The following is a 288358-nucleotide window of genomic DNA, read 5'->3' as shown; positions in this document are numbered from 1 at the left end:
GAAGAGAATGTGCCAATTCTGAGGGCGGTACACTGCTTTCTGAAGACAATACACCAGGTCCACTCTATGTGGCGAAGAGGATGCACCGGCTCCCATCCCTGCAACAGCCAAGATGTGCCAGTTCCGATGAGGATGCATGGGTTGACTGCAGAAGCACCTTAGGGCTCACTTCAAGGGGTCCAAAACTGGGGTGGAACCACTTGGCAGGGCAGATTCCCAGCTGGCAATCTAGATCCAGATGCAGGTAAGTTGGAAGTCACTTATGTCTCTGAGACTTAAGAAAACAGGAGACCATGGAGTCACTCTGGGGTAGGGAGATGCAGATCCTGTCCTTCTCGCTCCCAGGTAAGAGGCAGCAGGTCAGCACAGCAAAGCAGGAGTCCAGCAGAGTAGCAGTCCAGCAGAGCAGCAGTCATTGTAGCAGCACAGCAGTCCTTCTTTCAGGAAGAGTATCCACATGTCCAGAAGTGTGCTGAAGTGGTGGTGTCTGAGGTCTAGTACTTATACTCAGTTGTGCCTTTGAAGTGGGGGAGACTTCAAGGAAAAGTCTTTGAAGTGTACAGAGGTTCTCCAATCCTGTCCTGGCTCACTACAGGGGAGTAGGCAGCCCTTTGTGTGATGACAGGACACAGCCTATTTAGGTGTAAGTGTGAGGCTGTGCCCAGCTCCTCCCTCCCATCCTGCCTAGAATGGCCCATCAGGAGGTGGATGCTCATCAAGCGCACCTAAGCTCCCTTTGTGTGTGGGTCTCTAAAGGGAATGCACAAAGCCCAGATGTCACCCCTCCCAGATGTGTATTCAGAGACAGGAAACAGGCATCAAATGGCTAAAGCAAGAAAATGGCAACTTTCTAAAAATGGCATTTTCCGGAGCTGCAATTTAAAATCTGACTTGACCATATATTGTGATTTTAAATTGTGAGTCCAGAGACACCAAACTCAAAAAACCTCTCTCTTCCAGATGGTGAATTGCACTTATAAAATGTAATAAGGTAATCCCAATGCTACTCTGTGGGAGAGATAGGCCTTGCTGCAGTGAAAAACAACTTTAGGATGTTTTCACTACCAAAGCATGTAAGACGTAAAAGTACATGTTTTGCCTTTAAAATACATTGCACCCTGCCCTCTGGGTTGTTTTGAGCGTACGATAGGGCCTGGCACAAGGGTTATTTTGCAAGGTCGACATGGCAGTGTAAAACTGCACACACAGGCTCTATAATGGCAGGCCTTAGACATAGTTAGAGGGCTACTTAAGTGGGTGGCACAATCAGTGCTGCAGGCATGCAAGTAGCTTTATTTTACAGGCCCTGAACACATGTAGTGGACTTTACTAGAGACTTATAAGTAAATTAAATATGCAATTTGCGGATAAGCCAATGTTACCATGTTTTAGAGGAGTGACCACAAGCAATTTAGCACTGGCTAGCAGTGGTAAGGTGCACAAAGTCATATAGCTAGCAAAAATTAGGTCAGATAATTGAAGGACAAAGGCAAAATGTTTAGGGGTGACCCTGCAGAAAGGGCCATTTCTAACAATGATGCATTGATTTTTACTGAAAGCACTGAGAAACATGGTTGAATTCTAGAAAAAGAATTAATCATTTTCACCTGTGGAGGTATCACACTTAGGATAAGTGTACATTTTTGGTTCAGGAACTTGACTGTCTTGGTCATAGCATTTCTGTGGAAGGGATCAAACCTAAGCAGACTCTGGGTCAAGCTATCTGTAATGCTGATCCACCAAAAGATAAAGACACTCCGTTCATTCTTTGGTCTCAATGAATAGTATTCAACATTTATTGATGGGTATGCCTTTATTGTTCAACATTTACATGTATTGTTGAAAACTGGATCTAACTTTGATAGTCAGATGATGCCATTGAAGCTTTCACTAAGATCAAACATTTGATCAACTCATCTCTTTCTGTGTCCTCATTTAACCCAGAAAAATGTTTGTGTGACAGTGGGTCGTTGATAAAGAGTAAACAGTAGCATTGACTTCTAGATGTTTAAAACCACCTGAATCCAACTATAGTACAATAGAAAGAGAGGATGTTGTATGCTGTTGGGCTGTTAAAAAGTTCAGAACTTTTGTATGGGGCACACAGTTTGAGATTTATAAAGATTATAAACCTTTAATTTGTACATTGAATGACAACGGCATGGGAAAGCCATATTTCAGATTGGTAAGGCTTTTTTCTAATCTTCAGGAGTATTCCATTGTGATTAAGTACATTCCAGGTGGTAGAAATGGTAGGGCAGATTGTTTGTCTAGGATGCTTCTTATTTTGGATGATTTTCTTAAAGATCAGGAAGAAGTTGAGTATGTGGTAGCCCTAGTGGCTGATGCTTTGGAAGACAAGGGAGTGTTTTACAGGTCCGAATGGTTAATGGCTGTGCACAGGGCCGGCTTTTGGGCAGTGCCAGCGGTGCGGCTGCACCGGGTGCTGGCCTGGATTGGGGATGCTCACCTCAGGAGGGCGCTGTGTTTACCAATAACTTACAAAACTTGCGATTTAAAAGCACCTGCTGAAAAGTTCCTTGTGTTTCCAGCCTTCAGGAAGCAATTAATATGTCAGGATACCTCTTGTGATTAATGTTCCTGCAAGAGAGAGCGAACAGAGTTTTGTCCAGCGGCAGTTTTGGCTCGCCATAGAGTAGCACAGAGGGTTAAAGTGCCTGCTGCAAAGAACAGAACTATATTTTATGTGGATAGCTGAGTTGATTAGTAAATCCACCCTTTACAAGCGCTTTAAAATGAATTTATGTGAAAAGCGGGCTACAGAGAGATGAGGGGGACATTTGGGGGGTGGTAGTGAGGGAATCCGAGGAGGTGATCAAGCTGTGGGAGGGGGGCCAAAATTGACTGTCGCACAAGGCGCCACCAGAGATAAAGCTGGCCCTGGCTGTGCAGTCAGATGATGCATTGCAGAAAGTTGTTAAGTTAATTTCCACTGGATGGCTGAAGGAAAGGAAACTTGACCCTGGTGTAAAACCACTTGCAAAACTCTCTGATGAATTGTTTACTATCAGCGACATTCTTATGCGTCATGACCTACATTCCTCCTGGGACTCTTTGTGGAACACTAATAAAGTTGGCACATGAAGGACATCTAGGTATGGGCAGTACCTGCAAAAATCTTAAACAGCATAATTGGTGGCCTGCTATAAATGCACAGGTAGTGCAATGGCTAAATTCTTGCAAATCATGTCTCCTTTCAGACAAACATTGGAGAACAGCTGAATCACCTTTGCTTGTTGTCCCTTTACCAGAGGATTTGTGGGTCAAGATTGGATTGGATTTTAGACTGGATAAAGTTGTTGAGAAGAGTGTTTCAAACTGGGGGTATCCACCAATGGTACTGGTCATAGACAATGGGACACATTTGACCTCGAATCAGATAAAGCAACTTATAGATTCATATCACATCAAACATCTTCAGGTTGCCCTGTATTCTCCTACATCAAACGGTTTGGTGGAAAGAATGAACAAATTCTTGAAAGAAGTGTTTCAGAGAGTCATAACTGTCAGTGGCAGTGTTGAAGATTTTCTTAGGAAAAAGCTGTGGGCATATTCCATTACTGCCCACAGTACCACTAGGCTATCTCCTTTTAAATTATTGTGTGGGAGATCACCCAGGGTATGTCTTTGTCCTGATTGGTTGAGTAATGTGTCTTCCAACACATCTACTGATGTTTCCAGAGAAGTGGTTAGGGAAAAAGAGGCATGTCAGCAGCTGTTATCTAAACAATAACTTGACAGGGGACAGGGGCATAATGCCAAAGAACCAAAATTGATGGTTGGTGACTGGGTTATCAATAAAAAGCCTCAAAGATTGAAGAAAGGCGAGTCTACCTTCATGTCTTGTTGCAAAATGATGAAGTTGTCTAAAGGGGCAGTTTTGGTTGATGGCAAAGGATGGTGGAGCAGAAGATTGTTAGAGAAGCTAACTCAAGAGCAAGCAACTGTGTGGTTGGAAAAAGGTGTTAGGGATATTCCTAATCAGCTGGATGATTCTTCGTGGTTGCCACCTTCTAAAAAAGGTAGTTTGTCTTTGCATTCTTCTGAAGTTTCTGTCTCTGGTTCAACTACTCCTGTCGGCGAGGTGGGACAAGAAGAATCAAACAATCATGCTTCCTGTGATCATATTAACACAGGTTCAGAAATCTTAACTGATGGTGGTCATGCTAGACCTATTTGCAATGTATTTTTACCTGTGAAATTCAAGGATGGTTACATGTACTAATTGTTGTGTCTATCATTTGTTAAAGCAATGTATTTGTTTTTGTTTTTTCTATAAACTGAAAGGTGATGTTTCATAAGGTTGTTTAAGTACTTTTTATAAACAGACAATTTTACTGTGTATTTTTAAAGATTACCTTATGCTTTGGTTTACCTTCAACTGGATTCTGTGTTCCATGTTGTGCTATGTTGTTTATTGGATATCCCTGGAGGCAAATAATGGAGACCTGTCCTGGAGGTGTTGGTGCAGTGTGTGGACTCCCTCTTTACTTTAATAAATGTTACTTTAAAGCCACCACCTGGAAACTAGTCTTTCTCTTCATCATGACAATAAGCTCCAAGATGACCAGCCCCAAGACTAGAGCTGCTGGTAGACCACCTCCATGAGAACTGGCACATGCCAAACTATAAGGATCAGGCCCAAGAGGATCAGGGCCAGTGGGCACAGAATCATGGGAAAGATTATGAAAAGCAAGAAAAATCCAACCATGGCCAGCTAGTGAGGTGTGACCAGGGACCCAGGCAACCAGAGCCAGAAGGATAGGATCTAAGAGGAACAGTAAACAAAGGACTGGGTAACAGGAAGATGAGGGCAAAAAGTACCAGGACCAAGAAGGCCACAGTGAGGAGGAAAAGAGGAGCAATATCAGGGGGATCAGGACTACAATGACCACAGGCAGAAGAGCCAGGCCACATGACCTTTTTTATATACTCCTGCTTAGAGCCAGCAGCATTGTTAGTGCTGTGATACCCATCACCTAGTACAAAGGCTGTGTCTGAGGTGCAGCCAAAACATTACATTTGAAAGAGAATCCTTCCTTCAATAACCCTCCTTAGGGAAGTCTTCCCTATCCTAAGAGAAAGAAGAGGCAATGGCCATCTCTGCTGTGTAGTTTGAATGCTCATCCTCCCCCTTAAGAATACCTTCCTTTTATTCCTTTGGAAATGCTTACATGGGAGAAATAAAAGGAAGTAGCCACCTCTGACTTGAAGCCTGTATGTTCACCAATCTGAAATATATCTCTCTCTTTTTTATATAGGGTGAAATTCAAAGAGGATTGAGGATGGTCCAAAGCTTCTGATTCAAGGCTGGTGGAGTTCCAGGTAGACTCTAACATCCCAAGGATTCTGACTAGGTGATCATCCGTAAGAGCATTCCTAAACTAGATACTTTAAAAGCATGGCTTCACCCTGTCTGCAGTCCAGCTATCACTTGCGAAGGGCTCCAGGAAACTTACTGAGTACTGTGGTCTACTGTGTCATCCCTTGTGAAGCCTAGATTGGAATTGGGGTTGACTTCTTCCCGAACCTTTAGATACTGCCGTCCCACCCCAGAGTGTCTGAGTGTTGACTGTAAAAACCCAGGCCTGGGTTGTTCACCAAAACTGTCTGCAGTGTCTGCTCTTTGGTGCCACTGTAGCTCTGCTGTCTTTGTGCTATACTTTACCCCAGTGTTGCCTTTACCAGGCAACAATCTTGTTGGGCAAGACCTGCTTTGACTCTTGTCAAAAGGACGTAACCACCCCACTTTCTTCAAGTTCCAAGTTCTTCATGCATAGTGCTCAAAAAGCTTTTGTGTGACTAGGGCGGGTGTCTGTATGATTGCCAGTCTCCCAAAGGTGAGGAGGACATCACCTGAAGTCTGTACTTCTTGTTAAAGGAGGTGCGGGAGATCCGGCCTGGCAGCTGCAACTTAGAGAATTATGGTATTTCTTTGTTCAGCCTGAAAGGCTGCCCCTGCCGAAAACAAGCACCCTCTATACAGGCCTATTGCGCTAATCTCCAACCAGCAGTCCATGCCTTTGTGTTTTCGCATCATCAGAGGCACCGATGGAGGAGCATGGTGTCAGAATGCACACCAGCCAACGCCACAAGAACCACAACTTCACTGAGCTGGTCTACAGAGAAGACCGAGAGACAGAACACACAGTCAAATCTGCCGCTCCGAACTGTAGACTCTGCCCGTGTGAGCTCCTAGTGGCACAGACTGTTGAACCGATCTATGCATTAGCCAGCTAATCAATGACTATTCCCAATCTTGTTTTCAGGGACCATAGACTTTAGGAGAACTCCTAGAGGGAGAAGGTGCCATAGGGGATGTAGTGCTTCACTGAGAGTTGTAGATGAGATTACAACCTGGTATATGTATTTCTATTTAAAATGTGCAGTTTTTCATTTCACTCTGAGGTAAAGGTATTTTGATTTACTAGGATAAGCACAGGGCTGGGCAATTTGCTATTGTGTTTGTTGGTTGACTGCTGGGTTCCAAGCTCTTGTGCTGTAAAAGTTTTTTTTCTCATAAATAGGAACAATTTATAATGTCTCTCAAATTCAAATAAGTAATTGCATTTAAATAGGAATATGTTCTCTTTGTAGTCCTGCAAGCTCTCTATGCCCTACGTGTTTGTATTTGCTATTCCAGTATTAATAATCACAATAAAAGATAAGTGTTTTAAAAAGAGTTGGTTTCTACTTTTGAAGATTATGTTTTCGAGAACTGGTGCTATAGCTGGCTATAAGAATGATCCACAAACTGTTTTGATACTTCCAAAGTCCTCCCCCCAAGAAGTCAAGTTGAACATGCTGAACAAATAGGCTGGTATTAGAAGAGCAGTCATTATAGCATTAATAGCTTTTCAGAAAGTAGTTTCCATGTTTTATGACCTAATATTGACTGCCATAATAAGGAAAAAATAACTAGAAAAAATACTGAGTCTGCCAACTAAGAATCGAAGGGCATGGCAATGGTATTGTTTTTTCCGGAAAACATTCTTTGTTGATATAATAAGTACCACAAACAGGTGTAGAGATGAAATAGTGTCATTGCAGTCTAAGAGGCACAGAAAGTGGCATGTTGAAATGCTGCATGCATCTGATTTACATGCAGAAAATATAAGAGGTATTGAGACTCATCCACAGCGCACCTATGTCACTATACTTGTTGACTGTGTAGTCGGTATATTGGCTGTGTGATTTGAGTAATACACTATTTGCTAAAAAAAATTACAAAGAATTTACCAAAATAAAATCAATATCCACAAGTTTGGATCATGAACTATGTCAACAGTTCTATATGAGCAATGCATAGATGCTGCCTTTTGGAAATCACATATTTATAAATCAAATTATGCAGAATATATCTATTATCCACTGTTCCTGACAGTTCTCTCTAAAGGAAATAGACTCAAATGATTATGTCATAACCAACCACATAGTCATATACTAATGTTTAATATTTAGTTGCCAAAGACAGCTGTCAAGGCATATGACAAAAACACTGACTGACATTTGGCTAGATACACAGAGTCTATATTTTTAAGATAAATAGGTTTTCTTCCTTCTTCCATGACATTAGGCCGAAGCCTGTCAGTTATGCTGCATGAGTTACTTGAATAGAGAGCGCTAAGCAATTGATTGTATTTTGAACAGATCACACCAGATATCCAACGTACCATTTCATTGTAATATATTTCTAGTTCTACCCTTCGCTGCTGACAAATATGTGTTCTTAGATGATTTAGTCCGACTTGCTTATTTGAATTGAACAATAATTGCTAATTCCAATATACACTGATTTGTTGCATGAAAACTCAAGTCAGAAAAAGAGTTGCTCTAGTGACATTGAGCTTTTTGGTATCCTGTTATCTTCTCTGCTCTGGAATACTGCCATGACTTTGTGAGTAAGGGAAGGACATAGCTGGAGAAGGGTGAACAGCTTCACCTAGTCTTGCAAAGAACCGAATGATCTTTAGCATTAGTCATCTATTCAGGTAAACTTAAAGGACCAGCAGAATTTGGGGAGTACTTAACAGGCCCATAATGGACCTCCCAAGATACCGTGTCTTGGTCCTTGGAATAATGGAGTGGCTTTCTTTGCCATGTGATAGAAATTAAGTTGGGGACCTTCAAAGTCATTCTCTTTGATTGCTATTAGGACCTGAAGACCTATAGGGTAATACTATTGGGATGCAAAATGCATTTAAGCCAGGTTTCGAACTAACTAACTTGTATAAGGGGATGGGAGAATATGAACGGTTTGGCACTCAGAAAGTATTGATCAGCAGAGGTGAGAAGTATCTTCTTAGTTCGAGGTCAGCAAGCATCTCTGTATCTATTCTAAGGAACATACACTATTATAATTCTGTTAGTGAGGCTGTACCTTCTGTTCCACGGTATGGCATCTGCGTTTTCAAGGGCCTCAGTTAGTGTTTTGTTGTTATGTGCAGTATGGTGTGCGTATATGCAAATATCCCATATTAGCATACACGTCCCCTTGGCATTCAAATTGTGGTCCCCAGAGTCATCAGTATATTGTTGTCTTCACCTCGTGTTAAACAGGAGAGGCATTTTCACACTCTTTGTTTCACATTCTTTCTGTAACATTTTGTTTATCTAATTTCAGGGCAGCATGTGTCACTTCCTCTTTTATTTCCTACAGACAACGCATGTCTGAAACATCATTGAGCACTATTCTTTTTACCTACTCAATTACCAGGCAGGGTGCGGCATTCTCTCTCCCTCTCCTCCTGTTGTGTTTCAGTTAGCTCAGTGTGTTCGACTCCTGTGGTAGAGACTTTGGCTGAGTGAGTTTTGCTTCTAATAGTGTCACCCATGTGGTCCCTTGTGTATTCCCCATCCCACCCATCAATATATATTCTATTAATTGGTCTTCCCCCATCTTCCTGTCCCTGTTGTAGTGCACTCACCACAGGAAGACATGGGAACATTCTGACAACGCCTAGCGGTTTTTTGTCTCCAATTCTCTTACAGTGTTTGTTCCCCCACCTTCTGCCAGAATCCTTTTTTCAATTCCACAAGTTCCTTGTGTACCTTATTTTTATATCACTCGTTGCCATCAAATCTTGCAATGTCACATCCCACAACCAGAGCACTTCCCACTCAAGTGGCCTTATCTTTGTTCTTCCCTTCAAAATCAATATCCGTCGCAAATAAAACAATTTAGCCTTGTCATAGGTGCCAGTAAGTGGGATCTGTAAGTTTGGTCTCTTGGCTGCCAGTGCATGCCATTTTTCAAGATAAAGAACCGCACTGAAGCCTTGGCATATGGCCACCTAATGTATGGTGTAGTCTTTTAGTGGGGCTGGTTGACTAGTGTCAAGGTCGCTGTTCCTCAGTGGGTTACCCATTGTGTGCAAATAATTCACCCTGTTCGCACAAACAGAAAATGCAATTACGCTAAGCACATCGAAACAAAAGGAGTGAGTAAAAATGGAAAAAAAAAGGTCAGTAACCTTCTTTTACTGCTCATACCCAGGTTACAATAATTGAGCGAACAACACATCTGAAGTGTACCTTTATCATTCAGCCAGCCAGCGCTGTTCTGTTAGTATAGGCAGAGGAGTCAGCACTTCATTTAAAAGACACTTCATTTGCTACCAGCTCACCAGTAAGCATTCACTAGTAAGAAGGACAGAAAGAGGCTAAAAGTGCGGAGGTTTTTCTCCTCGCGATCTTGTGCCATCAGAAAATGAGATGACAGGACAGCTAAAATAAGTACAGTATTTGCACCCCTTGCGATTCTCCCCGCAGCAGAGTTTGCGGCTAAATGCAAATGAAAACTGACTGTATCCACAGCCAGTGGCGCACAGATTGAGAAGGTAATGGTGAACTCTGCATGCACTGTACACATTAATACATGTATAAAACAATCAGTGGGGAACTGACACTTTGCGATGCCAGGGCGCCCTACCGTTTGCACTGGAATCCCCAGGATCCTACTCCCAATAAATGAGTACTTAAAATGTGAACCTCAAAGGTCAAATAGGTTGAATAGGAATTGAAGGATTAGTAGTGTGATGACGAAGTCACCCCACATAAGGACAATGATGTAAACTAGAGCTAGTAGTGAGGTACAGTCCAAGAAGTGAAATAGGAAGTCTGGCAACATTGTGAAATGCAGCTCATCACATCAAAAACCGTAAGAAATATTCACAAAGCCACAGTGATACAAACAAACCATGGTAAGGATAGCAGCATAATATTGTCAGTTTTTTTTACCAGAGTCAAAATAACCCAATTTTGAAAAGCCCTTAACCAAAAACATGCGAGACATCAAATATTTCACAGTGTAAAAGGATTATTTTACTTACCCTGCAAGCATCTGTTCATGGCATGTAGTACTGTAGATTCACATGCTCTGCAAACTTCTGCCATTTAGTGTTGTGTCGAGATGTGTGCAAGTTGTTTTTCTTCGAAGAAGCTGTTGGAGTCACAAGGTAAAATGACCCCTCCTTTCTGTTGTGCATGGGTATCAACGCCATTGTTAGATTGTGTTTCTGCAGTCGAATGAGAATGGAGTATGAGTAGAGTGTTAGAAAGAGATGTCCATGCATATGAAGTGTACACCAATACTGCAACTGCCACGGACGTCCAGGAAGAAGGGCGGGTGCATATGAATCTACAGCACTACATGACACATACAGATGCTTACAGGGTAAGTAACAATCTGTTCAATGGCATGTGTTGCTGTAGACATACATGCTCTGCAAAGATTGGAAAGCAGTGCCCTCCAAAAGCGATGGCTTAGCCCATGGGTATTGCAGTTGTCTGAAAAAGAGTATGAAGCATGGCTTGTCCAACATTTGCTTATTGCCATGCCAGTACATCCACATAATAGTGTTTAGTAAAGGTGTACGGATTTGACTATGTGGCTGCTTTGCAAATGTGAGCTAGGAAAGCCATAGATGCATCTATTTTATGAGTTGAGTGTGCTCTAGGGGGTGTGGGTAAAACTCTTTTAGATGTAGAATAGCAAGTTTGTATACATTTAATTATTCAGTTTGAGATACCTGCTTTAGATATCGCTGTCCAAGTGTGTGGAGGTGAGAAAACAAGAGTTGTTTAGTGCAATAACGCTCTTTTAACTTCTAAAGTGTGTAGAGCTCTCTCTGCAACTGAATCTGGTTGCAGGAAGAAAACCGGTGATTCAATTGATTGGTTTAAGTGGAATGTGGAAACAACCTTTGGAAGAAATTTTGTGTTGGTACGCAGGACTATCCTATCTTTATGTATTTGGTAAAAAGGTTCCTCCAAAGTTAATGCCTGGAGCTCACTCAAACATCTTAGTGAAGTGATTGCTACCAGAAATGCTACTTTCCAAGATAAAAAATGGATTGGACAGTTTTGCAAAGGTTTAAATGGTGTCCCATAAGTCAAGTAAGTACAATGTTAAGGGTTCCATATTTGTGCTAGAGGCACCCTAGTTGGAATTACTCTTCTAAGACCTTCCATAAACGCCTTAATTAAAGGTATTTTGAACAACGTTAGCTGTTCCCTGTTCTGCAGATATGCCACTACTGCTGCAATGTGTAACCATATTGAGGCGAACGCTAACCCACAAGTTTGTACATGGAGCAAATAACAAACAGTTGCTTTAAAAGTATCATTTTGTGTTGACAATAAAAAACAAACATTTTCCATTTAGCAGCATAGCATGCTCTATTTGTGGGTTTACATGCTTCCTTGAGAATGGCCATTCATTCTGGAGTCAATTCTAAGTATCCAAGTAGCCAAATCACAAGATTGAGTTCTTTGGGATTTGGGTGCCTGATTTCCCCATGGTTCTTAGTGAGAAGGTCCGGGCATAGGGGAAGCTTCTTGTGGGGAACTTCTGAGAGTCCCAGTAGTGTTGTGAACCATGGCTGGCATGCCCACATGGGGCTACTAGAATATGGGTGAGAGAATTCTGCCTGAGCTTACTCACCACTAATATAAGAAGAGGGATAGGTGGAAAAGCATGGGTAAATATCACTGAACAGCTCATCCATAGAGCATTGCACTTGGATAGTGGGTGTGAGAGCCTGGAGGAAAAGTTTGGGCATTTTGAGTTGTTGGCGGTTGCGAACAGATCTATGTGTGGAAACCCCCACCAATGGAAATATGTTTGATGGACTTGGGGATGGAGTTCCCATTTGTGAACTTGTTGCCGCATCCCGCTGAGCAGATCAGCAAAGTTGTTGTCCATCCCCAGCAGGTATTCCACCAACAGATGAATGTGATGACAAATTGACCAATGCCAGATTGTCTGAGATAGACGAGACAACTGTTGAGAGTGTGTCCCCCTCAGTTTCTGCAAAAAAAACATGGCTGTTATATTGTAAATCCACACCAAATCAATCTTGCCTTGCAGGTGAACCAGAAAAGCTTTGGGTGCTAGATGAATGGATTGAAGTTCCAAGTAATTGATGTGTAGGGTTTGGTGTTTGGTGTCCCACAGTCCATGTATTGAGAGGTTGCGTAGGTGAGCACCCCAACCTGTGAGAGATGCATCTGCTGTGAGAGTGATCTGGGGAACAGAGTCAAGAAATTGCTGCCCTTTTGTCAGACTTTGCGTGTTCCACCATGAAGAGAGTAGTTAGTGCGGCTGTCTAGCAACACTAGATCTTGTGATAGACCCTGTGATAGAGACCACTGACTTGCCAGACACTCCTGCAGCAGACGTACTTGTAGCCGTGCATGTGGAACTATTGCAATACAAGATGCTGTCATACCTAGAATTCTCTGAACTGTCCTCACTGGCTTACTGGTATCTGTTGGTTGGGATTTACCTGTTGCAACAGGGTTATTATATTTTAATACAGAGTGCATTTTGGTAGGCTAACCCTAACTGAGTGTTTAGAACAGGTCCTAGATATGGCTGTATCCAAGATGGTTGAAGGTGGGATATTTGTATGTTGATGGTAAATCCTAGCTAATGAAGTAGATGAAACGTGGTTTGGGTATGCTGTATGTATTGCTAGAGTGAATTGACTTTATGAGCCAATTGTCCAGATACGGGAAGACCTGGATACTTTGTCAGCGTAGAGGCACTGCGACTACTGCTAGGCATTTTGTGAAGACACAAGGTGCAGTTGTAACTCTAGTACTTTGAACTGATAATTCTTCCCTTGTATAATGAATCTGAGGTATTTTGTGTGTGCTGGATGTATTGGGATGTAGAAATATGTATCCTTTAGATCTAGTGTAGACATGAAGTCTCCGTGCTGCAAAAGGGTTATTTCTTCTTGGAGAGTCACCATATGAAAGTGCTGTGATAGAATGTAGTGATTTAATGGTCTGAGATCTAGAATTGGTCGAAGTGAACTGTCCTTTTTGGGAATAAGGAAGTATAGTAAATAATATACTCCTGTTTCTCTCTGATGAATGCTAGTTCCATTACTCCTTTCTGAAGGAGAGCCTGCACTTCCTGATTTAACAGCAGGAAATGTTTTCCAGAGAGTTTGTGTTTTCGGGTTGGTATGCTTGGAGGTGTGTTGATGAGCTCCAGGTAACCAACTTGTTGATTAGCATTCAACACCCACTGATCTGTTGTTATTTCTTGTCAATTTGGAAAAAAACTGTTGTAGGCTCCTCCTGACAGGTGTTGGACGATCGGGGGAATGCAAAGATGGGCAAGGGGTGACATGAGTGGAAACACCCTTTCCTCCGTCTTTTGAATTGTTTCCCCCATATGTGCCTCTATACAAGCCTCTAGAAGGGGATATTGAATGGTTTTGCCTGAAAGAAGTAGAGGGATCTGATGCTGGCTGTTTATTGCTCTGCTTGTATGTAGGCCTGTGAAAGGAACCACAATTTGTGGGTGTACGAAGTGCCCCCATAGACTTGGCTACTTCAGTGTCCTTTTTCAGTTTCTCCAGTGTTTGGTCTACTTCAGTGCCAAGATGGTGTTGCTGTTCAAAAGGGGCATTTAGCAGTGTTTGCTCGACTTAAGGTTTAAAATGTTAATTACCCAGTAAGCATCTGTTTGTAGCATGTAGTGCTGTAGATTCACATGTTCTGCACACTTCCACCATCTAGTGTTCGGTCTGGAAGATTGCAAGTTGTTTTTATCAGAAAAGTCTTTCGAGTCGGGGCGTTACCAAGCCTCTGACCAAAATGGCTATGCGGCTCTGAAGCTCCTGTGGTGGCTCCCTACACTCGAGCAGCAGAGGGCACCCGGGACCCAGAGGCGTACGAATGTCAAGAACGGAGCAGTGAGGAGTGGGGGGAGAACACGGGGGACCGTGGCTGTGGATTTTGTGGTGCACTGACGCTGCTGTTGTTGCGGCCCGCGCCTGCAGGCCTACGCACTTTGGAGGCCCTGAGGTGACGGGGGCCTCAGGCGAACCTGAGGGGCTGGGCCACCAGGCAGTGCAGGTTCCCCGGATGCAGCCGGTTGCTGGTCCTAAACCCAGAGCGATGCTGGGGGAGTGTTTCACACACACCCATGGACCTTTGCTGAGGGGGCCGCATGGTGGTTCAGCTTAGAGCAGCACTCTCTGCAGCCTTGGTGACGCCTGCAGGGGTGGCTGGAGGCCTGTCCTGCTATATGGGGGCGCGGGCCTAGCTGTCTCCGTGAGGACCACGGCAACGTCAGTTGGACTACAAGCAGGGTCGTGCCCCACTCTGCAGTGGGGCCTTATGTTTGATTCTGTCTACCTAGCAGAGTGCCCATCAGTCGGGGCCTCCGTTGGGGTCGATCATTTTTGAACGGTCTGCACTGGATGTGTGAGCGGCATTTGTGTGGGTGTTTTGGGTTGCCTGTCTGGTGGCCTAAGTGAGGACTGCTGGCCCCGTGGCTGCTGCCTGGATTGCCCCCCACCATGGCACAGGGACTTCCCTGATGATTCATGGTGAACCTCTGGACCGGCGGTAGCTTGCGGGGCAACAACGGGTGGCCATGGGCCGTGGTGACTCCAAACAACGGAAACTTCCCTTTGAGCAGAGGACGTAGGAAGACATGGCTGTGGCCCCGGCAAGGGAATCAGATGACGTCCGGAGTGGTCAGATGCAAGATCAGACATCGGGAGTGGAGGAAATATTGACAGGGCTGAGGGCCCGCTTTCGCACCATTGATAATAGATTTGACTTGCTGACCACCAGACTTGACAACATGAGTAGTAGGTTGGACATCCATCAATCACGCCTGGAGGGAGCGGAGGGTCAAATCTGTACCATTGAGGATGACACAGCGATGCTCAGAAAACACCTTGGGTAAGGTCGAGGGGAGGTTAAAGACTGTGGATATCAAGAATGAGGATTTGGAGGCCAGAGGGCGTCGTAACAACTTGCGTATAGCCGGTATTGCGGAATCCACCAATACTGGCCAGTTAGATTTGTTTGTAGAGAACCTGCTGGTGGAATTACTGGGGCGCCAAGGCTTTACCTCAACCTTTGCGGTGGAGAGGGCACATCATACCTTGGACCCTAGGCCACCCCTGCGGCATCTGCCCACTTGATAATTGCTTACCTATTGAATTATAGAGACGGAGACACTGCTCTCTGAATCACCAGAGAGAAAGGCCCATTGCAGTATCAGAGAGCAGTTGTGTCCATCTACCTCAATTTCACAACTACAGGCAGAAATTCTCTGAAGTCAAGACCAAGCTCCGTTCTCTTGGCTTATGCTATGCATGATATATCCAGCTAGGATGAGAATGGAGGTGAACGGCAAATCGCAATACTTTGATAACCCTAGTGATTCCATGAAGTTCTAGAAGCAACATCATCAGTTGGGTGGATTGCCCCGCGGGGGTGTGACTATCAGGATGTTGGGCCTGCTTCGAGTATGGAACTGTTTCCCCCGGACTAGATGGGACAGCCTAGAGTGTGACCCCTGCCATGTTTGTATAAACGTTCCCCCATTGATTAAATAAAATAGTTGTTGTTTCGCCGCTCTACTGTTACTGACTCAGGTTTTTCGTTAAGTCGGGATAGCCTATCCTATGCTACTGTCAGGGGGTAACAGGCGCCTACCTGGCCGATCGGGATTTTGTAGTCCTTAGGGACTACATATCCCATGACGCTTCGCGCGGGTAGACCGCATAACTCCGGCACTTCCCGGAAGCGGTTGCGCGTTATTCTTTCCTCATTCCCCGTCGGAGGCACAACGAGGGCAGGGTGGACGGCGTTCCCAGGGGGGAAGTCACCACGTCCACAACGACGAACTGAAGGCATCCGGAACCCTCACGGAGATCAGCATTTCAAGGCAGCTGGAGATACGAGCTGCCTCCCTTCGAGAATTGGAACCGGTGGTAAGAGGCGAGCCGGTTTCTTGCCGGAGGCTTTCGCCTTCCGGTATGGTTTTGGATCTAGTGATCCGGCATTTGGTGTACTTCAGAGATGGTGCACAAAAATTAGAGATCCTCGTGAAACATGAATGGTGGTAGTTCAGGACAGCACCTTTGTTTTCTTCGTGGCAACTCAGGATCAAGACGTACTGTTTGCAGAAGTCAAACAGTCGGGAACATTTGTCCGTTTATCTTATTCTATGAATTAGGAAGGGGTGACTTCCTCAAGTGCGTGACATTACTTAGAGGCTCAATGTTTTAATTGAATCAAAAGAAGAAGTGCGGGACAAGTTCTTTTCCTTATTATATATTTTTTTTTCTCTTTTTTGTTGCAACCTAGCTACAGGATTAATTTGCATAAACATCGGGTTTTGAAAAACCCTTAAGTGACTAGTGGTGTTCGTAGTCGGCCTGGGCATCCATCGATGATTTAGGTGGAGAATAGACAGGCGTTGGACTAGTTCTGCCCACCTGAGTTATGGGCAGGGACGGTCGTGGGTATTTTAGTGAGACTTTATGAGAATAGATAGGCAATGTGATAATTAACACTGTGTATTTTTTCTTTACAGTTATCCCGTCCCTGCTGTTCCTTCCCCTTCCTTCCCTCACCTGATGACTCCAATACACCGTGGTTTTTATCGGTGACTTGGTGGTGTCGGGAGGTGGACCTTATTTGCATCACACCGAGTCTGAGGAGTACCTACAACGTGACAGAATAACGCGCCCACGAATAATACTCCTCCCGCTCGGTGTAATGCAAAATGGCATCTATGGATGACGTATTACAGGCGTTGGTGGTGGTGCAACAAGAGTTAGCTAATTCTAGGGCCGAGACGGCGACCCTAAGGGAAAAAGTAGAAAGGCTTACTAGGAATCCCTTCGATGCCTCAACATCTACACCGCAGATAACCGTGAACGTCTCCCCTCCAATCCCTTTGGCCAGTCCGGAACGGTTTTCAGGGGACCCCAGGAGAGTTCAGGCCTTTTTAACCCAGTTGTCTCTTCAATTCTCTTGTAAGCCTGCGTCTTTTCCCTCTAACCTTTCCCGGGTAATGTTCGCTATTTCTTATCTCTCGGGAGACGCAGCTAACTGGGCAGTGCCGTTAGTCAGAAACGATGACCCCTTATTAGCGGATTGGAATGCCTTTCGGGCGGCCTTCGAGAGGGTGTTTGATCATAGAACAACCACCTTTAGCGCTGATAGGGAATTATTGGAGCTGAGACAGGGGAGATCTGATCTGGTCACTTATCTTACGACCTTCAATAGACTGGTGGCGGAATCAGGGTGGCCAGAGGAGAAGCGAATGTCTCTCTATTATCAAGGCTTACGAGACGACATGAAAGACATACTAGCTCAAATAGATCCGCAGCCTTCCACTTGTACGGATCTTGTGAATCTTACTCTAAGATTGAATCACAGAATAGCAGAACGAAGAGTTGAGCGTAGAGCAGGTGATCGGCGACCTGTCATTCCAGAAAAGGAGGGGCAACCAGTTCCTAATCCCAATGATTTGAGTGGGGAACCTATGGAAGTGGGAGCCGTTAGGGCACCCCTGTCAAAGACCGAGAAGGAGACCAGGAGGGTACAGGGGTTGTGCATGTACTGTGGCAGGAAGGGTCATTATGTGAGAGAGTGTCCCCAAAAACCAAAAAAAAGGTTATCCTACTTCCCCACTCAAAAGGCAGCGGTTACTTCAGGGAAGACTTCAGAGAAAGAGGATTTGTCTCTTATAGATTTCCAACCGGGGTTACGGTTAACTTCTTTAACCCTTGCTCCACAAGAGGAAAAGGCGTCACATCTCTTGTTAGCAGTAGAGCTGGGGTCCCGAGATCGAAACTATCCAGTAAGGGCAATGATAGACTCCGGAGCCACTGGAAATTTCATAGATGCAGGTTTGGTTAAGAGACTGGGACTTCCTAGCATTCCCAGGAAGGAACCCGAAATAGTACTGGCAGTTGATGGTACACCACTGAAATCTGGACCCCTTACAGAACAAACTGAGGACGTTGAATTGGTTTTTAAAGGGGTATCTCCTGCCCATAAAGAAAGGATCAGGCTAGATATAATAGAGGCTCCTCAGTATGAAATAATTTTGGGGATGCCTTGGTTAAGAATACACAATCCTGTTATCAATTGGCAAACCAAGACGGTTAGTTTTCAGTCCTTGAGGTGTGAGAGCGTCTGTTTCTTGTGCGACAATCCCCCCACGTTAGCATTGGCTCAAGGGCTACAGTTGGCCACAGTGGTGGAGAAAGCAGTGATATTACCCTCTGTGTATGCCGAGTTCAAGGATTTGTTTGACGAAGGTCAGGCTGAGACGTTGCCACCCCATCGTATATATGACTGCAAGATAGATCTGATTCCTGGAGCACTCCTTCCTTCTTGTAGGGTATATGCTCTATCCAACCCAGAAACCAAGCATTTGAGAAATTATTTGGACCACTTCCTGGAAATCGGGTTCATTAGACCCTCTTGTTCTCCGGCAGCCTCCCCACTCTTTTTCATAGCTAAGGCTAATAAAGAGTTGAGAACCTGCATCGATTATCGAATGTTGAACAAGAACACGATAAGGAATAGATACCCTCTTCCCCTCATTCCTGTGCTATTGGAACAGGTGAAAGAGGCAGTAATATATACAAGGTTGGACCTGAAGGGAGCTTACCATCTGGTCAGAATCCGCGAAGGGGATGAGTGGAAGACAGCGTTCAAAACTCGCTATGGCCTGTTTGAGTACTTGGTAATGCCGTTCGGGTTGTGTAACGCCCCGGCGGCTTTCCAGTATTTTCTGAACGATGTTCTCAAAGAATACATAGACCATTTCGTGATCGTTTATATAGATGACATTCTGGTGTATTCTACATCCTTGGAGCGCCACCTTGAACATGTTTCCTTAGTACTTCAAGCATTGCGACATCACAGTCTTTATTGCAAACTGAGCAAATGCGAGTTCCATGTCCAGAAGGTTGAGTTCTTGGGAGTGGATTTAAGCCCTGAAGGGTTCGGCATGTCGACAAGAAAAATACAGGCCGTTCAAGGGTGGCCAGTACCCACTAGTGTGAGAGACGTGCAGTGCTTCCTTGGGTTCTCCAATTATTACAGGAGATTCATTTGTCGTTTTTCCCACATTGTGTCACCTATAACAAGGTTGCTAAGAAAGGGTGTGTCTTTTGTTTGGTCAGAGGAGGCAGAGAAGGCCTTTTGCTTTTTGAAACAGGCCTTTTGCTCAGCACCTATACTTCAACATCCACAGCCAGACGTACCTTTTATAGTCGAAGCAGATGCCTCGGACATAGCGATTGGGGCTGTGTTATCCCAAAGAAACAAAACCACCGGACAGCTTCATCCTGTTGCATTTCTATCTAGGAAGCTATCCGCTGCGGAACTCAACTATACGGTAGCAGAAAAGGAACTGCTAGCCATAAAAAAGGCTTTTCAGGAATGGCGACACTATCTGTGGGGGGCCCAACACCCGGTCACGGTATATACTGATCACCGAAACCTTCAGTATATGAAGGAGGCTAGGCAGCTTACCCAGCGACAAATGAGGTGGATGCTGTTTTTTTCAGAATATGAGTTTGTAGTCACCTTCCGTCCTGGGGTTGATAATCGCAAGGCAGATTCACTGTCTCGACAAGAGGATGTGAAAGAAATCGCTTCAAGACCTGATGAAGCAATCATCCAACCTGAAAGAGTGATTTGTGCCCTTCATGTCTCCCATTTCCTAGAAAAGGTTTCGAAGCATAAGTCTGCTGCTCAATGGAAGAAATGGGCCGAAGTAAGTCAGGACCGTACCCTTAAGCATGGAATACCGTTGCAAGGTAATCGTTTATATTTACCAACACATGAACTCCGAGTACAAGCCCTCAAGTGGTGTCATGATGCAGTAACGGCTGGTCATCCAGGATACACCAAAACCGCGCAAATAGTTCAACGACATTTCCGGTGGGAAGGTTGGGCTAAAGACGTTGCGACATGGGTGGCTCGGTGTGAGATATGTGCTCGAGCCAAGGGAGAAAATGCAAAAAGCCAGGGCAAGTTGATGCCTTTGCCCACTCCGGAGAAACCCTGGCAAACCATCAGCGTGGATTTTGTGGTGGGATTACCAATGGATCAGGGGTACAACGCTATCATGGTGGTAATCGATAGTCTTACCAAGATGGGTCACTTTCTCCCTTGCAGAAACCTACCTACAGCAAGCCAAACCGCCCATCTAATTCTGTCGCAAGTGGTGCGGTTACATGGCCTACCAAGAACCATTATTTCGGACAGAGGCCCCCAGTTCGTCGCTAGGTTTTGGCGCATGTGGTGCAAGGTTCTGCGCATTGAATCCGCCCTATCCACCAGTTTCCACCCACAAACCGATGGCCAGACGGAGCGCCTCAACCAAACCCTGAAGAAATATCTGAGATGCTATGCAAAGGACGCCCAGGAATCTTGGGTAGCGTTGCTGTGGCTGGCCGAACTATCATACAACAATGCTTGGCATAGCTCGATAAAGGAGTCTCCTTTCCGTGCTAACACGGGATTCCACGCGGAGATATTACCTTTAATCATACCTCGGAATGTCACGGATCAACCTACGGTCCATGCTATGATTAAGAACCTCCAATCCATGCACAAAAAGATACGATTCAATCTGGAGAAGGCCAAGGAACAGTATAAGAAATGGGGTGATGAGCACCGGCGTGAGGCGCCGGTGTATCAACCAGGGGATCGAGTGTGGCTTTCCACCAAGTATATACGCTTCAAGATACGTAGCGTCTTTCATCCTCGTTACATTGGTCCCTATGTGGTATCACGCCAGGTAAACCCTGTGGCTTACCGTCTTAACTTACCTGCTTCCTTAAGGATCCATCCGGTGTTTCACTGCAGCCTTTTGAAACCAGCTCTTTCAACGGCCCAACGGGCGGTACCTCCGGTGGTTAGAGATGGGCAGCTGGAGTATGAAGTGCGCAGTGTGTTAGATTCCAAGCGGAGAGGGGGTAAGTTATGGTACTTGGTTTCATGGAAAGGGTACACTGCCGAGGAGGATTCATGGGAGCCGGAGGGCAATATCCATGCCCCTAGGGCGGTGCAACGGTTTCATGCTTGCCATCCCACTAAACCTGGCCCTAGGAGGCGCGTTGGAGGGGGGCGTACTGTCAGGGGGTAACAGGCGCCTACCTGGCCGATCGGGATTTTGTAGTCCTTAGGGACTACATATCCCATGACGCTTCGCGCGGGTAGACCGCATAACTCCGGCACTTCCCGGAAGCGGTTGCGCGTTATTCTTTCCTCATTCCCCGTCGGAGGCACAACGAGGGCAGGGTGGACGGCGTTCCCAGGGGGGAAGTCACCACGTCCACAACGACGAACTGAAGGCATCCGGAACCCTCACGGAGATCAGCATTTCAAGGCAGCTGGAGATACGAGCTGCCTCCCTTCGAGAATTGGAACCGGTGGTAAGAGGCGAGCCGGTTTCTTGCCGGAGGCTTTCGCCTTCCGGTATGGTTTTGGATCTAGTGATCCGGCATTTGGTGTACTTCAGAGATGGTGCACAAAAATTAGAGATCCTCGTGAAACATGAATGGTGGTAGTTCAGGACAGCACCTTTGTTTTCTTCGTGGCAACTCAGGATCAAGACGTACTGTTTGCAGAAGTCAAACAGTCGGGAACATTTGTCCGTTTATCTTATTCTATGAATTAGGAAGGGGTGACTTCCTCAAGTGCGTGACATTACTTAGAGGCTCAATGTTTTAATTGAATCAAAAGAAGAAGTGCGGGACAAGTTCTTTTCCTTATTATATATTTTTTTTTCTCTTTTTTGTTGCAACCTAGCTACAGGATTAATTTGCATAAACATCGGGTTTTGAAAAACCCTTAAGTGACTAGTGGTGTTCGTAGTCGGCCTGGGCATCCATCGATGATTTAGGTGGAGAATAGACAGGCGTTGGACTAGTTCTGCCCACCTGAGTTATGGGCAGGGACGGTCGTGGGTATTTTAGTGAGACTTTATGAGAATAGATAGGCAATGTGATAATTAACACTGTGTATTTTTTCTTTACAGTTATCCCGTCCCTGCTGTTCCTTCCCCTTCCTTCCCTCACCTGATGACTCCAATACACCGTGGTTTTTATCGGTGACTTGGTGGTGTCGGGAGGTGGACCTTATTTGCATCACACCGAGTCTGAGGAGTACCTACAACGTGACAGCTACATTACCAATCCCATTAGTAGTTGGGAGTACTCCATGCCTGCATTGTCATTGGTTAACACCAACCTATTTGTTCTTCTGTTATAAGGGTCTTTGTTTAGGGTTTTGTGGGTTTTGCTCGGCATTTTTCGGCTGGGTGTGGGAGGTGGGAGGGTTGTTTCATGCATATGGGTGTGATGTAATGTTGTTCTGTTATGTAATGCAGTTTCTATACATGCTTACCTTATTTACATATGGCTGCATAGGTCCCACACGCTAGGGCTAACGCCCCTGCGACAAAAAACTTGTTAGGCCTTACATTCCTATCCTGGAACAGACGCAGCCTCAATAATCCCCAAAAAGGTGAAATGGTGCTGCAATACCTCTGCAGCACACAGTGCAGATTGCTTTCCTGCAGAAGACACATCTCCCTGCTGGCAGAGCACCCTCCTTTTCAACCACGTGTGGCCCACATGCGTACTTTGCTAGTTATAGCACCTACTCTCGGGGAGTGTGTATCTTGATTCATAAAACAGTACCGTTTAGGTCACTATCGACCCGGGTGGATGACAATGGCAGATAAGTGATAGTTGTGGGGCTTTTGGCTAACCGTAAGGTTCTACTTGTAAACGTGTACGCTTCTAACATTGACTCTCCTGAATTTCTTCAGTATATCCATTTGCACATCGATCGCTTTGATGTAGATCACATCCTTGTGGGTGGGGACTTTAATTTGGCAGTAGACCAAGCATTGGGCACCACCTCTCATGCCCTGACATCCAAGTCTTGCTCCCTTAGGGCTTTGGGAGTTCTCTGCAACACTTTCGCTTTACATGACTCCTGGCGACTGTTTGGCACTGGCAAGTTGGCCTACAACTTTCGTTCAGCACCCCATGTACCTGGTTGCATGTTGACTATTGGCTTTTGACGGGCGCCACTATTGGCTTTTGACGGGCGCCACTGCGCAGTGGGTTACAGATGTCACGCACCTACCTCGGACATTTTCTGACCATTCCCTGGTGCTGCCTGCACCTTCTATACCAGCGGCTTGTGGGGCAGGGAAATTTTGGACATGGTGTGGTTGGACGCTCCGTTTGGTGTATCCTTGGGGGAGGCGGTGGTCGACTTTTAAAAAAATAAATGAGGGCTCATTGGGTACCTGGGAGGTATTGTGGGATGCCTTTAAGGCTTATATCAGGGACATTGATATTGACCGGGAAAAGGAGGCTGCTGATATTGCCGCTCAACTGGGCTGTTGTAAGTCTTTGCTCAATGAGTTTAACACATTGGCAGCACGGGGGTACACTACATGGGCAAGTATACAACAGCCTGTAGATTTGGAGAGGGGGACAGACCTGGGAGACTGCTGGCCAGGCTGATCCAACCACCAGTCCTGCATCCCACATACTCAAAATTTAAAGGCCTGATGGCAATATTGCCATCAGTACCACTGAGGTCCAGGTGGAGCTTCTCAAATATTATTCCATGCGCTATACAGCGCAGGCGGGGCCGCCGGATCCCGCTTTACAGCACTATTTAGATGATGGTCTGGTTAACATTCGCACAACAATAGTTCCTTAGTGAACCCTTCTCTGTTGAGGAGGTGTCACAGGTGATAGATTCGCTGGCTGGGACGCGTGCCCCAGGGTTGGATGGGTTTACCGGGGTGTTTTACAAGAAATACAAAGATAATCTAAGTCCTCATCTGGTATCGGTGTATGCCAAGGCTCTGGAGGTTGGGGCTCTCCCTGCATCTATGATAGAGGCGGTTATTGCCCTTTTGTCGAAACCTGGCAAAGACCCTCTATATTGTGGGTCATATCGCCCCCCTCTCTCTGATAAATTTTGACAGTAAGATCCTGGCCAAAATGATTGCTACCTGCCTCTCCCTTTGTTGGATACGAGAATCTCCCACGCTCAGTCTGGTTTTGTTCCACACTGCTCTGCCTCTGTCAATCTTCACACTGTCTTTTCGGTGATAAACAGAGTGTCCCCAGAGGTTCTGTTGGCAATCGCCTTATTGGACACCAAAAAGGCTTTTGATTCACTTGAATGGCCCTTTTTGAACGCTGTCCTTAGTAAGCTCTGGTTCCCCCCGAGGCTACACCAAACTGATTTCCCTGCTGCACTCACAGCCCAAAGCAGCCATATGGCTTAATGGTGAGCTCTCCTCATTTTTCCCCATAACACGCTGAACAGGGCAGGGGTGCCCTTTGTTACCTCTGCACTTTATTTTGGCAATGGACCCCTGGTACACCACTTACGAAAGGGACATATCCACAGGGAACTGCAATGGACCAGTGGACCGCTCCTGGGGTCGCTCGATTCAGGTGACATCCTGCTTTTTGTCCGCCATCCGGATACGAACCTGACACCAATATTGGAAGAGGTGACTTGCTTTGGAGAGTTCTCTGGGCTGCATATAAATTGGAGTAAGTCGGAGCTGTTTCCGCTGACTGACATTACTCGTCCACCTGAGACAGAATTCCCTTTACGCTGGTGCCATGATGAAATATTTAGGTATTCATTTACACAGAGACAAGGAGCAGGTGCTACAGCTAAATTATGGACATGCAGGGGAGAGATTCACCGCAGAAGTGGATAGATGGGTGAAACTGTCGATCTCTATGGCAGGCCGGCTATCACTCATAAAAATGGTGGTTCTCCCACAATTTCTGTATATATTTCTGAATATTCCGATCCAGCTCACTAATTCCTTTTTTTGCTACACCTCGTAGCTTTGGCATATGACTGGTATGGGCGGATAAACATATGCGCATTCGATGAGAAATCCTCACTCTCCTGTATGAGCGGGGTGGGTTTGAGGTCTCCCACTTCCAACTTTACTATTTGGTGGCACAGTGTCAGTACACGTATCACTGGTATCATCCTGATGCCCGCCTTCATTACTCTATCCCGGGATGGAACCTGTTGGATCCTGTCCCCCTGAGTGTCCATTTGCCCGGGGGTGTTCCACTACTTCGCAGAGATATTCAAACTCTTTCCACAACTAGCTGGGCATGGTGCAAATTGGCTAGTTTACTCCAATGTGACACATTGTACTCCCCAGCACTGACCCGGATTAATAATCCATTATACCCATTACACAGGAGGCGCTGGTGAGGCATACATTACGTGCTTTTCAACTTCACACTTTCGGTGATGTTTTCTCGGATGACCACATATTTTCATGCACTACAGATACTCGTTTCGCAGGCGCCACACACTTGCAACACTTTGTACTATGCCGTCTACATCGTGCCATGCATGCACGCTACACTATTTATCCATTGGCTCTTGCTGAGTTTGCACCACTTAACCTGGTTGCTACGTTAGACTCCGGGGCACGCTTGGTATCCAGACTCTATTTAGTATGTATTAGGGCTCACCCAGTTCCAGATGCACAACTAAGGGAATCCTGGGAGAGAGATCTGGGTCATCCACTATCCCAAAAAGTCTGGGAGGCCTGCTGTGCGCCGACCAGATTCATCTCACCTAACCAAAACCACAAGCTAGTACACTTCAAATTCCTTAGAAAGGCCTACATCACCTCAAGAGGCACATCTCAAATGGACCCGAGCCACTATGCTGCTTGCCCCAATTGCTATGCTTTGATCGCTGATTTTTCACATATGACCTGGACCTTCCCTAACATTAGCCCCTTTTGGTGCGAGGTACATGACAGATTGTCGGCTATTGATGGTTGGCCTTTATGACTGGACCCACACTCAGCCCTTCTCAGCTACACAGATTACTTACCAAAGCCCATAAGTCGCCTCACTGCGATATCGCTCCTGCTGGCTAAGTGGGAGGTTGCATTTCAGTGGGGTCTAAAGATGCACATAGCATTCATTCCTGGTTAGCCAGTCTCCCGTATTGCGCCTCACTACAGCCTGTGAGGTCTAGGTCTATAGACATTTGGCAGTCGCTGAGGGACTATTTGTCTACATTAGCCACCTCTTCTCCCACGTCACAGACATCTAATGATGCCAGCTCATGTTGAATTTATTCCACGCATGTCAATCTGTCTGTTTCAGTACTAAGGGGCATATTTAACTCTGTCTCCACGGAATTAGCATCATTTTCTTTTATTAACTCTAATTCAGTGCAATACTAACTCCATATTTATACTTTGGCGCTAGACCTGTCTAGTGCCAAATTTATGGAGATAAAGTCATTTTTTGGACGTGGAAACCTACCTTGCCTTAATGAGATGCAAGGTAGGTGTTCCCGTGCAAAAAATGACTCTATGGCCTTAACGCCATATTTATACTCCTTTGCAAAAATGGTGCACGGGAGGGAGGAGGGCTCAAAAAATGGTGCAATGCTTGCTTTGCCCCATTTTTTAACACCTGGGTCAGGGCAGGCGTTAGGGAACCTGTGGGCCTATTTCCATGGTAGAACACCATGGAATAAGCCCAAAGGTGTCCTCTCCAGGCCCCAGGGACACCCTCGCCCACACCAGAGGGACAGCAGAGGATGGGGGACCCAATCTCAGGTAAGTACAGGTAAGTATTTTATTTTATTTTTGAAAGTGCCATGGTGGCCCTGAAATGGGCCCCCATACATGTCGCAAGGTGCAATGGCCATGCCCAGGGAACCCTGGTCCCATGTGCTGGCTATTGAGGTGGTGGGCATGACTCCTGTCTTTTCTAAGACAGGAGTAATGTGGTATGGATGGTTTTACGTCAGAAAATTACTCTGACCTGCCTAACGTACTTTTTTGGTGCAAAACCCCCTTCTTCCATACCGCCAGCCCCACCCGACTAACGTAAAAAAAAAAATCTACACTAGCCTGCCTTTTGCACCGGCTTGCACCACTCCATAAATATGGTGCCCGGCTGGTGCACAGAAATGGTGCAAGCCGGTGCTAAACCTTTTGGTGCAAAATTGCGTTAGTGCACTTTTACCCCAATACGGGCATAGTTGACTTTTGCCTGCCGCTGCTCAATTGTCCTCTGAGTGAAAACAATGATATTATATATGATTTGTACTGACGTTCGACCACTTATATGTGGTAAGGTGTCCATGTTTGAACTGCATTGCTATGTGTTTGTTCTTTGAAATGTTTTTAAATGATAAATAAAATATTTTTTTTTAAAAAGAAAAGTCTTCCGAGTCACAGGACATAGTGGTTTCACCTTTTGCTTGCAATGAACATGATCCTCAACTCCATCTTCAGATTGTTTTCTCACAGGCAGTGATGAATGGAGTGTAATACAAAAGTAGATAAACTAAGTGATTATGGGCCATATGTACGAACACATTTTCCCATAGACACAGAATGGGTAAAACCCTTTGCTACATCTGGCCCTATGTGTGGGCATGCGGGTGGCCCCATGTTAATCCACAGCACTACATGCCACAAACAGATGTTTACTGGGTAAGTAATATTTTCCATTTGATGGCATGTATAGCTGTAGATACACATGCTCCGCATAGACTGAAAAACAGTGGCTCCATAACCCCGGTGGCTAACCTGTGGGTGTTACACTATTCTGAAATAGAGTATGTAGTACTGCCTGTTCTACACTGGCTTGTTGGCATGCTAAAACGTCCACACAATAAGGTTTAGTGAAAGTGTGTGGTGTTGACCATGTAGCTGCCTTACAAATGTCACCTAGAGGTATGTTACCTAAAAATGCCATAGATGCACCTTTTTTACGCTTTGAATGTGCTCTATGAGAAATAGTTAGTGGCCTTTTAGCTTTTTCATAGCAAGTCTGAATACATTTAACAATCCATCTTGGTATAGTAGATTTAGTAATAGTGTTACCCATATGTGGTGGAGAAAAAGGAACAAAAAGTTGTTTTGTCTTTCTAAAGTTTTTAGTTCTATCAATATAGAACATAAGCACTCTTTTCACGTCTACTGTGTGTAGGGTTCTCTCAGCAACTGGACCAGGTTTTGGGGAATAAACTGGCAACTCAATAGTCTGATTTATATGAAATTAAGATACAACCTTAGGTAGAAAGGTTGGGTTAGTACAAAGAACCACCACCTTATCTTTACTTACCTCAAAAAATGGTTCTTGTAATGTTAATGACTGAAGCTCACTTACACATCTCCAAGAAGTGACTGTAACTAGAAAAGCTACCTTCCACAATATAAATTGTAAAAGATATGAGTGCATTGGTTCAAAATATGCTCCCATAAGTCTGGTGAGTACTATATTCAGGTTCCAGGAAGGAACTGGAGGTAGTCTTTATGACAGGGATTCTAAAAAGAGAAGAACATTGTCTGTTCTGTAGATAAGCAGCTATGGCTGCTAAATGTAACCTTATAGAGGGATATGCTAAATTTGCTTTTTGCAAATAAAGAAGGTACAAAATAATATTTTGTGTAGACGTATGGAAAGGGTTCCAGTTTTGAGAAATACAGTACTGAACAAAACGCTTTCACGAGGCTGCATAACATGTTCTGGTGTTTGGTTTGCATGCTTCTTTAAGAATGCCCATACATTCTTGAGGTAAATTTAAATACCGAAATTCTAAGATTTCAGGAGTCAAATTGAAAGATTCAAGCCCTTGAGGTTTGGATGTCTGGTTTGGCCATTGTTCTGAGTGAGAAGGTCCAGGTGTAGAGGAAGCTTCTTGTGTGGTACTGTTGATAGATCTAGTAGAGTGGTGAACCATGGTTGTCTTGCCCATGTGGGTGCCATTAGTATCATTGTGAGAGAGGCTTGTCTGAGTTTCCAAACCACATATGGAAGGAGAGGGAAGAGGTTGAAAAGTGTAGGCAAATATCCCTGACCAGTACATCCATAGAGCATTGCCCCTGGACTGAGGGTGCGAAAACCTGTAGGCACAGACTGGGCATTTTGCATTTTCTTTTGTTGCAAATTGATCTATGTCTGGAACACCCCATTTTTGGAAGTCGGGTTGGAGGACTCTGGGATAGAGTTCCCATTCATGGACTTGTTGCGGCGACTTGCTCAGGAGGTCGGCAGAAGTGTTATGTGACTCTGGTAGGTGTTCTGCTAACAGGCAAATGTTGTGACAAATGACCCAGTGACAAATTGTCTATGCAAGGTGAGACAACTGTAGTGAGGGTGTCCCCTCCTGTTTCTGTAGATACAACATGGCTGTCATGTTGTCTGAGCAGGTAAGGACTACTTTCTTTTTGAGATGTGCGACAAAGGCTTGGAGTGCTAGATTAGCTGGTAGCATCTCCAGATAGTTGATGTGCAAAGGTTTGTGCACTTGATCGCAAAGACCCTGTATTGTAATGTTGTGGAGATGAGCCCCCCTTCCCATCTGAGAAGCGTCCATTGTCAGAATGGCTTGGGGAACAGGGTTTAAAAATGTACACCCTTTGGAAAGATTTGTTTTGTTCCACTACTACAGAGAGAGAAAGGTGCGGTTGTCTACCAACACTATTTCCTCCAAATGACCCTGTGCTTGAGACCATTGTCGTGAGATAGATTCTTACAATGAGCGCCTGTGAAGGCATGAATGTAGCACGATTACAATGCAAGAGGCCATCATTACCAGAAGTTTCATGATTGATCTGACTGCAACCCGTTGATTGGGGTGAAAGTGAAGAAGTTGTGTTTGGAAGTTTTGTATCCTGCATTTGGATAAGCTTCTCCCATCAGTGTAGTTATTATGGCCCCTAGGTCAGGTTGTACCTGTAGTGGGGTGAGATGGGACTACTGGAAATTGATTGTGAATCCTAACTGGTGAAGCAGGTCTATTGTGGCTTGAATGTGGTTGAGACATTGTGGAAGAAAGGTGGCTTTGATCAGCCAGTCGTCTATGTATGGATATACATGAATTTCTTACCTGCGTAAGTGAGATACTACAACTGCTAGGCATTTTTTAAACACTCTTGGTGCTGTGGTGACCCCGAATGGAAGCACTTTGAACTGATAACGTCATCCTTGAATGACAAATCTGACATATTTGTGATGCTCTGGCTGTATAGTAATGTGGAAGTAGGTGTCCTTTAGACCTAGGGCTGAAAGAAAGTTGCCTTGTTGTATCAAAGGTAGCACATCCTGTAGTGTAACCATATGAAAGTATTCTAAAAAGATGTAGTGGTTTAAGGGACTAAGATTGAGTATGGGTCTTGGTGATCCATCCTTTTTTAAAGTAAAGGGAGTACACTCCACTTCCCTGGTGTTGAAAAGGAACTGGTTCTATTACCCCTTTGAGAAGCAAAAAGTGTACCTCTTGTTGAAGAAGAACTATGTGATCCTGTGAAATATTGTGACAAAGAGAGAGTCACTGTTTGGGGACAGTGTTAGATGCTAGAGAGGAGATTGTTTTGCCTCTACCTCTATATCATTACTATTATTAATCTCTCTGGCTGCTGTATCAGCGGAGTCTCTCAAAATAGATGAAGGTGTCATTTTAGAAAAGGAACCTAATGCATGCAGGGAAAGATGTAAAAGAAAGGCATGCTGGGAGAAAGAAGAATATGGCCCCTTTTCGGAAAAATGAAGGAAAGAAGAAAAGAAGAAAGAAGAGAAGACAAACAAAAATAACAGGTAATCACCAGGTAAGTGAGGGGCGGGGGGGGGGTGCCCACTTCTAATTCCGAGGGTGCGCCATGCCCTGAACTTGCCAAGGCCCAACACTCAATCTAAGGCCTCTTGCGAAAGGAGGCCGAAAAAAGGGGCAACAGTGAGCCCGAGGCCAGGAAAACAAAACGCGGCCCCAACCGGGGCCCGAGCCGGTCTTCCCGCTCGGGCCGCGGTAGTCCCCACCCCCCCGACCCCCGGGGCCCTGGGTTTCTCCGGACAGAGACTGAACAAACAACGGACCAAAAGAGAAGCGTGAACAGAAGAGGTATCTTCCCAAGAACACTCGCTAAGAGGCTAAACCTTCCAATGAATGAGATATTGGAGATGGTTTTGGAATATACAGGAATCACATATTTCCTGAACCTCATACTCAGGTTCATCATTCGCCAATAGAGGAGGAGGATAGGTGAATTGTCTATGAAAAGTATCAGGCTTATAGGGCTTCAGTTGTGAAATGTAAAATACAGGCTGTATCTTCCAAGTTCGAGGAAAACGAAGACAGAAGGATACCGGATTGATCTTTTGAAGAATTGGGAAAGGTCCATAATAGCGGGGTTTGAACTTGTTTTGTGACTGATGGAGGGATAAAAATCTGGAAGAAAGCCAGACTTTGTCTCAGACTTGATAAGATGGGGCATCACATTGATTCTTATCAGCCATCCTTTTCATCTGTTGTTCTGTAGAAAGAAGGTTAGAATGTATAATACGTTGAATTTTACATAACCTCCAAGAAAATGAGGTGATTGCAGGAAGTGTGGAGAATTCTTTTATAATAGCAGGAAAGGACTTGGGATGAAAACCATATGAGCAGAAAAAAGGAGTGATGTTTGAGGCACTATGTACTGTGTTATTATATGAAAACTCAGCAATGGGTAAGTACATAGACAAGTTACTCTGAGTATATTGCAGAAACACCGTAAATATTGTTCAAGTCCTTGGTTCAGACGTTCCATTTGCCCATTAGTCTGAGGATGATATCCAGATGATAAGGCTACCTCGATGTGTAGGGTTTCACAAAAATACTTCCAAAAGCATGATGTGTATTGAGGGCCATTGTCTTAAATAAAAACTTGAGGGAGACCATGAAGACGAAAAATGTATTGAATAAAGATTTGACTAAGGGGGTCATTCCAAGTTTGGCGGGCGTTTGGCGAACCGCCAATTGGCCGCTCCACGGTCAGAAGACCGCTGGGGCCATTCAGACTGTCCCGCTGGGCCGGAGGGTGCCCGCCAAGGGAGCGCCCGCCGGCCCAGCGGGAAAGGGCCTGCAACACTGAAGCCGGCTCCGAATGGAGCCGGCGGTGTTGCATGAGTGCGACGGGTGCAGTTGCACCCATCGCGCTTTTCACTGTCTGCATAGCAGACAGTGAAAAGCAGGCTGGGGCCCTGTTAGGGGGCCCCTGCACTGCCCATGCCAGTAGCATGGGCAGTGCAGGGGCCCCCAGTGGCCCCAGGACACCCGTTCCCGCCATCCTGTTCCTGGCGGTAAAAACCGCCAGAAACAGGGTGGCGGGAAGGGGGTCAGAATCCCCATGGCGGCGCCATGGAGGATTCGCCCAGCCGGGGGAAATCCGGCGGGAAACCGCCGGACCCGGAAGCCGCGGTCGGAATGGGCAATGAAGCACCGCCAGCCTGTTGGCGGTGCTTCCGTTGCCCGCGGCCCTGGCGGTCTTTGACCGCCAGGGTCGGAATGAGGGCCTAAATTCTTTGGATGTGGGTAGTTTCTTTAGTACAGTAAAATGAGCCATCTTAGTAAATGAGTCCACATTCACCATTATAACTCGATTCCCAGCTGAGGGTGGTAAGGAACACATGAAATCAAAAGGGGCTGGTGGAATGGGTAATGGTTAAAGCAGTCCTGCAGGCTTGGTATGGGGTATTTTTGTTTGAGCACAGATGGAACAAGATGCCACAAAGCTCTCTGTATCTTTCTTAAGTGTAGGCCACCAGAAGGAACCAAGGAGAAGTTCTTGTGTGGCTTTGATACCACGATGGCCTGCCACAGGGAAGTCATGACACATTTGTAATGCTTTCCTTTGAACTGTCTTAGAAAAAAGGAAGAACGCATCTTTGTGGTAGTAATTCCCCTTAACCGTGCCTAATTTTAGACGTAGATCTTTCATTTCAAGTTCTGAGAGGGTTGAGTACTCAGACCGTACTTTATCAAGAAAAGACTGTACTAGTCCAATTATTTTTGTCTGGTTCAATGAGGTGTTGTGAATAAAGATTGATACTTTCAGGGTAGCGTCGTGGCAGGGCGTCTCCCAGAATATTTTGAAAACCCGGTATATAGGTGATATAAAAGTCAAATTGACTAAAGAAGAAAGCCCAACAGGCTTGGCGACTGTTCCGACATTGAAAGTTTCGTAGAGACTGTAAATGTTGATGGTCTGTTCTCACTTCAATTGGTTCCCTAGATCCCATAAGGAATTTTCTCCCCTCATTACATGCTGTTTTTAGAGCTAGAAGTTCTCGTTCCAAAACCAAGTAATTGCGCTGAGCATCAGATAACACATGAGACAGATAAAAAAATCAGATGTTCTAATCCATCGTCGTTCTGTCTTTGTAACAATGTGGCCCCAATAGCTCTTTCTGAAGCATTAGTGACTACAATAAATTGTTTGATGGTATCAGGATGGCGTAGTATAGGAGCTTGGGTGAAAGCACATTTTAGGTTTTGGAATGTGATTTCAGCCACTTCTGTCCAGACAAACCTGTTCCGTAAATTCTCTTTTTTAAGAGTTTGTGTGATTTGGCTGGTTTGTTGAGCAAAATCTGCAATAAATTGTCGATAGAAGTTGGCCAGTCCTAAAAAAACATTGGGTTTCTTTGGTAGAAGAGGGGGCGGCCAGTCTAGGATGGCCCGAACGTTCTCTGGATCCATGGAAATACCGACTTGACTAATATGATACCCTAAATATTTTACCTCAGTCTTGTCAAATTCAAATTTTTCGGGTTTACAGAAGAGTTGGTGTAGCCTGAATCTGTCTAGTACTTAAGGTACATGCATGGTGTGATGTTCATGATGTCTGGAATATATTAGGATATCATCTAGGTATATTACTACGGTTTGATTTCAAAGGTCGGAAAATACCAAATCCATTAATCTCTGGAAAATAGAGGGGGCATTGGTTAAACCAAAGGGCATTAATCGATATTCGTAATGACCAAAGGGTGTATGAAACGCAGTCTTCCATTCATCACCTTCCTATATTCTTAGAAGATGGTAGGCTCGCCTAAGGTCTAACTTAGTAAATATCTGCACCCCTTTGACTGCTTCCAAAATATATTTTATTAGAGGTAGCGGATATCGGTCTTTTATGGTAATCTTATTCAATCCACGAACATCTATACAGAGACGTAGATCCATCGTCTTTTTAGGCACAAAGAAGAGGGGAGCCCCTGCGGGGAAAGAAGACAGTGCAATCAGACCACTCTGTATATTTTCTTGCAGATATTCTTTGCGTATCTTCTTTTCAGGTTCAGTAAGAGAGTACATTCTACCAAAGGGGACAATGGCACCATGTTCCAGGGGAATGGTACAGTCATATTCTCTATGTGGAGGTAGTACTGGTTTAGTGGGTTTTTGGAACACGTCTGCATAGTCTAGATAATGACTAGATACCCCTTGGATGGAGTGTGTGGAACGACCTACTTCTGGTACTGTTGATAACATTTTCTTTGGTGACCAATATGTTCCTAAGGAATAACAATGGTCTTGACAAAATTGGGAAGAAAGAGAAATAGTTCTGGTTTCCCAATTGATATAAGGATTATGCTGTGTAAACCAGGGTATTCCTAGGATTATTGTATGATTAGGTGAGGAGATAAGATCAAAAGAGACATGTTCCTGATGTTTTCCAAACCGTAGACAGAAGGTAGGAGTAGTGTTGATTACAGGACTAGGAAGCTAATAGAGATCCATCAACTGTATGAACTTGCTCTGGAATGTCCTTTGATAGTTGAGGATTTTTTTGTTCCATAGCCCATGTCTCATCCAGATATATTCCACTGGCTCCACAGTCTAACAATGCCAACGCCCTTTCTTCCCAACCATCCAGTAACTGCAGTGTAATAGGTAAAAGAAAGAGGGCAGTTGCATCTTCCTTAGAAGAACAAATAGAGGTTATCTCAGAGAATCCCGTCCCCTACCTTCTCATAGAGGACGGCAATTGGCATTTCCCAGAGACTTCACAGGACGTACTGGGCAAGTACGAAGCAAATGGCCAGAAGCTCCACAATAGAGACATAATCCTTTTCTTCGTCTATTTTCACGTTCACTAGCAGTTAGAGGACCACAAGCTGTGTCTATTTGCATAGGTTCCTCCTCTGCAGCTTCTCTCAATTCAGGTCGAGACTCTTCGGAACGATGGATGGTGGTACGTGGGTTCCCTGCAGGAGACGGTCCATGATTTTTTCTCTTTTCCAACTTGCAATCATGTAGACAATACTCTATGGAGAGTGCTAAGTCCATTAAACTTCGTAAATTTCCACTGTAGCTGAATGTACTAGTTTGTCCTTTATCTTCTCTTGAAAACCTCTACGAAAAGGGGTTACAAGAGTACGTTCTATCCAAGTAGTTTCTGCTGCCCGTTGTCTAAAACGTGTTATATATTGTAGAACATCCTGGGTACCTTATTGGATGTCACATAAGGCTTCCTCAGCAGAAAACTCCAGTCAGGGTGTTTAAACATTTGTTTAAAGGATGCAACAAAAGCTGAATAGTCAGACAGCACGGAATCATTGGAAGCTACCAAAGGAGTCGCCCAGGCTAAAGCAGGACCAGACAGGGCACTAATTAAATATCCCACTTCAGTTTGATCTTGCGCAAATTGGAAAGGTCGAAATGCAAAATAGACTGTCAGGGCATCAAGGAATTCACATAACTTGTTGGGATCTCCTGAAAAGCGTGGCTTACTAGCTGAAACAGTGGAAACATCTGTTGTTTGGGAAACCAAGGCTTGTCGTAAAGCCGCATTTTCATTTCGTAATTGTTGCAGTTCCTAGGCTTGTTGTTGGATGGTTATGAGCAGCAACTGGTTGGTTTCTGAAGCAGCCGTCTAAGTATTCTCCATAATGCTTGATGAAAACTGTTTCTCTTGGCGCTGCAATCTGTCACGGTTTACTCGTCGCTTACGGCTTGGGCCAACTGGAACTGCAAGATGGTCTCGATCTTTGTAGGTCATGCTCTGACCAAGGTAAGGGCGGCCCTTTCTGGTAGCGACTGTGCTGCTGACAATGGGACGTCTAAAGGCAGTCCGTGCCCTTCAGAAGGAGTCCCAGAGGAAAAACCCAAAGGGAAAAAACCTCTATGACTGGAACTCCCTGGGACAGAGAATAAGCACAAGAAAAAGGTAATATTTCCACACAAAAAACAATAACTGGAAGAAACTGGAACAAGCAAGGAAAAAAGGCTGGAGGAAAAAACGACCGGAGCATGATCACCACCACAGGAAGTGTTGCAGCGCAAGGAGAACAAGAATTCCACTCCTTAAATACCCCTAAACAGGAAGTGACATACAGGAAAGGTAAAAGACGCCATGTTGGATTGGGAAAGAACTATTGGAGAAAATAGATGAAGACGCCATTTTAGAAAAGGAAACCTAATGCATGCAGGGAAAGAGGTAGAAGAAAGGCATGCTGGGAGAAAGAAGATTATGGCCCCTATTTGGAAAAACAAAGGAAAGAAGAAAAAAGAAAGAAGAGAAAAGAAGACAGAGAAAAGGAACTGGTAATCACCAGGTAAGTGAGGGGCAGGGAGGTGCCCACTTCTAATTCAGAAGGTGCGCCATGCCCTGGACTCACCGAGGCCTGATGCCCAATCTAGGGCCTCAGCGAGAGGAGGCTGAAAATAGGTGCCGCGGCGAGCCCCGCCGCCAAGAAAACGAACGCGGCCCCAACCACGTCCCAGGCCGGTCTTCCCTCTCGGGCCGCGGCACAACATAAGTGATGTGCCATCAATAGTGTCATGAATATTGTGACCCAAGTGTGGAGACCCTTGAGGAGATATGTCTAATGGGTATTTTGTAGAGTGTTGTGAAGAAGTAGGTTTATGGCGGTGGAGGGGTATATGGTGGAACAGATGTAAGCAGAGGTGGATAAGTCTCCTGTAGTTCTTTGTCTACTCTTTTCTGTTTTGTAGGAGGTTCAGTTGTGTCTAAAGCCTCCTCAAAAGTGTGCTGTCTATTAGAAAGAGTCATTTTAACCAGTACCTTTCCAGTATGAGGTTAGAGGAGTAATTGAGACAGCTTGGCTTGGAGCTGTTGCTTCATCTTGTGAAGAGCTGGCTCTAGCAGATTTTCAGCTCCGAAAGGAATTTTGGATCAAGTTTTTTCGATGCCGAAGCAGGTTTGCTTTTTGATGCTGAAGATGTTGGAGCCGATGGAGGCAGTCTTTTCGGCACCAAAGCAGTGAACACCAAATGTGTTGACATTTTTGGTGCCAGTGCCACAGACCCAAGGCTAGGTATGGAAGCTGTGGTTTTTGATTTATGTTTCAGTGCCGAACCTGAGGGCAAAGCATCCAAACCAAATTTTCGATGCCTGCTTGGACAAAAAGCAGTGGCGACCCGATTGCTTCAGCTTCCGAAGTTAATCTTTTGGGTGGAGTAGGGGCATGTTTACTCATTGCGTTGTGACCCGAAGGGATCTTCTTCATTTCCAGAGTCATTTCGGCTTCTGAATCTGAATATTGTACCGAAAACAGCTCTTCTTCAGTGGCTAATACCTCTTGAATCTCCTGCTGTGTGTCGGACATGATGTCTTGAATGCTGAAAATATTGGACGTTTCCTCCAATTCTTGCCTCTGCATTGCGCATCGACAAGCTCTATGATCTAGCAGAGCTTTCTTCAAAAGGGACAACAGTCTTCTTCTTGGTATTCCGGCAAAAGGAAGAGTTTACAGACCTAATGGTGATCGGACTGAAGGAATTTGGAGTGACACTGCGGACAGAAATGGAATGGCACCAGTTCCATTAGTTTTTCATTCTCCAGCGTGTCGAATGGAGAAAAATGGCAGGTCTAAGGACAATGCCCCCAAGGGCCTCGATTGAAAAAGTCACTTATATAGTTTTCCTTTGATCCCGGCACATAATGTAACAAAGAATACTGTGATCAAAAACAATACCGACGACTTTGAAGACATTTTCCCGAACCGAAGAAGCCTATGATGGTCTCAGACTGGAGCTCAGAGAAAACACGACAGCAGAAGAAAACAATCTGAACATGGAGTCGAGGATCATGCGCATTGCAAGCAAGAGGAGGAGTCACTATGTCCTGTTACTCAAAAGACTTTTCCAACAAAAACAACTTGCAACCTTCTGGGCCAACACTAGATGGCAGAAGTATGCAGAGCACGTATATCTACAGCTACACACGCCAACAAACCACATATCCAACCAGGCATGTCTGCATAATAGTAAAATAGTGTTCATACCCCTAGCAGCTGTATCTGCTGCATCAAGAACACATCTTTAAGAATTATTTGAAATTAACTTGCCCTCTTGCACAAGTTGTTGTACTTTTTTCCTGAATTCTTCTGGGAGATGTTGAATAGGTCTTCCATTTCATCCCAGAGAACTCCATCATATCTTGCTAACAGCCCTTGGGTATTAGCTATTCTCCAATGATTAGCCACTTGAACCCCCACCCTTTTGCCTGATGCAACAATCAATTTAGGTTCCTTATATGGAGGAGATGAATCTGCTGAGGTTTGTGAATTAGCTAGTTTACGAGCATTTGATACCATCAAAGAGCCTGGTGGAATATGACCTGTAACATAAGCAGGATAAGAAGGAGCGGCCTTCCATTTTCTTAATCGACCCGAGGTGTAATTATCCTAGGACGGACAAGGTTTTTAAAAATGTCAGCCGCATAAAGTATCATACTCTTTAACATGGGCATGTACTTCCAAAGCCCTACTGGTGGAGGAAAGAGTTGAAAAAATTCATCTCATAAAAGGTCCTTGTGTAACCTGATGATATGCAGTCGCCCTAGCTACCACTTCATTAAAAGATGTATTGTCATCTGGTGAAGATGGTTTAGCTGGGTATAGGTCTGGATCTGGATCACCTGGTGGATCAATGTCATATGTGTCCCAAGGATCTAATGGTGGCTGTTGCACATCCTCATCTCTTCCTTCATCTTCTATATAAAATTGTGGAGAGCCCTGTGGTGTTCCCCCCATTATGTCTTCAACATCTGAATGTCAGTGGTGTGGTGAAGAAGGTAGAGGTGGAGGAGAGTGTGGTAAAGATGGCAGAATAGGACTGGTGCCCATGTCCTTCTTTTTCTTAGGAGTTGTTGGTAAATCAATGGTCTCCATGAATGAAGGCAGACCCTTGGGTTGAGTTGGTATCAGCTTTACTGATTTTGCGATGATCTGACCAGTATTAGGCTGAATATGTATTGTCTTTTGTTTTGGATTGAGTTTCTCCACCGTAGTCTGTAAAATAGGCTTTAATGCCAAAACAGTCAATTTCGATGTTGAAGTTGAAACTTTCAGTACCAAAGAAGCGTTGTGTTTGTGCCGAAGTGGTCTTTGCCGATGTGTTAGGTGTGGTCAGTGCCGATGTCTTGGGTGCCGAAGACAGATTGAGCTTGGTGACAAAACCAGTCGAGCTTGAGAATTTAGGCTTAGCCTTCAGTGCTGAGCTGGAAGGCGGGCATCCTTGGCAATTGTTCGATGCCTAGCATGGCCTGCTGACATTGGTGGTCAAGCAGCCTCATGTGGGTAGGATAGGGGCCTTTGACATCACTGAGTGCTGCAATGATGTAATCTCCTGCATGTGCACGCTGCTCTCAGCCTCAGAGCCTGATTCACAGTCTGGAATGGAAAAGACCTCTCCCTCCTTTGCAGAAGCCTCATGCAGTCCTTCGTGCGGTTCGATGTCTTCAATACTGAAAATGTCCAATGTCTCTTCCAACGCACCCGACAATTTAGCAGTGTCTTCTTCAAACAAAACATTCTACAAGCCTCACAACTTTCCTCATTGTGGTCAGAAGATAAACAGAGGTTGCAAACCAAATGGAGGTCTGCGTGTGGATATTTAGCGTGGCAGCTAGGACAAAATTGAAAGGGTGTCCATTCCATCAGCATCACATTTTTACTGTACCGATATTATGGAAATAAGGGAAGCCCGATTGGGCAAGACCTGAAGGCTGGAAAGGAATCTCGTTGAACCAACGAATAGAGATGTTCCTCCTGTTTTCAATGTAGGTGACTGAAAAGCTAACAAAAACAAAACCGACAAGTATAGAGATGTATGATGGGGCAAAGGGAGCCCGAAACAGTCTCCAACAGGAGCACCAAAGCACAAATCCAAACGCAATGGTGGAAAGAAACAATCTAATAATGGAGTCGATGCCCACCTGCAGTCACTGAGAGGAGGGGTCACTTTACCTCAAGACTCCAACAGCTTCTTCGGAAAAAAACAGCTTGCACATATCCGGACCCAACAGATGGCAGAAGTATGCAGAGCTTATGTATCTACAGCCACACATGCTGTTGAACACAACGCAACAATATGATGAACGCGACATGCAATATAAGGCATCTTCATATAACACACTGGCCACCCACCTCTTGTACCCAGGGTCCAGAGCCCCTAGGGACAACCAGAGCCCCCCTAGGCATTAGGCATCCAGAACACGGCAAACCCTTTGGGCTGGTGGGAAACACCCTCCAATCACAGAAGAACCATGCCGAGGTGGGTACAGGCAATCCCACTGCGCACCACTTGCCTGCTGGACTAAGAGAAATCCAAACCAAATGAACATCCTGTATCCACAGCCTAACCAGCTGTGACAACTGAAGAGAGTGTCACCCACTCATCCCAGGTAACAGTGTACCACTAACAATGGTCCATAGCCTCCTCAGCAGTGGAGGCTATTCTACGGAGGACCACCACCTCTGAATGGTCATCTATAGTACCAGATGGACAATTGTCCTGCCTGTAACACAGTACACAGTAAACAATCAGGGCCAGGAAAATCAATCAGCCAACAATGTAGATACAAGAGAGAATCCCAACAACCAACTCCATATGGAAAGAAGGGACAGAAAGAGAAGAACTCACAAAAGTCAGATGATCAAGAATCCACCTAGTAGGTGACGTGTACTCACTGCAGTATCAGGCCCCCCAGCGAGGACTGCACAGAGTGATGCTAAAGACCATCGGGCGAGCAGACCCCCAGGCCTTGGGGGTAGATTAGCAACAGCAGACATCACAACTTAGGTAGCATTCTCCATCAAAACCCTAGTTTGAAACATTACAGCTTGTTCTCACTCTAGGGAGACAATCGTATTACTTTAGTCTCTGGTAGCAGGTAAACTCCCCTCTCTCTTAGGAAAACAAAATGGTCCAAGCACAACTATACCCTTAAATGTTATTCTGGACAGAGTAATGGATACAGTCAGCTCTTCCTATGAGTTGCACTCCCATCCTGGCATCCTCTTCTTATGATGAGAACCTCACTATCAGTCGTCTAGTAAATAACAATAACCTATTCCCTAGCTAGAAAAAGGCATCTGGGGAAAACACAGCATCTGCAGTGAAAAAAAATATAATGGGCACAACAAATAAAAATGGAATGTGCAGGCCCCCTAGCCTTAAATCTGTAAATGCAACATTTGAAATGGTAATAGAAATTCAGCTAACTTAATTTATACAACATATGAACTTTGGTGCTGAGTATGATGGCTAAATACAGTCACCTACTACAAATTATATGTTTAATATGCATGTTATTTAACAATGTAAATCACACTTTGCTAATAAATACATATTGGACCGGCCTGCTCTGCAGGTTTAGTCCCAATTGTTTGCCTTTTTTCCCTCCACCTTTTGCTGAAAACATGGTACAATTGGGTTATACCTATTTGGCATATTTAGTTTGCTTTTAATGCCCTTGTAGAGTGGTATACCATACACCCAGGGCCTGTAAATTAAATGCTACCAGTGGGCCTGAAGCACTGATTGTTTCGCCCACTTAATTAGCACTTAAAATATGCCCCCAGGCCTGCCCCTGCCACCTGAATGCAGGTTTAACCTGCCATGTCGACTCAGCATTAAAACCCCCTTCCCAAGACTTAAACTCCCCTTTTATTACATATACGACACCCCTAAGGTAGGACCTAGGTAGCCCATAGGTCAGGGTGCTGTGTAATTGGAAGGTTGGACATGTACCTTTAAGTTTTGTATGTTGTGGTAGTAAAAAAGTCTTAAATTCGTTTTTTACTACTGCAAGGCCTACTCCTCGCCTAGGTTAACATTGGAAATTCCTTGTTACATTTAATAAGCTGTATTGGCTGTAATTTCCAATTTGGGGGAGGTAGCTATGTCATGTTTGGTATCTATTACATTGTAATGATAAAACCTCTTCAAATGTAATTTTTGTTACAATATTTAAAAAAACCACTTTTAGAAAGTTGGCATTTTCCTGCCCTTCGTGCCTGCACCCTGTCTTCGGTCACATGACTGAATGTAGCTGACAGACTTTGTGAATTCCTCCCACACAGTAGCATAATAGTGGGATTATGTGTGTCTCAATGGATCATCTGTTGACAGGACAGAGGGTGGAGCTGAGCATAGCCCCATGTGCAATTGAATAGGGTGTGCTCTGCCTTCACACAAGGGGCCTAATGACCCCACTTTGTCATTGTAGCCAGCTTGGAGCCAGGGCAGGGGAGGCAGGAAACTCTATGCACTTAAAAGAACCTTTCTAGAAGTTTCTCCCACCGGCCAGAAAGGCAAAAGGGTATAAAAATAGGACCACCAGACCCACTCCTCAATCTACTCCTGGACCTAGAGAAGGACTCTCAGAGGACTGCCTGCTGCTGTGACCTGCAGTGCACTCTGCAAGACTGCTTTGCTGAACGTGGAAGGACTGGTTTACTGCCTGGCGCCTGCCTTTAACGCTTAGAGGGCAGGCCTGCATCTTTACCTGAACCCAGGACTAACAAATGGACTCCCGGGGCTAGATTGCTGGCCTCTTGTTCAGAGCTACACCACCATCTTGAACCAACACCTGGACCCAGTCTGAGTTAGTCCTGAAACCCCAAGATGTGTCCCACCAGTCCTGGACTGTTGGTTTAGATCTTGACCCGGCCTTGTGTGACTAGATGTTCGCAGTTAGCACTTTAATATTTTAGGTGCTAGTTTTTGCTAAAGACATTCGAAATTCACAACTCCGATTCTACAGGTTAGACTTTTGTTGTTTTGGTGTCAAATAATTTATTAAAATGTACTATATATTTATAAATTGTTTTTTCTTGTGTGGTGTTTTCACTTTATTACTGTTTGTGTGCTGCATAAAAACTTTACATATTCCCTCTCTGCTTTATGTGTCAAGCTCCACAGGGTTAAGCACTGGTTAATTTAGTGACGTTTCATGGTTCACCCTGCAAGAGATTGTGGCTGTTGCTTGACTCACATCCCAGTCAACAACAACCCCATTTCTCACAATGCGTTAATTATGCAAATGGAAAATTGTGCTTCTCCAACACTGATGGCTATAATAGCCATCACATTAAACACAAATGAATCTCCAAAAAACACTATTATTCTGCTGAGTCCTTTATCTTACCTTTAGAGGTTTTCAATTTCAACTACTTCGTCTCTTTGGAAGCCTTGCTCTTTTTCTCTTCCATTGCCTCCGACCTTTGCTTTCTTATTTCTTCGGTTTCCTTTCTTGCTTTCAAAAATCTAAATCCTTCATATAACTCAAAAAAACAAAATAAGCAAATACCTATTATCAAAATAGGCCTTAGTCCAGCACCTAAAACCCATTACCAATGCTTCCAAGCCAGCTAGCTACGTATAGCAGAAACCCCTTTTCCTAAGGCTCCTAAAACATCAGTTGCTTCAAAATTCTCTATATCAAGCTTTAAGTCAGCAATGTTATTCGCAAATCCTTCTAGTTCTTTTCTCTTATCCAGGGTATAAGTCCAACAATGTTGCACTTTCAACATCTTACAGACTGCCTTTTTCTGCTAAAAAAATATATTCAAGACTGACAATCACAAATGTGATGACCTGAAAGAAACCCATTTTCAAAATTGGAGGCTCCTGTTTAGCTCAGATCTTGCAAGCTTTGGTGAAGCAAATCTCTGATTCTCTTGAAATATATTTATGTTAATACACTGGTACTTATGCTGCAATGGGCTGCCTGTTTACTCGATGTCTCTATATTCTATGCTTCCTATATTTCCTGCATTTAATGTATTTTCTTCATCATCCTCCATTTCATTTAAGTTTAGTGGTTATTCCATTGGACGTTCTGGTGAGCTGCTAAAGTCAGAAGCAGGTTTGCAAAGTTATAATGGACTACATAATATATGGGAGACACCAATCCCTGTATAAATTGCTTTCTTTATTTTCGTTGTTACAGTCAAGTTGTGATATCACCTGCAATGAAAAAAAATGACATAGCTGCTCAACTGTAATAAGTAATTACAGTAGAGGTCATAATGCGTGCCACCAGTAGCCAAGGGGAGGCAGCTCAAAGAGCATTACAGCTGCATGCCAAAAAACGAAATGGAGAACTGGCTTTTCATTCGTCATTTTTTTTGCTAAACAAACAGTGTTCAATAGAAATGATACATTTAAGCCAACATGTTTATTTTTCGCAAACGATAGGTCATTACAGGAAAGAAAAAAACCTATATATGGCATGCTCATGTTTAGCTGCATCCCTGTTTTAAATCTGATTTATATTAAACTGATTCTAATATGTTTGATCGCCTTTTTGAAGTGTTTCATCACACTAAAGATTCCGCTTTTATTCTTCATGTCTCAAACCTGTCTCTGTCTTATGAAGGGCCTAGACACCAAGAGTTTTAGCTGTTTATGAGAAAGGTGATGTTGTAACCCTGTACCATAAGGAATTAAATACCCTCTGTCACATGATAAAAGTAAATTGCAAAGGCCCAAGGCCTTAAAAACGAACTTTGCCTTCGGCCTTGTTCTTCTATATGGTCACACAATTACTCTATGGCTTGTAGTAAGTAGCCTTGTAATATATGAAAAGGAGTATTTTATGCATAATTGCTACTGTATTGTTACATGATATTTTGCAGAAGTGAGTGACATTGTTCTAGGTATTATTGGTGCTGTCCTGTATTCCATTTCACGTGTCCCATCATCCTTATTTCCGAACCCTCGGAGAAGTCTATGTTACAGATACTCTCCAGAGTCATTGAAAGTAAAATTTACAGTTTTAAAAGCACACCGTCTAGCTGTTTGTGTGTAAACGTGTACTAATGAAATGATTATTTAAAAAAAAAACTATTTATGTTCCATTCTAGCCTCCCTAGTGATGGTTAAATGTACCTTCAATTTATCGTCTAATCTTTATTATTTCAATGAAGCTGTAGAAATATTAAGTTCGCTTGACTTGCATTCATTAGCAGCATCAGCTGCAGCTCGCAAATCTCCGACAGAAAATGTTTACTCTCATGAAGTAATGGGGTGTGGATACTTTTACAGCGCTGCAATGAGCAGCCATTAAAAACCACCCAAATATTTATAAGAGTGCGCTATACCCAACAAGTCCTTTTTTCCCACATGCTTCTTCAATTAAAAAAAAAATCACAAAAAAGAAAAAAGACAAAATAAGGAGGCCTATTCAATACAACGTTACGTTCTTCAAGCGACACAACTGATGCATGCAATATAAGTAGGAGCGGAGAAAAAAACAGACGAGCCAGGAAAAGCGGCGCAATTTTTAGAGTGAGCGTGCTCTCCAATGACATCATCTTCCTAAAGGCATAGTGGATATGTGACAGTCTGTTTTTTGAAAACACAACAAATGATGCCAAAAGAAAAACATTGGAAGTACATCTTTTTTGTTCATTGTTCATTTAAAGTACTTCAAGGTTAATAGGGGTGCCGAAACTGGAAGGGCCCCACCTGCACAGAACATGGAGGGTCCCCTTCCGGACTCCCTCAGGCCAGGTGCTGTGCTGAGGGACCACCTGGAGTTCAGCCCTCCCGCACCTTTGTTACGTCCCTGGGAAGTATGATGCCAATAGTAGCTGCAGCAACAATACCCATCTCTCTCATAAAATCAGCTTTCCTTCCTGAAAGCTGGACCAAAATGTTTTTTGGCAAAACCAAAGTTCTATTTAGTGCTTGTTCAAAGCAAGGAGACAACCATTAAAAATGACTGAGACATAATTTTGCTACTGAAGACCTTAAAGAGAGAATTAAACATTTATTTGCAAGCAACATGCCTTTGGGGACACATCACCCACAAAGCCTTGCACTCCTCCTCCCCTCGCTACCTGGTGAATAAACTGAAACTCTCTGGGGGCTCCAGACCATCACGTAATGCAGTAAAGTTATTGCTTGAACCTCCCATTTTCAAGAAGGAAAGATTGATGGCCCAATCCTTTTCAGGCAACGCGGTGAGAATCTGGAACTCACTTCCGCCTCAGCTTCGGACCACCACCTCTTCCCAGGCCTTCAAAGCTGACCTCAAAGCTCTCCTCCTTCAAAGACACTTCCAAAGTTAATTCAAGCCCTCTGTTTTCAGAAGGAAGTCCTTCCATTATAGGATATTCTGTTCTCCATGCCTATAGAAGTGCCTTCCCAGGGTGTTTTTGTGTTTTGAGTGTCTGCCATGTAGTGCAGTATTTTACCTCTACCTGTATCTTGTACTCGTTTGTAACATGCACACGGCACCTTTCCTTTTCAACGTATCATTTGCTACCTCTTATATCTTGTTTGCTTTTGATACATGCACAACGGCCACCACTGCCTCATGTAACGTAACTATTGTTTTAGTGTTTTGAGTGTCTACCATTGATTGCAACATTTTTACCTCTATTCGTACTTTATTTGCTCTTGTAACCTGCACACGTCACTTTTTCCTCTCATAACGTATCGTTTGCTACCTCGTTTATTTTTTGCTCTTGATACGTGCACAATTATCACGATTGCCTCTTGTAATGTAACGCTTGTTTTTGTAACAGGCTCACTTGTAATTCTTCTCCTCTTGTATCTTTACTTTGCCTAATGTGAAGCGCTCTGACACCTTTGGGTAAAGTCCGCGCTATATAAAAACGCATTAAATAAATAAATAAATAAATAAATGCCTGCCCTAAATGCTGGAAACCCTGCAGCCCCTCAAAATGAATGACCCCCAAAGAGAGAAACATGCGCACTGGACTACTGCTTTACCCAATAAGGTAATCAAATGACAGCAAAAGAAGCAATTGCTTTGTGAGACTCTTGAAAAGATAATAAAAGAAGCTGGGCAATGAGCTTACGCATTCCACCCACAGACACTGCTGACCTGGGGGTACACTGTGGTGAAAAACTGGATAATCTATGACAAATGTAGGCTAATTAGTTTGTTGTGAGATTGTAAAATACACTTCTCATGGGGCAATATGGATTATGAAGTATCAAATGCTCGGTCACTGGCAGCTATACCATGCTTCCTAGGTCCATGTGCCACTAGCTGCTCCTGTCCAGATTTTTCTTTGCATTCTGGGAGCTACAGCATTGTTTATTTCTTTACAAAGACATAACTATAAGACTCAGGATGCGAAGAAAAACCTGGGTTAGAGCTACCAGATAAATTATAAACCACAGAGGGTAACCCATGAACCCAGAAGGGCTGGATAGAAATCAATTATCAAACACAACAATGCCCTTCTAGGAGGACAGAAAACGATTCACACACACATCATAAATATATCATAAAAATCACACAGGTGAACATGCAAACAACTCTTTTATTCAATTACATATAAATATTAAAAACATGTCTCAGTCTCTTTACCACAGAGAACATCCCATCTCATAATCGAAAAAATCCAAAGGACAAACCAAATAGTGAGAAAAAAGTGCTTGTGATGGATAGTAACCAAAGAGAGAAGAACTATGCAACAAATACTAATAGATCCATCTGCTGGGTAGATAGGAATTCCTGATAAGTGAAGGGTTTAAAAGAGATTATAGGGGACGCCCACCAGTTAGTCCTGAAGAAGACCCATGTGTCACAAGATATCACCTCCTTTCACACGATCACCTGGTGAGGAGCTAATATCACATGACGGCAGGAAAAATAAGATGGAAACCACTGCAAATAGTGGAATTCCAGTTCATTTTTTAGGGTCAAGCGCACAAGTGCTCTGACCCTGGTGTAATCTTGCTGTGGGCTTTTAACCACACCCATCAGTTTGGTTGGTTTGTGGACTTGCCTTTTAAAATTCGCTTGATTTCATTAGAGAAAGACATGCATACGTCATGCTTTTTCCAATGTTTAGCTCTCCTTGAGCGCACCTGTAAACTACTGAAAACATACGAGGCTCTGTATTTTCTGCATGGCTTGTGGACTACTTTTTATTTTTATTTCCTACGCAGCGCAATCTCGTTGGGCAGTAGTCAAGCGCTTTGCATGACATCGACTCTGTTACATGGATAATTGCACTTTTGCCGGTAACATGCATAATCGCACTTTTGCTGATACGTTTGACTGCGAGCAGCTACTGTTCCTTTTGTGTGTCTGCTTCACGCTCATGGTGGTCGTCGGCTCACTTATGTGAAACTTTTCATTTTCAGTTTATGCGGCAAGAAAAGTCGGTTAGGAGTTTACACCACTAATAGTTCTAACTTGAGCACATGCGAGACCCATTCTATTGCAAATGCTTGTTTGTTTTATGAGGCTTTTAAAAGCCGACATCCATTATGGGGTGCGAAAACACCCCAGGAGATCGGCATCAGCCTCAGCATGCTTGTTTTTAGGAGTAGGGGATTTGGTGGGGGAAGACGCCAAAGTGCCTACAAATTGTTTCTGGGCACAAAACCCTGCCAACACCAACCCTTCCCCTCTCACCCCCAGTCTCACACAGTGATTTTTTTCTTTACGTTGGCAGGTCTGGTGTATATACTTTAAGTAATTGGTAGCAATATGTCTGCAGAGAACTGTGCTGTCAAGCCAAACCTAAACAAGCGTTTGCAATGCAACGGGTCTCGCATTTCTCCGAGTTAGAGCTATTAATATTTGTAAACTCCCAACCGGATTTTTCTTGCCACATTAAAAGGGAAAAAAAGCGCGATCACGCTGCTACAGTTCACTCGTAGTGAAACCTATCGGCAAAAGTGCAATTATCTACGTAACCAGCAAAAGCGCAATTAACTATATAACAGGGTCGATGTCATGCAAAGCGCTCGACTTCTGCCAAGGGAGAACGTGCTGCGAAAAAAGATAAAAAGTAGTCCACAAACCGGACGGAAAACAGCGAGCCTCGTATGTTTTCAGTACTTCATCGCTGCACTCAAGGATGGCCAACCACCAGAAAAGGCATGACGTATGCATGCCTTCCACTAATTATAGCAGGCAGATTTTAAAAGGCAAGCCCACGAACCAATGAAAGACACTGACGTGACATGGACGGGGCTCCGAGCCCTTTTTTAACTACTAAAGCGTCTCGCAAGCGATAGGCATGCACAAGCGCATGCTATGCAGGCTCCACCCTAAAAAACAGTCATTCCGTCTCCTACTAGGAATATGTGAACACGCACAATCAACAAACTGTATGCCTGGAGGAAGTATTTTGAATAGATCTGTTCAGTGTTTACCAGATGGGCTAATCATTCTCTGATATGAATATTTAAGCACTCCAGAGGTTGTTCAATGCGCTGCTTCAGAGCACAAGAGCTATGTGCGCTTCTTTTTGGAGTCCTCATCATTTACATTTACTTGAAAAACGTCTAGTTACCGTGTGCTTTTCTGACAGAAGAGCTCGAAGGCAGAAAGACACTTACTGCCCTGCGTTTCCAAGCTCTGTAGTCGGCAATACATGCATTAACTAAAAGAGCTCACAAGCTATACGCCCAGGGGACGCAGAGAAAGCAGATAATATGTCTATTTTATATTATTTAGTACCAACTGAATGATATAACACATTCGCAAAAGATTCATGTCAACTTCTGAATGTAATAAATTAAAAATACCTTTTCTAGGAGTACTTTTTAGTTGTCCAGTTATATAATACAGCGCCAGAAACGTCATTTCCTCTACTATCCTGACGGAAAAGACAGTGTCAGGTTTTGAGCAATTGCGCTTTTTAAAGTTGAAAAGGAGGGTCCCACCAGTTCTTTGCAGGGGTGCAATAAAGATAACTATAGTATCTGCTCTTCTCATTAGTTCCCCACGCTTCTATAAATCCATTACAAGCACTATGAAAAGGGACAAGACCCAGAGCCACACACCTATGATATCACCCTTTCTCAGAGGTAGTCCTGGTGGTGAAGATTTATTAATTATGTTTTTTGTAGTTTTATACAGCACAAACGTAGCCCAAGGGCATTAGAGCACATGAGACACGAGCAACAGATTATAATACAGAAGGTCGGATTATTATCCTTTATTGACACAGAGAGAGCAAGTGATTTGCACAAAATCACAGGGTGTTGAACCAAGGCTGGGACTAGAACATTCAGACATGGTGAAAACAAATTCACTTGGGTGGTGAAAACAAATTCACTTGGGGCGAACTTTATCTGGCTTGAAGCACTTTAAAATCGATTTGTGGGGTTTGCAGTCACTTGAATCTGTGCGACGCTAGTGAAGAGGCTGGGTAAACACTCTTCGGTTACCAATGAGATAATCCAGGTGAAAACCTCAAAGAATCTTAGCCAGCTCATCTACATTTTTTGCCACGAGTTTATTGATGGAGCATACAGCCAACTAATCGCCTCTCTTCGGCAACTGCTCCCTTAAGTTTGCAGATCTGTGAATAGCAGCATGAAATGGAAAGCAGGTTCTCAACAACTGAAATCCATGAAAAAATATTTTCTGAACTAAGATCGACTAATTGAAACTGAACCACATCGTGTCCCACAGTCTTGAAAACTGCACTGTATGCTATCAACTATTCGTAGGTAAAGAAATAAGCTGCACAATCATTTCACATCTTGACATGGTTTATCCACCACCGTATCTCTTTCTGGGCCTCTGCATCTAAGCACAGTAGTTGCCCACAAGAAAGGCCTTTCCAAAGATGCTAGCTTTCAAACACCGAAGAAGCCTAGTTCAAAGCCTTGGAAGGATGACCTGAATGAAAGAGGAATTGATCTCTACATTTCTGGATAGTTACCAAAGACAGACATGTCAACACCGTAAAGCTACTTCTGCCTCCACACACAGTGACTACAACTTTTTAGGTGGAAGAAACAAGAGACATACTCAGTGAAAACCTCCGAACCGTGACTGTGAAAACATGGCTCGTAGAATGAAAAGACGTAAGAGACCCCCGACCTGAACCATATCACTGAGACACATGATCAAATGCACACCATTCGTACCTAAAGTTTTTGCCAAAGCCTTGCACTGATTAACGAATGAATCAATCAGCATGGAGTGCAATATATTCATTGCCATACCATTGACTCTGTGGGAACTTCCTATGAGGCATGAACACAGTCACGGTTAGTTGAGCATCCCTTAGATCCAAATGCAGGTGTCCTCAGTTATTCCTCTTTTGAGGTGCAGTGGTTGGATGATTGAAGGGGGTGAGGAGATGGGTAAAGAGACCAAACAGCATCACCTGCAATACAGGCATGTAGAATTCGGATACTGTTGAAACCCACGCAGTAATCCTCTAATTTCACTCAGGCAGACGGTCAGAATGTCAATAACAGGTCTATCAGAAAAAGATGATAGTCCCTAATGCTAGTCACTTTGCGATTTAGCTGTATTAACGCTGCAGCCACATGTTCCTGTAATCCCTTGCAGATAACTGACGTGCAGCTGTCAACCAGCAGAAGAGATCTGTGACTGCGACAAGGTGATATACGTATGTGCTTGATTAGCAATGCATGTTAATACTTAGTAAAGGCATGGGAATCTGCTTGCCTGTGATATAGCGGCCCTGGCCTGCTGCTCCTCTGGAATGATCCAGTGGCCGGGAAGTGAACTGCAGTCAATACCTTGTCATGGGCAGGGATGGTGTAGAGTGAGCAGTTGGTGAGGTTATCTCCTGCTCCCATTCTTCAACCAAGTTCAGATCACATAGGAGAGAAGCTGTCTTGCTACTCCCCAATCCTCTGACACACCTAACAATGTGAGTCACACCTGTATATGTCTCTCTCTCTCTCGCCTAAAGTAGTTTTTCCCATAGATCATGGCCACTACATCTCACACATTTGCAGTTCTTATGACTATGGTGGCAACCCTGTGGCTTGCTTTCTTATGTGATCAGACTTCATGATTGGTTGTTGGTCTCATGAGGCATGGGTGGTAGTTTGTGTAGTGCAGATGTATTAAATGCCTGATTGTATTGGTGGTTGTCTGTTATATAAAATATGACATTTAAAGTATTTTTCCTTTCGTGAATCAACGCAATATATTTCAAGATTTTTAATTTTGCATGGTGTAATGTAGAAGATGTCCCTTTCTCTTTCTGGATGGTGGTATGTTTAACATGTAATCTGTGTGTGTGTTTGTGTGTGATATATCTGTTTGGTTTTAGTATTTTTCCAGATGTATTTGTGCCTTGTGTGTATGTATGTTGTACTTGTGACAACTTTAGCAACGTTGGGTCTGTTCTGCTATTTGTTTTTTATTATTAGTTTCCTTTGTGCTGATAGTGTTACTTCCTTACTTCACTAGTTTGTGTGCAAATCAATTTCAGTTCCTTGAGAGGCCTTGTGTGGTGTGTAACCTAATTCATGTTTGGGCTGGGGTAATTTTAACCCACGTTGATTTGCAGTTATACTTGACTGGATGTGCAAGCAACCTTTGTGAACTGTGTGTGGCTTACTCATGGCTCTTACTGTGTGTTGCCTTGATTTTCCCCTAGTCACTCCCTTTTTAGAAGAGATGTTCTACATTTGTAAGTCATTCCTTCATGTCACTTTCACATTTACACCTCAGTAGTATGTTTATATGTGCAGATTCGCCATAAATGGCATTTATTAGGAGTGCAAGAGATAGGAGGCCCGAGTGTGTGTTTTTAAACACGTGTCTGTGAATTGCTTTATAAGAATTTGTGAGACAGTACTACAAAGAGTACGGTTCCTGATGGTTGTAAATGGCTTTGAGAATCATGGTCTGAAATGGCTTAGGGAATCGGGCCCCTTCTCTTTATCAGGATTGATGACTGATTGATTACTAAAATACACGGAAAATGAAAATATTTCCTTAACCTTGCAGTTTCACCAAAGAAAGGCCAGCAATGTTTTCTTGAATTTGTGCAATTTCCTTTATGACTTTGCATATATTTTGTCGACATAAGTGTTGGTTGTGTTTAATTATTTTTAATATCATTGGATGATGAATACATTGTTTTCTCTTTGGCCAGCCTAGTGGATTTCCGGTGAAGGTAGGTGATGATCTGAAGTTTACTAAATAATAAATGGTTTCAAGTTAAAAACGCAAAATGACCAGTCAGAACATCATTAAAAAAATGCCTTATTACATTTCCTCAAATAGCTTATAAAAAACACACAGAAAATATTTCGCCACAGCATATTTCAATAAGTCTGATATGAAGATAAGCTTTTATTATTTTTTGGAAACATAAGGAAAGTAGGTGGTTGATACTGCACGTGATCCGATAGCTAAATGCAAGTAAGGTCAGGTATTTAATCAGATAAAATGTATTTTAGCATTGTTAGTAGCACTGATGCATACCTAGGAGTCATAAGGATCCATCTTCTGTGGTAGACTCTGAGGAGCGTAGATATCATAGGTCACAGAAAAATAAGTATAAATATGTTAAAACATATGCACCAGTCTCTATTTAACCATCATTTTTAAAGTATATTCCTCAGTATGAAGAGTCACCAGAATCTCTTCTCAGTTTAATCTGCCAAAGTAGCAATCTTATTCCATTTTCGAAAAAAGGGAGTCATTGATACTTGAAGATTAATTACCATCTTGTTCATCTTCCTCAACCAAGGCCTTAATTACGTGAGGTAGACCATCACTCTGAAATTATCCTGTCTTCCATAACTGGAAAGTAGCCTGTTTTCCTTCTTCCACACTGGACGCCCTGTTTTCCGTGTCAAGACAGGCCCTCTTCAACAGAAACATCTAATTTTCTTTTCTCCATCTGCACGCTGATTTTAGCGTCTGGTTGTTTTCTTTTGGTGTATTTTGGCGTGAGTAGGGCCTTAGTCCATCCTGCTCATCTGCTTTAGAGAGGGCGGGATTAGTGGCGTATTGTACTATCAGAATCATCCCAGAATACCCACACTTCTTTGAGCAGGAGACTTCATGGGGATCTTATCCAGCGCATATTAATTTATTGTTTGAGAGAGGCGGGATTTTTGTGTGTTGATAATAAAGCCCAAATTGTGGAGCAGAATCCTTATGGGCTTGGGGTGTTCTTTGCGCTGGGCACTCTGTCTTAATCTGTATGGCAATACATAGGCGTCTGATAGTTGTATTGAAGCTGCCAAGACTGACAGCACTTTGATAAAGACGTGCTGCAGTCATTAGTCTGACCAGCAGCTCTGTGAATTTATGGTGCTGGGTCCCCACTGTCAACCTACGGTAACTTCTGTGTGAGGAGAGGATTGGAAAACAGAAGGAGTCATCCTGGAGGTCGAGGGAGCAAACTTGTCCTGCTGAATGAATAGGTTCAAGGATGATCTCACACCCTGCTTTTGTAAGTGAGGAAATAAAGGGAATATAATCCCATTCCTCTTTCTTTCGGCGGTACCATCCCTCTGGCCCACTTGCTTAAATAAATGACCGCCAGCTTGGAAGTCATTTATAGATTCAGTGGCTGATAAGTCTCTGCCTAGCGGAAGTAAAGGCTCCCACAGGGCGAACGCAGATTACTCCATCCGCCAAAATCTAAATCGGGCATTTAGGATGACTTAGGGTCAGACCCACCTGAACAAGTTCAAGATCACCAGACAGAAGGTTTTGACCTGCACAAAAATGTTTGTTCAATTTGAAGTCAAACTTTACACAAATGTATTTAAGCATCACAGTTTAAAAGATATGTAGGATTCTACAAATGACAACTTCAATTCGGTGCTTTCTTAACAGAATGGAGATCACAGCACTTCGAAATCTTTTCCAAATATTATGGAAGCTTCATTTGCAGTATCAAGTGTTCTGCACCGTATTAAGGCTAACAGATCCAAAAAGACCAAATAAACGCCATATCACAAGGTCTATGAAGAGTAGATAGTTTTTCCCATATTAAATTCTTCAGATAGTACTTCTTGAGTTGCCATTTCATTTTCCAAATGTGCCTGTTGTTTTTCTAAACAACTTGCAAATTGAACTGAGTTCAGACATTCTCTGATAACTGTCTCTACAATCGCCTTTCTTTGGTATAGAATATTTAAATTCTAGAAACCCATTTTTCAGATTTGTTAGAAAAGTGTTTGAACATTCACTCACAATTTTACTAATGATATTTTGACTGACATCTTCCTAATTATTTTTGAACTAATATGATTTTCTTTGCCAGGTTAAAATTGAGGTACTTCTTTCACCTTATTGACACATCCAAATTAGCATAGTCTGTCTTCCTTTTAGTTATTCTCAACATGTAAAATCTTCTTTATGGTTTATTTTCAGAAGAATAGCCATAAAATTCTAGTATTTTGTTTCTAGCAATGCAAACACCTCGACAAAATATCTACAGTTAATGTTGGGTGTGCCTGGTGTGCGAACATGAGCGTGCTCTTCCTCTGCCAAAGACCTGCAGGGCTACGGCCATCTTGGAAGCAGGTGCCAGGCTGACTATAAAACCATGGGGAAGTTGCTTGCCGTTCAGACTCTCTAGCAGGCTAGCAACTTCCTGCCCTGTGACTTACCTTGGCGTCTTCCTTACCTTTTGGATCCTCGACATCCTGGAGTGTGTCAACATCCTTAGCGGCATCTTCTCGGTGTTGCAGTGGTGTCGGTGTCTTCAGCAGCTCTGGTGCTGCAGTGAGAAGTCGTCAGCATTCTCAAACTCAGCAAACCTATGAAAGACAAAAGCAGAACTGAACATCTAAAACTCTGGCCCTCGTTATGAACATGGTGGTAATGACTGCCTAGTCAGCGATCATTACCGCAAACGGCATGGCGGTTCAGACCGCCATATTCTGAACACAGTAGTGAACTGGCTGCAAAGCAGCCAGGTCACTACTACCCACCACCAGGCCAGAATCGACAGCCAGGCCGACGGTAGGCACTTTCAACCCGGCGGTGGAGGCCGGACCGGTGGTGGGATAATGATCCCATTTCCACTAGGGATTACCTGGCGGGGTACCCCGCCAGGTAATCCCTGGCGGAAAGCATACAGGTGATAGGATCTCTCATTCCTGTCACTTGTATGTGAAACGCCAGGCCCCCCCTTGCAACTACTTACACCCACCCCCCCCAAGCACCTACAACCTCCCCACCCCCTGAACCCCAAAAACCACCCCATCCCTCCTCCCTCCAATCTCTCTGTAGGCTTCGCAAACCCCCCTTCACCAACCCCCACCCACCCCCCCTCCATACAGGTCCTTCCCAACCCCCAACATCCACATGCACCCATATTCCTACATGCACACATGCATACACGCAGACACACATCCTCCTTCACAAACACACATGCACACCTCCATGCACACCTCCATGCACTCACACACCCCTCCCCCCCTTTCCTCTCAGACAGCATTTACCTGTTCCGTGGCGCTGCTCCAGGAGGGAACGGGCTCCTTGGATGCTGCTCCGCCAGCATCGCCGTGCCTCCATACACCGCCACGCCTATGACTGCATCATTATCGGCGTGGCAGTGTCTAGACCGACGTGGCAGTGAGGGTGGAGCAGCACCCATCCCCGCCACTATGACGCATGGCGGGCCTCACCCCCATCAATGGCGGTGAGGCTCCATGTGTCGGCATATGTTGGGATGGCTGCCGCCGCCACTGGCGGTCTTCCGTCGACCGTCAGCATGGTCGGCGGCGGGCTATCCCGCCATGTTCATAATGGGGGCCTCTGTCTTCATTACGGGAAGAAGGGTAATTTTTTACGAGATTGTGCAACCAAACCAAAAAGAAAGATGATTTCCTGAAAATGGCGGAGACTAGTGTTACGTGTCAAGATCTTATTACAGTCTCCAAAACATTGGCACAAATGAGTGCCAATACTGTGTACCAACATTTCTATGCTCCAGTTCAGATTATGTGGGAAGGTAAATCCCTAACCCTGAACATCTTGTTAGATTCTGGGGCCACTGGTAATTTTATTGACATTGATTTAGCAGTGCATATGGCCTCCCACTTGTACCTAAGAAAATATCTGATAAAGTAAAAACTATTGACAGCAGTCCATTGATTTAAGGACTGGTCACCCACTCCACCGGCAACTTAACTTTATTCATTCAAGGAAATGATAGGGACACTGTGTGTTTCGATGTAATTAAAGCCCCTCAATTCCAAGCAATCCTAAAATTACCTTGGTTACAGATTTATAATCCCAATATTAATTGGGCCAAACGTATCCTAGCTCTGCAATCTGCCTTTTGTAAAAAACATTTTTGGAGATCACCCCATGCCTCCTTGCTCCTTCTTGTTGCTGTTTGACCATCTGTCTGGCAGCCATTTTGCCCATCCAGCCAGTGTCCCTTGCCAAAGGCTTCCATGTGTTCTATGTTTACCATGCCACTTTGCTCCTTGTTGGCGTTGTTTGACCATGCAGCTGGCTGGCAGCCGTTTTGTCCATCCTGCCATTGTTCCTTGTCGTAGGCTTGCATCTGTTTTTTGTTTGCCATGCCTCCTTGCTCCTTGTTGTTGTTATTTAACCATGTGCCTGGCTGGTAGCCATTTTGTAATCCAGCCAGTGTCTCTTGCAGTAGGCTTGCATGTGTTCTTTGTTCTCCATGCCACCTTCTTGCTCCTTTTTAAAAAAAAACATATTTTATTGATTTTCAGTACAACACAAATAATGGAATCTCCCCCGGGGGTGGGAGGGTCCCCCAATTCCACTATAATGCATCATGTCAGGTTCATTTGTTGTCTTGCAATCATTGGTCTAGAAACTATCATTGCATTGCATTCAACTTATATCATTATTGTATCATATCTTTTGCATAGGTAGCTGCTGAGGATTCTATGGATTTAGGGGGTCATTACAACAGTGGCGGTAAAAGACCGCCAACACACCGCCGCGAAAATCCGCCACAGCTATTACGACCCACAGCTCGGAATCCGCCAAAATCCAGACACCCACACAGGTCCGCCACACCAAAGGTCAGTGATAAACTGGCGAAAACAAAACCTCCACCGTCACGCCAACAGAAATACACCCACACTATCACAACCCACGAATCCACGCAGCGGTCTTTCAACCACGGTATTCCATTGGCGGTACACACCGCCGCGCTCAAAATACACACACGTTTACAAAACACTACCACATTGGACAAGTCCAAATACACACACCTGATACACATACACACACCACTCCCACACACCCAATACAATATAAAACACACACCCACATCACCCACAAACCCCTACTACCAAAAATTCTGAAAGAAGGCCAGAGAGAGACACCACAAACAACTACCAAGCATCCACAGGCACAAAATACCATCACCAACAGAACGTCCACGCACCTCACACAACACACCACTACATATCAGCACACTTATCACCACACACACCACTCCACACATCACCCACACCACCCCAGGGCACGGCAAAGACACCCCAGGTTCTCTGAGGAGGAGCTCAGGGTCATGGTGGAGGAAATCATCCGGGTAGAGCCACAGCTATTCGGAGCACAGGTGCAGCATACCTCCATAGCTAGGAAGATGGAGCTATGGTGAAAAATAGTGGACAGGGTCAACGCAGTGGGACAGCACCCAAGAAATAGGGATGACATCAGGAAGAGGTGGAACGACCTACGGGGGAAGGTGCGTTCCGTGGTCTCAAGACACCACCTTTCGGTTCTGCGGATGGTTGCGGAACCCCACCACCTCCCCCACAACTAACAACATGGGAGGAGCAGGTCTTGGCGATTCTGCATCCTGAGGGCCTCGCAGGAGTAGATGGAGGAATGGACTCTGGTAAGTCAAATCTTAACTATTACATCCCCCACCCTACCTGCATACCATCACATACCCCCACCCTCACCCTCACCACCATCACTCCAACTCCTCACAAATGTCCCAATATCACAAACCACCCATCCCTACACCAAGCCCTGCATGCAACACCAAAGCATGGACACCCATCACCAAAGCATGGCCACTGCACATATCCATACACCCCATAAACCACCATCACACAAGGTCCTACACAAGAATGCAAGCACTGGGGTACACGGTCACCCACCCATTGCACACCATGGCACACACAGATGTAATAAACATCCTTTTATACCCCTGCAGGACCCCTACCCAACGTCACCGGACAGGAGGGTCCACACATGTCCACACCACCAACAGAAGAGGCCCACAGTGATGACAGCACCTCTGTCCAACTGGATCTAGATGACCAGCCCGGCCCATCGGAGACCTCTGGACAGTCGGTTCCCCTCACACATTCACAGGCCACTACAGACCTTCCTCCCTCTGGAAACACCAGCACGGCACCCACCCAGCGGGCCCATACCTCTGTCCCCAGGAGACGTCAATCAGCAGTGTGTCCACCACTACAGGGAACCCAGGCTAACCCACCACCCCAACAACAACAGGGACCTGGGGGCAGTGGCAGTGGGCACACGGTCCAGGGGACGGAGGCACTGGAACACAGGGGAACTGGGAGGGCTACTGTGCGACAGGGGGAAGGACAGGCCAAGGGAACCCACTCTCCACGAGGCCCTCTCCTCCATCATGGGAGCCTACCACCACTCCCAGGAGACGATAGCAACAATACTGGCCAAGTTTCAGGAGACCCAGCGGCTGCAGGAGGCACAGTATTTGGGCTTCAGGGAGGAACTCAGAACCATCAATTCCACCCTGGGCACCATCGTAGGGGTGCTGAAGTAAGTACTCAACACCAGGAGGGACACTGTGGCACAACAAGGGGCCCCTGACACAAGCATGGACGATGAACTGCCCACCACCTCCGCCGGCGCTAGTGGATAGGATGCCCCGCCACAGGACCACCACACCAGCACCCCACCCCTTGCAGAGGGAGAACCACCCCGCTAACGGTCCCTGAGATCCAGGACAAAGACAGAGAACAATGCCAAGATCCCCGCCAAGAAATTAGACCACCCTAAATGTCATCTTTCTGTCCCACTTTGTCACCCTGTCCATCCTCAAACTGCCCCAGCTCCACTTCCTATGCCCATTTGGGCAATGCACCTGTGACTCTATTAGACTAGACTCTGCCATGGACATTCCTCCACCATCCCCCCTCACCATTTTACAACCCCCTCCAATATTGAGCACTTAAATAAACACCCTTGAAGCACAAAACAATCTGGAGTCAGTCTGTGATTTCGAAATTGTGTATTAGCAATTACAGTGACAAAATGCTTTTTCAAATGTAATGTCAACATACCTATGTCACAGAGCTCTAGTCCATGAGGAAACAAAGCAGATGTCACACAGTGGGACACACATCTGTGAAATCGTAAGGGAAAGTGACAACTCAGTGACCATACACTGGGTGAAAACAACAGATAGTAAAGAGGTAGTAGTGTTAAAGTACATGTAGTAGGCAGGTCTGTACTCTTACCTGCGTCTCACTGGAAATATTGCAGGATCACCGAGTTCCTGTTGTCCATGTCTTCTTCTTCTGCTTCCTCGTCTTCACTGTCCACAGGCTCCACAACTGCAACAATACCGCCATATGGACCATCCTCCTGCAGAAAAGGCACCTGTCGTCGCAAAGCTAAGTTGTGAAGCATACAGCACGCCACGATGATCTGGTACACCTTCTTTGGTGAGTAGAATAGGGATCCACCTGTCATATGGAGGCACCGGAACCTGGCCTTCAGGAGGCCGAAGGTCCGTTCTATAATCTGGCGAGTTCGCCCATGGGCCTCATTGTAGCGTTCCTCTGCCCTTGTCCTGGGATTCCTCACTGGGGTCAGTAGCCATGACAGGTTGGTGTAACCAGAGTCACCTGCAAATGGCGAGGGACAACTGTTAGACACACACTAACCTGGAGGGATATCCCCAGACCCAGACAACCATTCCCACTGTCTTGCTTCCAGGTGCTCACCTAACAGCCACACACGATGCCTCTGGAGTTGCCCCATCACATAAGGGATGCTGCTATTCCGCAGGATGTAGGCATCATGCACTGAGCCAGGGAACTTGGCATTCACATGGGAGATGTACTGGTCTGCCAAACACACCATCTGCACATTCATGGAATGATAACTCTTCCGGTTTCTGTACACCTGTTCACTCCTGCGGGGGGGACCAAAGCCACATATGTCCCATCAATGGCACCTATGATGTTGGGGATATGTCCCAGGGCATAGAAATCACCTTTCACTGTAGGCAAATCGTCAAACTGAGGGAAAACAATGTAGCTCCGCATGTGTTTCAGCAGGGCAGGAAACAGTCTGGACAACATGTTGGAAAAAATAGGCTGGGACATCCCTGATGCTATGGCCACTGTTGTTTGAAATGACCCGCTTGCAAGGAAATGGAGTGCTGACAGCACCTGCACTTGAGGGGGGATTCCTGTGGGATGGCAGATAGGTGACATCAGGTCTGGCTCCAGCTGGGTACACAGTTCATGGACTGTGGCACGGTCAAGCCTGTAGGTGATGATCACATGTCTTTCCTCCATTGTCGACAGGTCCACCAGCGGTCTGTACACCGGAGGATGCGCCATCTCCTCACATGTCCCAGCAGACGGTGCCTATGAAGGACAACAGCGAGCACACAGTCAACAATCAACTTAGAGGTACGTACACACAGCTTACACAGAACACAAATCATGATCCGAAAAGTGGCCTGTATGTGTGTTGAGGCTAGGCCTAGGTATGTGTGACGCAGTTAAAAATTAAGCCATGTGGGCCACTGAAATGGCAGCTGCCTGACCTCTAAAGTGGGACAATGGGATGTGAGGTAACTGCGCTGGCGTTGTACACCGTCGTGGTAGGCGGTTGAAGACCGCAGCGCAATGCTGCATTGGTTAACATTGGACCCTATGGGTCCCAGGAGCCAATGAGGATGTATGCCGGCGGTGACGGTACGCACCGCCGCGGACGTGACCGCCATTTTCTATCTGTTCAATCACTCGATACCTGATCTTCGACAGGAGAAGACCTACACCGCAAGTGCTGCTGTGACCTCGGTCTGGAAGAGACAATGGCTTGAGTGTCTGGGGAAAGGGCCACTGCCTTCACATCGGGTAATTGGAGAGATTCGTGGATGGGGTCCCCCCAGTACACGCTACTCTACTGTCCTCCAGATAAACAGGTAAGTACGCTGGGAGCATGCTGTATGGGCTATGTTTGTGTGGAGTAGGGTGGATGAAAGATGGGGGGTGGGAGAATGAGGCGTGCATGAAACGACGATGAATGCATGTGCCACATGGCAAGGGTAGGGATGGGGGCCAATGACTGTGACGGTGCAGTTGGTAATAAAATTTCTCTTCCCCCTGTACAAATCATGTAGGTCAGCGCCCATCGGAAAAAATATATTTGGCGTGCCATCGCCGAGGCCGTCCGGACCCTGGGGGTCTACCACAGACGGAGCACCCACTGCCGGAAAAGATGGGAGGACATTCACCGCTGGAGCAAGAAGACGGCGGAGGCTCAGCTGGGGATGGGCTCCCAACGTGGGAGGGGTGCCCGTCGCACCATGACCCCCCTGATGTTCAGGATCCTGGCGGTGGCGTACCCGGAGTTGGATGGGCGCTTGAGGGCATCACAGCAGCCACAAGGGGGTGAGTACACTCTCATCCTGCTGATTTTGCGCACAGTGGAGGTGGGCTGTGGGTTTCCCTAGGCCAGGTCGAGTTTAGTAGGCAAGGTCCCTCCAAAAGGCAGGCCATGTGGCACCCCACCCCACCTCTGTAGAGTGCCAAGTACACCTAGTAATGCCCCTGTGTCATCCATGTGTGCAAATGTCGTCCATAGCCTTGTAGGCCATGTCCCAGGGATTGAACAGTGGAGCCCAAGAGCGCCGCATAGTGCAGGGGGCTTCTGTGTCTGTCGTGTCCGCCAACGGTAGCGGTAATGCATGCACTCAACATGTCTTTCTTCTGTTGTCCCCCCATTTTTGTGGTATCCCTGTTCTTTTGTGCATTAGCATCATCAGGCGGAGGAGCAGTGGCACCGGAGCAGGAGGGAGCTGCATCCCACATGACCCTGGAGGGCGAGACAACGGACTCGGACTTCACCAGTGGGACGGAGGGCGAGGGGAGCTCCACGGCGGGGACAGGAGATGACACCAGTGACACAGACTTGTCCTCTGATGGGAGCTCCCTTAACGTGGCGGCACCATCTCTGCCCCCGCTTCTACAGGTACAGCCGCCACCCCCCCTACCAGCACCGCCCTCCCAGCAGCCCCTCAGCCTTTGCCCCGTGCCCGCTCACCCAGGAGGGTGGGCATCACTTTCGCCCCAGGCACCTCAGGCCCTGCCCCAGTCACCCCTGCTGCCCTCAGTGAGGAGGCCATTGGCCTCCTCAGGTCCCTCACTGTTGGGCAGTCTACCATTTTGAATGCCATCCAGGGTGTAGAAAGGCAGTTGCAACAAACAAATGCATTCCTGGAGCTTTTCAGACTCTGGCCTCAGCACTGATGGCAGCCATTGTCCCCGTCTCTAGCCTCCTCCCTCCAACTTCCTCCACCCAGACCCAATCCCCTGTACCCCAGCCTATCCCAAGCATACCTTCAGACCAGCATGCACACACGTCAACACACAAGGTAAGCTCAGGCAAACATAAGCACCACACATCCCACAGGCACTCACGCAAGCATCACATACATGCAGACACACCAACATCCAGTGCCTCCACTGTGTCCCCCTCCTCCTCATCTCCCTCCTCCCTCCCAGTCTCGTCTACACTCACACCTGCATACACTACATCTACAGCCACTACTGCCATCACCAGCACACACACCACCACACCCCGCTCACATGCAGTCACCACCCCCACTACCATTCACACGTCCCGTGTCCTCTCCCAGTGTGTCTGTGAGGCCACATCCCAAGATACACAAACGCAGGCACACACCCACCCAACAGCCATCCACCTCACAACAGCCTCCAGCGCATGCACCTTCACCCAAACTCACAAAACGAACACCTCCTACAACCACAACCTCTTCCTCCACTCCCAAACCCCCTCCAGCTACCCGTACCAGTGTCTCCCAAAAACTTTTCCTGTCCAACCTTGACCTCTTTCCCACACCTCCCCCACCCCGTCCGTCTCCTAGGTCCTGAACTAGCACCTCAGCCACATCATCTCCGGGACCAGTGGTGCCTGTAGTCACCAGAATATGGAGTGCACCGGCCACCAGGACAGCCAGTGTGGCACGGAGCCAAAGTACAGACAGTCCCCCACCTGTCAAGCATCAGAAGTTGGCCAGTGCCCGGCGGGAGAGGGGGAAGACTCCAGCCACCAAAGCCGCTCCCAGGGGTCCCGGTGGGAGTGTGGAGTCAGCCGCGACACCTTCCAAGGTGGGGAAGGGCCACAAGAAACCTGGAAAGTCTGGGAAGAGCAGCACGGCGGAGAAGACCGCCTCATCCCCGCTGCCCAGTAGGCCACCGCCAGCACCTGCCCTGCTGCCCTGGAGGCCACGCCATCATCCCGCTGCCCAGGAGGCCAGCACCTGCCCTGCTGCCCAGGAGTCCACAGCCAGCACAAGCCCCGCTGGGCTAGAGAGGACCACCAGCACAAGCACCACAGGGCTAGAGAGGACCGCCAGCACAAGCCCCGCTGGGCTAGAGAGGACCGCCAGCACAAGCCCCGCTGGGCTAGAGAGGCCCGCCAGCACAAGCCCCGCTGGGCTAGAGAGGACCACCAGCACAAGCCCGGCTGGGCTAGAGAGGACCGCCAGCAGATGAGTCATTGCAGAGGAACCCGCCGCCTCAAGCACCGCTGAACAGGGCACTGCCGCCTTAAGCACCGCTGAACAGGGCACCGCCGCTTCAAGCACCGCTGAACAGGGCACCGCCTCCTCAAGCACCGCTGAACAGGATACCGCCGCCTCAAGCACCGCTGAACAGGGCACTGTCGCCTCAAGCACTGCTGGCCCATGAGCGCCAAGGGCACTGCCGCTACTGAGTCCGTCACGAGCAGGATGAAGCACTCTGGGCACAAAGCCCCCTCCAGAACTAGTGGAGAGATACATCCACTAACTCTGTCCTTAGCAGGATGAAGCACTTTGGCCACAAAGCCCCCTCCAGAACCAGTGGAGGAAGGCATCCGCTACCTCTGTCCTTAGCAGGATGAAGCACTCTGGGCACAAAGCCCCCTCCAGAACCAGTGGAGACTGTCATCCACTACCTCTGTCCTTAGCAGAATGAAGCACTCTGGGCACAAAGCCCCCTCCAGAACCAGTGGAGACTTTTATCCACTTGAGAGACTGTGGCTTTGCACTCCCCAGGATATAGCAGTGGGCAACCCACCCACTGTAGAGACTGTGGCTTTGCACTCCCCAGGATATAGCAGTGGGCAACCCACCCACTGTAGAGACTTGAGAGACTGTGGCTTTGCAGTCCCCAGGATGCAGCAGTGGGCAACCCACCCACTGTAGAGACTTGAGAGACTGTGGCTTTGCACTCCCCAGGATGCAGCAGTGGGCAACCCACCCACTGTAGGGACTTCGAGAGATTGTGGCTTTGCACTCCCCAGGATTGAACAGTGGGCATGTGGCCCCTCGTGGATTTGGCGTCATGCACTCAACCGGTTGAGGTGCCCCCCTTTCCCTCCCCCTGAGGTGCCTGTTTTCTTGCTCTCTGATGCCCCTGCAGTGTTCTCTCCGTCATGGTCGGGGATCTTGTGTGGGCCTCGCCCATACCGTGATGGCCCTGTGTTCCACAGACTTTATTGGAGCACTACCTGGACTACTAAGCTTGGTGTATATTTTGTTTATAGTGTATATATATATTTTTGCGTACTTGATTTTAATATATTACAATGGTTACACTCATTTGCTTTGGTCTTTGCATTCTTCCGGGGGGGTTGGGGGGGTGTAACTGTAATGTATCATGCTGTATTGGTGTGTGTGTGTTGTAGTGGGTGAGGGTGGAGGTGTTGCGTGTTGCATGTGTGTGTCCCTGTTCCCCCCCCTCCCCTGTGTCGTAGGTGGAGTACTCACCATTGTCTTCGCCGCCGGCGTTCGTGCTCCTGGTAGAGGAGCAGGAAAATAATGGCTGGCAGGATGTGCAGCTCTGGTTCCATGGCGTCCGGATTCCTCATGGGGGGTGTAGAAGTGAGCGTTTTCCCTTCGAAGTCCTGTTTCCGCCGTGTTTTTATCCGCAGTGAATCCACCCCGGAAAAGGTGGCGGATTGGTAGGTTGTGATACTGTGGGCGGTACTTTGTCTTCCGCCTGTCTGTTGGCGGTGACCGCCGCGCTGTTTGTTTGTACCGCCGTGGCGGTCGGAGTCTTAAAGTGACTGGCTTTGTTGCCGGTTTCCGCCACGGTCGTAATTCAATTTTTTTTTACCACCGGCCTGTTGGCGGTCTTACCGCCGCTTTAACACCGTCCGCCAGGGTTGTAATGACCACATAAGTCTTTTATAAGAACAAAGAAGAGTCTCCTGACAACTCAGTATCATGGACCTTCCCCCCCCCCCAACTCGTGTGCCTAGTTAATTCAGTATGTCGGTGATTTTTGGGCCCCTGACAGTGCTCCGCATGGTAATAGTCTGTGTCTACCCTCAATTTGCTCTGGTCTAGTCTTCTAGGGGATGACTGTGCTGATATGAGCCTACTACATAAGACGTCCCTAGGTCTCCTCTATGAGAATTTCCCCAGGATACCTAGGGGGTTCCATATCTACTAATGTTCCCTCCTCTTGGTGTTCCCAATCACAAACCAGGGTGTTCCACGCATGAGCCCTCTATATTGTTCTCTGTCCCCTTCATACCACCTGGTGTCTTATCGTTTCTTCTACTTTGGCCCACTTCAGGACTTCTCTTCTCCATGTGTTTTCTCGGGGGCCCAGTGTTGCTTTCCACGTCAATGCAATTTCTCGTTTAGCTAATACCAGGGCCAGATCTTGGAACTGGTTAGTAATTTTATGTTTGGTCTGCTGATGATAGTCCCCCTCCCCCCCCAGCAGACAGTGTCTGGGCTCATTAGGTATTTCCCGCTCAATTGTGTCTGTAAGTAGTTGCGTGATCGATCGCCAATACTCGCGTATTGCTGGGCAGTACCAGAACATGTGAATTAATTCAGCCCTATCCTCCCCACATCTGGGACATCTAGCCTCTGTCGCCCGAAGTGTCTCCTGATCCTGCCTGGAGTCAGGTATGCTCTGTGTAAAACATATGTTGATCAGTTTGAACCGGGCGTTCCGAGAGGCCCGCGGGGTCCAAGTTAAAATTTCTTCCCAGTCGGTGTCTGTAATGGGAGATCCCAAATCGACTTCTGATTTCTGTTTAAGCGCTGTTAACGGCTGGCAGATCGTAGCCCTAATTTTTCTATAGGGGCAAGTCACGGCCCTGTGCGTTCCTGTAGCACTCACCAAGTATTGAGTCACCGGTGATGTGGGTGGTTCTGTTCTCCCCACCTGCCAGTGTCCAACAATCGACTCAGTGATTGCCCTATAAAGTAGGAAGTGCCCCGCAGGGATCCAATATCTAACGCGGAAGTCTTCGAAGGGTAGCAGGGAGTCGGCTTTGTATAGGGTTCCCAAGCCGGTTGCTCCAGCTGCTTCCTATTTCAAGAGTCTTCCCCAGTCCCCTCTATGCGGCAGCGTCCTCAGGGTTGACAGTGGTATCTCAGGTGCATACGGTCTAGTTAGTCGTGTTCTGCGGAGGTGGCGCTGCCAGCATTTATGAATTACTTTTAGTTCAGCGGAGCTGGAAACTGATGGGAGGCTGAGATGTAAGACGACTTTGGCCAGTGAGGGTAGGTCGGTTGTGAAGGGAGTGGTCTTGCGATTATGCATCGTGTGGCTTGCCATCCATCTGGTCAGCCATTGTAGTTGGCTTGCTAAATAATAGACTTTGAAATCGTGGGTGGCCAACCCTCCGTCTCCGAGTGAACTCTGTAGTGTTGTGAGCGCCATTCGTCACCAGCCTGTTCCCCATACAAATCCCGTGACCATGGAATTCAATTCTTTAAAGAAGGTGTTGGGAATCCATATTGGTGGAGTATTGAAAAGATACAACAGGCAGGGCAGCACAATCATCTTCAGGAGTGCCACACAACCTGCTACTGAGAGTGTTAAAGTAGCCCAGAAGGCCATGGATCCACAAACCCCCCTCAGTGCCCATTGCATATTGCCCTCAAACAGGTCTCGGTCGCTATAATAGACTTGAACTCCCAAATATGATAGACACCTTGACTCCCATTGCAAGTCTCTAAGGTCCGGGGGAGCGGCCCTACCATCCATTGTCAGGAACAAGCTGGATTTTTGCCAGTTCACTTTCAGATAGGTCTCCAAATCTCTCTAGTAAGTCACGAGCTCCTTGCAGCTCACCCCTTGTATCTTTCAAGAAGAGAAGGAGGTCGTCTGCGTATCACGCAATGTGGTGAGTCTGCCCTGCTGTTGTGATGCCCTCGTAGATCCTCCCCGTTCTGGCCATTCAAGTTAATGGTTCTATGGCCAGTGCAAAAAGCAGGGGGCAGAGGGGGCAACCCCGCCTGGTCCCCCTCTCCACTTGGTAACTCTCTGAGATAGTCCTGCCTGTGCGGACTCTGGCTGCCGGGTCAGTGTATAGCAATCTCGTCCAAGCAATGAACCTGTCCCCCAGCCCAAATTTGCAAAGTACCTTGTAGAGATAGCACCATTCCAGGATAGCAAAGGCCTTTTCAACATCAACGGCAAATATCGTCGCCCCTTGCTTCTCATATCCATCTACATGAAGCAAAGAGAAAAGGTGTTGAATGTTAATTGCCGTTTGACGTCCTGGGATGAACCCAGCCTGGTCTATATGTATCAGGTGTGGCATATGTTGCATAAGGTGCATCGCCAGTACTTTGCTTAATATCTTATAATCAACTGACAGCATCAAAAGAGGGCGATATGAAGCTACGTCCATGTGAGATTTTCTAGGTTTCAGCAATGGGATAATCAGGGCTTCTCGGGCAGATGTTGGGAGGGTCTGGCATATCCTAGCCTCTTCATAAATGGTCACCAGGCGTGGCCCCAATTTTGTCGCGGTATGGAAGTCCATCTGGACAAGGTGTTTTATTACACGCCATGCTGGCTATGGCTGCCCTCCCTTCGATTATGGTGATCTCCGCCCCCCAATTCTGTTGCTTCCTGTTCCGATACAATAAGGAGCTGTAGGTGTTCTAAGAAGGTACGAATCTCACCTTCCATTGGGTGATCTTTGCTCGTGTATAGGTCGGCATAGTATTTGTGAAATTCGCCATTAATTGCGGTCTAGGAATAAATACTATGTCCCCCCCAGGTTGCGTGATCTCCACTATAACAGACCCTCTTTTTGCTAGGTTTGCCAACCATGCCAGCAGGGAACTTGCACCATCCCCTTCTACGTGAGTCTGTGCTAAATAGGTTTTATAGTCATAGCGGCGCAATCAGTCTATAGCGATTGCTGTTACCTTTTGCACAGTTAGGAGTGATGCCTGCACACCTGGGGTGTTTGTGCTCAAGCTTTAGCTGTTCCTGCTCAGCAAGCTCTATGTCCCGAAGCAACGTTCGGCATTCGCCGGCCACCACTGACAGGCAGTTCCCTCTAATAACTACTTTGAACGCGTCTCATTCTAGTAGCTTGGATGTTGTCGAGCCTTCGTTAGTCTCAAAGTAAGTATCTATTGCCGTACCAATAGTATGTTTAAAGGTTTCGTCCTCTAATAGAGATGGTTGGAGCCACCATATGGGGATCGGCATCCATATCTGGAACCTTCGAACTCGTAGAAGCAATGGGTTATGGTCAGAGATTGTCTGGGTCAGGTATTCACTCAGATGTATCAACTCATGTATCTCTGGTTTACAGAGGAAGGTATCCAATCTTATGTGTAAATCATGCATAGGGGAATAGGAGTAGTAGTCTCTGTCGTCTGTATGGTTGATGCGCCAGGCATCGACTAGTCCCCAATTCTGCTGCCAGGAGCGGTATGCTCGGGCCATCCTAGGGACCGGACAGGATGGTAGGGGGGAATGTGACCTATCTAATGTCGTGTCTGCTATACAATTAAAGTCTCCCCCTAACAGGATCAGACCCGTTAAGTAAGCTGACAGTTGTTCTGATAGGGAGGTTAGGAATCCCCTCTGATCCATGTTGGGGCCGTAAATGCTCCCCAGTACTATTTCCCTCCCATCTAGCTTTCCGACTATTACTGTGTAGCGACCCAGGGGGTCTACGATAGTCACTGTGTGTTGATATGGTACTCCCGGTTTGACCCATATCAGGGTCCCCCTGGTGAAGGCTGAGTAAGTGGTATAAAATAGCTGACCTCTCCACTGCTTTTGAAGGGCACAGCCCTCAGCGGCATCTAGATGTGTCTCCTGTTGCACTGCTATTTGGACCCCTCGCCGAGTGAGGAAGGAAAATACCTTATGCCATTTAGTCATGGATTGTATCCCTCTTACATTCCATGTGAGTGAGGAATGTATGAGTTAGTGTAGTATCCATTAACAGTGTATCAAAGAATCAGGCGACTAACGCCTAGGTCTCTTGCCCATCCTATAGGTGCCCTACACACTTTCACATGAGTATATGTCTTGTCTAGGCAACACAAAGTGGATTGATCTGTAATCAAACAATATTGTCCCCAACTCCCCTACCCCAGGGCAAGGGACATAGGTGGTCATTACAACCCTGGCGGACGGTGTTAAAGCGGCGGTAATACCGCCAACAGGCCGGCGGTAAAAACTTTGCAATTACGACCGTGGCGGAAACCGCCAACAAAGATAGCCACTTTAACACTCAGACCGCCACGGCGGTACAGACCAACAGCTTGGCGGTCACTACCAACAGACAGGCGAGAGACAATGTACCGCCCACACTATTATGACAGGCCAATCTGCCACCTTTTCCGGGGCGGATACAACGTGGATAAAAACACAGCGGAAACAGGCATTTCGAATGAAAAACGCTCACCTCTACACAATCCACTAGGAAGGAGGACAGCATGGAGCCGGAACTTAAAATTCTTCCAGCACTAGTCTTCCTGCTCTTCTACGAGGATCACCAACGCCGGCGGCAAAGACCACAGTGAGTACTGCACCTACGAGATAGGGGAGGGGGGAGGCAAAAAACAGGGACACACACCCTCAACCACTACAACACACACACCAATGCTTATCTATACATTACAGTAACATCCCCCAACCCCCCCGGAAGAATGCAAAGACAAAAGGACATTAATGTACTATTGTAATATATCCAAAATCAGTAAGCAAAAACATACATATATATATATATATATATATATATATATATATATATATATACACTATAAACAAAATATACACCACGATTATTAGTGAAGGTTGTGCATCATTCATAGTCCGTGGACCACTGGGCCCAAAATGCATGGGCTAGGCCCACACAAGATACCTGAACATGACGGAGAGAACACTGCTGGGGCATCAGATAGAAATACAACAGGCACCTCAGGGGGAAGGGAAGGGGGGGCACCTCAGCCGGATGAGTGCACGACGCCAGATCCACGAGGGGGCTCCATGCCCATTGATCAATCCTGGTGAGTGCAAAGCCACAGTCTCACAAGTCTCTACAGTGGTTGGTTTGCCCACTGTACCATCCTGGGGAGTGCAAAGCCACAGTCTCACAAGTCTCTACAGTGGTTGTTTTTCCCAGTGTACCATCCTGGGGAGTGCAAAGCCACAGTCTCTCAAGTGGATGACAGTCTCCACTGGTTCTGGAGGGGGACTGGTGCCCAGAGTGCTTCATCCTGTGCAGGACAGACGGAGTGGATGCATGTCTCCACTGGTTCTGGAGGGGGACTGGTGCCCAGAGGGCAGCACTCACCCCGTGACGGTCCCAGTTGCGTCACTGTCCCTGCCGCAAATGGGCTAGCGGTGTTTTCCATGGCGGTCTTTGCCCTGTTCAGCGGTGCTTGCCATGACGGTCTTTGCCCCGTTCAGCGGTGCTTGCCATGGCGGTCTTTGACTTGTTCAGTGGTCCTTGCCCCGTTCAGTGGTCCTTGCCCCATTCAGTGGTCCTTGCCCCGTTCAGCAGTCCTTGCCCCGTTCAGCGGTCCTTGCCCCGTTCAGCGGTCCTTGCCCCGTTCAGCGGTCCTTGCCCCGTTCAGCGGTGCTTGCCCTGTTCAGCGGTGCTTGCCATGGCGGTCTTTACCCTGTTCAGCAGTCCTTGCACCGTTCAGCGGTCCTTGCCCCATTCAGCGGTGCTTGCCCTCTTCAGCGGTGCTTGCCATGGCGGTCTTTGCCCCGTTCAGCGGTGCTTGCCCTGTTCAGCTGTGCTTGCCATGGCGGTCCCTCATTGCCCAGCTGGCCTGTGGCTGGCGGTCCTTCATGGGTCAGCTGGGCTGTGGCTTGCGGGGCCCTCCTGGGCTGTGACAATGGGGCTGGCGGTGGTCTCTTCCTGGGCAGTGATGATGGGACTGGCGGTGGCCTCTTCCTGGGCAGTGACGATGGGGCTGGTGGTGGCCTCTTCCTGGGCAGTGACGATGGGGCTGGCGGTGGCCTCATCCTGGGCAGTGACGATGGGGCTGGCGGTGGCCTCCTGGCCAGCGGAGATGATGGCGGTCTTCTCCGCCGTGCTGCTCCTCCCAGACTTTGCAGGTTTCCTCTGCCCCTTCCCCACCTTGGGAGGAGTCACAGCTGAGTCCACACTCCCCCCGGGACCCCTGTGAGAGGCTTGGCTGGCTGGAGGCTTCCCCCTCTCCCGCCGTGCACTGTCCAACTTCTGGTGCTTCACAGGGGGGGGACTGGCTGTGCTGTGGCTCCGTGCCACACTAGCTGCCCTGGTGGCTGGTGCACTCCACATACCTGTAACAACAGGAACCACTGATCCCGGAGATTTTTTGGCTGAGGTGCTAGTACGGGACCTATGAGTTGGAGGGGGGGGTGGGAAATAGGTTAAGGGTGGACAGGAAAAGTTTTTTGGACACACTGGGACGGGTAGCTGGAGGGGGTTTGGAAGTGGAGGAAGAGGTGGTGGTTGTAGGAGGTGTAAGTTTAGTGGATTTGGGTGCAGGTGCATGCGCTGGAGGCTGTCGTGAGGTGGATGGCTGTTGGGTGGGTGTGTGCCTGGGTTTGTGTATCTTCGGAGGGGGCGTCACAGACACACTGGGAGAGGACACAGGGGATGTGGAAATGGTAGTGGGGGTGGTGAGTGCACGTGAGCGGGGTGTGGTGGTGGGTGTGCTGGTGCGGGACGTAGTGGCTGTAGTGGTAGTGCATGCAGGTGTGTGTGTAGACGAGACTGGGAGGGAGGAGGGAGACAAGGAGGAGGGGGACACAGTGGAGGCAGTGGATGTTGGTGTGTCTGTATGTGTGTGATGCTTGCGTGAGTGCCTGTGGGATGTGTGGTGCTTATGTTTGCCTGAGCTTCCCTTGTGTGGTGAGGTGTGTACAGGCTGGTCTGATGGTGTGCTTGGGATAGGCACAGGTACAGGGGATTGGGTCTGGGTGGAGGAAGTTGGAGGGGGGAGGCTAGATACAGGGACAATGGCTGCCATCAGTGCTGAGGCCAGAGTTTGAAGGGTTCGATGAAGGGCAGAATGAATGACCTCCAGGAATGCATTTGTGCGTTGCAACTCCCTTTCTACACCCTGGATGGCATTCAAAATGGTAGACTGCCCAACAGTGAGGGACCTGAGGAGGTCAATGGGGGCAGGGGCTGAGGTGCCTGGGGCAAAGGTGATGCCCACCCTCCTGGGTGAGCGGGCACAGGGCAAAGGCTGAGGGGCTGCTGGGAGGGCGGTGCTGGTAGGGGGGGTGGCGGCTGTACCTGTAGTAGTGGGGGGCACAGATGTTGCCGCCACCACAAGGGAGCTCCCATCTCCGGACGAATCCGTGTCGCTGGTTGCAGATCCTGTGACTGCCGTGGTGCTCCCCTCGCCCTCCGTCCCACTGGTGTATTCTGAGTCCGTAGTGTGGGCCTCCGTGCTCCCTCGTGCTCCGGTGCCACTCTACCTCCGCCTGATGATGCTAATGCACACAAGAACAGATAGACCGCAAAAAAAGGGGGGGAAACAGTAGAAAGACAGGTTGAGTGCATGGCTTACCGCTACCGTTGCCGGACAATACAGACACACCAGCCCCCTGCACTACGTCGCGCTGTTTGCATCTATAGTGCAATTCCTGGGAAATGGCCTACAAGGCTATGGACGTCATCTGCACACATAGATGACCCTGGGTCATGAATAGCAGTACTTGGCACTCTACAGAGGTGGGGTGTGGGGCCACAGGGCCATGCCTTATGGATGAGCCTAGCCTACGCAACTCGCCCTGGCCTAGGGGAACCCACAGCCCTCCTCCCCCACCCAGACACCTTCACTGCGCGCAAAGTCAGCTGAATGATAGTGTACTCACCCCCTTGTGTCTGCTGTGTTGCCCTCAAGTGCCCATCCAACTCAGGGTAGGCCACCGCCAGGATCCGGAACATCAGGGGTGTCATGGTTCGACGGGCACCCCTCCCACATTGGGAGGCCATCCCCAGCTGAGCCTCCGAATGTCCTCCCATCTCTTCCGGCAGTGGGTGCTCTGTCTGTGGTGGACCCCCAAGTTCCGGACGTCCTTGGTGATGGCACGCCAAATATCCATCTTCTGGTGGGCGCTGACCTACATGAAATGTACAGGGGAAGAAGAGAAGTCATTAACAACTGCACCGTCAAAGTGAGTGGCCCCCCATCCCTACCCTTGCCATGTGGCACATGCATTCACCGTCTTTCATGCACTCAGAACTCTGCCCCCTTCCTTCTTACAACCAGCCCTCTCCACACAGGCATAGCCCATACAACATGCTCCCTCTGTACTAACCTGTTGGTCTGGAGGACCGTAGAGTAGCGTGTACTGGGGGAGGACCCCCTCGACGAGCTTCTCCAACTCCTCTGCAGTGAAGGCAGGGGCCCTTTCCCCAGACGCACAAGCCATTGTCTCTTCCAGACCGAGGTCACAGCAGCTCTTGCAGTGTAGGTCCTCTCCTGTTGAAGATCAGGTATCGAGTGATTAAACAGTTAGAAAATGGCGGTCACGTCCACGGTAGTCACGTCCGCGGCGGTGCGTACCATCACCGCCGGCATACATCGTCATTGGCTCCTGGGACCCATAGGGTCCGATGTTAACCAATGCAGCATTGCGCCGCGGTATTCGACCGCCTACCACGACAGTGTACAACGCCAGCGCAGTTACCTCACATCCCATTGTCCCGCTTTAGAGGTCAGGCAGCCGCCAATTCAGGGGCCCACATGGCCTAATTACCAACTGCGTTACACATACCTAGGCCTACTCTCAACACACATACAGGCCAAATTTTGTGTATGATTGGTGTTCTGTGTAGACTGTGGGTACATACCTCTGAGTTGTTTGACTCTGTGGTCGCTGTTGTCCTTCATAGGCACCGTCCGCTGTGACATGTGAGGAGATGGCGGAATCCTCTGGTGTACCGACCGCTGGTGGACCTGTCGACAATGGAGGAAAGACATTTGATCATCACCTACAGGTTTGACCGTGCCACAATCCAGGAACTGTGTAGCCAGTTGGAGCCAGACCTGATGTCAGCAATCCGCCATCCCACAGGAATCCCCCCTCAAGTTCAGGTGCTGTCAGTGCTCCATTTCCTTGCAAGTGGGTCTTTTCAAACAACAGTGGCCATAGCATCAGGGATGTCCCAGCCTATGTTTTCCAACATGTTGTCCAGAGTGTTCTCTGCCCTTCTGAAACACATGCGGAGCTACATCGTTTTCCCTCAGGTGGAGGATTTGCCTACAGTCAAAGGTGACTTTTATGCCCTTGGACATATCCCCAACATCATAGGTGCCATTGATTGGATCCATCTGGCTTTGGTCCCCCCCCACAGGAGTGAACAGGTGTACAGAAACCGGAAGAGTTATCATTCCATGAATGTACGGATGGTATGTTTGGCAGACCAGTACATCTCCCATGTGAATGCCATGTTCCCTGGCTCAGTGCATGACGCCTACATCCTGCGGAATAGCAGCATCCCGTATGTGATGGGTCTACTACAGAGGCACTGGGTGTGGCTATTAGGGGACTCTGGTTACACCAACCTGTCATGGCTACTGACCCCAGTGAGGAATGCCAGGACCAGGGCAGAGGAACTCTACAATGAGGCCCATGGGCGGACTAGGAGGGTGATCGAACACACCTTCGGCCTCCTGAAGGCGAGGTTCAGGTGCCTCCATATGACAGGTGGATCCCTATTCTACTCACCAAAGAAGGTGTGTGAGATCATCGTGGCCTGCTGTATGCTTCATAATTTGGCTTTGCGACGACAGGTGCCTTTTCTGCAGGAGGATGGTCCATGTACTTTTACACTTCTACCTCTATCCTGTCTGTCGATTTCACCCAGTGTATGGTCACTGAGTTGTCACTTTCCCTTACGGTTTCACAGGTGTGGGTCCCAACCTGTGTCATCTGCTTAGATTCCACATGGACTAGAGCTGTGTGACATAGGTATGTTGACATTACTATTTCCTGGAAAATTTGTCACTGTAATTGCAAATACACTATTTCTAAATCAAAGACAGACTCCAGATGTTGGTGCTTTAGGTGTGTTTATTTAAAAGCAAAATATTGGAGGGGGAAGTTAAATGGTGAGGGGTGATGGCGGAGGAGTGTCCATGGCAGTGTCCAGTCTATTTGTCTCATAGGTGCATTGCCCATATGGGCATAGGAAGTGGAGCTGGGGCAGTTCCAATATGGACAGGGTGACAAAGTGGGACAGTGGGTTGACAATCAGGGTGGTCTAATTTCTTGGCGGGGGTCTTGGCATCGTGCTCTGTCTTGTTCCTGGATCTCAGGGACCGCTTGCGGGGTGGTTCTCCATCTGCCGGGGGTGGGGTGCTGGTGTTGTGGTCCTGTGGCGGTGCCTCCTGTCCACTAGCGCCGGCAGAGGTGGTGGGCAGTTCATCGTCCATGCTAGTGTCAGGGGCCCCTTGGAGTGCCAGTGTCCCTCCTGGTGTTTAGTATTTCCTTCAGCACCCCTACGATGGTGCCCAGGGCAGAGCTGATGGTTCTGAGTTCCTCCCTGAACCCCATATACTGTTCCTCCTGCAGCCGCTGGGTCTCCTGAAACTTGCCCAGGACCGTTGCCATCGTTTCCTGGGAGTGGTGGTATGCTCCCATGATGGAGGAGAGGGCCTCATGGAGAGTGGGTTCCCTTGGCCTGTCCGCCCCCTGTCGCACAGCAGCCCTCCCAGTTCCCCTGTGTTCCTGGGCCTTCGTCTCCTGGACCGTGTGCCCTCTGCCACTGCCCCCAGGTCCCTGTTGTTGTTGGGGTGGTGGGTTATCCTGGGTTCCCTGTAGTGGTGGACACACAGCTGATTGACGTGTCCTGGGTACGGAGGTATGGGCCCGCTGGGTGGGTGCTGTGCTGGTGTTACCAGAGGGTGGAAGGTCTGTGGTGGCCTGTGGCTGTGCAAGGGGAACCGACTGTCCCGAGGCCCACGATGGTCCGGGCTGGTCATCTGGATCCAGTTGGACAGAGCTGCTGTCATCACTGTGGTCCTCTTCTGTGGGTGGGGTGGAGATGTCTGGACCCTCCTGTCTGGTGACATTGGGTAGTGGTCCTGCAGGGGTGTAAAAGCTTAATTATTGCATCTGTGTGTGTCATGGTGGGCAATGGGTGGGTGACCGGTGTACCCCAGTGCTTGCATTTCTGTGTGGGGACTTGTGTGATGATGGTTTAGGGGATTGTATGGGTATGTGCAGTGGGCATGCTTTAGTGATGGGTGTCCATGCGTTGGTGTTGCATGCAGGGCTTGGTGTTGGGATGGGTGGTTTGTGATATAGTGGGGTATATGTGAGTTGGTGGAGTGCTGAGGGTGAGGGTACGGGTAGGAGTGTGTGATGGCATGCAGGAAGGGTGGGGGAGATATTAGTAAAGCTTTGACTTACCAGAGTCCATTCCTCCTGCTACTCCTGCGAGGCCCTCAGGAAGCAGAAATCGCCAAGCCCTGCTCCTCCCATGTGGTTAGTTGTGGGTGAGGAGGTGGGGGTCCGCCACCAGTCCGCTGAACCGCCAGGTGGTGTCTTGAGACCACGGAACGCACCTTCCCCCGTAGGTCGTTCCACCTCTTCCTGATGTCGTCCCGATTTCTTGGGTGTTGTCCCACTGCGTTGACCCTGTCGACTATTCTTCTCCATAGCTCCATCTTCCTTGCAATTGAGGTGTGCTGCACCTGTGCTCCAAATAGCTGTGGCTCTGCCCGGAGGATTTCCTCCACCATGACCCTGAGCTCCTCCTCCGAGAACCTGGGGTGTCTTTGCCGTGCCATAGGGTGGTGTAGGTGATGTGTGGGGTGGTGTGTGTGGTGATAAGTGTGTGATATGTAGTGGTGTGTGGTGTTTTGTGCGTGGAAGTTGTGTGGATGATGGTGTTGAGTGCCTGTGGCTGCTAGTTTGTGGCTGGTGGTGTCTCTCTCTGGCCTTCTCTCTGTAATAGTGGTCGTAGGGGTTTGTGGGTGATGTGGGTGTGTGTTTTATATTGTATTGGGTGTGTGGGAGTGGTGTGTGTATGTGTATCAGGTGTGTGTCTTTTGAATTCTCCAATGTGGTGGTGTTTTGTATGTGTGTGTGTGTATTTTGAGCGCGGCGGTGTGTCCCGCCAATGGAATACCGCGGTTGAAAGACCGCTGCGTGGATTCGTGGGTCGTGATAGTGTGGGCGTACTTCTGTTGGCGTGACGGTGGAGGTTTTGTTTTCACCAGTTTATCACTGACCTTTGGTGTTGCGGACTTGTGTGGGTGTCTGAATTTTGTTGGATTTCGAGATGTGGGTCATAATTGCTGTGGCGGAATTCCACAGCGGTGGCGGTATGTTGGCGGTCTTCTGCGCGGCGGTAAGCGGCTTTTACCGCCAATGTTGTAATGAGGGCCATAATGTCCTCGCTCAAACTGTAAAACAACAAAACTTCAAAAATGTTCATGATCACCACTGTGTGAGTCAGTGTGTGTGTGGGGGTGGTGGCGTTGTTACTCCGCAGCCGGGTGCTCCAGTATTCCCCCGGCTCATCTCCCTCCCTTCGTCTCTGTGGATAATACACGCGAGGAGTTTAAAGTATATGAAAGAGGCATTAGTGCCAATAGTGGTAAGGGAGTATGCGTCTCTCTTCTCTTCGTTCATCCAGGGCCCAATCTTAGATTGGTAAATGGTGTTTCCATGTGGGTTCCAGCTTGATAGTTCGGCCTTGTTTTATATAAGTTCATCAGCTGTGCCTGGGGTGACCCTGGGCAGGACCACGCTCGACTGGGTTGAGGTCGCTGTCTCCTTATCAGAGCCCGTCTGCTCAGCTCCCTCCTGTTGGTTTGAAAGCAATGTATCACTTGATATCTCGCCCATCATTGCGACTGCCGCCACCACCCGCTGTCTTTCTTCCTGTGTTTCTTCAGGGGGAGGTGGGTCAATCCGGGAGAGGGGTCATCTCCTCCTCGAATGGGATCGGCGTTGTCTCTTACTGCATTGCGACTTGGTGCTTGGGCCCGAGTTCGGCCTTGAGTCTAGCCAGGTCCATATCTCCTCCGGAGTAGTGAAGAATTCCACCCCTGTCTGGGTGACCACTTGGAGTCGAGCCGGGAACACCATTGAGTATGGGAGCTTTAGTTCTCTGAGCTTGCGCTTCGCAGAAGTATATGCTGCCCTTTGTCGTTGGACGTCTCGGGAGAAGTCTGGGAATATGGATATTTTACTGTTGGTAATTTTCAACTAATCCTGTAGCCAAGTCTGGCATAGTATGTGGTCTCTGTCTTTGAAAGGAAGAAGTCTTGCTATCACTGGTCTCAGAGGAGTCCCTGGAGGTGGTGCTTAGTATTTACTCTATGAGTTCTTTCTAGTGCGAAAAAGGGTGAAAGCCCCTCTGGGGCTACCACCGTTTGCAGTCAATCTTCCAAATACCCCACCATGTCAGATCCTCTGATTGTTTCGAGGAGGCCTAATATTCTGATGTTATTATGCCTTGCTCTGTTTTCAGCACCTTCTGCTCTATTTTCTAGCGCTTTGAGGCGGCTTTCCATGGTGTTCAAGCGGCTGTCAGTTAGGGCCAAGGCAGGGACCGCTTCCGCCAAATTCCGTTCCGTCGTAGTGACTCTCTCCGCTAGCCGCTTGTGGTCATCCCAGGTCTATACTCAGTTTATCTATCTTGACTTCTAGCGCCGTTTAGGAAGCTGCGATGGCCTGGAGGACATCATGAAGCATCAGTGTAGTAGGCGTCTTCTCCGTGGTTGGGAGTGCGGCTGGGTCCGCAGTGTCTGTAAGCGGTTTGGGCCGTAATGGGCCCCCCAAGTCACAGTCTCTTTTTTTAAGGGCTTCCCCATTTGGTATCTTCCCCCTCAGATGTGTCCGTCTTGCTTGGGTAGGTTTTTGGGGGCCTGGTTTGTGTTCTGGGGTTGGGCTGTGGCAATCAGCACTATTCCACAGTGGGCTGTCTTTTCAGTTGGTCGGGTGCCCCCGTCGGGTTCTCAGAGCTCTGTGTCACCCAAGTTGTAGATATGCTTCATTAGCCGTGTCTCCTTCTGTTAGGTTTTTAGCCCCACTTCTACGTTGTTATGGGGGTGTATTCCTTCCCACAGTGCCTCAGTGGTGGTCTGGTGACTTCTATTCTGCGCCAGATCTCTCCCTTCCTTTCATGAGGGGCTGGTGTCAGCTACATTGGTCAGCGCCGTCTGAGTTAGAAAATGTAGAGTACTGTCAGGGGGCCTTTATGATATTTCCATTCATGTGCAGCCCATGGCTCTTGTTGATGCTATTATTGTCAAGGACGCTCAGGTTGTTCTGGCTGTTTTCATCTTCGACCGGGGTCTGTAAGCCCCCTTGCCCGGTTCAGCGCGGCAGTGGTGGCTGGGTGCCAAACTCTGCAGTCCTCCAGTGCTGCCCCGTAGCTAAGGGATGATCCCCCTGTCGTTCAGGATGCGGCTCTTCAGATCAGGTCAGGGCCCCACCAGTACTCCCCCCTCCTCACCGGTCAGGCCTCGAAAGCCACGGTCCTCCCCTTGCCTCTGTCACTGCTCTTTTTGCCGCATCCCTGGGGCCCCGTCTCCTCCTTGCTTCCTCTGGTGCAGGGTCCTGGTGCCCATCCGATAATCCTGGCAATGTTTGATTTTATTATTACATAAGTAACCAACTGCAATAAGATTGCATTTCTCTACTATTTTCAATCTGTAACAATGTCACATTTCACTAACTACATGCTTTTCTTGCTTGGTTGTTTTTAGGTGCACAAAAGAGACCCCATATCACCTGCAGTACTGCTAAAAAGAAGGTCTTACAGTTACTTCGGTCCCCCCAGGCACCAAACTCTTTCGCTTGTGCATCTTAGTGCCACTGCTGATCTAGAGCTTAAGATGACCCTGAAGAAAGTAGCTCCCATAAAAAGTGGCCAGTGAGAGGAAACAGCTTTGCACCAGTAACGTGCCAACCGCAACCTTGTTTGAGAGACATGTGCCAGCCACACCCGGCCTCCAGGGAGGAATTCGGGGGCAGTTCTCCCTCATCAACAGCACCACCCCAACCTAAGCCCAAAACCATGTCTGTCAGTGAAGAAGCCACTGCAATCATGGCGACGCCGGCAAGCAATGATGTTGAATTGGATTTGTCCCTTTCGCAAAGTAGTACCCAATCATTTCAGGAAACAGAGCAAAGTGAACAGCAGTCACAGCCAGATCCTTCTGAAGTTGGAGCAGAACAAGAGGTTGTTTTTTTTAAGAATCAAGGACTCCCAGATCTCCAGCAAGAAAAAGGAAGGGTACTACTCCACCATCTTCTCCAAGCATCACTTCTGATGACGACGATAGGGACATGGAGTTAACCCCAACAGAGTCCAGGAGATGCAAGGGAAAAGAAAAGTTCCAGAAAGCCTTAGAATCATGGAAGGGGATGATAATGAGGAGGAAGGAGACAATGATCCAGTCATTGTAAAAGCTGGCACAGAGAAGGCTCACATTACTATCCAACCTGCTCCAAGGGGTGTGGCACAGGCAGCACCGCCAGCTCCTATATTTTAAGACCCCAGCAGAGACCTTCACCAACCCATACCTAAGCATATATATGCACTGCAGAGAGGCAATCGACACACCCTCCTACATCCAGTTCTTCTTCAGGCATTGGCCCAGTAAGAAAGTACTCCTTCCCAGTTTGGGACATTTTTTTACGATTAGCAAACAGGAGGAAAACTTTGCCATATGCTCCATTTGGTACGCAAGTGTTCATCGAGGTAAGCCTGATTCACATTATGCTACTGGTGGCTAGACGACCCATATGAAAAAACATCACGCAATCCGGTGGGAGGAGCACCTTAAGAAACGGCTCAACATGGTCATGGTGGTGAAGGTGAGGAGAGCCGGGAAACATCAACTACAACTGGTCAAATCACAATTGAAGGTGAGGAAGAAGCGGGTGAAATCCTCAGGCAAAGCAGCCCTGTCCCCAGCAATGCGCCAGAATCACCCGTCTCAGTGACCTCACAATGACACAGGAATTCTCAGAGTCAGATGGAGACACCACAGCATATGGTGACTGCACCACCACGGTGCACATTGAGTCTGCCACCACCTACATCTCAAAAGTCCCCTGTGTCAGTGGCCCTACAAAAGAAGAAAATCCAGGCTATAATTATGGGCATTTTTAGGCAGGAGGAACCCTACGACCTCAACCACCCAATGGCACGTTTATACAATGGGAAGCTGGCAAAAATGTTAGCGCTGGACCTGCTCCCTTTTTCTTTTGTTGAAGGAGTGGGATTCTTGGAGATTATGGCAGCCTCTGTCCAAACTGGAAGGTTCTAAGCCAGACCTATTTTGCCAGAGTTCCTGTTCCTGCCCTGCATCATCATGTGCTGCAATTGGCTTAACAAGCTTTCCAGCAAAGTGTTGTTCACACTATCCACCTCACAACAGACAAGTGGACCAGTTGTCAGGCATCACTGCACACTGGATCTCTTTTCTGGAGGGAAAGCAAAAGCAATCTACAGATCTTGGCCCTGAAAAAGTTTTTAAGAGTGGTTGTCAGCATGCAAAAGTAGTTATGTTCGCCAGGGAGAAATCACACACAGCTTCAAACATCTTAGAGGAATTTAATAGCAAGGTGTCTGAATGACCGCAACCCAGAGATCTTCGAGTTGTATTTGTTGCCACGGACAACAGCAATAACATAGTCAAGGCCATGGCAGACGGTGGCTATTTCAGGGTCCTGTGTTTAGCACACTGCATCAACCTGGTTTCTTAAAAAAGAAGAGATAGTCAGCAACATACTGACTAACTGCAGATGCATCTGCACTCATTTCAGCCATTCTTTTAAAGGCCAGAAACAGTTGCGCATTATTTAGCGTAATAACAGAGTACCAGTGAAAGCCCTGATACATGGGGTGCCAACACGTTGGAGCTCTACCTATTATATGCTGCAAAGTCTGTTTGAGCAGTACATCCAGCTCAATGACTAGGTCATTCAAAAAGGGGCTGATGCAATTGGAAAGCTATGACCATAGATGCAAACAAATGTGGCCTAGTCAAATGCCTGACCAAAATGCTCCTCCCTTTTGAGGTTTTCACTCGAGAAGTTAGCAAGGAGGACAGAACAATGGGCCAAACTATCCAGTTATTCCACACCTGCTACAGGAGCAACTAAAGAAGGCGTCTGAAAGGTTTGCATTCTGGGGTGCGAATGAAAATCCAGAAGCGCATGCCTTGGTTAATAGCCTAAGCTATCGCGTGGCTTGTAATGCAAGGCTGCAAAATGACATCTCGTCCAAAGAGTACATCGTGCAAGCCTACTTGATCCACGCTACAACAAAAATTCTTTCTGCTATCATTCCTTTTTCTGAAGTGGATGTTTCACAATAAAAGAGGTGGATTATTGAGTCCCCCTCCGCAGTTCTAGGGTGCTGCCTTCAACTTCCAGTCTTGTCTCCCATCTGCCAACCTCACCTACAAGAAGACTGGCCACAACAGCAACAGAAGAATCAGACCCAACCTCTGCATTGGCTTGGTTTCAAGTGGGAGGTCTTAAGTCCAGTGTAGAGGTGAAGGAAAAAGTGGTAGAGCAGGTGGCAGCACCAATGACCATTCATAGGATGTTCCAGGAGTATCTGGATGACTCAAAAGAGGTGTCTGTGGATCAAAACCCATTAGTGTATTGGTATGGGAAGAAGTGCCAATGGTCAGAGCTCAGCAGGCTGCAAATAAAGTTTCTGGCTTGTCCTGTAGCCAGCGTATCTTCTAAATGTGTGTTGGGTGCAGCTGGTGCACTTGTTACAGTGAGAGGGACCAGTCTCTCACCTCAAAACGTGGAGAGATAGACCATGGTCAAAATGAACCACCATTTTATACCACCTGATTACACCATTCCCGAAACACCACAGGAGGAGGAAAAGGATGACTGGTCTGAATCAAGCGTGTTAGCTGACCAACTTCTGGGAGAACCACCAGGGTTTGAGGACTAACTCTACTTCCTGGATTGAGTATGCCAGTGCCACCATAGAATGTTTTAATTATTTCTTGTTCAGCTTCTTTTTATCTTTCTTTCTTTGTAAAAAAAAGAAAATATGCTGGTGCAACATTATGTTAGTGTCGAATGATGCTGCCCCACCATTGATTTTATAGTCACACATGAGCCCTGATTGGAGTTGGACCTATGTGCAGTGAAGATCCCCCACATACCCTTCAGGACATTGGAGATGATGCCTGCCTGCCTCCCTCACATGCCACTGCTTATCATATTTTTACATCACCTAGCAGGGCTGCCTAATTCCGATGTGTGGACTACATCAAAGCGGAGGAATTTTGTTTAATCACTGTGGTGGGATTGAAAGAGGTAACTAAGTAACTACTGCATGATGAGTGGGGATATATTGATTGATTGATTGTGAATTTGTGAGTGTCAATTGCTACATGTGGTGGCTGACTGTAAGGGAGCTAGTTCAACACATTTTAAACTTGTTTCCGATGATTTGCAATGTTTGGGGGTTGATGGGTGATCATTTTTTCCTGAAAGTGATTGGCTTTTTAAAAGCAGTGAAATTTACCTGCAGGGTCTACTCCTTTTTCCGGTTCCTTATAACAAACCAGCCACTTTAGTTACCAAACACAAATCTACACAAAAATACTCAAGTTCTGTTTCTCTGTTTGTTCCTCAAGAGCTGGATAGACATTTTAATGGCTGGATAGACACTTAACAGGTCTACCTTGCTCGGTTTGTGAATGGGATGGAGTTACTCTGAATCTGGTGGAGCAAGATGGAAGGACTCAGGGCCTGGACAACCTCAACTGCTAGAAAGTTTTCGACTTCAATTAGAACCCATGATGGTGGCGAAGACTCTGAGGCCTATGACACACTCCGCTCTGTGAGCTGGAGAGAGATGCATTGATTTGGAAATGCTGTTGAGTATGTGTTTGCTGCATTGCTAGCTCAAACGTGAAACTCCTCTTATGTTCTTGCTCTGTCTCTGAGGCTTCTTGGTACACTCCTGACTTCTCATGCTTTCTTTTCTCCTTTTCCTTTACTCTGTAATACAGCTACTGTTTTTTTCAATACACAGGCCTTCTTTTAGTCCTCTCCTGCACAAACAATACGTGGAAAGCTGAAGACTCCAGCTTTCCTACTGGACAGGTTCAGACAGGCACCAGAGTGACGGACATTCCAAGAAGAATGGAGAAGCATCACCCAATTTAGCAGTACAGTATCATTTTCCTTTTAACAATCATAATTTTAAGGACTAGGTGGGTTACATTTAATCTTCCATATTTCAAAACTAGAAAACATAACACTTAGGATATACTATCTGGTGTCTCTCTGGGGTAGAAGGACGGTTTCCAATGAATTTACTGAACTGTGTCATACTATCCGTTTGTTTCCTTTCACAACACTTTGATAATGGTGTGTTTCCCAGCACCCCAACGAATATTGTTGTGGTTTCTTTTGTTTAGTGTTTGTCTTTGTCACATCTTTCCCCAAGCCTCTTTCCCATCCATTCATTGAGCCCTAACCCTCTTCCCCCGGGCTGTGTGGTTTATTGAGATGTGACCTCATTTTACACTATGAATGAATCACACAACTGCTGGGGCAGATGTGGTGAAAGCAACACCAACGCACTGCATGACCTTCAAATACCTGAGCAATACTCCACACCGGCCCCATCAACATCTTCATTCATGCCTTGTGTGTGTGTTCCGTAAACACTTAACCTGGTCCAAACACTTGAGTCTGAGTCCATTTCTCCTGACCCCATGATTTCATTTCCTTAGTTTAGTTTTATACTATAGCTCCCCACCATTGCTCAGAAGAAATTGATATTGCTAGATTTTATCATGTATATCAGTTTTTCTTTGCTGTGTGTCAAAATACTGTCATTGTGGTAGTCTTGTCTCAGTCTTCCTGAAGTTATGATGATGACGCACTAACGCTCTGTTTTCTTTCAATTAAGTTGACAGTGATGGATAACCCTTTGATTAATCTTGTAGTTGGATTTCGCATAGGTGTGAGTGGCACCTTATGTGAAGTTCTGTTTTCCCTGTTAGCATGCTAGCCTGCTATTACTACCTACCTACCACCCCTTAAGATGCCACCTTGGAAAAACCCTGCAGTAAGAAGACTCCCTCGCTTCATCTATTCAGGTAAGAGAAGAACCTTGGATTGGAGGGAACTTGTTTAATTAGTATTTAACTCCTACTGACGAAGATGTCTGTGTGTACTGGGTTTTTGTAGGCAAAATAGGCAAGGGTAACCATCCCCTACTGGTCAGTAATAGTTGCAGAGGGCAATAGAGAAAGGGTATAAGTAAATTATATACACTTTTTATCAGATTAAAAATAAAAGGCTACACTAAAAGACAGTAGAGCAAACTAAAAGTCTAAAACACCAAAATATTTTTTTTAAATGCAAATGAAGTAAAAAATCCCTTTATTATTTACAAATGGAAAACTCTCCCTTTCCATCTAAAACAGTCCCTTTCCACCCACAACAGTCCCACTCCTCACCCCGAAAAAATAACCCTGTCCCCAAAAAGTCCAAAGTCCAGCCCAAATCCCTCTCCATCCACAAGACCCTCCCACCAAATCAAAAAATGGGCTTAAAAAAGGGCACTGTCAATATGGGTCTGCAGCTGGTCGAAGTTCTGCTCAGTGCTGGCGATCTGGCTCTCTATCTGGTCCATCTGCTGCAGGATGCGTCGAGCAATGCCCTGGTGGAGCTGGAGGGTGCAGCAGCAGGTGCAGTCAGGGACCCTGACTGCTGGCGGCAGTGCCGGAGATGTACTGGCCGGGAAGCTGGGGAATGGCGTGCTGCTCCGCTGGGTCCTGGGTCTGAGGCAGTTGTTTCAGCCTCTTCCTCATCCAGGATCACCAGGTGCTGGTATTCTGCTTGACTGTTCCCCAGCCTCTGCTGCTGCAGACGGGTCACTATCTCCTGCCTAGTTAGTGGCCGTCCTGGGGCAGGATTAGCTATATCGAGAAAAAGAAGAATAACAGAGGGTAAACAATGCTCTGAACAAATACTTCTTCAAATTATAGAGGGCGTCACAGTAGCACTAGATTGCTTGTACCCTAGGTACGTTGGAATTTGATGTGATTATTTATGATTAGGAGAGTCACAGGACCAATATTTTATTTTTTTCATACACATGCCTCACATAGGAAGCACTGTCTGGTAGAAAAGAATTAAGGCAGAATGAGCCCAGATAAAAAATAAAAAATAAAGTGATTTCATTTTTTTCTTTTAATCACTTTTCTAGTAACTAAACAGACACATTTAGTGGAAAAATAAAAATTAATTACCTCTCGTTATGATGAGTAAGGCATTATGCACCATGGAGTACAAGTTGTGGTGCCAAATAATTGGAGTCATGATATTCAGCGCTTCAAGTACATTGCTACTGTCTGCAGCTGTAGCTGACAATTATGTATCTTTAATTTCAGTGGCCTTGCCCTTCCCTCCAGGCCTTTCACTTAGTTTATTTTCTACTCTGACTCCAAAGAGGCAGATGAAAAATGAACAATGTATTTACCTTTGGTGACACTTTTTCTGGTGGATACAGTTTCTATTTGTGGATTCCTCACCTTTTGAATACCAGTATTTGGTGGAAATCTTTTTTTTCTATCTCTCCACGTCAACAAGGGAGTCACAATGTAATGGCTCCGCACGCAACCCCATCTGATGTCATCAGAGCCATAAGGAATCCTCGCCGGAGTGCTAACAGGGGTTTCACCCACTTTTTTACTGTGCCTTCGAGGCGAACAGGTAAACACCAACATCACAAGTAGAACATGTGCGAACTGAAAACAAAGATTTATATATGCATATCTATATAAGCATACATTCTGTATAGAACTTTCCAGAAATACATATATAGAATATATACAAACATTTTCATTCTTGGCATAAAAAGACTGGTGATGGGGAGGCGGGACAGTGAGGAATCTACAGGTAGACACTGCATCCATCAGAAAATGCATTACAAAGGTAAGTAACCTGTTCTTCTGATGGATACATCTACCTGTGGATTCCTCACCTTTTAAATAGAGTCCCAGAGCAGTCCTGCACTCGGAAGAGGGTGCTTGTCTGGCTATACCAAGAAATTCTGCAGCACTGATCAAGCAAAATGGCTGTTCCTCCTCACTTCTGAGTCTAAGCAGCGATGCTTCGCGAAAGTGTGGAGGGAAGCCCAAGTTGCTGCTTTGCAAATATCTACAAAAGGTACAACTCTAGCCAAAGCCGAAGTACTACACTTTGCTCTGGTAGAATGAGCTCTAATGCCCTCGGAAATATATATTTTTGCCACTGCATAGCATATCTTAATGCAAAGAATGACCCACCTTGGTAGCGTTCTTTTGTGGACGGCTTTGCCCTTCATCTTGCCCACATAGCCAGTGAAGAGCGGATCGTCCATCCGAAATACTCTCGTCCTGTCCACTTAGAAGCTCAATGCTCTCTTTGGATCCAGATGGTGCAGCCTTTCCTCCTCCTTGGAGGGATGGGGAGAAGGGTAAAAGGACAGAAGGGTGATGGACAGCCCTAAATGAAAACCACCTTTGGCAGGAAATCCACCCCGGTTCTCAAAACAACCTTGTTAGCAAGAAAAGTGGTAAATGGGGGTTTTACACTTAGAGCTTGCAGCTCACTAACACACCTAGCCGACATGATTGCTACGAGAAAAACAGTTTTAAAAGTGAGGAGCCTCAACAGGCAACTATGTAATGCTTCAAACGGTGTACCCATCAGGTATATTAAAACTAAATTTAAATCCCACTGAGGCATTATAAACTGAGTGGGAGGAAACCTATTAGTCGAACCCTTAAGAAACCTTAGAACTAATGGGGACTTAAATAAAGAGGGTTGGTCAGGTAAACAAATCATTGCCGACAGTGCAGACAGATATCCCTTCACTGTTGCAACTGCGCAAACTTTTTGTGCTAAAGAGAGAGCAAATTGTAAAACATTGGACAAATGGGCCTTTAATGGATCAATGTGCCTCTCCTCACACCATTTAACAAATCTCCCAGAAAGACATTTTTGGTGGCGTGTCGACTGGACGATAATATAACATTCACCACTTCTGGGGGCAGAGAAAAATAATTCAGATTGCCCTGTTAAATCTCCAGGCATGTAGGTGCAGGCTCTGGAGGTGGGGGTGTAGAACCTCCCCTGCAACTGCAAGAGGAGGTCTGGATTGTGAGGTGGACAGAGCGGAGGGCACAGCGAGAGATGAAGGAGGTATGTGTACCACACCCTTCTTGGCCAATCTGGAGCTATTAATATGACTTGGGCTAAGTCTTGGCGAATCTTTCTTAGAACCTGAGGAATCAAGGGTATGGGAGAAACTCGTAAAGCAGTCGGTTGCTTCAGCTCAGCTGAAACATGTCCCCCAATCCTCCCTGCATAGGAAACTGGAGGCTGCAGAAAGACGGGTAATGCGCATTCTCATGAGTGGCAAACAGGTCTACCTGAGGCGTTCCCCATAACTGGAAGAAGTGAAGAACTACCTCCGGATGGAGACGCCACTCGAGGTCGGTCAAAAAGTGCTGGATGAGACTGTGGGCATACATTGAAAACTCCAGCCAAATGGTTTACCACTATGCAAATCTGGTGGTCCTGAGCCCAGGATCAGAGTCGCAGAGCTTCTCTGCGGAGAAGATATGACCCTAGTCCTCGCTGCTTGTTGACGTACCACATTGCGGTAGTGTTGTCTGTCAAGACTTGTACCGACTGACCACAAAGGGAAGGGAGAAAGGCCTTGACAGCCAGGTGTACTGCCCGCAATTCCAACAGATTGATATGAAACGTCTGTTCCTCCGGAGACCAAAGACCCTAGATCTCCAGATCCCTCAGATGCGCTCCCCACCATATAGTGGAAGCATCCGTAACAACTGTGGTCACTGGAGGAAAAAACGGCCTCCCTTGTGAAGTTGTGGTCCACACACCACCATCGAAGATCCACTGCAGTTTCTCTAGAGACTGTTATTGACTCTTTGAGATGTCCACTGTATTGAAACCACTGCCTGTGGGACAATGTTGGAGAAGCCTCATGTGCCAACGTACATGAGTGACCAACAGAATACAGGAAGCGAACAGACCAAGCAGACGTAGGACCTTTAGGACTTAAACATCCGCTCCATTTTGGAACATTGGAATCATAGCCTGAATGTCCTGACTCCTCTGAGGAAGAGGGAAGGCATGATTCAATGTTGTGTCCAATACTGCCCCTAGGGGCAGGAGGCGCTGAGAGGGCTCCAGGTGAGATTTGGGCATGTTTAACGAAAAGCCTAGGTCTAACAACAACTGGGTTGTTACCTGCAAATGATGCAGCACCAACTCTGGAGACTTGGCTTTAATCAACCAATCGTCCAGGTAAGGAAATACCGATACTCCCCTTCTTTTGAGATGCACTGCAACCACTGCCATCACCTTAGTGAAGACTTGAGGTGCGGAAGTAAGACTAAAAGGAAAGACTGGTAGTGCCGAGTCCCTACCATGAACCAGAGATACTTCCTGTGTGACTGCAGAACATCCTGCAAGTCGACAGAAACCATCCAGTCATCCTTGTCCAGCGCAAGAAGCACATAAGCTAGGGTCAGCATTTTGAATTTTTCTTGCTTGAGGAACCAATTCAAAATCCCGAGGTCCAGAATGGGCCTCAAACAACCATCTTTTTTTGGGATCAGGAAATATCTTGAATAACATCCCTGACCCTTTTACTGCTCCGCAACCAACTCCACTTCACCCTTTAAAAGCAGATCTTGTACGTCCTGCTGGGGCAACAGCAGATGATCTTCTGAACAAAAGGTATGCTGGAGAGGGAAGGGAGGATGAAACTCCCAAAAGGGAAGGGCATACCCATGTCCTACAATGCTTAATATGCAAGAATCGGATGTTATTGACTTCCACTCTTGAAGAAAAAGAATTACCCCCTCACGCCCAAGGGTAACACATGCTGCTGAAAGGGGAGAAAACTAGGGCTACTTTCCAAAAAAGGTTCTCAGCGGAGGAAGAAGAGGCGGAGGAGGAAGGTTGCTGGCCGGCACCATATAGCCTAAATCACCCCGGACCTCTGTATGACATATAAAGGGGGTTGGCAGACTGTTGACCGTAGAATTGCTGCCTCCCACGAAAGAAGGAGCTGTAGCTAAACCCTCTATACCTACGGAAAGATCTATAGATCAAGAAGAGTGACTGAAGACCTAAAGACTTAGCTCTGGCCTTGCTCTCCTTGAAGCTTTCAAGCACTGAGTCAGCTTCCTCTCCAAACAATCTGGACCCATCTAACGAGAGATCCATCAAGGCCGATTGTAAATCAGTGGAGAACCCAGATCCCCTAAGCCAGGCATGTCTTCTGCTAGCCTTCAATATACCATTGGCTCTGGCAACAGAGTCTGCACTGTCCGGGCCAGATTGGATGACCTGTGTGTCACTGACTGACTATCATGCAGCAGCTCCTTAAAATGTTCCTGCACATCTTGCGGCTGTTTGGGAACCACCTCCTTAGCTGAGTCCATCAGTGCATGGATATATCTGCCCAACACACGTAGCATTAACAGATTTCAAAGCCTTGCTACATGATGAAATTACTGTCTTAGCAGCCTGTTCCAGGTTTTTTTTCTTCCCTATCTGCAGGAGTCACAGGGAAGGAACCAGGAGCGGCATATAAGAAAAAGAAGTATGGACTACTAGACCTTCAGGTATCGGATGCAGACTAAGGAATTGCGGGTCACCTGGCACAGCCCTATACCTCTTGGCAATTACTTTGGAAACAGCTGGCGTAGACAGAGGCTTCCGCCACAGATCCAGAACCAGCTCTGACAAAGCCTTGAAGCAGAGTAGTAGTTGAGAACCTCAGTCAGGGTGTTGGACTTTAGCTCTAATATGGGCAATTCCAAAAGGTCGGTAGCCTTCTTGATCACACCACGATAAGTAATAACTTCCGGAGGTGAAAAATCCCCAGGTGACAATAAATCCCACTCAGGAGAAGTGTCCAGTCTGCTTGCCCCCTCAATACCCTCAAAGCCATGAGAATGTAAAGGGATCTCTCCTTCCTCTAAATGTTGTTGCTCCTCCAAATACTGCTGCGCCTCCAAGAGCCTTCATGCCTCCTTTCTAGTTCTTAATCTAGACTCCAATTGAGGCGTTGATAAAGAGTGCACTGACGTCGAGGATGTTTGCAGCGGCACCTGTTTATATGGTGCAGGGAAGTTAAGGTTAAAGGCTAAGGAACCTGTGGGGCCCGCAGGCGTACCAACCGGGGTCATTGCCCTGTTAAAAATGCTGAACATAGCCTTTAAAAAGGTAGATGGATCCACCTGAGGAGTCAGGAAGGCCAGATATTCTTGTTGAGGCTAGACCTGACTTGACTCTCGCTCCTCAATCTCCTGGCAACTTTGGTTGAGGAGGAGAAAGGGTGGGACTCACTTCCCAGGTCGCACGGCACCAAGACTTGGAAGCCGGTTACAAAGACTTTGGGCTAGTATCTCGGGAAGAACAACACCAAGAGCTGTGGCAAAGCTGTTTCATACGTGATCTCGAAGACCTATGGAAAGACGACTCCTCTTGATGTCTGGATCTCCCACTGCCCCACTCCTCCTTTTTGGCCTTTGCATGAACAGTTTTGCTTCTCTTTCTTTCAGTGTCTTCGGGTTCATCCTCTGGCAACAAGAGCATTCCCCAAAGTCATGATCAGCACTCAGGCACCAGAGGCAATTTTCATGCAGGTCAGTAAGTGGCATATGACCTCCACACTTTCTACAAGGCTTAAAGCCCGACTTTTTCGGTGGACATATTGTAGCACAAAGAAAACTAGATGAAGAAGCTCCCTCAATACAGTGTAACACCTGGAGAGGTAGAAAAACCGTGAGAGGCAAAGGTGTGGAAAAAGTGAACTGACATCAGCACACCGGCGAGGACTCCTTATGGCTCTGATGATGTCAGATGGAGTCGCGTACGGAGCTGTTCCATTGTGACGTCCTCGTCGACGTGGAGAGCTAGAAACAAAAGATTTCCATTTAATGCTGGTGCATTGGGAATATTCAAAAGGCGAGAAATTCACAGGTAGATTTAGCCATCAAAAAAGATACGTCACACATGTCAGGTATAAAATGCGGATATTTTATCCTGTCTGTCATAAGAAGTGGTGGGGTGGGGAGGAAACAATGCATTGCACCACAGGGAAAGGAATGGGCTATATAGATTGTATTTGGCACGTTCATCACAGTGTATTCCCTACCATAAACTCGAGATCAAATCAGGTACTTACTAGTTCCACTTTACTCACTGGTATTGCCCTCTCCATCACAATTTTTTTTCCAAAGTGACTCGCTGGGCAGTAAGGAAAGTAAAGAAACTTGACTTACTCTACTGCAGAGTAAGGCGGATGGATTAGGCAGGTTGGTAGAGGTTTTGCTATAGAATAATAGAGGGGCCTCACTGATCTCTCTACAGAAGAAGAGCTCCCTTCTTTATTCATCCAAGCAATTATTTAATAGTCCTTTCATTCTTCCCCTATATACACCCATAGCCACCATGATTTAAGCTTTACTTTCTCTCATCTAGTTTTTCACACAAATTCGCAATCCTTTATCCATCCATTCAGTACACACACTATCCACCCTCTTTCAGTTATCCTTTCACACATCCACCCATTTACCCAACACCTATACTCACCGATGCAGCCTTTGTCATCTCCCACACATCCTTTCCTTTCATTCTTTTCACCCATCCTTTCTTTTAACCTTCCATTCTTTCACGTTTCCATGAAGCCATAACTTTTAGCATACATTATATGTGCTTTTGCTGAGTTGCAAATAGAAGAGGTCATAAGTAACCCAACCACCGCTGTAGCTGCAAGGCAGGGGGTTCATGAATCCGATCACGACAACGCCCTTGTAGCTAGTAAAAATAATTGTCAATAAGCAAACAATGTGACTTACCAGCACTCGTCCTTGTGTCTCCCCCTGCTCCATCTGCTCCTGCAGCAGTCAAACTCGAGTTGGCTTCACTTGTTGGTGTGGCTATAAAGAAACAGTATACAGTTTTTAGATGCCAGGTCCCATTCTTATTTTTTTAAATACAAAAGTGCAACTATTCGGTTAGCACTGCAGTATCTTCGGTCAAAAGTATCACTCTGGGCATCTTGTTGGAATGTTAGAAAAGCTAGGTAGTCAAGCCAACCAAAAGCTTTGCTTAACAGAGGGGCAGAGCTGTAGCCTATGATTGACGATGACTCAGAATCACTGAAGAGCAACGAAGGCATGGAATTCAAAATGGTCAATGAAAGACAGAAAAAAAGAACGCACGGATAACAGGAATTAAACAAAACTTGGATAGGGGAGTTGGAAAAAAGGGAGACTGTATAAAAAAGTAAACGAGCCAAAATTAAAAGTAGTATAAAAGTGGGGACAGGTAAAAGATAGGACAATAATAATATTAAATAACAGGATTTATTGGGATGAGCAGAGCCATCAGCATCAGCGCTGGTAGTCAGCGCCTCCCCATCTCCTGTGGGACCCGGCGGTGCAGTGCCCCTCTTCGTACCCTGGGGTGCAGATGTAAGATTAGAAAGAAGATTAAACAAAATACATTAGTGGTGCTGTTAATTTCCACAAAATGATTATGTAACAGGCAAATGCAATAACATATACAGGGAGTGCAGAATTATTAGGCAAATGAGTATTTTGACCACATCATCCTCTTCATGCATGTTGTCTTACTCCAAGCTGTATAGGCTTGAAAGCCTACTACCAATTAAGCATATTAGGTGATGTGCATCTCTGTAATGAGAAGGGGTGTGGTCTAATGACATCAACACCCTATATCAGGTGTGCATAATTATTAGGCAACTTCCTTTCCTTTGGCAAAATGGGTCAAAAGAAGGACTTGACAGGCTCAGAAAAGTCAAAAATAGAGAGATATCTTGCAGAGGGATGCAGCACTCTTAAAATTGCAAAGCTTCTGAAGCGTGATCATCGAACAATCAAGCGTTTCATTCAAAATAGTCAACAGGGTCGCAAGAAGCGTGTGGAAAAACCAAGGCGCAAAATAACTGCTCATGAACTGAGAAAAGTCAAGCGTGCAGCTGCCACGATGTCACTTGCCACCAGTTTGGCCATATGTCAGAGCTGCAACATCACTGGAGTGCCCAAAAGCACTAGGTGTGCAATACTCAGAGACATGGCCAAGGTAAGAAAGGCTGAAAGACGACCACCACTGAACAAGACACAAGCTGAAACGTCAAGACTGGGCCAAGAAATATCTCAAGACTGATTTTTCTAAGGTTTTATGGACTGATGAAATGAGAGTGAGTCTTGATGGGCCAGATGGATGGGCCCGTGGCTGGATTGGTAAAGGGCAGAGAGCTCCAGTCCGACTCAGACGCCAGCAAGGTGGAGGTGGAGTACTGGTTTGGGCTGGTATCATCAAAGATGAGCTTGTGGGGCCTTTTCGGGTTGAGGATGGAGTCAAGCTCAACTCCCAGTCCTATTGCCAGTTCCTGGAAGACACCTTCTTCAAGCAGTGGTACAGGAAGAAGTCTGCATCCTTCAAGAAAAACATGATTTTCATGCAGGACAATGCTCCATCACACGCGTCCAAGTACTCCACAGCGTGGCTGGCAAGAAAGGGTATAAAAGAAGGAAATCTAATGACATGGCCTCCTTGTTCACCTGATCTGAACCCCATTGAGAACCTGTGGTCCATCATCAAATGTGAGATTTACAAGGAGGGAAAACAGTACACCTCTCTGAACAGTGTCTGGGAGGCTGTGGTTGCTGCTGCACGCAATGTTGATGGTGAACAGATCAAAACACTGACAGAATCCATGGATGGCAGGCTTTTGAGTGTCCTTGCAAAGAAAGGTGGCTATATTGGTCACTGATTTGTTTTTGTTTTGTTTTTGAATGTCAGAAATGTATATTTGTGAATGTTGAGATGTTATATTGGTTTCACTGGTAATAATAAATAATTGAAATGGGTATATATTTGTTTTTTGTTAAGTTGCCTAATAATTATGCACAGTAATAGTCACCTGCACACACAGATATCCCCCTAACATAGCTAAAACTAAAAACAAACTAAAAACTACTTCCAAAAATATTCAGCTTTGATATTTATGAGTTTTTTGGGTTCATTGAGAACATGGTTGTTGTTCAATAATAAAATTAATCCTCAAAAATACAACTTGCCTAATAATTCTGCACTCCCTGTACTAGTATGATCAACTTTCGTTGAGTTGGCTATACTCCTAAAAATCCCTAATACAAATTTCCTTAACAAAAACTAAATTTGGAACTAATGCATTGCATTTGCAATGAATGATCTTTCATTCCATTCTCATTTCTCAAGGCCCCTTGCTGGCCCAGCTGGGTCTCCTTTTTTGCAATGCATGCATACTTGCATCACTGTGAAATTGCTTGGAACTGTACAAGCTACATAAAGTCACAGTGACCGCTAACTCACTGATAGCACTAACTCCCTATGGAGACAGAGGAGTCTGTATGACAATGGCTTCTTATATAATCGGCCAAAGCAAGTGCTTACGAGTACAATGATGTAGCACCAAGCACCTGCCTCGCTCTAACTGGATCACATAAGAAATAACATTCTTAACATAAACTAAACATAACTTACCCTTGAATGGAAGCTGCATGCTATTTGGAAAAAAAAAGTTAGCATTGTGGAACATAAACACAATAAAAATATAATGCTCACCAACCGGATCTCAACGCCTAGCAGGTCGAGCAGGTCCTGCTCGCAATTGATGATATCCACCCAGTGGTGTGTCAGCTACTAGGTGGTGTGCTGGACCTGGGTGGTGGCCCTGCCCAACCGGCACAATCTAGCCCACTGGTGCCGATGCTCCCACAGGGGGTAACCACTTGAAGGCCTGCCTCCTGCTGCTAGCATGGAGGGGAGGTGGCTCAGCACATAAAAAAACAGTGCTGCCACCTTCTCCCAGCTCAAGTTCGGCCAAGGCTGCACCCATTGATGGTTGCACCACCCACAAGGAAGGCAGCCGATGTTGCCCCGCTGCTCTGTCATGGTGCTGGGTGGGGTACTGGGGAGGAGAAAAGAAACAGGAGGAAAAGGAAGGAAGAAATATGGGAAAAATAAACAAAAATACAAAAAAAGTCACAAAAAATGAAAACACTAAAAATAATGCGACGCAAAAAGGCACACTAATACAATAAATAAAAAATAAGGATAAATCAAGTGTGGGGTGAAGGATTACAAAGATTGGGAACAGATTGAAGTTGAGGGCCCAGCACCATAAACAGAATGAAAAACAAGACGGCAGCACCCAGGCGAAACACGTGGTGCCGTTTGCATGCAATTTTGAAAAAGTGTCAGCTATAGCAGTGGAAATCACCCTAGACAGTGGAGGAACTGCAGAGATTTTTGGGTTTTGCCAATTTTTACCATAGATTTATTCACCATTTCTCCTCCCTGGTTTCGCCAATCACAAAACTACTATGTAATGGTGTCAAGTTCCAGTGGAGTACAGAGGCAGAGCAAAGTTTTCAGCTTTTAAAAGAGATATTTATAATTGCCTCTATTTTACAACATCCTGGTCCCATGCTGCCATATATAGCTGAAGTCAATTCCTCACAAGTAGCAGAGGGTGGGGTTCTTTCACAGAGAGATAAGACCATCAGCAAGCTACATCCTGTGGCATATTTTTCACACAGGTTGAGTCCGGCTGACGTAAACTATTCCGTGGGTGACAGAGAGTCACTGGCAATAATAAAGGCCTTTGAAGAATAGAGATATTATTGGTTAGGAGCATTGCACACAATTGCGTAACAGACCATAGGAATTTAAAGTTTCTGAAATCTGCCCTAGGTTTGTCATTGTGACACCTTCGTTGGACTCAATTTTTTAATGATTATGATTTTATAATCCAGTTCCGACCTGGTCGGCACACCAGCAAGGCTGATGCCTTATCCCGGCTGGGTTATGAGGGTTTTGAACAGACTAAGGAATCCCCTTATGTTATTCCTACAGAAAGAATTCAAGAGCCTTTGTGTAGAGAAACAGCTTTTGTAGCAAAGAGATCCATTGCACAAAAAACTAATGAGGCTGATGTTACTATCCAAGCCAATAAAGGGCACAGAGTCAATGACCTGGTCTACATTCAAGGGGGGTTACTCATTCCCCCTAGCACATTACAATAAGCGCTACTTTGGTGTCATACATAACTGATGGCTGGTCACCTGGGAGTAAAGAAGACTCTGTAATTGATTAGGCATCACTTTTGGTGGTCAGCCAGGTCTGTGGTCAAGAAGCAATTTGTACAGAACTGTGCTATTTGTGACCACAGTAAAAGTACACATCAAGCACCCACTGGTTTCTTTACTCTCCTGGTTACTCTCCTAGCTCCGTGACATACTGTTTTTTTGGATTCTGTGGTAGATTTACCTAAAATTGAAAAGGGGTATAGCATTGTCTTGCTGATGGTGCATAATTTGATGAAAATGGCTCATTTTACTCAGTTAAGATCTCTACCTACATCCAAAGAACTAGCAAATATTTTCCTCCAGGCAGTAGTTTGGTTAATTGGGGTGCCTTCTGTATTAATCTCTGTTTGGGGTCTTCAATTTGACTCTAAATTCTGGAGGAGCCTTTGTAATCTGTTAAGTGTGAATGTTCGTTTATCCCCTAGTCATCATCCCTAAACTGATGGACAGGCAGAGAGAGTCAATCAATGTATGCAGTTATATCTTAAATGTCAATTGTTACATGATACGTCAGACTGAGTTGATTTTCTGTGGGTGGCTGAGTGTGCAATGATGCAGTGAACTGTTCAATTAATTTTTCTCAGTTCTATTGTAAGAATGGTTATCATCCTCGAATGTTAACAATTGACCCAAAAAGTGTCAGAGGTGCCAGCAGTACAGGACTTTGTTAATCATTTACAAGATATACAATCCTGTGTACAGGACAACCTAGATAAGTCCACAAACATCATACAAAAAGTAAGCTGACAAGCAATGTAGTCCAAGTCCATCAATCCAGAAGGGGTAGAAAGTATGGTTGTCCAATTGTAGTATTTGTATAAAAGGCTCGTGAAAATTCCAACCATGATATATAGGACCATATAATATTATTAAAAGGGTAAACGGCGTGGCTATGAAACTGGAACTGCCAGCAACATTAATGATACACCCTGTATTCCATGTAGCCTTGATGAAATTGATGAACAATGAACATGAATTTGAGGTTGAAGCTATACAGGAATCAAAGAGAGCACAAAACAAATTATGTTATCTGATACATTGATACCACAAGGCTACAGCTATTTTTGAGCTAGGAGCTGTGCCAGTTGTAAAGCCATGCGCGACCTGGGGGGTGGGGCGGGGAGTTGCTTGCCATTCTAGCTCTCTAGCAGGCTCGCAACTTCCTGTCCTGTGATTCACCTTGGCATCTTCCTTACTTTTTGGATCCTCAATATCCTGGATCAGGTCAGGGTCCTATGTAGCATCTTCTTGATGTTACAGTGGTGTTGGCCTCTTTGGTGGTTCTGGCACTGCAGGGGAAAGTCATAGGCATTCTCAAACTCTGCAAAACTTTGAAAGACAAAATCAGAAATGAACAACTATTGGGTAATGCGATGCGCTCATGACTAATTAAGGCTGATCTTATTAGATTTTTGGAATTCCTGGAAACTTGCACTTCTCGTGGACTCTTGTACTCCAAGTTAAACTTGTGTGTTGAATGACAAAAGTACATAGGAATTACTACAAAAAAGACGGAGTAATGTATGCATTATCTGAGTGTTAAAGGAATGATGACTTACTACCCAAGCATGATGTAATGCTATATTTTCTTATGATTTAGAAGATTATTTTGACTGTTCAAATATTATTTTCCTTCCATGTCTGTAGCATCTATACATGCATATTGTGCCTATATAGCTGCATTGTATTTTATACTAGATTCTTCAAGTCATTCTGCGACTACTTATAACTTAGGTAGGTATGAGTGTTACTCTAGAACATATACATGAAGAGTGAATAGTGATGGTGGACATGTGATTTACAGATATAATTTGTATCCCATAGTGGGTGTAATCAATTTCAGAGATCTCTACTCCAGCTCCTAAAAGATTCTTCTATCCAGGACAGGGAACAGGTGGGATAAAAGGGAACTTCAGGTAGAGTAGCTGCATTATAGGATTGAAGGGTAATAGAGAAAATCTGGCTTAATATTTGAATAAGGACTCTTATTTCATTTATTATTTATTTTATAGGAATTGAATCAGAGACCACCAAGTTTGGCAGACATACCTAAAGAATCTTCTGAGAACAGGAGTGGTGTTTGTTTCTCATCCATTATCCTCTCACCTGTTGGACTGGAGGAGCTTTGGCTGGGTAGTTGGGCTCTCCTCGTCTAGTAATTCGAGTTGGGACAATATGCCGCTTCTTCTGTTCACTCCAGCAAAACTTCAGGTGAGATCTTGACATGTACTGCTTTTTTTTAACAGGAAAACTCAACATATTACCCTTAAAACTGCTTTACAGGCAGTCAAACTAAATTTAATACTCAGCCTTGGATTAAGTTAAAAAACTAATTGGGATTGTTGTTAATAAAGCTGCCAAGGAAAGAGCAAGTTTACATCCTTTGCTCATCTTAAGATTTTATTAAGCTAAAAACAAGGGAAGCACTTGATGAAAGCTGTGTCTCTCAATTTTGAAAACTTATACTACAAACGTAGAGCTATCAAGAAAAAAACAATCATTAATAAACATCTGTTTTCTTGATTAAAATATGCTGCTTAGCTAGCTGTGTTCATTTTGATAGCTGTACCTTTGAGAGCCTAAATATATTCATTTGAGTTGTCACCCCAGTGTTCAGAGTAGCATGTAGTGGTTTGGAATATTGTGCATAAATACATAGGTTTATCTGAATTTGGGCCAGCCATATTGCAAATGTAAAAAAAACATAGGGGGTCATTACAACCCTGGCGGACGGTGTTAAAGCGGCGGTAAGACCGCCAACAGGCTGGCGGTCTTTTTTTTAGTATTATGACCATGGTGGTTACCGCCATGGTCATCCGCCGCTTCTCCGTTCCACCCGCCAGGGCGGAGATGACCACTGGGCTGGAGACTTGGGTCTCCAGCCCGGCGGTCGTCACAATACCGCTGCCGGTATTTTGACCCGACTTACCGCCGTGGATTTCCAGCGGTAGGAACCACCATGAAATCCATGGCGGTAAGCACTATCAGTGCCAGGGATAGGGGTCTCCCCCACCCCGCATCCCTCCTCTACACCCCCCACCACCCCAGCCAACCCCCAAAGGTGGCAGGGCCCCCCTCCCCACCCCGACCCCCAACATCACATTACTCACACACAAACGACACGCACGCAGACACCACCAACACACACATGCACACACACCGACATACATGCCTACATCCACACACTCAGTCAGACACGCACACATACATACAGACATACATACAGACATACATGCACTCATTCCCAAAACACACAACACACCCGCACACCCCCATGCACCCACACAACACCCCCCCACCCCCCTCCCCTAACGGACGATCAACTTACCTGTTCCGTCGATCCTCTGGGAGGGGACGGGATCCATGGGGGCTGCTCTGCCGACACCACACCGGCAACAGAACACCGCCGTGCCGAATCACAGGACGTGATTCGCTGGGCGGTGTTCTGTTGGCGTGGCGGTGAAGGTGGAGCAACCTCCACTTCCCCGCCGCCCGTCAGTATGGCTGTTGGCGGCTCTCCGTCCTAAAAAGGACGGAGAGCAGCCAACAGTCATAATACGCCGAGCGGCAAACCGCCACTACTGGCGGTATCCGCACGGCGGTCCCTCAGCGGTCTTGTTAAAAGACCGAGGAGGTTGTAATGATCCCCATAATCCCCAAGCTTATCCTCAACAATGACCCGTCTGCCCTCTGACTCATTGACACACCTGATTGTTGCAGCACTGCATTTCTTAGAAACCAGAACCAAATACCTTTTTTGTTGAGAAAAGTATCCCTCATCAACTCATAGTGCACTTGCAACTGTTGTAGCCTCCTCTGCAGCCAAACAGATTTTCTGGACCATGACAACATTTATATTCTAGCTTATTATCTTGTTTTACATTTACCTTCCAAATTATATGTCTAAAATCAGATAGTTACAATCGAAATACAAACAATATTGATGAGGGAAAAATAATAGGCACCTCACTTAGACCCGTTTCTGATATTTTGTTGCTTGTAACCATTTTCACTAATTCTGACCACTTTTTCCTCCTTCATCTTGCAGTAGTTTCTTTTCTACCCATTTTTTATATATTCCCAGAGTCCTAGTTATCAATCTGAAAAACATATTTTTAACCAGTCTTAGCTACATCCACTCCATAACCACTACCGAGTCACCTCATCATTAGGTGACTCCTAGTTCCAGCCCTGCTCTCATCTTTCTATTGCAACTGGAATTAAATGGTCTGGATTTCAGAAAACTATTTAGCCGACTTATCAACAGTAAGAAGTGTGTCACTTTGATATGAAACGGGGACCTTTTAATTTTCCAGAGTACAAAGGTTTTACTTTTGCCTTCATATCATAAAACCTCAGGCCATCTAGTGAAACTATTGTTTTCTATTCTCATTGACCAGAATTTTGCAGAACCTATATTAAGGGAGAACTTTTGTGCCTATAATATGACCTTTTTAAAATCACACAGGATTTTTTTCTTTAAAACTCATAATACTGGCAATACATTAAAAAATGTTTTGGTTGTACTCAACAATGGTGGAACTTAGAAGTTTTTGATTATCCTTTTCATGCTGTTTTTCCTCCTCATCTTTCTTTAGAGTATCCTTACAAAACTTAATAAAAACAATATTTGACTTAACAAGTGTTGGTTCCTTCAGGGATACCTATACAACAGAGATTATTCTTTCAAGATCTACTGTCAAACAGCTCCATTTTATTTTGTGTTTCATACTGAGGGACTCTTCCTCCTTAACATATATTTCTAGTTTCTACAACAAGGCGTTGACCATGGAGATAAGTTCCCAAATAAAATATTTATTTCATGAATTATTGTTAAGTTTGCTTTAGATACAGAATTGGGAAGTCTTTGAAATGAATCTCATTAGTCAAAGAGGCTCCAAACATTTATTTCCTTTGATGTTAAAAGAGGATCCTACTTCATGAACAGCTAAAATATAGCAGAGGACAACAATCAGCTTATCTACACAAAATAATTTTTCATAATGAGAATGAGTATCTCTTTTCTGAATAACCAGATTCACTAGATAAAAAAGTGTTTGCTTTAATAAAGAATCTCTTTCTGGACTATATTTTCCTAATACTGTGCAAAGGCACTTAATATTAATTGAGTCTGTCTGGGGATATTGTTAATTAAATTTTCTAATAAAGAAGGCGTGTTTGCTGTCAATATGGCTAGCCACTGAACTACTTTATGAGTTATGTTATCTATTTTTGTTCTGGAATCTTATCTGCATCCTTAATCCTAATACATTTTTGAGATTTACTATCAGACCTTTATTTCCTGTCCCTTTTTTAAAATAAAGTCTGTGGCAAATATAAATGCTAGGAAAGAAGCTGAAAAGGTATCTCTTTTTGTCTTTGTTCTGACAGAGAAAAGGGACTCTGTGATACCCCACAAATTCTTAAGTTAGTAACATCTTTCAATTGCCTTAACATTAGGACTGCAATGTCTTGAGCATCTCTTTTCTTTGTCAAAAATGTGTAATATGCTTGCTGTGGCTGTACATGCAAAACAGATTATGTTGCTTAAGCAGTTCTTGCTCCTGTCACAGTTCTCTGCACCCCAGCATAGAGGACCGAAGCAGCATTACAATGTTGAAGACAGTTAACTTGCTGTATGAGTTTCCAGCACTTCATAAATGTCAGCTCCATTCATTGAATTTAAACTGAACCCTGTTTTTAGGAATGGAAACAAACACTCTAAGGAAGTGTTGAGAAATTACTAAACATGCACTCTGTCATGAGAACTCAATATGAAATACGTTTGACACTGCCATGGAGTAAGGGGAACAAACTGCTCAGCAACAAAGAAACCTGTACCACTGCCATACATCTGCAGTAACTGTGTTGCCCTTATTTCTCTGACTGCACTGCACTCTGAAGATGTCACCCTGAGCCCAACAGAAGTCTCCAACATGTTTCATGTATGAAGCCCAGGAACAGATGGAAATGTTAATTTTAGCAGTTTGTCACTGCCTTCAAATAAAACTATCTGTAATTGCTGTCTACTTGCAGAAAGGCATGGGTAGATATGAAATGGGAGTGGACTGAAAGACCTATCATTCACCAGTCATTAGTCTGATGCCTCAGAATGTGGGCAGTGGATTATGCACCAGTCCCACAGTCTCTGCACCTCAAGTAAAAGTCTATCCTCATCTGCTCAATTCTATTTGGAAGCTGGTATGGTAGAACAAATGGTACTGTTTCTGCTGTAACTGGTAACTGGCAGCTTTCACCTCTCATACACAACTGTTATCTGATTGTATTTGTTTCATAACTCATGGAGTCCAGATATGGAAGCACAAAGGGGGCCACCTTCAAAAGCCATTAGATATAATATTACATTAAGCTTTTCAACAACACAACAATAAGCTACCCAATTCATGACTGTTCTTCAGGCAAACAATACCATAATGAGTAGATCACATAAGGCTATGCAGGAATCCAGCTAAGAAGCCTGCCATTTTCTTATACAGAAAAAAAGAAAGCACCTAATATTCATCAAGTGATAGACAAAAATATCATTGATGACCAGAGGGAGCATTAAACAAACCAAAGTTGTGAATAATATACTGTGTTGCTTCTAGATGTCTAAAATGGGCAAGAATGCGAAAATTCGAACATTACTTCTACCAAGGAACTGAACTTCCATTCTCACATCAACAACCAGGAAGAAAGTATGGCATGCCAAAGGTATAGCTCAGATAATCTAAAGAGGAAAACTCCACATTCCTACTGGAACCTTGAAACTGCAATCATGAACAGAAATGGTTCCCAATGACTCACTTAAGTGTGATACTCTGATATTTTAAACCCAATTCATTTTGTGAATATTTGTGGGGGAAAGCAATCCAAATACTTCTCTTCACACAAAAACATTAATATTCAGTGTTACAAATGTAATAAAAAATGACAGAGGGCAGATGTGTAGCAAGGTCACTAATTTGTATTTTACTTTTGTAAATTATTCAACATTTAAAGTGTACACAACAATGTAGATAGAAGGTGCTGACCAAGCAGCATTATGAAACGTAAAAGCATATAGAGCATGAAAAGTGAGCATCCCAGTGGATGGCTTGGCAGAGTGAGCAATGAGGGAATAAGTGTCCATTCAGCTTGTAAGCAATTGGCTGAATTCTGTTTAGTGGAAGGAAAGTCAATATTTTAACCCTATCAGCAAAACTCTGTGGGTCTCACCAGGACTGAAAAATTATCCATGGTTCTTCTCCAATAGGAACACTCTAGTCCGAACTGGCTACTCAAGGCAACTCTGAACCGGAACTGGTTTTGCCCTAAACGGGTCTCTTAAGTAGGGTGCAGCTTTGTTCCACTGGCACAATGAACTGCAGTTGGAGCAGGACCCAAGGATGATTTGCTTGTGACTTGCTCTAATGTAGGGTGGCATGGTGGGCAAAAAATAATGGACTGGGATGAGTATCTGAGTAACTACCAGTGGCTAAGATTACTTAAGCATTCCATCCATCCCTTTATGTGTTCTTCATTGTGATGCCTTAAGTGCAATCAGTATGTCCAGATGTGGTTCCCGGGCTCACTGTGCCAATGAAACCAAGATGCACCCAAATGAAAAGACCAAAATAGGTCATAACCTGTCTTAAGATGCACATTACGGTTCGGACAGCAGCTGGCCTGGCAGTTCAGCCTTGAGCTTTTCCAATTGTAGGTGGAACAAGACTGATTTGCATATGGCTCGGTATAAGCTGAGGTGGAATTGTGGGCAAAAAAACATTAGACTGGAATGTGGCATGAGTAATTACCAGTGGATGGCATTAATTCAAACATTCCATCCATCACTTTTTTGTATTCTTCACTGCGTCACTAAAACTGTCCTGGCGACTAAGTGTCAAGACAAATAGTGGTGACAAAAATTACTCTGTTTCATGTTTGAAACACATTAAATCATGTATTGCCTTGTTTGGTGTCATTGTTATAAGTGGACGGAATACTCATGCACAGTACGGGCACACAAGAGAACTGTGACATATTGCGCCTTTTCCATGTTAATGGTCTAGAACTCGACACCTCAAGACAGATGATTAATTTGAATGTTTCATCCAGATACACTAAACACCTGTCGAGACTTCATTTATTTCCTTACTTACAGCAGTCTAGGAATTGGTCAGATTCTTTGTGGCTTCATAAATTTTAGACATAACAGACATTAAAAACTGGAAATCCAGCTTTATTTGAAACATGCCAGGAGATAGCAAACTCTTCATTGACTGGGCTGCTTTCTCTTCCTAGGGTGTTCAGTCCTACTGTAGTTTTCTAGAGTGGTTGCATGCAGGCAGTTGTTGCAGTTGATGTGAACAAAGCTTTATTCACTATTACCCCTGAATGACCCTTGGCCCGTGCATGTGTCTTTCTGGCTTGGACATACAGCCAATGAATTTGTCAATGGAAATGGCGCTAGGCAGAGCTTCCACCATGATTGGGAGCAAGGTTTCAGATTCCACAGACATCTGCTGCCAGAATGACAGTGTGACTGATTCCACTATTTACCCAGAATATGAATAGGCACACTGCCATTTCTAAATCCCACGCTCAATACCTTTAATTGCTTTAAGACCACCGCACAACCACAAAGTGGATACCTGAAGAGCTAGCTTTCCTTTCAAAGATCAGCATAAATCACCTGTGCTTTGACATTCCTTCCGTCTTCTATGCATGCAGAATGTCTAAAAGTCCCAACAAGTTCATGATTTAAGCAACAATTACATTTGGTAGTAATTTTGCAAATTTGTTGTTTTAAAATGATTATATTTTGCCTTTCGTAAATATCACTTTTTATAATAACAATAAAAATTAGCATTTCATTTTTTCAGGAGGACAGTAAGATATCTGAAGAGAACACATAAGAAAAACATAGGTAGTTGCCTTCTATTACAGAAGCATACTTGAAGGCAGTCGGGCACTGTTACACTAATTCTTCTTCATTCATTGTATTGCAACCTGTACAGTTGTTTGTTAGTGCGTACAGCGATTTTCAATTCATCTGAGGGTCTGTGAAAGTACACCTTAAAAGAAATCAGACTGATCATAGAAGCCCTTCTCTTGCTGTTTTGAGTTATTTACATGATGTAGTGTTACTTTACGGAGAAGCATATTGTTAATAATGTCAGCATTGTACGTGGGACGCATCTTATGACAAATAATACACAATCTATTATTTGCATGGGCTAATCCAAGTACTTGAGTTGTAGTAGGGATATGTTAGTCCCAGGGTTCACTATGTGCCATCTGTTAGGCAGAAACATCAAACAAACAAAACATCCGAGTGCTTGATCCAAGGCTTCTCAATTGCTAGTCTTCCTCTATGTGGCATTTCATTTCATCATAAGCTGTCTCATCTATTCCACTATATGCGACAAAGTATCTTCTGCCACACATTGTAAGGCTACTGTAAGTCACAGAGTAATTCCATGACGATGTAGTTAAGCAGCTATGTAGCTTCTTCTTTAAAGGTGACCAGAGAAGCCACAACTCGCCTGTAATAAGGAAATTAGGGACAAGCTTTTATGCACTCACTGCAGGCTCCCATGTATAATATATTTATTGGTAAATTTACAGAATGCAGCATGCAACAATTTAAAGGTTTAGGACTAGAATAAACCGGAATAAAGACTAATGGGGCGGGACAAACCACAAGGAAAGAAGATGAAGTAGAACTGAGCATAATCATAGACTGAAGAAAAAAGATGATGAAAATGTGAACAGTATTTAATAATATTTACAGAAGAGTGACAACAGCAGACATTTTCAGAAACTAGAATGCAGACTTGAAAATATGAGTTTTTAAAGGTTTCTTAAAGTTTTTATATGTTACAGGAATCTCAATCATCAAGAAAAACTGCACCCTATTGAAGAATTGCAGTCTGACTTACAAGGCTGCACACATTCAGCATGGACCATAAGAAATGGCTGGAGTGTGACCTATAAGGGGTTTCCTTATTTCCAAAGAAGAGGATATGTGGCTAGGCAACTCTGCACCTTGGTGGTTAGGAAAAGACTAATTTGAAACTGGCAGTTCCCAGCTATCACTTTGAAATTAAAGGCCATCACTATTTTGTTGTTTCAGAGCTGAAAGTTTTGTATGTTTTTCTTGAAGGATCACATTGTGTCTCAAACATCTGCAATCATTTCAATATCTCGCTTTAATAGTGTCTCTTGAAATGAATATTTCCATAATGAATTAACATACTTGCACACATGCAACAACTGGTAGTGCCATCATCATGGGCTGTATGTTATGTTACTGTGTGTCCTGACGTAATCTATAAAATTGCTAGGTACATCAATATTTTTCTAAAATCATGGAATGTCATAAATGGGCTACCCAATCAACTAGCGTGGACTATTGCAACTTTTTCCGACAGTACCATGTTTGTGGATTCTCATGTTTCTATATTCTCTGAGAAGCTGTTAACACTTGTGTGTTTACATTAAAATGTGCATTATTAATAGCGTGCAGAGCAATTAATCTATACCCAAGTTCATATGTGTATGCTGGCATGCAGTTAATTCAATTGAAAGAAACTTGTCATGACATACTAAAGTGTGTTTTTCTGGTTTTGTCTAACTAGGCCTGTAAGGCCTCAACAGCATCTTGTTCAAAATGGATGTAACATCATGTTTATTTTCTGTTTATATTTCTGCCTGACACTATCTGCAGCAAGATGTGGATTTGTTTATTTCTGAATTACAGAGGGCCTACTCTAACAGTTCCCCAAGGACTTTCCTCATGCATGTGGCATTACATTTATTCACAACTCTTTCACTGTTTTAATGTAACTTGTTTGTAGTGAGGTCTTCGGATGACATTAGGTCAGAAGGGTCGAATCAATATTCATGTTGTGGGTTAGTGGTAGGATCATAGGATTATATGATAATGCTATAATTTGATTTGTTGAAAATGTAATTCTTTGCTCGTGTTATGATAATTATGCAGTTTCAATGTTTTCTTATGGAGAACATGGCTATATAAACCCTTGAAATTAGGGATGCTGCCAGATTTCCTATGGATTTTGCTACACATCTGAGAATTAGTCTATTTCTGATTTTGCCTGTTATTCTTCATTGTTCTCATTACTGACAGCCTTCAGACAATGACTTATGTAACAAGTTAGGCAGACTAGAACATATGAAATACCATAAATGGACTTGAAGAGCTGTGCAAAGCTTACAGCATACTGAAAGCCATAAAACTGCACGCCTCTGACACTTCATCATCCAGTGCACTGCTACGTCCACTAATACGTTAGATGCACCTTGGTGGTCATCACACACGACATGGAAAACACTTGCCACATAGGGTCAAAACAAAAACCATATCCTTTGAACTACACTCTACATGATGTAGCATGCTACTCATGTAAACAAGTGCTTCAGCACCCCACGTAGGTGTTCTAAGTGTAATATAAATGCTACAAACTAGTACAATACAATACAATTATGCATGTGATTGACACTAATGCCGCATCTGTACTTACTACTTCTGTATTGTACCTTTTAAATTTAGTAGTAAACCTTTGTGGTTTTTCTAAATTCTACTTTAAAATTCAATCTTTGAGTCAGCCCACTCCTTACTGACTGTAATCTGAAATGCTGTTTTGAGCCTTGTATCTAGGGCACATTACATCGTGACTGGAGGTTAACACCATCCCTGATCCAGCCTACATTTGGGTGCCCATACAGATGCAAATTGTTTAGGGGCCACAGCATGGGCACAGGTTCTATCCTGTTAAGTTAATGTACACAGCCCTCAAACCAATAAAGAAGTGCATGTTCTGTCTTTCTGGTGGTACCAAAAACAGAGGAGAGACCTTTGTGGTAAATGAGAAGAGATTTGAAGACTTTTGAGAATGCTATGGTTTTTCTTCTTTGTCCGAAGAAGCTAGCTCAGTTGTAAACTGATCAAGTTGGAGAATAACAGACCTACTACCATCAGACCGAGGTTTGTGTTGTTAGCAAATCATGGATATCTTAGAGGTTTTGACGAACGCATACATTTTTTAAGATGGGCTAAAAAATGCAGTGCAGTGGCACACACAATGTTTCAGCATTTTAAATGTAACCCTGGCTTCAATGGTTAAGAGCACAGGGCTGAGGAACTGAGCCTTTTTGTATTCTTGGTGGTGGTCCTAGCCGTCACGCCTTATCTCATCATTTTAAAAGATACCTACAAAATGTGATCTTCTGCTATGAGGATTAGAGAAAAAAATGCAAGGGTCGGAGACACAATTACAGTAAACACATTCAGATATTCGTTGGTTAATAACTTATCAATGAACTGGATTAACATAATTAATCAAGAGTACAAGTGGAAAATCAAGGTTTTGACTTTTCTTAAGGTTAGTGATTAAACGGTGTTTTGTTTTGCCAACATCTCTGATGAATGTGTAGCTCCTTAAAAATGTGCTTAGAGCTGCTTATCGCATGTTCTTTTTTGTCATCACTAACACTCTGTTGACTAAGTTGTACCTATTGTTTTTATTATTGCAAAGATGCAGTTGAAGTTGTGGTCGCATTAAACTGTAATGACCAGCTTTATGCTCTTACCATACGTTGGCCAATTTACTCCAATCTACATGACTGTATGGTGAAAAGGAGTCATAAAAATAATGTAATAACAGCTAGGTCAATAGTAATACCTGACGGAGGCTAAGAGACATCAGTGGATCTAGTGGTGTCGACACCTTTTGCAAAGGATGCTTGCCAGTCTGTGAGGAGTGACTGAAAACATACTTTGGCCCCTATGAAACCATTACCTTGTAGAAAAAGCTGGGAAGAAGTTTTCTAGGGTAATGCGTGAAATGCCATCAAGGTATTTAGAGGGACCAAGAGGGTTGTTTTCATTTTTCAAGGTCATTAGAATAGAATTACGTTTACATGCAGAAAGATAGTGCTTCTTGAAGGCTTGAAATCTGGCTGCTGGTCACAAAACGCATGTTCAAAACCTATTTGACACTTAGTGCACCTTTCGCTGGGGGCTTGCTATCTTCTTTAATATTTTGTCAAAAAGAGTTATAGTTCTTGCGTAGAAAACCTAAAATGATTACTGTTCCTGATTTCGAGCATGATATGATAATATTCTGCAGCACCCGATTATAACAAACAGTTCGCACATCTAATTTTCACAGCTATTATGTCTCTAAGTCAGTTTACATTTTTGCATGCAATGACAGGAATTAAACTTGGTTCTGTGTTAGAGCCCATTTAGGGCTTATTGTTCATTGAAAATAACAGGCCTGCTTATTTTCACTTGCTCGGTTTACAGAATTCAACACGCATGGAATCAGTTTTGCTGCAGCGCTGGACTATTTTCTCTGGCTTTAACTCTCTGGTGTGTATTTGCCGGTGCCTTTTTAGGTTAGAGGAGTTAATGAATCTCCTTTCACACAGATTGCAAGCATAGGGTTTCTCACCTGTGTGCATTCGCCTATGTTTCACAAGATGCTGTACCTGTCTGAAGTTCTTCCCACAGTGATTACATGTATAAGGTTTCTCTCCAGTATGCACTCGCTGATGTATCAACAATGACTGTGACTTTCTGAAATTCTTTCCACACAACATACATGTGTAGGGTTTCTCCACTTTGTCTTTTGCCTCATCTTTTGAGAGATTTGTTGGCAGGTCAAAACTCTTCTGACATTCATTGCACACCGTCTGGTGTGCTTGCTTGTTATTCCTACAATATGCAGCTTCCTTTGATGACTTGTTGAAACAATTTCCACAGTGACTGCAAATATACATTTTCGATAAGGAGTCCTTCAGCTGATATGTACTTGTTGTTGATTCAGAGAAGCTGTTCCCACATTCATTCAATGCATATGGTCTCTGGTCCTTGTCAAACCGTTTATGTTTAATAGTATTTACACCCTGGTTGCTGCCGTAGTCAGTGTACACATTTAAGGTTTCTACTGGTTTGACTGGGTGATGTTTAACATCTAAGTTGTTGCTGACATTCTTCCCACAGTCACTGCTTGTGGAGGCTCTCTCCCAGCTGTTCGCTTGTGGTTGTTCTGTGGCGTTTACTGTTGTATTGAGACCTGAGGAACAAAACATACATAAAAAATGGCTATGATATATACACACACATACAGACACTTATTCAGAAAAACATTGAAACAAATAAAAAGTATCTACCACAGATTCACCAAATACCATAATATACTATGGGAGCATCAATCAATCAATTCAATCAATCATGGGATTTGTAAGGCACAGCTTATCACCCTGGAGGGTATCCAGGCACTGTGGATGATTGTTGCAAACTGGTAGTTACTCGTCGAAGAGCCAGGTCTTACGTTTCTTCCTGAAGTTGAGGAGGGTGCGGGGGCTGGGAAGACATTCAAGATCTTGGTGTTGAGGTGAAAGGAGCATTCACCTTAGCGTTGCAACGACTCTGGGACTTGCGCGAGGGTGAGGGTGGAGGAGGGGAGTTCCGTGGTAGGCTGGTAGAAGGAGAGTCTGTGGTTGATGAGACAGAGTCCGAGGTTATGGATGGAATTGTATGCAAGGGTGAGAGCCTTGAATTTGCACCACTTGTGTATGGGCAGCCAACAAAGACATCAGAGGTGGGTGGTGATGTGGGTCTGCCTGGGAAGATCCAGGACAAGATTCGCTGCTGCATTCTGGATGGACTGGAGGAGGTGGAGGAGCTGGGCAGGAAGTCCGAAGTAGAGGGCATTTCTGTAGTCTAGTCTGCTGGCGATGATGGCTTGTGTACCGTCTTTCTAGTTTTGATGGGGATCCATTTGAAGATCTTACATAGTAAGCAGAGGTTCTGGAAACTGGTTGAGGCCACTGTGTTTATCTGTCATTTGAAGGTGAGTTTGTTGTTGACTACACCGAGGTTGCAGGCGTGGTCATTTGGGGTAGGGAGTTGTCAGAGTGTGAAGAAGCACAAGAAGCCTTCCCAGGGGGAGGTGTTGTTTCCAAAAATGATAAGTCTGTCTTGTCTTCAGTTTCAGGCAGCTGGATCTCATCCATTCCGCGACGTGGGACATGGCGTTGTGGATGTTATCTCTGGGGGTGGCGTGATCTTCAGAGAAGAAGAGAATGAGTTGGGTGTTGTCTGCGTAGGAGAGGATGTGGAGTACGTGGGAGCGAACATTCTCAGCTAATGGTGGCACGTAGACGTTGAAAAGCGTGGGGGACGTCGCTTATGGTGCTCTTAGGTTCTGATGTGAACTGTAAGAGGTGGACTCTCTGGATGCATCCTGTGAGGAATGCATTGATCCAATTGAGAGCAATGTTCCTGATCCCGTTGTGGTGGACTCTGGAGATGAGGGTGTAGTGGGAGATGGTGTTGAATGCAGTAGAGAGGTTGAGGAGGATCAGGGCCGCCTTCTCTCTGTGGTTGAGGAGGGTCCAGATGTCATCCAAAGTGGCTCCATGTGAACAAAGAAACAATGCTGTAGAGACATGCACTCTATGGTATATCCAAAGTTTCCTCTGACTGTATTTTGCCGTTCTTTACACAAACCTCAATGAAATACACTTTTTTGTTACCGCAAATGATGCACCATTTCTAAAGTGGAAAATGTTACAGGTGGCTCAAACACACAAAATGGGATGGGATGAATACTTGCATACTCTCTAACCACTGGCAAGGCAGTGCTCCTACCCATCATTGTTTGCCCACCATGCACCCCCAGATTCGGTCAGACATGCAAATCAGCCTGTGTCCTACTCCAACAGGAACAGTCTAGCCCAAACTGCTGAGCCAGGTCCACTCTGAACTCAAACACCAGCAACTCAATACGAGTTTGGTCTACTGGGACTCTTCGGTCATTGTTCCCATGCTCACTCTGCCACTGAGCTGCACAGTAAGTGAAGAGGGCCAATGAGGCCAAAACAGGTCTTGGGTGGATTGTGTTCCAGTTCAGAAAATACCTGGTTTGGCAACTCTGGCTGGACTGTTCCTATTGGAGCAGGGTCAAGACTGATTTGAATATGGTTCGGTCTATTAGGTGGCAGAGTGGGCAAAACAACAATGGTGCGAATGTTACTCTGAGGGACTGCCAGTGGTTAAACTATCCGCAAACATTCCTCCTATCACAGTTTATGTGGTAACTATATAGGAGCCTACAGGTCATTAAAAAAACTGATCAGCAACTGTAAACCTCATTAGCATGGCTGTGAATTTTACATTTATGGCATACCATTTTTAATACATATGTCTAAGATGTGTCTCTGTGCTTGTTGTCTGTCAAATACTTACATGATGGCACATGCCATCCACCCTTAGGCAAATGGGGAAGGGAAAAGTTCACCACAGAGCGATGTGTCATTTATTCAGGAACAGTTTTTTGTTACTCTGTTAATAGCTGGGTCACTTGAAGTAGCTCTGCTCTCTTCTGTCCTGGGTAAAGTGAGAGAGAAACAGTCCAATGGGGGGATTCAGCAAGCCCTGCAGGGTCATCTTAGCCAAGAGCCCGCTCTTCAGTCTTATCAGAGAGGGACAGTTAGGGTAAATAATTAAGAGGAGAAAATACTGAGCAGTAGGAGACCAAGATCAAATACATGCTTCTCTATCTGCAGAGGGCACATTTGTGCCTTTAAAAAAGGTTCCCTGATCTTGAAGAGTTATAGGTTGGAAAAGTTCCAAGGCCCATTTCAGTATATAGCTTCAGACTTAAATATAAACCTTAATGAAGGACTTGCAATATGATTCTGCCTGTTTGAAGTGTTCTGCTGTGAAATTTGTATTAGTCAAAAAGAAACAGAATGTTAACATTACACCTACCTACATACACAGGACCATATAGCTTTCTATTTGAAGTAATCCTCGTCCAGCAAGAGTCTGCAGGCTTCTGCTGCAGTTAATGGGCAAACACCAAGAACATTCTCTTCATTTCAGCAGCTCTGTTGTACCTGCTGCAATATTCTGTGACAAAACAAGGTGATGGATGGAATGCTTAAATTAATCTCAGCCACTGGCAACCACTCGGGCTGCATCCCAATCCATCAGTTTTGCCCAGCAAGCCACCTCAGATTGGAATCCGCCATTAGCAAATAAGTCTTGTCCCTTCTCCAATGGGAACAGTCCAGCCTGAACCACCAATGTCAGGTTTAACTGCTGGCATACAACACGTGACTGTATGAATGATGTTAGATTGTTCCAGTATTAGCTGAAAAGATGTAGTTCTGTCCCAACACCTGAAGACAGCAGTCACGGGGGCAAGAGTGACTAAACCACCAGAGAGGTTCCACTCTAGGAACCGAATCTCATGGAGGGAGAGATAGTACCCTTGGTAAGCTAAAACCTGGACAGGACAGGACAGTGGGCACACTTTCCAAGGTCGTCATCCACCCTAGTCACCTCTGCTGCATATGGAAGGCACTAGAGGAGAGGAGGAGTTTTTGGGAATCCAACTTCTGGATTTCTGTATGGCAGAAAGTGGGCAAAGTGGGGCTTGGGCTACCAATCTGAATGGGTAAGGTATGTCTAGATCAGAGAGTGGACCCAGTGGACTTAGCACACAGTAAGGCCCCTAGATAGTTTTCAGATAGTGAATCTAAGTATGTCAAAAATGTGACACCACAAAAGACAAAGAAGGGTTACGCCCACTGCATCAGCTTGCAGGGTACCATCGTTGTCACACCATATTGTTGTGCTTTACCCTAGTCGAAGTGAGAATACTTTTTGGCGTGATGAATGAACAACAATCCCAAGCGAGGAGGAAAAACACATTTTTGCTAACTCACAGAGCAGTGAACAGCCTCTGGGGCTGTACGTGAGTGTGAAAAGGACTCCTGTGAGTTCAAGTGACATATTTTGTGTGACACGACTGTACAGAAGGCCAGGTATCACACTGTAAACAGGCTTCCGTCAATTCCCTTAGTGCCACCAAAATAGCTTTTGGCAGGTCGTGGCTATGGTAGTGGCTCAATTAATGTATTAAATAAAGATGTGAGCTTTATGTTCAGACTGCATTGTGCAAGTCTTCATTCACTGAACCCTTTGTCATAACTAGGACCTTGAATTGAAGTGTAGGAAATAAACTGGTTAACGCTGAACTTTAGAAACACACTGTTCTGTCCTTCCCCACTTGCTAGGACTTAAGACAGAAGCCAACTACTGTTTGTGTCAGCGCCAATGACAATTAAGTCACAGGGTAAAAGGGTGCCAGCAAGGAGTAATACATCTACTGAAAATGAAACTTTTGTAAGCTAGCTTGGGATTTAAAACAGAAACAGGAGTGATAGAGAACTTTGCGACAGGGGGTACATCTCACCTATCGTTTTATAGCAAATATCCATAAACTGATTGACCACAGACTTTATTGAACATTCCACTAGTATGAAGTGACCAGAAGACAACACATGCGAAGCATTTATTTTGTAGAGTACACACTGCGTCTCAGAATGCTCTTTAATAAATACATTTTTGGAGATTATCCAAATGTTTGTGAAATGTGCTGGATAAATTGTCTGGAAATTGAACTTTTCAACACAACAAGACACAATGGCCCTCATTCTGACCTTGGCGGTCTTTTCGCAAGACCGCCGAGTTACCGCCGCGGTGAAGACCGCCGACCGCGGCGGTATGCCGCTGTGCGCATTCTGACCGCTGGGAGCGTTCCGCCGGAAAACCGCCAGCAGCCACACTGGCGGTCGGCGGGAAAGTGGAGACTGGTCAACCTCCACCGCCACGCCAGCAGAACACCGCCCACAGAATTACGACCCACATTTCTGTGTGGCGGTCTTCTGTTGGCGGTCTTCTGTTGGCGGTCACCTCCCCATGGCTCCCGTCGCCTCCCGGAGGACCAACGCACAAGGTAAGTTGACCGTCCGTGAGGGGAGGGGGTGGGGGGGTGTTGTGTGATGTGGGCGTGCATGGGGGTGTGCGTGTGAGTGTGTAGAGGGGGTGTGTGAGTGCGTGTATGCGGGCGGGGGGTGCTGCTGTGTCTATGGGTAATGTGTGCTGTTCGGCAGGTGCGCATGTCTGCATGTATGTGTGCGGGTATGTGTCCCCGTTGTGTATGTGTGTGTGTAGGGGGTGTGTATATGTGCATGTTGGGGGTGTGTGCATGTCGGGGTGCATGTATGTGCATGTCGGGGTGGGGGTGGGGAGGGGGTTCGTACCACCTCTGGGGGGTGGCAGGGGGGTGGAGGGTGTGGGGGGAGGACTCGGGTGGGTAGTGTGGGGTGGGGGAGACCCCTATCAGTGCCAGGGAAGGAATTCCCTGGCCCCGATAGTGCTTACCGCCATGGTTCGCACGGCGGTTCCCGCCCGCAAGAAACCGCGGCGGTAGGCAGGGTCATAATACCCTTGGCGGTCTTGGGACGACCGCCGGGCCGGAGTGCGCAAACTCCAGCCCCGCGGTCATGACCGCCGTGGCGGTCGGAGTGGAGAAGTGGCGGTCGGTCGCGGCGGGGACCGCCGCGGTCAGAATGCCATTTTTAATACCGCCGGTCTGTTCGCGGTCCGACCGCCGTCTCTCCGCCGACCGCCAGGGTCAGAATGAGGGCCAATGTCCGCTTCAGTAAATAAAACACCACTTTGTGACAATGGTCACTTAAACACAATGCCCATCTGGTCATTGGAAAATATAAGGTTTTCAAAAAGACCACTGGATCGACTCACGGCAGCAACCAAGATACTCTACATAACCTTCTGACAAAAGATTCGGCCATGCATTCAGTATTTTGCAAATAAAAAGTGAAAGTACAATGAGTGCATTGCTCTCTTTTTGTGTGAATGATTAAATATTTCCAATATACAAACGTAAATCGACTGATGTGGCCATTAACTGCTGATGATTTACAGGTTTCAAACTTGTGCAAGTTTAAAATATTATCCTTGTGAAAAAAGAGAGCATTCTGAAATCTCTTTCCAGCTGTGCAGCCTTTACTTACCCCTAGAAAAAGTTGTGTTTTCTCCCTCTTCTGAGTCCTGATGGTCCATGAAAACAGTATCACTCTCCTCTTTAATTCTGAACTGGATAACTGGTGGGATCATTTCCTCTACGGTCATGGAAAAACAAACCCAACAATGCAGAATTAGAAAGAAAAAAAAAAAATGCATTTTATGCTACATAACAGCACAAATAGACAACAGTATTATTATCAAGAATATTTATTATGAAGCAGCAGATGTTAAACCAGAGGTATCCCTAAATTCACCTAAAGGGCCAGATTGAACCAGAATTTCAGGATATTGGTGCACAATAAATGTCCTCCCTTGGTTTAGTAAGCAGAAGCAGGGTTCTCTAAATGGCAGCGATCCTATTGTGCAATTGTTGAACAGGCTATTGTGTAGCTCTCGCATCCTATTGTGTAATAGGGAAAATAAAGGCCCTTGAAACTCCCCATGGGGTGCTCTTGCCTAAGAATTCATCAAAGCAGTCTTTAGATAATGACAGTTTGAAAGCAAATCATGAACAGTAAGACAAAGTGGAGCCCATTTTCAATCTCAGGCCGTCTCCCCCAATCTATGCCTTCATTCTCTGCTTTGGATACATCTATGGAAACTGTATTGATGGATTTGGCGATCTGCCCACTGTCAGACGATCAGTGTTGCTGCAATTTGTTTGTGCTTCAGCGGCAATATGGTGGGATTAAGGGTGGTACCTTTGACTGTTAATGGCCTGTATAAACAAACATAAAATGTGCATACGATTTCAAGAGATTGATGCACAAGATTGAAATGATAGCTCAGTAAATAAGGGAAACCCTTAAAGTGCAAATGTTTGGCTCAGGTCTAGTTCGCATGGGCCGACAAGAAAGAGCACTTTTTGTCATAAAGTAGATGCATTATATTTTGCAGTGTTCCAAGAAGCTTTAACCTATCAAATGTATTTGCCTCAGAAATAGAGTAGAAGGAGGTCAGAGAGATGTTACAGTCTCTCCTACGGATAAGATGTTTAACGCAGTAATCATCATTTAGCATGAGGCATAAATCTAGACTATTCCAGTACTAAATTTATATCTTAAAAAGTGGTTATCAACATATCTACACAGTGCCTGGCAACTGGCCCATCTGTCAACCCTTAGACAATGCTTTCAATTCCCCAGCTTTCCCTCTCCTCAAAAAACTATACATTTGTAAACAAATCATTTATGAAATGGTTGTTGTAGTTTAGGAGTCATCCACTGTCATCTGTCCATGTTACTTTTGACATGGGTAACCTCAGCCCTAGATGAGTGAGAAGGACAAAGTGTTAACTTATCATTTATTAGTGTGCAAACATTTTCAGTTTACATACCTAACATGACTAATTTTTTGGAGGAGGTAGGCCGCTTTCTGATAACACCACAGACTATTCAAACAAATTTTGAGCGGGATGCTGAAACAACTGAGGTCATTACAATGTTAGTGTAATGTCCAAGAACAATGGAGAGCTGTGAGAATCCATGCATCACGCTGCATAACCTCTAAGCCAACTTCTTTGGGAACGGAAATGAGGCAGTTTAAGGCTGCTTTTTCAATAAAGCATACAAATCTGCAAGGTAAGGGCTAAAATACCAACAGTTTGTCACACATTATACACTAAAATGTACTTTTGGAGGATCGTCTTTGGGTTGGGAAATTAAGCTTTTTGAATAATATTCATTTTTTGTCAAGGACGCAGGATGAATTTGTCTGTTCTAAATGTCCATCAAGACAACCCAGTGAATACAATTTAAAGAAAGTTTCTGATATTGTCAGCAGTACAACCTAAAGGCCAGACCCTCCGCCCAACCCCTGCTGTGCAACACCAAAGCCATGGACAGCAGGGATTGGGCATCCCGTGACAGATAAAGTTCAGGGCCCTGGTCAGAGCCTTGCAAATATCCACTCTCAGAAAGTTGATGTTATAGATATGCGAAGGGACTGGAGATGAGCTAATGTGTAAAAACTGAAAACTACTGAAATTCATCACTTATAACTTAGTGAACTAACAATAAAAAGTGTATTTTTAAATTATTATATATATATATATAATACTGTCGGTCGTCAGTAGGTATAGTTAACACCTAGTTTCCATAGAATAATTTTTTTGGGGACTTGGCTATATCTCTGGCACCGTTTGAAGAATCTTCATGAAATTTCCCCCCTAAAAAAGTGTCAAGTTGGGAACGTTTCAGCGTGATCCCTCAAAAGGGGGACAAGAAAAAAAGGGGGGGGGGGGCGGGGGAGGAGGTCAGCAGTCAAAAAATGTGCGTTTCCTATGTTAATTCCCATAGGGATTTTGGGATTTTGAACATGACTGCTGCCCGAACCTCTGGACAGTATTACACCAAATTTGGGAGAAAGGTAACTTTTGGTCCAGAAAGTAGCCTTTTTGTTATTTGTTTTAAAGCCGTTCAGGAGTTTGGGATTTTAATGAAAATCCATATTTGTGTATCTAGAAGCGTGAATAATTCATGAATAGTTCAGATCTCTTGGAGAGATCTGATTGGCTGCCAACACTTCAACCAGGCAAAATTACGTTGTTAAAAAAACAAACATAGAAATGCCCTGGGAAAAAAACAAAGGTTACAGGGACATTATAGTTAGGAAACAGAATTTAAAAAAAACCATAGAAATGTGTGTAAAAAAGAAAGGTTGCAGGGACGTTATAGTAAGTCTCCCATTTTAAGTGTACAATACCACATAAATTCAACTGTTAAAGTTAAGAGTTATTTCAAGTAACTATAGGTTCTGCCCTAAGGAAACTATAATTTGTGACCTTGCCTTGCACTGCTAACAACCGCACATATTACATCACTATTAACATCCTTCATAAGATAGTTTATAATAGCGATGTAACATTTGCAGTAAAATTATTGAGGACAAAACTGTGCATGGTGAGGGGGTGAGTAATAGTTACTTTAGGGCACAAGTTTTAGTTACTTGAAATAACTAACTATAATAGCTGAATTTCTATGGTTTTGTACGTTTAAAATGTAAGTCTAACTATAACATCCCAGTATCCTTCAGCTGTGCGCAGCGGTGGTTAGCTACAGGGCTTGGCCTATGACCAACCCTGTGTCACGCACGGCCAAAGGTTGGCTATCAGCAGCAGTTGACAAGAAAGAACCAACTCATCACAGTGACTACTTCAGATATTCCACTAGAAAAAGTAAAGATGCAAACACCTCACCAGTTTACAGATAACCTTTTAAGGTGAAAATGCAAAGAAAAAACACCTGCTTTACCGTGGACATGCAGAAGAAATTAGGATGACTAGTACTTTACAGAAGTGGACCTTGAACTTGGGCACCTGCTTTGTTTATATCAGTAAGCGCTTCACTTTGAGGTGTGATTTCTGTAAAATGTGCATCATGCCAGAATGAATCCTGCCCTGCGTATTTATCCAATAAGATGCCAAAGTTTTGTGCAGAATGTCTACCCAACTGGAGTACTTTTTACTAGGTAATTAGTAAGTGCTACCTTGTTGGGTATATGTACTGTGCATCTCCCACACTATAGCTGCTTAAAGGATGCCATGGTAATATTTCCAGTGGCCCTGCCTGTAACTTTGTCAAAGCTATTGTTCCTTGAGCGTCTGCAGTTCCACCTTGAAAATATATTTATTTTTTTATCTCATGGACTGTAGGCGGAGCCTTGAGGCCTTGAAGTCCCAGCCGGCACCAATCTCCTGCTGGAGCAGACATTGCTCCTGCAAGCAGGGACCTGCTTTGAATAGCAGCTCCCTGCTTGCTGTAACGTTTTCATCTCTTACCCTGCACGTGTGTTAGCGTGCAGGGAAAAAGATGAAATCTCTCCTTCCAGCAAGCAAGAGCTGTTTGACAGTTCCCAATTGCTAAAAGCAGAGTTATTTTTGCTTTTGCTTGGCAGGACCTGTCGGCTCCCACCAAGCAAAAGCAAGCAGCTACCTCCCGAAAGTGGGCACTTCGGGAGGTAGCAGGAGCTGACCCTGGAGAATGGCGGTCGTAGGTGCCATCTATGACTCGAAGAGGGGGGCCATGCGGCCCTCTCCATCTCTGAAATTTTGCCCTGGGGCAAGGGGTCCCCGACAGACCCCCTTTTTTCCAGGGAGGTGGCTGTCCTCTGGGCCCAGTTTATTATTTTTGTATATTGTCCTGGGGAGGTGGTGGTCTCCGGGGTGCGGAGGGGGCCGTGTGGCCCCCGCATATTTCTAAATTATAGCCCCAGGGAGGCGGTGGTCATCAGGGTGCAAGGGGGCCATGTGGCCCCACCACATACTTTATGAACGTAGCCCCGGATAGGTGATGGTCCCCAGGGAGCAGGCACGTGTCCCCCCACATACTTTACAAACATAGCCCTGGGAAGGTGGTGGCCCCAGGAGTGTCTGCAGGACCTCCCACCATTATATAATTAAATATGCCACAGGACGTTATCTAAAGTAACTATAACTTGCGCCGTAAGGTAACTATAACTTGCACCCTCGCGATGCACTGCTAATTAGACCACAAATTACAGCACTCATAACATCTTTGATACCATCATTGATAAAGTCACTGTAACATCTGAGGTAAAATTATTGATCACATACCTGTGCATGGCGGGGGCCCGAGTTATAGTTACTGTAGATAACTAACTATAACAGGTGAATTTCAATGGTTTTGTCGAGTAAATTCAGAATTTTACCATAATGTCCCTGTAACCTTTGTTTTTTTCTGTGAATTTCTAAGGTTTTTTAATTCTATTTCCTAACTGTAACGTCCCTGTAACCTTCATTTTTTTTCAGTTAATATATATTACATAGTGGCAGTCTCCACTAGGTAGTTATAGTTAGAACCTAGTTTCTACATAAAAAGTGTTTTTTTACTCACCTGTATCTTTGGCGCCATCTGACGAATCTTTACAAAACGTTCCAAAACATTTGCCAGTCATGTCAGCTGCTGCCTGGAAAGTTTCGGGGTGCTCCGTCTGGGCTCGGGCAAAAAAAAAAAAGGGGTGGGGATCCCAAAACACTTTTTGCCCATTCATTTTTCCATAGGAAAAATTGAACAGTGATAGCGCCAAAGCTACTGGACGGAATTACACCAAATTTGACAGAAAGGTAGGTCCTGGTCAGACAGTGACCTTTTTGTGTTTTAGTGTAAACTCGTTAGTAGTTTTTGAAAAATTAAGGGGAAAACAAATTTGTATATATAGGGATGTGAAGAATTCGCAACCCCTCTCGATCTCGTGCTGAGATCCAATTGGCTGTCAACATTTCAACCAGAAAGTGTTGGCAGCCATCTTGGGGCTTGGCAGCCGAGTCCCTGAAAGAAGGTAAAAAAATAAATAAATAAAAAAATGAAAAGGGACCAGGGTACAGACACACTGACCCCTTAGCTCTAGTGCTGGGACTCCCCCAGGGCTAAAAAAACATGTTTTTTTACATTTTCGCCACAAGTCGCAGCGGGATCCACGGATCCGGTGAACATTTTTAAAAAGTGCAGGCTTCCACACTTGGTCTTTGTTAAGCCCTCGGACGGGCCAAGTCCCGGGGACATTCTTTTAGTGTAGTGCAGGGGTGCCGTCTGGCCCCACCTGCAGTCCTGAGGACTGTCAACTCTCCGGGGAGAAAATGTAATTATGTGTGTGCCCTAAGTTAACTATAACTCGTGCCCTCGCCACGCACTGCTAATTACCCCATAAATTACCGCACTCATGATATCTTTAATAACATCATTGATAATATCAATGTAATATTTGCAGTAAAAGTTTTGACGAAAAAACTGTGCATGGTGGGGTGCGAGTTTTAGTTACCTTAGGGCACTAGTTATAGTTTCTTGAGATAACTCTAACTGTAACTGGTGAATTTCTATGGTTTGGTAAGTTTAAAATGTGAGCCTAACTATGACATCCCTGTAACCTTTGGTTTTGTAAGTGAATATATATATACATACACATACATACACACACAAATATATATACATACTTAGTAGTTAGGGCTGCTTTTGGTTTGTTAATACCTTTGGCCCCATTTGACAAATCTTTAAAAAAAAAAAAAAATGTAAAAAATTTTTTTTTAAGTTAGTCCGCCTCAGCCTCTTCTTGGAGAGGTTCGGGGTCATCTGTGAAACGGAACCAGAGAAAAAAGGTGGGCCCCAAAATGCAAAAATCCCCATGTATTTTCCATAGACTTCTTCAAGACGAGCTACAGCAAAAACTGCCAAACAGAACTGCATCATCACAAAGCTCAATCTGGGTCCGCAGATTGCGCTTTTTTCATTTGGTGTAAACCCAATCAATAGTCTTTGAGAAATTAAGGTTGTTTCTTTTTTTTTGCAAACTTGTTTATTTATTTGCATTTTATATAGGCAATACAGTCAATGCAGAAGACCCCACCTGGGCCGAACAATAGTCAACAACAACAGCATGGCAGATGTTGACAATACACTATCTCGCAATTCCATCAGCAAGAGAGAGAGAGGACCGTTGAACCTCCAGCAACCTAAGCAGGAAGTGGGCAGAAGCAGGCGGGGAGGGCAGAGAGGACCGCAAGGAATCATCAGCAATCTTACCAATCAAGGCTCTTGGAGAGGGGAAGGTGAAAAGGGTACACACCTTTGGGCTGCTAACCAACAGCAGCCACCACCCTACCTTATCCATTCACTCCGCACCCAGGAGTCAGCTATCACACACTGTCGCAACCACTACCCTCCTCCTCCTCCATTTTACTCCCGCTAATCTGAGTCCTCAGAGGAGACATCAGTGTCTGTGTTGTGTGGATACTCAGTCAGTGACCCATCTGGCACTTCGTCTTCTGCCCCCCCCCCATAATTGTTTCATTGTGCAACCCCAAAGTTCCAGATCGCGCTCTGCATAGCCGTTGGTAAAGACCTCACGAAGCCTGCATTGTCTCAGGCAGGGGGTCAGGCTGGCCCAATGGATAGCCATGCGTCGCCTTGCAAGAATTAACCCCAACTGTGCAAACAGGTATGTCATTTTTCAACCCTTCCTGGGAAGAGGCAGCTGTCCTAACAAACAATGTCTTGTAGTTAATTCCACTTTATCTGCTGTTATTCTTTTCAGCACCTGTGCTATCTTATGCCAAAATGGTTGCAGTGACAGGCAGGTCCACGCAACATGTCCGAATTCAGCTGGAGATGTGCCTCAGTGCGCAAATATCCAGACGTGTCAGGTTTATTTATTAAAGTCGCTGTGGTGTCAAGTATGCTGTATGCACATAATAAAATTGCAACAGCTTAAATCTGGCGTTGCTAGTACCTTCCCATACAAGTGCCCGGGCCCTAGTCCACTCCACATCTGTGAGTGGAGTTTCCATGTCTGCATCCCACATTGCGCACATCCCTGACACATCTAGCTGCCTGTCTCTTTTGAGGGCAGCATATAGGCAGGATACGGTCCCCCTATCAGAGCCAGGGTCTAGTATTGTCAGCAACAGACGAGATTGCGCCAGGAAGGAAACCCAGATCTGTCGAGCTGTCAGTGATATGCTGGCGTAATGTAGGAATTGTCCTTGGCCAATACCAAAAATGGACCCGGCCTCTGCCAGAGTTACAAAGGCGCCATTTTGATATAAATCTCCTGCCCTGTTGCAGCCGCCTGCCCTCCACCTCGAAACTTCCATTGTGTTGGCAATATGCGAAAAGAGGTGCAACCACCAAATGGGAAGGAGGAGCGCATAGGGTGCCCTCCGCAGCACCCATGTAACTGCCCCTCCTATGTCTGGGTCACCTGCAATACCACAAAGGGGACATCTACCGAGAGTATAGAGCCCCACATAAGCTGTACAGGAAGCTCCAGCACACACACCAAGCCCTCTAGTAGCTTATTCTCCCAGCTGGGACCATAGTCACACCACAATGCTGCACTGCGGAGCAGGCCTGTCATGTAATACAGACGGAGATCCGGAACCCGCAGGCCCCCTCCGCTAAATCCAATTTCTGGACAACGAGGCGGACGTTGCATCTCTTTCCAGCCCATATCAAAGATAGTAGTAGCTTATCAATTTGGTGAAACAAGGATAGTGGCAACTCACAGAACAAATTCTGCATGACATATAGACAGTGGGAGAGCAAGAACATCTTGCTTAGTGTGCCTCCACCCATAACAGAGAACAAGAGTGTAATCCAAAACTGAATAGAAGCTTTGAGGCCATCCAGCACCCTGCCCATATTCAGATCATATTGAGGCTGAGGGGAATGGGTCACCCGCATCCCCAGATATTGGAATGCAGAGGTCTCCCATGACAGGTCCACTTGCAAGAGATCAGGTGCCTTGAGTCCAATCAGTGTTGCCATTGGGTAGAGCAGTCTTATGTCTATTCACATACAGGCCCGAAACTGCACCAAATTCGTCCATATGCATATGAGGAGGGGGACCTAGTGCTATGGGTTAGGCACATACACCAGGGCGTTATCCGCGTACAAGGCCAAATATGAGTCACAGTACCCACATTTATACCCCATTCCCAAAGGCCCGTTCTAAGGTGTATCTCATATGGCTCAATAGCAAGCGTGAATAGGAGCGGGGACAGTGGGCACTCCTGTTGTGTACCACGTTTAATGCAAAAGGGGTCAGATACCACAGGCCCGTGTGCTCCCTCGCTTTGGGTGTCACATATAATAGACGCACCCACGACAAAGCTGAGGCCAAACCCCATGAAGCCCATCACTTCCCAGAGGTATTCCCAGGATAAAGTGTTGAATGTCTTTTCAATGTCTAGGGCAATCAACGCAGCCCACACTGCCGAACTCCAGGTTTCAGGTATCACATGGAAAAGCCTCCGCAAGTTCGAATGGGTACCCCCTCCAGCATAAATCCACACTGGTCCTCATGAACCAGGTGGGTTATCACTTGGCCCAAGCGCGTTGCCAGCACCTTAGCAAGCAGATTTACGTCTACGCTGAGCATAGACAGTGGCTGATAAGAGCCAGAGTCAGCTGGGTCCTTACCAAGCTTCGGTATCATAACTATCATTGCTTCCTGCATATGTATTGGTAGCGCGCCCTACCCATGTGCCTCACAGAGCGACTCCAGTAAACAAGGAAGGAGAGAGGCCGAGTACACCTGAAAATATTCAGCTCGAAGTCCATCTGGTCCAGGAGATTTACCACAGGGCATTGCTTGCAGCGCCTCCTGTAGCTCCTCCATCTGTAGGCCCCCCTCAAGGCATTGAACCTGCGCCTCAGTCAACTTGGGAATCCGAAGCCCGTCAAGGAAATCGCCCACAGTTAAACTATCTGCGCTCACTAGGGACGTATACACTCCCATCAGGTGATCTCTGAATAGGGAGTTGACCTGCTTTTGTCCCACCACCATTCACCCCCTGTCAGTCCCCAGGGTGACAGGATCAACAGCAGGGGTCTCTCACGCTTAAGCAACCAGGCCAACATGTGCCCGACTGGTCACCCTCCCGGTGCAGCCTCTGCCTATAATCCTTTTGTACATAGCAATCCAGCCTATTCCAGGTGGCTTCAAGCCGCCCGTGGGCCTTTAGGAGCCCCGCATCCCCAGTGTCACAAACCCCTCCCCGACTCTGCAGCTGGACGAGCGCATCCTCCTGCAGTGTAAGCTCTCGCTCTAATTTCCTCCTAATACCGTAAGTCTTACCAAGACCAAGTCCCGTAAGACAATTTGAGTGCCCCCTACTCCATACCCCGCGTCTGGGCAGTGTTCCAATTTGCACCAAAATAACTTTGTAGTGCCATCAACATGTCTGTTCTATACTCAGGATCCCCTAGCGTTTAAGGTCTCAGGTGCCATAGAGGGATCACTGGCCTATGGGCGCGGATCTCACACTCTAGCAGTAAAGAGGCATGATCTGACAGGAACCGCACCTGATAGGTTGCCCTCCTAACATTTCAAGCACCATTGTTTGCCACTAAACAACAGTCCAGTCTGCGGAATGCCCCATGGGTAGGTGTGTAACACGAATACACCCTAGTTGTAGGGTGGAGCTCTCGCCACACATCCACAAAGAGTAGTCTGTCCATGGTCTCTTGGAGTCTAGCCGTCATTCGGGGCTTGGTGCCCTGCCAGGGCGGGATTCTATCCCGGCTGCCATCAAGGATGCAAATGAAGTCCTCAGCCCAAATAATGGGGGTCCCAACGTAGGCCAGAAGGTCTTGTTCTAGGTCCCTAAAGAACCCATCATCGTCCGTGTTAGGGGCATAACCATTTAATAGACATCGCTCTTGTCCATCAAGCATCCCATGGAGCAGCACATATCAGCCCACCACGTCTGCTACCAATATAAGCCACCCAGTCGCTAGCCTAAAGGAGAGGCAGCATATCTGATTGTCTTCACCTTCTGTCAGAAATTGAGGTATCGCAGGGTCGTGCAAGGAGCGATCTCTCCAGAACACCCCCACGAGCACCTAGTTCACACACGCCCTCCCACAGCTATCACAACAATAACCATAGTTAAGGAAGGGAAAAATAAAGAGAAAGAGTAATGGAGCAAACAAGAGGGAAAAGGGAACAGTAAAAAGGGAAAGGAGGGGGCGCAGTCAACTCATGCTGCCACGGCCGCGACTGTGGAGCAGTCCAGGAGCTCCACGAATCCCAAAGAAGAACAAAAAACCCAGAAGAAAGACGGGGTAGAGGAAGGCAAAAATTACCCCCGGACCCTGCAAAGGCTCAGACAGAAGCGCATCAACTCTCCCTGAGAGGGGGAGCACAAGGCCCAATAAACAGCACATTAACAGTCCATCATTTTAAATGCTTCTCATTTGTCTTGAGGAGTGCCCCAGGCGCACCAGCAGCCAAACCCCCCATCACTACGGCAGGGCGCAATAAGGACTTCATAAATCACATCCAGGCATCTTCCTGCTCCGAAGCGACTCAGAGAGCAAGTATGTCGCAGATGTTGCAGTCTCTCCTCCACCAGCAGCCTGGCCTCCACTCGCTCCTGTCGCAACTGTTCCAAACTCAGGGTGCCATCAGGCAGACTATCAGTTTGGCATCAGAACTGGTGCAATGCCAGCACTTACTCCATCTCCATACTGTAGCCTGCACACCTCCGCCCCTCTGGGCCTCTCTGTTTACCCTCCTGGAGGGAGTCGCAGGGACACGCTCACCTCCTCTGAGCTCCAGCCAGTCCCATGCAGCCTCTGACGTTTGGGAAAAAATTTGAGCAGCCCGCATGGAGCACCTTCAGTTTAGCAGGGTACAGCAGCATATATGTGAGTTCCATCGCTTTCAGCTTCTGTTTACCTCCACTAAAGGATTTTCTTTGGAGCTGTACAGACCTAATGTAGTCTGGGAAAATGCGTATGGTGTGATTCTCGTAGGCCGGCTCCCCGTGCCTACGTGTTTCTTGCAGTATAGTATCTCAATCTCTGTTTCTTCGAGGGGGCACCACCGACAGCCATGGCGCAGGGAGCGGCCTCTTAATCCAGTCTTCCGGGAATGATTCTGGGGCGGTTCCCTCTACTCCCTCAGGGTACCCCACAAATCTCAAATTGCACCTACGGGCCTCCCCTCCACATCTTCCACCTTTGCCTTCAGCCAGCGTGACCTAACCTCCAGGGTGGCTGCTGTAATTTTCAGGTCATTCAGGCTTGTCTGCATTGCAGTCACCTGTTGTGGAGTGGCTATGCATCCATCCGCCACCGCACGCAGATCCGTCCTCATTAAATTTACATCCACAGCCAAGGCAGCGATATACTCCTGTACCGCCTGTCCAGAGGCCTTAATTGCCACCAGGATCTTGGCCCCGGCGGGTTTGAGGGCATCTCCCGATGCCCCGCCACACTCAGGCTGCGAGCCCCCACCCATGCTTGGAGCAGTGAACTGGTCCATTCTAGTCTGCTAATCACCCTTAGCCGTCCTGTCCTTACCCATGGCTCACAGGGGTGCAGTAAAGTAACGACAGACAGGCTCCCCCAGCACCCAGGCGAGGGCACAGGTCAGGCAAATGGAAGGGAGCTCCCCTCTCCACGAACCCAGGTTCGCCACATGCCCTGGGATCCTTATAGCACAGCAGGTATACTCTTGTAGCGTCGCAGTCCATGAGCAAACCTCAGCACAGTGCCCGGGGAACCCTCTCAGCACAGCAAGGCACCCAGCCCCTAACCATGTGGTGGTGGGTCCCTGTTGATTCACTTATCCCGCAGGTGCAGCCTGCCACCCTACCCCTCAACAGTGCCCAACTGAAGCGCAGAGGGCAGAGCAGAAACCCAGTCTGCAATGGTAATCAGTTGTCTTCAGGTATTCCTCTATGTTCAACAGGTATTGCCCCTTACCGTCAATCCCCCTGAGTGGAGTAAGTCTCTCAGATCTGCTAACGGGGAGGATGGGCACCTGCCACAGCCTCGTGCCCGCAGGCTACATCCGCGGGGCACACCAGGCAACAAGCATGGCAATCCCCTGAGGGGCGGTACACCAGTCAGCAGCCAGGCACACATGGGCCTATCATGTATCAGTCTCTGGGGGCTCCACCCGGAGCTCACATAGGCCTCTGTAGCAGCTGCTCCAATAGTAGTGACCAGGCAGGGGCAAGCAAGCGAGCGAGTCTGCCCTCGCAGCGGTCTAGACCACCTCAGTCATTCCCAATAGTGATGCAGCCTATCTCTTGTGGCCCTCTGTGTGGCACCAGTCCCAGGCAGCCCACTCTCTCATCAAGCGCAATGTAGACCTCACCTCACTGCTGCATCCGATGGCCTCCAGGTCAGTCTCGCGCCAACAGTAGGCAGACCAGTCTGCCATATACAACTGCCTCCTCTTCTCCCATTAGTGGGGGGTGGGGTGGAATGCCACTCCCGACCCATAAGGCCACTCACAACTGCCAGCTCACAGTAGGCCTCTCAATCACACCCCTCACAGCAGCTAGATGTGGTCAGGGCTAAGGCTGTGTCACGTATCCCTTCCACCTCTGCGGCACCAGACGCATCCAGCAACAGGAAGGGAGAAGGTCAGAACCAGCAGCACTCAATCAGTCCTGCAACATGACCAAAACAACCAGTCGTGGGCGGCCAGCATTAGGCAGCCCCACGCCAGTGCCGAGCACCTCAACACCCCTTCGCACGGCCCCCTCCCAGCATCAGAGGGCCACAGGTGCCAGCTCACCACTCCGCTCCTGCCACGTCTCACTCCGGTCACCAGGTGTGCCACACAGGGCCTGCAACAGCCGCTGGCCCAAAGTGAGCAATCCACTGCACCCAAAATCTTGGGACCTAATCGCAATCCACACCTGGCCACCACAGGGCAGTCCCTGATCTAATCAGTACTCAGTGCAGCCTCTTTTCAACTCTCCTCCTCATACAAGGGGAACGCAAGGTCCACAAGGTTCTGGGACCGCAGGATAATGCAGGATTCTGTGGCAGACCCCTGGAGTCCTAGCTCAAAGCAACCGGCCAGCTTTCTTGTTGTCCACGCCCCGATATTAAGGTTGAAAAATTAATTGTTAATCTGGACAGATGGTGCTCAGATATGCTGACTGGCCAATTTAAAGGAGACAAATCAATCCTGATTGGTTGGTTTCAACCTGAACAATATGTTTTGGCAGCCATTACAAGACTCCGGGACTTGGTCCCTGTGTCCTGAATATGAATTTAAAAATATGCAAGAGGGCAGGGTGAGCACACCCAGCTCACACCCCTTCATTGGCTGACCACAACATGGATAACATGCTGTGGCAACACTTACAGCACTCTGGAAAATGGTCCTTATTGAAATGCATGGCAGTGAGCGGCCTGTCTTGAGAGTCACAAAAGGAGCACATATAAAGGGTGAAAACAGATTTTAGTTACTATTTAAATCATGTGTGGGTAGTATCATATCCTTTTTTTGAACCGTGGGTGTTCTAAGATGATTTTACCCTGTGAAGAATGCTGGCCCTCTTTTGAGATTTCATGAATCTTGCTTGAGAGAAAACAGTTTTCTCTTATGATTTTCTCAGTTTACCGAAGGTGCTCAAGAAACTAATAATGAGAGGATATTTCCTGTAAATTTACACTATCTTCCTATGCCATGTGAGAGTAAAGTCTGCCATTCTCAGTAAAACATGTACTTTCAATAGGAGTATAGCCTATCAGTTGATTCCCCTGTGTTCTACTGCAGCCTCCCAGAGTGTTTTAATGAACAACTAGCGTGCTATCAGTTGGACTTATCACAAAAGTGTGGCACACCTGAAGCCATCGTGATTGACTCAAACTGGTGAAGCTTAAAACATTTAATTTAGAAAGGCACAAAAGGAGGGGGGTATTTTGTCTTATAAATTAAGGTTAGTGCTGTAGAAAGCAAAATTAGGAAACGTCTCAATTGAGTTCTCAAATATCTTCCTCATCTATTTAATTAAAGCACTCCGAATGCAGACTGAAGCACTGCCAGTTATCTCCCTGGTGATCAGCTGCAGCTTTACCACAGTGTTCTAATGACCAACTAAAGTGCTAACATTCTGAATTTATAACAAAAGTGTGGCACATCTGAATACCATCTTGATAGAATTGAAGTGGAAAACTGAAAGTATTTTCTATTGCGGATACTGCAGTAAGTGAAGAAATTAAGGAGCTTCATAACAAAAATGTTTCCCAACATAGCTGCCAAGTTTCAGGTTGTCTTTGAGTGACATTCCTTTGTTTTATGGATGCTTATGTGTGTCATTTCAATAACATATGTGTGACATTTTGAGTGACACTATCTCAAGCAGAGAACAGCTGTATGTCTATTCAATGAAAGTAGCTTCAGAAATTACCCCTTTTGTGCAGTTTCATTGCCTGGTCTGAACTGCATCACTCCTGAATACTGATGCAAGATCTCCAACTTAATTCCACTGTCTGTCTCCCTCTCAGAATATAAAAGGAGAGTGCATATGTTTAACATAGTTCAGAAAATAAGAATTGGAAATGCATGCTTCCCTCGGCAGATAGTTCACAACAAGCCCACTTTACTTGTGGTTAGAATAACGAGAACACAGTTCACTACACAGACAATAGTGAAAAGGCATTCTGGGATTTGCAGTTTCATATATGTGTGCTTTTAGCTAAAAAGACGCAATTCACTGAAGGTGATCTGCATTCCAGGCTCCTCAATTTAAGGTCAAGGGAAGCAGGAGAAGAGCTCGGGTGTCCGGTGATATAGTGGAGGAGCAAGGGTGGCTGGATGTGCTGCGGGGTTTTCCTGGGTATTAATCAGCTGCTTTGCTTATACAGACCACAATTATCTAAAATGCAGTACATAGCTTTTTTTTAGCAAGATGCGAAGAACGTAATGCAAAAGAAATTTTGTGCTTCACATTTATCGTCAGCACCAGTCTGAGACTCAGTTACCTGCCCAGCTGATTCTGACTCCATACAGCCACGGCATGAAGTCTTCTACAGCAGTGCTTTACTGTCTCAGTGGTCAAAAGTAGTACATAGCTCTCCAAGTTTCAGCCTTTTTTTTTCTCTCCACTCCCCTCTATCACTCCTTTCCCCCACGTTTTTACCTCATCTACCCAACTCATGCTTCCTTTCATCCCTCTTTTCCTCCTGAGACTCAGTCTCTTCTGTTGACTCCCAAAGAGTCTGGCTCTCAAACAAAAAAGCACTACTTAAAAATAAAACATAGTGGAACCACATTTTGGATTTTGTGCAGAGTGGCATACCTCCGACTAATTAGTCTCACCTAATGTGCATGCTTTATCAAATTCTTCAATGCACCAGTGAGGGCGGTTTATTGTGTCCTCTGCTGCGATAATCATTGAGTTGTGGTGTATACCGTGTGACACTATGCAGACAGTCACGCACAGATTGGTAGCTTTCTCTCCAGGGACCATTTATGAAGCTGTTCATAGCTGTGACTACAGATGTGGGAGCGGAGGAGTGTTAAATGGTCCAACTGTCAGCCATCCAATAGCCAAGCAGGCCTGATGTGACCTTGACCCACAGTGCTCTCGCATAGGAGCACCAGCAGTCATCAGAGAAGGTGAGAATACACAGCGGCAGAAGCAGCCATAACATTGCCTTCTTGTGGATGAAGACTGACCTCAGCTACTATATGTATCGTGCCACAATATGGGGAAGGGCCATCAACACAGAGCCTTAACCACGCTCCTCATTGACCAAGTGGGGAAGCAAGGAGCAGGAAGAAGCGTAAAGTGACAGTGGCTGTGATCAGACACTAGAACTTACTGTCAACTCAACCAGCTAATATGCGTGAGCATTTGCGGATCTAGCAGTAATGCAAGGAATTGCCCAGAATGTGTTAGTTTAACTCAGATGAGTGACACTTGGCAGGCAGGGCTGTCCCAGGATGGCCTGAACACAAGTATAGCCCAATAACAGAAGTGTGCAAAACGCTTAAATTTTATTTATTTTTATTGTTTTTACAGTTGTAAATAGCGCATACACAACCAGAAGGTATTTGAGTGCTTTACATGAAAACACATTCATTTTGGTTTTAGGCACAGGAAGATTAAGTGATTTACCCAGAATCACAGGTTTCACACTGAAACCTGATGCCAAAACTCAAACCTGGTTTCCAAGTTAAGAAAGTCAGCACATCTGGCAGTAACACATTCTCTTCCCGAAGTGCAACAAATAATCAAGTGGTCAACTGGACAAAAAACATAAAGATAGCAAATAATTTTAAAGTGCTTTTTCGCTATTTGAGAACTAAGAAAATGTGTCCTCATTTTAGTTTTTTACTGCACTAACCATAATTTCTATGAAAAGAGACCCCCTCATTTTCATAATTTATAAAGGAAATGTTTTAGGTTTTACAGTTTTGATTCCATCAAGATGACTTCAGATGTGCCACACTGTAATAAATACAGAATGTTAGATCTAGTTGTTCATTAGAACACTATGGGGAGACAGTGGTTAAGGGCACAGACTCTGACAAGAGAGATTAGGGAGGAGGAGGAAAACGTATCAAATTGACCATGCTGGGCAGATGGGCACGCCAATGGCAGCACAACAGGCCATGGAGGCCAGGGGGAAGGGGGTAAGGACTGTAAACTAAACAATGCAGGACAGGCATGAGAGGCTGTGGCAACACATCAGTCAACAGAGGGCAGCAAATGCCAACAGACCCGATCGAGGCAGGAGAATCCTTTTTATTTTAAGCTCAATAGGGCTTCATTTTAGCTATCTCCCAACTGTAATTTCCTCCTTTTCAATGTAAGTCAATGGGGAAAACTGATTGCCTCAATTATCTTTTCAAAATCTCCACCTTACCTAGTTCGAAATGTTGGCATGTATGGAACAATGGACCACAGAGGGCATGATGAATGGGGTAGGGACATGGGCACCGACAATAGGGGGCAGGAGAGAGGTGGCAGGGACACCAAACTGACCTTACAGGGCAAGCGCCAGGAGTTGTGACAGCACAATACACAACACAGGGAGAGTGGGACAGCAACAGGAAGGGTACAGGGCCATGCACACAGACAACACAGGGCAGGGGCAAGGAGGCAAAGGCAGCAAGCTGACTGTACAGGGCAGGGAGGAGGGACAGCTGCAGCACAGTGGACCACAGTGGGCAGGAAGAAGGGGGCAGAGGCATGCCAAGGGACCATGAAAGGGAGGAGGGAGGGGATAGATGCCAAAAGCAAGGACAATGGAGGGCAGGGAACAAGAGGACGTGGCAGGAACAGCAAGCTGACCATGTAGGAAAGACATGATGGGCACAAATAGCAAAACACACCATGAAGGGCATCAAGGAGCCTATGCGCACCTAGGGGCACATATATGGACAATGAAGGGAATGTGGGAGGGGGTCAGGGTAGCAAGCTCACTATACAGGGCACGTGGGAGGGTAAGCATTACAAAACATGCATTGCAGGCAGGAGTGCTAGTGGCAGCACAAAGGCCATGGTAGGCAAAAGAGAGGGAGCAGGGGCTGAACACAGACAACAGAGGGCGGGTAAGGGTGTAGGAGCTTAATAAGAGACCCCCTCCGGACGGGCAGGAGGAGCAGTTGCAACACAACAGAGCACAGAGGGCAGAAGGGAGTGGCTGCAAAATTGACCATGGAGGGCAGGGTGTACAGGGCAGGGACAGGAGGCAACCATCTGACCATGCTGGACAGGTAGGAGTGGAAGTTCAACTGAATATTGAAGACTAGATAGGAGGTGCTACTGCAGCTCCAGGAACAGGGTGGGCAAAAGGGAGGGAGCAGGGGCATGCACACAGACATCGGAGACCAGGGGGAAGCAGGGTAGGGGCAGATATCTAAGTGCAGAGGCTAAGCAGGAGGGCAGTGATAGGACACAGACGTGGGCAACGGAGGGCAGGAGGAGTGGGCGGGGACAACAAGCTAACAGGAGTTGCAGTTTCAACTTTTGTACAAAAGAAGCTTGGATGATGTCATCAATAATGTCCTTTGAGATGTCATCATAAATGATGTTATAGAACATGTCAAGAGTGATGTAATATGTGCCGTCATAAGCAGTCCATGGTGGTGAGCAAGTTATAGTTAGCTCTGCTAACTATAACTAGTGAATTTCTGTGTTTTTTTTAGTTCAAAACGTTAATGTTGTCACCAACATATTCAACTAACTACTACATTACTTTATTCTTTGTCTTTTCAGTGGAAAATAACATTTTAAAAAAGTATACATATATCACTGAAACAACCAAAGGTTACGGGGACATTATAGTTAGGTTCTGAATTTACACCCAAAAAAACAGAAACCTTGCACCCTAAGGTAACTATAACTTGTGCCCCCGCCATGCACAGATTTCTCATCAATAATTTTATTGCAAATGTTGCAGTATTAATATCAATGATGCCATAGAAGGTGTCATCAATTATGTAATATGCAGAGTAAATACCTGGGAATGGTAAAAACGCAAGTTAGTTACCTTATGGTACCTGTAATCCTCATTTTTTTCAGCCAATTTCTATGTTTTTTAGCACGCACAAAAATAAAAATAGCCAGGTCTATAGCCAGGCCCGGCAGCCAACCCTCCTACTTGCACCCAAACCCAAGCTGCACACGGCCTTTGGCCATGCGCAGCAGGAGGTTGGATGGAGAGGTTAAGGTTTTTTCCCCAGTTTTTCTCTGGACCTGTGGATCCACCAGTGTATCGGCGGGTCCATAGATCCGTGGCCCTGCAGATTGGATGTTTAATAAAAATAAAAAAAGGGGAATTTTTTGTTAGAGAGGGGGTCCCTGGACCCCCTCTCTGTGTGTCCTATGGGGTCAGGATACCTGTACCCTGACCCCTTTTGCCCTTTTGTGTTTTTGCATTTTTTCTTTTCTTATTCCCAAGTCAATGAGACAAACAAAATGGCAGCCACAACATTGCTGTCAGGTTGCAGACAGCCAATCATGGCCTTGCTTCAATCCCCCCTGCCTCTACCTCCAGATCAGCATCCCTATATATCTATATTTTTTAAAATATCTCAAAAACTTCTCAACTGATTTATACCAAAAGCAAGCTTTCTGGACCAAGAGCTAGCTTTCTGCCAAATTTGGTATAATTTTTATAGATTGGTTTTGGCTGTAGTCCTGTTCATAAATTTGAAAAATCCCATTTACTTAGAATGTGCAAAAAGTGCCTGCTTGACAGATTACCCCAACATTTTCGAGACAGCAGCTGAACTATCCAAAGTGCTTCACAGACAATAGACATAGGAGCATTCAGTCAATGGTTCCCAACTCACACTTTTCTTCCCACATATTCATTAAGCACACAGGGCAGAGGGTTTTTGTACACAGGGCGGCAGCACAGAGTAAGATCGAACCCTAGCATTACAATTCTGTGACTTATCACAATGATTAGAGTGTAAGGTTGTCCTGAACACAATTTATGGTCTTGCACACACTATAAAACTAGCATAGAAGTGACCTTTTTTGTAGTTCGCTAGCTTCTCGTAGACTTCTTACATCCTATTCTACGACACTAGTACCACAGTAAAACACAGAAACGCCAGACTCAAATTTGGTACCACTGTGCCATAATTCCACCCTGAGCTGAAACAATGGATTCTTTCTTCGTTTACACGCATAAACTTTCTTGTACTTCAGGCAGAGGTTCCCCTGGACTGAATGCAAAATATTAATCTGCAAAATGGCTGCAACATAATATTGTGCATTTCTCACTTCTATTCTTCCTACTTCACAAGTGGATTGCTGTTGGTCATGGTGGTGCCATCATGTCGAACATAGATTGAACCCCAAGCCAAGTTATTTTAGCTAGCAAAATGTTTAGTGGTAAATTTGAAATCACTCGCCTGGGATCATGTGGACACAGGTTGAACCTGAGTTCTTAAGGCCAGTTTCTTAAGTTTTGCTTCCAGCGTACCTTTAAAGACTGATGTTATAAAACTGGCCTGTTGAGTCTTTGAGGAAGACTACAGACTACCAAGATTCCAAACCTTTGGAATTTTTGCAGTACACATAATAAAACATGAGGAATATAATCCTGCTATGTTGGGAATAGGAATTAGGAAATGTAAAACCTCACCAACATTGGTATCAGATTTACAAAGAGATCATAACACTCTCAAACTAAACCAAAGCTGAAAGGTACAGCAGCGGTTTCCGAGGGTGGGAGCTGGGGCTATGCCCTTCCAATTATCTGCGATATGGATGAATGCATTATTCTAAAAGCAAACACTGCTCTGCCTAGTCCGTTCTCTAAAATGGATGTCAGAAAGTCAGACAATTTTAAATGGACACATGCTTCCATTTTCTTGCGATAATGGCATTACTCCTAGTCCTACTCCCTCGCCTTCCTTTTAAACCAATGAGGCCTCCCGCCTCCCCCCTAGACCCTCCCTTCCCTTATTAAACCCCCCCCCCACCCTTATCTCCTCCTGTACAAAAACCAAGCCCAAGCCCAAGCAGCAACTCAGATAGTCCGTACCGGGAGGGCGGGAGGGAACGGAAAAGGAAGGCGAGGGAGTAGGACTAGGAGTAATGCCATTATCGCAAGAAAATGGAAGCATTACCTCCCGTCCCTCCCTCGCCTTCCTTTTAAACCAATGAGACATAGCAAGAAAAACACAGGAGACGGACACAGAGTTGCAAGAACTTTATTCATATCCTGCACCAAGGCCACCAAAAAAAAAACCCTACCCCTATTACTTCATAGAGGATAAGACTCGGTGACCTAATACCGACTCCAAACTACCCAAGTCCGACAACCTATAATGACGTACAAACGTCGAAGGAGAAGCCCAAGTGGCGGTCCTGCAAATTTCCACCACGGAAGTCCCCTGAAGCTCTGCCACCGTTGCCGCCATACCTCTGGTAGACCGACCCTGAATCCCTTGAGGAGGAACCACCCCTTTTAAGGAATAGGCCAACAGAATCAATGACCTCACCCACCGACTCAAGGAAGCCGTGGAAGGTTTCTCACCTTTACGTGCCGGACCAAAATTAACAAAAAGCAAATCCCCCTTACGAAAAGGAGCCACCACCCGCAGGTACTCCAACAAAGCCCTGCGTACATCCAACAAATGCAAACGGACCTCCTCCCTTGAGGAGGGATTTGGACAAAAAGAAGGCAGGATGACCTCCTGACGAGAATGGAACGAAGAATTGATTTTCGGAATAAAGGAAGGAACCGGAACCAGAACCACCCGATCGTGAAAAACCTTACAAAAAGGAAAGGAACAGGCCAAGGCCCCCAATTCCCCCAACCGACGAGCCGAAGTAATGGCTACCAAAAAGAACGTCTTCAATGACAGATGGCGCAAATCACAGTCCCCCAATGGTTCAAATGGGGCCTCCGTCAAAACATCCAAAACCAGAGAAAGTTCCCATGAAGGAAAAGAACGTACTGGGTGAGGAAACAAATTAACAAGACCTTGAAAAAATCTAGGCATCAGGCACCCTCCATCCTGAAGATTACGCCATGGCCCTCTGAATGCCTGAATAGCCGCCCACTGTACCCGTAGAGATGCTACTGACAAACCCAATTTTGCACCGTCCTGCAGGAACTGCATCACCTCAAAGATAGACGCGCAGGTAGGATCCAACTCATGACTCAAACACCAAGAAGAAAAAACCCTCCACTGTCTACCATAGGAAAGGAAAGTAAAGTGGAACGCCGCCTGGAAGCCAGTAAGGTAGAACTCAAAGCTACAGGTACCCCCAGACCCGTCAAGCCCCGTCGTTCAACTTCCAGGCCATCAAGTGCAACCTCCTCAACGACACCAATGGGAGGCAGGGAAACTCCAGGGGAGACGGACAAAGAGGCAGAGGCCACATCCTCCCGTCTGCCATCTGCCTCAACAACGGGAACCAATTCGCCCACGGCCAAAGAGGTGCAATCAGGATAACTCTGGACCCCAGATCCCTCACCCGCAACAGAAAAGACCTGAGTAGTTGAAACGGAGGGAACGCATACAAAAGACCTCCCAGGCCTGGGGACACCGAAACCGGGAGCAGAAGCGATCCAACTTTGCATTCTCTGCGGACGCAAACACATCCAGCACTGGAAGTCCCCAAAGCCGAACCAGATGCAGAAACAGAGACTTCCGGAGGGAGAAAAGTTGAGAGGAAGGAATCACCCTGCTCAGTAGATCAGCCCGAACATTGACCACCCCTCGAATGTATGTAGCCCTGAGAGAAGGAACCCACTCCTGAGCCCACACAAAAATCTCCCTGGCTAGACTGAACAGAGCCCTTGACCTGGTCCCCCCTTGTCGGTTGACATAAGCTTTGGCCACTAAGTTGTCCGTCCGAATAAGAACCGCCGCCCCCCTCAGGGACCCCTAGAAATGGACCAGAGCCAGAAAGACCGCTCTCAATTTGCGCCAATTCGACGACCGACTCGCCTCCCGAGGTGACCAAAACCCCTGAACCTGAGCCGACCCCATCCACGCCCCTCAACCGGAGAGGCTGGAATCCGTAGTCACCACCACGGGTCTCAGAGGTGACAAAGAAACTCCTACCCGAAGATGATCTGCATCCAACCACCATTGCAATTCCCTGTGAATCAATCCGGACCCCGGAACCCTGTCCTTCAGAGAACCGGACCCCGGCGCCCACCTTCTCAAGAACCATGTCATCAAGCACAGGAGATGGAAACGCGCCCAAGGAACCAGAAATATCACCGACGCCAAATGACCCTGCAGACGTAACCATAGAAGAGCTTGTGGTGCAGTCATTAATACAACCTTCTTTACCAAGGACTGGAGTACACCCAACCTCTTCTCTGACACCGTCACTAAGCCTAGAAGAGTCTGAAATCGAGCCCCCAGAAAAACCAGATCCTGGGACGGAACTAAATCTGATTTCTCCCAGTTGATTAAAAACCCGTGGTTTTGCAGGACCCCCAGAACTTGGGCCACCTGCCTCTGCAACAGGACCCGTGACTGGGCATGAATCAAGATGTCGTCCAGATATGGATGAATAAACACCCCCTCCGAATGTAGCAAAGCCACCAGGGGGGCCAGCACCTTCGTAAAAATTCGAGGAGCAGATTTTAGACCGAAAGGTAGAACGCAAAACTGGTAGTGTTCCTGATCCACAGCAAACCTCAGGAACCTCTGAGAAGACCTCGCCACAGGCACGTGCAGGTAAGCATCCTGCAGATCCAGCGACACTAGAAAGTCCCCTTGCCTGACCAATGGAAATATAGTCTGAATAGACAGCATGCGGAAATGCACCGTCCTGATCCAAGCATTCACCTCCTTCAGATTGAGCACTGGTCGAAATCCCCCTGAAACTTTCTGCACAAGAAACAAGACCGAATAAGTGCCCTGACCTCGTTCCTCCAGCGGAACGTCCAATAATGCTCTTCTCCGTGACCCCCCTGAAGGCAGAGGGGAGGGACGTACCCCTGAATCTGGAGGTACTACCCCAAAATCGATGACATAACCATTGGCCACAATGTCTAGCACCCAACGATCATTGACACTCTCCTCCCAAGCTGAAAGAAAGTGACTCAGCCTTCCCCCAACTGGCCCTATGCCAGGCCCACAGTGATTGTCAGGACCCCTTCTTGAACCCACCCCGGTTCGTAGGAGCTGACTTCTTAGGAGAAAAACGTGGTTGAAAACGCTGTTTCCTAAATTAAAAGGATTTGGTATCCCTATTCGGAGAAGATCGGGAATGCTTCTTCCATCCCTTACTAGAAGTAGAAACCCCTTTATAAGGCTTCCTTTCCTTAAACGCTTTGGAAAGCATGGATGGCAACTGCTCTCCAAACAGGCTACGACCGTCAAACGGCAGTCCGCCTTTTCCCCTGGGTCAGCTTTCCATGAACGCAACCAGAAGGACCTACGAGCCCCAATCAAAGCACCAGAGGGCAGAGCCGAAGTACAGACCACATCCGATGACACATCCGCCAACAATCTGGCCTGCTGTTCCATACCAGCCAGGAGCTCTGAACATTCTGCCCCTTCCTGAACAGCCACTGCCAGCTTATCAAAGTCTTGCACCAACGACTGGGCTGCATAAGCCGAATATATACCTGCCCTTAGTGCCAGATTCTCAGCGGCAAACGCCCTTTTAAGACCTGAATCCACTTTACGGTCCGTGGCATCCGTAGGCACACAATCCTCCGGATTTACTGCCGTTTTGCCAATCAGGGTAGCTAGAATTGAATCCAGGCGGACCGAAGGAGGTAATACCTCCTCCCCCTCAAGCAAATACAGTTTCTGCAGGAAGCGTGGAACCTGAGCTTTATCCACATCCTTCCATTCCCGAAATACCATATCCTTCACAGGTCCCTGAAAAGGCATGGCAAACCTGGCAGGCGTCTGATATTGTGGAAATAAGTGAGAATCCGAGTTTGAAAGTTGAAACACTGGGAAACCCAAATTGTCCCGAATATGTGCCATCACCTCCCACATTTCTTCTCTGGATACATATTTACCCCCAGATGACGTAGAAGGGGCCTCATCACCCTCACTATCTGATGAGGACTTCCGTGCAGCAGCCGATGTATGAGAAACTTTAGACTGACCAGTCCTGGCCACCCCTGCTTGAAGAGCCCTGGTAACAGCCACCTCAATCATCTCCTGCACTTCATCCCTAGACATGAGGGGAGTACCCCTATCCTGTAATTGTGAGCCCCCACGAGTGGAAACTCCAGCAGCACCCTCCTCCGAGGAGGAGGACGATGAGACAATCCTCCGCCTCTTTGCCGGAACCTTAGGCATGGTACTATCCAATATACACTGCTCTACCCCTAAAACACACTCTCCATATATAGAGACCAGGACCTCCTTCCTAGGAATCCACCAATCCTCTAAAAGGTCAAACACAACTGCCCACACCATAAAACTGCGGGCAGAACGCCCGTCCTACCTGAACATCTTCCCAAAAAATCGCCGTCCCGCAGTTCCCCACCGCTCTGCAGCGCGGAAACCCAGAAACCGACGCCCCAGCCACAGAGGGCCGGTTGACCCCGTCAGCCGGCCCTCAGTCCGCGTTTTCCTGAGCAGCCCGGCTGCTCGTCACAGACGCGACCAGCTGCAGCACTCCTCGCAGAGCTCCGCGTCCCGAGGAGTGCCTCCATCGTAGACCTCCAGGCCCCGCCGTGCAGGTAAGGGAAAAGAAAACGTCTAGCGTGGGCTAGACAAAAGAAACAGGAGGAGATAAGGGTGGGGGGGGGTTAATAAGGGAAGGGAGGGTCTAGGGGGGAGGCGGGAGGCCTCATTGGTTTAAAAGGAAGGCGAGGGAGGGACGGGAGGTAATGTACTAGTGCCATTTGACAGCAGTGAATGTTGAGCAGTGTATGGGCTGACATGCTTCCAGACCTGTTCTGCAATACTTCGGGGTTCTCTGGGACCACCCACTAATGACACGAAAAGCATTCACATACTGAAGCAGACTTGGGCGTGTACAGTATCAGACTTGTACTCCTGGGGTTGCTTGTCAGTTATTTACAGATGCCTCTCCCCACCCCTTCCTTTCCAGTCATCACAGGGTGCCGAGTTAAGAAAGGGAGGGGTTGCAGCCTTGGGAAGAGGGCCTGATTTAACAGACTCATAAAACTCAAAACATTTGTCTCTGATGCCGGGTCACATACTGAGAAGTTCAGGAGCTTCTAGGTTGGATTCATGGAAAGGGAGCGATTGGACTGTATGGTATGCAATACCTCCATTTGCGACTCTACCCCGCTACAGGACTACTGGGGTAAGTGGTCTTAACCACTCGTTTCTCGTTTATGATCCGGTTCACTTTATCTCCCTTTCCCCCCTAACTCCCTCCCTTCTCCTTCTATTCCCCCACTCTCCTTGTCTGGTGGTCCTCTTCTTTCTTCTTTCTTCCACTATTTGCTCTTTCTCTCTCTCACTCTAGTGGTAGCAGCTGCTACCAGAGGGAAAAAGAGAGGGAAAGCAAATAGCACAACATGCAAGAAATTGGACACTTGCTTGCCAGTCACTGTATAGTAAGAGCTGTCGTGTGAGCTGAGGAAAGACAGCAACAGACTGGAGAACCAGGTGCTGCCTGTGATACTGTGTGCCCAGCAGCATAGCGTACCTCAGCCTTTCCCCGGCGGACCGAGAGAGGTTCACTGGCGTCTACCTAGCCAACATAAATGACAAGAAAACCGTTTCAAAAGGACAAATGATCTCATTAGAAAAGGCTACTACAAATCGCATATATAGTGAAATCCAAGAAGTGAGCAGCACTTAAATGCAATTTCCAAGACTAACAAGATGTATCCCACAGAGTAGAACCATGATGCACAGTTCAGAGGTTGAGTGCATGTGCAGTTAAACGCCAAAGACAATAGTCTTTCATTGTAGCAATTTAGGCATTTGCAGTATAATCATTCTAAATTCTGCCTGGTTGAAAATGCTTATTCAAGTAATTTATCACGACATACGTTGTGTATGTACAAAGCAAGTTATCTAAATAAACAACTTGCTTTCTAGACATAGAATGTACATACTTTCTGAGGTGTCATTTATCCCGGACAGACTTACATTTCATGTCTAGAAAGCAAGTTTCCAATTTAATTAGACAACTTGCTTTCTGGACACAGAGGTATGTGCTAGATCAGAAACACTGATTTTGGTTGTTTCTCATTTGGCAGAATTTAGAATTCTGCCTGCTAATGTGATCTGCACTGTGCGCTGTACTGAGAGGCCAAGGACTGGATCACGATATAGTCAAACTGCTTTTTGACCCACTGACAAGCACTGTGAAAAATGCGCCCTGCTTATAGTCTGAACTCCAGATGATGACCTGCTCTAAACACCTGGAAGCGAGTCGTTTGAAATTAAAGGTGGGCAATAAATTAACAAGGAGAGCCGAGCCAAGGGTCTGACTCAGCTCTTAGAGCCCATGCCTAGACAAGGCCTGAATATTTTTGCTGTGTAAATCACACAGCAAATATCACTTAAAATATAACATCAATTCAAAAAACTGCATTTCTTTAACATGTGGAAACTTTGATATTAATACTTCACATTATAGCACTGTACTGAGAAGTACTTTTTCTTGATAGTTTTTTTAACAGGAATCATTAGTGGACTAAGAGGAAAGTCATGTAAACCCTATATGTGGCCCAGACTATTATAGAGCAACATAATGGTCTAATTAATCAAACACAATAGGTTTTTGTACAACTGGTATTCTGAACTCACATATTTAAAAGGGCTTTCTTACATTATGTAGAAGAAAACTGAGTTTTGATGAAATACCATACTTTTCTTAGAACACACAATGTAAGTGGGGAAGCTGTGATTCATCCAGATTTTTTGATTTCACTCTGTACAAATCAGCCACTAAATAGGTATCTATTTGTCTTTCATTATGTTAAGGCTTTGTTTGGAACCTCTTTGTGCAGTTTTTGTATACCGCAAACCCGACCCAAAGGCACTGAAACTCTTTACGTGGCTACCAATTCCATTACACAAGGTCTCATTAATTTTTTATAGCCACATAGGAGATATAGTGACTTGATCAGAATCGCAGGCTATTTAGCCAATCCAGAGACCTCAACCTGGTTCGACATTTGGCAGCTCTGGCCTTAATACAACATTGTGAGTAGAGGGAGGTTGGTTGGCTGAAGGCAGTATAAGAACTGTATTTGTCATACATGTAGCACAGAATAGTGCTTAACATTGCACCAAAATAAACTATTTTTTAAAAGTTTTATTTGGAGGAGTACACCCTCCCCACTCCCCTCATAAACATCCAGATTCCACCAGTCGCCACTGGAAAGATACCCAAGTGAACACCTGTGTTGCAGTCTTCTCCATCACCTCCATCATGATCCAGAAACTTAGTCTCTAATTTGGCACTGTATGAAGAAATTCCTGTGGACGACATAAATACAATTACAAATCAGACAGCCATAAGCCTGATTGCACTCTCTCTATGAAATAATTTGTCTCAGCCACCGACAGCAAGCAATATCTTTCTCTACTGCATGTTTTTAGCATATTTAGTTCAACTTACAGAGTGTGAGGGGAATTTATAACAAATAAATTGCAATGGTGAAAAATTCACGCAATTCTCGGTTAACAGACAAGATAAATATTGTAAACGAATAAAACAGACTACCATCATTATATACTAGTGAATGAATTGCAGCATTTATAGGTTTCTACCTAGGATAATTTGCAGAACCATTTAAGTACACTCAGGACAAAAAGTCTGAAGCACAGAAATTGCAATTTACTCAAGGGTGGCATTGAACTCCTCAAAAATAGTAGAGGTAGAGGACAAAATCCAAGGAGGGAGTCAGGCTGCAGCAGGCTAACAAGGGATTGCAAATACCCTCCAGTTTGTGGGGCTGGATGATTTTACTGAATGTATTTTACTAACCTGTGGACCTGCTGAGGTGGTCTCTTCTCCCAGAGCTTGTGTGGGCCACAGCATAAGCCTCTTCATTTTCAGGTAAACCAAATGGAACAGACGGTGTTGAGGCTTTATGACCTGCTTTTATCAAAACATTTTTAGTAAAAGTACATTTTAATGACACTGAAATATAATGTTTCATTTCTTACAAAAAAGCATCAGTTTTCTACCCAAAAAGCAAACCACAGGAGCAGCACACAAATCTGCACGTTATTTTTCAGCTATCCCTGTGATCATCTGCGTTTGGTCATACAATGAACGGCTAACAGATTGGGACCTTGGTGATGAAGATCACATCAGGAAATCAGTGTTGAAATAATTACATCTCTAAAGTAATTTTCATTTGTGAAGTTTATAACAAACTAAACACACCATTGCATCGATGAAGCACATACCATATCTTGCTCGGAGGATGGCACTGGCAAAATGATGTGGTATGAAGATTACACCAATTTGATATTGCAAGGTATGGCTGAAAAGGATAACTAAACTGCTAGTATAAATAGTGGGAATTTGAGTTATTTTTTCCTGCCAGCACACTGAGTGAACAAAATATGTTACATCAGACAATTAACAGGCCAGGAAGACAGAGCTGCAACAATACTATCTATGGCAAGCAAACAAAAACCAGGGTCCTGATTCATAAAACCTTTTTCAACACCAGTCAATTAGGTGTGCACAGAAGGGGTAAATCTCCAAGTATTGTTGTTGAATCATTTTAGTTATGTTTGTAGGCACGTTATTATACCAACTAGGCTAATTTATTCTTTTAAAAACAATCACATTTGTGGTGGTGTTTTATTTTCCTTTATCTTGCTGTCCTTTCGCTTAGGAAAGCATTTAAATTTCTTAGCACAACATACTATCACTCTGTGCTTTCTTCAAGGCTGCGACGAGATAGGATTTTCGGCACAAGTGGTACACCATGTAGCTAACATTTCACAGAAACATAAGTATTTTTACATACGGACACTTTTTTCAGAACACTAGCTGTTTTATTATAAAAACATCTCTCTGTCCCATGCGTGTTAGAGGAAGGTTCCAGCCAGAATACCACGACCACATGCTGTCTGATTTTGTTACAGCTGCTCGTTGAGACCACCGGTTCTTTGGCCCATTGTGGATGGTGTCTCTATAGATGACAGGCTTCTCCGCTACTGTCATTCTAAAGTATTGGGGATGATGTCTTCCTGGGAGGTCCTAATGGGCGGATTAGGGCTTATCCTACAGTGCTCTAACAGAGCATAAGTGGCGTAGGTAGAAATCACACATCTTGTATGGTGATAGTATGGTGGGACTTTTCTTGTGTTTCTCTTTTCTTGTCACCATTCTGCTTCAAGTATGTTTCATCATCCTATTAACTTATCTATGACGCAGTTTTCTGTTTGTCTTTGCATGTGTGAGACGAACGTAGCTGAGAAAAAAGGGTGAGATCTGATCCACCACGATTTCCCTGAGAAGTCACAATGTCATGCGCCCAGTTGCCACAAATCATCCCTGCTCTTCGGCAGAGATGAGGCGCTGATAGATGGCCGGAAATGTATTAGGCCGACAGTTATCACATGGTGTGTGATTGGACTCAGTTCCCCATAATTGAGTGGATGTTGCTGCCCAAATCCAGCAGCTTCATTGGTACAATGAGAGCCAAATGCATCACTATGATGGATTTCCTGTAATCAAAGGTAATATGTAGGATAGAGGAACTTAACAGTGTGTGGAGGAGGAAGGGTTGCTAATCAAAAAGCTTGGAATATTCACAAAATCATAACTTTGTGCCAATCTACAAAAACTGGTTTGGTATTAAATCTATTCCTTATTAGGTACGGGTCAGTGTATTGCTAATCTGGAGTAATATGTGTACCACCTAAACAAGAAGAAGTGTTTTTTCCATTTAAAGAAATATTTTCCAGAAGGAGAAAGGGTTATATGGGTATTGGCAATTAGCACATGTCTACAAACCTTACTTCTGTGCAGATGCAAAAGAGAAGAGGAGTTCAAGAACTGCATCTCTCTGCCGCGGTTCTATTCAAATGTTTTGATTTTAAAATACCTGGCTACGTTGTTTTCTGGGTAACTTGAAGCCTGCCAAATATAACGTAACTCCATGTGGTCAACACTAAACAAGGAAAATAATTTTACTAATAAACTGGCATTTTGCCATTTCTTTAAGCCAGCTACAGTGTGCAAATGGTACAGGCTTCCTAAGTATCATATTTCAAATATAAGCCTACAGAGACATCCTTCCACTCATAATCTGAGCACATCTAGCAACATGGGGTTAAGAGCAACTCTGTGGCATTCCAGACCTGGGTGTTGGAGGTAAAATTAAATCAATCTTTACACGTATATTGGCAGATTACAAACAGAACAACTCAGCTGTAACTGTATCTTCAGAGTTAGTCACAGCTTCTTTGTGCTTAAATCTTACGTGTAAGCAACACATACACACACCGACATAGTTCCAAAGAGTAACACATGCTTAAGTGCTACTTTACAAGTGAGTAGATGTACAGTTTACAAAGAGCGCAGTTTTGTTAAGTACGTTTCTTTATTAGAATTAGAAATTAGTCATTCTTGTGGAATTATGGGAAAAAATAGTTATTTAAACAGATCTATAGTCATTGCCAAGGTAACATTTGTACATTGCCACATTTTTGGTCTTTAAAGTTACCAGTCTGTGCTAGTGGCCTCAACCCCTCACCTGCATTTGAGACCCCTATTTCTCGCAGATATTCAGGGCCATTTACACTTCATTCAGTCTCAGCAGAGAAGACAACTGACACTCGTAAGGTCTTCTGTAAATGAAGGTCTTCCTGTGCTTCAATTCTTTCTGCAATGTCAGCTAGATGTCACTGGAGATCCATGACACCAATCAGCTTTGAAGGAAAAGTGGCATGGAGGAGCCTATCATCAAATGATGAATGGACAGGTACCTACAAGATGTTGGAATTTGCATTCATAATGCAGTGCTGCAATGGGTTGGCTTTCAGAGGAGTTAGAATAAAGATAGAGACTGTCAGGAATAAGGCTGTGCGTTGTCCAGTACCCGCCCTGACCTCTGCTTCGCATCTTTGCGGCGTGCGATGCGCGCCACTTGTCATCCACGCTTGCTCCAGAAGTGGTCATCAGCGTCACCTGCCCTGTGGAAAAGCTCATGTAGCTGCAAGGTCAGGACATTGGTGGACAAGATGCACTTATCAATGCCATTCTATGAATGGACTACAACTCCCAAGTTTTTAGAGGCAGCGGCCATCTTGGGGTGTGGCAGGCCTATAAAGCCCAGCCACACCCAAGCACATTGCTCACTATTTTGAAGACTTCGGTGCAGGCGGACCTCGTAGGGAGGTCCTCTGAAGAAAGCAGATTTCCTGCATGGCAGAGTGGCAGCATGTCAGAGTATCTTTGTTTCCATGGTGAATTAAAAAACAAGTAGGTCATACTCGTATTGGTAAGGTCTTGACGAGTCAAATCTTGAAGGGGATTGTTTACTTCCAAAAGTAAAGCGCCCCTTAGCAAAACGCTTTAGACCAAAAGTAAAGCGCTCCTGGCACGACGATCAAAGCGCTTCAGGCCAAACGAGTAAAGCGTCCTTGGCACGACAATCAAAACGCTTCAGGCCACACGAGTAAAGCGCCCCTTAGCACAACGAGCAAAGCACTTCAGGCTAAACGAGTAAAGTGCCCTTGGCACGACAATCAAAGCGCTTCAGGCCACACGAGTAAAGCACCATTGGGACGACAATCAAAGAGCTTCAGGCCACACGAGAAAAGCGCCCTTGGCACGACAATCAAAGCGCTTCAGGGAACATGAGTAAAGCGCCCTTGGCACAACGATCAAATCGCTTCAGACAAAACGAGTAAAGTGCCCCTTGACACAACGAGAAAAGCGCTTCAGGCAAAACAAGTAGAAGCACCCTTGGCATAATGAGTAAAGCGCTTCAAGTTCAATTAGTAAAACGTTTCAGGCCTCAGTTGCAAATGTGAAAGCGCTTGAGAAAAGCAAGCTGTAGTTTCATTGTTTTTCGCGAAGTATAATATGTGAGATACATATTTAAATCTTTTTGCATTTCTAGGCTGAGATCAAACGCTTATGTTATGAAAGCATAATTGTTACATGGTTAATATTCAGAGTATGATCATAGTCCAAAGTTCTTGCCATCTTTAGGTACAGAGATTGCAGTTCGTTCTTGTTCCATGATTCAAAGAAGGGGCTACGCCCAGTTCACAAATGGTCTCAATCCGATATCACGGAGACACCTTTGTTCCAGAGTCTATTGGTGAGTTTATACTGTTATGAAAGAGTATGTGCATATTTGTCCTAACCATTTTCTTTTCCTATCTCTCTCCCTGCAGTTCCCTACCCTAATTCCCTTCCCCCCGCCTGGCTTCATCAATACTCTAAGCTCTGATAGCTTTCTGAGTTGGTGACGCCGGGAGGTGGGCCTTTTGGTCAGCAGCTTGCAGATCCTGAGGAAAGGGCACTGTGACAGAGACACACCAATACAAGTCTAGACTGAGGAAAGTAGAACAATATTGGAAAATTGGACAACAAAGCATTATGATCTTGGTTTTCCAGTAAGTCAGCTGTGGGAAAAGGAACTGGAAAATTCTGCAGTAAAAGATGGGAGAGAAACAGTACACATTGTAGATGGATTTGTTTAAGATAATTCACAAACCACAGATGAGTTTATCCTGTATCCTGCAAACATTCTCAACACAGAGAGCAGAATCTAACAGGATGGAATTGAAGACTACCTGCTTTATGCTGGACAAATACCACAGGCATGGTCAAGATCTGAGAAGTTTCCCTTGCACTACCCTTAATACATGAAACTAGAAGGTTGTTTTGAGGACTAAGTTGATTACCATATTTCTGAATCAACAGTGACATGGGGGATTCAGGAGCTGGCCGGTGTTCTGTGTGTGCAACATGTTTTTCCTGAGACTGAGAAAGCATGGTGGATCCTTGGAACAGGGACATCTGCATAGAGGTAACCAGCAGGGCCAGTAGTTACTGGACCTTTGCCTGTGAGCTCATAAAAAGCAAAGAAAAGCTTTTTCCTACACAAACCCTTTGTTTGCTGTCCAAGAAGCCTTCACCAAATGTTTAGAGGCTTTGTGGAGCAGTAGGAAAGATGCTACAAATCCCCTCTTAGCGGTTTGGCCCTTCTATTTCATAAGCTACATTTGAACAATGAAATAATCAGTACATGAGTAAGACTGTGCTTTGAAAGGTAAGCATTTTGTCAAAAACAAAAGCAGTGCTGCTCCTAACAGCCATTTTTAGAAATCACAGTCATCTCTTCCTTATACTTAATTCCTTACCTCCAACGGCTAAACCGATTCTCCCAGACGAGGGGGATTTGTTCCAAGCAGATCCCTGCTTTAAAACCAGCATACACTCTTTGAGTTAATACAGCAAATAAGGCCTGAGATCAGTGCAATGTGGGCCCTCTTATATAAAGGGAAGTCATCTGATTCCCTGGAGTGTTCCTTTTTATTTAATATACCACAAATACTTTGTGATATTTGTGTCTGCTTTCTGCTTAAGTACCCCCATTGCATTTCATTTATTTGTATATGCATGTACACGAGTGCACTTTCTTCATGTATAAATGTTTATTTTATTATAGTTTGATAGCGCACTATTTACTTATGTAAGTTTACTAGTGTAATTTATAAGTGATAGAATTTTGTGAAGGTGCAACATAACTAATATGCTAATTCTTGCACTTTACATCATTCATCACTATGTCTGCCCTTTTCAAAATAATCAAAAAATTGCATTTAATTCTAGAATAGACCAATATTAGGCTTAGAGGAATCCTTCCTGAGAATTGGTTAGTGCAAACTGAACTGCAAACATCTGAAGCGAAGGCCATCAGCTCCTCTGTGCCACCAGGCCCTTATCAGCTGGTACCCATAGCCATAACTGATACAGAAAGCGGCCTTCTCTTAGTACAGAACAACAGGATTGTTGTTTTGCTGAGGCACATAGGCTAAGGGCCACGTAAAGAATCTCAGAAGGGCATTTTTGCTGCTAAGGCAGCTTAGCTAGGGGTGAGAAGAGAGGGGATGACTAACAAAAACTTGTTCCATCAATCAATGCAATGATTTACTTAAACACCATCACAATGTTGAAATTCTTTTTAATATGTTGCTTACTAATTGCTTTCATTGTCACTATTTTGTTGGCCTTTATAGTTTCATCCATACATTTTATCTGCATAAAGTCTTTATAAAAGTGTATAGTGTTGACTTCCTGTTTGTGTCCATCCATGGTGAAAGAACTATCAGAACTCAGTGTCACCACAAATAATCCTGTAGTTTCACAGGACTAATCATTGCATGGGGTGCATCATCCTCATGTAATGCACATGTGGTATGTGGGTTACTGTCCTCCAGATACCCCGTCTCCAGCTGGTAAAGTTAGTTTTGAGTCTGTATTCTGACCAGGTGTAGGGTTTCAAAATTGGCAATCTTTATTTTGCAAAGTATAAAAATTCTTGGTTAATGGACGTTTGGTGACAATCCTTACTGACAGCGGTATGGTTTAAGGATATCTACAATCTCCCCTCTTTTTTAAGTCTGTGGTGACCCAAGACCTTCTGATTTTACTACAACAATATGTGTAATATACTTGCTTACCGGCACTTTCAGCCAGCACTCTTCATCAATAGGTCTGTTGTTAAGTCATCCATATTTTACTTTGACCTACTTTACCATACAACATAAGGGGTAAACCCACTTCAGCCATTGCTAGCTTCACTGTGAGTAAAGGCATTCTTCCATTCACAATCAGCACATCCACACACAAAGTAGTTTTCTTCAGTACGAGGGACTAGTATGGAAATATGTGCCCTTTGAGATCCAAACATATTTTTGCATTTTAGTCAATTCTTTTTTAGATTGGACCCATCACCTTCGCCAGCAATGCAGTTTTTGTAAAAACACGGACAAAATAAAACAAGCACTGGTAAAGGTAAAAGGCTGGCAAACAACATCAGACTTCTTGCCTTTCTCAATTTTTGATGACATTGCTATAGAGCCCCTCACTTGCAGGCTGAGGGGAAATTTTTCACACAGAGGATTGTTCCCAACTAGGAATATCATTGTGTCTCTATATACGAATGATAATGCTCTATATCAGCTGTATCATACAGCCATAGACCGATATCACACCAGTGAGCAGAGAAATTCTTAAATTTGGAACATTCTCTGGTATACAGATTAACTGGAGGCATATGAAATTCTTCACACTCATTGACATGGACCAACCAACATGAGAAACCTAGTTTTGTGGCATTATGACTTTGTACAGTAATTATGTATCGGGCTATAAGGAGACAAAGTTGCTGCGCTCCAGGACAATTAAGGTCCAATGATCGCCGAACTCGAAGTGAAGGTAGACCACTGAAATAAATTAGCACTATGACAGCTGGCAGAATAACAGTCACTAAAGTGGTGATTCTGCCTAAGATTCTGTATCTGTTCACCAATATCCCAATTCCACTTGACAAAATGTTCTTTCAGAAACTAAAAACAATGGTGACTAGATTGATATGGAGAGGTGGACAATCCCTTTTAAAATGAAGTGCTTGTTTTCCCTAGGAGGAGGACAGCTTCTCCATACTGGATCCTGAGTTATACTATTTATGCAGCTCAAGTACATGTGTTCTTGTACAACCCGCCTTACTGCAAGCCTCACCTAGATGTTCAGAGACAGCAAACTGAAGATGGTACCCTAAGATCATCTCTGGCTGTGTGATTGCCGAACCCTAGTGTCCTTTTGCAGATGGTGCGATACACTGCATGGGCATTTACATGATGCATGTGATGTAGCATTGTTTTTACACTTTGTACACACTGGTATGTACACTTCTCTATAATCAGACATTTCCCATGACCAATAAAAAGTATGGCAGACAGGAGGTATAATCATTACACTCTTTTGGGAATGCACATTTTGAACACTGGGGCAGTTCACCGGAAGAATCCCCACTTGATATAATCACATACATTAGACTGTAACACACTGCACACACTATATATCCATCATTCCCAGCAGAATTAGCAGATCATCGCAATTTAGAAAGCTGTTTATACATTGCACACAATATTTGTAATGGCATACATGTTGATTGCACATATTAAATGAAAGGCATGGGGGTTGACCTAGGACATGTGATCACCAACTGGTTGGACTTACTGCTGCTCCCAAGCTAAACTTATTTTTTCTGAACCATAGACACAAATTAATTAATTTTAAATTCCTGACAAGGATGCACTAATCAATCCTCTGTCCACCTTCATGGACTCGACTCTGCACTGAGCCTAGCAATCTGCAGAGGTACACGTCCAAATGTTGATTTGATACACCTGTCATGGCAATGCTCAGAAGATTAAAGTTTTTGGGTGTGAGGTGACACACGTAACTGAAAAAAATACACTTGCCCATTTTGAGTTCTCTTTGCTTGTGGCCAGAAATGGATTTGTTGTACAGATGCAGAAATGCTCAAGAAGGCTGACGGCACTACTGTAGCTAATGGAGAAGGTCTGAGTGGCAAAATCCACACTCAAAGACTGGCCTAGTGAAGGCACTTTTTATAATCACACAAACTCAATCAATTAGTATTTGTAAAGCGCAGCTACTGACCTGTGAGGTTCTCAAGGTATGGGGGTGGGGGGGAGGGGGCGGCCTCATCCGAAGAGCCACGTCTTGAGGTTCTTCCTGAAGATGGTGAGCAACTGGCTTTATCTGAGGTGCAAGGGGATGTTGTTCCAGCTCTTTGCCGCAATGTAGGTAAAAGATTGTCCTCCAGTAATAGTTTTGCAGATGAGAGGGATGCTGGCTAGGGCCATCTGGGCAGAGCGGAGGGATCTGGAGGGGTGTGGAAGGAGACACGGTGGTTCAGGTAGGCTGGTCCTGCGTTGTGTATGGCCTTGTATGTGTGGGTGAAATGCTTGAAGGTGATTCACTTCTCGACCAGTAGCCAGTGGAGAATCCTCAGGTGTTGGCAGATGTGTTCTCGGCGAGGGAGGTCCAGAATGAGTCTGCGGTGGCTTTCTGGTTGAGTTAAAGTTTTTTGATGTTCCTACTTGAGGTACCGGCGTAGAGAGCATTGCCGTAGTCGAGCTTGCTCCTGGCTAAAGCATGGGTGACTTTTCCTGCAACAGTCTGCTGGGATCCATCTGAAAATCTTCCGGAGTTTGCGGAGTGTGTGTCAGCAGGAGGAGGGGACAGAGTTTATCTGGTGGGTCATGGATAGGGAGGAGTCGAGGATGATTCCTAAGTTGCGGGCGTGCTCAGTGGGCGAAGGGGGGGCGCTGAGGGATGTGGGTTTCCAAAGATGATGAGCTTGTCGGAGTTGAGCTTGAGGTAACTTTCTCTCATCCAGGTGGCGACGGCTTCCATTCCTGCGTGAAAGTTTCTTTTGGCCATGTTTGTGTCTTTGGTGAGAGCAATGATGATCTGTGTGTCATCAGCATATGACACAATGTTCATACCGTGGCTTCCGACGATGGCAGCAAGAGGGGCCATGTATACGATGAACAGTGTGGGACTCAATGAGGATCCCTGGGGAACTAAGCAGTTGACTCCTGTGGGTCTGGAGGTGTAGGGTGGGAGCCTGACCCGCTACGTCCTTCCGGAGAGGAAGGACTGGATCCATTCCAGGGCCCTTCTGCAGATTCCTATGTCACAGAGTCTTGTGTGCAGAGAGTTGTTAGAGACCGTGTCAAAAGCTTCTGAGAGGTCGAGGAGTATGAGTGCTATGGTGTGGCCGCAATCTAGGAGTAATCAGATGTCGTTGGTGGCTGCCAGGAGTGCTGTCTCCATGCTGTGATTGCTGCGGAAGCCGTACTGGGAGCTGTCCAGGGAGTTGTTGGTCTCGATGAAATTCCGTAGTTGTACATTGATTGCTTCCGCTAGTAGTTTGGCAGGGTAGGGTAGCAGCGAGACGGGCTGGAAATTCTTTACTTCTATAGGTTCAGCCAAAGTTTTCTTTAAGAGAGCGCGTATTTCGGCGTGTTTCTAGTCCTCAGGGAAAGTGCCCGAGCTGAAGGAGCAGTTGAATGTGTTACGAAGCTCGGGGGCAATGGATGCGCTGGCTCTGATGCATATGTGGTGCGGACAGGGGTCCAAGGGGGCTCCGGTGGGGGTGCTGTACACAATGTTGACTGTTTCCTCTGTGGTGAGCGTGGACCAGCTGTGGATGGTCTGGGCAAGTTCTGGCGGGAGCGGGAGGGAGGGTTGCTCGGTCGCATGTCCCGTGCCAGGTGCCAGAATGCTGTCATAGATGTCCTGGATCTTGTGATGGAAAAAGGAGGCAAGTTTGTTGCAGAGTTCCTGTGACGGAGGGATGGTGGTGGCTTCAAGGGGGGGAGGGGGGTTCTGTGAACTCAATGAATGAGAAGAGTTCCTTAGAGTTGTGTGCAGAGGAGTTGATGCATTCCCGGAGTGCGTCCTTCCTTGCGTTTTTTATTTTTTGTCGGTGGGTGGCAGTTGAGGATCTGAATGAGGCCAGGTCTTCGCTGAATTGGCTGTCCCTCCATTTTTTCTAAAACGCCTGCGGGTACGCTTTGATTCTTGGAGTTCGGTGGTGAATCATCTGGCCTTCTTAGGTACGCGTTTGTCCGATGTCAGCCGTAGAGGGGCTAGGGTGTTGACGCATTCAGTGATCCATGTGTTAAGGTTGCATTCTGCTGTGTTGGCATCGTCAAGGGGGGAGGGAGGGATTCGGCAAGCGATGAGGTGAGTTGCTCGCTGGTGATTTTGTTCCATTTCCTGTGGTGGGTCCTGGAAGTGCAGGTGCGGCTGATGGGTGCGGTGATTGTGAAGTGTATGCAGCGGTGGTCGGTCCAGTCTGGGGTGGAGATGGTCTTGATTGTGATCCGCTTGCTTGAGGTGAAGATGGGGTCCAGTGTGTGTCCTGCGATGTGTGTGGGTACGGAGACCAGCTGTCTGAGGCCAAGGGTGGCGAGGTTGCCAAGTACAGCGGTGGTGTTTGGGTCGGTGCAGTCCCCGAGGTGGAAGTTCAGGTCGCCGAGAAGGAGGTAGTCGACTGACACCAGGGCCTGGGGGGTAGCGTTGTCTACAATGACGTCTATGAAAGCTGGGCATGGGCCAGGTGGCCTGCACACCAGGGTGCCAAGGATGGAGCGGACCAGGAAGTGAAAGTGCTCCATGGTGGTGCGGTGATCTTCGTGGACGGCCTTGACACGTATTGAGGACTTGTGTACGATGGCAAGTCCTCCACCCGGGCGGGAGGGCCAGTCCCTCCTTAGGATGCTGTAACCATTGGGAATGGCGATGGCGATGTCTGGGCCTGAGGTGGGGTTGGTCCAGGTCTCGGTAAGGAAGGCGATGTCCAGTAGGGTGGTGTTGATCAGGTCCCCGAGTTTGGTAGCGTGTTTGTGGAGGGAGCAGATGTTCAGGAGCAGGCAGTGGATGGAGTTGTGCAGGTTGTTGGTATCTTTGTGAGCGGAGAGTACCTTTGGTTTGTTGAGGTTGGCACTGAAGTTGCAGTACCTGCAGGTGAAAGGTCCGTGGGTGTCTTTGGGGGAGATGGTGCAGCAGTTGTTGAGACGTCCGGTGTTGAGGTGGAGGAGGGTCTTGGAGTCGAAACGGAGACAGTCCAGGGGGTGGTTTAACAGGGATCCAAGGTTCCTGGTGCTGTGCGTGGACTTGTCAGATGAGGAGAAAGGAGGGTAAAATTCAGAGACACAGACCAGCTACATCCAGGACAGCAATAATACTGCAGAAGGGGGCACTAACATATTGATCATTTCAACCTGTTGCATGAAAATTATTTATCCCTGGGTTCCAAGGTACATGCAGCTTTCAAACATATCATCCATGATGAGCTCAAAGTTACAGTACACTGCACATGGTTTGGACGACAGTATCAAACATAACTAAGAAGTGGTGAATAGAAAGCTAATACATTGCTCAACCACACATAGTACTGGCTACGTAAAAGTTCTTAATTGGGTTCATTAAAGTTAGGGTTCCTAGCAAAATAACAAGTAACACATGGTCCATGTCGGATTACTATGGTCAAACCTCAAGTAAAAAACATTCAAAGCTTACCAGAGTTGGGATCAATGCATCCTTTATGTCCTTTCAACACGTGATCACTTAATAAACTTCTTTCTGATTGTTGCTGGGTCTTCAAAATTTCAGAATTCCAAGAAGAAAACGCTAAAGGGCAAAGCAAATAGTATTTTAAATCCTACTTTTTTTTTTTTTTTTAGAAGTTCACTATTTTTTCTGACCTTTTGCTTTTTTGCAGGGGACAAAACAGAATGGATTTGTTGCTTCGAATCTAAGGCATTTACAAAGATAGGGTACATCAAGGTAGCCAAAGGGTACCAATGAATAAGTACACTGTGCACATTCTATGAAAGTGCAGGCAACAAAAAGGGTGTACAAAGTTTCTAATTCCATACGTGGATCTCACATGATAAACATCAGCTGGCACAGGCACCTCAGACTAACAGTGAGGGAGGGAAATATTATGTTTCATTCTCATCTGTAAGAGGGGCTTGTGAACGAATCAGGTGAGCTCACCTTGAAATAAAACAATTGCTCACCATAAAAAGGACAGCATCAACACTTCTGACCAAAGCCAAAAATAACAAGACAGGTGTATGGTCTGTGCACAGTTTAACAAAAATGAGTCTTGATGACATCAACAATTTGAGGTCACAGTTGGAGAGATTATGATTTACGAATATTACTCAGAGGAGGAGCAAAGAATATAGATATTGCAAATAGTGTGTGTAGCAAGTTTTTTTTAGATCAGTAAGTCAGGACTGGAATGGTGAACAATCCAGACATTTGGAGGATTACTTTCAGGTCTAGGTAAGCTGAGAAATACACATCCCGTCCAGCCTCAAACAAAGCTCTGAAGGAGTAGTACACAACTTTCTTATGGGCATTTACAGGATTAGCTGCTACAGAGAAATGACACTTTTGGGCAATGTGCTAGTCCTTCAAATATTAGAACATTTTAGTTTTGAAGAACTATCTGTTAAGCTTATGACGTTTAAACCAATTTAAAAGGGGTATTGAGCAGTGCAATAAACAGGTGCATCCCTTGTTTAACAATAATATTTCAAAAGGTCAACCTTCCAACATATCCCATAAGTGTCCATGCTTTTTTATGTGCTTGCTTGACAATATATGCGATTGGGACTAAAACATTTCCGTCACTGCATTTAACTACCTGTCCAGTCCTGAGCAGGTTTATTGTGGAAATGTGTGGCTAATAGTTAAACATATTTGATTCAGACAACAGCCAGTAGCTAAGGAAATATAATGTTGAGAAATTACCATCCCCTGTATTTTATTTTAAACTACAATTAGTACCACAAGACTTGCAGTATACCCACATATGGCAATGGTATATGACAAGTGTGACCCAAATAGTTTGGAATCCATTTGCATTAAACAAATCTTGTAGGCATCTATAGAAGGAAAACTAACATTTTTTTACCGCTCATTTAGAGGAAACCCGAACACAATGACAAGCTTGAGATAAAAGATCCATTTCCTTTAAATTTTAAATTAGCCCAAAAACAGAATTGTTATATTTGCAGATAAATCATTAAGCCACATTATGACTTTGATACATTCTACCTTGCCTCAAATCCCCATGGTTGCAAAGGGGAGAAAATGCCAGAATAAATGCATGTGGAAAACTGTAAAACGTCACAATAGCACCTGAAGAGGTTGGCAGAGGACCACTTCTGCTTTCACAAGGACTGTAAAAAAATAACCCTGACCTCCACTTCCACATGTCGAAGAGATACACTGCGGCTGACCCATGTTGATCCTGCAGACGTGCTTTCTAAACTGCATGATGCCCATTTTCTCAAGGTTATAGTAAGCCTATTGCAGCACTAAAGCTCTTAGGCCTGTTCTGCTGCTGCTCTTACCTGCCATGAAGCCGGCAGCCAGCTCGAAGAGTCAATAGATGCTGACCCAGAGTGCAAAGAAGGCTTCTCCATCCCTCAAAAGAGACTTGAATATGGCTGACCAAGATCCAACGTCAACTATATTTGAGCTGTGTGATTATTCTTCCTGGAGGGAACTTTGCTTCTTTGTGTCCATGCTACGCTTGTCCCCATTTATGACACCACCCCCACCCTACCATGTCCATTCTTGGCAGCCACTCGACTCTGGCTGGTTTTAAAGCTGGAAGCAGGCCCATAAACACCATCAGTGGCTTGAGTGCTAGAAGAAGTGATCTGGATCACACTTGGGTCCCCTAATACAATCATATGTGCAAGGCCTAACTGCTAGCTCCGCTAACTGTGTGGTCCTTGCACATGTCCTTTGTGCCTGTGAGCCCACACCTACTTACATCCAAGGAGCAGACCCAAGTATGTCTTTCCTCCCTACATCAGTTCCAACAGCTCCCCCACTGGGATATGGAGCGCTTGACCTTGTATTGCTAGCACCAATGGGATGTAAGATAACATCAAACATATTCTGAAAACCTTAACCTTAAACCAGGACAAAAAGAAAGTTTCCTGGGTGAATAATTCAAGTGCAGACAGTGAGGTACTCTGTTTTAATATGTTACAAGGCTTCTCTACAAGTTGCTTTTTTAAATTGAGTTTTGGCATAAGTGAACACAACCAAACTAGTGAGCAGTATAAATTACACTTCTTGGCAGGAGAATCTTAAACATCATTGTTTACAAATAATAACCCGAACAGCACACTGGTTACCATCACAGTAGTGACAGTAAAATGTTAACTGTTGATTGTAATTTTGGCGCCTGGTGTTCTTATGTGTAATCATTGATGAGATATTAAGTGATCACTGTGTTTACAATTTCTTCTACACGATTGTACTTTTTACTGTGTACACGTATTTAGAGGGCCATTATTGTTCTTTGTAACTAAAAACAATGGTCTGAGATTGCAACTTTTTATGATTTGGAAAGCTATGCTTGAGTGGATCTATCACAATATAAACACTTCCTCCTTTGGTTAGGTGTTCATTGCTCGAATAACCTACCCTGGACAGTGACGGCAGCTCAGGGAGTGTTCTTCTCATCACAGAGTACCAGGCACCCTATTCGCTATAGAACACAATCAATTCCTTCTCAGACATTGGGGCAACCTAAAGTGCATGTAAACCAGGCATTTCAGATCAACAACATTTCTTGTAGAGGATTCATAGCAGTCAAACAGATATTTCTATATAAGTGCATCTACGTTCCCAAGAGTTAGTAGCTTATTACATCACTAAATAAATCATATTCTCAGAAGTAAATAGGATAAAGCTGCCGATCTAGGGACATATTTCTCCATTCTTTAAGCATTCATCATTTTTGTTCTCATATGGATAACCACCTCTTTAAGTCTATGGATGTTCTTTAGAGCATTAGCCAATTCTTCCAGGGAGCCTGGAAGCATTTACCAGAAAAATCACAGGGGAGATCAAAGGAGCAACTAGTCCTTGATTATTTAATCAATTTCTGAACAACTATTCTGTCTTCAAGAGTTTAACAAAACTGTCAAATTTGCTCCTTCTTCAAAGGAAGGTGCATGACTACCAGGAAACACCTTTGGCTGGTATTGGCAAAGGTGTGAGGACTTACAGGGCCATGAAGCCTTATCAGATTCCCTCAATGGCTACTAAAGGTTTCTTTGATACAAGGGATGGAAACACAAGATCACCAAAAAAATTATGTACTACCTTTACATTAACACTGATTTAAATACAGCCAATTGTGTCTATTTTAATATACATTGCAGCCTGTACACAGGGGACTCTGTGTTTGTAATGGATTGTTATTTAAACACATTTATTTGAATTAACATATAATCCAGAAAGTAGAAACATTGGTCATAATTTGATGCCTATTAGTAACACGACACACTGTATACTCCTCAATCAATATATATTTGTTCAGTTAAATTGAAACCACACAGATAAAAAAAACAGGAATCCATAAAATGTTCACAATACAGTACAATTCAACCCAGCAACTAAAACAAGTAAAGCGACAAACTGGTATCCCAGGAAGGCAATGATTCATAAATATAAAAGAGAAAATGTCTTAATAACAAGTTTTTCTTTGTACCAATTAACGACACCAATAAGAGAAATGACCATCACTGAACAAGTTAGCTCATCTAAAATCATTTATAAAAATCCAGGAGCAGGACGTGATTGGCAAAATTCATTGATTTAATAAATTGTATCAGAAATCACTTACATGTACATATAAAAAAAATCTTAGAAAACAAAATAGACTGTAAGGAGGAACTGGACAGAAACACTGTCACAGGGACAAAGTGGGAGTTGGTTGGACAAAGCCCACCTATTAGGGAAACATCAGACAAAGTGCACTTACCCCAGTCTGAAACATGCCAGTAAGAATTTGTACTAGACTTAGGTACATATTAAGGACTGCTCCATTGTGGGATCAGTTTTCATAAGCATATGGGATCTCAAAGAGTGCTTTGGTAATTCTCCAGCATCCCTCAAGGTGCTGGGAATATTAAAAAATATATTTGTTGCCCAGCCCTTGTCTTGCTCAACTATTAAGAAAGGGTTTTAAAACAAATCAGGCCTGACAAGTTCACGTACACTGTATAAATATATTTAAGCTATAGTATCTTCATTGCTCCTTCTAATGACAGGCTGACAAAAATGACTGTTCTACTGCACCTCCTCTCTGACTTGTACCGAATAGAGATCCAAAGAAGTAAGAGGACAGCTTGAAAATATCTTCTAGATGTTGTTGACCAAGTTCTTAATTACATACACACAAAGTGCTTCAAAGTGGTAAAGCAAGAAAGCATCTGAAGTACCAGTTCTCTTTCATTTGGAGGATGGTAACATCAGCATAATCCCAGATCCCAGCATCATGGCTAAAAATAGACAAAAATGAGCTTTTATAGATAACAAGCATTAATGTAATAGGACTGGATCCCAATTTGAATGCAAAATTAAAACCTACAGCCATGACTTTGATAAACTGTTGCCTCCTGATTGACTGTAGATGGAGCTGTTTCTAAGACTGATCAAAAGGGATCCCCGGGCACATTAAAGTTTGGACCTTAAAGACTGTCCTGTCCAGAATCTCATATAATTTTGATTTGGTAGCATTAAGGCCAATCATCATAATAAAGGGTTTGGAAAGGTAATACCAAGGTCTAGAGAGTTCATAAAAGCTACAAAAGAATGTAGCAGTTTATTAAGACCGTTAGCTGTTCGTGCAATCAAAACAACATTGTAAGCATAAAGTAAGGCAGGGATGGGAGTGAACCCTGGTGAACACCTCTACTTGAGTTGAAAGATCTAGTACCTTCATCCCCATACCTAAACTTAACTGAATGGTCTGCATGTATTTGACTCAAGAAGTTCACAATGGTGACCTCAAACCACAAGGAAAGCATTATTGACTACAACTTTGATCTGCTTAATCAATTGCATGTCGAGCATGGATCCTTAACAGCCAGGTGAAGAGATCTGTTTTGACAGATGTGTATTCACTGATTAAAAGAAGTAAATTGAGACACTGTTCTATGGTTCCTTTTGAGGGTCACAAACCAAGCACATGGCATATAGCTACACCAACACTATTCTATCTGGAATATCTTTTGACCTACTCAGCACCTAAACAAATCTGAAATTCCATAATCGTACAACTTTCACCTACTTAAAATTATGTTTGGGGCAAATACAATTGTAGGCGTTTACAGAAATTTGGGAAGAGGTATAGTTCCAAACGGGAAAGAATTGTGCCATGTGCAAGAGGATGAGGAGAAACCGACAAATTTACCTCTGGTATAATCACTAAACGGAAAGACAATGTGAACCGATTTTAAAGAAAGAGCTCAATAGCCATTGAATGCTTGTCTCTGAAAGATGGACATAGTTCTCCCCAAAGCAAGGTTATCAGCATTAGTATGTTCATGATTTTAAAGAAGTGCTTTATCTGGATAAAGGTAAAATGAATGTAATGAGCAGTGGTATTTATTAAGGTTGCACAGAAACTAGGTTGTTAAGCAAGCATGTCTAAATAAATAAAAAATAATTTTCCAGTTTAAATCAAAAGCAGGGTGGGAAGAATGAGTAAAATAAAGGAAACAGAGTAACACTTCTAATGTACACCACACAGTCCTAGATTTCCTCATCAGAAAGGATTAGCTCAGATCATCTTTATCTAAATTACCTCTTCATCTTCCTGAAATTTTGGAATTAAAGTATGGAAATATGAGTTGGTGCTATACAATCAGCAATCCTTCACTTTATTGCACACCCCACTACAGAAGTAGACTTAGCTCACCGAGGGTAGGATCATTTTCGTATCCTCTTTCATAGTCCTGTTGGTCCACTGCTGATAGGTGTTCCTTTCCTTTAGTCCTTAGTGAAAACACAGAAGAGGCAATCACAGGGCCTGTTTCAATAGTGAAAAGAAAGATAAAATAAATAAAACTTAATGACAATAAAGAGCAAAGTAACATGAAGAAAAACAGGAGATTAGACAAAAGACCTAAATTAAATCTTATAGAATGTGGAATGCAAAATATAAAGAACAGTGGGGGGTGATTGCTTGCAATTGGTGTTTCATCTGTAGTTAAATGCTTTGTTACGCTTTAGCTAGGTATGAGCTATAGCAATATCAATACACATCTAATATTTTTTTTTAAACACAGAATACTCCTCTCAGCGTAACCAAAACCATTCAGTGTCTGAGTGACTTTTACCACAACACTTGATGAAAACCAAGGTTAGATACTGTCCTCCACAACAGCAGCACTGAATTTAAGGGAAGTCTCCCAGAGTATGTGGACCTCCGGCACAGGATCTGAATTGGAAAAGCTGCTGATTATTGGGCACTATCATGAGCCATACTACAAAGAATTATATAAGTCTTCATTTATGGAAACAAATAATATGTTCTCTACAAAGTCTAAACCCAACAATAGGTTCAGCTCCAATCAGCCTCTCTCTTCAATACGGGGTTTAAAATGTACTCCACAGATTTGACACATGCCTAGAACCCACCATTTCCTGTTTTCCAAATGGCAGCAAGGCTTTGTTCCAGCTTCGGACTCAAGAGCAGCTTTAAAATTAGAGGTCCAACTACAGGGGACAAGATCTGAAAGATGCAGAGCAGGCGAGGGTCCAAAGGTGAGATAGAGGGGCAAACATACTGTAGACTGGAACATCAGGATTCCTCTGCTGACTACAGGACAAGGCTTCAGGCACAGTGAAGCAGAGGTGTCAGCAGTAATGTTGACCGCGTGCTAAGATTAGCTTAGGCTTTAACAGTGGAGGAAACATTTTAAATGTTATCTTGGAAGTAAACTGCATGTTATAACATAACTCAGGAAGGTACATCAGACTTCTCAGCTGTTGGAAAGTGAACATTTGAGATAATACAAAGGAATTATTTGGCCTAGTTAGGGACCTCACTGATGTACTCTACCTTTCTATTCATAGGATAAAAGCAGCAAACCATAATTCAGTCATCAGAAGCTGAGGAACCAGTAACTAAGCAACTCAGTCCTACTCAGTTCTAGGACACGTATGTAATGCTTTGTCATGTCTCCCACCATGTTAAGTACAAAGTCCCTCTAAGTATGAAAAGCTGTGACATCCACTCCATTGGTCCTAGTTTCCTAAAAACGTTCTGTCTTTTTGGCTAGTTTGCATTACCTGGCCCTAACAATAGGGGAAGGGATGGCTTATAGTGGTACATCTCCACAGAGACACTAAACAACACAATCTTAGTCGTTTTTAGGTCGAGCGCAAGAGCTTTGACCTGTTGTAAGTATTGTGGGCTTTTAACCACACCCACTGCACGGCCATCACTTTCACTCGTTTGTGGGCCTGCCTTGCAAAAATCCTTTGTTATCATGGGTAAATGCTTTACGTTTGTACCTCCCTTGGGCAGTTTTGTTACCGCCTTGGACCGCGACCCTGTTGCATGGATAACTGCACATTTGCGGATATGTTTGACTGTGAGCAAACTCCTTTTTTCTTTTATGTCTCTCCTTCGCGCTTATGCTCATGGCAGCAGTGGAGCTTTGAATCGGCTCGCTTATGTCAACTGTTTTACTTTTCATTTTCAATTTATGTGGCAAAAAAGTCCAGTTAGGAATTTACAACGCCAATAGCTCTAACTTGAGCAAACGCGAGACCTATTGCTTTGCAAATGCTGGTTAGCCACGTAGAAACTGGGGTTTGCTTTTGGTGTCAAAAAGCGACGTGACATCCTTGAGGACTGTGACTACAAGGACATGTCCCCCCATTTTCTTATAGTCAGAGCAGACAGACCCCAAATTGGGAATCAGGAGTGACGGATTCAACTTCTGGGCAAGCAGCCCTTTGCATTTAGTATGTGTTTAATGTTTGTTTTTCCGATCTGACTAGGATATGTCTCACGTCAGAGCTAGGAAGGCCTATTGCACCCTTTTTTGCTTCTCTAGTGCTCCTCTTTAGCCCTGATGTAAGCCCAAGGACCAGTTGGGGCTATCAACCAATAAGGGCTCAAACATGTCTACTTGGTTTAGAGCATAATCCCCTGCATCACCTGAGATAGTTTGTATCCATGCCTAAAACATCTGTTATTAGAAGGGATACACGGGTGTTTTGAGATATTTTTATCCCAAACCACAGTAGACAACACTCTTAAAAGTTCTCCCAGGAACATGGTTGAGTCCACCTGGTTTTTAGGGACCAGGATGCCACCTAATATTGAGTGGGTGAGTGTCACCAACAAACAACTAAGATTGAGTTGTTTAGTATCCCCGTCAGGGCGTGCCGCGAATAGTTCCTAACCCTATCATTGAAGCCGGGGACTGCAACGGTGGGTGGATACCTTTTGTGTTATAGATTTAGTCAGCTTGGTTAGATCCTACAGCGCCTCGAGATGTTTTCTTCCTGTGTATTAACCATTGCAGTTTCCCTTGGGTTTTTGTAAGAATCATATTGTTATAAAGACTGAATTGCCACAGATAATCCAGCCTCTCTTTCAGTACATGACCTATTTTCACATTTACGTTCGTTCTTATACCCCTTCTTTTTCAGTGTAAGTGACCTTTATTACTTTTATTCTTAACTACATCAAATAAATCTTTCTTAGCCTTTTTTCATGACAAACCAGCCTTTTTGGGTTTTGACACTATTTTTCCCAGCTGACTGGAGAGCTTATTCTCCACGTTTTCTAACAGGGAGTATCCAATTATCAAGTGGCTTCTAGGTTTCAAGAGAGGGTAATATTTGACTCTTTATCAATAAATAAATCTCAACTCCTCCGAATGAATTGCATTTTATAGTGAATACATTTTTATTACTTACTAATCCCCCTCGATAATTGATGGGCTGTAGAGGATGAGGCAACCAACAATAACCAGCATATTAAGAGATCAGTTCTGTTTCATTGGATTGTTCTACTAAGCCTTAATCTTCTATGCAACTAAAAATGTAGGCCAATCATGGCATCCTGACCCCTTTTGAAAAGTGAATTTAGCAGGAATGGAGAGCTATATTTCCACTGAAGGCTCTAGAGCAATTGGATATCAAAAGTGTCAATTGTTTTTTTCATAACTGCAGTAGATCTATCTGTATTATTAAAATATGAGACAGAAATTCTCAGGTGGAAACTACTGTCTGTAATCACATAATATCATATTTTACTGACATGTCTTGCTCTCTACCGCACAATCCCCAAACATTTGATCTAAATTGTGTAGTATTGATGGTTGCTTGTAAAGGGGACCTAGTTTATTACATACATTTTTTTTAAATCAATATTTTTGACCCTATACTGATCCAGGAGGTTGAATTGAATAGCAGGATATTCTGATTATTCTGCAGCTCCACTGTTGCTCTATATAGACCTCCTGTAAAATCTTGCTTAAGGCAGGGGGTCTCCAGCCTTTTCAAGTGTGAGACCTACATATAATAAATGAAAAACAAGAGGTGTGACCTAGCAGGCAACATGGCATACTAGCTTTTCACCAGCTCCCTGGCAAAGAGCTCTACATCTGTGCCCCAGCGGCAGCTGCAGTAGCCATCTGCGCCCCCTGGCCATCGCACATGGGAGGTGAGACTCGGGGGGAGCTGATCCCAGGTGCGATTATCGCCTGCCGCACCTGGCGGGGAGATCTGACAGCTGATAACTGCAAGGCTGCGGCCTGACGGATAAGCCTGGGGCCGGACCCACCCACAGCCCTGATATCTTGCATCACAGGCAACACCAACTACAAGTTGAGGCCCCTGAGAGAGGCCATCTCAGAGTAAGTCTTCAGAGCTGGGGGCTACACTGGGCAGCAGCGGTTGACTGAGGAGGCCGGGCCAGGCGAGGAAGCTTCGCCAATACCTCTCTGATGGACTCCTGTGAATACTGCACCTGTACTGCTTGGCGTTGAGTGGGGTACACAGCTAGAGAGATGAGATATGCCTGTGGCCTCCCCCTTCCCTCCCTCCCACACTCTGGGACCAGCTTGAATGAAGAGCTTCCTTGAACAAGCACAAGGCAAGGGGCGGATAGGCTTAGGCTTATTAGACCTTGGAGCGCGCTACAAGACAGCTGCTGCTGTGTGGCTCGGAGCCCCTTTGGCCCAGGCCCAAGAAGATGGAAGCAGACTTGAGGCCCTGTCAAACTGCCCTTGTACACCAGACTTGGCATTATCCTTTCCCTCTTCTGCTGCTCCTCGCCCGCACCTTCTCCTCACAACTACTTTATCTCAGACCATGAGACTGCTTCTAAGCTCTCTACTGTTGGTACTCCTGAGTGCACTGCATTTTGACTGGTGGTGAGGCCCCTCTTCCCATCGCTGTGTCTTGGAGGACTACCTGTAACGTCATCACATTCATCTCCTGGGCTAGAGTGCCGTAAGGGCCTGAGAGGATGGGCTCCCCCTGACGCGCCAGCTACTGATCGCCTCTCCCAGCTGCTCTGACAAAGCCCTTTATCGGACTTCATGGACAGGTCTTCCTGCTGAGGAGCCTCTCTGGCCACCCCAATTGACTATTTTCATCTGTCCTGGTGGTGCAGCTGCCCACCAGCTAAGGGGTGCCTCAGATGTACTTTGCAACCTCAGTAACCAGATGCTGGTGACTCTGCACCAACCGGGATCAAGACTGACCCCCCTAATGCTGTTTGGGTGACATGCCCTTTGGTGGAGGACAAGCTTGATCTGGTTCTGGTGGCCATTGAGTGATCGTGTGTATCCATGGAGAGCAAGATCAACTCCCTGGAAGTGGATTCTAATCTTCTTTGTGATGACCACAGGAAGCAGGTCGACAGAGTGACTAGCGAGGAATGAGAGTTTGCTGATCTTTGACCAACCCCAGCCACTCAGAAGAGTTTACAGACGCTACAGGAGCGCGTCCAGTGTTTGGAGGCTTGCACAGACAATGCAGAGGGTCACTCATGCATGAGTAATGTGTGTGTTGTGGAACTGCCTCAGGCCGCAATGCTGTGGCCTACATGGACGAATGGCTGAGATCTTTCACACCACCTGATGCCATGTTGCCTTTTTTTCTCTGAAGAGAGAGCACACAGAGCACCTGCACATCGCCCTCCTCTACGGTCTCCGCTGCGCCACTTCCAAAACCCCTATACTACAGGGTCAGGGACAGGGACACTATCCTCCGTGCGGCCTGAGCTGCTGGCCCTCAAATGGTGGAAAACCACCAACTGATGCTGTTCCTTGATTACATGCTGGCGGTTAGAGCCAGAGGGCCACTTTCCAACATGTCAAACACAAAGTGCAGGAGCTACATTTCAAATACTCATTGCTCTTCTCTGCACATCTATGTGTGGGATCAAACAGAAAAAAACATACTTCATCACTGACCAAGCAGCGGCCGGGGACTGGGCAGAGAGATGTGCAGGGGGATGATGCAACCCTTCCACCACTTACATCAAACTGGCCCATAGTTTCCTGCAACCGTCAGAGGCTGCCACAGACCTTCTCAAAAAGGACACTCCACAGACCTTCCTAATCTGAAGGAGGTGATAAGTGAGAGGAAGAGAGCCCTGGAGGCTGCAACATCTCTCCACATGACTGATCAAGACACTGACTCTGACACAACTCCTCAGCACTTCCCCAGGAGAGACAGTGGCTCATCATTGTCCTGCTCATCCCTCAGAAACCACCCACACTACTGATGGTCATGCTGCAGACAGCATTTGATATTGTAGGAGGCTGGCCTGGCTTATAGTGGGTACCTTGTGGTACTTACACCCTGTGCCAGGTCCAGTTATCCCTTATTAGTAGAATAGAGGTGTTTCTAGCAGCTTAGGCTAATAGAAGGTAGCTATGGCAAAGCAGCTTCGGCTGAACTAGGAGACATGCAAAGCTCCTACTATACCACTTATATCATTTGGCACAATGTCATAAGAAAACACAATACTCAGAGTTACTAAAAATAAAGGTACTTTATTTTGGTGACAATATGCCAAAAGTATCTCAGAGAATACCCTTACTTAGGAGGTAAGTAATATACACAAGTTATATGTACACAAACCCAAAACAGGCAAGTAACAGTAAGGAAAGTAGTGCAAACAATGTAGAATCACAATAGGATGCAACAGGCAAACATAGGTATAGGGGCAACACAAATCATATACTCCAAAAGTGGAATGCGAATTACGAATGGACCCCAGACCTATGGGAAGTTGTAGAGGGTCGCTGGGACTGTAAGAAAACAGTAAGGGTGTCCAAAATACCCCACCCCAAGACCCTAGAAAGTAGGGGAAAAGTTACCCTACTACCCCAGAAAGACACAATAGTCGTGATAGGGGGATTCTGCAAGAACCACAAGCACCAGCAAAACACTGAAGATGGATTCCTGGACCTGAGGACCTGAAAAGGAAGGGGACCAAGTCCAAGAGTCGCAATAGTGTCCAGGGGGGACAGGGGCCCAGGAAACCCCGGATGAAGGTGCAAAAGGGCTGCCTCCAGGTGGAAGAAGCCAAAGATTCTGCAACAACGAAAAAGGCTAGGAACTTCTCCTTTGGATGGAAGATGTCCCACGGCGTGCTGGATGTTGCAGAAGTGTTTCCACACAGAAATACCGCAAACAAGCCTTGCTAGCTGCAAGGGTTGTGGAAGAGGTTTTTGGGTGCTGCTGGAGACTAGGAAGGACCAGGATGTCGCCCCTTGGAGGAGGAGACAGGGGGGTGCTCAGCAACTCAGAGAGCCCCGGCAGAAGCAGGCAGCACCCGCAGAAGTACCGGAGCAGGCCCTTGGAAGTTCTGTGAACTCAGAGTCACAAAAGGAGGGTCCCACGACCTCAGAGTCCAACTCAGCGGGTTGAGCACTGCAGGGCGGAGTGCTGGGGACCCAGGCTAGGCTGTGCACAAAGGAATCCTTGGAGAAGTGCACAGAAGCCGGAGCAGCTGCAAATCACGCAGTACACAAGTTTGCTGTCTGGCGTGGGGAGGCAAGGACTTACCTCCACCAAATTTGGACAGAAGGGCCACTGGACTGTGGGAGACACGGAGACCCAGCTCCTGTGTTCCAGGGACCACGCTCGTCAGGATGAGAGGGGACCCAGAGGACCGGTGATGCAGTCTTTTGGTGCCTGCATTAGCAGGGGGAAGATTCCGTCGACCCACAGGAGATTTCTTCTTGGCTTCCAGTGCAGGGTGAAGGCAGACAGCCCTCAGAGTATGCACCACCAGGAAATAGTCGAGAAAGCCGGCAGGATGAGACTCTACAATGTTGCTGGTAGTTGTCTTGCTACTTTGTTGCAGTTTTGCAGGCGTCCTGGAGCAGTCAGCGGTCGATCCTTGGCAGAAGTCGAAGAGGGAAGTGCAGAGGAACTCTGGTGAGCTCTTGCATTTGTTATCTGAGGAATATCCCAGAGGAGAGACCCTAAATAGCCAGAAAAGGAGGTTTGGTTACCAAGAGAGGTAAGAACCTATCAGGAGGGGTCTCTGACGTCACCTGGTGGCACTGGCCACTCAGTGCAGTCCAGTGTGCCCCCAACACCTCTGAATCCAAGATGGCAGAGGTCTGGGACACACTGGAGAAGCTCTGAGCACCTCCCCTGGGAGGTACTAGTCTGGGGAGTGGTCACTCCCCTTTCCTTTGTCCAGTTTCGCGCCAGAGTAGGGCTGGGGGATCCCTGAACCAGTGTAGACTGGCTTATGCAAAGATGGGCACTATCTGTTCCCATCAAAGCATTTCCAGAGGCTGGGGGAGGCTACTCATCCCAAGCCCTTCACACCTATTTCCAAAGGGAGAGGGTGTAACACCCTCTCTCAGAGGAAATCCCTTGTTCTGCCTTCCTGGGACTGGGCTGCCCAGACCCCAGGAGGGCAGAATCCTGTCTGAGGAGTTGGCAGCAGCTGCAGTGGAAACCCCGGAAAGGCAGTTTGGCAGTACCCGGGTTCTGTGCTAGAGAACTGGGGGATCATGGAATTGTCCCCCCAATACCAGAATGGTATTGGAATGACAATTCCATGATCTTAGACATGTTACATGGCCATGTTCAGAGTTACTATGATGACGCTACACATAGGTAGTGACCTAAGTGCAGTGCACGCGTGTAATGGTGTCCCCGCACTCACAAAGTTCGGGGAATTTGCCCTGAATGATGTGGGGGCACCTTGGCTAGTGCCAGGGTGCCCACACACTAAGTAACTTGCCACCTAACCTTCACAAAGTGAGGGTTAGACATATAGGTGACCTATAAGTTACTTATGTGCAGTGGAAAAATGCTGTGAAATAACGTGGACGTTATTTCACTCAGGCTGCAGTGGCAGTCCTGTGTAAGAATTGTCTGAGCTCCCTGTGGGTGGCAAAAGAAATGCTGCAGCCCATAGGGATCTCCTGGAACCCCAATACCCTGGGTACCTAAGTTCCATATACAAGGGAAATATACGGGTGTACCAGTGTGCCAATGAGAATTGGTAAAATTAGTCACTAGCCTGCAGTGACAATTTTAGAAAGCAGAGAGAGCATAAACACTGAGGTTCTGGTTAGCAGAGCCTCAGTGATACAGTTAGGCACCACACAGGGAACACATATAGGACACAAACTTATGAGGACTGGGCCCTGGCTAGCAGGATCCCAGTGAGACAGTAAAAACACCCTCACATAAACTCACAAACAGGCCAAAAGTGGGGGTAACAAGGCTAGAAAGAGGCTACCTTTCTACAGATATCCTTTGAACTTGCTGCTTGCCTAATGACTTAATTCTTACCCTCTGCATGCGCTGCCTGACATCTTAACACACACTCATCTTGCTCACTGTATGCCCTACCTGAGACACTGTAGCCCCTTTCCCCACCACTTTGCACCTGCACACGTCACCGGGCTGCAAGAATGACAATGACTTCTCCTCACTGTCCCGATTATGATCTGCAGTGTGAGCTGTGCAGCTCTAGCCACCTTGCCCACCTACCCTCAACCAACTACGCTGCAGCCACCACTTCCCCACATAGTCATTAGCCTTATAAGAGACCCTACCCGAGGGGGAATCCTTTAATTTGTTTGAACCACTAGACCTCCCCTACTGTACTGATGTTTTGGTACACAGTTACAGTGTGTTTGAACAGGACATCGTTTGCGTCCTGCCCATAGGAGGTTTTTCAACCCCCGCAAGCACGCCAACACATGCACAATAACACCCATCCATCTTCTATTAGTCACCTGGTGCTCTACAGCAACGATGGCCACATAGTACTCCCAACATGACACTGGGGATATCTGACCTCACCGTGATCACAATGAACTTCAGGGGGATGCACACCCCTTTGAGACAATACTTGATCTACTCCTACCTGTTCCGCCGCAGCGCAGCTGTACCACTCCTACAGGAGAAACAAATCACACTGCTCCAGCGCTGGAGGGTCCAGGTATTCACAATCAATTACTCCTCCTATGCACAGGTGTTATAAAATGGATCAGGGAAGAGGTCCCCTTTGTGGTCACTGACATAGTGATAGACCTACAAGGTAGCTATCTCTTAGAGGGCAGGCTGGAACAGCGTCGCTAACTCATTGGCACAATATATTCCCCAAACACTGAGCAACCTACCTTTGCGGCCAAGTTTTGGCTCACTGGGGAGAATTTCGTTGCTCCTGGGTGGAGACATCAACAGCATGCTTGACCCCCTACCAGACAGATCCTACCCTCCACTCCCTCTGTAGCCTACGCACACTAACGCTAAACATCTTGGTAATTGGCTACACCATTGAAATATGGTAGACATCTGGTGGTAGCGCCAACCAGGCAACAGGGTTTATTCCTTCTATCCCACCCTCATGACCTCCATGTCCACCTTGTCCGCATCGTTTGCTCCACTGATCAGGCAGTGTTTGTGACGCACACAGACTACCTAGGAAGTACACACTCTGATCATAACCATGTTCAACTTAGCTGGGACAATGACCCAGACCGCCCCAATGTGGTGCCTCCACCCTCAGGCCCTAAAGGAAGCAGCACTGTGTGCAATCCTTGACACTGTCTTGAATACTTTGAGGCCAACACTAGTACTGTGTCATCCCATCTCATAGAATGGGACGCGTTCAAGGTCACCATTAGGGGGTCATTGCCTGGGTGCGGTCACGGGCATTAGGAAATGAATGGATCGGGACATTACATGAGCAGACTGCAATCTTCTCTGTCTCGAGGTACCGGCTGCCATCTTGACTGAGGCGTTAAGCAAACTTACTGTGGGAAGATACAACCCTACTAAAACGACTTCAGCACAGACAAATCTGGTACCCTCCTGGCCTGGCTAATCAAGCAGGACAGTCCACAAAGGCCCATTCTCTCCCTTACAATATCCACTGACCAGACACTGCACACAAAGCACAAAACCCATGTAGCATTTACTCAATATTACGAACGCCTCTATACGTCAACACTTGAGACACAAACTCGGCCATTGAGACCTTTCTCTCCCAACGGATTTTGCATTAAAACTTATTGCGGCAATCATACCATTCGAAATCCGCACGGTCACTAGCGTTGAGCAAAACCCCAGGCCCAGATAAACTCCCTCAAGAGTTCTATAAAACATATGCCACACTTCTGGTTCCCAGCCTCTATGATCTATACGATGAAGCCCTCTCAATTGCCTGTCTCCCACAAACTCTTCGAGAAGCACCAATAGTCTATATCCCCAACCGGGCCGTGACCCAACTACATTAGACTCCTACAGTCGGTCCTCTGTCAATGCTTAATGCAGACAGCAAAATTATTGGCAAAGTATTAGCTACAAGTCCCCATAAGCTTCTATACACTACTCCGCTAACCAGTGTAAAAACTGGCAGGTACATCTCCAAGCCCATACACATTGACTGGGGCACCTAGTAGGGCTGTCCCCTCTCCCCACTCCTCTTCTCCTTGGCCATCGAGCCCCTAGTGCACAAGCTATAGGCCCAGGGATGTGACTGGGGCATTCAGATGGGGGATGGCATACATGTCGTATTGCTCTATGCCAACTACATACTTCTTTATATACAGGACGTCAACGAGCACTTGCCTATGATTGAACACCTGCTTGCCTCTTTCCCACCTGTCTCAGGTCTCAACATTAATTGGAACAAGTCTGGCCTTTTCCCCTTGCAGGATGAGGCATCAGACCCTGCACTCCAACTGGGTGGGATGGCGGTACAGTGGCACCCAGACATGTTTCACTAATCTCGGCATCAGATTTACCACAGCGTTGCTGGAGGATGGCAACACTTGTCAAGTGGCGCTTTCTCTTCGCAGGCAAATCTCCTTCTGGAAGACTGTCATTTTTGGTGGCTGGACACACTGCCTTGTCCAAGATCGTTATGTTACTGTGCCTACCTTACTACTTTGCCAATGTCCCTGACTTACCTGAGCAAATTATTCTTCGTCTGGCATGGTAATCGCTGCCAGGTGGCGTTGACAAAACTGTCCCTAACTGTGGACAGGAGCAGTTAGGAGCTCCCAATTTCAAACATTACTACCTTGCTGCTTCACTGCAGTGGGTGGCATGTTGGATCACTGCACGTGATCTGGATGGTACAGCGACACAGGCGAACCCCTGTAGATGCTGGAGCGCCTGTTGCATCTTTCCATGCAGTGGTTCGCGCTCCTATGCCACCTTTCCATCTTGTGTCAGCAGTATTGTGCTGCTTCCATCATTTTTTGCGCCTCCCCAATGCCTTCATACAATACACCCCATTGAAACTCCTAGAGGATGCACTTACTGCATGCTGCCAGCTTTTACCCCTTGGCATGAGGAAAATATTCAACTTTGGGTAACCTTTTTTTTTTTTTTTTACACTGCACTCCTTCCTTTTGCAGACCTGTATGATCACACGACTTCCCCCTAAGCAGTTCCTCCTCTATAACTGAATTTTTGAACCCACACGTACACGCTGGGGACCACTGCAACCCAAACCGAAGACTAGCTAATTCAGAACCTACATCTCTTAGCCACGAGATGCCACCTAGTCACATGGCTTACTAGGGTGCTATGTGATCACACATGCTTATTCCTCCCAGTTCTATGTGGCCAGTGAGGGGAGGACTTGAGCAGGGTGCGCAAAGACACAGAATGGGCCGTGATCTTGGCCTACCCCACTTCTGTCTCCAGAAATGCACAATTCAAGCTCATACAATTTTACATCCTGGAGACAGCCTATCTTCCCCCTCAAGGATCAACCAGATCTTTAATCGAATGGATGTTGCCTGCCCCCGTTGCCTATGCAAAAACACAGGCTTCATGCACATGTTTTGGTCTTGCACCATGCTCACAGATTACTGGTCCGATGTGACGTGCCCCTCCCACATCACTGGGGTTCACTCACTAGGCTTCTGGGGTGCATACACTTAGGCCCGTTCTACCTCCTTGGGAGAAACAGGGTGAAGGCCACATTCCTTGATATGGTGCTCTTCTTAGCTGACCGTGGGATCACTCATGCCAGGAAGTCAAGAACCCCCCCCTAATTCCCTTGTCTGGGCCCGCTCAGGGGGGGGTGTGGGCGGCGTCGGGCACAGCTGCCTAGCATTCAGAGGTACTGCGAGGTCTTCAGAAATACCCAATCTCTCACCAGTAGGGATTCCCTGCTCAAGGCTCTCCTCGACCTCGGACAGACACCTCCCTAACACGGGCCCACACTACCATTTAGCAGGCTACGGTGAATGCCCTGCCTGCTGTGTCGCCCATCCGCTGCTGCTGTAGCTCCAAGACCTTGCTTTTCTCCTATCCCCCTTTCCCTCCCTCCTCCTCCTCCTTAGCCCACATCAGTCCCCCTGGTACCATTACTTACCCACATTTATGGTATTCCACAAGCACTCTTTGTTCTTTTCTATCACTTCCTCTAATATCAATGGAAAAAGCATATTTTGAACTCTGCATTCACGTGCGCTGCTAAGTAGGTGTTCAGGGTGTCAACCGCTATCTGGAAGCCATCTTCTTCACTTGTAGAAAGGCAACCTTAGGAATTTAAATCCTTGTCATCCACAAACTCCATCACACCATGTTCTTAGAGAGATCAGTGTGTGAATTGTAAGAGGAAAGTGGGCAGATTCCAGTGATCTTCCACAGACTTTAAAAGACCCAACCCCTTGTGCCCTTTAGGTGCCAACCCTACACTGTGTGGATGCAGTTGAAGTCACTCGTGTCAAATGAGTAAAACAATGTCCATATTTAGGTCATCAGCAGGTCTGCTTATTTTTATTGAATATGTTCTTCAATTTCATTCAGTCCATCCTGTTCAGCCAACACGTGTTTCGTCATGCGAACAGTACTCGCTTTGACTTTTTCAAGTCTGAAAATTAACACAAATTAAAACAATGATATCATGAATTGTAGTTTGTTATATCCAAAATAACTATATCCAATTTTTAAAAAATACCAAAACCCGTGATAATTATAAGTCCGTACAACAAAAAGAAATAAAGTTAACTTCTGCAGGCATAGGTATCTAAGTAAGTAATGACAGCGAGACTAACCGAAAAAACTCTCATAGTTTAGATGCTTAGTGTTAAGTTTCCCATTACCATAACACCCTTGCAAAGAGCATACATAGGTGTATTAAAACCATAAAAGGACATCCCACTGCTTAGACCAAAGTAATAAGAAGAAACCCTATTGTCAGATCACCACTGCGTATCACCAGAAAGAACCGAACAAGAAATAGAACGGGTGTTGCTTTCTTACTATTATCAAACACCATCATAATCTATAATGTTTCCAAGTGCTCCTCCAACTTGTTTCGTTCTTATATCGCAAAGCATCATCTATCAAAAGAGTTAATTATTTGAAACAGATGTATATAATGTGCATCAATACATTTCATTTTCTTCGTCAAATTAAGTAACTCGACCCAATGAGAAAAAATGGATCGCTAACTTCACTTCCAATCATGTGCCTCCAAACTATAATTAAGTTCAAACTATTATTGTTAGCTACCCCAATAGTAAAGGATTGAAAATCCCCCATGCAATACTCACCATCTCCTAAAGCAGTGTCAATCAGTCATCATACCGAACGGCGTGTACGCGTATAGTTCAACCCGACTCCATCACAACCTCACTTTAAATACTCTGCATATAAGGATAGATGGCGGACTAAATCATCCCAAAGGAAAACATCCACCATCTTGAAAGTACCACCCGAGTTCTATCGACAACTACGTCTGCATAGAGAGTAAGTCTGTAGTTCGTAAGTTCAGATACCAGAAAAACTGTATCGTTCCAGTCCTCGTGTACTTTAACTTAGACAGGCGTGTGCGCCTTCAAACCAATTCAACCGCATCTTTATTCCACTATAAATTATGCTCCCAATGGACACAGATGACAGACTCGCTAACCTGAAAAAGTGTCCGCCATCTTGGAAGTATATCCAAACTAAAATTTCAAATCGTTTTACTAGCCAAACAGTTATAATTGCCGGTGGTCATCGAAACGGTCTGCTATCAGTTCAATCCATGCTAAAATGGAGAAATCATGGACTGATATGTCGAAGTGATTATGTCACTGTAATAGATAACTCTGATAATCAAATTAATTAAAATAGACGTGTTCCCAATGCCACAATATTTTCAGGAATGACGAAAGGAAAATTACTCCACAAATTACACAATAATATGACCCCCACAAATGTGGAAGCAGCACGCCGTGGAATACCTCCTTGGTAAAAAAAAAAGAATTGCAAAAGTAAAGTTCCCGGCTAAGGGTTGTACACTCTTGGTACAGTAAAGTATTATCCAATTATCAATTACATAGAAAATAAATGTGTAAATCTGCATGAACTCTTCCACAGATCTGTCAACAGAAAGCATATCTGTATAATCACCTACTTGCCCAAAAAGAATTCTAATTTGTGATTGGTGTTAAGGCCCTCCTCAACCGCTCTCATCCTGAGAATCCAAATACATTCTCTCCTTGTTAAGGATAGTTCTCTATAACCCTCCTTATGAACCTGCTCTAGGCCAAAAAATTCAAAGTTTTTTATAGGTCCTTGTTCCAAACACTGCCTCATATGTACAACAAAGGGACATCTAATATCATCCAGTCTTAAGAGCTCTATAGTGTTCACCAATCCTTAGCCTTAAGGATCTGATTGTGCTTCCCACATATAGGTGTTTGCATTTGCATGCAACTGCATAGACCACAAAGTTACTGTCACGTGTAATATTTGTCTGTATCAGAAAACAATCTCAATGCTATTGGTAAAAGTCGATATTCCATTGCAGGCCCATTTACACATTCCACAGTGACCGCATTTGTAAAAACCTCGCATCCGGTTGTCAACCAATTGGTAATAGGTATTTTGGTGGGGTAACTCGAACTGAGAATACTTTTCAAAGTTCTACCTTTCTGGTAGCCAAGTTGTGAAGTACCCGAAATACGCTCCCTGAGGGTAGCGTCTGCGTGTAGTATATGCCAGTGTTTCCGCATACATTTCAGTAGAAGATTCGAAATCTGTGTGTAATTCACAATGCATCGTATCTTCTCACTATTAGCCTTGTGTCTATATCTTAGTGTGTCTATTATAGAGAGTTTCATGACTTTATCATATACTTTGTCAATGATGTGTGATTCATATCCACGTTGAATAAATCGTTTTTTCATATTTGTAATACATCTATGGAAATCTAACTTATTGCTACAATTTCGTCTTACTCGTATAATTTCTCCATAAGGTATTGCTGTGATTTGATGTTTCGGATGTGCACTGGTTGCATGTAACAGAGAATTGCACGCAGTGCTCTTCCGATACGAACTGCTCTCAATCCTTTGGTCTTTAATATGGAGCTCAATATCCCAAAAAGCTATATTGGTAGTGTTATGTTCACAAGTAAATTTTATGCTGGCCTTGTTAGAATTCAAATATTTACAAAAACTATTTGATTCAATTGTACTGCCAGTCCAAATCATAAAGCAATCATCAATATATCTACCCCAGTACAGGATATAAGTATTCCATTTGGACTCCGTCAAGCCTCAAATCAGTTCTTGTTCCAAATGCCCCATAAAGAGGTTTGCGTATGAGGGAGAAAATCTCGAGCCTATAGCCACCACTTGTTGCTGTTTAAACCATTCAGTTTTGAACAGAAAGAAATTGTTGTGAAGTATCAAGTCAGTCATCATTATCAGCATCTCTGTGTGTTCCCAAAGACTCGCTGATCTTTTGTTCAGAAATTGTCTTAATGCAAGTATACCAAGATCATGTTTGATGCTAGTGTACAGCGAAACCACATCCAAAGTTACCAAAATCATTCATGGCTCCCAACTAATATCCATAATTATACTCAAGATGTGTTTGGTATCCTTAATGTATGAGGGGAGATTAAGTACAAGTGGTTGTAGAAAGACATCCACAAATTCTGACAGTCTCTCTGTACGACCCCCTATACCAGACACTATTGGTGTGCCCCGGGGGAATGTTAAGTTCTTATGTAATTTTGGAAAGTTATATAAGCATGGATATCTAGGTTTAATAATACGTAAGTACATGTATTCATCTTCATTAAGTAAGCCCTTTACAAACCAGTCCTTCAGACAATTATTGATGGTATTCGTCAGATTCTGTATAGGATCATATTCACTTTTTTTATAGCACGTCAGATCCCCCAATTGTGTACACATTTCTTGTTCATAATCCAATTTGTTCATAATTACGATATTACTGCCTTTGTCAGCTTCCTTTATTATTATATCATCACATCTTTGCACTGTTTTGAGGGCCATTCGTTCACAATGGCTCAAATTCTTTTTATAAGAACAGTTATGTTTTTTCATTTTGTATTCCATTTTGTCAAGGTCCCTCCAGACCAGTTTATAAAAAGTGTCATTAGAGTTCCCACTAATCAAATTAGGTGTCCACTTTGATTTGGTTTTTAAGCCACTAGTCATAGTATCAGAGTGTATATCTAATTCTGAAAGTATTCGTGGAATAGTAATAGAGTCTTCCTCATAGTCTGTAATGGGCATTAGGGTAACCATGTCATGTATATCTTGAATAGTTAGGGAATGGTGAACTCTACTCATATTGTGTAGAGTATTTTCTCCCTGATTGGAAACATTAGCAGAGAAGTGTTTCTTTAGTTTCAAGTGTCTAATGAATTTAAATGAATCAATCTTCAATTGGTAGAAATCACCATTATGATCAGGGCAGAAGCCAAAGCCTTTACTTAATAAAGATACATTGTCATTCAATAAGACCCTGTTAGAGAAATTACTTTGGTCTAAGCAGATTTTTTAAAACAATGATGAGATTTAGTCAGTTATGGATTCTGGACACTTTTGAATGGGCAAGTACCAGCTAAATGGTTTTGTTTGGCACTAACTTTTTTCAGCAGAAATCTATCCACGCACTTTGGGTCTTGGGACTATGTATCTCACACTTGTGGATGCGGAACGCCTGTGGGATGTCCTTTTATGGTTTTAATACACTTATGTATGCTTTTTACAAGGGTGTTATGGTAATGGGAAACTTAACACTATTCATCATCTAAACTATGAGAGTTTTTTCGGTTAGTCTCGCTGTTAATACTTACTTAGGTACCTGTGCCTGCAGAAGAACTTTTTTCTTTCTGTTGTACGGACTTATAATTATCACCGGGTTTTGGTATTTTTTAAAATTGGATATAGTTATTTTGGATATAACAAACTAAGATTCATGATATCACTGTTTTAATTTGTGTTAATTTTCAGCCTTGAAAAAGTCAAAGCGAGTACTGTTCACATGACGAAACACGTGTTGCCTGAACAGGTTGGACTGAGTGAAACTGAAGAACATATTCAATAAAAACAAGCGCACCTGCTGATGACCTAAATATGGACATTGTTTTACTCATTTGACACAAGTGCTTTGGACTTTGCACTGTTGTTTCTTTTTAAATTTGTGGGGAAGTGGGGTGGGTCCCCCTTCCAGGAGCACCAGGTGGATACTTGTACAATTCCGAAAATAGGGGTGAACAGGTTTGTGAGCGCCTTTCCTATCAACACACCCTGTCAATCGTTGTTCTTGCAGTTGAAATCATTCTTTATCTGGCTCACTGCTCAACCACTCGCCAGTTGTTGGACAGTCTAAAGATACTTTGGTCCTAAGGAGTGTGAGCGAAGAAACTAAAAGTGACAGTAATAACAATAACTTGATTTACTGCCTGGGACAGACTTCTCACAGGAAAGCAAATGTCATTTAGTCCTGGTGCTGCAATTGGTGTTTGAGTTCTGGTGTCACGGTTCCTGGAAGATGCGACATGAAAAATGTGTTTAGAGAAACTTGTATGAAGTTGAAGACAGAGAAAAATGGCATTGCAAGCAAAGGGACATCTTGTTAACACGCAAGGTTCTCTCCATATATCATTAACATTTATCAAAATGAGAGTTACTTGTTCCATGATAATAAGATATTTCCCACAAAAAAAGAAAGAAAAATATGAGTTAAACTTTACCCAGTGAGATCAAAGCTTGTTGAATTTCCTTCATCACGTTTCTGTAAAGATCCTTTTGCCATTCATATAACAGCTTCCACTCCTCTTCGTTGAAATAGGCAGCAACATCACAGAACGTAATAGGAGGCTAAAAGAGCAATAATAATAAACCATATTCAGCTACTTTATTCAGTTACACTAAATAGCAAATTAATACTTGTATACGTAAGCGCATAGACATTATTCAACCACATTTCAGGGCCATAAGATGGGATGGATGTGAAAAACAAGGAGAAATGATCAAACATCTGATTGCCTAGAAGGCATGAGAATAACAAAATCAAGTACTGGCATAGCCTACACGCCTGAATTTAATGGGTTTATGCAGGAGAACAGCATATGTTACTTAAAAAAGGGCTGGCCTATTTTAACTTGGTGGTATCCAGGTACCGTACTAACTTTTCTCCCAGTTTTGACACTGTTCCAGCAATATTTACTCACATTCCATGTTATTTATTTTTGCAAACTTCATGAAAAAAATAGAACACATTTTACCCATCTTAATTGTTCTGAGCAGAGCTTCAGGCACCAGCACTATTTCCTTCACAAGCTAAGCACTGCCTATGTCCCTCCGTCCTTGTCCCACTCATTACTTTAGAATATACCAAAGCCAACAGGTCTTTAATAACCAATCAATGCAACACCCTTTAACTAATGCACATGGTAATTCAAGACTGTGAAGAAACAACAGCACTCAAAACTCCTTCACCAAAAAAATGACCCTCTTGTCTAGAATCCTGAATTATGTAATGCCTAGCAAAGGTATGAACTGCAGCCCAGGAAGCTGATCCACATATCTCTGTCAGGGGGACAACATGACACTCTGCCCAAGAAGCACCCACTCATCAGGTAGAACGACCTTGAATGCCCTAAGGTAGAGGAACACCAGAAATGGAACAAGGCGAAATCTTCCAATGTTTCTTCCATATTAAAATAAGGAGAGAGGCATCTGTGAGATCTGCTGTTATGAGGTATGTGTTGTTCCAAACCAAAAGAATGATCCTTTGGAGAGTCTCCCTTTTGAAAGAGGTGTTTTTCATCCATTTGGTCAGGTGTCATAGATCTATTATTGTTAGGAATTCCCCTAAAGGTTTGAATTTCCTCCTATAGGGCCTTTTTTTCTGGCTGGGTTCTTCAGAAACCGCGTAATTAAGATCCCAGTGGAAGGAAGCGGAAATATGAACTCTGCGTAGTACCCCTCGAATACTATTTGTTTAACCCAACCATCGGCGGTAGAGGATTCTCAAACCTCTCTGAAATGAAGACCCCAGGCCACTTCCTTGATAGTCAAGAACATAATTGTTTTTAGGAGAAGAGGATTTACTATTTTGCACTGCCTCTCCCTTAAATCCATTATTCCAGGGATCTCTTGGAAAATGAAGAATGTTGTTAAGAAGATCTACTACATGCCTGACTCCAAACTTCTTCTCTGCAATAAGAATATTTAGCAGAAGAATTGAAGTCATTCTGGCCAAATGAGGAAGAATGTTGAGGAAGAATATTTCTTTTCCTTAAACAGCTTGAGCAGCTTCTCTTCCCACTCACAGCCAAACAGCTTAACGCCTCCAAAGGGAATTAGTGATACTGTATATTTCTGGGCTGCATCCTTATGTCACTCCCTCAGAAATAAATGTATTCTGGCTGCCACCACAGAACCTTCAGTCAGGGCCAGAGCCCTCAAAATTTGAAGGATATGTCCGATAACTTTATTTCGATCAAAGATCACAAAAGTATACATAACAATAAAAATCAAAAATACTCAACATAAAAGCTATACAATCCAAATAACTTGAGAAATATGACACAATAGTTAGTAAAAACAAAATGATCAAAAACATAGAATCCCATGGATCTCCCAAATGCAAATACACTGGTGCAAATAGCAATAGAGTGCAGTTTCCATCATACACTAAACAGAGACTCAAAGTGGCTAAATTTCAGGTCCCATAAGACACAGAAGCAGCTCCAAATAGCTAGCAATTAAAGTGCAATGCGCTTATGAAATAACACTTACCTTAAAATAAGTTTTAAAAAACATTATTCAATATACAATTGAACACATATTTATAACAGTAACTTATTGACAATACCATTGTGCAGATTTTAAAAAGGGCTAGAACAGGCATTCTTGGGAGGTCCTAAAATAACACAGGGTCAGCACACTAACACATATGCAAAAATAATTTATGTCATTAACTATTCTCTAGCTTGGGGGGGGTGTCCAAGATGGCGACGTGAGAGGACGCTCAGTAGAGAGCTCTGCTCACGGCCCAAAAAAAGATCCTGAAAACACCCGTTCGATGGACACCCTGACTCAAATCAAGGAGAGTCAGGAGCGTTGTTAACCACTGCACGCCAACGGACTTGCCAACGGCGACGCACTTCACCATAGACGCGAATCGGACTGGGCCTAAACCGGCTGTGGAGTGGTGCCCGCGCCTGGGCCCTGCTGAGGGCCGATGCATCCCAACTGCCGGAGTCGGAGCTGGCGGAGGTCGAGGACGGGAGGCACCCGAGGCGGGGGGCAACGAGGGTGTCGAGCTCTCGCTGCGGGCTAACGTTGCAGATGCCAGACGAGGTGCCGAAACGGGCCGTCGGGCCCGCAGAAATCCCCGGGACACCGCGAGGTGGCAGATGGCGCGGGCGCAGAGCCGGGAGACAGCTCGACTGCGCTGATATTGGCGGAGAAGTAGTGGAGGTCTGCTGGATCCGGTGGCGCCAAAGGGCCCTGAACTGTGCAGACGCGACGACGAGCACCCTCAGGAGCAAATAGGACACAAGGTCAGGGCGCGGGGGGAATTACACAGGGGTCTGCCTGCTGCACGGCCCGGTCCACACGAGTCGGGGGACGCGGGGCGCCTTCCCACGGCGCACGAGACGGGAGTGCACGCGCTGCGGCACGCGGACTCACGGATGTGAGCCCAGCCCGGGGGCCCTGAAGCGACCCCTCTGGAGATCGCGCGGCGGAAGCCCGGGCAGAGGCCGTAGCCCGACCCAGCCCAACATCGTAGTACTGCTTGAGTGCTCTCTCCCCCCCGCGACTGCCCGCTTCACAATACACAACCGATGATCCTGTGCGGACCCCCTCTGGAGAACTCTTCAAGGACACCCAGGCAAAGACAAATGCCCACGAGAGCCGGTGCACCCAAGGCTAATACAAACTGAGATGCCCGCGTCGCTTTGGACCGATCACTCGGCGATCCGTGATAAACTTGCAGGGTGCACAAAATACAAAGCAAGGCATATACTTAACTCCATAATTAATGCACAACTTGCCTAAAACAGACACAACAATGGTGAAACCAAAACCCCCAAGGGGCCAACTCGAAGCCAGACCCACAGTCCCATCATTAGAAACAGACACAGAACTCAACTCAAACGCTTTACGCAAAGTGACGGAGACATTGGTCGCCCACTCCACACAAATTAAGAAAGTTCTGCAAGCAGTACTAGACACCAGAACATCACTAGAGGGCAAAATAGACACAGTGGTGGCAGAAGTCAACATCCTTCAAATGGAACATCGGAACCTAGGAGACAGGGTCACTACAGCTGAAACAACCCTCGAAACGTCACAACCTGACATCGAAGAAATGAAACTCCAACACCAGGAATTTGAAATACTACGGCTGCACAAGCGTGCTGATGAAGCAGAAGGCTCTTCACGCCGCAGTAACGTGAGATTCCTAGGGTTCCCTGAGAAGATCCAACTTCCAAACGCGGAGTCATTCCTAGAACGTTGGCTCAAAGAAACCATATTGACACAAGAGACCTCGCCATTCCTATTAGTGGAATGCGCACATCGAATACCAGGAGGCCCCCCACCCGGGAGCTCCCCCTCGCCCGCTAATAGCGAGATTCCTAAACTACCGGGACAGAGATCAGGTACTGAAGGGCTTCCGCACATCTGGCCCAATAGACATTAAAAATGCAAAAATCACGGCTTATCCAGACTACACAGCCGAAGTACAGCGTAAACGCACCACCTTCCACTCAGCAAAACAAGGACTGCGAGACAAAAACTACTCATACTCCCTAATATACCCGGCCAGATTACGTGTGGTGGATGGTGACAGATCTCACATATTCCCAACTTCGGAAGACGCATGGACCTGGATACACACAAAGGGACTGGCAGACCCTACAACGGAAACTCAAGAACAAAAGGAATGGTTGACCCGACAGCCACGTTGAAAGAAAAGATCAAAGCCCAGAACTGAGTCATGCCCAACTAAGTCACAAGCAGCGGACGAACAAGCTCAAGCTTTAAAAGTGGTAAACAGATTTTCGTGCATACGACCACAACCCGATCAAGACACCAACAACTCTGACTCAGCGAGTAGTCAACATGGCCCATCCACGTCACCGCTAACCTCCGGCCCAACGTTCACCCACGCTCGGCAGATGATCTCTAAAATAACACGCATGTGTCTGCACCAATGCAAAAGCATAACAAGGGTTGCACAAGACCAGTCTTCCCAAAAGATAATGGTGATAGAACAAACTCAAACATAGACCCCTAAGGAACACAAACAGAGGACACATTAACAAATAATAAATGTTCCTGAAAAAACACAGTGGTTGATGCTATTCATCGCACATCTGAGACAACAAAGTTCCAGATAATGAGTTTGAAATGCAGTCCTATGGTGGGTGTCAGCCTGGTGCAAGAAACCCAACCCCTAAGGGTTTCGAAGTACACAACAAAACAGGCGGAGCAAAACACCGTCTATGTCGAGTGCTGTAGAATACAAAGTGCAGGAAAAACAGCAACCAGGGCACTCCAAAAAGAATAAGTCCGAGATGAATGAAAGTTCAGTAGAACTGTTTAATCCTTTTTTATTGCTGATTAATCGAATAACATCTCCGAAATCATTAAATCCACATACAAGAAAAGGAATTTGTAGATTCAGAAACAGCCAACACGTGTTTCGTCCTTGCGGACTTTTTCAAGGCTGGAAACAAAAGAAAGAAAATAGGAACTATTTACAAAAAGTAACACTACCGTCCGGTAGTATAAGTGGTAGGGATGTTAGATAGTTAGCAGTTAAAACACACAAGAGGGTTATAAAAGTTCTTATGCATAGGGCGAAAAATGGCCATTCGGCGTGATGAAGATAGTAAACCACATTGAGGAGAGAACCCATGTTACTGGGGCGAGGGATAGTAGAAAAAGACACTCTATATACAATTGGTGACTATAGATAGGCAGTGGAAAAGAAAGAAAATAACTTAATGATTAAAGAGTGGTGGTGCAAAGAACCCACAGTGACCAAGGAAGAAAGGTGTAGTGAGGGGTGTGCTTAGAAAACCCCACCCGGGTGAGCACATGCCTAGTGCACATCCTAGAAAATAAGTGATGCGGAAGGCGACCGGAAATTGAATATTTTTACCTCAAAAATCATATAAAGGTGACGAAACAGGAAAAAAAGGGGTTTATATTATATAAAACCGTGGAAAGGAGGGTCCTGAGTATTACATCAAGATAGTGAGGATACTAAATTGAAAAATGACTAACATGGTGGCTGGGGCCCAGACATTAACCGCATTATTAGATGCCACAAATGGAACCGGTGAATGCCAAAAGAAACGCGGTAAGAGTAACTGGCCTGTGACATGGTTTACACGAATAATAAGTCGGTTTTATATAATATAAACCCCTTTTTTTCCTTTTCCTGTTTCGTTCAAAATTACAGGTTGGGTCCATTTGGCCCCTCGTTTCAGCCTGTTCACATACCACGGACACCTTTAAAGTTTAAAGGACCTAAGCTGCAGAATTAAATCACTGTCTCAGGATTTTTAAGGGACGATTATTGTTACTGTGCTGGACCACTCTATGTTACTGGTAGGTTTACCATCACTCTCCCCTTCCCTTTTAATACTCAATGCTAGACCCATTTAAATAGTAAGTACTATCCACTGATAGTAACTACTTGATTTTTCTTTCTTTTTACGTTGCTCCTTGCTTACAGATTAAATATTACCTCTGGAGGTATTTGTCACCTTTATATGATTTTTGAGGTAAAAATATTCAATTTCCGGTCGCCTTCCGCATCACTTATTTTCTAGGATGTGCACTAGGCATGTGCTCACCCGGGTGGGGTTTTCTAAGCACACCCCTCACTACACCTTTCTTCCTTGGCCACTGTGGGTTCTTTGCACCACCACTCTTTAATCATTAAGTTATTTTCTTTCTTTTCCACTGCCTATCTATAGTCACCAATTGTATATAGAGTGTCTTTTTCTACTATCCCTCGCCCCAGTAACATGGGTTCTCTCCTCAATGTGGTTTACTATCTTCATCACGCCGAATGGCCATTTTTCGCCCTATGCATAAGAACTTTTATAACCCTCTTGTGTGTTTTAACTGCTAACTATCTAACATCCCTACCACTTATACTACCGGACGGTAGTGTTACTTTTTGTAAATAGTTCCTATTTTCTTTTGTTTCCAGCCTTGAAAAAGTCCGCAAGGACGAAACACGTGTTGGCTGTTTCTGAATCTACAAATTCCTTTTCTTGTATGTGGATTTAATGATTTCGGAGATGTTATTCGATTAATGAGCAATAAAAAAGGATTAAACAGTTCTACTGAACTTTCATTCATCTCAGACTTATTCTTTTTGGAGTGCCCTGGTTGCTGTTTTTCCTGCACAGAGGACACATTAACATACAACCCATTTCAACACGAGAGTAAAGTCTCTAAAAAGCGCAACATAGAGTCCAAGATGGGAAACGGTCATATTCGAACGGGCCGAAAAGCAGGAGCTATCTTGGACTACACATCAACACTACCCCTAACCCAGCTGGGTTACCGAATGGACCTAGAAGGAACCAATGTACACAGTTGCACCAGTTGTGCCTGGCAGTTCACCGTTAGATTAATAAATGTAAGTTGTATCATATCTTCTTCTCTCTCTCCTTTCCCAACATGCTCTACATTCTTATACGCAGGAGGGGCGAGGGGGGCTGGGGCGGGAGAGCGGAGATTCTGGGGCGTGACGAGATCACTCCTGGGGCGGGTAACACACTACACCATGAATCCCAAGCATAATGACAACATATAACATAGTAACTTGGAACGTTAGGGGCCTAGCCAACACCACTAAAAGGCGCAGAATACACGCCTACCTTAAACGCCATAAGATACATATCGCTATATTACAAGAGACACATGCAACAGCACACGAATTGGGCGAAATCAGCAAAATCTGGTTGGGCATGGTATATGGTACTAAAACCTCATCATACGCGAAAGGTGTACTGATTTGGATCGCCCCTGGTGTTCCATATGCAGTCCAAGACGTTAATATAGATAGCAACGGCAGGTACGTCTGCCTGGTCGGAGATTTAGATGGCAGACAGCTAATAATAATTGGGATATACGCGCCAAATACAGGACAAGGAGAGTTCTTTCGGACCACAACCACACAAATCCCGTATGATCCAACCATACCTACTATTTGGGGGGGAGATTTCAACAGTGTAGTAGAAGTGTCAATGGACAGATCCCATCCCCCAATAAAAGGCGCCCAATGCAGCAACCTGTCTCGAATGCTGGGTTCCTGGATACGAGAGAGGGAACTACAAGATGTCTGGGGATGTTTACACCCCATAGATAAAGAATACTCCTTCTACTCACCGGTACACCAGCTCCACACGAGGATAGACCTACTGCTATGCTCAACCAGGCTAACACATATGATATACAGCTCATCATATACGGCAAAAACCCTATCGGACCATAGCCCCTTAATCGCAACACTAAAATGGGGCAAACAGCCAATGCGCATTCCCTCCTGATGCCTACAACCCACCCTACTACGAGATCCCCCCTTCCGAGATAAACTAGCAGAAGAAATAAAGTCCTACTTCACAATAAATACAAAGACGACTGCATCATGCGCGACGGAATAGGACGGGCACAAAGTAGTCATGAGAGGCATGTGTATGACCATGGCAGGGGGGGTTCGATGGGAATTAACTACAGAACTACACGATATCGAAGGGAAAATACGGAATAAGGAATGCGAATTGGCCTTAGGCAAGGTCAACAGTGACAAACTAAATAATCTCAAAAAGCAATGGAGCGCAACTGAGACCCGCCTGCGAAAATTCGATTAGACACTACACAGCGCACCTGCATGCTGAAGGCGACCGCTCCAGCAGAATGCTGGCATGGTTAGCAAAAGGGATACAAAGGGCCACCCCCATAAACACCATTAATCTAGACACGGGAACGATAGTAAACACGCAACTAGAGAATAATGACGCCTTTAAACATTATTACAGCACGCTATACAAAGCTGAAACCCCCCCACACCCATCACAACTGACAGAGTTTTTCCGCAACACCCTACTGACACGTCTACACGCAGAACAACTAGCAGAACTAGACAAGCCCGTAGAAAGGGAGGAGATACTACAGGCATTACAGCAGCTAACCCACAATAAAACCCCAGGTACAGACGGACTACCCATTGAATATTATCAGACTTTCACGTCACAGACAATCATGCCATTCCAAACAATGCTACAAAAGACATATGAAACAGGCAACTCACAGAATCACAATGCGAAGCGACAATCATAGTCCTACATAAAAAAGGCCGTGATCCCCTGGACGTCCGCTCCTACCGACCCTTATCGCTATTAAACTCAGACTACAAAATACTAGGGAAAGTACTAGCGAACTGCCTCCTACCACTGATGACCACCTTGATACACCCAGACCAATCCGGTTTCATACCCGGGCGTAATACTTTTGTCAATATCAGGAACTTACTACGCTTAATGGCCGAGACCCCGAAGTGGATCACTCTTGTGTGGCGGTCTCGCTAGACGTCGAGAAAGCCTTTGACACGTTGGGTTGGTCCTTCCTGATGACAACCTTACAAAAAATGGGATTCGGCGCAGGGTTCATGCGCTGGATATCCATATTATATACTAGTCCCAAAGCACGGGTCAAAACCGGTGCTATCATCTCGGAGAAATTCGACATAGGCAGAGGCACGCGCCAGGGCTGCCCACTGTCACCACTATTGTTCGCATTAGCAATAGAACCACTAGCAGCGAGATTGCGCAACGAAGCAACAAGATGGGGCATCCCAGACGGAGAAGAATTCCACATCGTCTCCTTATACGCAGACGATGCATTAATATACATACCCAACAACACCGAATCCCTACCGTACATACTACATCTGCTTAATAATTATGGGGCCTCGTCTGGCTTACGTGTTAACTGGGCCAAATCATATATATTCCCCATGCAGCCACTCCCAGAACCACGCGACAATACTGTAGTCAACAATGACCTAAAATGGGAACACACACAACTTTTAAATACCTAGGTGTCCACATTTACCACAGCGCCTCCAATTTAAAAGAAGGTAACTTAGACAGAGCAATCAGATCAATAAAAGGATCAACACCCTTCTGGTGTTCCTTGTCCCTCTCGCCCATGGGTAGAGTGGCCTTGACTAAAATGATCGTGCTCCCTCGATTACTGTACTACTTCGCTGGACTACCACTCACACAACCAAAAACCCTCTTCACACAATTAACTAAGTTACTGACTGAACTGATATGGGCCAACGGATGCAGAAGAGTGGCCATGACCAAGATCTGTCTTCCAGTAGAGAAAGGGGGGTATGGGCGCACCACAATTCAAACTCTGCTATGCAGCCGCACAACTACACTGGATCACGGCCTGGCTACGGGATCCCTTAAGCCCAGAGTGTCGCAAAGTGAAGTCACACCTGGGGCGCACAGACGTGTTAGGTTGTCTCATAGGACATGAGGCACCTTCACCTCATAGCAATGTTCTGATAACAGTAGCTGATCGTACATGGAGCCGCTATGTATCAAAGGGTGCCCACACGCCACTATATTCACCCAAGATTCCACTACTAGCTATACAAGGAATAGATAAAACACCAAGGTAGAACAAGCCTTATTCTATGGACCACAAAAGGTATACAACTGGTCGGTGACCTGTTCGCAGATGACCATTTCATCTCCCATGGGAAATTAGCTGAAACATATACCTTAGGACCGGGGTGGGCTCATTATACACGGGCGGCTTAAGTGTCTAATACGCAAAACATGGGGCTGCGGCAACTCAGAACCACCAACATCACCCACTCTACAAGAAATATTGACAGGCGCCGGTACACAAACAAGCATCTCCTGGATATACCACATACTACAGGCCTATCCAGAAGAAGCACAAACACAAGCCAAGACCAGATGTGACAAGTCATTACAAACACCCCTCACAGCGCAAGAATGGTCCATGGCCCTCACAACCACACGAGAAATATTGTGTAATGCCTGCACCAGATACACCCAACTTAATTATTTACACCAGACATACTTAACTCCAATTCGCATAAAACGCATGTTCCCACAAGCTACATCTGAATGCCCAAGGTGCGGAAATACGGAGGCAGACTTTTACCATATGACCTAGAACTGCCCTCCGTTACTCCGAATGTGGCATGACGCACACAACAGATTGCCACGTGGTCGGGTTTGCCGCTGATTCCCACACCCGAATCCTGTATATTAGGAATACGCAGCAGGCGGAATAAAGACAAACAAAAACATAGATGCGCGGATTTAGCGTTTTTTTACGCTCAAGCGACTCATTGCAACACAATGGAAGTCACCTGGTGCCCCAGACATACACAGATGGACCAAAGACCTGACTCACTGGACTAATACAGAGATACAAGTACTTCGCACACTTTGGGACATCGGGATCGAGGTCAAGAACGCAGACATAGGGGACACTTTCCTAGACCAGTTACAGGAAAAAGACGACACACGTCCACCGTAGACCACCGGCATAACATTTACACATAAAGATAAGGGTACAAGACGCCTCGTCTGGGAAACCCCTCCCTCCTCACCTGCCACCCCCTCCAAAGATTAGATCATGTGACCCCTTTGCCTCGTCTCCAGAGCCCCTACATGTCCTCTTACTTCCCTGACCTCCAAAAAGCGAGACTCCGAGAATTCCCACAGAGCAATCCCCCAACTATATCAACCCCTCTTCTATTATCCCCTTAAGCAACCTCCACCCTATTTTTCCCCATCTCTGCTATAATTTCCTTTATCTCCTATACGAAATTACGTTAAGTGATGTTAATTATGGTACACACAAAATGCATAAAATATTATATTGTAAAACAGAAGTAATGTAGCTTTCAGGTGAAGTAACCTGTAACACAGACTGATAAAATATTGTGATCACAGTACAATAATCAAAAGCTTTAATAAACAGATTAAAAAATATATATATATTCTCTAGCTTGGATACATTTAGTTTGCCAAATCCAAGAAGATATCAGATATCTTGCAATAGAAAATACCACTAAACAGGGGCTATCAGTCCTGAGAATCCCAAATGCCTCTAGATACCTCCTAATACCCAGCTTCCTGCACAGGGGCACTATTTATTATGCTCTTTGCTGACGATAGGCCGGGCACAAACACTTAATGAGTATTACAGACTCCAAGGCCCCTCTATACACTGGACACTCATCACCCACAGGTAGAAAGGATTTATACCTGTATTGCATATACTGTTTCCAAGCTAGTGGAGGCAAACTTTCGACAATCGTACTCTCATGCAGCTGAAAGGATTTAAACTCAATAAACTTACTGTTAGGGAACTTTTACAACTATGACTGGTTTCAACAGACAAATACTCCCAATACAATATTTTAATATCCATTTTAGAAAGGGAGTTTATCTCCTCTGGATACAACCAAAACCTCTCCAGACCCAATCTCCTCCATACAGTTTTAACATATGTCAGCCAAGCTATTTTCTGGACACAAGCAGGGATCAAAAGATCACTTAGAGCTTCTCAATAAGCTCTTAAAGCAGTTGAGGTCCATAACCTGTGCCAATAAATCTGTGGTGTCCATAACCTGTGCCAATAGATCAAGGTTCTGCATTCTGCTTTAGAGGCAATCTGTTTAATTTCTGTATCCAAATGCAAAGGAATCAATGGCGTACTTATTGGAAAGTCAGAAGGAAATCTATTTTCTGCCATTGACAATATACCACAATTTGCATAACCCCCAAATCTCTGATCTGTATAAAACTGATCCCAGGGCCTTAACATTATAGATCTCCAGAGCCGGGGCAACTCCCTTGGAAACTGTGTTTTTTTTGGTGGATCTTTGATATATTTGTAGTACACTGAAATGAGGACACATGTAATTGTGTAAAATTGCATAGTCCAATCTAAGTTTGGTGTTAAACTTAACCCCAAATAGTCATATCCTCAGGTCAGTTTTATAGGATTCTCTTTCACATATAGCTTACATTTGTAATTCTTAGTCTTCACAAGAATAAAAAGCATACATTTTGCTTGTGAGCTATTAAACTCTAACCCATGCTTTTCACAAAAGACATTAAAATATTTTAAAAGCTACTGGATGTCCTTAAGAGATTTAGATAGCACTAAAGTATTATCCCCGAAAAGCAAAGCAGGTACCCTCATTCCTGCCTTTTTTGGGGTCACAATCATCTGGGGTCACTGTCACCCTGTCTATTACAGCCATATCACACACAAACAGGGACAGCTTCAAGTCAACAAAAAAAAAAATAACAATCGATTCAACTCTAATTGCCCAATCTATTAAATGTGTGTTTACCCTCACTATCAGACAGAGTTCTCCTATTTGCTGCTCTAAGTTCATATTTTAGTACCAATCTAAGTAACTGTGCTGCTCTTGGTATCTATTTTACTAGGGGGGCAGCTCTGAGTGGGTGGGTGGGCAAGAGAGGGAGGGGATGAATTCTCCATTTGATATCTTGGTAAGTTGCTAGATTTAAAGGGGCAGTCACCAAGGTTTAAAGGTAGAGTACAGATCTCCTGCCACTATTACCTCTCTTTCCCAGTAAGCTCTAGAAGAGAATCTTCAAGTATATTTATAAAACTTTGGATTCCTCACTACGCCTATCCACCTGATTGTACACATTAACTATTACCAGAGACTGCCAGTGGGGAGATCGACCCTAACTTCCAATACATCAGGAGAATTAACCGATAAGGCTTTGATAGAACACTGCAGTGCCGTCTTAACCCAAATTGCTAGGCCACCCGAAGGTCTTCCCCCTAATGGCTAGGCTGCTTTAATGCAAAATGTTGTAAACCCATTACATAAAACAGGAATTGTACTCCAAGTTTCTGGAAAAGACAAATATCATGACTATCTATAAACTGCCCCCATTCAGTTTTAACCATCTTGGAACTAATCCCAGCCACAGTCCAGGACAGGATTTTAATCTGATTAGAAAGGTCATCTTTATTTACAATCCAGTCATAAAGAACAGAAGCTCCCTCCCTATCAGTGGGCATTCCCTTTCCCTCACCACCAAGAAATTGGCTACACCCTCTTTGGTATGATTGGAGGGGTACTCGCTTTCATGATATACTCCCAAAAGTCTAGTCTTATCCCCAGACTCAATGTCCTTCAGTTCACTCCTGATGTTACACCTTTCTCTGTTTTCTCTGGATCTTATACTGGCACATAGTCAATCAATATCACCCAGCCCAATAATCCTGGCTGGCCTCTGAACATCAGAGTTTAAAGTACACTGCAGTTCCCCTTGAGAAGGCTCTTCAACCTTTTCTTTGTATTTGATCTGGATTTGGGTATTAGCACTACAGATTTTGCAAGCAGCAATGGACAAGAGACCATCTAAAAGGGCTTGGTGCTTCAAAACCACTCTCACCGCATAGCGGGGCTCTCCCGGGGTCTCAATTCACACAACCCTTAGGATATCCCTCCTAATAATCGAATAACACTTCTTAATATTCCAAAACAAATAGATTACTTTATTTGTTTGGATGTCCTGACTTTCTCTTCACTCCGGAGTAATCTTTGGGACTTGTGTTAGGAATATCTGCCCATGGTTTGAAGGAATTGGTGTATACTGGTGAGTCTCATCTAGAGTCTCAACTTCTCGGGTCCCTCCATCTCTCTCCCCTGCCTCCAGATGTAACCAACTGCTCCAAAGGTCACCACCGATGCCTGCTAAAATTAGAAGATGAAGGCTCTGCCTGAGACAGAGGATGCAAATAAACAGAAGATTGGATTGGGGGGATCAATTTACAGCTTTTATGCCAAAGCCCCACTTCCTCCTACTTTTGCCTGCACAATCTGACCAGGGTTTTATGATGACATCATCTAATCAATATTGCCTTCTAAAAATGTTATGGTCAGCGTCAAGTCGCAGACCTCATCTTTCAGACCAAAGATAACGTCCACTAATCTTTTCACAATCAGAGAGTCACCCAGTTTCTCGCCACATGGTTGAGCAGGGTCACAATCATCCACCTCCTTCCACTGTCTAGCTTCACCCTCTCCTTGAATATGTACTACAGCATATCTGTTTTGGCACTGGGCAGTTGGGTTAACAAATACTGTCCCTTGGTATGTCCGAGACCATTTAATTCAGAGAAGCAATGTGTTCCATCCAGAACCTTCTTAAATAAGACTTTAAAGTCGGTGATTGAGAGACTGGGTACAAAAAGGCGCATACATGCCAGCCCACAGGGCTAGGTGGGATCCAGAGTAGGCTTTCTTTAGTGACCAGGCTATTTTATTGTTCTATCAGTCTGTTTCTTTAAGACTATCTTGTCAGCCCAGTGAAGTGCAACCAACTAAACTAGCCACCAAAGAGTCAACAGAAAATGAATCAGGCAATTTCATGTCCATTTGATCAAGGGGGTAAAGTCTGGACATAAAGGGAGAAATGGAAATGTTGTCCAGATTTTTCCACTCTCTACGGATCACCCTGCTTGATGAAGACATAAATGGGAGGGTTCAGGGAGGGGGCCTTGATACATTGCCTTAATAGGGTGGGGAATCAGAGGAAGTACTTGGCAACTCCTCAATAGGAATACCCATGTTCATCTTGACCCTCTTAAGAATTTCAGGCAGAAGTTCTTTCCCTATATATTTCCTCTCTGGTCAGAAGGAATAGTGCCAAGTGATTACTCTGAGTCAGACCTGGAACCCTCAGGCCTGGACTGAATAGCTGAGGTCCCAGAAGACGAGTTCTTCAGAAACTGAAAAGTCTCAAGACCTCATTGGTAATAAACCTCCTAACTATTCTGATAGACCTCATGCTATCTATTCCCAACTACCTCCAGCATGCACACCCTACTGAATTATTCACAAGTATGTTCCTGTGCTGCCATTGCATAGCAGAGAAGACTATATGCCCTGAGTAACAAATCAATTTTTGGCTGAAGACCAATATTGGCTGGTCGCTGGATGTAGCACAAGAAGTTGTGTTTGTGAGAAGGGCCACATGGTTAGGCACTCACCCTAAAGATTCTCCTGATGGTTGTGTGATAATTAATTTCAAGAAGCCTCAGATTGTTGCAGTTGCCTTACCAGCTAGCTCAACATGAGTTCAGACACTGCTCTTTGCACTCTGACTCAGCTCCATCCCTAGGTTTGGATATTGCAAAGGCAACAAGCAAAGCAACTCATGTGTTTAATGAAAATATTTTAGCAGACCATAAACATATACAAATTGGAAATCCTTCTCCCAAGCAAGCTGTAAGTCATTTTTCCCAAGACTTAAAACATACTTTCGTGAAACACTTCAGGGATAAAGACTAAACGTATGGATCCTGTTTGGCTGGAATATATTGATTAATTTAATTTTTGTATGTTCCAGGAAACATGGCTAATACACCCGCCTTTCAAATCTGGTTATATAACCTTCTATGCTAACGCCATTACTTCCACGTGTGGGAGGGCTTCGGAAGGCCTTGCAATCTGGGCCAAAATAGGATTACATGTACGTATAGAGCCCTTAAGTATTAATTCACCTGACATCTTAGGGCAAAACATTTTTATACCGAAAGGGCCCAGTTTGTATCTTTTTAATGTTTATCTCAGGCCAAGGCATAAGAATATGGAATCCCCTACTCCATTTTGGATCATTCCATAAACATCATCAAATGAATAGGCTTGATTGTTGTTGGGGGTGATATTAACATGACATATGAGCCTGTTCATGGCTACAATTTGGTTACTAAGGAGGAGGAGGAGGAGGTTTGGGGTATACCCTGCCTAAATACCAATTATTGTGTCCCCTGTACAGTGGCAGCCTTGCAGGTAGCCCTTTTTGCAGTTTCAAATGGATTGCAGGCCTGTATTGGGAGATCTAATTCTGACAAGCTAGGTTTGTCTACTTTTATGATTGAACATTATTTTTTTTTATTAGGGTAACTATGTGGGATCAAATGGTCGACTTCAGAATAGATGACAGGGAAGACAGTGATCATTATCCATTACACTTAATGCTGTGGGGGTCCCTGGTTGAAGAAATAAGTGTCCCCAAAGGTTCAACCATAGCACCAATTATGTGAAATGACCAAAGGTCAATCAAATTGAGGTTGATATTGGGAACTATAGAGATCCTAACGGATATTTATAATGCATCTTCTATGGTTTTTGCCACTTTAATTCATCTACTCGTTACCAACATCCCCATAGTTGACATACATAACAACCTGGCTGTCATTTAAAAAATGTTTTTAACTAAAGCGCCTGCAAGGAACTCAACTGCACCTCAAATGAAAAGCAAGCAGGTTACCCCATGATATACGAAGGACTGTAGTAGTGCGAAAAAAGTCCTAGTAAAAGCATTAAAGTCCAAATCTCCAGTAGAGGTATGTGCAGCCAGAGCCAAATACAAGAAAGCTCTGTCAGTAGCCCAGAGCAACTGGGATGACTCAAATTGAAGCGGCCTAGCTATGCTGCAAGGTCAGGAGATAACAGGAACTTTTTGGAAAATTATAGCCCATGGGAGTAAGGACTCAGAATCACAGAATGAATGTTACCTGAATCCAAATTATTTTGCTAAGCTATATTCAAATAGCAATGATGACTACTTACGTTCCTCAGCCCCTTCTAATTGTGGAATTAACTCATGAACATAGAATATCTTACTAAAACCATATTTCTCTCTTGAGGAGACTAACGGGCTGATTTAGATTTTGGCAGATGGGGTTACTCTGTGACAACAGTGACGGATAGCCCGTCCACCGTATTTTGATCCCATTATATATAAAAGGAATCATAATACGACGGACAGGATATCCATCACGTATGTGACGGAGTAACTCATCCGCCAAACTCTAAATCAGGCCCAAAGTTAGCTCTAGAGGTTGTTAAATTGTTCATGGCCCTTAGAAGAGTCATTTTGCTATGATTTAACAATTAGGATCCCATATGTTAATCTACTGTGTAACCCCATAGTCTTGGGAGCCTGGATTCCTGACACCTTGAAAGGAGTGGAGAGAACCCTCATCTACAAGAAAGGGGACTGCCAGAATCCAGGGAATTATAGACCAATCAGTTTTCTGGACACCCTACTGAAGGTCTACGCCAGGCAGATATTAAACACACTTACAGAATGGATAGAGGCCACAGGGATCTTGCCACATTACCAGGCTGAATTTTGATCAAGAGTAAGCACCATATATCACGTTTTGAGGCTTATTCTTGTCATTTGGAAATGTAAAAAACTGAGAGATGGCCACTTTTGTATAGCCTTTGTAGACCTTAAGGCAGCTTTTCATGTAGTCCCAAGGGGATTTCAGTAGGCCTCGCTTAAGGAGCTGGGAGTTCCCAATGACCTTCTTATTAAATTAATGCTTTTACATCAAAAGAACTATGCTCACATCCGTTGGGGCACACAGAGACAACTCTCTATGTGTGGGAACTGTTGGTCCCCACACTCTTTTCCCTCTATGTAAATTATATTTTCAGGCCCCTACTTGAATGCAGTAATGATTCCCCAAAGATAGAAGGGGTTTGTGTCCCTGCCCTCTTATTTGCAGACAACACTCTTAATTTCACAAACCCCTAGTGGCCTGCAACAACTATTGAATAACTTAATGCTTACTGTAAAAACAAAGGTCTGGAGATTAACGTTACTAAGACCAGATTAATAGTGATCAGGCCTCATAAATCATTCAGAGGGGCCTCATGTCAGTGACAGAAGAAATTAAAAAGTGTTTCAAGATTTGAGTACCTGGGTACTATGTTAGATAGTAAAGTATCCTGGACTCTTCATTTTCAAAAGCAAAGGGCAATGCTTCAACACAGAGCCATGGCTATTTCTAAAAAGCACCAGGTAATGTTATCAAGAGGAATACTTTGGGTCATTGATCTTCATAAATTAAAAGCCCAATCCACAGCGTTATATGGCGCTGAAATACGGGGCTCTGCTAACATTGATTCTCTTACCCAGAGCGAGAATAATTTTGTATGTTTGCTTTTAAATCTCCCAAAAAGTACCCCTCTTGTTCCCATGTTCTTTGACATAGCACTCAAGAGATTAGGACATATAGCAGCGTTAAGGCCTCTCCTATACTGGGTAAGGATTTCGACTGTAGAGGAGCTTATGCCATATAGGTTGGCTGTGATCGGACTTTTGGGTTTAGATAAGAATATCACCTTTCCTTGGATTAGACACCTTCAGTCATGGTTCTCTAAATTTGGTCTTGGGAGTTTTTGGTCTGATCCTTGCTCTTTAACCTCGACATTGAAAAAGTAATTGAAATCCTTTTTCTGGGATTTCATTATTGCTAGTCTCCTCTGAAGTTCTACTCTGGGAAGACTGACAGCCAAATTATTGGTCTAAAAGCCCTGACCCAACTTTGAGCAGTTCTTGAATGTTCCCCAACCGCCCAAGACTTTGCACATACAGTTATGTCATGACACGCTTGAAATCTGGTCATTTAATATGGAAAATGGGCAGAGCTGTTGTCGAGGATGGCACTTACCCTATGAGACAGATGTATACCAAAGAAAATGTTACACATCTTGTTTTTCTGTCCTGCTTATGAAAGGAAGCAAATAGATATGTTAATTATTTATTAGTTTAAGCTTCAGTCGACACCCTGAAGCATCAAGGGTACTGGGAGATACCAAACCGTACAATTGTGATTACTATGAGTAGGTATCTATTCACTTTAGGGCTTTTGAGGAAGTACAAATGGACGCGCTGAACATTGGAAGGGGGACTACGCGTCCCCGACTGCTCTAGGCCCCAGAAGGCGGCCATCTCACTGCACCAGCTGCCCCTAATCACCTCGCCAGCAGCATTATAAAGTGCCTGGGGGACAATGCAGCGCGAGGCACCCCCGGGCAAAGCCCGGGCCAATGGTGGGCCTGTCCACGCCCATCGGAGCCAGAAGGAGTCTGGGCTGGGCCACCCCTTCGACGGGGGGTCCGCACTATATCCCACAGCAGTCCAATACCGTCTCCTGTGGCGACCGGAGGTGCACTGAAAGATCTCCACTTCCGGGGGCCACAGAAGGGGCTGGGCTCACTTATTAGATTCTTATTTGCAATCTCATGAGCAGTGGGAAGTTTGCTAGGAGATAAGTGCTTGAGCCTCTGGTTGGTGCTTGCTGGGGCCCCTTACTTTAATCTCACAGCATGCCTAGAGCTAAGACATCTTGTTGTAAAACAACTAGCAAAGCCGCCCCCGGGCCAAGAACTCTATAGGTCAAGTAGGTCCCTGCAAGTTGAGTATTGACAAATTTATAGTAAGGGCTGTGGGGATAATTGATAAGGAAATTGAGCTGGCAGAGAGTCGCTTTCTGTATCCTCCCTACGTCCCCTGCCCCTGGGGGTGCTGAAGGCCTCATTAATAGGAGCTTCTAATGATGAAGAGCTAGTTGAGAGGGGAGGTAGTAGTGAGGTGATGCCCTGTGATGATCCTGTGGCAGTTGGGATTCAGGGGGACGTGGACGAGCCAGATCACGCTCAGAGGCAGGAGTAGGAGCCCCTTGAGTTTGGAGCCCTGGACTTAGTTCCCACAAATAATACAGGCGATGAGCTGGTAACAAGAGAGAAGAGGGCACAACCAGATCCCGAAAGGAATGATAATCGCTTAAGTTGTGGTAGTATCCAGTTGGCAGTCCAATGCTCTATTCCTTCCATAAAAGAGGGGGCAGCCCAATGCTCCATACATTCTAAAAAAGAAGGGGAAGGTAATGGGAAGGGGCAGGGACGAGGGCATGCTCAGGGGGAGATGTTTGTACAGATGGAAGAAAAATTATGTAGCATTCTTGACTTAAAATTGCAGCTTCTAATCGAGCATCTCAACTCGATAGAGGCTATGATTAAACTATTTGAGTTTAGCCACGACAACAGAGATCCCTTTACCAAGCCTAGGGAGGGAGGCTTAGGATTGTGGAATCCCTGACATCCAGAGAGCACGCCCAAGAGGGAACAGAGAGGAATCGTTGATCCACCAAACACCAAGTAAAGGAAGACGGCGACCTGTAGTTAATGAACCCCCTAGGGGACTTTTCCAACGCCCAAGTACTGGACACCGTGTGGGTGATGAGGAAGGGGTAGGAGACCGTGGCAGTGGATCTGACGAAGCGGGGTCTGTGTGTTTGCGTACTGACACCTTTGATATACAACCTAGCATTCCTCCGGAGTGTACCCGCTACATTATTATCCTAGAGAATGTTCCTCGGTTACCTAGAGGAACAAGTGAGTCGCATAACTTATTACTAAATAAAGTTGCACACTGGTTACGGAAACAGTCGGGCTGGCCACAGGTCCACTGAGAGGAAATTCTCACTACCCAAAGGGTGGCATCGGTGGGTCCTACGCCAATGCTTCACACAGGGACCATACAATTGTGAACTTCAAGTCACCTAGCAGTGTCCAATCCCTGTTAAAAAAGATTGGTGCTAAAAACCATGTGAATGGGGGGTATTTGAGTGTTAACCCTGTTTTTTTTATCCCCCAGTAGCAAGGGGTTTTGGGAATATACTGTCTGACCAACATCGATGACTACAAACAGGGTGTATACAAAATACTACCTTTAAGGTACTTATACGGAACCATTACTATCCACTATCCACACTACACCAATTAGACTGACTAGGTCCGTTAGGGTTACAGGAGGACAGGGGAACGTACACCCCAAGGACCAGCTGTCACTGAATCAACCTTAGAGGCTCATGTAAGGGGGGCATCTTGTATATCGATGGGCGATGGACAAAGGGGTGATCCTCCCAAAAAGGTGGCTGAATACAAGACAAACTTATCACTAATCTCCTGGAATGTGGCGGGGTAAATCCTAAGGTAGCTGACCAAGCACGGCACTACCTTATAGGGAAATATGATGTCTGTGTGTTTCAAGAAATATGGACTGTTAACAAGGTCTTTGTTAGAGGATTTACCACTTATAGCGTTGAGGCCCTGCCACCAAGGAAAATGAGCCGGGCAATGGGGGGATGTATGATCTTGGTCAGAAATTGCCATAGTCTGTAGGCATGAATTACTGAGGATAGACTCTCCTGACCTAATGGGCATTAGCTTACAATTCCCAAGGGGATTAACCTTGGTTATATTAAATGTGTATGCACGTACTTTGCCAGCAAACAGAGTGTCCTATGTTTTGGCAATGCTTGAAACGCTAGTGGAAACTTATAAAAGTAAGTCTAGCCTAATAGTGGCTGGAGACTTCAATACCTCATTTGAACCGTGTCTTGCCCTCAACATGGTAATCAGGGAACAGGATGAGCAATGGGGTGTCCCATAGCTGGTAGGTAGGCCATTAAGTCATCTTTCCCACATGGCACTGCAGATAGTGGCGGCCCAAAGGGCTACGTGCCTGTAATGGTAGAACAAACTTGGATCTAGCGCGTGCGCCCACTTTTAGAAGAGAGCACCAAAGGAGTGTGATTGATTATATCTTGTTGGATGCGCAATTATGGCCGGATCTGGTAGATATGGAGGTACTTAGCACCACTGAGAATGACCACAGCACGCTAGCAGTATGGCTTAATGGAGGGGAATTTGTTAGGTCTCCCAACTGGGGACTTTCAGACCTGCTGGAACCCAGTATCTCTAATAATCAGCGACGAGTAATGTGGCCTAGAGTCCTAGCTGATCAGGAAGCGCATGCTGAGATCTATCAGGGGTTCGTACAGATTTTAGACAAATTTGAGGATCTGCATGTAGACCCCAATCTTTTTTGTGTTTTTTTTTTACAAACTCATGGTCTACTGTTTGAAAAACTTAAATTGATTTTCTCTAGTGAATACCGAGGCAGCCATAGGTTGGGAGCAAAACATCCACATTGGTTTAATCGGGATTGTAGGATGGCTAAGCGGGCACTGGTAACCGCCATAGGGGAGTGTAATTGAGCAGATATTAAGTATGCACGAGCAATGTATAAAAAGGCTCAAAGGGTGGCAACGAAAGAAATGATGAAAGCTGACAAAAGCTACGTAAGGCATAGACGCTAGGAGAAAATTATGCCTTCTGGGCCATAATATCAGATGTAAATGGTGAATTGGGTTCTTTGAGGCGCTGTAACATCGCAGCAGATAAGTGGGATGAACACTTTGGTGCTTTATATTTGGTGAATGTAAATGATAAGGGGGAGGCCTCTGGTGATACCCCACATCAACACATAGGGAGCCCATTAGTAGACCTTAATATAGCATTAGGGGCGGAGAAACCTTCTATAGCTTTGGGTGAGGCAGGTGAGGCAAATAGTCCTCTAATTTTTTTTTTCAATGAAAGAGACGCTGGCAGCTATCGATAGTCTGAAACCTCTTAAAGCTCCAGGCTTGGATGGAATTCCCGGAGACCTATACAAGTCCGAACCACGAGTGTGGGCAGGGTATATAAATCTTCTTTCTAATGCAATAGTAAGCGGGCAGAATGCCATATACCTGGAAAGGTGCTGAAATTATTCCTGTGTTTAAAAATGGAAATGAGCGCTGCCCTGCGAACTATCACCCTATTAGCCTGCTGGATAATCTCCCAAAAATATTTGCTAGGCAGGTTCTTGACAAACTGTTGGACTGGACAGCTAGCGTAGAGATATTCTCACCCTTGCAGGCAGGATTTCGTCCCAAGACAAGTACCATCGATCAGGTATTTAGATTTTCTGTATTATACTCGAAACAGGTCCTCCTACAACGTCAGAGGTTATATGTAGCCTTTGTTGATCTACGAGCTGCTTTTGACTTAATCCCACGTGATAAATTGTGGCAAGTTCTAAGGAAGATGGGAGTCCCAAGTAGTCTAGTTGACATCTTGAGTAGACTACATTTTGGAAACTATGCCCAGGTCTGATGGGGTGGGCAAGGAGAAGTTGACATCTAGAATTCCAATAGGCCGGGGGTTCAACAAGGTTGTGCTGGCCTCTACGCTTTTTTCTATATATATGAATGACATCACTGAATTTCTTGGACAGTGTATGAATGATTCTCCCACCATTTGTGATGGGAAAATCCCCATCCTTCTGTTTGCAGACGACTCACTGCTAATTTCCAAGTCTCCAATGGGACTGCAAAATCTGGTGTTAAAATTCGGGTCCTTCTGTAGGGAAAGAGGGATGGAGATAAACTGCTCTCAGACCAAATTTATAGTGTTTGAAAATTCTATAGTCTGAACGAGGAGCATAAAAGTGGGTGACTCAAACCTTGAAAGGGTGTCAGAATTTGATTATCTAGGTATCACCTTGTCCCCAAAATTAAAATGGGACCCCCAAGTAGTAAAAAGTTCCCTAACACTAGCACATAGATCTAACGCCATTCTTCGATTCTTCAGAGCCACAAATACTCGCTCTATTTCACCAGCTCTTGAGGCTTATTGAGCTAAGGCCCTCAATGCAGCAAATGCTATGGAGCAGAAATGTGGGGTATGCTAACTCACATAGGATAGAGATAGCTGAAAACAATTTTATTATGGCGCTAGCGGCCGTATCACCTAGTACCCCCTTACACCCTTGAGATATGCTATGGGTATTAATCAGGTGATTGATCCAATACAGCTAAAACCCCTACACTATTGGGTACGGGTTAGGTCTACCGCTGAGTTGGCCACGTATAGTGCATGTTTAAGACATTTGGTAAGGCTAGACCTAGCACGGAAAGTCCCTTGGCTGGGTTTTGTCTTTGCATGGTTTAAAAAGTTGAAGCTTGAGGCACTTTGGGAACAGCCGGACCAAATCCGCCATTTAGACAAAACAGTAGTTAAGGTGGCTTACTGGTAGTATATAGAGCTAACCTGGGTCATCTCACAGAAACATATCTGGAATTCAAAGTTGTGCCCAAATTTGAAGATTTCCTGGACTTTGTCACGCCACCTAGGGCGAAAGTTTGTATCTGCGATTTAGATACGGCTGCTTGCCCTCAAACGCTTTCTGTAGTTCGCGGCAAGGAGATGGGCCATCTGTCTTATGCCCCCTGTGTAAATCTAAGCCTGAAACAGTCAATCATCGAGCCTCAAGGCGGCAGTGGTTTAGGCCAGTTTGCTTATCACTGGGATTGGGGATTATGGAGTGGCGATGCGCATGTTTATGACAAGTACAGACAAGACTTTAGTCTATCCTATGAGCCGTTTTCTCCAGGGTGTGTGGATCAGAAGAGATACAGCTCTGGCTCGGGAGGGGGCTGGGAGAGTTATTCCACATGAAGTTTAAGGACTTTGGTAAAGTAAGGCCCTCGATAGGCTCGTTGTTGCACTGCCACTTTACAAGGATTGATGGGGGCCAGTTATATAGCTAACATAGAAGCCATGCTCTGAATGAGCATTGGCGGTAGTGTAGGAGGGGGATAAATGTTTTAAACTGGTGAACTGGTGTTTTTAATTGCCGAAAAGGTTTTAAGGATTTATAAGCTCATTATGTGGAGCTAACAAAACCCTCACAGAGAAGGCTGTATTAATATATTGTGACAAGCAATATAGGGTACATAAGAAATGGAGCACCTTAGAAGATCAGAGATCGATTAGTCTTTGCTGTCTTTTATGAGAATTTCATTTTTACTGTTTTGTGTTAGTAATATATAATTCTATATTTAATAATGTATTGTTGTGTATAATATATTTTTTTATGCATGCTTTTAGGGCAAACCGCCAAAATAAAGTATTTCAATCAAGTAAAAGGGTTTAAAATGCTAAATGTGTAACTGATTCTACAAAGTTGCAACTATGTTGCTCGTGACAGCATAAGTCGAGTATTATTTAATGCTGTAGGCCTAGCAAACGTATCAGACATTTGATATAAAGTATATTGATGTGCGAATGTTAAATGGTAGACGATTATGTTACCTGTAGTCTCTTGTTTGTTCAGTTGTAATCAAAGCTAATTGAGCCGCAGGAATTCATGGAGTACCTTTTGTTTTTAACCTACATTTCCATTTTTAACCTGCGCAGCATCGTTCTCAAAGGTGTTTCAGCACTATTCTCTTTTCGTATGGATTTTAAGATTATAATATGAATTAAACTTCTTTGTAGTGCATGTAGTGTCATGCGAGGAAGAAAGACGCAGACAATGTTTGCTGAATCAAAATGCTGTTTATTCCACAGTGTTCCGAACTTCCCTGCTTCCTGCTGTTTTCTCCTCGCTTTTATTATCGCCCTGTCGTCACTAAGGGTGCGCTCACTGGGGCGCGATATGACAGGGGGGATACCTGTAAATCCCCTGACTTAACACGGAGGAATGGGCTTGCCCACTCCTACATCAACACTACATTCCTCCCCAACGGGGATACAAAACAAACCAAAGGAGAGAGAACAAACCTAGCAAAAACTGTAGACCATTAGGGCACAATGGCACTCAGACAGGCGTTAGACATGGCGGTGGTGCCAGCGTGCCTTGGGTGCCAGGATCAGTCAAGTGCAAAGTCTGCGTATCGCCGGGAGGGGTTGGCGTGGTGTTGTACCTCAGGTGGTACAGCTCGCTCCTGGACATTGGCACCTGGCTCGGCCCCACGCCAGGCACCTCGGCTCTCGTGGAGGAGTCCCCAGTCTGTGCTGGTGCCGGTAGAGACACCAGCTCCTGCTGGCTCATTGCAGGTCCCTCGGTGGTGGAGCCATCTCGGTCATCTGCGCTCTCAGGAAGAGCTAGGATCCCTCCTGGGTCGACCCTAGCGCCAGTCATGATGCACCATCGTTCGTACAGTTCCAGGGGGTGGAGTGGGTGAGACGTTTGAACTGTGCAACCCACTGTTGTCTGTCACCATGGTACCCTTCACCGCAGTCACTGTCCACGGTTGCGCTTCAAAAGGCAAATGGAATTTGCCTCCCGGGTGGCGGTCCTTGACCAGGACAGCATCCCCCACTTGGATGTGAGCTGCTCGGGCACTCCGTCTCCGGAAGGCATAGGCACTGGTGTGAGTTCTCCTTTTCGTAGACTGATTATGGGGCGGCAGCTGTGCTGCCCATGACGGGTGGTGTGGAATGGTGTCTGTGACTGTTCTCCCAAAACAGAGTTGGCTTTGGGTCACACCGGTGGTAGCGTGGGGGGTGACCCGGTACTCCTGGAGGAAAGCGTAGATAGCACTCTCAACGTTCCTGGACTCTGCCGTGGCAATGCGAATCACTTTGTTCAGCGTTTTAACAAAACTCTCTACCTGCCCGTTCGCCTGTGGCCATCGGGGTGTGATCTGGCGATGTTTAGTGTTGGTGGAGGTCAGAAAGTCGTCCCATTCCGGGCTGTTGAACGGGGGCCCGTTATCCGTGCGGATTTCTCCAAAGAGGCCGTGGGCAGCCATCAGTTTCACAAATTTTGGGATGACCATGGACGCGGATGTGGACTGCACCAGCTCTACCTCGGGGTAGTAGTCATCTACCACCACTACCATGCATGAGCCGTCAGGCAGGCTCCTAAAGTCGGCACTAACCCTTTGCCATGGGGCTGAGGGACCTTCTTCCATGATGACCGGCGCTGGGGGTCCGGAGCCCCACTGGCTTGGCAAACAAGGTACCCTTTGACAGTGTCTTCCACTAGCTGGTCTAGCCCAGGAAACCAGACTTTGTTCCGGAGGCGGTTTTTGGATTTGACAATACTTTGGTGAGCCCCATGGGCTAGGGATACGGCTCGGGCAGTCAGGCTAGATGGTATCACCAGGAGGAGCCCTCTCAGCAGGCAGCCTTCATCGCTCACTGAGAGGTCGTGCCTGACACTGAACAGGGCTTGAAGTCTGGTTTTGGCATTGATCGTGTGGAAAGGTCTCGGGGTGCTGAAGTGGGCGCCAGACCCCTGACAGGGTGGCCGTTACCGCGATCTGCAGACATTCGTCATGGTTTGTGGCTTCCACCACTTCGTTGAGCGGTATGGGCAGGGGCCTGGCTCGATCTACCACTAGCCGCACGTATTCCTCAGTCTTTTGAGCTTCTGCCACCTCTTGGGGTGTGGCCAGGCGGGCATGGAGTGACAAGAAATCGGCAGGGTTTCGCATTCCTGGCTGGTAGTCCACGGTAAAGTCAAACTCCTGCAGTTGCAGTAACCATTTTTCAATTATCTGGGGTGGTTTCGACGAGGACCCTTTGAAAAGGGGCAGCAGTGGCTTGTGATCAGTTACCACGGAGAACGACTTGCCATAAAGATAGAGGTGAAAGTGACGGCTCCCCCAATGGATGGCAATAGCCTCCCGTTCAATCTGGGAGTACCTCTGCTCCGTGGGCGTGAGCATGCGGCTGGCAAAGGCAATGGGGGCCCACTGCCTGTGGGGCTGGCATCAACAGCCAACTGCGACTCTCGATGGGGATCGAAGAACACTAGCGTGGTGTCTGCAGAGAGTGCGTTCTTGGTGGCTTGGAATGCACGCTGCTGTTCCTCGCCCCATTCCCACTGGTGGTCACCTTGAGTGAGCCTTCTCAGAGGGCCAGTGATGTCGGACAGGTTCTTCATAAATCGGCCACAATACGTGACCATACCAAGGAAACTCCGGACCCCTGAGACAGATGTGGGAACCAGGGAATCTTGAATGTCTTTTACTTTGTGTGGGTCTGGGCCAATTCCGTGTTAGGAGAATCGGTACCCGAAGACGCATATCTCCCGCTTGAGGAAGTCGCACTTTTCTCTGTGAAGCGTTAGCCCGTGTTCCTGTAGCCTCACAAAAACTGCCCGTAGTCTTCCCATGTGGTCTTCTAGAGTTGGAGCATGCACCAGGATGTCGTCGCTCACATTGAGGACTCCAGTAAGCCCTTGCAGGACCCCCTTGATGGTGTGTGTGGGAACAACTCTGCCACACTGGGAATACCAAAGTTTAGCAGTGTGTACCTCCAGAGACCGGTGTAGGTGGAAAAGGTGGTTATCGGTTGTGAGTCTGGGTGTAGTACGATCTGGTGGTACCCTGAACTGAGGTCCATTTTGGAGAACCACCAGGATGCAGAGAGTTCTCCTACGATGTTGTCTATGGTCAGGGTCAAATGTCTCTCCCTCTTGATCGCCTGATTCGGTAAGCACATGGCCACACAGATTCGGACAGCTTTTGGTTGCTTGGGCTTTTGCACGACGACGATCGGGGACACCCATGGGATGGGGCCTGATACCCTTTCGATGATGCCTGCCCGCTCCAGGAGCTGTAACTGTAAATCCCCTGACTTAACACATCAACACTACAGTGCATAGCACACTACAATGACTGTTATTTTACCCCTTTTATCATGATTACTGTTATATGTATCGTTTGGAGAAACCCTATTTAACTGCATGTTTATGTCGTACGTGAGTTAACGTACGAGGCCGGAGGGACAGAACTGGTCTGTCTTCTATGTTTAGGCGCCTCATGACGCCACGACCAATCCGTAGCGAGGACGGTCGTGACGTCAGGGGGCGGCGCGGCGGAAAGGCAGAGGCGCGAACAAAGCGCGGTGTTGCGGCTGGCCGGCTGCTCGTGGGCCTTATTCCTTGTGGCAAGAATAAAAGATATTAACATGAAATCCGGCTCCCTCGCATCCTTCATACTTGCCACTACAAATGGCGACGAGGGTCACAGCTTCTATCAAGGCCCACGAGTGTAGCCCACCTTACCTGGTGTTTCGGGAGGCCAGTGGAAAGCGCTGATATCTCTTCACGTGAGAACTACATGCAACCCCTAAGGCGCTGATGCTGCGATCTCCACACGTTTGATTTTGACGACTCCTACCGTTCTGCGCAGCCCAGTAGCCTCCCATAGTGGATGCTGCACCTGTATCACGCGGTCCTTCCAAGTGTGGCGCCCGCTTTCCGGCCATGTCGCAGACAGGTCATATCTGCGTGCCTCCTCTCTTCCTGGACTCTCCTGGTAAGCCATCCATAAAGTGGAAAGGATGGCTGCGCGCATTTGAGAACTATATTATCTCAATTGATGGTCAGGGGTATAGCCCCGAACGGAAAAAGTCTTTGTTATTCGGACTGTTGGGGAAGGCTGGACAAGTGGTTTTCGATAGCCTGCCGGTTTATGTCAATCCCCATGGAGCCACAGCTCTGCTGAATGAGTACCAGGAGGCTGTACGGCGGCTTAAGTTGCAGTATGCAGAGGAGTGCAACATCATGGTGGGGCGCCATAAATTCGCACTGCGGAAACAAGAGGAAGGAGAGACTATCGAAGAGTATATTGCATGTCTACGTGTTCTAGCTCAAAATTGTGAATTTGCAGCGATGACTGATACGTACATTAGAGATCAGGTGGTGTTCTACTGCCATTCAAAGAAAGTACAGGAACGTTTGCTTTCATGCAGGAATCCTTCACTGAAGGACGTAATTGCCATTGCAAAGGCAGTGGAACGCTCCATGGTATCTTCCAAGGAACTGGCGAACACTAGTCAGGCTTCAAATGTGTTCTATGTACAGGACAGCCGTAAACATGTGCCCAAGACTTCAGACAGGGCGGCGAGTGATAGAGGGGGAGGCAGGAGGCAGCTCGTCTGTTTTAGATGTGGGTCAAAGGATCACTTAGCGGATAGCAGGGCCTGCCCTGCCGTGCACAAAAGCTGTTCTAAATGCAGGAAGTTGGGCCACTTTGCGGCAGTATGTAAAGCAAAAAAATATAATACGGGCATGAAAGTGAGCTCGGTAAGCGAGAGTGACACTGATGCGGATGCGGACACGGTGTTGTCCATTGATGGTGAGGACGGTAGAGTGAAGGGTCCCATTGGCTCCGTCATGATTGGTGTGATAAAATTGCCATTTACGGCTGATTCTGGTTCCCCCCTTACCCTGATCTCTGATAGGACATTTGATTCGAAGTGGCAAGATGTACGACTGCATGAGACGGATGTGAGTCCAAAGGCCTTCGGGGAACACGACATAGTGATGAAAGGTTACTTCTGGGACTCCCTCACCTTTCGAGGGCGCACTGTGAGAACAAAGATATATGTGGCTGAAAATGGGAGGAGCCTTGTGGGATGGAAGGATCTGGCGAAGCTAGGTGTGATGCTAGTCCCTGGGGCAGAAGATCCCATAGTTCTGAGAGATGACTGGGTCAATTATGTGCAGCCTGATGATTTACATGATGGTTAGGTTGAGGTCCTCGAAATGTTTGACTCCGTTTTTGAAAACAAGGTAGGGTGTGTAAGAGGATTTGTGCATGCTATACGGTTAAAAAAGGGTGCCCTACCAATAAAGCACAAAGTCAGAACGATTCCTCTTTCTGTAAGGGGGGAGCTTAAGGCTGTTCTTGATAAGCTGAAAAGGGAAGGAGTAATAGAGGAAGCAGGTGCATCAGAATGGGTGTCCGCAATCGTGGTGTCCAAGAAGAAGAGGACAGGGGACATTCGGTTGTGTGTAGACCTGCGATCACTGAACAGAAATATCCTGGTGAACTGCCATCCTCTGCCCAACATTCAGGAGATATTGTCGGCCACAGCAGGATCGAAGTTTTTCACCCTGATAGACCTGAAGTCTGCATACCACCAGGTATGTCTCACGGAGGAATCCAAGGAACTTACCACCTTTATTACCCCGTTTGGAGCATACAGGTACATCCGTCTTCCATTCGGCCTTGCATCGGCCTCGGGCGTCTTTCAAAAGCTAATGGACCTCCTCTTCTGCGATATGAAGGGGGTTGAAGCATTTCAGGACGACATTCTGATACACACGGAAGACGAGAAGGGGCACTTAGAACTGCTGCGCAGAGTGTTGGAGGTGCTACAAAAAAGGGGGATGACAGTCTCCAAAGACAAGTGCAAATTCATGGAAGACAAGATAGAATACTTAGGGCATGTGCTTACCCCAAATGGCATTGCGCCGAAAGATGATTTAGTGAGGGCCATACGAGATGCCCCTTGCCCAGGAGACAAAGACGCCTTGCGATCGTTCCTGGGACTCAGCGAATACTATTCCAAGTTCATGCAAGGATACGCAACCACTCTGGAGCCTCTAAGGAAACTGCTACGGAAGAACGAAAAATATACGTGGACACAGGAACAAAGCACTGCCTTCGAATCCGTCAAACAGGTAATCGCCGCGGCCCCAGTATTACGACCGTACAACAAGGACCTCCGGAATGTAATCACGGTTGACGCTAGTGCCAAGGGAATCGGTGCAGTGTTTTGCCAATTCCAAGGGAAGAAGGAGAACACTGTTGCATTTATATCGCGGTCATTGAGCGAAGCAGAGAAGCACTACAGCACCATCGAGCGGGAGACGCTCGCGTGCGTCTGGGCCGTGGAGAAACTGAGAAATTATTTGTGGGGCAGGGAGTTCGAATTAGTCACCGACCACAAACCCTTGATATACATGATGGACGGTGAAGGACGTGGCAATGGCAAAGCCAGCTCGAGGCTCCTACGTCTACTGTCTAAGTTGCAAGAATATCATTTCACCGTCAGACACATCAAAGGGGGTCTCAACTGCAGGGCGGATTGCCTATCTCGCATACCGATCCCGGGTGAGGAGAATGATTCCCTGGATGACACGGAGTGCGTTCTGGCAATGGTTGACGCAACAGCCATGTGCGAGGGATCCATATCAGAGGAAGAATGGTTGACGGCTCAGGAGAAGGACGTGACTATGCGGAGGGTGATGGACCACATGAAGGCTCATTGGCCCCCTATCCGGAACTTGCACGGGGCACTCAGAAGTTTCCAACAGATTAGTTCCGAACTCACCATCGAAGGCGGCTTTGTGAAGAGACACGAGCTGTTTGTACCTCCGGGAAGTTTAAGAGACAAGCTAATCAGGATTGCCCATAAAGGCCACCCGGGCAATACCGCTACAAAGAATCTCCTCAAGCAGTACTACTGGTGGCCAGGGATGTGCAGCGACGTCAGCAGATTCATTGATCGGTGTGGACCGTGCTTAAGGGCCGATAAGCACTGGAAGACGACAAAAGGAGAGTTGCAGCTGGTGGACATACCTGCCGGCCCGTGGAACAAGATTGCCATTGATTTTGCGGGCCCATTTACAATGCTACCTGACGAGTGTAGACATCTCATCGTCCTTACGGATTACTTCTCCAAATGGATTCACTACAAGTTCGTCAGGGAAGTTACCACTGAACGAGTGATCAAGGCATTGACGAAAATTTTCGCGATTGAGGGACAGCCGAAGATCATGGTGTCGGACAACGGCACCCAGCTAGTGTCCAGGCAGATGACGGATTTTCTGTCCAGGTTGGGGATTAAGCAGGAGAAGACCCCGCTGTACAGCCCGAAGAGCAATGGGCAGGTTGAGCGTATGAATAGATTCCTCAAAGAGGGCGTGCAACAGGCGATCGCTTCCAACATGAATGTGAAAGCGTTTCTGGCGGACAAGATGAACACTTTCCACAACACGCCCAGTGAGGTTACTGGACACACTCCGTTTTATTTGATGAGAGGGAGAAGATGCATGAGTGAGCTTACCCCCAAATTCAATAAGTGGTATGACATGAACCGGGAAATTGAGGCAGAATCTGATGAGAGGTTGAGAGTCAAAGCAAGAATAGTGGCCAAACAGGAAAACAATAAGAGGTACGCTGACATGGTGAATAGAGCCAAAACTAAAAATATAGCGCAAGGGGATTGGGTATTGGTGAAGAAACCCAACAGGGTGATGAAGGGGGAGTCTGTGTTTCAAACCCCGGTGCGTGTGCAAGGAGTGACAAGAGGGGCAGTCTGTCTGGAAGGAGCGGGGTGGCGGAGCAAGGACGACATAGTTAGGCTCAAGGCTGGTCAAGAGAAAATCATCATGAAAGATATCCGTGTGGATGGGCCGAATGCACGGATGATGTTGACGAGTGGCAAACTCACGAAGCCAGGGATGTAGTCATTGATGAGGAGGAATGTGCGAATACGCCTTCCAGGCCAGGAATAAGTGGACAGGGGAGTGCAGAGCGATGCGAGAAGGCATGGCGTGGCTTGACGGCTGCCTCAGGACAGAATGGTTGCAGGCCCGAATCTGTGGAGAGCGACAGTCACAATGTAATGGGGTCAAGCCGAGAGGATGCGTGCGCCGTCAAGGCGAATTCACTTCAGTATGTTACTCCGAGCAGGCCAATTAGGCGTATCCGAGCACCCAAGAGGTTCGAAGATTTTGTTATGAGGTGAAGTTCCTTAAGTTTTCTTGTTCTGTTGAAAAGGGAGATGTCGTACGTGAGTTAACGTACGAGGCCGGAGGGACAGAACTGGTCTGTCTTCTATGTTTATGCGCCTCATGACGCCACAACCAATCCGTAGCGAGGACGGTCGTGACGTCAGGGGGCGGCGCGGCGGAAAGGCAGAGGCGCGAACAAAGCGCGGTGTTGCGGCTGGCCGGCTGCTCGTGGGCCTTATTCCTTGTGGCAAGAATAAAAGATATTAACATGAAATCCGGCTCCCTCGCATCCTTCATACTTGCCACTACAGTTTACAGGAATGTTATTTCCGAAATAAACAATTTCCAAATCAAATGGATACAACCTCAAGGAAAAGGAAGTGCGCGTATGCAAAAGATGCCCACGCCACCCCCAACAGCTGAGAGTAATAGGCACAAACTGTTAATTTTACAAAGGTTATGAACTTAAACATTACGTGGGAAGTTGCTTACCTTCTCTGGGTCGCGCGGAGCCATCTCTTTCTTCGTAAAGTATGCTCTATCTAACGAGAGGAACTCTCGAGCAAGTGGCACTCAGTGGCAACGGATAGCAATAGAGAAGAGCCAAAAAAAAAAAAACACTATGCCTTGTAATAATGTTCCGAACTGTAAATAGTAATCCTTCTTCAAATGGGTTTCCGTCTAGACTGACATTCGAAATGCTACCTCGTTGGTTCGTACATCAAATGCGCATGTTCACTGTAGAGACCCGCTTACTTAAGCACGCGCCAAGAAGCATGCAGGCCCCCGCACTTTGAGCACGTCTGAAAAACGTATATCTTCGATTACTTGCTGCATTTATCAATATTATTAACCATAAGTATGTGCTTTTTGTAAGAATTGTTTCAATCATTTAATTTACGTTGGTAAAGCGCATTCTCGCTGAGCAGTGGGTACTGTAAGGTAACCAGTATCTCTACCGTGGGCATGCGCAGTTGCGAACGTTTTGATCAAGTCAGGAAAGATGTGTCCCCTGTTTGGGGCATGAGTTCTCTAAGTATAAACTGACACTCCGCACGTTGTTCACACACAGGAAGCTGTCCGTTTTGGAGGTGTGTAGTAAACACCGAAGTCTTTCCAGTGTTTACTCATTTTAAGTTAAACAGCGCTGTTCGCTGCAAAGGAAATCAGACGAGAAATGTCTTGGCAGGATTCATCTGAGGTGAGTCGTCACCGAGACAGAACAAAGGTATCAGAGGCGCCTACCATCGAAATCTACTCTTTCTTTCACAAGAGGGATTTAATTTATGAACAGCTCTACGCTTTAGTCATTGACGTTGGTTTTCGGAGAATCAGAACACATTGTCACTTATAAGGAGTTAAAGTTGTGTTGGTGAAACTATGGGTGACGCATATATCAGTTTGGATGACGTTCACAGGTCGCGAGTCAGAGCGGAGATGCTTATAAGAATTTACTCTCCTCGTGATGTAGAAGAGGTCGCCAAGGTATGGGGTTCGGTCCGGATTAATACTAAATGGTTTATAATAAATATATTAAAAGTGCATTTACAGGGCAGGTCACCAGCTGGCTACAATTGTAGTTTGGTTAGTATACAGAGTATAATGGGTAAGACACTGTGTCAGGTTTGCAAATCCAAACTCTCCAGGTTGCAATATCCTTCAATGAGGTAACAGAAAATAAAATGCAAAATTTGTACTGTACATAAGCATTTGAAGCCTCGCAGATGCGTTCTCCAAGTTTCGTGGTACGGTCATCATTTGAAGCATAACATACTAAAATACTACCAGGTTCTACTAATAAACTATCACTTTATTTTAACTTTAAATTGCTCAAAGCATAGTTGCAACTAGTAAATACATAAAAATAAAGAATTACTATTGCACTCATTTATTTCCATGTTGCTATGTATAGTCTAAACGATACAACTGAAGAATCGTGTGACAACTCAGGTTTTTTTTAAAGTTGCATTTCTGAAGCGCACACATCTACACGGTTGATGCATGTACTTTATATAGAACGACAAGACCAAAGCAAGTAGGACTTTCTCTCGTAATGTAAATATAAAGAAAATAGGCTTATCCCGATAACGAGGCTGTTTGTTGAAGCAACCGATGATTCAAAGATTGTGTCTTCCAAACTGTAAAAACACACATCTTGTTTAATTTCTCAGCGCGCAAGTGAATATCGCACCTCCCCTTCCCCCACTCAGTCTTCGCATTTAAGCATTAGATTTGCTACACAATAAGCTGCATTTGTCATGAATAAATGGAATACTTATGCATGTCGGTGACTTCTTATATAGTAGAAACCTAGATGCAAAGTAATTGAGTGCTGTACAGTAGAGGAGTAAATAATATAAGCGGTCTAGGTGGACGGGAGGGTGTAGGATGCATAGAGGTGGGAGGGAGACATAATATAAGAAAGGGAGGGTGTTCCCAGTAGACTCGGACAAAGGACATAAGGGATAAGGTAGATCTAATGGAGGGGCGAGCAGGGGGGAGTGTGCAGGGACCATGGCAGTGAGGGAAGTGAGGCACTTCTCCGAGAATTAAATAACAGAGAGGTTATATTTTAAGATGGTACTGCTTGAAAAGACGAGTCTTCAGCTTGTCCCGGAAGTGAAAAGTTTGGGTCCTGCCAGATTTAATTAGAATAGAGTAACATACCACGGTTGCTTAGGTTTGGTGTGTTATTTTGCCCTCTTGTATTTGCTTATATCTGCTGTATTCATATACAGTGATGTCTTGCAAATTGAATCACCCCACTGTGCTTACAGGTTAGAAGGAATGGCTGCACAAACTGCTAAAAACATAATTGAAAATCCGTTTTGTTTCTAACAATGGGGTGGTTATCTATATTGCAGAAGGCCGTGGTGTTCTGAAGACAGTAGTGTCTAGTGGAGTAGTATTGAATTTTGTTGCAGCTGTCCTTCACATGCATGTACTTGTGTGCCAGGCAGAGGGTCTCACAGTGTTTCTGGTGAAAACTGGCAGTAGGTTGGTGGCTTTAGAGTAGAGGATTTAGGGCCATATGTACAAATACATTTTCCCATAGACACAGAATGGGTAAAACCCTTTGCTACATCTGGCCCTTAGTTTCCCCGGACTGTAATGCAGCAAAAGGCTTGCTATGTTATTATGGATTACTTGGTAATTGGACATTTTATATTAAGGCAGGGTTAGTTGATCAGGTTGGCATAGGTCAGTTACAAGTTGAAGGTAGTTTTCACTACCACCACATGGATATGAGATGGTCTAAACAGGATAATACACTGAAAAATATGGAGATGTTTAAATCTGAAACTTCAAAATGCCGTTGTGGGGGAACTTGGCTGTTCTGACAATAGTGCTTCTAGAACGTATGGAGAGATGCCTACTTGGCTGTGTGCAGATGTCTAGGACAGTGACGCCACATGCTAACATAGTGATAGCACCTCTGCCCCTGGTGGAATGGACATGCTATTCCTCCGGAGGCTGCTTCTTCACCAGAGTGTAACTTATCTTAATGGAGAGCATGATCCACTGTGAGATGGTATGATTTTGCACAGCCTTGCTTTTTTTTGCTCCGACGAACCCCACAATGAGCTGATCATCCACCTAGTGAGATCCACACCTAAATCTTGTGTGCCGTCGGGGGAGAGACGGGCCAAAGTCAGTCCCTCAAAAAAAAACTCTGTCATGTCGGGGTGTGTCTCATCGTTAGCTCGGTATACAACCTGAAAATGGGTTACCAGGACAGTCAGTATGTCATTCCTTTGCATCACCATCCACCCCCTCCCCATGCCTCAATGTCCCTGCGGCACAGAATTGGTGGGATTTCCTGCTCGCGCTTTAGTATCCAAGCCAACAGACCAGATTTGTCACCTTCCCTGTGCAGGCCCTGGTGGTAAGACTTAAGTGTATGCTTAGCTAGGGTGTATCACAATTTCTGTAATGTACGTTGAGTGCGCAGAACCTCTCCCCATACAGTGGCAGAACCTGCCTTGTCCTTATAAAGCTGTGCTAAGGTCCGCTCGCTACTCTCAAGGTCTGCTGCAAGTTGTCGCCGGACCCCACATGTTATCCCAATAGAGGTCCCTCTCATGATGGCCTTACGAGACTCCCATTTCATGGCCCTAGTTTCCCTGGAGCCCCAGTTATTCAAGTACTGCTGAATCTCCATCTGCCTCCAGACAAGCCACACTCGTTAGGAGATCTGGAGGCATGCGCTGTATGGCGCAAACCATCCCCCCCAACCCGGGTGAAAAGAACACTGGGCTATGATCAGATAGGTACCTCCCCAGGTGGTCAACCCTCCACAGTGACCCCTGGATCCGGTGCTGCAAAAAAGGATCCTATCCAAGCGACTCTAGGTATTGTGCTTCACAGAATGACACGAATAACCATGTGCCTCTGGGTGAAAGGTGCTCCGACAATCCAGTAACCCCATATTCTGCAAGACTCGGTCAAGGGTCTCTGACATCTCTGGTTTCTTACCCAGCCATGGTGTGTGGTGATCCCAACTCCTGTCTAGAATACAGGTACATTTCCCCGCTCATATTAAAGGGAAATCAGCAATGTCATTGAGTAACCCCTGCATTTTGTAGTAGGACTGTTGGTCATCCACATTTGGGCCGTGGGTGTTCAAGATAGTAAGTTCCCTGCTATCCAGTGTGCCCTGTAGGTCTAGATATTGACCCTCCACATCTGCTTCCAGGAATGTGGAATTTAATAAACTTGTCCATGGGACAAATTTTATTAAATACTAGTAGTAGAATACTAAATCTACTTGTCCTGTAAAATAATCCAATTGTCCCTTTGATGCCAGGTAGTCTGCCAACAAATTATAGCAGCAATCACTTTAAACACAAACACATTATATAAGTCCTTTGATAAAAGCATCTCTGATTGTGCCAGGGCTTATACTGTAGTAGTATTTGAATACTAGCAATTCCCTTATTTTGCCACCGTTCTGCAGATTTACATACTGGGACAAGAGGGAGTTGAAGGAATAAGTTCCAGGGTTGGAATGCACTTTTGAGTCTTTGCAAACCAAGTAACTTCATATTTTTAGGAGTTTTCACCAGCTCTACTCTCATCTTTTCCTATACTGAGCAAGTTTGGAAATTTACTCCTGACAAGGGCAGAAGTAATGGAAAAAAGAGGTGAGGGAAAGTTAACTTGTAAATGCTCAACAGATTTTCGCATGAGCAAATCTACACATGCATATTGCTTTTGCTAAAATGCAGTTTCCAGATATTTTCTAGGAATGCAATTTCCTGGCCTATTTTTGTAAATTCTTGTGAAGTTATACAAGCCTAAATTCTCCACTAATGCAAGGACATATCCCACAAGTGCACTTTTGTGACTTTCCCTAAGAATTAAATCTGGTGTTAACTAATACTTTCTGTTTTTAGTAAAATTCTGTCTGTATCCCTCTACCGGCTGGCTGCACTGTGAGTGGCCACATTCTGCTCTTTCACAAGGAGCATATTGGCACACAAAGTAGTTTTGTTTAGTGCCAGGGAACACTGTGGCAATGTGTGTTTTTTTTTTTTTAAACCAATTTTGTTTTTGCCTTTTGTCAGCGTTTGTTATAATGATGAGGGCACAGCAACTCCCACAGCAATCAAGTTTTACAAAAACCACGTCAAAGCAAGACACACGCTGATAAACCAAAATGTTGACCACCAATGTCAGGGTTATTGGCTGTGCCAATACTTTGTTTGTTTTCGTGTTTCCCATAATGTTGAAAAGGATTACACTGATTTTCCATTGTGAATATGTTTTTGGAACAATAGTATGCATTAACACATTTTACTAATTGATACTTCAAAGAGATGTTACCTAAAATTTTACAATAGTTTAGCAAAACATTTATTTTCCTAGTTGCATTTTTTGTGAACATTTCATTTTGTGAGCAAAGAATAATTGGTCTTGCTTTTAAGCTTCTGAAAATATTTGCATCTAATCAGAGAACATTCTGGGAGCATTATACGTTGCCTCATATTGTTAAACTTTGTAAACATGCGTATTCATTTTTATACTGGAACTACTGTCATTAGTGCAGTCCAAACTTATAACATTTCCTAAAAGCACTTACCCTAATAATAAAGGCTTTGTATTAATAAGCCATAAACACAAGTTTGAACAGCATTAACATATGGGCACAAATATTACCTTAACTGCAGACAAAGCCTTTCATTTATCCATAATGCTGTACTGTAAAACTGGCTCCCAAAGGGTTTGTGCTGCAGGTGCTGGGTCTACTTGTCCCAGTGACAAAATGAACATGAAATTTTATTGTCCTTGATCCCAAACAGTATGTGCTGGGCGTCGGTCTGTAGGAATTCCACACCCCTATACACATGCCAATCTAAATCGCCACCCCCGTCATAGGAAGAGTATGAAGCTAAAAAAAAGTTGACGGATTGTCATGTCCCTGTACCGTTGCTGAGTCCTAGCAACACACAGACTGTGTTATAGTAGGATTACAGAAGAACGAATGGGGACTGAATGAGTGTTTGTACTTCCTACATGACCACGATTGATAGAGGCTATAAAAGCCTCTGACCCCACAGGTTCATTGCTTGACAATTTTTGGTCATGCTTGGACATCAGTCTGACTCCTAGCTGCTTCCTATGTCCGTCAGCAGCCCGGTGTAGTCCTTGCTGATGTTGACATCACATCCTGGAGTGGGTGTACCTTTCCTATCACGGCGGCTAGGAGCATTGACTAGCGCTCCTGCTGAAAAAGTAGCTTCCTGCAGGCACTCTGTTCTTCGGTGTTGTGGGGATTTGCTGGCCCAGGCTTTGTTCTATCCTTGGCTGAAGAACCCAGAGAAGCCCGTTGTGGACTGTGCAACACTTGACAAGAGGTGCGCACACATTGAAGGGTGCATTTCGCTTCTGGAAAAGGAATCCAGCTGAGGTACGTCATGGATCAGTGCACGCTTGATAAGAGCCGTGTACGATTGGATGGGCAATTCTCGTTTCTTTGTGACTTTGCCATTTACTTGTGGAATCTTTCCCCTGCAAGCTTTATTTTAGTTACTTGACTATGTACCAGAGCACGGTCACAGGGGAAGCGGTGCTTATAGGAGGAACAGCCTTGTTTCTTGTTTCTATGTATATTTTATCTGCGCACTATGAAGTTACTTTTCGGAGGTGTGCTGTAAGCCTCTAATTCTCCTGCCAGTCTAGAGAAAAGTTATCTCTGGACCACTGATTATTGCCAGTGGAATTTTGTCTTTTAACACATTGCTGTCTCCTTCAGTACTCTGGTTTTCCAGTCTGACAGTATCCTCTGTAAATGTTCTGTTCCCCGCTTATGGTTTGAACTTGAGTGAAATCTAAACAAATTCCTCATTGTCTTCTGGAACAGCCCTTCTGCACATGCATGTTTGCCTGAGTGAGTATTAGAGGTAGGAGGAGTTACCCTCATTAAGTTTTAATGTTAACATTTGTGCATAATAGACTCTTGCGTTCCCTTTCTGAAGTTACCACACCCTATGTTGGCTGGTTAGACATGCTGACTAACCAGTTCCTCCAGTGACGATGCAGCAGGACAGGCCATCCGGTATTCCTGGTTGTTTTTTAATTGTTTTCTCTACTTTCCCTTCCCCCTGGATGTTCATCTTGGATGGGTAGTTCTTACTTGCCCCTTGGGGGAGAACACAAAGGGGAGTGGTTGAACAGTCCTCAGTCTATCACCCCTGCCGACCGGTTTACTCAGGTTAGTGGTTACAAGCTGACACCCCTCCATTTCTACACTCGCTTCTGAGCCTCTGGCATGTTGATGCCATTTTTAGAAAAAATCCAGACACTTTTATCCAGAGCTTGTTTCCTATTTTTCCCCAAAAAAACTAAAAACGTTGCCATATTTTGCCTATTTTCTCTCTCGCCTCCAGGGGAATACACAAACCCTGGATACACTAAGAGACCTAAGTGCAGATGACCCCCAAATAGCCAAAAAAAAGGACTCAGCAATTGGGAGAAGCTTTTGGGGGGAGGGCGGACCCAGCAGCTAAGGGGCTATGGTGTAAGAATATTGTTGTGCTTTAATATCGTTTGGAATAATATACTTGTAAATAATATTGTTTTTGTTTTTTAATTATTTTAATGTGATTTAGTTCATATATTAATTTAATGGGTTAATGTTTGAATAATTGTTACTATTTTTTAAACATAATGTGTAATTTTATGTGATATTGAATTGTCAATAGTAACTTATTGTGTCATAGCGGGTGGTTGATATGAATTATGTAATACTGATTTAATTAATGATATTGTAGGTGCAGGTTTCTATGTTTGTAGGGGTATAGGGTGGGAACCTAATTTGGTAATAGGCAATAATTACAACTAATTTTAATTTATTGTTAATTGTGTAAAGTTTGTTATTTATTTTAGTTACATTTTGTGTATGTTGTGCTGGTTTGTGGGAGTATAGGGTGGGAAGTTAAGTATTATTAATTAACACAAAATTATTAATTCATTAACAATTGGAGGAATTATTATGTACATTATGTAATACTGAATTATTTTAGTTGTGGGTTGCTAGGTTTGTAGTGGTATAAGGTGGGAAGATGAGTATTATTTAATAAAAACATTGTATAATTAAATATTTGATTAATTTTAATTGTGTAATAATTATATGTTATATTTTAGGTGTGGGTTGCTGGGTATGTAGGGGTTTTGGGTGGGAAGGTAAGCAATTATTAATAATTGTTAATTAGTTATTTCATTGGTTATCAATTATGTAACTGTATATTCTTTATTTTAGTTATGGGTTGCTAGACTTGTTAGGGGTATAGGCTGGCTAGTTAATTAAGTAATAATTTAGCAACCATTACTTTTACATTGAAAATTAATTATTACATTGTTTATGAATTTGTAAATTTGCTGTTTTATTTATATATATATATATATATATATATATATATATATATATATATATTATGTTGAGTAATGTTTATATTGAGAGTTTTCTGTTTTTTTCAAAATTAATATGGTTATGTAAATATGTAATATGTTTGAAGTGAAGTAGTTTGTTGCATAGATTGGAGTGGGAATAGTAAATCCTACTCTTACGAAGTCCAATGCTTTCCCTACTGTTGTATACACTGGAGTGGGGATAGTAACTTTAACCCATCTGAAGTCCAAATCTTTCCCTACTGTTGCTTAGACTAAAGCGGGAATAGGAATTTTAACTGCTCTGAAGTCCAGCGCTTTCTCTACTGTTGCACAGACTGAAGTGGGAATAGTAAATCTTACCCCACCGAAGTCCAACACTTTCCCTACTGTTCCACAGAGTGAAATAGGACTAGTGAAGTCCAACCCTTTCCCTACTGTTGCACAGACTGAAGTGGGAATAGTGCATTTATTATTCCCAGACTTAATACATTTCCTAATACTGTTTAAATATATGTATTATTAATAACTTACATTTTATGGTATATGTTTATAATTGTGTTTGTTTCTAAATTTTGAAAACATTTCTTGTAATTTTATTTATTTGTTTAGTAAATTCTATAGGGGTCATTACGAGTTCCGCTGTCGCAGGACAGCCATGTTGGCGGTGGCGGTCGTATCGCCAACAGGCTGGTGGAGAAGACTGCCAAATTAGGACCATGGCGGTCTTTCCAACAGAATACAGCCCATCCACTGCCAACACCGCCAGTGCAGTTAGACCGCCGCCACGGACAACTGCAGCCACCTTCAGGCTAGCAGAGACCATGTTCCCGCCCCCCAGATACACAGCATAGCACAGTCATACACAACACTACCAAATGACACAACTACACCACAACCGCAACACCCCAAAACACTGTTAAGCACACACAGTACACACCTCCAGTTGACAAATCATACATACAACACAACGTAACAACACCAAAGAACAAACACACACAATCACACATTCAAAGAATGAGCCATACCACATACCCTGCAACACACATCACAACGGATCAGACGTACCCGTCCCCATACACACTCACGCACACAGTACAACCACACTAATGCATACAACAGAGCAAATGACACATATCAACACAAACACCACACAATACCAACACAACAATATGTCGCCAACATACACATGCCCTTCACACAGCACACCCATCACTGTGGGGACAATTGTCATGCACACAACCACACATGCAGCCCAGACACAACTGGTAGCACAACCACCACTCACACACAAATGCGCACACACACAAACAATGTCAGCCAACACCAAAACTGCCCTAAGTAAAGAAATTCCGGACAAAGATGTAACCTTGAAACCAACTACAGATTGCTCCTGTGATACATAAAATTTATTTGAATAAATGTCCAAGGCCAGACCCCAGCCCAGTAATTACAAGTGCAACATGCACAAAATGCACGTGTGTGCCCCAATTTGACTCCTGACTGCCATGTAACCTCCACAGGCTGGGGCATCAAGGGGGAAGGCAGGCACTTCAGGGATTGGGGGGGGGGGGGGGTGAGCTTAGGCGTGGGTGGGTGATCCTTGGGCTTGGGAGTTGGGGGTGGGGGGCTTAGGTCAAGGCTTAGAGGTATATTGGGAACTCTTCAGAAGGGTCAACTTCTTAGCAGGGGAGGGGCATGGGAACTTTCAGGGGTGGAAGGGGAGGTCTTGGAGGTGGAAGGGCTGAACTTGGGGAGGGACACAAGCCGTCTAGGGTATCACTGAGTGGGAGAGCAGTAGGGAACATGCTCAACTCGGAGAAGAAAAGCTTCTTACACGGGACGGTCATGGCAAAAGGTTTTGGGAGTGGTTGGAGAGGTAGTGTTTGTAAGAGGTGTCTTGGTGGATGTCTTGAGTGAATGTATGTGCGAGGTATGCTTTTGGGTGGAGGGTGTCTGTTGGGTGGGTGAGTGTGGGCATTTATGTGTCTTGGGATGAGAGGGAGGGGTGGAGGTGCTGGGAGGTACCGTGGTGGATGGGTGACTGCCTGTTGGGGTGGTGACTGCAGGCATTGTGGATGTGCTGCTGCATGTAGGTGTGTCAGTAGTTGTGGTGGCTGCGGATGTGGTGACTGGGGTGGATGTCTGAGGGTCTGCTGTTGTGATGACTGGGGAAGATAGTTGTTGAGGCTGAATCGGTGAATGTTGGTGTGGTGACTGCACGTATGTCAGATGTAGTGTCTGTGGTGGTGGGGGTGTCAGGGCAGATAGTGACTGTTGCTGTGTCTGCAGGTGGTTGTTGTTTGTGTGCATGCCAGAGGTAGGTCTTGCGGTGCTTGTGTTTGTCAGCGCTATCCTTGGATGTTGAGGTGGATGCATGCTTGTCTGTCTGTGTGCTTTAGCTGGGTCAGAGAGGAGGAGGTGTTTGGGTTTGGGAAGAGGAAGGTGTGGGAGGAACGGAAGATAAAGGGTGACTGGCTGCTGTCAGTGTGGAGGCCAGAGCCTGAGAGGAACTCTGTAGGCCAGACAGGGTATTGTGAATGCCCTCCAGGAACGCATTACTCTACTGGACTTGAGTTGCCAGTACCTCAGTGGCACTCAGGATGGTCGACTTATCCACAGAGATTGACCTTAGGGGGTCAATAGCCTCCTCACTGAGGGCAGCAGGGCTGGCAGAGGTACCTGCTGCGAAGGAGACGCCCACCCTTCTGGGTGAGAGGGCCCAGACAAATGGGTGGGGAGCTACAGGGAGGGCGGTGGTAGAATGGAGGGTTGGCTGACAAAGATTGTGCTGGGGTGGTCCCAGAAGGGTCCGCCACCGCCAGGGAGTGTTCACTGGAGGAGGCTTCCAAAGATGAGGAAGTGGAAGATCTGGCCTCCCCATGGCACTCCCCTCACCCTCCAGGCCAACGGGTCCCTCGCTGTCAGTGGTCTCAGCACTCCAGGTCCTGTGGCCAGCAGCATCCCCACTCACCTGTGCCCTGTCTCCTTCGCCTGCCAATGCTGATGCACAGAGAGAGAAGGAGGGAGAGAGAGAGAGAGGGTCATTACATTCTTCATATACACACATGGAAACATGCACAACTGTAGGTATACATCTCCTGGCTAGGGAATCCCACATGGAACACCACATATCCTACTTCATGTCACAACATGTTACTTATGTCCATCTGTTCATGTCATCTCTCACCGATATCATAATCTATGTAAGGTACCCCAACTGGAGGCTTCCATCAATTAACCTGAAACCTATGTCAGCATGCACATCATGCCCTTGCTAAAACTGAAAATCTGTCCTAATCCTGGTTATATCTCTCCTATCACCATTAGGAACAGCAGTTGACAGATAAAACCATATCATGCATGTTCACATTCAACTCCTGACCTGTCCATGACCATAAGTAATGTACCATGCAAGTAATGACAACTCTATTGACTAACTACACAGCACCTGCCATTGCAATTGCATGCCTAGCTGAACCCTCTGTACAGATCTTACACTATGGATGCAATCCCTGATGAAGACACAACATATGGCAGTGCCATTCAGGTGCCATCTAAATCTTCTAATACATGTCTGGAGAACAGTTAAATCACTACATGTATCAAAGACCGAGATCCCCTCAACAGCCATGAAGAATTTCAGAGAAGGGATGGAAGCAGTCACCACCTGGATGAGCGAGAGCTGCCTAGAGCTGAACTCTGACAAAACTGAGATCCTCATATTGGGAACCTCCCTGTCACCTTGGGACGACTCTTGGTGGCCCTCTACATTCAGCAGGCCCCCTAACCCCACAGGCCACACAAGAAACCTTGGCGTGATCCTCGACTCAACGCTCACCATGACTAGGCAGGTCAACTCCGTCAGCTTCACCTGCTTCCACACCTTCCGACTACTCCGAAAGAGCTTCAGATGGATACCAGTCGACTGATGGAAAACCTTGACACACGCCTTAATCACAAGCAGACTTGACTGCGGCAACTCCTTCTATGCTGGAATTTCCAAGAAGAACTTAAACAAGCTGCAACAAATTTAGAATGCCACCGCCAGACTTGTCCTAGACTTCCCCTGCCGAGAACACATCACAGAACACCTGATGAACCTCCACTGACTTACCGTTGAGAAGAGGATCAACTTCAAACTCATCGTACATGCCTGCAGAGCCTTCCACGGCAGCGGACCCATGTAACTCAACCACCCCATCACCTGGTACTCCCTTTGCAGACCTCTCCGTTCATCCCAGCAGTTGCTCGCTAACGTACCCCGCATAAAGAAGTCCTCGGCTGGAGGAAGATCATTCTCATACCTGGCAGCTAAAGGTTGGAACACCTTACCAACCCACCTCAGACAGTCGCCATCGCAGCCTCAGTTCAAGAAGGACCTCAAGATTTGGCTCTTCAACTGATCTCTGAGGACCCCCCCAGCGCCTTGAGACCCTATGGGTGAGTAAAGTGCTCTAGAAATGTTTGATTGCTTGATTGATTGACTGATTGAATCCTAGAGGCTAAGTTGCAGTAACCATACACAGATACTCCACATCACACCATACATGCATGTATGTACGGCAACAGTTGCCTACCTAGCACACATGATACATCCACTGACAATCACAGACAGCACTGTAAAAATAAAAACAAAGGACAGCTAACTAATACCTATTATGGCAACTTAAATACCATGTGACATGCAGGTACAGAGCCACGACATATCAACGTGAGTGAACCCACATCATTCACACCAATCCTGACATGAATATCAGTACCAAGGTTCACACAACACACGTATCCCACTGAAAAGACATGTATACATGATGCACACATGGACCTACATCACTGCCATTACACTTACAACATGTGCCACAACAACAGTACCTTTATGAGAAATAGTAGTACAGGCAAGGCATGACATCTCGAAGTATGAAGTATGGCAAAATCAATGCCTGTCCAAATCAACTAGGCTAAGGGAAACACAGATTGTCCGACTCCACTAAATCTGACCTCAAGTTACCATTGTGACATGATGTAGGCGCATAATACCAGAGGTTGCACTAGTATTGGTAGGCCACTGGCACATATTGCATGGATGCTGCACTTAGCCCAAGGGTTGAAATGGCCAATCACTTACCTCCTCTGAAACAGCGGCATTGGGGTAATAGTAATTTGCCTACATTTCAATGGCATGGAAATGCATGGTATGCCCAAATACTCAATATCAGACATCCATAGTCGGATTTCTTTTAGTTACAACCTTTATATGCCCCAAAGGATGCATATGAAGGGACAATGAAGACCGCACCACAAACCCATATGTACAGTCAATTTCTGCCCATAACTGTTGACTGAATGAGATGCCAGACTCACATGCAGTCAATATCTGTACCAGCACAAAAGGTAACTAGGCACTATACCGCATAGGTCAGGACTCTGTAGCAAATACAGATGATGTCCATAGATGGGAGTGAACTGCCACCATAGGGTTACATATTCATATATTCAGATTTATGGACCAAGAAAAACTAGATAGGTAGGATGGTTCAGCAGCCTACATACATACATAGCTGGGTGGAGTCACGCATGGCACTGTCAATTGTCTACATGCAGACACAGATGTATCTTGACACAGGTGACCTAAACGTACACATGCAATCGCCTAGGGCCACATCTCCATCTCTTAATCAGGTAATTAGAGTACAATGTAATCCCAGTAGTCAACATACATGTAGACCTCAAACATTGTCACAGCTGCTAAAGTGTAATAGCAAGCACCAAACTATCAGAGCAAAGTACATGGTTTCTGTAAGTACTTATCCCCTTGTGGCTGCTCTACTGCCCTCCATCCACCTCAGGTTAGGCGACCAGCAAATTGCAGGCCATTAGTGGAATCAGGGTCCGATGGCCACTCCTCCCTCGTTGGGATGACATCCCCAGCTGGGACTCCGTGGTCTTCTGGGCCCATCGTCTCAGGTCCTCCCACCGCTTTCTACAATGGTGCTTCGCTGGCTATGGACCCCCAGGGTCCGCATGTGCTTGGCGATGGCACTATTGAGCATTACTGCAGAAAATGACAGTCACAGCCACCACGTACAGAACCGTCACCGCTGGCGGTCATCACCATTGGCTCAAGTCCGCCAAAGGCAGCAATGTTATCCAATGTCAAGTTGCATGGTGGTTACGACCACCTACCACCATGACAACATCCACTGGCGGACTTAGGTCACTTCCAACTGTCCAGCAAAGTAGGTCAGATGCCTGGCATTTTGGGCACGTCATTGATGGATGTGTTTTTTAATCTGTGTAATTCACCTATTCCTGTTACGACTCTGTCGTCCCATTTCTAGGGGGCGCTGTAAGGGGACTGTCGGAAGCCTGGGAATCACCTTAAACACTTATCTAGAGTCCCTTGCTGACTCCTGTTTGTTTTTCTTTTCTCCATGGCACACTTGTGTAGTACTACATTTGCTTCCTGGGACTGCAAATCCCATAATGCACAGCTTGGTAGTCAGGAAAACCCGGATTCTGTTTCCCATTGTTTTCTATGGGAGAAGTCCAGTTGCTCCTTTTCACCGGATCCTCTCCTCCAGGACTTGCAAGTGTCTGAAACTACACACACCTGAGACCTCTCCTGTGCAGCCCAGCTTGGAACTGCTTATAAGCAGCCATTTCCTCAAGATCCCCGTTGTGCATTGGAGTTTGATTCCTTTGTGTTACAGACCCTTTGTCGGATGGTGTTCCAGTTTTGTTCCTGTGCTGTTCCAGCTTGATCCTGTTTCCTGTTTCTCTGCCCTGCTCCTGATTGTTCCAGCCAGAGTCTGCCCCCTATTTCTTAGCCTTGTACATGTTTGTTTCTTCCAGAGCCTGCTCCCTGTTTCTCTGCCCTGCTTCTGCCTGGTTTCAGCCTGAATCTGCTCTCTGTTTCCCAGTCCTGTTTACTACTCATTCCTACTCCCTGTATTCCAGTCCTGTCCTTGCCTGTTCCAGCCAGAGCCTGCTCTCAGGTTCCCAGTCTATCTCTGTTTGTTCCAGCCAGAAGTTTGCACCCTGTTTTCAAGTCCTAGTCCTCCCTATACTTCAGCCTGAGCCTGTTCCCAGTTCTTGCCTCTGCCTCTTTGTTTGTTCCCTTCTGTTTCTTCTTGGTTCTTTGTGTCTGGTAAGTGTTCTATCAGTCTTCACCAGCGTATAAGTGTCCTCCTTTGTACTGGGGTTGGCTCCTGGTTTCCAGGAGGCAATTCCAGCCCCCATCCTTGTCTAGTGTTATATGTTGTCTTTCGTGCCTAACAGTGACAGTGTGCTATTGCTGTTTTCTCAGGAATCGCCACTGTGTTTCCAGCTGGGCCCACAAGAGCGTGTCCTGTGTATGTAAGTACTATCCTTGTTTGTGCTCTAGGGTCCAGAGACAGAATCACTTCTGCTGCCTCCTTTCTATGGGGCTGGCAGGGTGACTATCTGTAAGAGCAAACTGCACAGAGGCATTGAGATTCCCTGTCACTGTGGGAGGTTCTGTGCCTTACTCTGTGTACAACCCCAGCGTGTTTGTCCACTAGTAATCCGTTTCCTATTTGTTCACACAAGGGTTGCTCTGCTTTTACTTTCCTGTTTCCTGTGTCTGTCCATAGCTGTCCTTTCCGTGTATGCCTTTAGCTGCTCTTCTGCCCCAGTATACTACCTCTTTAGGATATTCGGTGACCTCAAGGGGTGTCCAAACCAGAGTCCTGATCAGACCCGCCCTAAACCGTGACAATTCCATCAAAAGAGCTGTAGATACACATGTAGGGTCATCATGTATGTGCAGCATAGTGGTCATATATTTACCAGCTGATGTGATGAGGGAGTACATATGGTGAGAACCATGTAAAGCTACTCTGAGATACATCAAATCAAATCAAATCATTAGCATTTATAAAGCGCGCTACTCACCCGTGCGGGTCTCAAGGTGCTAGGGACAAAGGGGGTGGTTATCGCTGCTCGAACAGCCAGGTCTTTAGGAGTCTCCGGAAAGCGGAGTGGTCCTGGGTGGTACTGAGGCTGGTGGGGAGGGAGTTCCAGGTCTTGGCCGCCAGGAAGGAGAAAGATCTCCCACCTGCCGTGGAGCGTCGGATGCGAGGGACGGTGGCGAGTGCGAGGCCAGAGGAGCGGAGGGGGAGGGTGGGGACGTAGAAGTTGAGGCATCTGTTGAGGTATTCCGGTCCCTTGTCGTGGAGGGCTTTGTGTGCGTGGGTGAGAAGTCGGAAGGTGATCCTTTTGCTGACTGGGAGCCAATGCAGGTGTCTCAGGTGTGCGGAGATGTGGCTGCTGCGGGGTACGTCGAGGATGAGGCGGGCCGAGGCGTTTTGAATGCGTTGTAGGCGATTTTGGAGTTTGGCTGTGGTCCCGGCGTAGAGGGTGTTGCCGTTGTCCAGGCGGCTCATGACGAGGGCGTGGGTCACGGTTTTTCTGGTGTCGGCGGGGATCCAGCGGAAGATCTTGCGGAGCATGCGGAGGGTGAGGAAGCAGGCGGAGGACACGGCGTTGACTTGCTTGGTCATGGTGAGAAGAGGGTCCAAGATTAAGCTGAGGTTGCGGGCGTGGTCTGCGGGGGTCGGTGCGGTGCCGAGGGCAGTGGGCCACCAGGAGTCGTCCCAGGCGGACGGGGTATTGCCGAGGATGAGGACTTCCGTTTTTTCAGAGTTCAGCTTTAGGCGGCTGAGCCTCATCCAATCTGCGACGTCCTTCATACCCTCTTGTAGGTTGGTCTTGGCGCTGGCGGGGTCCTTGGTGAGGGAGAGTATAAGTTGGGTGTCGTCGGCGTAGGAGGTGATGATGATGTCGTGCTTGCGTACGATGTTGGCGAGGGGGCTCATGTAGACATTGAAGAGTGTTGGGCTGAGTGATGAGCCTTGAGGTACGCCGCAGATGATCTCAGTGGGTTCTGAGCGAAACGGAGGGAGGTAGACTCTTTGGGAGCGGTTTGCGAGGAAGGAGGCGATCCAGTCCAGGGCCTGGTCTTGGATCCCGGTGGAGCGGAGGCGGGTGATTAGGGTGCGGTGACAGACGGTGTCAAAGGCAGCCGAGAGGTCGAGAAGAATGAGGGCGACTGTTTCACCGTTGTCCATCAGGGTTCTGATGTCGTCTGTGACTGAGATGAGGGCGGTTTCAGTGCTGTGGTTGGTTCGGAATCCGGTCTGTGAGGGGTCGAGCAGGTTGTTTTCCTCCAGGAAGGTGGTCAGCTGTTTGTTGACGGTCTTCTCTATTACTTTGGCTGGGAAAGGCAGAAGGGAGATGGGGCGGAAGTTTTTCAGGTCGCTCGGGTCAGCCGTAGGTTTCTTTAGTAGGGCGTTGACTTCGGCGTGTTTCCAGCATTCGGGGAAGGTAGCAGAAGAAAAAGAAGAGTTGATGACGGTCTGGAGGTGCGGGGCGATGATGTCGTCGGCTTTGTTAAAGATGAAGTGCGGGCAGGGGTCCGAAGGGGCGCCGGAGTGGATAGAGTTCATGATGGATTTGGTTTCTTCCGTGCTGATGTGGGTCCAGTTGTTGAGGGTGATGGTTGGGGATGTGGGTTCGGTGGTGTTTGGTTGGGTCTGGTGTCCGAAGCTGTCGTGGAGGTCGCTGATCTTGCGATGGAAGAAAGTGGCGAGGGATTCGCATAGATCCTGTGAGGGCGTGACGGCGTTGGCGTTGGCGCTGGGGTTGGAGAACTCCTTGACGATGCTGAAGAGTTCTCTGCTGTTGTGGCTGTTTTTGTCCAGTCTGTCGGTGAAAAAATTCCTTTTTGCAGCGCGGATCAGGTGGTGGTGTTCGCGGGTAGCGTTCTTGAGGGCGGTCATGTTGTCAGCGGTGCGGTCCTTGCGCCAGGCTTTCTCAAGTGCGCGACAAGTTTTCTTTGATTCTTTGAGGGTGTCAGAGAACCAGAGGGGTTTCTTGGTGTTGTTCTGTCGCTGCGAGCGTTTGAGGGGAGCAAGGTTGTCTGCGCAGTTGGAGATCCAGTTTGTGAGGTTGAGGGCTGCGTCGTTGGGGTCGGTGGTGAGGGTGGGTTGGTTGGCGGCGAGTGCGGAGAAGAGTTGCTCTTCAGGGATCTTGTTCCACTGTCGGCGAGGGATGGGTTGAGTGCGGAGGTGGCGGGTCTTGCGTCGGAATGTGAAGTGGACGCAGCTGTGGTCGGTCCAATGAAGGGCGGAGGCGTGGCTGAAGAAGACGTGTTTGCTGGCGGAGAAGATAGGGTCGAGTGTGTGTCCGGCGATGTGGGTGGCAGTGTTCACCAGTTGTTTGAGGCCGAGGTTGGCGAGGTTGTCGAGCAGGGTGGTGGTGTTGGGGTCGTTGTTTTGTTCCAGATGGAAGTTGAGGTCGCCTAGGAGGATGTAGTCCGGTGAGGCGAGGGCGTGCGGGGAGATGAAGTCGGCGATGGCGTCGCTGAAAGGGGCGCGAGGTCCGGGAGGACGGTAGACGAGGGATCCTCTGAGGGTGGTCCTCGGGTCGGTGCGAATCTGAAAATGCAGGTGTTCAGCGGCGAGAGGGGAGTCTTCAGTGGAGGTGGTGACGCTGATGGAGTCTTTGAAGACGATGGCGATACCTCCTCCTACTTGGTTGGTGCGGTCTTTCCTGGAGATCTTGTAGCCTTCGGGGATGGCGGTGGCGATGTCTGGAGCAGAGGAGGCGTTCATCCAGGTTTCCGTGATGAAGGCGACGTCCGGTGCTGTGGAGTCTAGGAGGTCCCAGAGTTCAACGGCGTGTTTGTGAACGGAGCGAGCGTTGACTAGGATGCACTTGAGGTGGTTGATAGCGCGTGGGCTTGTGGTCGTAGTTGTTGCGTGGTGGAAGATGCGTTTGCAGGAGTTGCAGGCGAAGGGTCCATGGGTGCGTTTGGGGTGAGCTTGGAAGCAGGTGTTGGAGCGTCCTGGGTTGCGGGCATGGAGGGTGGTGGGGTCGTAGCGGATCATTGGGGCTTGGGAGAGCTGGGGACCAGGGGTCGTGGCGCTGGGCGCGGGCCAGGCGCGGACGGGTGCAGACGGGCTTGCCTCTGGCGCACCCGCTGCGCGTTCGCGCAGCGGCCGCCATATGAGGTAGGAGGAGGGGAAGGGGTCAGCTGGGGGCGAATGGGAGCTGGGGGGCGGGGGCGTGCAGGAGGTCGCGGCGGGAAAGCGCGAGGGAGGGGGGGGACAGGTAGAGTGAGAAGAGCTGGGGGAGGGCAGTTTAAGGGTGGAGGGGGGAGAGTGTTAGGAGGTTTAGGAGATTAGGGAGAAAGATAGGTGTAGGGTTGTGAAGATAAGGGAGGGGGGTTGTAGAGGTGGGTGAGGGTGAGAGGTAGAGTGAGAGGATAGGAAGATAGGTAATAGAGGGGGTGGCGGGAGGGGGGGAGATAGAGAAATAGGTACAGAGAAAAGGTAGATAGAGAAATCGATAGATAGGGAAAAAGATAGAGAGATAGGAAGATAGGAGGAGGTGGAGAGTGAGGGAGTTGGATAGTGGGATAGAGAGATGGAGAGATAGGTAGATAGGAGGAGTGAGGGAGGTAGAAAGTGAACGGGTCAGATCGGGGAGATAGAGGGGGGGATGCGAGTGGGGGAGGGGGATGAGGCAGGAGCAGGAGGGCAGGCGCGGGGAGAAGAGGACGGAGGAGGCAGAAGAGCCGAAGGCAGAAGACAAGAAGACAAGAAGAAAAGAAGAACAGAAGAAAAGAAGAACAGAAGAAAAGAAGAACAGAAGAACAGAAGGACAGAAGACCGGAAGGACTGAAGACCGGAAGGACTGAAGACCGGAAGAGCAGAAGACCGGAAGAACAGAAGAAACACAGAAGAACAGAGAGGAAGACAGAAGAACAGAGAGGAAGACAGAAGAACAGAGAGGAAGACAGAAGAACAGAGAGGAAGACAGAAGAACACCGAGGAGGACAGAAGAACACCGAGGAGGACAGAAGAACACCGAGGAGGACAGAAGAAGACAAAGGAACACAGAAGAAGACAGAGGAACACAGAAGAACACGGAGGAAGATACAAAAAACGAAGAAACAGAGGGCAGAAGACCACAGCAGAAGATGAGGAAGAAGAGAAGAGGAGAGAAGACGGGGAGAAGAGGAGTACAGAAGAGGAATACAGACGAGGAGCGAGGAGGAAGAACAGAGAAGAAGAAAAGAGGAAAAGAAGCAGGAGCAGGAGAGAGGGTGAGTAGCGCGGGGCAGAACGAGGGGCTGGGAGGTGGGGGGTACTTACTGTGGGGTGGGTCTCAGGATACATAGGCCTGTGGTAGATATTGGTAGGTTACAAGACATGTGTGAATAGTGCAGGACAGCAAAATCTCACACACATGTCCACAAACATTAGTTTCATATGTACATTCCCATTTACATGTTATCCAGTGTGCAGCATTGATGCTAGAATCAGTGCATATCTATGGTCTGTTCTGCATATGTCAGAAGTGCTGCGCATCCTCAACAGAAGTTAGGTGTCAGGTAATATACAATGTGTAAATGATGTATGTATATTGCAAAACTCATAGTATATTCACTTCTCTCTACATAGTAATGCTGCCATGAGGAGAGTGAGACAATCACCAGTGTACCGTTCACTAGTAGATCTGGAATCGTCATACCATCATGGGTCTTTGTACTCAGTTGGAGCCAGAGCGGATGCCTCCCATTCGCAAACCCTATGGCATACCTCCCATCTTTCAAGTCTCGTCAATGCTACACTTCCTGGCCACAGGGTCTTTTCAGAATACTGTTGCCTTAGCAGCAGGGATGTATCAACCCATGTTCATTTTGGTGTTGAAGGATGTACTGTGTGCATTGTTGAAACACCTGGATAGCTACATCAGTCTGCCTTCAACGTGAAGGCAGACTTTTATGATATGGGACACATTCGTCATGTGGTTGGAGCCATTGATGGCACCCATTCTGCCCTGGTCCATCCCAGTGCCAATGAACAGGTGTATAGGAACTGGAAGAACTACCACTCAATCAACGTGAAGTTGGTGTGTCTGGCAGACAAGTACATCTCACAAGTAACAGCCAAGTTTCCAGGATCTGTGCATGATTCCTACATCATGAGGAACAGCAATGTCCCACATCTAATGGCACGACTACAAACAGAGGGGGCCTGGCTGCTTGGTAAGTTTGCATTGTAGTGTGTGACTGTGAGTTATGTCTCCTGTCATCCCAGTCGAGCCAGTCCCACATACAGCATTTGAGTTGTTCGACCATTGTGTACACAGGTGATTTCGACTATCCAAATTGTCCTTGGCTGTTGACACCATTGAGGTACCCAGCCACGCCAGGGGAACTCCGTTACACTGAGGCCCAAGGGAGGACAAGGCATGTAATCAAATGAACATTTGGGCTCCTGAAGGCAAGATTCAGGTCCCTGGACCTATCTGGAGGAGCCCTCTTCTACTCTCCCAAAAGGTATGCCAAATAATTGTTGCCTGCTGCATGCTCCACAATCTAGCCCTGAGACATCAGATACCATTGATTGCAGATGAGGGGGAGGCAACTGCACCTGTTGGTGAAAATGCTGATATGGCAAGTGATGAAGAGCCAGAGGAAGGAGGAACAGGGGACTCTAGGGCAAATCTCATCAATCAGTACTTCAACTGACATACAGGTATATAAAGTGGACCTTTTGATGTGCACAACTTGAAGTAGATGGCTGCCATTACACCTCCTGACTTGCTTCATCAGTGGAGGAGTCATGAGTTCCAGTTCCTACGTGTGAGTTGTGGATGCAGACTGATAGATTGTAAAGTGTACAGTAAATTATGTTCTGCTTTGTCATGTACAGTTACATCAGATCCTAACATACACTTCTGTAATGGACTACTCGGTATTGAGCCATGTTTCCTGCATTCTCCTATCCTCTTTTCCTTCCACTCACAGATAAAGCCATTTCCTTTTTTGGTTCTGAAAACTAGTTTCCAGGTATTCATTGCCATTAGGCAATGGTAATTGCTGACAGCCATGAGAGGTGTACCAGACAGATAGCTGATAAAATGGATGTAGGTCCAGTGGGTGGTACCTTGTTTGTACTTCCGCCATACAATTGGGGTTGTGACTGTTTAATCCTTTCCTATTACCAGTGGGATTGGGGGATGTGAAATGGTCTATTATGTTTCAGTTGTAGTTAGTGGCCCATGTGTGATGTTTGCATCATGGCCTGTGGCTTCACAATGGGTGGGGTACTTAGTGATCAGCTTGGGACCTAGCTGTTTTTTTTATACTGACGTTGCTGTCCAAGGTGCAGGTAACTGTATACTGAGAAACGTGAGTGAAATTCCTAAAGATATGGGGCCTACGTTTAAGTACTGTGTTCCTCTGTGATGATCTTTGTGTGTTCCATGGTATATGTCAATATGTAGCTATGGTATGGTTATGTGAAGAGCCTGTACCTGGTGATGTATTGGTCCAATCTGGGTGACCTGCTTTGCAGGTAGTCTGCCTTGGGCATGACTTTTATCTGTAAATGTGCTTAGTATGCCACCATGCCTTCCATCCTGATGGTACCTTCCGTCATGCTCTAATTGCAGATTGGAATACTGACTATACACTGGTGTTTCACCCTCTCTAACATCTGACCTGTGACATTTCTGTTGTCATGTGTGTCCTGCTGAGGGCGCATCCGTCTGATGGCCATTACACTGCCTGTTTGATTCAGGGGGGCATTGCCAAACCACAAGCATGACAATTGTTGTTGTATCATTAAAGACACATATAGAGTAGCTGTGTCCAAATGTGCTTTATTGTGCATTTCAGAATAGAAAAGAGCCAAATTAAATGTGAATAAATAAACAAAAAGATGATGAGTGAAGTCATGGTATATGGATTCATCAGAGTAGCAGCTACAACAGTTTGTTACACATGTCCTGAGTCCTTTTACCATGGGAAATTTGAGTTACGTCTCAGAACAGTCAACAGGGTGTCTCAGTGGCACACAAGGGTGACAGATCAGGAGAGGTTCACTTCCTGGCAGTGGGTTTGGTCTTGGCATCTGCTCCAGCCGGATGTCTGGGTTGACGTCCACTTTTGCGGGCTGGTTCTTCAGCTGTAGAAGGGGGGTGTCTGAGGCAGGTGGTTCCCCTGGCAGGGCCTCCATTCCACTAGCTGTCACTGATGTAGATGGGCAGATGTTACGTTGCTAATGGAAGGGACCTGAAGGTGTGTTGAGAAACCATGCAGGGTGGTGTTGATGTCCCTCAGCACCCCTGCAATGGAAGCCATGTGGGCATTTTGGGCCTGCCACTGCTGCATGTGGTATTCCCACTGCAGCCTTTGGTTTTCCCCCAACATGGTGATAATTTTGCCCATCCTGTCCTGGGATCTTTGGAATGACCCCAAGACTTGGGAGATGGTTTCCTGGTCAGTGGGGTCCCTTGGAGGCCCCATCCTCTGCATCCCTCCCACGCACCCTGGCACGGTGTGCACACTCCCAGCGGTAGCAGGAACATCATTGTCTGGGGTATCAAGGTTCGACTCCGGTCCCTGTACTGTGGGGCACACAATCAATTGAACAGTCCTTGGGACAAAGGGATGGGGGTGAATAGTTGGCTGTGATATGGATGCCCCAGAGGTTGGAGGGATTGATGTGGGCAGGGAGTCGTTGACTGACCAGATGGACCAGGTTGTTCCGTCACTGTCCAGCAGACATCTAGGCGTGTTCTCCTTACTGGGGCCTTCCTCCTGAGGGGGACTGGCAGTCTCTTATATCGTCTCCATGGTGGCAATGGCAGGGTTACCTGTGGAGGGATGGAGGCACAGAGTTCAGGTTAGAAAGTGTGTATGGTTACCTCTCTGTGAGATGCAGACAGTGGCTTAACATGATTCCCTGCAATGACATTGACAGATGGTGTACAGCATACCTTTGTTTTACGCACAACTCTGTGACTGATTTCCGTATTCCATGTTGGGAGCTTTAATTCAAGTTTGGTACATATTGCACTGCGGATGATTTCTGATTTTATCTGGTAATTGACTTGCCTGTTTAGCGCTTGTTACCTAGTGAATATTCAGGCTTGCTAGATGTCACACGTTATAGCTGCAAATTGCACAATGGTGTCCTAGTGGGAACACAGTATGTGAGTATGCAAGGCTAATAGTCCTGTCGCTGGATGTTGTGCATGTGCATTGTGTTGGAGTCTGCCATCTTACTTTCCAACCCAGGTCACTCTGTTTAAGCCTTGAGGATATGGATCTGTGGTCATTAGGAATGGTCACTGAGCTGTAGCTGTGTTTTGCTGTGGTTGCTATTGTGAGCATGCCATTGCATTGCTGTCATTGCCATGTACTGGTCCTCACTAGAACAATCTAGGTGGTGTGTCTCATACTTCAGTTGTACACGCATTACATGCATGCATTACATGTGATGTGTTGTGCACATGCCAGGTTTTCACATTGATGGATTAGTGCATTCTGTGAGTAGTAGTGATATGATTAGCCAGTACTTGACGTGCCTTTGCCTAGGGCTGTGTGGGCAGTTGGGCTGAGTAGGGTGGTGGCATGCAGGAGAGGGGCATTAGGTGATTAGGTTGTGGGTTTAGTGGGACATTCAGTTAATTAGAGAGTATTTGGGAGGTGAGTAAGCATGCAGGACAAGACAAATGTATAACATGGATGTTGTGGTTTCTTTCCAGACTTCAGTCCCCCAGTTATTCCGTTCAGGCCCTCTGGATGCAGTATGTCCAAGACTGTCTCCTTCCAAGATGTGAACTGTGCGGGAGGAGGTGGGGGCCCACCGCCAGTATTCTGCACAGTGATCTGATGGTGTGATGCTATGGAACTCGCCTTCCCCCGTAGATCGTTCCACCTCTTCCTGATGTCATCCTTGTGCGTGAATGGCTGTCTACTGAATTGACCCTGTTGACTATCCTTTGTCACAACTCAATTTTCCTGGCAATCAATGTTTGTTGGACCTGTGCTCCAAACAGTTATGGCTCTACACTGACAATTTCAACCACTATGACCCGCAACACGTCAGTGAAACGTGGGTGTTTTTGTGGGGACCTAGTAGTGGTTGTGTAGACGGTGTGTGGGGGTGTTGTGAGTGTAAGGGTGCAGCGTTAGGTGATTGGTGAGGTATGGGTGCTGCGTTGTGAGGGTGAGACGGTTGTCGTGGATTGTGTGTGCTCTTTATGTGTGTAATGTGTTAGTTGTGCTTGTGTGTGCTGAGTGTGATGTATGTGTGCCTATAGTGTAAGGGTGATATCTTAATATAATTGCCTGCTCTCGGTGTCTCTGAATGGAGTTTTTGTTGCAAAAGGTCGTGGGTTTTGTGGGGGTGTGTTATATGGGGCAGTGAGTAGGTGTGTCGGGTGTATGGATGTGTGTCAGGTGTGGGTATTCAGACTAACCAATGTGGTGTTGTGTTCTGACAGTAGTGAGTTGTGATCGCTGAAGTTCGCACCACCAATGGTATTTCCGCCACGGAATTACAGGTGTGCTGATTTGCAGCTCATAATCTGGTGGATGGATTTTGATGGGCTGGCTGTGTTGGTGGTGAAACCGCCTTTTTCCTGCCCTCCAGTGTCCTGGCTGTTTTGGACTTTTGGCTGTTTTTTGGCTGTCTTCACAGTGTGACTGTTAATAAGGCGGTTGGATTACTGCCAAACCTGTAAGGAGGCCCATAATGTTTTGAAATGTAATTGTTAATATTTTTTATGTTTCAGAATATATATCAAGTTCAACAGAACAGAAAACGTGCTCACTCAGGATACGGTGAAAGATAACTTTACTCCAACAAGACGCATTTTGGCCATCAGAGTGGCCATGCTCACATGTAGTATCTCAAGAAAGTGTGAAGGTGTATACACAGTCAGAACACTAAACAGTGAAGACGGACAAAAACAAGTAGAGTGCACCAAAATAAACAGAAAACGTGGCACCATCTTTTTGCTGTGAATATTACAAGTTCAAAGTGTGGCATACAGGAAGATAAATGTTGGTGTTGAATCAGCCTCACAGTACAATATAAAAAACTAAACAATAAGAATTACACCTGTAAAAGACAATAATGTGTGGTCCGGCAAGTAAAGTGTGTATTACCATATTGGATGTGTAATAATGAGAGCTAGAACGAGAATGGTGAAGGATCCAAGGTCATAAAGAAATCCAATGGAAGGTATCTAAATGTATAAGCATGCATTCAAGATGTACATCAATATCAGACCATATGATAAATGACATGCGTAGAAGTGCGTCAGGCCAGGTGTCTGCCCTGTTTGTACAACGTGTGATGTATATACACCGTCACACTTCATTGGGATATTACATGTGAACAAAGCCGCTGTGACAGCCGAAACCTGTCTTGTTGGAGCAAAGTTATCTTTCACCATATCCTGAGTGAGTGTGCTTTCTGTTCTGTTGGACTTGATTGCATTTCACCAGGCAGCTTGACCGGCATGTCGCGCCACCCCTCTCGGGCTGAATAACCCATTTAGCAAGCATTTGCCTGTATGTGTGTGTATGTAAATATATATTCACTGATAAAATACAAAGGTTACAGGGACGTTCTAGTTAGGCTCACATTTTAAACATACGAAACCACAGAAATTCAGCAGTTATAAATATATTTATTTCAAGTAACTATAACTTGCCCCCTCCCCATGCAATGCAAAGTACTGCACTCATGACATCTTTTATAACACCATTGCTAATGTCACTGTTACATTTGCAGCAACATTATCAATGAAAAAACTGTGAATGGAGATTGCGTGATTTATAGTTACCTCAGGGCACGAGTTATAGTTACTTGAAATAACTCTAAACAGCTGACTTTCTATGGTTTTGCCTAACTATACTGTCCCTGTAACCTTTCATTTTTTTCAGTGAGTTTCTACATTTTTTAACTTAAAGTACATTTAATTACTATGTGTTAATCCAACCACCGCACGATAGGGGGGTTGGCCAGAAGGCCTGGCCTGCAGCCAACCTCCTATACCACACCAACAACATGCCACGCATGACCAAAGGCCATGTGCAACAGAGGTTGGCCGCGTTGCGTGGCCTGCTGCCAACCATCCAACTCATCAGCCGTGCGTGGCGTGGGGTTTGGAGCTTAAAAGGGGGCCACATTATTAAATATATATATATATATATATATATATATATATATATGTATAGTATATGTTTACCAAAAATAATGCTGTACTCCCAGAAGCTTCAGTTGGTAATATTCTTTTTATTTCCAGATTATGTATTTACACTTGGCAGGTTTCATATAAAACACTCCTCCAAAAACCACAACGCCTTTCAACTTCTCGGCTTCATCAGGCCGTTTCAGTCTGCTTACACAGATTATTTCAATTGCCTGCCTTTTATAAATGCAGAGGCATTCTGGGACTTGTGGTTTAGTGTCTGATATACGTAGGGTCATTGTTGCACGATATTAAAATTCATCCAGTATTGCGCGTTATTCACACTACAGTAGTCATATACATATTTCATTGCCATGTCACATAGTGCCAATTGTAACAAATTTCATGTCCTCATTATTAACAATCCTCCTGGCAACGTGCTTGTTTGCCCATTTGATTAATCACCAACAATGCTCCCACTGTAGCAGCATATTTGACTCACCACATTTCCAGTCATAATATCATCTTCATAGTAATCGTTATATACTCTACCAAGCCTCCGGACCCTTAACTTAGGGCCGCATTGGTAATGTGGATACTTATTGGAAACCCTCAGGTGCCGCAAGGCGCACTGGATGTTTAAGTCCCTCGTCTTCCATTGTTTAGTACAAGTGCAGGAGATTAGTATCTCCACACCAGCGCTTGACTTTCACACTAGTTCCACTTGTACCGGGTGCTGCCGCTTATATTAAATCTTAAAAACAACATGGTCTGCAAAACGGAGCACTGTAACTGCTGGTGCCAATGTAGGGTTAAGACCAAAACGCAATTAATATGTTTACAAAAATAATGCTGCACTCCCGGAGGCTTCAGTTGGTAATCTTCCATTTTATTTCCAGATGACGTTTTTACACTTGCCAGATTTCATATAAACATATACATATATTTGGCTGTTGGGAGGTGGTTGGCCGGTTGTGGGCGGGGTGTGTGGGTGTAGGGGGGGAGGTCCATGCGCCTCACCCACATCTTATCTTAATTGCAGCCCCAGGGAGTTGGTTATCCCGGGGGTGGGGGAATGGCTACTCCCCCTGCTTTATTTAGTTATTGTGTCCCCGGTGAAGTGTTGGTGCCTGAGGGAGTACACGCGGCCCTGCCCTTAATTTGTTTTAGCCCCGGGAGGTGGCGGTCCCCAGGGCGGGGGGTGGTTCCACTTGCCCCCACATGATAAAATTTAGCTCCTCTATTTCATAAATAACGCACAAAATGCCCCCGGGACCTGGCCCACCAGAGGCCTAATTAAATATTATGCGCAGGGCCTGGGCTCTTTTTTTAAGAAAAAAAGAATTGCCTGATCCGGAGCTGCAAATGTTTCAGAGAATTAAAAAAAAACAATGCTTTTTAGTCAAGTCCCAAAATGGCTGCCAACACTTCTTGTTTGAAGTATTGGCAGCCATTCAGATCTCAGCAGAAGATCTCCCCGGATCTACAAACCTAGTTATACAAAATTATTTTCCCTTTAACATCTCAAACTATTGAAAGGATTTACACCAAATAAAAAATCATGATCTGCGGACCAAAAGCTACTCTTCTGCCAAAGTGGGTGTAATTTCGGCCAACGGCTCAGGCTGCAGGTGTGTCATAGAGTCTATGGGAATTAACATGGGAAATGTACTTTGTACTTTTTTTTTTTTTTAACCCCCCCCCCCTTTTTTTTTTCTCAGACCCTGCTTGACAGATAATCCCGAAACTTTCCATGCACAAGACCCTAGAGCGTACATTTTTTGGAAAGTTTTGTGAAGATTTGGCAAACAGTGCCAAAGATATAGGCAAGTAAAAAAAACACTTTTTCTATGGAAACTAGGTCCTAACTATAACTACCTACTGGCGATCACCAGTAGGTAATATATGTTTATTTAGTATTAAATACTAGTGAGGTTTATATAGTGCTAAATACTAGTGAGATTTATTTACTACTTTAAACTAACTATATATGCACACATATATATGTATAAATAAACAATATTTTTGCATGTTTTTAACTGTTAGTGTGAAACAATATTTTTTTTATATTTTTGTACCTACCATTATATATATATAGTAAAACAAATTTTTTGACACAATATTTTTGTTGCACAATATTGTTGGTTCGAATACCATGTAAGTGATCCTTATCCCCTTGGGTGCCCCGGAGGTAACGGTTACGCCCTCTGCTGGAACGCTGCTGTGTTGAGCACGTAACCATTACATCCTGGCTGTGACCCGCGGGCCACCAACACCCCTCCCCTCCCAACACCCCTGGGCAGCGATGACAGTGGAAGCGCTTCCGAACCACGCACTGATGTCATCAGAAGTGTCCCAACGTGTCTCCTCTGGAAATGGAGGGGTCAGAGTGCCCTGAAAGGAGAGTAAAGGCTTTTCCTTTCCAATCATGTCTCTTTGAGCATTCCTGCAGCACAATCACATACCGATCATACTGTAGGAATGCCTACTAAACATCAGGGAGAGGGAGTTTTTTTTGCTTAAAAAATAAATAAGGGGAACGGCCCCCTAGGGAAGGGTTGCTCTCTGGGGGGGGGGGGGATTATAATTTAGGCCATTCCTGCTACCCCTGTGGGCAGATTAGCCTGCTTTAATAAGGTCCATCTGCCCCCAAGGAGGGTAGAAACCTCTTAGTCACCATGGATCGTTGTGTGTGCTTTGTTTGGGGCGGGGGGGGGGCTTGGGGTAGATCAGCCTATTTTTGTAAGGCTGTCTGCCTGGGGGGCAGTGGGGGGAGGAGTGCAGCAAACCCACTAGACACCAGGGAAGAATTATTATTTTTGTTTTTAAAAAAAGAGGGTGGTCATACCCCCACCCATATAAATGGGGACGAAGTTGTTCTTCCCACCAGGGAGTGGGGGGGCGGGGGCAGATTGGGTAATTACCCCTGATCCGCTCCTCGGATGCCACGGGAAAAAAAAATACAGGGGTGGGGGCTGCCAACCACTATGGGCATGGTTATGCCCCCCACCCCAACTGAAGGGGGTGACAGTCTTTCAGCCCCCCACACTGGAAACTAAAACAACTCATCCCAATGGCAAGCAAGAGAACATTTGATTCTTTTGGGGTTTGAGTTTACATTTGGGCCAAGAGAACTTGGCTAACACCCAATATCGTCCCACTTGGAATGGTGAGCAGCTACACTTTTTGGACTTTAGTACGCTGCCATCTAGAAAAATCTACCAGACCTAGACCCATCTGAAAACTAAACTTCTGGGTGAGTCCAGGTGGTGTGCTTCACATACCCCCCCCAACACCATTTTCTTACCCACAATGCCCTGCAAACCTCCAACTTTGCTTGAAATCATTTTTTTGTGATGGAACCTTCTGGAATCCGCAGGAATCCACAAAATTCCTACCAACCAGAATTGTCGCATCTATACCGATAAAAATTCTGCCCTTTTGGACCTGCTTTCGTTCCCCTTCAATTTGTTTGGTCCTTCCCTGTCACAGGCACTAGCCCCACCTACACAAGTGAGGTATTATTTTTATCAGGAGACCGTGGGGAACGCTGGGTTGTGGGAAATTTGTGCCAGTGTGGTGATCCCACACAGAAATGTGAGAATTTCTTTATTTTTAGCTACATTTGAGGTTTGTAGTTGAGTCTGGGTAAGAAAACACTGGGAGATCCATGCAAGTCACACCTCCCTTGACCCCCAACCCCAGGAGTCTAGTTTTCAGAAATGTCTGTTAGGAGATGTGGGGGAATGCTGGGTGGAAGGAAGTTTGTGGCTTGCCTCAGATTCCAGAACTTTGCAACACTGAAATGTGAGGAAAAAGTGTTTCTTTAGCCAGATTTTGAGGTCTGCAAAGGATTCTGGATGACAGAATCCAGTGAGCGCCCCACAAGTCACCCCATCCTGGATCCCCCTAGGTGTCTAGTTTTCAAAAACGTATAGGTTTCTATGTTTCCCTAGGTGCCAGCTAAGCTAGAGGCCAAAATCCACAGCTAGGCACTTAGCAAAAAAACATCTGTTTTCATTGGAAAAATGTGATGTGTCCACGTTGTGTTTGGGGCATTTCCTGTCACGGGCACTAGGCCTACCCACACAAATGAGGTACCATTTTTATCTGAAGACGTGGTGGAATGCTGGTTGGAAGGAAGTTTATGGCTCCTCTCCGATTCCGGAACTTTGCAGCATTGGAGTTTTAAGGGAAAGTGCTTTTTTAGCCACATTTTGAGGTTGCCAAAGGATTCTGGGTGAAAACCCACTGAGAGCCCCCACAAGTCACCCCATTCTGGATTCCCCTCGGTGCCTAATTTTAAAAACTGCACAGGTTTGCTAATTTTCCCTAGGTGTTGGCTGAGCTAGAGGCCAAAATCTACATCTAGGCACTTTGCAAAAAGCACATCCTTTTTCATTAGAGAAATGTGATGTGTCCACATTGTGTTTTGGGGCATTTCCTTTTGCGGGCACTAGGCCTACCCACACAAGTGAATTACCATTTTTATTGGGAGGATTAGGGGAATGCTGGGTGGAAGGAAGTTTGTGGCTCCCGTCAGATTCAGAACTTTCCATCACCAAAATGTGAGGAAAAAGTGTTTTGTGGCCAAATTTGAGGTTTTGCAGAGGATTCTGGGTACCAGAAACTAGTGAGAGCCTCACAGGTCACCCCATCATGGATTCCCCTAGGTGTCTAGTTTTTAAAAAATTTGTAGGTTTCTAGGTTTCCCTAGGTGCCAGCTAAGCTAGAGGCCAAAATCCACAGCTAAGCACTTTGCAAACAACACGTCCTTTTTCATTAGAAAAACGTGATGTGTCCACGTTGTGTTTTGGGGCATTTCCTGTCGCGTGCACTAGGCCTACCCACACAAGCGAGGTACCATTTTTATTGGGAGGCTTGGGGGAATGCTGGGTAGAAGGAAGTTTGTGGCTCCAGTCAGATTTCAGAACTTTACATCACCAAAATGTGAGCAAAATTGTTTTTGGCCAAATTTGAGGTTTGCAGAGGATTCTGGATAACAGAACCTGCGGAGAGCCCCAAAAGTCACCCCATCCTGTATTCCCCTAGGTATATAGTTTTAAAAAATATACAGGTTTGGTAGGTTTCTCTAAGTGCTGGCTGAGCTACAACCCAAAATCCACAGCTCTGCACTTTCCAAAAATCACATCCGTTTTCAGTGTAAAAATGTGATGCATCCATGTGGCGATATAGGGCGTTTCCTGTCATGGGCAGTAGGCCTAACCACACCAGTGGGGTACCACTTTTTATCGGGAGACTTGGGGGAACACAAAATAGAAGAACAAGTGTTGTTGCCAATTGTCTTTCTCTACACGTTTTCCTTCCAAATATAGAATAATGTGTAAGAAAGAAGTCATTTTGAAACATACCCTGTAATTCACAGGCTAGTATTTGGGGACCGCCAAATTCAGAGACGTGCAAATAACCACTGCTTTTAAACTCATTATCTTGTACTCATTTCGGAAACACAAAGGTTTCCCTAATACATATTTTTCACTCTTTATATTTTACCAAATGAATTGCTGTATACCCGGTATACAATGAAAACCCATTGCAAGATGCAGCTCATTTATTACCTCTGGGTATCTTGGGTTCTTGATGAACCTACAAGCCCTATACATCCACGCAACCACAAGGGTCCAGCAGACCTAACGGTATATTGCTTTAAAAAATCTGCTATAGTTGGAAAAAGTTATAGAAGAAAACGTAGACAGAAATGGTTGTTTTTTTTCAATTCAATTTCCATATTTTTTTTATTTCAACTGTTACTTTATATAGGAAAACTTTGAAGTATATACAGAAACGGCCCCTTGCTGAATTCAGAATTTTGTCTACTTTTCAGAAATGTTTATCTGCTCAGGATCCACCATTGGTCTCGGACCCATTTCTGTCACTAACTGGAAGGAGACTGAAAGCACAAAAAATAGTAAAAGAATGGGGTATGTCCCTGTAAAATGACAAAACTGTGTTGAAAAATGTGGTTTTACTGATTCAAGTCTACCTGTTTCTGAAAGCTGGGAAGATGGTGATTTTAGCACCGCAAAACCTTTGTTGTTGCCATTTGCAGGGAAAAAACATGCTTTCTTCTGCAGCACTTTTTTCCCATTCCCCCCCCCCCCCCCCCCCCCCCCCCCCCCCCCAATAAAAACTAATTTTAGCTGTATTTTGGCTAATTTCTCGGTCTCCTACGGGAGAACCCACAAACTCCGGGTACCTTTTAGAATCCCTAGGATGTTGGGGAAAAAAAAGGATGCACATTTGGCATGGATAGCTTGTGTGGACAAAGTTATGAGGGCCTAAGCGCAAACTACCTCAAATAGCAAAAAAAAAACTTGGCACAGGAGGGGGAAAAGGCCTGGCAGCGAAGGGGTTAAAGCCATTGCTTGACAAAAACAGGAGTTATATAAAAGAACCCCGATTGCTGGAAAATGCAAACATAATTTACAACAAGCATGAAAGCAAAGCTGGCTTTGCTAAAATTATTAATTACAAAACTAGTTTTCAGAAAACACACAAGCTTGGACTCCTTGTCTGAGCTTGTTTATATGCTAACCGATTCATAAACAATAGAATTCAGTTGTTACATAATAATTAAGTCCTGTCCCAGTCTACCTTAATTAGTGTTGTAGTACAAACATCGCAAAGCGTAGAGTGGATAGGGTGCTGTGCAAACTTGGAGCATGTTGGATGAGAAACCCAGGCCATTTTTTTTTAGGTCGAAACCTACTAGACAGCAAAGCTGTACGTTTACTAATGACATCTTGGGGACATTTGGAAAGCTTCCCTGGAAATGCATTCCACCCATTGATTATTACCATTGGCTTTGTGGTTTGTAAGTTTGCTTGCTTTCTATTTGCTGGCTTCATTTGTTTAAGGCTGTCCAGCTTGAGTTCATCCCCCCCAAACCCTAATTACTGTCTTCTCCCCCTAATACTGAGTTTCTGTTATCAGGCATTTAAATATTGTACTTTTCTGGTCATTTGTGCTGTGCATTCTAAGACAGAGTTCAGACCTCAGTGTTCATCTTCCAGGTAGCGTGGTGTTTACTTTTCTTTCTGGGACTTCAAAGTGAGAGGATTTATGTGACAATCATGTTGGCTCTTCTGGTTGTGCTGTCCGATGTTATTTGTTTTCTACTACAAACAAAATGTAAATGTCTGTAAATGAACTGCACAGATATTTCAGAACATGGAAAGCACAAATGAAGCACATTTGTTTGGTAATTCTGAAGTGTGGTGGAAACAAATATTTTAATATGATCAAAAACTAATTAATACACTAGGTGATGATATTTCCACACATTATTGTTTATGTGTTGCAAACTTTCATCAGTAAGAACTGTAGGTCTGTGCAAATGTAGTGGTCATTTTAATTGAAGATGTGTTGCCTGTAATGGCAATGGGCTCCCTCACCATGCATACTCCACTTTCCCCACTCCACTCTATTGTACTCCACGTCACTGCACTCTACTATGCACCACTTCACTCTACGCCACTTCAGCCTCTCTACTCTACACCTCTCTATGCCAGTGCCCTCTACCCCACACAACTCTACTATGCACCACTGCACTCTTCGCCACTGCACCGTACACCAGTCCACTCTAAGCCACTCTAATCTACTTTGCACCCTGACAATGTGCTATACCACTTCACTCTCCTCTTAAACAATCTGCTATATTGCACTCTACGCCTCTATATTCCACTCTGCACCATTTGACTCTACGCCACTCCACTCTTCGCTGCTTTACTCAAAAACAATACACTCTATGTCACTGCACTTTACTGCAATCTGCACTGTATGCTATTAAATGTGGGCCAATGCACTCTGTCAATCCACTCTACGCTACTCTAATCTGGTGTGCACCACTGCACTATGTGACACTGCACTCTATACCACTTCAATCTATGCCTCTCTAGACTACTCTGCACAACTCAACTTTATGCCAGTGCACTCTACCCCACTCTACTTTGCACCACTACATTCTGCGACACTGAACTCTGTGACAGTACACCACTCAACTCTACGCCTTTTGCCACTCAAATGTATGCCACTCTAGGCCGGTGCACTCCATGCCACTGCACCACTCAATTCTGTGGCACTCAACATCATGCACCACTCAAACTCTATGCCACTCTACTCCAATGCGCCACTCTACGCCAATGCACCACTCAACTCTATGCCACTCTACGCCAATGCACTGTACACCACTACACAACTCTATGCCAATGCACCCTACACCACTGCACTCTGTGCCCCTCTACGTCAATGAACTCTACGCCACTGCATCACTGCACTCTTCACCAGTGCACTCTATGCCACTGCATCACTGCAGTCTACCCCACTCCAATCTACTTTACATCACTGTACTCTACGCCACTCTAATCTATTCTGCATCACTGCACTCTACGCCACTCCACTCTACACCTGTGCACTCGCCCTGCACCAGTCCACCCTACCCTGCACCACTCCACTCAGAAACAATTTACTCTACGCCACTGCACTCCATGCCACTCTGTATCACTGCACTCTATGCCAACGGGCTCTACACCACTTTATTCAAAACCAATGCACTCTACACCAATCTACTCTGCACCACTGTAGTTTACGCCACTTCACTGTAGTCTCCGCTACGCTACTCTTGTCACTGCACTGTACTTCACTCTTTGCAGCACTATTCCACTCTGACACACTACACAACTCCCTCTACACCCATCCATGCCACTTTATTCCCCTCTGGTTTATGAAACACTACTCCACTTTACTCTAATCCATGGCTCCACTTAATGCCACTCCACTCTGCACCAGCGCGACCCTACAACACTCTACTCCTCTATGCCACTCCACTCATCTACACTACTCCACTGAACTCTACTCCGCTCTAAGCCTTTCCACTCTGACACTGTACTTCCTCTACAGTACTTCACAACACTCTACACCACTCCACTGTACTCCACTTTATGACACTTCACTCCACTCTCCTTTACCCCTCTTTCAGCCATTCTGAACAGCAGCAGTGCTGGTGTACATCATGGCTAAACATATTGTCAAAGCCACTAGCTATTGCATAGGCGAGACCCATTGGCTTTGCCAATGCTTGTTTGGACGTTGCTGTGTTTCTAGAGTCAATACTTCCTGTGTTTATTAAAAGACAAAGTGCATAAGATGCTATGAAAAGTTAGAATATAATGGCCAGTTACACATGATGATTTTTTGGGACTTTGGAATGTCGAGTCAAGGCTTCTAGAATATATGAAAAGGTAAAGTGCATTAAGTACTATGCAAAACTTGGAAAATAATAGACAGTTTCACATTATCATTTTTTAGGCTTTCCGTTGTCACTTGAGTTGGTGCATCTAATACATACAACAATATATAGAACTCCACTATTACTAAACAAGCTAGATTTCGAAGTCAATTCTAAAACTACAGCTGTCCATTGGTTAAGTCATTAAACCATTCTACGGAGCAGATAGAGAAGAAACATTGCAACCGTACAATTTTCCAAACAGTGTAGCCTCCATCTGTTTTAAAAACCGCATCAAGAATTTGACAAAACCCACATTGAGTGCTACATTTGTAGATTACATGCACTCAGTGACTGCACGCCTACGAGTCCGTACCTCAGGCAGAAGAAGAGCTTCCTTAAAAGGCATATTTTCCTCTTTAAAAAATCTTTGCGTATTTACATCAAACGGGAGAGGGCTCTGTGACCAAGGGTAATAAGTGCAACCTCGTTCACACATCTGAGAAAACTGACCTTTAGTGAATCGAAAAAAAAGCCTCTATTTCGAAAAAAACGACTTTTATATTTTTAAGTGAACTGTCAAAAAGAATTTGTGATAAACGTCCAAGAAATCTGTAGGATTTCTGCCAATCTGGTGATTTAATAAAAATGTTTTAAAAAAATTCTGTGTGTAAACATAGCATCTTCTGTCCCAGAGAGTTGTGTAATATAGCTTTATGCCTGAAGATGCATTCTAAAAGTATCATGCAGTTAAGTATTACTGAGAACATGCTATTGCTCTTTTCTGCTATTTATTTATACATCGTCAAAATAGGCACTGTAATGGAGTCCTTCCGTAAAAGTACATGGCTCTTTTTAGAAGGATAGAGTGGTGTGCATGGCATAAGAGTAATATTTTAGCCAGATAGTGTATTAATTGCTGCAGAACTCTGTATTCTCATTCACACGATATGATAGTATCCAGAAAGTCCAACGTTACATGAATATTTAAAGGTTATGAATACTTTACTGGTAAAATGTTTCCTGCAACACTAGTAGAAATACATTTGTGTGTGTGAGTGAGTGTGCGAGAGAGCGCGTTTGTGTGAGAGAGAGACATATGTTTCCTTACTAAACTGCAGTGATAGTGCAAGACCATCTATCATTGTTTTTCAAAAAACCCAATTTCACTACGTATATATTTGCGCACCCACATACACACTGAATTAATATGGACGCCAAACAATTAAAACCGCCAAAAAAGGATGTTAGAAATTAAAAGGTCTTGAGTCTCTATTTTGTTTTACTTAATGCTGTTACTCCTTCAATTGTTTTACAATTTCATGACTACAACACAGGTATCGTTCCCTGACGTGTCTGCCTATTTCTCTGAAGAGGAGTGGAAGCATTTACATGAATGGCAGAAGAATCTTTATAAAAATGTGATGAAGGAAATTCACCAGGCTTTGATCTCACTAGGTACAGTTTCACTCTCTATCTACAGGTATTGTCATCTGTAAGATGCTTGTATTTACCTTTCTCTATTTAAAATTTATTTATATTGTATGCATGTTTCCTTGCGCTGTAAAGCTGTGTCCATGACGTAAATATACAATTAAGCAATAAAATCCACAATTACTTACCATCAGGCAGTCTTAGAGTCACGTTTATATGAAAGTAGAGTATTATCTTTTTATTAGAGAAAGTCATACATCTTTGCAAGTGTGAGATCTTCAAAAGAAGATACATGTCTTACCTGAAACATTTTAGCTATCTTCTTTACTGATGTAATCTTTATTATGAACAAAAGATAAAAGTAGACAAAATGTTAGCACTTGACAATTAAGGCAGCTGAATGACCACTTTGGTTATACACTACGGGCCAGATGTATGAAGCATTTTGCATGTCGCAAACAGCGAAAATCGGTGTTTGCGATGTGCAAAATGCACTTTGCAATGCACAAAACCCGTTTTGCAAGTCGCAATTAGGAAGGGGATTCCCCTTCCTAAATGCGAGTCGCAGTGCACGGTCGCAAACCAATTGCAGTTTGCACTCATTTGAAATGGGTGGTACCCCATTCGCAAAAGAGAAGGTGTCCCCATGTGACCCCTTCCCCTTTGTAAATGGAACTGCAAACATTTTTTCAGAGCAGGCAGTGGTCCAATGGACCACTGCCTGCTCTGAATACATGAAACAAAAACGTTTCATTTTTCGTTTTTGTAATGCATCTCGTTTTCCTTTAAGGAAAACGGGCTGCATTACCAAAAAAAAACTGCTTTATTAAAAAGCAGTCACAGACATTGTGGTCTGCTGTCCACAGCAGGCCACCATCCCTGTGAATGCCGCCACTCGCAAGGGGGTCGCAAATTGCGACCCACCTCATTAATACTAATGAGGTGGGCCTTTGCGACCCCCTTGCGAATTGCAGATGGTGTCAGGGACACCATCCAACATACGATTACCTGGGACCACTGGGACACCTGTACCTAAAAAACAGTTTTGTTAAACATTCTCAAAAGGAAACGGGTCCCAAGTAGACGTTTGTGAATGGGTTACTACCAACTTTGAGTTTGTGGTAAAGTGTGAAAGCTTTGTAACCCCATTTCAGTCACAAAACATTCATACATCCCATTCTGATTCAGTATTTGGAAGGGACGCCCTAAACACACCGCTTCCGTATACCTATTGAATGGGTATGCATTTGCAATTCCAAATTGCCAGTCGGTAACTAGTTACCAAAATCACAAGTTTGGATTACTACATACCAAAATGCATGTTTGCAACTGGAAATGGCCTGATTCTGTGAATCGGCTGTTTGCAACTGCAGTAATGCTTTGCACATCTAGCCCATGAGTCCTTGCAACACAACCAAGGTGATGCAACAAGCCTAGTCCAAGAAACAGGCAAAGAATAGGTTGAGCGATTTACAGAGGAAAATTTAGTATTTAGAGGAGAACAGATGCATTTACGGTGAAGCACAAAAGCTGGTTAGGCTAAATAAATAGATGAAAATGGCGAGAGGTGAATTAGAAGACTACTTCAAAGCAAGCTGGCGGGAGAAGTGGGAGGCCAATAAGCTCGCTCATTATGAGCATGGTGAAGGCTGTGGGAAATTACTGGCCTGGAAAACTAAGGTGGAAAGTGTTAGAAATGCCATTTAGGGTATTGAAACTAAGGAGACTGGGACTTGGTGTACAGCTGATGCAGATACAGAGCAAACCTTTGCAAGTTTTGTTCTGGAGGTATACATAAGTGACCTAGAAGTCTTGGGGGATCACATTGAAAGCTGGCTGTGAAAGGACCCACTTCTAAAATCAGGACCAGATCTAAGATAGAAATTGAATCAAGGGAGGAGTTGAGGTGAGGGAAGCAATAAAAGAACTTTAAAAAGGGAAACTATTTGTTCCCGATGGCTGCCAAATGAACTGTATATAGTGCTGACAGACAAACTAGCCCTGGTATTAACTAATCTATTAATGTATGTTTTCATAGGAGGCCAAAACTTCACCACAATGTTGGGATTAAGCTACAATTAGCGTATTATTAAAACCTAATGAGGACCCTAAATCTTGTGAATCATGTAGACCAATATCACTTCTAAATATTGACTATAGGATCTATATTGCATATAAGCTAGGAGGTTAGAGAAGGTGATTGGAGATCTATTCCAGGAAGATCTAAAGGGTTTTATCAAAGGACGACAGTTATGCGAATTGACACACGAGCTGGTGGGGGTAATAGATATGGCAGTTGAAGGGAGAAAGCCATTGTCAGTATCAACTTTCGATGCTACTAAGCATTCAGCAGAGTGAGTTGGCCCTTTTTGCATGGTGTGATCAAACTACTTAAACTAGTAGAAGAATTCTCAAGAGCAATCTATTTCATTTATAAGAAACTAACAGCAACAATAGTAGTTAACAGGAAATCGATGGAATAGATTGTATAATAGATAGGAATGCAACAACGGTGTCCTTTGTCTCCTTTGCTTTTCAATCTATATATCAAGCCCCTAGCAAGAAAATAAATAGTAAATCCTAGCTTAAGACCGCTTGAATGCAGAGGCTGGGTAAAGAAGGTTGCCTTAATGCAGATGACCTAATGATCTAGTAAGTTCATATTCAGTCATTTTGAAAACAGGTGAGTTTGGAGAGATCTCCGGTTATCTGGTCAACCAACAAAAAAACCTGAGATCATGGAATGTAACACCCAACGTAATAGCCCTCTGGCTAAGAAGCAAATAAGGTATCTTGGTATCCAAGTGGTACAAGATCAAGGTAAAATGGCACAAATCGTCTTCTTTTGAAACCTGGGAAAGATCCGGCCTCTTGTAGTTCATATAGGCCAATATCCTTGCTGATCTCGGATTATAAACTATATACCCATATTTTGTCCAAAAGGCTTCAGGACGTGATTATCAAGCTATCGCCTGATTAGCGAGGATCAGAAAATGTTCGTCAGAGGTAGGCAACTGCACAAGTTGACTCATGATTTATTGGGCGCGTTGGATTTGGCGGTGTCTGAAAAGGTCCCTCTGTCGGTTCTTACCTTTGATGCGGCCAAAGCTTTTGACCGTGTGAATTGGCGCTTTTTGGAATCTGTTATGGAGGGTTTTAAGTTGGGCTCTAAATTTATTGGGGCAATCCAGGCTATATATAAAGACCCGTCTGCCTGCATTCTGATTAATGACAGGATTTCTTCTAGGTTTAGGATTGAGAGAGGGATGCGTCAGGGCTGCCCCTTGTCTCCTCTTCTTTTTGATCTATATATTGAGCCCTTGGCTGCAACAATCAGGGCAGATAGTGAGATTCCCCCCTTTCAGTGCTTGGGTTGGGGGAAAAAAAGGTCACCTTGTACGCTGATGACGTCATGATTTACACTGGTCATTTAACACATGTTTTTCCCAGAATTCTTCGACTCTTAAATGATTTTGGTGCAATGTCGGGCTATTCCGTTAATCCTGAGAAAACCGAAATTATGTGCTGGAACACAACCTATAATAGCCCTTTGGTTAAGAAGCAGATTAGGTATCTGGGGGTCCAAGTTTTTCCAGACCTGAATGAATTAGTAAGGCTTAATTTTGAAAAGCTTTGTAAGGAGACACGTGTTTTGCTGAAGACCTGGGCAGGGCTCCCACTCTCTTTTATAGGACGAGCCAATGTTTTAAAAATGATTATCTTTCCTAAGTTCACTTTTTTGTTTAATGCTATCCCCCTGGAATTTAAAAAGAGGTGGTTTAAAAAGATCCAGGCAGATTTGACCTCGTTTGTATGGTCCTCTAGAGGGGTCAGGATTGCTTGGCCTAAATTGTGTAGACCCAAGGGAAAGGGGGGATTGCTTTCCCAGACTTTTACAAATACTACCTGGCTTTTCATTTGAAACATGTGCGGATTTTGCTTTGTGACAGTTCAGAGTACACCTTTTTGTGGGGGGTAATGACGCAGGAGCTTCCGGCGGTCGGAAGTTTCTTTTTGTATAAATTTGGTCATCCTAAATTTTTCAAAAAAATACGATTGAAGCTTCTCAAGGATGCAGCTAGAGTCTGGTGGCTGGCACGGCAAACACTAGGTATTCACTATTATAGTTTCAGGGCCCCGATTTGGGAGTCTCCTGGTACCCCCGAGCTTCTCTTGGATAAGTTGGCTCTTCCATTGAGGAGTGTGACAAGATGGGGACAAATTTTGTAGGAGTCTAAGTTGGTCTCTTGGTCTAGGCTTGGGGAACTTGTAGATTACAGGCTTTCCAGGTTTAAATATGTGCAGTTACAGAGCTGAGTGGCTTCCCTCCAAGAGAAGGGGGGTGCCAGGAATTACTGGGAGGAGAGACTATTATTGGGTCTGGTTTCTAAAGAAATCACTGTTTAGTATCAGGCGTTACTCAAAGCCTCAGGTGTAGAGGACTTTCTCCCTGAGAAGAAATGGGGAAGTGCCCTGCCAGCCCTATATATAGTACACATCTGGGAGTTTTCATGCGCAATGCTTTGGTCGGTAACTAGATCAGTTGCTTTGAAAAATAATCATTTGTTCACAATCCACAGGGTCTGTTGGTCTCCCCAGAGGTTATCCCCCTTAGGGAAGACAGACAGAAAGAAAGTGTCCACGTTGCGCGGAGCCTAATGCTAATGATGTACATATGTTTTGGAGTTGCCCCAATCTCCGTTTTTTTCTGGTCCTCGATTACTGGTTTTCTTAAAGAGATCATCAGCACCGAGGTGGAAGTGACCCTTCCCTTAGTGGTTTTTGGGGTCTCTCCGGGCTCTTTATGGGGCTCGAAGCTTTCTAGGCCACACAAGTTTTTGCTGTTTTTACTGATACTTCTGGCTAGGAGACAGATATGTTTAAAATGGATTAAGCCCACTCCGAAGAATGAATTTGACTGGCTTACATCTGTAAATTATTTTTTTTGTTTAGAACGGATTGGTAATAGAGATGAACTTTGGGCCATCTGGGAAAACTTCCAGCAATATGGGGACACTTCATTTATAGTCCAATGATTATTATCACCTCTTTTTTGCCTCCCCCATCCTTCCCTCCGGGGTTCGGGGTTGACATGCCTATGAGCAAAGGTTTTGCTCGGGAGAGGTGAATAGCTGTGTTCGTCTGGGTTTGATTCGTTTATATTGGATCACCTTTAATGGACGCAGGTTGATGACCCTTTTGCAATGAGGTGGGACTGCCTATGAGGACAAAAAGAAATGGCACAAATTATTTTGATAAAATAATGACAGAGACTAAAAAAGGAGTTGAGATCATGGAACAGTCTGCCACTACGTTCTAGGAAGAACAAACATTATAAAGATGGTAATACTTCTGCAATGTACTTTTATTTTTAGTAATAAAATTAACCTTTAGGATGGAATGGTTTAAGAAACTACAGGGCGAAGTAAGCAGCTTTGTTTGGTCATCCAGACATGTGAGAATTGTCTGCAAAAATCTTCTTAGTAACAGATCTGAAGGAGGCATAGCAGCTCCAGATTTTCGTTTTTACTGTTGGGCCTTTCAACTAAAAAACATAAAAACAATGTTAAAGGGAGGTACCCAGCAAAGTGCTCACATATTGAAAGCTATGTTGCTTAGTATGGCATATGAAGGCTTTCATTTTTTATAATAATTTGGTCATCCCAAATTCTTCAAAAGGGTGAGGTTAAAGATCCTTACCGCAGCTTGCAAACTGGTTACCGATCAGACGTACACTGGGGAAACCGTACTATAGTGAGTACTCCTATATAGTGAATTTGCCCCGATTTGGGATTCACCCGGAACACTGGATTGTCTGCAAGATAGTCTGACAAGACCTTTGATAGAAGCTGGTATAAACAAATGGGGCCAGATTATTAAGGGCGGTAATTTGGTATCTGGGGAAGATATTAATCAAAGTACAGATGAAAGACTATCTAGATTCAAGTATTATCAGATGACCAGTTGTTGACCGTAACCCAGAATGTGAAGAAAAATTGCAATAATATCCCCCCCCCCTCCAAAAAAAAAAAAGAAAAAGAAGTGGCAAAGTGGTATTCGGTTCTAGTGAGGTGGTAGGATGGAGCCTTCATCTACCCAGAAGACACTTGTAAAAGGGACCTGCCGACACTGGAGATTATATCTCTATGGCAATTATCTATGTCTGCTCTTTGGAGCAGAATAAATTCTGCACCCCTTAAGAGAAACCATTTATTAACATTACACAGAGCTTACTGGGCACCGAAAAAGCTGCAAACCTTGGAGATAGACAAAAGTTTGCTGTAGAGATGACCGATAATGTGCATGTTTTGGCATTGCCCTGCCATCCAACTATTATGGCAGGAAGTGGGTATTGCTTTGTCAGATATAATGGGGAGAGAAATTAAGGTAAGCCTAGCAATGGTGATTTTGTTCGATATCTGGAGTGTGATGGGTCCACTATAAGGCTACATAAGAAACAGAGAGCACTTCTGTTCACCTTAGTTCCACTTGCAAGACGAGAGATGTGCATGAAATGGGTATCTCATTTATCACCAAGGTTTGAAGAATGGGTAATTTCTGCTAAAAATTCAGTAAACGTGATTGTAAATGTATGTCCAATAAAAGGGCAGAATTGTGGGGACCAATGGAGGAATTGTGGCTGGTAAAGATAGATAAAGTATAAAATACTTCATACTTAATAATCTACAAGGGAGCGTTCCCAGTGTCCAGTGATTCCGACTGAAGAACCAACATGTAAGAATTACTGGGGCCGACTCAATATCCTGTCAAATGTTAGAACTGACGGAAGCTCAACAGTGATAAGACAGAAGTCTTGTTCTTTGGGTGCCAACAAGCTATATGGAATCAGAATTGGTGGCTGGATATGTTGGGTATAGTACCTACGTTCATGGAATCAGCAAAAAAATCTAGGAGTAATCCTGGACAGTAAGTTATCTATGAATCTGCAGGTCAGCCGCAGAGTTGCGACCTTTATTTTGATCATTAGAACCCGGCTGAAGTTTTTCTGTTCATTCCTCTGCCCGCGCACAAACAGGAGGCCTTAGCACTCATTTTATCAAAGCTGGACTATTGCAGTGCGCTTTACCTGAATATTAATAAGGCAGCACAAACAAAATAAATTGCAAATTGTGCAAAATGCAGCCATAAGACTGCCCTTAGACATCCCAAAACATCAGTTGGTTGCAAAATATTTAGATGCTCTTCACTGGTTACAGGTGAAGAAGCACATCACGTTTAAGGCACTGTGCATTGTCTATAAGGCCCTGTATAGTGCCAGGCCTGGATGAATCAAAACCATGTTTCATTGGTATACTACTAGCAGAAATCTTCACTTAGGAGACCACACCCGGGTTGTCATGCCATGATTGAAAAAAAAAAGATGGGGAGGCAGAGCTTTCTGTGTGGCTGCAGCAAAGCTCTGGAACTTTCTTCCTCGTCAGCTTTCTTGCCTGAAGAAGCAAACTCCCTTCAGAAAGGCCCTAAAAACTCGCTTTACACCCTGTAATGAAACCAGCATTAGTTTGAGAGACAGTTATCTGTCCAAGTTATTCCCTTAGGGCTAGTAAACAGTGCCTTGGGGCAATTCTGTGCGCATATCAATCTCTATCATTCATTCATTAATGCTGACCTTACTATCATGATCTTCCTGGTTCGTGAAATGATCCTTGAGCCATGAATCTGCCACCTTTGCAAGCATATCTCTGTGTCTGGATTCTAGGCAGCATCCCACCCTGTTAGCTCTGACTACACCTATTAAGCAGATTCATTCCTCTTCAGATATGCTCCTAAAGATTTCCACAAGACACACACAGATCTTCTCTTCCTCAGCACCTTCTTTAAGATTGAGGATTTTTATGATGACGTTCGAGCCAGGTTGTCTAGAATGTCAAATTTCTCCTGGAGGTTCCTTGTTTGTTTGTGTTTTCCAGGTGGATAATGCTTGTAATGAATAAGTTGTTCTGTCTTTTTCCTAACTTTAAATCACAACTCTGCAGCTTCCAGTTTTTGATTTAGTGACATCATATGTGCCTTGATTTTTGCCATGCTCTTGCAGACTGTCTGCAAGACGGCCAGACTACTGGTTAGTGTCCCTAAAGGCTAGATTTAAGTTCGGCAGGCCTCCTTTCGAAAGGGAGTCTTTCCCCGTCCATGCCATCCTTCCTTTGTGCTGTTGTGAGTCCCCTGCCTCCATTGCCTAGAAGAAGCTCTGAGTACCTTCTATTTAGGAATCCTGGAGGGTCATATGATGTGCGTTCAGCACAGTGGCAATTCTGTTGATACGTAGTGAAAGGAGAGACACCCAGACTCATTACAGGGCAGTGGAAGCAGGTTACTCAAGAGAGAGAATTGCAGGCTTGTGCAGGGGCATGCTGGTGGATCTACCATCTACCTACTTCTGCTGATGAGAACAATGTCTTCAGGTGCTGGTGGGCAGTTCCCATGTACCCACTCACCTATTGAGCATCAAGACTGGCCTATACCGCCACTCTGAGGCTCTGAGAAGCTGTGCACACACAGAAGTGATGGTCTGGTTTTGGTATAGCTTTTCTTCTCATGGGTGAGGTCTTAGCTAATTCAGCCAACACCATGCCTATAAATCCTTTTTCCTCGCACTACACTTCAGGGGCCCTGATGACTCCCTCTATCAGTCCAAACCATGTGGCTCCCCCAGAACCAATCCCCACCTGAGGGGTGAAACACAGGTGCGGATAGCTTCTGAGTCCCCAGGGTGTGTCTGTTTCCACTCAGTCACTGTCTGCAAAGATGGAGCTTCATACAAGGGAGCTGCCATTTTGGATCATTGGTGCCGCAGGGAAGTGTACACCCCAAAATCTGTCTACTGACATTTTGCCACTACTAGCTGCCCTGCCACAGTAGTCCAGAGTCCTCACCTCACTGTGAGTTTGATATTGTCATTTGGGGAGTCCTTGAGGGATTCACTGATGATCCAGGTGGGCAGCGAAGCACTGTGTGGGAGCCCACAGATCTCCCCTCTCCCCAGGTGCACTTAGGCATCGACCCCTTATAGTTCTGGTGCCAGTCACTACGAGTGCTTGTTGAAAGCAGACATAGTTCTCCCACCATGAGTGCCATGATTCCCCACTTCCCCACAATCTGTGAGGTTGCTCCACTGTGCCTTGAGTTTGCCATCTTCAGACTACTGCATCTCACAGTGCCTCCATTCCTCCCTGAGTGTTTCTCAGTCCTTATCACGAGTGTGGGGCTGCACTGGATCTTCAACCAAGTCTATATATTCATGTACTGGGGGGTTGCAGGCTATGCTGTCAGTGGTTGGCCATGTGAAGTATAGCTTCAGGGGGATGTTTGGGGTGTGGCACCCCACCCAAATAAATACATGCTTGGCGTGCTAAACAGGCCTGGGGGCCTTGAGTCTGGTCTGCTATTTCTGTGTCTGTTTTTCTTGACTTCCTGATTTCACTAAGAGATTTTAACATGTTCATTTTTTTTTTTTATCAGGAACTTAAATATATTTAGACCCAGATTTACAAAGATTTTGCCTCTGGTTGTGTCACTTATTTGATGCATCCTAACGTAAAATCTTTTTCGGTATTTACAAAGCCACACGATTTGTGTAGTATTGTACGAAAAAGTAATGCAATGCAGCACACTTCATGTACCTGCGTTGCTATGAATCATTAGGTGTTCCATAAGTGGTGCAACTTTGCTTGCTATGCTCCATTTTTATTTTCATGTGTCCTCATTTGTGGCTGGAACCACTTACCTGTGTCCACTGCATTTCAGTTGGGTTAAAGCTTACTAGACAGCGGAGCAGTCTGGTTTGCTAACATCATCTTTGGAACATTTGGAAAGCTTCCCTGGGAATGCATTCTGCCTATTGCTTACCATTGACTTTGTGGTTTGTAACTCAAATGTGCTTGCTTTCTATTTGCTATCTCTATTTGTTTTAGGCTATTCAGCATGAATTTGTGCCATCCCTTGCCCAAACCTTGTTTACTGTATGCTTCCATGATCTCACTTTCTGTAAATAGGCCTTTAAATCTTTTCTGTGCATTAAAACACAAAGGTATAATGTCAGGTTCTGTCTTCCGAGGGAGTTTAGTGTTTACTTTTTTCTGTGACTTCAAAATCACAACGTTTATAGGAAAGCAAAAGGAATGCAGATTACTCTCCCCATTAAGCCCGCTCCTGCCCCCCCTTACTCCAGGTTACCAGAATGTAACATAACCCTTAAAGTAGGCCTGTGTGGAGGAGTTTCACACACATTCTGTGGCAACAAATATACATGTAGGGGTTCTTCCATCAAAGCACTGCTTGCTTTTGACCAATGTAACCCTCTAGTGAATGTCTAACGATCTTTCTGTCTACCGTCAGTGAGTCATGGTACCAGACCCTTCTAATAATAACACGGATTGGCAAGCCAAAAGGTGTAGCGTGCGTAACTACACTTAATGAGCAATAACGTCAGTGTGTGTGTAACAAGTGCAGAAGCACCGTGCCATAAATAGCTAGATTACACAGAATACTGCTTTCCTGAAATCTACCGGCATGAGCCCAGAAACCAACTATAAACATTATTTGCACTACAGCCTTAGTCATCCTGTCTATGTCAAAATATAGTTTTTATACTGTTTAGTGGATGTGTGTGTTGCCAATAATGAAGCAGGTTAACATGTTCATTGAAACAACAATAGCCTACAGCAGAACAGGCTTTAGCACTGTTGGCATCTGAGCTGACACACTATGGGGCTGATTCCTAGTTTGGCGGGCGGCAAGCGGGAACCGCCAGAAGACCGTACCGCGGTCAAAAGACCGCGGCGGTCATTCTGGCTTTCCCGCTGGGCGGGCGGCGACCGCCAAAAGGCCGCCCGCCAGCCCAGCGGGAAAGCCACAGCAACAATGAAGCCGGCTCCGAATGGAGCCGGCGGAGTTGCTTTTGTGCGACGGGTGCAGTTGCACCCGTGGCGATTTCCAGTGTCTTTCTTTGCACACCTCTACCCATTGTTTCTTCTCTTATTCAGTATATCTTTATGTAATATCTTTTCTGTGTCTGTTTTTGAACTGTATTTGGTATGTTTTCTCTAAATGTATAATACTTTGTAAAGTACATTCTGCTTCAAGCTTCAAAAAGACCTTGTTTGTGAATTGTAATTTTCTGTTTACTCTTTTTCTCTTTTTACTAGGTCCTCTCATTACCACCACCATTGTTTCGGTAAGAGCTAAAGAAATTGAAGAGCTGTGCCCTGTGGACAACCAAGATTTGAAGAGAAAGTGCAGTATTAATCTTTCTCCACGTGAGTGAGAGGATTACCAGATAGGAATTTCTTTGAATTTTGTCCCTTAAAAACTTTGCACCAGGTTTGACGAATTTCTGCAAAACTTTACAGACCTGTTGCAAGACCGTTTGGTCAAGGAGGTACAAAGAAAAAAGGAGTGGGGGTCCCAAAACACAGTTGAAATCCAGTGCGTTTTACATACACTTTTTTATTTCACATTGAACGGATTGTAATGAAATTTCACAGCATTGTACATTTATTCTGTGTAGATGATTCTTGTTGCTCTTGCAAGTGATGCTATGAAGTGGTTATGAAGTTATAAGGGCCAACAAGGTAGTAGTGATATTTTGTATTACAATACTACTAAAAGTAGCAAGCAAGCACAAAAAAAAAGAAATTTGACTGCACATGTGGTTTCAGATTTACTACATGAACAACTGAAAGACCCATTTATGGTCACATGATTATGCAGACCAATAAACAAATACATATAGCAGCAAATACAATAGATAAAAAGAAAGAAATCACAATAAATCTGATTGCCACTCTGTAATTATAGTTAGTATTCCTGATGATAAGAATTCCTCGGATATTAGCTCTCTATTAACTTTCCACCCTTTTGATGAATTACCTAAAAACTTTCCAGAGCTATAACACTTTCTACAGTTTGAGATTATGCAATTTTTGTGGTGAATTGTTAAGGGGTCCGAAGATAAAAGGGGATCCCAAAAAACATTTTTCCACCAATGCATTTTTCATTGACTATTGTATTTGACATATCACAAAAATGACTGAATGGATTTACATGAAATTTGGCAGAATGATGCATTATGGTGCAGAAATGATGCTTTTAGTATACTGCAGTTAAGTCATGTAAGTATTTTTTTAATTATAAGGTATTTAAACTTAGTGAAATCTGGCACTGTGGTACCTTTGTGGAATTTCACACAATTCTGTGATATAACCACAGTACATAAGCTTATCTAAAAATATATAAAAGGAATATAAATACATTTCCCTACCTATTACCACTTAAATAAAGTGGCAATAGGTAGGTACCTACTACTTACCTATATCTAAAGCCCTAACACTGGACACAGCCAAAGTGTAGTAAAAACAATATGCCTGCCTTTTTAATCTGTAAAAACAGCCATTACCCAATTATATACTGGCTTGACATTGCTATGTACCACAGTGTACTGAAAAGTTATCACAATATACCACGGGCTGAAATATAACTAAGGCCTAGGTGTATTATTGGATTGTGGTACCATTGCATCATGCATAATGTCACATGGGCAATGCAATACAAAGCGAAATAAGGCCACCATGCATGGCCTTGCATTGATTTTTTAAATCTGGATAAATGCAAGGCTGCACAAATCGTTACTTTTGCATATATTCTGCACACCTTAATCCACATTGCTGCTAAATTTCACATACATCCGTATGCCGTGCAACTGTAGCCACTCCACTTCACGCTATTCCACTCTATGCCTGCCCACTGTACAAGACCCCATTATAAGTAACTCCAGTTTACGCTATTACACTGTATGCACCCCACCATATGCCACTACACTCTTTGCTCATACACTGTTCGCACCTCCCCTCTATGACACTCCAGTCTGCATCACTCCACTGTATGGTACTCATCTGGATGCTACTCCACAATATGCTATTCCACTCTACTCCATTCTTCTGTATGTCACTCCACTTTATTCCACTGTATGCCTCTCCACTCTGCAACACTCCACTGTACGCTATTCTACTGTATGGCAATCCACTGTAGGCTACTACACTATGCACCACTCCAGAATATGGAACTCCACTCTACGCCACTTCATTGTACATTATTGGATTGGATGCCACTCTACTGTACACCATTCCACTGTATGTGCTATTACAATCTACCCCACGCCACTCCAGTCTACACCACTCCATTATACACTACTCTACTGTACGCTTCTCCACTAAACATAATTACACTCTATGCCGCTCCACTGTATAACACTCTGCTCTATGCCACTCCACACTATCACTCTACGCTATTACACTTTATGCAACTCTACTCTACACCTCTTCAGTGTTTGCCTCCCCACTCTAACCCACTCCATTCTACTCTATTCTATTGAATACCATTCCATTGTACACCACTCCACTGTGCTATTACACTCTACACCATTCCAGTGTACACAACTCTAGTCTACACCACTTCACTGTATGCCACTGTACCGCACAGCACTCCACTACACGCTGTTCCAGTCTATGCCACTCTGCGTCACTACCCCACTGTATGCCTTTCCACTGTATTCCACTGTACTCTAAGCCACTCCACTCAGCGCCATCCAATGTATACCACTCCAATCAACTCCATTCTGCGCGAGTCCATTTGACCGGACTTCACTATATGCTATTTCACGCTACCCCTACTCCACTGTACGCCACTAAACTCTACGCTATTCTACTCTACACTATTCTATGCCACTCCAATGTACTCCACTTCATGATATTCCACTCTACGCCACTCCACTCTACGACGTTACACAGTATGCCACTTCAGTCTTTGCCCCTCTGCTCTGTGGTATTCCACTCTACCCCACTCCACTGCATGCCACTACATCATATGCTATTATACTGTACTCTACCCCACAATACTGTAGGCCACCACGCTGTACGCTACTTCACTATATGTTTTACACTTTACGCCACCAGTGTACACTGCTGTACTATAACACCCTACACCACTCCAATTTATGGTACTCCACTATACTCTATTCCACTTTTTTGCAACTCCACTGTATGCTACTCCAGTCTATGCCACTCCAGTGTACTCTACTCTACATTACTCTGCTGTACAAAACTCTTCTACACCCTATGTCACTCTACTAGAGTACTCCACTCTGTGCCCGTACACTCCACTGTCCAAATTTACATTCAGCTCTTTGCCTGTACACTCTATTGGGCAACACTCTACTCCACTCTACAACAGTTTCCAACACTGCATGACAACACTTCACTCTACTGTGTGAGACATTATTCCAATTTATAACATTTTTCTCAACTCTACACTATGCTACTTCAGTCTATGCCACCCCACTCTACGCTAATCACTATACCCTACTCCACTCCACGTCACGCCACTGTACACCATTCCACTATCTGGCACTCCAGTCTTCTCAGTCCACAGAACGGTACTCCACCATACGGTAGTCCACTGTACGCCACTAAGTAGCTCCGCTCTGTAAAAGTCTAGCACACTTCATGGCACACTGCAACATTCTACTCCACTATCTAACTCTATACTCCACTCTATGCCTGTACACTGCAATGTACAACACTCTATTCCACTAGACTAAATTTTTTTATATGACACAGCACTCCACTCAATTGTACGAGACCCCACTCCAATTTAAAAGAGTTTACTACCTACGCTATACCAGTACACTCCACACCACCCTACGACACACCAATACACTCTACTGTACTTTACTCCATGTGCGTTTCACCACTCCATTCGTCTCTACTCCACTGTACTGTTTACGCTAATATACAACAACCCACTCTTCGCAGCTCTACAGTTTCACACCCTAATATACTCTATGCGGCTCCACTCTACTACATGTATGCCACTCTCCAACACTTTACTTCTGTCCGTACCACTTCACTACTCGTACAACACTGTACTATACTGAATGCCACTATGCGCCACAACTCCACAATACTTTAGTCCACTATACAGTAATGTATGCAACTCTTTGTATGCCCCTGCACCCCACTTTATTGCACTCTACTCTGACACAGCACTCAACTCCACTTCACTGCTCCACTGTATGCCACTCCACACCACCCTATGCCATTGTACTCTATAACACTGTATGCCAATCCGCTATACAAAATCTACTGTACACCACTCCACATAAATCAACTAGATTGTATGTCGCTGTACTCTACTGTAATCTACATCACTTTCCAATACTGTACGACACACCATTAAACTCTACTGTACAACCCATTACTCCAATTTATGAAACTTCACTCAACTGTATACTACGCTGCTCCACTCTACTGAACTCCATGCCATTATAGTCTAGAACACGCTACTCCACTCTTACACTTTACTCCTCACTACTGTAATCCAGTGTACTCCAGTCCACTATACTCCACTGTAGTGCACTTTATCCCACTTTTATGCTACTTTACTATACTCCTAGCTATGCCGCTCCAATATCCAACACTGTACTCCACTGTATGCAACTCCACTCTACAAAACCGTACTACACTTTATATCAATCTTTGCCACTCTACTGCACTCTGTACCCATCACTCTACGCCACTGTACTACATTGTATGGCACTCAATGACACACCACTCAACTTCTATCTGCAATACGCCACTCCACTATGACACATCACTTAATTGTACAGCACTCTCCTCCACTGTACTCTATGAAACCTCCCTTGACAGCACTTCACTTTTACACTCTACTTCACTCTACTCCACTATGACCGTTTACAACACCCTGCTCTACTGTTCAGCACACCATTCTACTGTATAACTCACTGCTACAGTCTACAATACTTGACTCCACTACATTAGACACCATGCCATTACACTAACACTATACAACACTTTGCTACACTGTACGACAGGCTACTGCACTCTACAATACTCCACTCTATGACAATAGACTTAACAACACTTCCCTCCATTGTACTGTACAACACTTAACATAACAACTCTCCACTTGCGACACTGGACTCTATGATTTCAAATACCTTTTTATTAAAAGATTTAAAACAAATTAAACTTAATGAAAAAAAACAAAGGTTGAAGTTTAGTTATAGTTAGGAAAACATATTGTCCCTACACAAACCAAGTTTAAACTACACAAATAAAAAAAAATCTAAAGTTATAGTTATAACTTTCATTTACAATTTATCCACCACCTTCAAATTATTATAAGTAGCAGGACCTCGTTCCACAATTTTTCAGCTTGCTAACCAGACAAAATTAACTTTAACTTGCCACTCTACTATGCACTGTGTTCTCACAAATAATGATACTCCACTGTACAACACTACACTATATGAGATTCTCTGCTACTCTACTCCATGACACTACACTTGATAACACTGAATTATACAACACTGTACTCCACTGAGCTCCACTCCATGCTGTTACACTCTACAACACTCTGCTACACTCTATGCCATTCTGCAACACTCTACTAAATGATGCTCCACTCTGCCACACTCCATTTCATGACACTGTAGTCAACAACACTCCACTGTACCACACTCAGCTCTACTGTTCGACATGCCACTACATTGTACAACACACCGCTGCACTCTACAATACTCCCACTCCACAATACGACAAACCACGCAACTCCATTGTATGCTAAGTCACTCCACTCTATTCCCCTGTACAATAATACAATCTATGACACTACACATGACAACACTCTCCTTCACTGTACTGTACTACACTCCATTTTACGACACTCCACACTGTGGTTTCAAACACACTTTTAATAAAAATTTAGACTATTAACATACAATGAAAAAAGCAAAGGGTAAGGATAATTTATAGTTAGAAATATCTTATGTATTCTTTCGATACAAACCCAAATTAAGATACACAAACAAAAATAATTGTAAAAGTTACAATTAGGGCTCCCAGGTTCCTGGTATTTGTTTTTTGAACATTTCCGTCTGAACTTATTCATATTTAATTTTTGGCAATCTTATTTGTAAGTATCCATATTTAGTTTTTGTTTAACTCATATATTTCAACATTTATTTAATGGATAACCGTACACTATTACTTTGATGATTTGAAGTCAGGTTTTAGCACATTACACAGCCAACAATAATAAAATAATAAAACCACATTAAAAAATTAGCATAATAGCACAAATATGTTATGTGTTATGCAGTAATTTAAGCAAATCTCATTTTGATTTCTAACTCCCCATGCTTCCAATATGTACAGCTATTGGCCTGAAAGTCATTAATCGCATTGCGGAGAGTCACTCAAAAGAAGCCAGATTATCTGTATTTTTCCGCTTTTAAAAATAAATAGAGCCAGGAAACAATGTTTTTTGTCTGTATCTGTAAGAATGAGTAAAAACTGAAAGCAGGGAGCCCTAGTTATAATTATAACTTCAATTTATAATTTACGCACCACCTTAAAATTAATACTAGTCGCGCACCTGCGAACAGTCTTTCCAACTCACTCGCCACACTACATTAACCATAACCCATGCCTTTTCAATGCACTATTTATACCCTTGCATACTACATCACTTATAGCATTTGAAATCATAGCATTCAAAACAACACTTGTAACTGCTCAAATTACATTATTTGTCACAATACAGTGCATGGTAGAGTGGCGAGTTATAGTTAGTTTGGTGTGGTTAGCGAGCTGTCAGCTTCCTGTAGGATGGACTACTATTTTCAGCCTTGGACCGATGGGAAAATCCGTAAGTCCAGGTTTTGACCATCCTAGTCTGCCAAAGGTAGGGGTGACCCCCTTCTGGTAGCCACAAAGCCACCAACCATTGAACGTTTAAGCAGATAGTGCCCTCCAGAAGGGACCCCAAGAGGAAAATCCCTTGTTAGAAATGGGGTTTCTGGTTGGCTAGGGTATGCATCTAAACCAGGTGCATACCCTAGCCAATTCTATATTGTATACATCATTAGACCCAGAACGTCGTTAATCAATAATTACGTGCCACCTAAGCAATTGTCAAGTATCACCGTGTATAGAGGAAGAAGCAGACTGGTAGGTTGCACACATCATAAAACATCATTACTTTGTAAATGGGACAGTCATTTCTATAGTGCTAGTTGTCCTGAGCAGGACGAAGAAATCACACCATATAACAGCAAAGGCCTAGGGTAAGGCATGCTTATTAGTCCTAGAGAGGTACATATGAATTACCATCGATCCCCTAAGTACATCAATCCCAGCATGTCATCAAAAACGTTGGGTAAGGAAAAGAAGGTAATGTGTTAGAGGCACATATGCACAATGCAGTAACTTCCCAGTAATAGCTTGGCATATGCAAAATAGCGTGAGTACTGCCGTGCTATTACATTTGTCGCCCCAAGTGGGAAGGGTATGCCCAGACGTGGGTACTGTGCTTGCTATGCCACCAGATTCAATCTAGCCTGGCTGATGAAGGGTGATACCCTAAAACCGGTCCCAGGATGCTTGTTCCAGTACAGGGAGGACCTGGCCTGCCCGTTCGGGTTGTACTGTTCCCATGAAGATCAGGGTCAAGACGGATTTGCATGTGGCTGGTCCAAACTGGGGTGGCATGGTGAGCGAAAGAATTGATGGATTAAACCCAGATCTGTGACTGGGGTGGGTGTTTCATTGGTTCCGCATTCCGTCCATCATTTGTGTTTGTTCACTTCCTAAACGTGGCATTTCTAAAATAGTAAGGTGAAATCCAACTACACCAGCAGCAGGATTTCTCAATGCCATTCCAAACATGCCAAACGTCCATGCTACTGTTTTCAAATTAGAAATTACCACTTAAAAATATATAAGGGAATTCCCAATTCTAACCTATGAGAGGAGCAGCAGGTCTCACAGTAGTGAAAAACGAAATAGGTTGTTTGTCACTAATAGGACAAGTAAAACTTAAAAGTACACGTACTACCTTTTACATACACAGTACCCTGCACATGGGCCTACCTAGTGCCTACCTTAGGGGTAACTTAGGTGTAATAAAAGGGGAGTTGAGGCCTTGGCAGTAGTTTCAAATGTAGCAGTAAACTGCGTACCCAGGCCCTCCAGTGGCAGGCCTGAGACAGGTTTGAAAAGCTACTTCTGTGGGTGGCGCAATCTGTGCTGCAGGCCCACTAGCAGCATTTAATTTACCTGCCCTGGGTATATGGTATACTACTTTAGAAGGAACTAACAGGTAAATTAAATATGCCAAACAGGATAAGCCCATCATACCAAGTTTTAGGGGAGAGAGCACATGCACTTTGCACTGGCTAGCAGTGGTAAAGTGTCCAGTGTCCTAAAGCCAGGAAAAAGAAAGTCAGAAAAATAGGAGGAGCAAGGCAAAAGGTTTGGGGGCTAATCCTGCAGAAAGGGCAATTTCCAACAACCCCAAAGGGAAAAAACCTCTGATGGTGATCGGAGACTCCCGGGAAGCTGATGAGGACTGATGGCAGAAGGCCAGGATTTCAGCAAGGCTCAGATGGCGTAGAAAAGTCTAGTGGAATACCAGAACCAGAAGAATAGAAAGGTTCAGAATGGATGCAACAGGAGCAAGAAGACACCAGCAGGAGCGATGATACACATGCAGGAGCAAGGAGTGTTGCAGTGCAAAGCAGAAAGACAGTTCTGCTCCTTATATACCCAAAAACAAGAAGTGACACAGGAAAGACTGAGGCTGCCATGATGAATTGGGAAATGCTGGCAGGAATACAGGATGGATCCTCCATGATGGATTAGTTAAATAAAAACCCTTCCTCAGGAATTCTAGGAAGAAGAACCTACAGAGAGCAAGAATATGGCCCCCAAGGGAAGGAACACTTCCAGCTCAGCCGACAATTGAGGTGAGGAATAGTCCTCAGCAGCCCTTTACAGGACTTTCTAGGCAGCAGGTATTAAGGGCGTCCCACTGAATAACACAGGACGCCAGGAAGGCAGTGGAATGAGCCGCGGGCCATGCTGCGACCCATGGTGTAGCACCAGCTGAAAAGAGTGTGTAACAAGGTCCTCTACTTATAATAATATGAAGGTGGTGGATAAATTGTAAATGAAAGAAATTGGTTCGAGAACCGGCCATTGACCATAATGAAGTGTGTATTTACTGTTCTAACTCCAGGTGTGGCTTGATAGTATGGAAGGATATAAAGCGGACCGAGGCAAATATAACTGCACTTTTAGTTTTGTGGTACACTTGCTCAAAACTACCTAAACACAGTACAGGGACCCGTCCTCATAATGCAGCGGTCCTCACAAGGATAGTGTTTGTCTTGAACTGACGGTGTTTACTCACACTATGAGGACCGAACCGGTCCTCACAGCGTGCGCTATATACACACACACACACGTACTCCTACCCTCACCCCTCTCCACCTCTCCTTTACATAGAGCATCTGGCAAGCACCAGCAACACTCTGAGTAAGTTTATCTAGAATGTTTGTTTTTCTAGCAGATGTAAAATCCGAGTTTACCACCACACTACAATACAAATGACACAAGGAAAAAACCTTTACTGCCTGACATATAGCAAGTGACAACTGGTTTGAAAATGGTAACAACAACCCTAATAACCATGAAGACTGTTGAATGTGATTTTACAAGACTGAACAAATGTAACTCCTTGCATCTTAGTTTTTGTTAAATACCTTTTGGTAAAACAAGGACATATTAAAGAACTCCATGGCATAAACCATTTCTTCTCCCAACATCTTCCACGAGAAAAGGGAAGCTTTGCTTTATACCAGAGAAGGTGGTGAGCCTGCCTGATCCCATGTCCTAATGGTAATTAAGCAGATTGTGACTGCTATAACTTTAGTGGCATTTGATGAATCGCCACAAAACTTTACAAAAAAAAGTTAATTCACCTCGGGTCCTTCCTGGAAAATGTTGGGGTGATCCTTAAAGTGGGTGCTGAAAAAAGGTGAAGGTGGGGTTGGTGGTCCCAAAATACGTTTATCCTCACAGTTTCCATACAACGATACTGAGAAAAATGGCTGAACAGAAGTACACGAAAATTCGGCAGAAAGCAAACTTTTTTATGATTTAGTTTAAATCTGTACAGGAGTTTTTGAGAAATTAAGGTTTGTAAAAATAGAGAAATCTTGAGAGGAGAGTCCCGCAGTATCACAAATTTTTAAAAAAATAAAGCATTCCGATTGGGTGAGTGGGCTTATTTCCAGTTGCCAGTCTTGCTCATTAAGGAGCAAAATGGTCCCGAAGGAGTTGTGCTGTGATTGGCTGGACTCAGCCTGAACAAAAATGTTGCAGCCATCATGGCATGCCTCGAGGACTTGGTCCACATGTTCTGCTAATTCAAAAAAAATATATATGCATGAGCAGTCCACTGGGATTATGCAGCAGGCTGACAAAATTGTGTGGCAAGAAAAGGCCAATTGTGCTGCATAATCTGGGATTTTGTTTTATAGTATTACTTCATTATTTTGTCATTGTTACACAAGATTTTACCTCATTAGTATCGGGTAGTATTAGCTAACTGAATATAGGAATTATCTACTGAAAGATGACTAGGTAACCTTTGTAAAGGGCATTCCACTATGCGTGAATGCATGTCGCAAATTAGTAACTTCAATCCAATTGAGCTAGAAACACATTTTTAAAATCTTTGTTATGCAGCAGATGATTGGTTATGGAGCAAAGGCAGACCCTTGTGGGTGGAACAGGTCATATTTGGAAAACAAATTGGGGTGGGGAGTGATCCATCAGGAATCCTGCTAGTCATTGCACTCTCTGGAATCCCACATAAATCCTGTGACTCCTGAGGGACTTGGACAGGATCGGGAAAACAATATTAAAAAAAAAAGAAAAAGAAGGATTTGGGATGGAGTCTGTGGGTGGTCGCCCACTAATTGGTGCATGACCTCCTGGTCCTGCTTGGGTGGTTGGCCAGCATCTTGCCACACGCTTCCAAAGGCTGTACATGTGGGTGGCTGGCTGCAGCTGTATTGTAAGATATTACTTCATGTAAAGGAAAAAATCAATTACATCAGTGATGTCATTTGAGATGTCATCAGTGATGTTATAAATTATGTCATAGAACATGTCATGATGCTGTAATATGCAAGGTCATAAGCAGTACATGGCAGGGCACTAGTTATAGTTTGCTCTGCGAACTATAACATTTGTTTTGGTTTTTTTAAGTTAAGAACGTTAATGCTGTCACTGACATTCACCTACCTATAACATTACTTTAAACTTTTGGGGTTTTTCGGTGAATTTCGTTTTTTTTTTTTTTTACAAAAACAGATCTTTTATCACATGTAACTATAATGTTACTTTAGCCTTTGTTTTTTCAGTGAAATTCTACCTTTTTTTAATGTCAAGTAATATTTGATTACCAGATGTAAAGCTAACCCCCGCTCCGCACAACATTTGGCTGTGCATGGCGGGATGGCTGCAAGGCGTGGCCTGCAGCCAGCCACTATGGGCAACCCACCTAGAGGTGGCCAACATCCCTGCAGACAGCCAGCCTCACGCTGCGCACAGTTTTCCGTTACGCTTGGCATGGGGTTTGCCACACAGCCTTGCTTGCAGCCAAGTCCTGCATCCAACACCCTGCTGGCAGCCATTCGGAGGCAGCCAACCCAGGCCACACACAGCATTTGCTTGTGCGTATCATGGTGTTAGCTGCAGGGCTTGTGTTTCTGCCAGGCCATGCTTCCAACTTCCTGCAGGCACCCAACCCCACCTTGCTCGCAGCCTCTGGCCAGGTGCAGCGGAGGTTGATCATAGGGCTTGGCCTGCTGCCAGGCCTTGTGGCCGAAACCCCAGCACACTGCCAAGCCCACACCATGTACAGCTTTGCCGTACACAGCATAGGGTTGTCATTCAGGCCCCAGGGATCCCATCCCCTGGGGCCAATAAATATATATTAAGGGTAGGGGGTATGCAGTCCCCCCCTTCTCGACCTTTATTAGGCCCTGGGGACCCCATTCCCTAAGGGTGTTTTTGTTTTAAAAGGGAAGGGGACAATGTGGCCCCCCTCTCTGAGATTCATTAGACCCTGGGGACCACATCCCCCAGGGCCCTATGTATTTTACAGGGAAGGGTGCCATTTAGCCGCCAACCTCAAGCCTTACTGGAGCCTGTTTTGGCCCTAGAATCCCATCCCCCAAAGCCCAATGCACTATTTAGAGGTGGGTGCCCACCCAGTGCACCCACCAGGTCCAGCTTTGGGGGCTGTAGGGGGAGCCTGACGGCCCAGCACCCCCAGCCAGCTCTCCGCATGCTGCAGGAGCTGACATTGCTTCTGCCCAGGGGGAGCACTATTTATGCTGCTCCCTCCAGGCAGGAGCAATATCTTGATCTGTTGGGAAACAGATCTCAAGTCTGCTCTCAGCCAGCTAGAGCATTTTAAAAGTTCCCACCTGCTGGGAACCACCTTTCTGTTTGCTCTCATTATGCAGGAGATTCAAACATTTTCTCAACGGGCCGGAGCAAAAATAAGTTTCCGTGCCCGTGCAGCAGTGATACTGTGTCCCGAGGGTGGGCTTCATGGGACACAGTATTTAAGCTGACTCCAAGGCATGGGACCCTCGGGCCACTAATGGGCACGTGTGCCCCCCCTCATTTTTAAAAGTTTGTTGGCCCCAGGGCATGGGGTCCCTGACCCCCCCTCCACTTTTCTGGAAATTTCGGCCCCAGGGTTAAGCTCCCTGGGCCCTATAGTGGCCGCAGGGCTCCCCATCCTAAATCAGCCCCAGGGCCTTAGTACTATACCTGTGTCTGCTTTTAGGTCGACCTCTACTGGCTCAGATCACAGTCTCAAATAAAGTAAACGGCATATGCCTGATTTGAGAAAAGCTTTAATAATTATATAGCTTTTACTTTACGTAAATTGCCTTAGTAAGACGGGTAGTGTGTCGCTTCTCAAGCACAGAGCACTTAATCAAGTTTGGGTGTCCTGCCAAAGAGAAGTGGATATCGAACAGAATAATCTGGTACAAAAAGTAATACAATGTTTTATATGAACTTGTACAAAATTAATGTTTGCCTTTGTTTAACAGATGACACAAGTAGCAGTCCTGTTTTCAGTATAAACAGAGATGATAGGCTGCATCTGCAAACATCTTGGAACACAGAAGCAGGAAAAGCAACTATTCGCCACAGTACAGGTGAGGAAGAAGAAAGGCTGGACTGGAATCCAAAATCAGCCCTAACAAAAAGATTAAAAGCCCTAAATGTATTGAAGCAATGACTACAACAAGGGCATGGGGCCATGGTTGAGTCATGGTATGCTGTTTTACTCTGAAACCAGCTACCTAGCCTACAGCTTACTAGGAAATTTCCAGAGTAGCTGAATGGCCAGTCCTGACCTCAGAAGAAGAGATTGTTTTATTCTTATTGTTCCAAATTAAACCTCATCACCTACAGCAAACCATTCTCCATATGAAAGTACCAAAGGGAGATTACCATGGAGGCTTTTGTATGCTGTGGGTGATATTAGTGTTTCAAAAGTACATAATTCCATAGAGAAAATAGTCTCTGACAAGTTTATTTTTGAAATTTTCAATAATTTTGTTTTGGTGTTAAAATGCCTTGTAGTGGGTATTGTTAACCTTGGCAAAGATAAAATGCAATAAACTAACCCCCTCCCATTCTTCCTTCTTCGCCACCATCCCCACATCTAATTGCCCGCTGTCCAGAAGCTTTAGGTCTAATCTTTTATTGTTATGTCATTTCCCCATCCCCAAGCTCATTATTTTAAATCTAGAAATGTTGAAAATGTTCCCTATACAGAATTGTTGTCAAATAGTTCAAAACTTTTTTTTTATACGGCTCACCTATCCTTACCCAAAAGTGCATCAACAGCACTGAGCTGAACATGTGCACAATAGCGTGCTCTTCTCGTCAATGTAAGCAAATGTCTGAGACTGAAATGTTCGAATAGCTACATCCAGCTTTAAAGAATGTTGTAAGTTAATGATTGATAAAGCAGTCCTTTTGTTTCTGAAAAATAACAGTTTTTAACCTGCTTTACAGGACTTCCTTTTGCAAGCAGTGACCTTGGTTTGAGGAAAGAAGACAAACCAGTTCCAGTTTTTATTGATCATCTTGGAGAAGAAATCAGAGAAAGCACCACTGACCCCAGGGCAGGTAAATTACAAACGTTCTTGAGATTTATTGGTTGATGAGTGACCCTCTTGACAGCATATTTAGTGCCTGGTTTAGACTTTGGCATATGGAAGTACCTCTGTATGGTTTTATTTTACTCCTGCCATACAGAGGGTCCTCCACCTGCCATATTTAGAGAAGTCTGCTGGCCCAGCAGACATGTCTTAACATTGGCAGGAACTGCTTAGTCAGCGGTCCCTGTCCATGTGTTAAACGTTTGAAGAACAGTATGGCAGTAATATCCATCAGACTTTTAACGTGTATCTGTATTTTCAAAAACAAAATACTAAAGCGAGTTTTGTTTTAAAAAATACAAAAACAAATGACCTCCCCTCACCAGGAATGCTGTCACCCATGATGTGGGTTCATTTAGTAGTTTTCACTGCCCTTTAGGGGCGGATGGACTTTGTGAGGGAGTATCCTCTCTGCCAAACTCGAAATCAGCCTCTTAGAATGCTGCAAAGTTAACTTTCTGCCAGTCATTTAAGGGAGGGAACCTTCTTTGCCCTCTATCCCATGTTTAGCATAGAAGTAAAATATTTTAATTTTCTCCGCACAAAACGTTTCCTCAAGATAAAATTATAGTGCTACCAACTGACAAATTTTGACCTGTTATTTTCTGTTGAATTGCTTTACAAACCATTTCACTCATTTCTCACTTACTATGTGTTAATGTTTCTTGTGTTCAAAAACAACACCTACAAACTCCTGATAAAAGTAAAAGCATAGAGGAGACATGGAAATCAAATTGTTTTTCTTTCTTTGACAGTATTTATTAAATCCAGTCAATGTTCATGTGTTGTGTAATTGACCCTCAGCATAACTCTTCATGGCAGCAGTGTTCAAATATTTCAATGTGAGCTTGCTCCTTGAGAGTCCATTTGATATACTTGTGCAAGAGACCAGATACCATCTAAGTCCATGCCTGCTCCTTGAATAGACGGTTGGATAGCAATGGATTGGTGGTTTGTGTTTTCCATATATAATGTTCTCTATGGTGTAATGTGTTTGTCTGTAAATTCTAATGCTATAGTTGAATGTATTTTTTATAACAGACCATGAGGTGGTTTTATTTCGTATTAAGCATGAGGAAGAGCCGTACTGTGAGGACTACCCAGAACTTGACAAATTACAGAATGCCAGCAGTGCGAACTGTGAGTTATTATTGCATATTTTTGGAATAGGGGCTTTTAAGACCATTTATCTTTCTCCTCTTTGCACAGTGTAAGCCTGTTGTCACCAGGATAGATGTAGAGCTATACAATAAGCTAGTCTAGTCCTCTTAGTATCAACGCAATACAAATGTCTACCTAAATGTCCATTGTACCATTTTTTAACCTCGCACTAGTCTTATCTTCAGACTCCCCAATTCATCAAAAAACATAATTAATTGAATTCCTGCTGCCATGGCCCTAGATGGAAGGTCAGAAATAGGATCTGCATTTGATAACTGAGCTAGCCTGTTATTGTGCTAGCTGTAGCATTGTAAGAGAATGGCACAACCTTCTCCAGCGTGCGTTGAGTTGTATCCTGCTTCACACCCTGACAGGAGCACAGCTGAGTCACAGCTTCCATTGTCGGAGAGAAACTGTTCTGCAGGCACTTGCTTGAATTACCATCTGTACACCGAAACAGGAAGCTGCAAACTAGTTCCAAACTTACTTGTGAAACTTGCCAACCATCATCCTGCTGTAAACATTGATAGATCATGTGGTTGGGATTCTTTTGTACATGTTTTGTTTCTATTAAGAATAATAATTACTAAGCCAAATTTCTTAGCCTTTCTTTAATTAAAAAGAAAGTGCTCACCTGACTTGTATCTTTGTCCAATAGGTGATGGAACCTTGGAAAAAAAGGATAAAGTAGACGATACTGGAAGATTAATTGATAAAACTGCTGCTGGAAGAACAAAAATGGATATGCCTTTTAATTATGAGAAGGGAACACACTCAAGAACTCCACTTTGGTCAGAATTTACCCAAGAATTGAGAAGAGATGAGCCTACCCATTGTGAAAGTGGTGTGAGTGATCCAGAACATCTCAGTTTGACTCCTGGAAACAAAAAGTTGCATGCATCAGAGACCTATGATGCCTGGGACAGTACCTTATGTCATGCAAACCTTATAGCATGTCAACCAAACCTACAAAAAAAGCTTATTCTATACTCCTGTACAGAATGCAAGAAAACTTTCAGTAAGAAGGAATATCTTACTAGACATAAGCGGAAACATATGGGAGTGAGACCATACCAATGCACAGAATGCGGGAAAAGCTTCAGGAAGAAGGACAATCTTTTTGTACACAAAAGAACACACACAGGAGAGAGACCTTATCGGTGTACTATGTGTGACAGAAGCTTTAGTCAGAAAGGAGTTCTCAATAGACACCAGATAACACACATGGTTGACCGACCTTATCACTGTACTATCTGCGGGAAAAGCTTCTGTCAAAAGGGTGGCCTAATTAGACACCAGATAACTCACAAAGCAATGATGCTTTGATCCCATGGCTATTCTAATAACAAATAATAAAATGGTTGTTGCTAGGAAATCAAATCTATTTCTAAAGGAACAAGACAAAACTTTGGATTTAACAATAAAAGGATCCATTCCTAAGGGCCAGTGAACCTGTCCTCCCTAGAAATATGATAATGTCATACTAGGAGATGTGTTCAACCAACACCAAAATGTAGTACATGCACACTGAGATCAGTGAAGCCCATCTTGGAACTGCAGAAATTACAGAGGCAATATTCCAAGCCTACCATGGTTATCTGTCCATGAAAGTCACACCATAAAAACTCCAGAAAGGAACTATTATTAGAGTAATGTAGGTATTAAAATCAACATTTGTGTTTTTTTCTTTCTTTTTTCTAATCCTACAACATGGGGACAACTGCTGTGCTCATTTATGCAATGTAGCCAAATTGCAAAAAGTAACCAACAGCAATATAATCCTAATAAATGACCTCAGAGTGAGAAAAGTATGAGGCAGAATTACACTTTAATGGATACAGATGTGTCATTCTAGGCATGTTGGCCTGTTTTCTTCAGATTAAGTACACAATTGAAGCCCTTCGCTGAATTTGTATACATATTTAACCTCTCTTCTTGTGAAGAATAGGACAACATGTTTAACCTTTTTTTTTTTTTTTTTTGATGACCTGAAAAAGCACCATTGGTCACCATTAACCCCTCCACCACTAATGAGTACAGTGGAGTGATTTTCACATACAAGCATTTGTCTGTATAAATGCCGGGAGGTTAAGCATCTTCCTGGATGAATAAAGGCACAGAATTTGGAGACGAAAGGAGGGGAAGGCATCTACCATCTTTTTTCATATTTATTTGTGCTAAGGGAACTTTCTTGTATCTGGCAAAATTAAAATATGTTCAAAGGTTTCCATTTTGATTTTGACTAGAAACTGTAACCGCCTCTACATTATAAAGTAATTTTCCAGTGACAGTATCTGCTCTCAGCTAATATTTATTTTAAAATGAACATTACACAATAGCCCTTATGTGCAGTATTTTTTCCATTGTAAATTTCACCCTGTGTGACTTAGCTAGCACTGGCATTTGTATTAGAGATGCTATCAGCTACGACATACCCTCCAAGGTAAAAAAACAAAACCTCATCTTGATAATAAATTACCAAAGAAGAGAAAATCATTTGATGCTGATATTGTGTATAAAAGTAAGTAAGAAACGATTGCCTGCTAATAGAGACAAATATGTTTGGCAAATTCACATTACTGAATATTGAACATAATTATGTTAGTCTACATAAATACAAATCAATTATGCTTTAAACTTCTGTTGTTATACAAGAGCTACTTACAAAGTTATAGAGATGAGGATATTAATTCATTTCAAAGGAACACCCACCAACCCCCAATTCATTTATACTCTCTCACTGATCTATGAAAGGTTTTTAATATTAATGAATGACTGTGTACATGGTAAATATATCCCAGAAAATTAAATGTTTTTTCTGATTTGAACAGTGCTCTCTTTACTCGCTTTAGGATGTAAGCATGGTCTGTGTTTGGTCTGTGTTTTCAGGGAAGTAGCAATGAAGTGCAAGTGTCTACCCTGACATAGTTCCACAAGGTGTTTTGCAAAATTAATGGAAACCTATTATTGTTGACTCAAGTGTGATGACGGTCTCGTCTTGTTAAAACGGTTTCAGAAATGATCTGTTGTACAACTTGTTTTCAAATCTTTGTCCATCTACTAAACCCTACAGGCCTAATGTAGACTGCGATGGTCAATAAAATAATTGAATATCATATTACTTACAAATTATATAATGCTCCAATGTTTTTGTAATTTATTTGTAAATTACACGTAATACATAATTCTTCGGAAGAAAGTATCATACTACATAGAAGTTGGCATGCAGTTTTGGCGTAATTCAGAATGGTCAGGTCAAATTTATAATTTACACAAAGCATCGTTTATCCCTTATAGGCACAAGTTCATCTTTTTAGTGATTCAAGTACATTCATCTGAGCGTCTTTACGGCACAGTTTACAGCTACAAATATATGGTATCCACTAAGAATACAGATTTACATAACTATGACTAGGATTAGAGAATGTTACCAACGTTAACTCATTTTACTATATGTCATTTTTTCTTAAAAAAAATATGGTTTTAGCCACGCATTCCACCCCTCCCTATACAAATCGCCCAGATATTTGATTTATTGCTGCATAATTTTACTGGTTTTGCACTACATGCACCAGATCCATTAACTTGTAAGTTAGATGCTCTGAAAAGTGTGCCTACTATATTTCCAGAAACTTGTGAATATCATGTATGGCCGCTTGTGCCACACAAATGCATTCATATTGTAAACACGTGCATACAGTCATACTCTAATGTGGCACTGTGGATTTGGCATATTTTACGCATGCTTTACTTGTGACTTTTTCCAAGTTCATATATTAATTACATATGCGAGAAGCTTTGCACATCAGGTCCTCAATTATTTGTAAAGCTTGCTTTTTTACATTGTGGTTGGATCAGCAAATAGACATTTATATTTAATCCACATTATTCCATAAACATGTATTCCTAGTCCCGAATAATCCTGCCACGAGGATAAGTGTAGGTGTCAGCCCATGCTTCAGGGTCAAGTGCTGGGCTGTGGCTGGCTCCGCAAGGTTCCTGGTCCTATGCTGCATCTGTAGATGATGGAGAGGTGGGCTCTGGAGCCCAGATCGTCAGGAGCCAATCTTGCCACCTGCTGCAGATGTTGGTCATCGGAGTGCAGTCTGGAGGACCGGGGCTCGGATCAGCTTAACGATCCCTCCTCACCACCAATAGAGACATTACTTAATAAAAGAAGGCCTGAAGAAAAGTCCCCATGTGTTAATGAGGTATTGGGCTGCTACTGTGTGTGGGTCAGGTGCTCTTTTCTAAACTATACTGTGAGTGGATTTGGGATGGGAGGTGTATCTCCAGGGGCTCTGTGGAGTAAAGGCCGCAGAGGCATGATGCACGTTTGCACTGGATGGCATCCGAGGCATGGTAAGTCTGCACATTGCTTTGGTGCTGGCTGCGACATCGCTGAGGGGAGTCCTCTTGTCTTGACCTCTCTGCCTGCTTTGAGGCTGTGTACCTTTGACCCTGGATCTCCCCGTCTGCCAAACTTGCTAGACGATGCAGCCCCTGAAGTGAAGCTTGAAGTGTCAATTTGTAAGACTGTGTGCAGACAGACCAGTGTGGTGAACTGGGCTGCCAGCCTTCAGCTACCTGACTAAAATCACTTGCGGTCCACTGGAGTTCCACTGCCCCCCCCCCTTTTTTTTTTTTTTGGTGTGGCCCAGTGTGGGGTGCAAACCTCCTGGGCGGCCATGATTACTGTCCTCATTTAAGCCCGCATTCAGTGTTTGACTCTCTGCCCCTTCCCTCTTCTTTCTGTTCTCTGTGTGCACTAGACATAGATTAGTGGTGTCATTTACTGGAAGACATTGGTGGGCCCATGTCACCATTGTCACAGACCACCACCCCAAAACACAAAGATGGATAGATTTGCAAAGATACAGTTGGAGGCCTCAGAGACTGTACCAGGTGGAGGGTTGTTACAATAATGGACAATATCCTTTAGACTGGATGTCTCCTTGATTTGTCAGGGCCTATGTAATGCAAGGATTGTGTCATGGAGGTAGAGGGATTTTTCTTGATGGCAGAAGATTCCCGACAGACTGTGAAGTGTACTGTAACATAATTTAAGAACACCACCACCAAGCACTTGGTGGAGAGGGAGGAAGACCTGGAGGGTAGGGCACCCAAAAACAATATCAGGATGGTGGGAGTGACAGAGTGGCGCAAGGACGCTCATTTTGTATTTTTTCCATTTCCTCACAAGTTGGTTAATGGCCTGGATTCCCAAGGGAGACCTTACAGGATGCTTTGTGATAGAAAAGGTGCATCTGAGCTCAGGCCCATAATCGACTTTCTGCAGTCCCACTGCACCCATCATCGTCCTCCTCCTTAACTACTCAGGAACGCAGTTCTCGGAGCAGCATGAAAAGTCGAGGAGGTGAAGATGGAGCATAACAGGCTCATGGTATTCACAGACAATACTAGGCAGTTAGGGGAAAAGGGATGATAACTCAGAGTGTGAAGTAGAAGCTGATAGTGGACTATGCTTGGATGTCACCTGCAAAACTAAGGGCCAAATGTACAAGGCCATAGCGCCTCTTAGCACTGCATTAGTGTCATTTCTACGCTAATGTGGCATTAAGTGGACCATTCTCCTTTGCCATATTTACAAAGTGGCGCAATGCTTGCATTGTACCTCTTTGCGCCCCCTTGCACCACATTATGCCTGCGGCAGCATAATGTGTGCAATGGGGGCGTTCCGCCGAAGGG

General features: G+C 45.1%; 2 protein-coding genes across 3 annotated transcripts; one reads left to right on the top strand and one right to left on the bottom strand.

Annotated features, from left to right (window-relative positions):
* Window positions 1-105846: 105846 nt before the first annotated feature.
* LOC138299192 (zinc finger protein 485-like) lies at window positions 105847-218536 on the bottom strand. 2 transcript variants are annotated; one of them, XM_069237295.1, is made up of 8 exons: window positions 218244-218536; window positions 184389-184515; window positions 165816-165926; window positions 159590-159700; window positions 147467-147580; window positions 146878-146955; window positions 118800-118907; window positions 105847-112981 (listed from the first exon to the last, which is right to left on the bottom strand). In XM_069237295.1, the coding sequence occupies exons 1-8, from the start codon at window positions 218265-218267 to the stop codon at window positions 112191-112193; spliced, it is 1464 nt and encodes a 487-aa protein (XP_069093396.1). In that variant the 5' UTR covers window positions 218268-218536; the 3' UTR covers window positions 105847-112190. The 2 variants fall into 2 exon arrangements, with proteins under 2 accessions (XP_069093396.1, XP_069093402.1); XM_069237301.1 differs by having other exon boundaries at window positions 147467-147577; window positions 218244-218535.
* A 260-nt stretch (window positions 218537-218796) lies between these two features.
* On the top strand, window positions 218797-285786 carry LOC138299183 (zinc finger protein 282-like). The gene is made up of 7 exons (XM_069237282.1): window positions 218797-218952; window positions 256251-256371; window positions 267513-267623; window positions 280367-280474; window positions 281343-281456; window positions 282530-282628; window positions 283308-285786. Exons 1-7 carry the CDS (start codon window positions 218929-218931, stop codon window positions 283973-283975), a joined length of 1245 nt encoding a protein of 414 aa, XP_069093383.1. The 5' UTR covers window positions 218797-218928; the 3' UTR covers window positions 283976-285786.
* Window positions 285787-288358: the final 2572 nt, after the last annotated feature.

Source organism: Pleurodeles waltl, chromosome 1_2, assembly GCF_031143425.1.
Source record: "Pleurodeles waltl isolate 20211129_DDA chromosome 1_2, aPleWal1.hap1.20221129, whole genome shotgun sequence".
Classification (NCBI taxonomy): domain Eukaryota; kingdom Metazoa; phylum Chordata; class Amphibia; order Caudata; family Salamandridae; genus Pleurodeles; species Pleurodeles waltl.
The sequence above is the reverse complement of the archived record's forward strand: the minus strand, read 5'-3'. Positions and strand labels throughout refer to the sequence as shown.

Bases quoted from the DNA above. Each gene is read 5' to 3' on its own strand.
- LOC138299192 (XM_069237295.1), bottom strand. From the start codon at position 218,267: ATGGCTCCGCGCGACCCAGAGAAG. The intron at 184,516-218,243 runs GTAAGCAACTTC...TTGCTCTTTTAG, and splicing joins CTCCGCGCGACCCAGAGAAG to CCTCCTATTACGTTCTGTGA. The intron at 118,908-146,877 runs GTGTTCACTTGG...CCATGACCGTAG, and splicing joins TGGAGAAGACTGCAACACAG to AGGAAATGATCCCACCAGTT.
- LOC138299183 (XM_069237282.1), top strand. From the start codon at position 218,929: ATGTCTTGGCAGGATTCATCTGAG. The intron at 218,953-256,250 runs GTGAGTCGTCAC...ACTACAACACAG, and splicing joins CTTGGCAGGATTCATCTGAG to GTATCGTTCCCTGACGTGTC. The intron at 281,457-282,529 runs GTAAATTACAAA...TTTTTATAACAG, and splicing joins CACCACTGACCCCAGGGCAG to ACCATGAGGTGGTTTTATTT.